This window comes from Equus caballus, chromosome 2 (assembly GCF_041296265.1).
Source record: "Equus caballus isolate H_3958 breed thoroughbred chromosome 2, TB-T2T, whole genome shotgun sequence".
Classification (NCBI taxonomy): domain Eukaryota; kingdom Metazoa; phylum Chordata; class Mammalia; order Perissodactyla; family Equidae; genus Equus; species Equus caballus.
Genome location: NC_091685.1, coordinates 84,184,880 through 84,473,237, shown reverse-complemented (window position 1 = coordinate 84,473,237; position 288,358 = coordinate 84,184,880). Strand labels below are relative to the sequence as shown.

The window sequence follows — 288,358 nt, the reverse complement described above, 5'->3', positions numbered from 1 at the left end:
TTTATTTTTTTTAATTTTTATTTTTTTTGGATGTACATCATATTTCAAATTCTGGAAAATATTTGTTTTAAATAAACTTTACTACCCTTGAGAAAACTGAGTAGTAAATAGTCTAGTAGATCCAGGTTTCTGGGTTCAATGGAGAACACAGAAACAGGATTCAAGGGCTGGGGTAACTGAGGTTGTGTGAATAAGAGATTCAAGGACTTCCTGTATAGCTCCAGCGTGCAATTATAAATATTTCACTGCCCCCCGCTTCTTTGTTACAAATAAGGATTTTGTTTGGCAGCCTTACTTTTCCCAGGAATTTTTTATTTTGAAATTCTCTTCCTGGACTCTTGCTCACTTCTGAGTGTCTTTTTGGAAATGGGTTTTCAGATAGGGGTTTCTTGTATAGATTTTTTTTTTTTCACTCATTTTAAGATTCTCTGACAACTGAGTGCGTAGAAGCCTTTTCCAAAAGCTGGCAGCCACATAATTCTGATTTTTGCTCTTTAGTATTCATACAGTGAGTCCTTTACATTTTAGATATTTTAAAAAGAAATTTAAGTTAGCAGAATATTCAAGAGAAGACTTGGAAACTCATTATTAATTCACGGAGACCAGTGTTGGTTGTCACCATCATTTTACCACTGGCTTGCTACTGCGATTTCGAGGGCAGAGCTCGGCTCAGCGCCTGGCTTGTAGCAGGCATTCAGTAAATGGCACATTGTCGATCTCTTTCCTCTTCTTTCTTAATGATGACTTATTGACAATGAATATTGACATATTGATGATGAATACTGAATTGTTTTTTCTTAAGAAATTCTATTGACTCTACTTCCAGAATCTGGTCATATTTTACCTTTTCCACTGCCTCCACTGTGGTCCAAGCAGCCATCATGTCTCACCTGGATTATTGCAACAGCCTCCTAATCCACCTCTCTTTTTCACCCTGCTCCAGCTCTGCCGGCCTCCTCGCATTCCCTGACTATGCCAACCATCTTGGTTCCTAAGGTTCTTTGCTCTGGCCATTCTCTCTTTCTGGAATATGCTGCCCCCAGATATCCACATGACTTGCTTTCTCACTTCCTTCATGTCTTTAATCAATTGTCATCTTCTCAACAAAGTTTGCCCTGATTGTCTCATTTAAAATTTCCAACAGACACCTCTCCACATCCACAGCTCATTTTTCTTACAGTGTTCTACATTTTTTTCCATAAGAGTTTCATCGTCCTACATACTACATAATTTATTTATTTACTAGATTTGTTGTTAATTGTCTGTCTCCCCTCACAAAGACAGAGATCTTTCCCATCTTTTTGCCCCCTAATATATCCCAAGGGCTTAGGATACCACCAGGGACATAATAATCTCTGAGTAAGTGTGTATAGAATGAATAACAGACAAATGGATATCTTCTTTATTGAAAAAGATATGAAGAAATGATTTTAGTTTTCAGACATACAAACCAGTTCCCTTCTTATTATCTCCTTATAGTTGAGAGGTCACATTACTGAGTTCTATCTTGGGATTAAATTCTGTACTAAAGTTTTGGAATCTCTACAAGTGGGATGATTGATAGAAAACATAGTGATCACATTTAGATTTATTGTGTCTTTCTCAACATTGGGTTCCCATCTCTATCACTCTCTCTTCCCAGGGTTAATGTGATTCTGTGTGGGCTGTGAATAAACTTATTCGCTCCACTCAGATATAAAATATCCTCAGTGAAAGAGAGTTTTTGGTTACCTCTCTGGAAAATCATGATTTGTGGGTAATAGTGAAGTCATTGTCTGCAAGACAATCAGTCCTTGTTGGTTCGATGAAGTTCGCAAATTCAATATTTTCCAGAGTATAACAACCAGTGAAAATTAACTAAAAACTAAGGGCAAATCTTAAAGCATTTATCACACAATCAGGCAAATGAAAGAGGGGAATGTAGTTCTGATAACTGAGTGTATAATGAATTCAGGAAGAATCATATTGTAAAGACTGAAATCTTCCTTATTTATCAAGATTCTACTTTATGTGAATTAAAGTTCTATTGAGTTTCATTTTTCTTTTGCTGCATGTAAAATGATTTGAAGATAAAGCATATTTTAGACATAGGAATGTATGAATGTGGGAAGCAAAAGCATTCTGAAAGATTTTCCAAATAAGCCCAAACTTGATAGGAGAAGAGAATGACCATTTGGTAGAAATTGTGAAATACTAAAGGTATGAGTGTGGGAGGATTTGGAAGAGATTTGGCTCACTGATCCAGGAGATTTTTTAATAAATCTGTCTTTTAGACCAAGACTCTAGAATGTTTGCCATGTGACTATATTTGCTTTATTTGGGAAAGATGCATTTAGCAGTCTTACAATTGCTTCTTAGGCATGGTGTACAAGGGCATGAGGTTGTATTCCATTGAGAAAATATATCCAATTTACAAGGCAAGGGAATTCAAGTTTGAAATAATCTGAGAACTGCTTATTTTTTTCTTCTCTAAAAAATTATGCATAATAATTACTTATTAATATTTTTTTAAATAGAAGAAGATTGTCACTAAATGCCCCAAGAAAATGAGACAGTTATAATTAGATGTCTTCTTGTCTAAGTTATAAAAAAGGGTTTCTGCCTTATTTTGGGGATGTGTTACTATGTTTTGTCAAGGGAACTTGAATGTGGCACACCTCTCATTTTTTCTACCTTCTCTATGATGAGGACCTCTTCTGCTCAGAATTTTGAAATTAAATTAAGATGTCTCATTGGAGAATTCCTGAGAAATTAATGTGAGTGGTGTATCATTCATATAGTGTACTGTGTGAATTTAGTAGAAATTTAGAAAAAAACCACACCTTGATTGACTCTATCTCTCTGAGTTCTGAATATTTATTTTACCACTCTTGAAAAGATTCAATTAATTAATAAGGCCTGGTAAAAAGAAGAGAGTTTTCCTGATTTTGGCAAAGATTTCTAGAGCAACTTTACTGTATAAGCATTTGGAAAATGTGTATATATCATAAATTACATCTGATACATAATGAGTGTTTAATACAGTTTACTAGACAAAGTATTGGAAGTGAAAATAGTGAAGAATAACTATCTTATATGTACATCTATGTAGTGATTTTTTTTTTGGAATCTAATATGTGATACATTATTGGATAACTTCTGCTATTGGTGTCTATTATGTTTAATCTCTTGTCTAGTGATTATCTCCCAGGAGGCATCCCATGAGACCCCATCAGAATTATAAAGGCAGGAGGCATGAGGAGAAACATGTTGTTTAAAAATCTACTATTATAGTTTTGTATGTTGAATGAAAAGGAAATGTATCTTTTTAATAATATGAACTATAAAAAGAAGAACTAGCTTGACAAGAGTTTAGGTAGTAGAAATATACAGATGATAGAGTCATAAAATCTTAGGGGTGAGCCATGTAGTCAACAAGGTCGATGGCACATGTTTGTTACTTATTATTTTCTTTGTGTACATGTAAGGTATGACTTCTATAGCTAGCTCAATTGTATATCACAAACATCAGGCAGAATATAATCCCAAATCTTTGTAAGAGTTTACAATATCCTGCATGATCTGGCCTTGTGTTACGTTCCTATTACTCTTCCCATTTTTCAGTCTGTTCCAGCTTCACTGGCCTTCACATCACAGACCCTGCCCAAAATGTTCTGGTATCCTCATGCCTCACTGCTTATTCAGTTCATTCAGATTTCTGCTCAGAAGTCCCCCATCAGAGATGCCAACATGCTAGCCCCTATACCCCAAGCCCTCCCACTGGTCTCTAGTCCCTTACTCTACTTTATTTTTCTTTATGCATTTATTGCAGCAGCATATAATATATTTAGTATTTTAAAAAATTAATTTGATGTCGCCATCAACAGAATATGCAAGAACAGGGGAGTTGTTGGTGTATTATCAGAGCTTAGAACAGTTCCTGGTCAAGGGTAGACACTCAATGAATAATTGTTAAATGAATGGATGGCTGGATAAATAAACAAGGAGCCTCATGTGGGATATCTTGATATGAACACTTGCAATACCATCATTCAGATTGTCTGATTATACTCTTTATCTTTCTTTTTTTTCTTTTACCTCATTTTTTAAGTTTTTCTTTGGGTATCTGAATTTAGCCACCAAAGCAAAACAAACAAATGAAACAAAAAAAAACACATCCTCAAAATATTTTATGAGACTTATGCCAAGTTCAGGCTTATGCATACTGCAAAGGATGGCGTCCAGTTTAACTCGGATGATCTGAGTCAAAACTGCTGAGCAACGTCTCGATCTAATCCTTGTATTGGAACACTATTTGAGTTTAAAATAGGGACATATTATTTTTTAAAGCAAGAAGTTTTCCCAAGTTTGATTATTTGTTTTTCATGAGTTTGGATAGCCTGAAATGTATAATCAAGACTCTTTCAGGGGTTTAAAAAAATTAATTGCAGAGAATAGAAAAATATCTCAAATGATGGAAACTATTTTAAGAAAATAAATTTCCCATAAGAATATTTATTTGCTTTATTTTTCTATGAGACACCTAACTAATAACTTAGCCGCCAGCACCAAATTTTAATTGTGCAGCTACCTTTCGCCCTGTTTTGTTCTTAGTTCTGGTGAATCTACTGATGAAGGAAATTGTGCTTAGCTATTTATTTAACAAATATAGAATAACTTGTTTTCTCACGTCTTGGGGTCAACATTTTTCAAGTCAAATGAGTGAAAAAAATGAATATGGAAATGATGCTCCTCCCATTAGGCTTTATATAGAATTAAACTAAATTATTTTTAGAATATCGGAGGAAAGATCAGCTACTTGAAACCTGAAAAACGACAACTGTGAGCAGAGTTGGACATATTTAATATATAAATTGGGGATTTTCAATGCATTGACCCTGAGATGCCATGAAAAACTCTAATTCATGGCTCACTGTGTTCTACCCCAAGCAACAATAGCCAAATTTAAGCAAAAATCAGGCATTGTAGGGAAAAAAAAAGCCCTTCTTGACTAGCTGTGGCTTTGAAAGAGAAATCTCTTGAAAATTATTTTTAAGGAAATAATTAAATCTGTGTGTTGAATTAAAGTTATTTCACAAATAAAAATAATAATTGGAAGCTTGTGAACCCCTTTTTTAAAAACTCACTTTTTGTGTGTGTGGAGATCTCTGAAAAAAGTTTTTGTAGTTTAATAAAATTTTTTGGTAGTCAAAGTAGTTTTCAGAAAATCACTTTGGAAACTTTTAGGGTAAAATGTCTCAGTTTATTCTAAATTATCTGTGCATATTTTACATCAAAATTTCCCATTTTTACCAATATTCATTTGTAAATCCTATTCCTCTGCACTTTTGAGAACATAATAGTACAAGTTTGATGGTGAAAATGTGCTGTCTTCAAATTTACTTAGAATTGAAAATATTGCACCAAGCAACTGACTCAGATTTAAGACTCAGCTGTTTTCTGATTGGAGTAAAAATAAAACATTTCTTCAATGTTAAAAAATATTTTCTTTTTATAATTATTGTTCTGTGTTTAGATTTTCCTGAAATCTTAAATAGCATTAGAGCAGAGGAAATTTTTTTCTTATACTAAAATATTACGCAAAATGTTAGAAAGAAAATGACATATGAAAGTATTACTTGTGAACTCAAATTCCTCTTGCTTCACTTGCTACTGAGAATGAATGTATCATATTTACAGCAGAACCCCAAATCCAGAGGTGCTCTGAGCCACTATGTGCTTGGTGTGCAGAAAATTTAGTCTTTCTTTTTCTAGAATTCTCTCCATTCCTCAGTACTCATCCATCTCCAGTTCCTGGGGAGAGGACCAGCTCACACATAGTATACAAAGGCAAGAGTCTGAAGCTTTTTATTTCCTCTGCATCCTTAAGCATCCAGAGCTTTTGCCATCTTCTTGGGGCTGAGCTCCATCTCCCTTTGGCTGCCTGCCCTTTTGCTCTGCCCTCCATGGATTTTCTTTCTGTCTTGCAGAATAACTCCTTCTGCTTTTCTTTCACCAGCTGTTAGATAGGGGTCCCACAGCAGAGCTGTTGGACACAGTTTTTCTCCTTTATAATCCAGTCGTCTCCTTCCTAGAACATGAAGACCTGGGAGACAGGGGGGCAAGAGATGCTGAGGTGAGACGGGACCACAGTGGATGGAGTGTTGGCCAGGCTGGGCAGACATGGTAGTCTAACTCTGTACCTAAAATAAGTCCTCTTAGGCTCCCGCTCCCACAGTAGCAATGCCTTAAATCTTAGACTTGCCACTTCATACTGTAATTTTACCTTTTCTTCCTCCCTTCCTTCTTTTCCTTTCCTTCCTTGCTTCCTTCCTCCCTTCCTCTCTCTCTCCCTTCCTTCCTTACTTCCTTTCTCCCTTCCAATATATTTTAAGCATCTTTGTGCCAGGCATTATGCAAAACTTTCCATTGACTCTATTTTCATGAGTGATCCCCACTCTAAACATGTCTGCACCTCAGTTCTAACAGTATTCCTGTTCTTTTCCATAAGATTTCTGCATCCTTCAGAGCTCTAAATTCACTCTAAATTTTAGGAGGAGGAAATCTTTCATTCTCTCAACAAATACCAGAAATTCCCATGCTTCCTCCTTTTGCCATCCCAATAAGATTTGAAGATAAAAAAACCAAATCTTTCAAATCAAGGGGTGTGTCGTAGCAAATGTTTCATTGCGTCTGAAACGCACAGAAACTTTTATTCCAGTGACGCAGTGAGTCTGCGCAGTGCCCACAAAAGATCTCTAGGGGGCAGTATGACCCAACGCTGCAGCTCTCAGAGATGTGAAATACTCAAAATCTCAAGAAGATTTTTGTGGATTGGTTTCTCTCTATCTGGCTAATGAACCATTTGTAGAGAAAAGGTCACCAAAGGAGAAAGCAAGTTGTGTCATTTTATCATTCTGTCTTTGTCCTCTTTTTCTGGCATAAAATAAATGGAAAGACAGCCCTCAGGACACAGAGTTCTGCTTAGTTTAGGGAGTAGGAGAGTAGCATTTAGGACTGATGGCAGAGGGTATTGGATTCAGAAGAAATGTCTTGACTGGGAGATTTGTTTTCTTGTTTCAAATCTCATTGTGGAGGCAAGAGGAGAAAGGATGAGGATTCCTCATGTTGGCTGAGACGATGGCTGGCTTCTTTGGAGATTTTAGAGTGAGTTTAGAGCATGACCCAGAAATGTTCGTGGGTGGGTGTATTTGCTGTGGGCCATCAGTGTACCGACCCTGAGGAAAAGGGACCCAGCTAGAGGGGAGGAGGATCCTGAGCAGAACCAGACTAGGTTCACTGCTGAGACCCAGCACAGAAAGGTCTACCCTCTTGTGATTCTCTCTGTGGAAATTCAAACACTATGGGGCATTGCTGGATGATTATTATAATATGGCTATTGTAGATCACATAATCTTAGTTGATATTGTGTTATTTTAAAAATCTTAAAAGAATTTTTAGAAATGAATAGCCTTAAAGTATGAGTAATTTAAGGATATGACTCCTTATAATACAGGGCTTTTCATTTCATCAATTCATTTAACTAAAAATTATATTGGCATTTACTGAATAATGTATTTTTTTTTAATATAACAATAGGAAATGTGGGGCCAGCCTGGTGGCGTAGCAATTAAGTTCACATGCTCCATTTTGGTGGCCCAGGGTTTGCAGGTTCAGATCCCAGGAGTAGATCTAGCACCACTCATCAAGCCATGCTGTCGTGATGTCCCACATAAAATAGAGGAAGACTGGCACAGATGTTAGCTCAGCGACAATCTTCCCCAAGCAAAAAGAGGAAGACTAGCAACAGATGTTAGCTCAGTGACAATCTTCCTCACACAAAGAAAAATAGGAAATGTGAAAATGTTTTGTAAACTAACCAACCTATTTGGTGTGTGTGTGTGTGTGTGTGTGTGTGTATATATATATATATATATATATACCTTCCATGATGTGTTTCAGTACAAGTTTGAAGACAGGTGAAATTAATTAATTCTCAGGTATTTCCAATAAGAAGTTTGAAATTTGACTGTCTTTGGAATTAAAAATAGTGAACCGCTCCTATAGATAATAAGAGTAGAAACAATGCCTTCGAGTAAATCATGTTTTCAAGAAACATAGATTATTAAAAGCTTGGGAAAGATTTGAAAAATTAGTTTATCTAGAAGCAAAGCTCAAATAGATGAAAGAATGTTCTCCCTTCATCTCAAGAGGGTATTACTAGCCTGTGTAACTAAGCTTTGCGCTCTCTAGTCTTGTGCATCTCGTTCTGCCTCACTGTAGACCTGAGAAATACTTGTAGTTTCCTATAATGACGTGCTAATTGATGCAACCAAAGGCAGGTTTGCTGTGAAGCTAAAGAAGCTTAAGCTCCAGGCTCCCTCCCTTGCCCAAGCCTCTGTGAAGGCTGGGAGTTTCTGGGAGTTTTAAGGTGTTCAAGGCGGGAATGATAATCCAGGGAAAGGCTGCAACCAGGAAGCATTTTTGTGTAAGAAAATTCTGATAGTTGCTTAAAGAGATCTCAGAAGAAAGGGACCCAAATTTCTAAGGCTCCTATAATTTATTGGGATTTTTAAAGTCTCATTCTAAATAAGTTTACTTTTGTGAATTTCGTATTTGTAATTTGTTTTCTTTTTCATAAAGATTGTCTGTCAAATTGTATAAGCTTAAAGTTGACAAAACCTGGATTCATCCCCGACTATAACAAGTAGATGAAAAAGTGTGTGGAAGCTCAAACACAATGCAAACGTTTTCTTGTTCATGTAATACTACAGGGCAGGTGAAGAGGTTGGTAGGGCAGCCCTTCTGCACACAGTCATTCCGGGACCCAGGATAACGGACATCCTGCCATCCTCAATATGGCTTCCAAGGAAATGGTGGGGTCATCAACGTTCTAGGTAGTCAGAAGAAGAAATACCTTCAGGGAGGACTTTGTGGGCCAGCCTGGGGAGTGATGCCCTTCACTTTTGTTCACATTCCATTGGGTCAGTCACATACCAAAACTAAACTGAAGTGTGGCAGGGAAATGTCACCCAGTGGAGTGCTCAGGAAGGAGAGGAAAAGATGGATTTAGGGTAAGTCTTTGCAATAAGCAAATTCGTTTAGTGGTTTTTATGGTCTAGGTACACACTTGGTACAGAAATACCTTTTTGTATATGACCATTTTACTGAGAGATGAAAAAAACTTCTAAAAAAATATAAGGAATGAGATTTAAAATCTTACTCTAGCACTATATTTACCTAGCAATCATTTAATGAACACACATAAACTTAACGCTTACTGATATTCTGATGTGGATTAGCAGTTGAGTCTCCTAAACAGAAGTAGTATCTTCTAGATTTTAGGATCTAAAGAGATTGTTCTCAACATGGCAGCAGAAAACAGGAAGGTTTCAGGTCTCCTACCCTCTTTCAGTAATTGAGGTCAGCTGATACCTGCAACAATAGTAGCACTGTGGTTACTTAATCACCCACGTACTCTTGAACCAAGGAAAACACTCCATGAAACGGAAATTAATTGTGTAATGCCTTTTAATATGTTTGCTTAAAATGAATGTGCAAATATCATAAAGATTCACAGTGCATATGATGAAGTCATCTCAAATAGAATAGGGATTTAGAATGCTCAGAAAATCCACAGATTAGCAAAGAAAGTGATTTTTAAAGTGAATGCTGAAGCTCCTAAAAAGAGAACTGTAATGTTTAATGTATAGAATTTTTTGAGAATCAAATTAAGTGAAATAACGTATGTAGATGATTGTTGCTGATTATAAAGCACTATGGAAATACAAGGAATTCTTATCGCTGTTTTTAAGTCCTAAAGTTTTCTTTAGGATCTCCTCCTAACCTAAACAGGATATGGTAGATATCCAAAAATGTATTTATTTGAAAACACTTTTATAACTTGGGGTGGTTTTGTTTTTTAGTGATAAACCTGTATAAATTATAACTGTTAATGGAAAATACGATGTGACATATATTTGCTTTACACACGACTTTCCAGAAAGGGAGCTGATGCTGAAGAGTAGAGCAAATTAAGCCTGAAAGCTATATTTACTCTTGGGGTGCAAAATACTTTTTGTACCTGAAATCGTTTTTTCTTTCCCCTTTAAAAATTGTCGCCGAAATCAGAGATTCAGCTTTATAAGTCAGTCTGGGGGCCGGCGCGGTGGCTCAGTCGTGAAGCGCGCACGTTCTGCTTCGGCGGCGCTGGGTTCGCTGGTTCGGATCCCTGGTGCGGACATGGCACTGCTCAGAAGGCTATGCTGTGGTAGGCGTCCTACATATAAGGAAGAGGAAGACACATATAAAGAAGAGGAAGGTGGGCACGGATGTTAGCTCAGGGCCAGCCTTCCTCAGCAAAAAAGAGGAGGATTGGCAGCAGATGTTAGCTCAGGGCTATTCTTCCTCAAAAACAAAAAAAAAAGTCAATCTGGTTTCTATTTTCATTGGCGCAAATTTTCTACTAAATAAAAGTAAGTAACCCTTAAGTGTTTTTAGTACCACAAGCAGGAAGAATGCTCAGAATTATAAAATATGGGCAAGAACATGAAACTCTCAATAATAAAAAAAAATCATCAGATATCCAAAGCAGCAAATATAAGAAGCAGCTTAATAATTGCAAAATTATTACTAAGAATTTTATATATAGAGAAGCTAATAATATGCTGTAATTAGAGACTTTGATTATATATTTCAATCACTAGTTATTGGTTTGGTTAAGGTGACAATACATGGTCAGTGTAACTTATAGCTGTTTGTCAATGTTTCATCCTTTTCCTTTTGAGCTAATTTTCTCTAAAGCTTCAGATTCTCACCTATAAAATGCAAACATTAACTAAAAGGCAGTGGTTACTGAATTTTTTTTGTGTTCAGATATAGTAGGAAGTTCTGTGTACTATACTAATCCTATCCTGAAAATTCTAAATTTATTTTTAAGAAGCTTCTGTATATTTAAACGTATATTTACAGTATAGTTCAGAAATTACTGCACCATATTTATGAAAGTGAACAGGGATTTAAGAAAGTATTTTTAGTAAAAAATAAGTGACACAAAAGACCGTAAAAAAAATCCTCTATCTTTAAGGTCAAGGAGGTGGTGGGAAAGTTATTAAATAGCAAAACTCGCGAAGTAAGACAAAGTTGCTAGATAACAAGATATGTAATAAAGGATAAAATGAGTAGAGCAGATAATGACTGCTGGAAGACCAGAGAAGTCTATGTGGGGTGTCAGAGCCAGGCATGGCTTTTTGGAAGAAGTGAAGTTTGTGCTGGCTTTGACATACCAATAAAGTTTGCTTCAGTACAGGGAAGAGGAGCAGCAAAAGGATTTCACATGTAAGGCTCAAAAAAGCAAAAAAAAAAAAGTTCAAAAATAGGAATTATCAGTTATTTTCAAGGATAAGTGAAAGATTCTTTTTCAGCAAAGCAATGAGGAGATAGAATGTAATATGTAAATTGAGCCACACTTGAATGCCAGACAAAGCAAGGTGAGCTTTATTCCTTAAAAAATGTGGATCTGAACATCTGCTTCCAGAAGGATAGAGTTGACGTATTTTGTCTTGATTCTTCCCATTAAGTAAAAGTAAAACCCCTGTACATTTCTATATACAATAAACATAAGACTCTGAAAGACGGCGAGAAGCCAGACCAGCTGCAAACTTCAGCACCTAAGGAACAGCATGGTGATGAGTTACTGGGTTTTCTTTTTGCCTCACATATCCCAGACTTGGAGCTGAAGAAGCCAGCACCCATAAACACCAGCAGATAAAATAATAAATAAATCTCCAACAATAGCCTGCTCTCTTTAGTCAAAGGGTTACGAGAGGAGAAGATTAGCAAGACTGAAAACTTTTAGACAATAACAGGTCTACTCCACAGAAAAAAATATAGCTCTGCCTGCATCCATGCCAGCAAAGGCCAAGTGGGGAGCCTAGCCTTCCACCCTTGCCAGACTGTGACAGAGTGCCCAATCCTGCTTTCAGGGTGATGTTAGAGAAAGCTGAGTAGGCACCTGAGACTTTCACCCTACTGGGGGTAATGAGTCCACGTAGTGTTAGTAGTGTTGATAGATAGTGGTATTAGTAGCATTGTTAGTAGAGGCCATATAGGGAGCAGTATCAAGGCATTCTTACCAGTCCCAGCCAGGGAGTTACCAGCAGAAGCCTAGTGGGGAGCGGGAAATCCCAACCCTATCCAGCACTTAGAGCAGCAACCCCACCCTCAACTTGGGAGTCAACAGAGGCTGAGAGGGAAACCTAGATTCCCGGGCATCTATCCCAGAGAAATAAAAACTTACGTTCACCCAAAAACCCTTACATAATTATTTATAGTAGCTCTACTTGAAATAGCTAATAACTAGAAACAACCCAGATGTCTTTCAACAGATGAATGGTTAAACAAACTGGTGTAACCATACCTTGGAACATTACTCAGCAATAAAACAAAACAACTATTGATACGTGCAACAACCTGGATGGATCTCCAGAGATTTACTCTGCGTGAAAGAAGACAATCCCAAAAGATTATAGCTTGTAATCCTGTTTATTTATTTTAATTTTTAATTTTTATTTATTTTCATATTTTTATTTTCTTATTCTTTTAGCTTTTTGGATTCACCCTGAGCTAATGTCTGTTGCCAATTTTCTACTTTATGTCCCTCCCCAAAGCCTCAGTACGTGGTTGTCTATCCTAGTTGTAAGTGATTTTATTTATTTATGTATTTATTCAATCATTTTATTGAGATCATAGTGGTTTACAACATGTGTCATTTCAGGTATACATTATTATTTTTCACTTTCTGTATAGACTGCATTGTGCTCACCACCAATAGTTTAATTTTTATCTGCCACCATAAACATATGAGCCCGTTTACCCCTTTTACCCACCCCCAACACGCTTCCCCTATGGTAACCACTAATCTGTTCTCTTTATCCATGTGTTTGTTTATCTTCCACATGAGCGAAATCATATGGTGTTTGTCTTTCTCTGTCTGGCTTATTTCACTTAACATAATGCCCTCAAGGTCCGTACGTGTTGTTGCAAATGAGGTGATTTTGTCTCTTTTTTAAGGCTGAGTGGCATTCCATTATATATGTACACCACATCGTCTTTATCCAGTCATCAGTGGATGGGCACTTGAGTTGCTTCCACATCTTGGCTATTGTGAATAATGCTGCAATGAACATAGGGGTGTATAAGTCTCTTTGAGTTGTTGGTTTCAAGTTTTTCAGACAAATCCCCAGGAATGGGATAGCAGGAGCATAGGGTATTTCTATTTTTAACTTTTTGAGAAATCTCCACACTGTTTTCCATAGTGTCTGCACCGGTTTGCCTTTCCACCAGCAGTGTATGAGGGTTCCCTCTTCTCCATAACATTTGCTATTTTTTGTCTTGGTTATTACAGCCATTCTGACAGGTATAAGGTGATATCTTGTTGTAGATTTGGTTTGCGTTTCCCTAATAATTAGCGATGTTGAACATCTTTTCAAGTGCTTGTTGGTCATCTGTATATCTTCTTTGGAAAAATATCTTTTCATATCCTCTGCCCATTTTTTGATTGGGTTGTTTGTTTTTTTGTTGTTGACTTGTATGAGTTCTTTATATATTTTGAAAATTAACCCCTTGTTGGACATATGGTTCAACATCCGCAAATCAATCAATGTGAAACACCACATTAACAAAATGGGAAGTAAAAATCACATGGTCATCTCAATAGAAGCAGAGAAAGCATTCGACAAGATCCAACATCCATTTATGACAAATCTCTCGATAAAATGGGTATAGAAGGAAATTACCTCAACATAATAAAGGTCATGTAATTCCATTTCAATATCATTCCTGTGATGACAAAACTACAGAAATGAAGACTAAATTAGTGATTGCCAGGTATTAAGGAAAGGAGGGGGATAAGAGGAAAGTATGTGGCTGTGAGGGGCACGCTGAGAGATCCTCACGGTGATGGAATTGTTCAATATCTTGATTATATCAATAGCAATATGCTGTTTGTGGTATTGTGTTATTTTATATTTTTTCATTGGCATAGCTTTCCCATTGGGAGATATTGGATGAAAGACACGTGGGATCTCCCTGTATTATTTTTTACAGTGGCATTTCTTACAATTGAATATGCAATTATCTCAAAATTAAAATTTTAATTGAGAAAATGTGGCGCTAATTAGGTGGTTTTTCTGTTTTTCAAAAAGTAGCAACCTAAGAATGGATTGGAATTAAGAGCCTGAAGGAGGAGGGCCAAATTGGAGGCCAAAATTAAATTATCAGCCATTAGTCCCTTCTCTCTGAGGAAAACCGGCTCATCATAAGTATTTAAATATTGATTCCATTCATATCGTGGTGTTTTATAAGAATACTTGACTGGTGTTAGTGACATAGATTTGCAGAGCTACCACATCCCAAGATACTACTGTCCTTTACCAAAGAGTGCTGTCTCCCCCAGGATAAGGTTTCCTGCTTTGTATTACTAAAGGCTAGCAAAATGGGAGCACTGACTACAGCACACAAATCACCTTTAGCTCTAGTCCCTTTCAGTTCTTTCAGGAATAGCTGAAACAGAATGTAGTATTAGGATGATTTTACCATAAACATATTTTTTGACCAAGAGGAAATATATGTGAAGAACCTATATGTCAAATGACACAAATTTACTTTAAACATTGGTCTTGATCTCATCTTAAAGTAAAGAGTCCAAGATGGTTAATGTTTGGTTAATTATCTGTGAATTAAAGGAAGAGATGAGGAAAGATGTGAGAAAGTCTTGTGCTATTTCGGATACATAGTATATTTCAGATATACACATGTAATTTATACTTGAAAAACAGAACAAGTTGGTTTGTGGTTTGCCTATATTAGCAACATTCATTATGATATTAAACAATGTATGAGGGGATGGATGCAGAGGAGTGCAAGATATGATGGCTTCATATCATCAGGCTAAATATATGCTTATTTGAACATAACACCTACCCATGAGGATAATTACTCACGTATGTGTTTTTCAGTTTTAATTGATGGCACTGAGTGGAACATCTAACATCAACTGTAGGAGATACGCCATTTTATCTCTGATATTCAGAAAAAGTCTTCAAGGAGACCAAATAGAGAATACAGAAAAAAAATAGAATTAAAATAAAATAAATTACCTATAGCCCTAATAACTTAAAGATACCACTATTAAACTTTGGTGTGTTTCCTTCTCCAGTCACTTTTCAAATGCAAATATTTTTGCTTTGCTTTTAAAATTGATTTATGGCCATAATTTTTGTACAATGTTGGATCTTTTTTTTCCATATAACATATGGTGGCAGATCCGATTCCATCTTCTTTGCCCATCTTCACATTAGTTCTGTCCAATAAGGGCTGACTGGGGCCTGATTCTGCTTATTGAGATGTGAGGAGAAGGCTGCTGGAGGCTGTGAGGAATACAAACATATTTATTGCATGGCAAGAGTCAAGCACACAAAGAAGAAGTCTCCTGCTAACAGATTCGCTGCTTTGCTCCATGACTTTGAATTTGCTTTTGATGTCTACTGTAGAAACCAATTGTGATTATGAGGTGATAAGTTAAAAAATGAACCATCAGCATGATGCTCATGACAGAAGAGAACAAGTGGAGAGCTTGAGCTCTGGATGTCTCGGTTGAGCAGCTGAACCGAAGCCAGCCAACGGCCAGCTACCTTGGACAACTTGCTAGGTGAGAAAAATAACCCAAGATTCATTAATGTCACCAGTAATTGGGTATCTGTTACTTGATACTTAAACAAGTGTGGTCCCAGATGTGACACATGCTATTGGATAATCCTCATACATGTAATTATGAATGCTATGGAGTATTTCAGAGAAGATTTGCCATCGTTATTTATTTATCTTTTTAATTTATCTGCTTTTATTGGACTGGAGGCCTTTAAATTTTATAGATAACCTAAGAGGAAACAGTCCTGCACATATCAGTTTCCTGGCCTTATATCCTTAGGTAACCACTGAAGTGAATTTACTAGTTCAAAAGATATGATAAATTATAAGGTTTTAGATATATTTGAGGTAGGTAAATCAGATAGTCTTATTCACGTGTTGCTGAAGAAAAAATTAACCATTTCAGAGATATTATGTGATTTCCCTAAATCTACAAAGAAAACCGTGACGTAAAGCCAGGCTTTCGGATTCCGATTATTTTTGTCTTTCAAATAACCTACATCTCCTCCACTGTAAGTGGGAGAGACTCAGCTATGGAAGATATTAAACATGTAAAGCTTTTCTTTTAAGACTCTCCACTGCCCTTTCCTGTAACAGCTTCTCCCACTTGTTAATCTCTCTACCTCCATCTGTCAAATATTTTCTGCTGAGGGCTCCAGGGGTTTTGGTGAGGACCTCTCCTGCTCAGGGTAATCTGATACATCTGAGTGCTAATCTTGTGGAGTAGCTCTCAACCTTGACTACAGAACTCTAGGACCACAGGTCCCTGAGATCGTTTTAAGGGATCCATCAGGCCAAAACTATTTTTATAGTTCATTTGCTCTTTTCATTATGTTTCATCTTCAGCAATGATGTAAAAGCAATGATAGGCAAACTGCTGACATAAATCAAAGCATTGACACCAAAACATGCTGGTATTCCCTATACAATTTACTGCCACAAATTAGCTATTTTTTTAAAAAGTCAGTTTCATTTAAGAGTGTCCTTGATAAAGCAATAAACATTATTTTATTGAATTTCAATCCTTGAGGGCAAGCCTTTTTAACATTCTGTGTGACAAAACAGGATGTTAGCATAAAGAACTTCTCCTGCATACCAAAGTAGAATGGTTGTCTTTAGAAACAGCTCCTGTGTGATTAAGTTGTGAGCTCAACTAGCTACTTTTTCATTAGAACTGCATTTTTACCTGAAAGAAAAACTGACAAACTTCAGTTATTCACACTTGGGCACTTGCAAGACATTTTTGTGAAAATGAACAGAGTGAACCAAATAGTATTGTTGTCAATGATAAAATTCAAGCTTTCTTGTCTCAGCACCTGAGAGCTGGACAGCTTCTCAATACTTGAAGACTTTCCTGATGAGATTGATGGTGATATTAGTGAATATGATGTTCTGATATTGTATATTGAATTTGGAAGATCTTTACAATTTAGCAAACCAGTATTTTTCAAATGATCAGTGTATGGTGTTACAAAACAAAGCACAGGAGAAAGTCCATCCAAAGTGCAAGATAGACCAATGGATTTTAGTGCATTAGAATACAAGTTATAGTTATCATTTCAGATTACGTATTACAGTTAATATTTAAAAACTACAATGTGTTAAGTTTTGGTATACTATCCAAAAGAATATTCACAATTATCCAAAAGGACTACGAAAATATTCCTCCCTTTTCCAGCTATACTTGTGAGAGGTCAAATTTTCTTCAAATACTGCAACCAAAATACCACATTAAAATAGATTGAATACAGAAGTAAATATGAGAATGCAGCTGTAATCCACTCAGCCAGACACTAAAGACATTTGCAAAATGTAAAACACTGCCACCCTTCTCAACAATATTTTGTTTGGAAAAAACATACTTTTTACAAAATATTCTATTTATATTAGATGTGTTAGATAACAAATTTGTTAAATAGATTTGTTATTATTTTAAAACACATTAAGAAATATTTTTAAATTACTTCTCTTTTCATTTCTAACACTGTATCTATGTGTATATCCTACATAAACAAAAGTCTTTGGGGTTCTTAACGTTTTTTAAGGGTGTAAAAGAATGAAATTGAACATCATTAAAAAATATTGGTCTAGCATGTTTGTTTTCTCAGGTAACACTTGTGTTTTTACTGCCTTCTTCACTTTTTTAACCCAAAGTAGAGAATTTTAGTGGTCTTTGAAATACCACTGGGAACATGAGGGAAGTCATTTTTATTAAAGGAAATTTTAATGCCTCTCTGACTCATCTTTTTCTGCAGAATCATAAAATGATTCTTTGTAATGGGAAGCCCCTCCTCCTTGAACTAAACCTCAGGTGAATAAAACATCTAACAGTATGTGTCTGTCTCTCTTACAGCTTCCAAAAAGAGACAATAGACAAGCTAGAACTGGACTTGTATTTACAAAGAGAAATGCTGCAAATGGAAAGAGACTTACCAGATACCCAATCCCACTCATTTGCTGTATAACTAAGGGAACTAAGGCCCAGAAACGTTATGTGACTCCTTTATAGTCACACAAGTTGGCACATCTCAAAGTAGAACCCAGTTTCCTTGACCTCTTCTTGTCTCTTCCAATTGTACTGGATATCTTGAAAATAACTTTGTTTTAAAATTGCATTTTGCTTTCTGACATTGTGATGGAGTTGACCTTAATCTCATCTCAATTGAATGACTTCATCCTTCACATGATTCCTTGTGGGTAGAATTATTCGCAATCACTAGTAGTACAGCATAAATTCCAGAGCTATTGTTAACTTGAAATGATGAGTAAGTGCAGGATGACCTTTTCTGATCAAATATAGAAACAGAAGAAGTCCCCCAGATTGTGGAGAGTGAGAAATTGCTCAGTGTATTCACGTAAATCGACGTGCGCGCAGGTCTGCTGCTGCCTGTGAACTTCACAAACTGCGGGAGTCACTGTGAGTTCACACCAACGGCTAACTCACGCAACTTTGGGCTTGATTCTTAACTTTTCCATTTCCTTCCTTATTTTTCTTCCATGGCATGGTTGAGATTAAAACACATTTTCTCTGTAGAAGCTATGTCATGTAAAGAAAGCATATTACTCTTTCAAAATCATGCAGTCTTTATCACTGAGAATATTTAGTGTGTTTAAAAATAAATTCATTTAATTAACATGAGAATCATTCCAGTCAAGGATTCCTTCCTATATGAATCATTTTTATTTTTGCTATCATGTGGTCATATATTGGACCCCCTAACCTAGAAAAAATTCTCACAGAGGCATGTAATTGATCATAAAGTAAATAAAACAAGAAAATGTGAACAAAATAGAATACATATAATGCCACAAATGGAAAAAAACAACTGAGAAATATATCTCCCAGTGTTTACACGGCCATAGCAGCACCTCTGTACACACGTGCCTGAGTGTAAGCATCAGGGAGATGAGTGTGTAGCCCTACATCACGCAAACTTTTGACAATCATCTTTTGGTTTTATTAGTGTTGACTATCCAATAGTTTAATTCAAAACACAGATTTCCTTTAGAAATTAAAATTTCCAGTATCTGGTCTGTGTGTGTGTGAGTGTAGAGGTGGTGGTGGTGCATGTGCTATGTATACTGTAAAATTTTCAGCATTTCCCCATATGCTCTCAAAACTCAGTTATTTTGAACAGTTGAAAAAAAAATCCTGGAAACTTCAGGTAGTCAGAAAGATCTTATATTGTGTCTATAAATCACTTGGTGCTATTGTGGGCATAACTATATAAAAATAACTGGTGCTCCTCCTACCTTCCCTTGCCAACACACAAATATCCATAGAAACTCAATATTATCCTAGGCTGCAAACCAACACATTTTCTCTAAGATTATTTGTATTACTTATATGGCCATTTTTTTTTTGATAAATATCCTTGGTTATTTTTAGTGATCAGCAGGCTCATTCTATCCTCTACGAGAACTCTCTCTTTGGAGCTCTGCTATCTCTGTTTGATGGACTCCTCACACATTGGAATGGGCAGTAACACTTTTCCCCCAAAGTGGAGTTCAATATAAATTTATGATATCTGGACCCCATTGTAGAGGGATCAATTATCTAAATGAAAAATAAGACTTTTTATAAAGCAATCTCCCCCACACAGTTATTGCTAAAGATAGAAGTAAAGAGAGACTCTGAGAACAAGTTATTAATGTGTTTATTTCTGTCCTTTAAAATGAGAATTTTAAAGGCATGAGGATCTTGATGAACACATTTTTTATTATTATTATTTAGGACAAAGACAACAAGCAGAAAAGCCGACTCTGAGTATAGGTTCTTTCCATGTTTAGTTACCTGAAAATCTCAACAGTATTGCCAATAATTATGTGTCTATAGTTAATATTAATGAAGGTGAATGATTAATTCAAGGACCAGAAAATGATGCAGCTGCTCCACTGGGCTGCTGTTTCCAAGACTACGTTCTTTCAATTAGTGATAGTATTTTCTTGGATCTTCAAAACTTGCAAACGCTTTAATAACTTGAAGGTAAAACCCCCATTAAAATGAACTAGAAAATTTTTAGCCTTTTTTGTTCTTCCACTTGAATATTTATTGTCCACTTACTTTGAGATAATTGCTCTTTCAGACACAAGTCAAATGTAGATATATATTTAAAAAAAGATATGGTCTCTGCCTTCAAGGAACTTACAATCCAAAAAGTCCAGAGATCACTATGGCTGGGAAATTAGCTTGCCAGAGTATGTTGGTAGCTTCTAGGTCTGTGTTACTGGGAATTGTACCTTGAATACATCAAAGCTTAACTGGAAAAAGCTTGAAGGAAGAGTAATGAAAACTAAATAAAGTACATATATTTTTCAATTTTCCAAGATCTGGCCCTAACAATACTCTCTCTACCATCTTCAACTTTCTTCTGACCAGAAGAAACCAAAAGCCAGAGAATTGAAGTACTCTGTTTTTTTTTTAATTTATAGCTGCTAGAAAGAAATATATACACTGCTCGGGACACAGTGGTGAGGAGATATGATTCCAGTCCTAAAACCATTTGCTTCAGAAAAGCAAGACAATGCATCCATTAAAGGATTTTGACATGAAAAAAACTTTAAGTTCTCTGAGGAAAGTTTGAAATTCTCTGATATTTTGCTCATAGTTTGAAAGCTGTTATATCAGTTCTAAACAGGCCCCCAAAATAGAGAGGAAGAAGACTTGAATATGACAATTGCTAAAGTGGAGAGCTATGTGAATATCATTTACAGAATACGGTCTTGCTCTGGGTCCTCTGGTGCACTGTAGCTTCTAGAACCATGGTGTATGTGTTTCTTCCTTCCCCCATATCTGCCCTTGTCACCTCTTTCTTGTAACTATCAGTCATCCTTACTGCAATTTTTTAGGTAAAATGAGCTGCTCTGAAGCTCTATATATTGGTGTTTATAGCTCTTTCTGATGAGAAAGAAGCAAAGGTCTGTGACTGTAATAATCTCTCTGCTTAGGCAGATATTTATGATCTTGAAGAAAACAATAGACTTCTGAGGGGAAATTCATCATGATTGTATGCTGAAATCTTGGGGCAGTGGCATCATTGGAGAAGCAGTAAATAAACACCATGATGTATAATTAGCTTCTAGTCCTTGCTTAAAATGAAGATAGTAGTGATAGTGGTGGTGGCGGTGAAGAAGAAGGGAAAGAGGAAGGATTGGAGAGACAGTTTCACGGAGAAAACAGATTGATTCAAGGGGGATTAAGTTTCCATTTTAGATTCCAAGCAAAAAAATTCTCATCCCCCCAAAAGATTATGGACTAATCTTTAATACTCCCATCTTCTTACTCCATCACAATGCAAAAAAACTGTTCTTAGGGGCCAGGGGAGTTTGTAACCTAGGATCCCCCAAATATTGGGCTTTGGGAACTATAGGACCCTTTGAAATGATAGCCAAAATATTACGTGTATAAATGTGCATTTTCTACTGAAAAGATTTATAGCTTTTATTAACTTTTCACAGGACCCTTTGACCCCCAAAAGTTTAAAATCACTGTTGCCGATAAAACACTGTTATCAGAGAACAAAGATATAAAATAAAGCAAGAAGTAGCTACCTATGAGCAAAGGGCATGAAACAAGAGCCATTTGGAACTAGAAAGTTAGATAAAAGATGATCAGATCAAGACCCTTAGCTGTACTACACTTTGGGGTTTTAAGCTATCATTGACTGGGTACCTCCTATAGGACAGTTACTGAACTAGACACTGTATATACATTAATTTACACACATCATTTTCATATATGACAGCATGTTTAATAAGTTTCTTCTTGCTCTTTGAGTGTTTTCTATAGGTCTCTGATATGAGTCCCTGGGACTCGGGCCACAAGATATGGTAACACTATATTAGTCTTCTCAGGCTGCCATAACAGAGTACCATAGACTGGGTGCCCCTAAAGTCCAAGAACAATAAACAAACAATTATGGCAAGCACTTCCACAACCCTAAGCAGAGTGCTGGGTCACTTATACAAGACAGACTATGAAATAGTGACACTAAATCTGCCAGCATTAGCCAATCACTCATCTCTGGCCTATGTAAGAGAGCTAGAGAGGCCAGTGATGTCAGTGGGGATTGTTTTGGAGATAGTTGCTGATGTGCTGTGGGCTTCCCATGCCTCACCGCCACCGCTTCCTATAGAGGAGAGTGATAGAGTGCTTCACTCTCATTTGTGCCAAGTGACAGGAAAAGCTTCAAGGACATTTCTTAGAGTGTTTAGCATGTGTTCTCTAAGGCTAGGGAGATTCAGGCCGGGGTTGTTCTTGCTAGGAGAAATCTAAGGTAAGAGGCTGTCTGGAGCTGGAAGATCAAGAGGATGTTGTATGGAGAGCAAGCTGCGCTTCCATCCCTGGCAGAGCAAAAGAGGGTCTTTACCATGGACCAATTATGGACTTCATGGAAGAGACATAGCCTGAAGTTGTTTTGGAAGGGATCTTGCCCAAGAGGACTGTCTGGAGGTATGATGGATCCCACAAAGGGAAGAACTACCAGAAGCTCAAGACTGAGGGGAGAATCATAAATGCCCTGATGGAGGAGAGGCGTGGCCTGCCACAGCTGAACTATGGTCTTAAGTCCCCAATGTGGAATCAAAAAAGTCTGCTTTGCCTAAAGCATACCAACACCCTATCACAGCTGTATAAATCAGATAAGACATTTTTTCCCTCATCTTTCCTGTCTCTCTTCTATATCCCACCTTGGAATAGTATACCAAAGTAGCGTCACATAAGTGGAGAAGGAGGTAGAGAAAGGGAAAAAAAGAAGCTTTGCATGCCCCCTCCTCCTAAGTAGGGCTCCTGAAGCAGATTTGAGCTGGTGGAGGGGAGAAGAAAAGTTGAGCAAGAGTTGAAGTTTATAGCATATAAAAGTAATGTGACTATACCTCCTGATTTGCATACGATAGTCCTGATTTTCACCCAATGCCCTTATGTAGATAACAGCGATCTTTTCCACTTTCAGCAGTCATGTGATTTGGATGATAAACTGTATCCTCTTCCAATCCAAGAGCGACCCAAAAATCTATGGTGCCTAGGTTGGAAATCACATCCACAGATGGGAAGAACAAGTGAAACTTTCAGTTACAAGGAGAGATGGTGAGAAATGGTTGCTTGTTTCTTATGTGCAGAGTAAATGTAATAGGACTCTGAGTGGGAACAAAGAGGAAATATGCTCATTGCATATTGTATGAAAATATTTATAGCAAATATTATAATTATCTTTCTACATAGTAAATACAGTCATGCTGAAGAGATCATTTTTATAGTTTTGATCTTGTCTCCAGGTAAATGTTACCTTTCTTACTGTCACATAGACATATGAAGATCTATGTGAACCTACTTGACTATTAAAATCAAGATTCTGGTGACCAAAATGGACAAAATCATGTAAGCAGATTGTGTTACACAATTTTTGTCTAAAGGAGTTATTTCTATCTGGCTGTATTTCTCATTACCTAAGAGACAAGAAAACTAAGGAAAACTCTACAAAATAAATTCTTGCCTAGAATAAATTTTGCTCAGAAAATATTTCTACTTCAACTAAAAATACCTTGCTTTGTGCATATGACTGTTTTGCAAAACATTACATTCAATTAACTGGTTTTAAAATTAAAATATTCATCTGATACATTAATAGGAAATACATGAATATCTTAGTTGTATATTATTTATAAAAGTATAATTTATCATAGAAACCATTCACCTCCATAAAAACAGTCTAAGGAAATAGGTGAAGAATAGATTATATTCCATATAAAACATGCTTGCTTTATTATTTTTCAATAGGCTTATGTGAAACTGCACCAACTGGGAAAAAATAAAATCAGAATGAATCATACATCCAAAGGTCATCGATCTAAAAATATAGGTCCTATGAAATGGATAAACATATTGTACTTAGTGAAAGTCATCAAGAGAGAGGGTTTTAGAGTCCTTCCAAACCATTTAAACCTCCAAGGTTGTTAATTAATTTATCAGTAACGGAGAAGGCATGCCCTGTCCTCATGGGGGAGCAGAGAAGATAAAAAGTGATCCTGCTGAGGAGGGATAGAGATCAAGGGGCTTAACCTCTCTGCAGGAGAGAGAGAGAAGCATATGTGCAAGCAGCCAGGAAAGCTGAGCCTTAGCACTTAATTTCTGACAGCGAAAGTAGACCACGCAGTTCCTCAGGAAATACTGTTTTTGATGACGGGCGTGCTACACTTCTGGCACGGAAAAGAACACTAACAGATGAAAGCAGAACAAGCATTTGTTGTCATCAAGATAGTAAACATAGTTCTTAAAAGGAATAAGAAATAGTCAGGCATTTCTCATGCAGATGTTTCTACAACTGTAATAGAGAGGCAGAACGATGTTAAGGGAGGCAGGAGTCTACTAAAGAGAGGGAGTCTGTGCTACACCGCAGCGTCTGCTATAGAGAGGGAGGGAACAGGACGGTATAGTGTGGCAAGTTTCTTGTCTGGTTTAGTTTTTTTAGACTTTCTTTGATAAATATTATAAGGGATATTAGACATATATTTCAGAATTTTGGATAGCTTGACCTAAGCAGTTGCCTTGCCTCACTGAAGACCAATGGGATAGATAGCTCTCTCCCAGTGGTGCTTTGGTGTGAGAAAACTGTCTTTTGATAATACCACTTACTGGTGAATAAATCTGCACATATACAGTTGTGTAACCAATGGTGGGGGCAGTGAGATCTGTTCACTATTTAGGGACGTGTTGTCATTAGAGAATTAAAAACAATAATGAAAGCAATAACAGTCAGACTGACATTTATTATCATTGTGTGCTGGCAATTATGAACATTATCAGTAATAAAATACTCTTTCTTGTCAGGAACAACCCCTCCCTGCGCTGACTTCCTTATGCTGGAGTGTGTATATGTGTGTGCAGATACCAAAAACCTGCACACTCATATACGAAGGCTCCAGACACGGAGATCTCTCTTTATTGAGAAGTTTATTCACATATGAATGGGTAAAATGGCCTTCTCAAGTTCAAGTATAACCTAATCCAGGCCTCAACACTAGTCTGCCACAAAATCCTAACTATTATGTCATTGAAAGGTAACTTTTTTTTAAAATAATGCTTTTTTTTTTTCTTTTTTTCACAGAGTCTCTCCATAGAGTTGATCTCTTAACTCTGTGAGTGAGGTAAATCTCCAATTAATAGATGAGAATATCAGAGATTATGGTTGCTAATTGATTTTCCCAATGTCATAGTTAGTAAGTTGTAAAGTAGGAAATTTAATTCAGATCTTCTCAATCTAGTGCTTTCCTATGATGATGATAAAATTTTATTTTAGTAAAGTATTTTATTGTCATAAAATTCAGTGAATGATTTTTTCATTAAAATATTATTTCACATTAATATAAATAGGTGTTTAAAATTTACTTAGTTTTCTTTGACTTACATAGAATCAAGGAAAAAACTATTTTTAAATTAATTTTATTTACATTCTTATTAAAATTTTCTTTGCACAATAACATGGAGCTCTATCAAATTGCAGATGCCCAAAAATAATTTGTGATTTGTCTTATTTGTTTATGTAGACATAAATATAAAATACTCATAATCACAAGTGCATACACCCCTGCATGTGTGGTTGTGTGTGCATACGTGTATATTTCTACTCCATATGATTTACGTAATCAGTCAGTAGCACCTGGGCTCTGAGCTGTTAGTTTTTATAAAACTGGTAATGCACAGAGCTCAAGAAATCCATTTTCTTAGAGGATAATTTCTGAGATATCTAATTGACAAATGCACATATCTAAAATGTTTAGTAATAGCAAGTTTGTCTTTAATATTGAATGATTTTTGCCTCAAAAATGGTCTTAATTTAATTAGTTTTAGAATAAGCATAGGGATAATTTTGAATGTACACTCATGCATGGCTTAACAATGGTTCTGAGAAATGCATCAGGTGATTTAATTGTTGTGAAAACATCATAGTGCGTACTTACACAAACCTAGATGTATAGCCTACTACACACCTAGGTTATATGGCACTAATTCTATGGGACCACTGGCATTTGTGTGTTCATTGTTGACTGAAACATTGTTATGTGGTGCATGATTGTATTAAAAGAAACATTATCTTACATAATCACTGCAATGAATAGTTCAATTGGTGACTGAGACAGAGGGAAAGATCATTATGGATATCACGAAGGTATAGCAGAGCATAATAAGTTTGAGGTAAGCAAGTTGATTATGGCCTAAGCATTGGTTGATGGACCAATGAAGAGGAGATGATGCTCGGTGGCATTGCAAGTAGACAGATTTAGTGTGTTCAGAAAAGGAATTTGAGTTTATTTTGAATCGATGGGGAAATAAGGCAAAAGCTGATAGTTCTCAACAAAAAATCTCTTCTTTTTTCCCAGGTCATAGCTTGACTATATTTCAGCCTCTTTCAGAACAGGGTGTGGCCATGTGATTGAGTTCTAGCGAATGGAAAGTGAGCAGTGATAGGTGCCTCTCTAATGGATGTCTCTAATCTCTTTTCTCCTTTTGGGCATAGGGATCACGATACCCTAAATAACCTCGGATGCCATGTGCTGAATGTGCCAGAGCCTCTATCAGCCTAGATGCTGCGAGCTTAACACTTGATCTAAACTATCATAATTACCAATGCTTGGGCCATTACAGCTGAGCCTAGCTGTTAAAGTAATTTGGACAATCCTAAGTAAATTGGAAATACATTGAAATATTTTAATCTAGGTTGTATTATAATCATATTTATATTTTGGAACTGTCTCTTTTGTATTGTCAGATTTGATGAGGACCTGGACTGAGAGTTGTATCTGGTGAAGGGAAATTTTCTCTCTCTCTCTTTCTCCCTTCTCTCTTTCCTTCCTTCCTTTACCTCTTTTTAAATATGGGAGATATGGTGATTACATAAATGTCAAATAAAAAGGCAATGGAAGGTTGGATAAATGGGAAATTACAAGCCTATGACCTTTACTAGGTAAATCTGTAAGAGCTGGTGATTGATTGGATGAAGTAGATGAATGACATGAAGAAATCTAGAATGACCTACAGTGTATGTCTTGGGTAAATAGTTATATACTGTGTAGAGAATTTACAGAAGGAACATGGTTAAGAGGAACAGTAAATAAGTTCAATATGAACCACATTGATTTGATTTGACTATAAATCACTGAGAAACTGAGGAAGCCATGTCTAAAAGATAAGCCGATCTGGAGTTCAGGCAAGAGGTCTGGGCTATTGATAACTTGGCATTGTCATTTTTGTGTGAAGCAATAAAAACTGGGTAAGAGAATGGCACAGGCCCTCAGATGGCTGATGGGAAATGTGATTTACAGATGCACAGAAGAAAAAGAACATCAGAGAGTGAGAAGGAGTGGCCCTGTAGGATGGGAGGAAAAGCAAAACAGCGCGGGAGGAGTCACCCAAGCTGAAGAAAAAGAATTTCAAGGTCCAAAATTTCACAAAGAAATTAAGATAAATACTGAAAATAATTTATTAGATAATACATCAAGGATGTTATTGTTGACTTTACAAAGAGCAGCTGGAAAGAAATGGTGGTACAGAAGCTTGATTGCAATGGATTGAGCAATGAATGAATGGAAAAGGACACCACAAGCGCAGATAGCTGTTTCAAACAGCTAATGATTGGGTAATAACTACAGAGGGATGTTGACTCAAGAGAGATGAAATTTCTTCTGTTTTGGATTGAGAATCCTCTATCATATTTACAATGTGAGAGAGGAGCAATTCTAAAGATATGGAGGGAGAGATGATATCTGATGGAATGAAGTCACAGAAGACATGGGAGCAGAGGGCGGACAGATTTAACTTGGGGCAGAAAGTGATACCTCTTCTTCTAGTAAGACTAAGAAAGTAAGAACTGAAGTTAATGCACACTATGTAGTGAGACATTCAAAGGAGATCTCCTTTGAAAGTTTCTTTCTGTGGCAAAGAAATTGAAATGAATGAAGTGAAAATGAAATTATATGAAAATGAAACTATAAGCAAGGCAGAAAGTGATGGGGTAGTAGATTTGGACATCAAGGTCAAAGTTTGCCCAAAATTTGGAGAAACTCGCTGAGGGCAATTGGAAAGCATATTGACGAGGACATAAAGGGGTTTGCTGGGTTGCACCAAGGATATGGATGGGGTTGGATACCATGACTTTGCAGAGGCACCTGTCTCCATTCTTGTGTGATTTTCTCCGGCCTTGCAGGATAGTTGGGGTGCACTAGCAGAACATCAGATGATAGGTTCAATCCAGGGTTGAGGTTTGCAAGACTTTTTGGGTGAATGAACAGGGCTGCAAAAGACGTAAGTAATGGTGAGTGGGATCTCTGCCGAAGTGTCCTGTATAGACATAGCTCATAATTTTGGCCAATAAATTGCTTTAGATTGTGTTAATAGGGTGGAAATAACGCATTGGCACACAGTGTGGAAATTCAGTACCAAAGGGACAAAAATAAAAGTCTGCTTTAATGATTGACTTTTAGTCCATGAGACTTTATTTAAAATTTAAAGGGATTGCCAATGTTTTTTACTGCACTCTCTAAGTGGGTATACAGTACTGTCCTAAACTAACATTTATCTGCCTAACAGCTCTTCCAAAAAATGACAGCTGAGTCCATCCTGATGTGTCAGTTTGCCTTCCTATAAAAACAGCCTAAATTCTTGAACTTGAAATGGTGATAACATATTTTTGCTTTTCACATGTCGTAGGTTTTATTTAGTCCAATTTTGTTCTCAGGAGAGGACAAAGTACCAGAGGGAATACATATCTATTTGAAAATTTTTCTCTTGACTTTCTTAGTTAAGCTTCTGCTCATGATGCAAAATCATTCCATCTGATTTAAAATTGTCAGAGTGCAAAACTTCATAATCAAAAGGAGCATGGTGCTAAATTTAAACTGGGAAAGTACTACTATCAGGGAGAGATTCTATTTCGTTCTCTTAGTAATAACAGAGAGTGACTTGTCTTTGCCACCAGCTGACTTTTCCATGTTGCTTCTGTTGCCAATAGCCACAGGGTTGCATGCTGATCCTAATGGATGGTGACACATATTGTTAGTTCTGTTGACATGAATTCTCCTGACCCCCCTTTGTGAGTAGGGGGTGAGATGGGGTGTTTCTTGTAGTTTTACTTATGTGCCAAACTAAATATTACTTACATTCATACTGATTTATCTGAGAGTTTTTTCACATTTGTGGTGTGGCTGTTTAGTGTTTTGTGTGTTTATAAGAGTATTTGCGGACATGCATATGTATATATGTAGGTAGGCATGCATGTTTCCAGGCTAAAGCCCTAACATTAACAAATTACTGCAGTTGATAAAAATAATGGAGCAGTTATTGAGCATTTCTGTGCCAGTTGCAGTGCTATGTAAACTGCATACAATAGAATTTAATCCTCAAAATAAACCCAACATTTCAACTTTATTGATGTGGGAGCTAAGACTCAGAGGTAATGTAACCTCTTGAAGCCATTTACTACTTGGTATATTAGGGATGACCCTAAAGTCCAGCTTTTAAAGATATACTCAACTATTCTTCTTAAATTCTTCTCAAAAAAGCTTGGGAGATTGATTGCAGTTAATTAAGCCAAGAAATGTATTCCATTTTCCAAGCTGTATATATTTGTATTTCATAATCTATGGTATCAGATAGCAAAGCTGAACACTTGTCTATACCGAATTATACCATCAACCTTTCCTTGGGAAAAATAGCTGCAAACGTAGCGTAATTTAAAGCTATGTTCTTTCTCATTTTTAAAATAGATTAGTTGATATTTAGTTATATATGTCACCTATGCTTGCCATTTACTTAGAAGACACAGGATCAAAGATTAGGAAATTGTACATGAGGATCAAAATTCAACAATAGTTAAATATTATCTAGTTAATTAACTGTTATGTTGAAGGCTAGAGTGTGGAGTTCTAAGATCGTCAGGAAAAAATTAATTTCGGAAAAGGAAACTAGTAAGAAGTAACATTTAATATGTGGGTCTAGCAAAAGAGGACTATTCCACAGTGAACTATGATTTATAACTATATCGTTGACTAAGATTTGGAAATAAAGAAAAATAAGGTGATAGAGTCTATACCCTTCTGACTAGAATGCACGGGAACGTCACTGTCAGAAACAATGTTCTGCAAAAGAGAAAGACACTTTGCTATGTGGAGCACTGGACTAAGTATTTTTGGTTTTCTTGTCGAATTTAATATTCTCAAAACTCTGTGGGCAAGATATTATTGCTCCCATTTTAACTGAAAAAATTAAGATTTGAGGAGATTTTACTCAAGATCACATAGCAATCGCAAAATTTGGCTCTAAAGTCTGTGCTTTTAACCCTGTACCCATGCCACCTTCCTCGGATTATATGAAAAGGATCTTTGGTTAATAGGATTTTATCTTGTGTCTCCAGTGCAGTCCATCAGTATTCTAGTTTGCTTGGCAGTCATATCCTTGTCATATTAAAAATGCATGCATTGATTTTGATGAGCTTGATATAATTGCCCTTTCGTATGTTCCCAATTCCACACTCACAAAGCAATCTATAAGTGGTAATTTCACTTTCACTGTATACTTTCCTTATTAGGTGACGAATGCATAAATTATCTACATGAGTGTAAATTAGGATTGGCTTTATGTAACAGCAGTTTATGAATTTGGATAATACATGTCAGTTTGCCTTATCACCTCTATGTTCAGCTATATGATTCTTTACATGCAAAGCTAAGACCCATCATCTGAACCACCATGACCATCAAGAGGTCATACGGCCCTGTGAAGGTTGACCTGCACTGGTCCTTCTGCTTTTTATTTCTCTTCTTTTTAAACTCAACAAGTTGTACAAATAAATATTAAAAGTAGTCTTTCCTTTTTGCTAGTCAAGAATCGAATCAAAAGAGTGTGAGAAAGGAGCAGTATGGAGAACTATGCTTGAAGTCAGAAAAGCAAGAACCAAAATGTGGAAGTCCCAGGTCTCTTTAGATCCAATTGTTTTAATCATCAGCTCCTCCAAACTGGAATTTCCCACGACGCTGGAGAAGTTCTTTGGTGATAAGATACCTAAGCATGTTATTATGGGAACTGAGCCTCCTTTAAAAATGGGGAGTTAATTTCTTGCTGAAAGTTTAAAAATTCCATAGAAAATATTAAACACTCTTGTTTGTCCAAATGCTGTTCCTCTGCTAGACCAAAAAACCCTCCAACAAAAATAAAGTTCAAGACGACATTGAAGAGAATTTTTCTTAAATGAGACTGATGATGTGAGATATTGATTTACTTTTCATTATCCAATTATAAATAAATTATGATTTGCATTAATTTTTTCCTGATCTCGGAAAGAAAACAGTAAAGAAAAACAATGGAGTTATATATGCTGGTCCATTTTGATTTCATTTGCTCTAATAGATAGAGGGTAAGTTAGATCAAGAGTAGAATAAGGTTTATTAAGAGTTACCATCTCTAAAAGGAACAGTCGGATTATCTTTACCCTGATTCTCTTTATCCCCTCTACTCCATTAAAAACCAAACTAAGCTGCTTGGCAGGGGTAGCAGTGATATGGAGGGGTGAAGAGCCCACAACCTCCCTCACGTGATCAGTGTGTCATTTTGGCCAAGTTTCTTTTAGCATCTCTATGTCTCACTTTCTTTATCTGTCAGCAGAACAATACTAGCCATGTTGTGATTTTATATAAATAAATGTTATGTACTGAATGTTTATGCCCCTCCCCCCAATTTATATGTTGAAACTGTATCCCCCAATGTGGTGGTATTAGGAGACAGAGCCTCTGGGAGGTGATTAGGATTAGATGAGGTCATGAGGATAGCGCCCTCAGAGTTGGGATTTGTGCCCTTATAAGATCATGAGAGAGCTTGCTATCTTCTTCTCTCTGCCATGTGAGGATATAAGGAGAAGTTGGTAGTTTGCAACCTGGAAGAAGGCCCTCACTAGTATTGGATCATGTTGGTACCATAGCTGTAAGAAAAAAAGTATATGTTGTTTATAACCCATATAGTCTATGGGACTTTGTTACAATGTCAGAACCAGCTAAGACAAATACTTATAAACCGTTTAGAACAGTGCTTGGCACATAGGAAGTGTGCCATTAAATGTGAGACTTACAACTTAGCAATTTCACTTACAATAGTACAGAATTTATCTCTGGTCTCCATCTATTAACAGTACTTTTCTGGAATTAATTGAGGTAATGAACATGAATTTCACTGTGACTCAGTTTTGCTCATGTTACCAACTCTGCCTGCAACATTCTCCTTTACCCTCAGTCCTCCCGCATCAACCTCCATTTCCGTTTGAAGGTATTACATTACTATTTCAAAGACCATTTCAAATGTGCCTCTCTTGTGTAGTATTCACTATTCCTTATTTAAAGGTTGTATTACTTTCTGTGGCTGCTGTCACCAGTTGCCACAAATTTGGTGTCTTAAAACAATAGAACTTTATCTTCTCACAGTTCAGCAAGCCAGAAGTGCAAAATCAAGGTGTCAGCAGAGCCATGCTCTCTCCAGAAGGTCTAGGAAGAACGTGTCCTTTGATTCTTCCAGCTTTTGGTGGCTCCTGGCTTTCTTTGGCTCGTGGCAGCCTCACTTTGATCTTCAAAGCCAGTATCTTCAAATCTCTCTCTGTTGGCCTTCACATCACCTTCAGGGTTTCTGTCTGTGTAACCACCCTCAGCTGCTCTCTCATAACACTTGCGGTTGCATTGAGGACACATCCACTTAATCCAAGATAATCTCCCCAAATCAAGATTGTTAATGACATCAGTAAAGGCCCTTTTTCCTTAAAGGCTAAGATTTACATAGTCCAGGGATTAGCATCTGATATCTTTGGGTGGCCATTACTCAGACTATTACATAAGTGATCTCTCCTTTGAATCCACAAATTCATTGATATTTTTCTAATGGCACTAATCTCTCTCTTTTTTTTTTCCAATTATGTGTGTCATATATGTAGTCACCTATTACACTATAGCTTGACTGAAAGGAAAAAGGTATCTTTTTCTATACGTTTTGGGTATTTTTATCCTCTGTAGTAACAAGTGCAGAAACTTGCACATGGCTAATTATCAACTTCCATTAAATTAAATTTAATAAGTTTTACAATTACAAATATTACTTATGGAGACTCATATTTTTGAAAATATCAAGTTTTCTCATTTCTGAATGTATACTAACTCTGTTCTTCCATTATATTCAGGTACTGGGCTTTGGGGTTACCAAAATTAGAAGACCAGGTTCTTATATGCAAAGAGCTCACAGCCTAGTTGGGAGATGGACATACAAAGAAATAACTACAAACAAATGCAAGAACGCTAAAAATGCAAAGGGAAACCAGAGAGAGGCATTTCCCTGGGGGTCATGTATTAATTCAGAGCACATGGGGGCTGAAAATTGCTTCTATTACAGAAGTTATATCCAATTCATATATTTCTGATCACTAAATACTAGAATCTTGATTGACAGACTTTGAATAATAGTAATCTGAAAGGCGTGTGATTTGTAATTAAATCTCAAATTTTACTGACTGTGATCCTAGCTCTTTGAGTTATTATGCAGGATAAGGGCCTTTACACTTTTTTCTTTTAAAAAACATAATTATATTTGGCTACATTTTCTTGGTCTTTGTTCAGATGATAGCCAAGCATCTTATATCTTAGTTTATTGATTTATTTATTCCCCCCTTTTAAATAATTGTGATTTTAAAGGAGTGTAGTGTTGTCTTACAATCTCTGCTCTGCCTCCTGACCCTGACCTCAAGTGCAAATCCAGTGGCGTGAAATAGCTTTGATCTCTGTTATTCCACTTCTGCAGGAATAGTCTCGCCAAGGTGGGAAACTAGCAGCAGCCACTCCTCTCCTGATAGGTCTTCTAGAATTTTTTTCTCCCATGGCCTAAAGGCATTAAGTTTGGCTCAGAGGAGCCACAGTTATGAAAATTACAGTTTGGTTACTATTATATTTTCATATATTATAATTTTGTCTCCCAATAATTTATTCCCAAATGTATAGACAAGAGGGATAATCTTTTTATCTGTGGCTTGAGTTTTGCTAGATTTTTACGTGATTTTTACTAGATTTTATGATATTCTTTTCCCTTTTCTTAAAGAGATTTCCTATTCTCCTTGTCTCTCAATCACATAACGTTCTCACTTGGGTCTAGATAACAATAAATTGGACCTATTTCAAAACTTATTCTGTTTTGAATATTTCTGTTAAAGAAAAACTTTTTACGACACTTATTAAAGATGGTGAGGAAGACTTTATTGAGGAAGGGCCACTCCAATAGAGGTTTTTTGAGAGGGGAGAGAGATTAGACTCAACTATGAATAAGGAGAAATACGAATTTACAGCCAAGGATTATGGTGGGGGTCAGTGGGTGAAAATGACTAAGAGGAAACATCAAGGGTAGGGGGATTCTGACTAAACCAACTTGACAGGACTCTTGCTGAAAGCAGGTCAAGGTGATAAGATATGGAGGGTGGAGGATGAGGAATTTGATCAGATATTGAGAGTGGTCAGACAGCAAGAGTGCAGGATTCTGGCTAAACTGACTTAGGAGGATTCCTGCTAAAACTGGACTCTAAAAGGATGGAGAGCTCAAGGTAGAGTCCAGTCCAGCAGAGTTCTCAGAGGGACTGACTAAAGTTTGATCAAAGAGAGAAGCTTTTTCTTTCTTGAACATTCATGAAAGCATTTAACATATCTGGTAAATTCTTTAATCATCCCATCCCTGAAAGTAACTTACACTTATGAATACTTACTAATGGCCACCTACTGCACTAGATGTTTTAGATGCGCTGCACGAGCTGGTGGTTGCTATTCTTACAAAGATGAAACACTGAAGCTCAGAGAAATTAAATAACCTGTCCAAGGTCACATAGCTTGGAAGTAATGAAAAGAAATTAGGAACTAGTTTTCCCACCCATTATTTCGTTTGGCATGTATTTATTGAATATGTAGTATATCTCAGACACTTATTTGGACAGTGGAGATACAGGGATGAACAGAAAAAGGTACTGTCTCTTCCTTCACAGAGATAACAACAGAATATGGTAAAAGGGGGGCATTATTGCACGTAACCACATAAATAAATGCAAAAATTCATCTGTAATATATGTTTTGAAGAAAGGAACATTATTTGAGTTACAAAAGGATTGAATGTATTCTTAGGGAGGAATCATAGAAGGTCGTCTTGGAAAAAGCTCATTGGAGTTTAACTATGAGAAGCGGGTATGGAGAGTGTTCAAGGCAAAGGCATTGCTGTGGACTGAACTGTGTCTCCCCAAAATTTATATGTTGAAGCTCTCCTGTGCCCCGCCCCAATGTGATGGTATTTGGAGATGTGGTTTTGGGATATAAATAGGTTTAGATGAGATCATGATGAGCCCCTAATGATAGGATTAGTGCCCTTATAAGAAGACACCAAAGAGCTTTCTTTCTTTCTTTCCCTCTCCCTGCAAGCATACAAAGAAGAGGTTACTTGAGCACATAGCAAGATGGCAGTTGCCTACAAGTCATGAAGAAGGCTCTCACCAGAAACCAACCATTCTGGCACCTTGATCTTGATCTTGTTAGCCTCCAGAACTGTGAAAAAATACATTTCTATTGTTTACACTGAAGTCTAAGGTATTTTGTTATGGCAGGTGAGCTGACTAGACAGGCATATATAAGCATAGAGTACAAAAAGATGACTTGGCCTGTTTGAAGAGAATGAAGGCCAGTGTGGTTAGTGTGCAGAGTGTGAGAGGGAGTATGGTTTAAAATGAGGCTGAGGGGGCAGTTAAGGCCAGCCCATGAACAGTCTTGGGAGTCACTTTGGGAATATGGCTCTTTATACTGCCAGCATTAGGTGATCATTGAAGAGCTCATGACTTGACACATTTGCATTCTGGAAAGATCACTCTGCCTGCTGTGCAGATTGAGAATGGGAGATAGGGATGGTGAGGAATTGGGAAAGAGCCAAGAATGATTCCCAGGGTTTTGTCTTGCACAGTTCAATTCACTGTGGAAGAAATATTGAACAAGGAACAGGACTGGAGAGAAGGATGGAAGACATGAAACAGTATATAAATCTTCAAACTTGCCTTAACTCTATCCCTATATATAATCCCTTATATGCCAAACACAGGAGCAGATTTGGGGTAACATTATAGGTTTATTTTTCACATGTTGATTTTGAGATAACCTTGAAAGTTTCAACTGATGATTTCAAACAGGCAGTTGGTATACCAGTCTGGAGCTTAGAGAAGTCAGGAACAAAGATATTGATGGGCATTTACTGCTTACTGGAAATTAAAGAAATAGGGAGAGAGTACAGAATAAGAAAATAGGAGGGCCCAGGATCAAATAAACTCCATACCCTAAAATTTAATGGCCAGGTAGAAGACAATGTGTTGTAGAGGGCAAGAATGAACAAAGGAAGGTCCCTGATTTTCCTCGATCTTTTCCCTGTCTAACAAAGAACTATTGTTCCTTTGGCTTTTTTGGTAGAGTTGGCCATTTTGAGCTACTGGTGGAAGGTTGGAAGTAAGAGATGGGGAGGAATCTGGATATTTCATCCTGTATATACACAGGTTCTGGGGATTAGGATGTGGACATCTGTAGGGGGCCATTACTCTGTCTACCACACACCTCTCACACTCCTCCATCAATGGCTCCAGCTCCTGTCAGAAATCCCCTCCTGGTGAGGTCTGAGTTCCTTCCATGCAGACTCCATCATGGTTTCAGTTCCTGCTAGAGAGCCCTGGCTTCGGGGCTCTGATAACACCACTGCTTGTCATCACCTTTGGGTGTCATAGATGCTTCCTGACACTACTAATCTTGGAGCTGCCTCATTGTCCCTTCTTTGGCTTCTCAGTTCTTCCATTATGCAAGTAACTATAGACAACATGTGAAAGATCTCAAGTGTTTTCTTGACTTGCTCAGCCTTGGCAGGTGGGAACTGATGGCAGCTTGGATTTGAGTACTGATAGAGGTGGAAACATTTGCACACATTTAAGTAAAGTGATAAAATCAAAAGGATAAATTTTGAGGAAAGTTTCCTAGGTCAAAAATCATGATGTATTTCATCATGTTACTTTTTAGAAGTGTCACTTATTTTTCAACTCTGAATTAAGGGATATGTTAATTGTATTTGTGGAAATTAGAGAAAAAATTGTCACCAAACTTCTTTTCCTTCTTTGATTAGCCAGTTGAGAACATATCATTAAAGACTTCCATGGATGGACGGATTTTTGTCATTTGACTGTGACTGATGCAAAACTTAAAGTTGAAGGATGAATTAAAGCCATCAGAAAATATCCAAGGAAGCCATTTTTTAATGGAAGGGATCTATAAATGATAAATTTTAAACAATGTTAAAAATATAGTTTTCCAGAGATAAATTCCAAAATTAATGAGTCAAGTATTTCATTTTGGATGCAAATAACAAAAAACACCCAATACATTTTTAAGACCCTTTAAAAGAAAATTTTATAGCAGCTGTTTTAACTTCATCCTGAAAATCTTTGCTCCTCTTCAGCATCAAGATCTTGATTAGGGTGTATTATCTGAATTTATTCAGAGGTCTACTCATTGGAACAACTTGGTCAAGCAGGTTCTGATTATCATTGTCAGCCCCAGCTCTAACATTCATTAGCTTTATGATCTCAAGTTGTTTGACCATTCTAAGCCTTGGTTCCCTTGAGTAACACAGGATCAACTTAATCAATTCAGGAGATTATCTGAGGATTAAATGTAACATGTTTGTTTCTGAGTAGATGGGCAAAAACATCAGAGATATTATTGGCATGATTTTGTGATAGAAAATTCCAGCGATAAGGCTAAAATTTTATTTCTTAACTCTCTCTCCTTGCATTCTCTATCTAGCATTCTTCTTAGGAATTTTCAGGAGTCCATTAAACATTAGAGTAGGAAGTAAGATAAATAGGTCTGGAATTCAGGGAAGAGATCTAAGTTAAAAATATACATTTGACAGTAACCGCCATATAGATAGTATGTAAACCTATGAAGCTAGGTGAGTACAGGGGATGGGTAAACATAGAAGTTAAAATATTTTGAGAATGAAGTTTAGCAGACTGTGGAGTAAGATGGAGACATTGGAATCTCCTGTACGTCCCTCCTCCCGAGGATGCACTGAATATACAGCTCCACATGGAACAATTCCTTCTGAGGGAAATCCCAAAACTAGCTGAGTGACTCCTACATGTCAGACAAATAAGAGAATACTCATATCAAAATGGGTGGGGCAGACTGAGACACACTCTTACCATAAACCCCACCTCCGCATAGTGCCATACAAATCAGTAGGGAACTCCCAAATCCCAGCTTCTCCCTGAGGAGCAGAGGGTTTGGACCGCAAATCTAGTGCCCTTTTAAGGCTCTCAACTGAGGGATAGGCCCCCAAAACATTTATTTCTGGAAACCAATGGGACTTGTGTTCGTGATTCCCATAAGGCTATAGAAAATAATAACCACATCTTTGTCTATCCAAGGGAATGACTCAGTAGAGTAGAAATTAGTAATGCTATCAAAAAGAGGAGGAGAATAAGAATCAGAAAGAGAGAAAAGGATCTAATAGACAAGCAGTGGGGTTGGCTTTAGCTAGATAATTCCTCCACAATAACAGGAGAGAAGTTAGAAAATGTGGGCACGAATAAAAGGAGAAAAACATAAATGATGATAAGAGCTGTTTTGATTGCTACAAGTTTCTTAGTGAAAAAAGAAACAAAGTCATCAGCAGAGAATGAGCATTGGGAGAGGAGATTCTGGCAGCTTGAGAAGATAGGGAGGAAGTATGAAATGGTTACCTAGAAGAGACAGGAGAGTGTATAAACGGGGGAAATACAGTATGACTGACACACTAAGGGCTTGCTTTTAGTTAATGCTTACAAATTCAGTATGCTATGTGCTTTCTTTCTGCTATATTCCCTTGCATGGGTGCAGGGACAGAATAGGGAGACAGCTGACTCAAGGAGGGTTATGTTTTCACCATGCCAGTATAACTCAGCTAGTGTGGGACAAAGAGATTGAGGGTGAAAGTAAGAGTGTGAGTACAAAGATTGATGATGAAATGTAAGCTGAATAAGGAGCAAAGTGAGGACATAAAGGGAATGAGGGACAGTGAAAGGTGGTAAGATCAATGGACTGAATGTTGCAATCAGGTGGAAATTTTCTGAAGATGGATACTCTGAATACTAGAAAGAATAAGGTAGAAAACAGGAGGTTATATCAGTCATGGCCCTGGCAGAAAACCAATGGCATATTCAAACTGGGCAATTTGAGGAAAGTTTGTTAAGAAACACTATTTACAAATGTGGGTCATATTTTAAGGATCCCACATGGAATAGAGGTGTAGTACCCTAGGATTACCAATGGGTTAATATTCCAAAGCCTAACAGGGCAAGAAGAGGAAGCTGGAACCTAGAGAACGTAGCTATATGGAGCAGGTCCTCTAAAAGGATTCTAAGCCAACCTACTATTACTGGATGGGAGGGGATTCTGGGAATACAGTGAACTGACTTCACCCTCCTCCTGCCCTCCAGTTTCCTACAATGACTTCCATTGTCCTAACCCATCAGGAAGCCAGAAGACAAAGGAGCTTTCTGATGCTGTCCTTATGGACACAGAGCAGAGTGGAGAAGAGTAGGGAGTGGATCTGGGGGAGCAGAGAGAAGTTATCCAGTACAGAGCCAGCTCTGGTGGCCTAGTAGTTAAAGTTTGGCACATTCTGCTTTGGTGGTCCAGGTTCAGTTTCTGGGTGTGGAACCACACCACTCATCTGTCAGTAGCTATCATCTGGCAGTGGCTCACATAGAAGAAGTAGAAGGACTTACAACTAAAATATACAACTATGTACTTGGGCTTTGGGGTGAAAAAAAAAGAAAAGACAGGAAGATTGGCAACAGATGTTAGCTCAGAGCAAATCTTTCCCAGCAAAACAAGAACTTATCCAGTATAGGGTGATACTTAGAGTTATGGGCTGAATTGTGTCTCCCCTAATGTTTCTATGTTGAAGTCCTAATATCCAGTAGCTCAGAATGTGACCATATTTGGAGACAGGGTCTTGATAGAGGTAAATAAGTTAAAATAAGGACATTAAGGTAGGCCTAATCTAATGAGACTGATGTCCTTGTAAGAAGAGGAAATTTGGACACGGACATTAAGAGGGGGAAGATGATATGAAGACATAGAGAGAAGACAGCCATCTACAAGCCAAGGAGAGAGGCCTGGAACAGAGTCTTCCCTCATGGCCTTTGGAAGGAACCAAACCTTTTCAATACTTTGATCTCAGACTTCCAGCCTCTAGAACTATGAGAAAATAAAGTTGGTTAGGCCATCCAGTGTGTGGTACTTTGTTACAGCAGCCCCAGGAAACTAACACAGTTTGAAAGTGAGATTGTTGACTGTTGGTTATTAGTAACAGTAAGGATTATTGGTAATGAGAAGGTTAAGGATGTGATCATGGAAATTATTGATTGAGGTAGGGTGGAGGACAAAATTGTGGGAGAATTAAAGACCAAGAACTGAGAAGGTCCTTTGAAGAGTGTTCCGACAATCATATATGTGGATATTGAAATCACCCAGAATTATGACAGAGTGGGGTTAAAGAGAGTGCCAGGGAGCCAGGAACTAAAACCAAGGAGGACAATTTTACAGGAGGGTGGGGTGAAGGTGTGGATACCTTGGGGGTGTGAGAAACAGGGGATGTTAAGAGGAAGATATGGTTGGACTGGAGTTTGATTATATGAAATTCAACACAGGTGATTTCCTAGTGGTGGGAGGGAGAATGGTCTGGAAGAAACAATGAGGAACAAGTAGCCCCCTGGTAAGAGAGAGAAAACAACCACTACTACAAATGGCTGCAGAGCAAGTACCCATTTATTCACTAGCTTAACGAAGACCTACTGAGCACCTGGTGTGTTCTCAGCGCTACTCTAGACACTTGGAATATATTGATGAAAAGAAATGCTAAAACTCCTGCCCTTGTAGGAGAAAACTCTTAATAAATAAATAGTAAACCAAAAATAACAATAAACTATATGGCCTACTAGAGCAAGGGAAGCATCATTGGAAAAAGTAGCAGAGAATAAGGAGAGTTAGGAGCAAGAGGAGAGGGTAAGATGATAATTTTTTTTAAGACTGAAATTTTAAGCAATGATAAAGAATGTTAAGCTGCCCAAAGAAGGCTGCTTTTGGATAAAGTGCTTTCAGGTGTGTGATAAACGACCGAGTGAGATTACTCTGAGCTTCAGGGAAGAGAGGCTTGCACCTGGTAGGATAGATAAGGTTCCTGAGCAGTGAGCGAGGAAGAGGAAGGCCATCTGGATGGTTTGTGCATCACTCCAGAGATGAGTCCACACAGCCTCACTTCCCAGCCCCGTGTGGAGGACTTCTCTCTAAAACCATTTTGTGATGCAGGTCATGCTCCCTCTCTGGTCTTCACAGTCTCCCTTTCTTCTGCCTGTTTCTTTAAGGTTCTTACGTACCAGGATCCTCTCCTCAGCCAAAGTCCCTTCACTCAGCCGGTATTACCACAGGGCTTCACCTATCGCTGACATTCTCACAACTCCAGAATTTACTTTTTTTGCTGAGGAAAATTGACCCTGAGCTAACACCTGTACCAATCTTCCTCTGGTTTTTGGTATGTGGGCCACCAGCACAGCATGGCTCCCAACAGAACAGCGTAGATCCACACTCGGGAAGCAAACTTGGGCCACAGAAGCAGAGAGCGCTGAACTTCACCATGAGGCCACCATGGCTGGCCCCTAGAATTTACATTTTCATCTCTTTCTTAAAAGATAGCCATGTTGATCTGTATTTTTTTTAGGCACTTCCAATGAAAAGTGAATTCATTGTTTTTCCCTGAAACCAGTTTCTCCTTCTTTATTATCTGTTTCTCTGGCTTTGCCATCCATCCAGTCACACAAACTAGAAACTACCCTGTCATCTTAAATTCCCCCCTTTTATCACTGACACCCCAGTTCAGTCTCCCTTTGCCTTCATATAACTGATTAATTAGCTTTAGAAACATCACTGTTGTCACTCTCATCTGCTGTCTCTCTCCACCCTCACTGACATTCTTCAGTGAAAGCTCTAATCAGCATTCATATGCACATCATATAGGCAAAGGCAAGTTTTCAAAAGCAGATGGTGCTATTCAAATATGTTACTATAATTACTCTCTTCTTCCACCATGAACTGGCCACCCAAGAACAGAACTATCATTTATTAAACACTAACTAATTCAAAGCAATAAAATTAAATATTTTTAATATAGAAATAATAAAGATGATGTATTCCCTTTATAGACAAATCCTTTGGTAAATATAAGGACAAAGGAGTGTACATTTTTGAGATCCTATTTCTAGCATTTAATTCCTGTTTATGTGAACGCCCTTCTTTAGGAATTTATCTTCCTATGAAATCATCAGTCGGATTTACAGTTAAGGGAAGTAAACTGAGATAGGTATTATGGCTGGAAACTAAGTGGTTTATAGTTTACTGACTATTTAGAAAAGCCACCTGTTCTAAAATTAATTTTTTAACCAAATGCTTTATGAAGATTAAACAAGAGCAGTGCACAGATTGATCAGCACCGAAGGAGAACTGTGCAAACATTTCCCCAGTGTTGGCACGGTGAGTGCTTACTTTTCTCGAAACACTTAGGTTTGGCGTCACAGAGAATGACTGGAAGGGCTGAGAGGTTTCAGAATGTGGCCTCAGATTTCTCCTGTCATTTACCTCGAAATGAAATCAAACAACGCGGGAAACATTCTCACAAATGGACCTTTCAACATTTTGAATTAAAAGCATACAACGGGAGGCTGGCAACTGGTTTTCAAATACTTTTATCCCAGAAAAATAATTTGCTTATCTTCAGTGCTAATCTAGAACCAAGTTTAAAATGGAAAAAAATTTAAACTTCATTACAAGAATCAGGGTTTTCTATGGAATTAGTTGTTAATCTTTCCTGCTGCATTAATGAAAGCGTGTCCCTAAACTGTAGATTTCTATCCTAATGGATGTTGAGAAACCTACCTGCGATAGCCCTGTATAAGTCCCAAGTTAAAAAATAAAATAAATACAATTACCATTTAATGCTTGAGCACATAAGTCTCCCTCAGTTCAACTTGTACTGTCATTTTCACTTGAGATACCAAAAAAGAAATAATGCTCATAATTTTTCATCTATCTTTATAGAGATCAATATATAATCAGCTTGGTAATTTGGGAATTGCTATCAATGTTCCAGTTATTTCTCTCAGCATTTAGTCCTACATGCTTCTAAACTTTACATGAATGACTTCAAACTGTTTAGAAAACTAAAATTATTTTCTTAAGTTCAAAGAAAAGTTGGGGAGAGAAACTGAAGACATCCAAAATAAATGACGTTTTAAGAAGTTTTGGCACAAAGGGAAACAGAAAAATGAGTGATGATGGGGAAAGGGGAGTCAAAAAAAATTTTACTTATTTTTTTTAAGATGAGATAAATAACCGATGCTTGTATGCTGTTGGAAATAAGCCAGGAGAGGGAGACAACTTGGTGAAACAGGAGACAGGGAAGAATTACTGGTGAATAAGACCTAGTGAACATGCAGAGGAACTAGTTTTAGATGAAAACACAGATAGTTCACTAAAGGGAGAGTTCATGGGTACAAATGTTGGTAAACTGGAAACATTAGAAGGGAATCTGGAAATTCTTTTCCCACAGCTTTGATTTTCTCAGTTACAGAGGAAGAATGCTGTCAACTGGGAGCGATAATGAAGGAAGCATTGGAAGTTGGAAGAAAAGAGTATGGAGGATCTTCTAAGAGAGTGGCAGAAATGACCATCAGGCAGCTTATGGCTCCTCTGAGGTCCACGGGCAGCATGGCTTTGTATTTGTCATCAACCACGCTCAAATGCTCCAGTGTAGCTGTGGAATAGGTGGAGAGTTGGATTAATTACAGTTGTAATTCGCGGAATGAGAGAAAAGCATGAGACCTGAGGATGCTGTCATGGGAGTGATGGTAATGACCGTAAAATTTAAGCTAGATAAGGAGCGGAAAGGAAATGAAGGAGACGAAAGTGAATGCAAACGGACAGGATCATAGGACTGGACATTTCAGCAGGTTTTGAGGAGAGCTGAAGTCAGAGGATTAAAGAGAATGTGCAGGAAGGGGAGGAAGTGGTGATAAAAGAGTTAGGCAGACGGAATTGAAATTTTAGGAGGGCTGTGTTTATTATTAATGACAAGATTAGAGTACTTGAGACAAGCGGAAGATAAGAACTTTAGAGGAGAGAAGTTTAGGAACTGAGAGTCCAGAGAACTGGAAGAAGTATCTAGGTGTAAATTAACAGCCAAGAACTCAGACAAGATCAGGAAGCCGGGAACAAACGTTTGAGATATATGGGCTTATGACAGGGTTTCCACAGATAGTATCCTCAGTGAAGGACGAGATTCAGAAATCGAGGGTCATCCAGAGAAAGGAAGAGGAATGATCTGAAAGTTGCAATGGGGAGCAAGTGGAATGCCTACCCCAACTCCAGGCCCGATAGCAAGAGGGCTACAATGTGGCATGAGGCGGAGCAAAACCAAACAAAAATCCTCATGCCTTGGAGGAGGGCTACAGGGGCATCAGTTTCCTCAAGAGAGAACGCTTAGAGCAAAAATATAACTACTATCCTCAATGAAACTGTTAACATTTATGGGATGGAGTTTATGTATATTTTTCTCTCATAGCATCTAGCACAATGCTTTTCACATAGTAGGAAATCTTCGTGAAACAGATTTTATTTTACTGCACTATCACTTTATTCTGATGGTCAAGCGATAGTTGTTTATATTGGAATCAAACACAAAATGTGAAACTATAAGATGGTGAGACATTTCATTGCATTCTGTCAGAAATATTTAGTCAGTGTTGAAGATGCAAAAGGAAGTTGAAAATACCCATCGAAGGAATTTATGGATAACAATGTCGCTGGAATGATTAAAATGACAAAATGAGACTAAATGCCTTGTAAAAAAGTACATCTTAAAAGTTTTGTAGGTGGTAGGTAGCAGGGTGGTGATAAAGATTGACAGAGAACAAATTATTCTATGAAATGTAAAATAATTTAAAACCGAACTATAATTTTACAAATCCCAAAGATCACATTACGAGGGATCTGATCAAGCAGTGATTCTGACAAATTTGCAAAGGCAAAAGGAGCCAAGAGCAAGCTTCTTCATTTTTGCCCAGTGTCCTCCTCCTTAAATATTCTTACTAAGAGAATTGAATAAATCTATGTTAGTGTGAGATATCAGCGAGAAATATTTAAATACATATTAAATTTTTGTCTCGTTAGTCTCCTGAGAAGATTGGATTGAGTTTACACCCATCCCAATTCTTGAGATGGTACCTTCAGTGGTACCCCTTATTAAATGGTAGAGTGAAAAGGATGCAAATATAGAAGCAAAATAAAAAGGCATTCACGTACAGACTTGAGAAAGAATGAGAAAATAAAGAATATCATAATTTTAGTTTATTTTTTCTGCCTCTTTGTTTTCTCTGTTTTCTTTTTAATAGGATTGATCAATTATTCTAGAACTACAATGTAACTTTTTTCTTTGTAAGTTTAATTGTAGCAATTTCATGATGCTGTGTAAAACTTTGCTGTTTTATAAGGGTGTGTGGTAGGCTGAATCATGGCCTCCTAAATATTTCCACATCCTAATCCCCAGAGCCTACGCATGTCACCTTATAGGGCAAAAGGTCTTTGTAGATATGATCTTGGATTATCTAAATTAAGATTATCCTGGATTATCTGGGTGGGTCTGATATAATCACATTGGTCCTCATAAGAGGGAGGCAGGAGAGTCAGTCAGAGGAGAAGGGGCTGTGAGGACAGAAGCAGAGACTGGAAGGGGGCGGCCAGGAGCCAAAGGATGTGGTCTAGAAGCCAGAAGAGCCAAAGAACAGATTCTTTCCAGGTTCCTCCAGAAGGTATCAGAGCTGCGATCACCTTGACTTTAGGTCCTGGAAGACTCGTCTTCAACTTCTGACTTCCAGAACTATAAAAGAATAAATATATATTATTATAGGCAACCAAATTTGCAGCAATTTGTTATAAGAAACTAATAAAATACATATTACTTTTAAATCATAAAAAAGTTATATTATTAAAAATAAGAAATACAAAGAGTGAAAAGTTTCACATTTTTTAAAGTGGCTTGTATTAAAGTGAAAAATTAATGAAAAATCTCTCTACACATGTATGTATCTGTTGCTAATTTTACTTATAATTTAAGATTCACTGAAGAATCAAAAGTGTTCGCCTTATTGCTGCCATATAAATTGCTAAGCTATTTACTTTAAATAGCTTTTTAAAATAATTTCAGTAGGAAGAGGTGATGTTAGGTAGAAAGAGAATCTTATTATTGAATTGGTTGCTTTTATAATTTAGATTTCATGTGCAAACACTGCACTAAAAAAATCTAGAAGATACTAGGACTAGTTAATTGCCAAGTCTTTGAGGAGGTGATACTGGTCTAATCTCAGAAATGACTGTAGTAATCACTAAAGAAAAGGACAGATTCGACTCCTTCAAAATTGAACAATTATGTGTCAAAAATCCCATAACCAAACATATCCTAAAGCAACAAAGAGAAAATAAAACAAAACAAAAACCCAGGAAAATATCACATAATGAAGAGTTAATATACTTAAAATATAAAAATGGAGAAGAAAAAGCAGGTGTAGATGATCACGTTTATGTATTCATTAAGGATACATAAAACTGGTAAAGAAACCTCGTTTACTAGTACCATGAAACTAGTCATAAAAGACACACAAATTAAAACATCGCCAGAGGAGCATTTTCACCAATTAAATTAATCAAATACACAATAAATAACCAACACTACTTATCAGTGATAATTATATTTTCTTAAATTAATGGTAATTAGTTGGTATAACCACCTATTGGAAATCAACATTGTAATATATATCAAAAACAATGAAAAAGAAAATATTCGACATAGTAATACCACTTCTGGAAGTATATCCGAAGGACAAAATTACAAATAAGGAAATTTATATGCACAATAATATTTGTTTTCCATCCTTGACCTACTGTGAAGTGTATGTACACATGTGCATGCACATGTGTATATGTGTGTGTGTGTGTGTGTGTAAAGGAGAATAAGTAAGAAAAAGAAAGGAGAGACAAATAAAAGGTATTCAGAAAGTCAATTTGTTATTTTCCATCAATGAGATAAAATATGTATTCCATGAAATAATCAATATAGTTTATTATACTTATGTGCAAATAAGGGACTATTATGTAACAAATTGTTTTGCCAAAATACAAATTAATACGTTAAAAATGGAAACCCAAAATGTCAGATAATTATGTAAATTATAACAAAGCATGGAATAGAAACAACTTTCGAGGCTTGTAAATAACACATTTGTGAAAGAAATACGAAAAAAATTGATAAAAAGCTTATATGTATGGTATAACAAATTTATATATTTTGCAGTTTATAACTCAGAACCAACTGGGTCAGAGGAATGAAATAGCCTGTTAAGTGGCATAAGAAGGTAGAAGGCTATCAGGATTTTTTTCAGGAGCATGCATTATAAGGATTAAAAAATGTGACATCACATTTGAAAAAACAAATTAGAATAAAAGATACGTAATGCAAAGTGTTGATTGGAGTGTGACGGAATTAGGACTCTTTTCTGTTGGTGAGAGTACTATTTTGGAAAGCAATGTGACAAAATCATATTAAAACTCACACACTCTTTAATGTAGCAATTTCAGTTTTAGCAATTTATTCTAGTGCTATACTAACCAGGGTATAGAATTTATGTATAAAGATTTTTTTTTTGCTGCATTCTGAAGTTTAATTTTAAAATTAGATGCATGTGTCTAATAATACCTTAATAATTATTTAAAAAATTTGTAGAACCATAAAAATTAATCTATCTACACATGTTTTTATATAGAGATAACAGAATGTGTATACCTAGAAACATCTGGTATTGCTATAAGTTAATACTAGAAGGTTAAGAGTTAAGGGTGCACTTTGTCTACTTTGAGAAGTCTGTATTTTCATTTTATATATTCCTGATTTATTTTGCTTTCATTTTTGCCACAAGTTTTGTTTACTTATATTTAAAATGTCTAAAAGCAAAAATGATACACCAAAATCATTACCAAGTGTAAATGAAAAGACATTTAGTGTTTAATTCATTTGTAGTAACCTCAAAACACTCCTCCTGTTCCTACATCACAGAGCTGGTTCTTTTTTTTTGAGGAAGATTAGCCCTGAGCTAATTACTGCCAATCCTCCTCTTTTTGCTGAGGAAGACTGGCCCTGAGCTAACATCCATGCCCATCTTCCTCTATTTTATATATAGGACGCCTACCACAGCATGGCTTGCCAAGCGATGCCATGGCCGCACCCGGGATCTGAACAGGCAAACCCCAGGCCGCCGAGAATCGGAACGTGCGCATTTAACCGCTGGCCACTGGGCCGGCCCCAACAGATCTGGCTCTAGATAAACAAAGTATTTTTCTTTTTCCTCTTTTGCTTTTTCTCTTTTGACACTTATTGTATACATGGCTATTTATGTTGTATACCAACACAACTAGTTGAAAAGTGAAAATTTTAGTTGGTTTTTAAATATCTACAAAACAACTCATCCAACTGAATAGTTTTTGCTGAGTTAAAAATAATGATAATAATAATAATAATAAATGACAAGATATTCTTTCAGAGTTGTAGCTAAATTTTAAGGATGACCAGGGCAATATTTTGCAAAATATTTGCTCAATATATGAAGATTATTAGTTGAAAAGCACATAATTCTTTCTCATAAATAATTGTTTCTCATAGACAAGAGAAAGATTTCCCTTAACTCAGTAGTCATTTCTTAGAATCATAGAACATTAATAGCATAGATAAATTAGTTAACCCCTAAACTTACACTTGAAGAAACTGGGGTGCAGAGAAGTGAAGCAACTTGCCCACATTTCCACAACAAGGAAGTTGCACAGGTGAATCCACCATCAACATCTGATTCTAATCCCAACCCTCTTTATCACGCTGCCAGTCAGAAGATAACGCAAGGCAAAGCATCTCCTGGTGCTTCAAACTACAATAGCTTTTTCAGGCTAATGAGACTACACAGTCAATGTGACTACCTTTCAAACACTATCTCCTGAATACAGCGAGAATCCTATTAGTGGATTAGTGTCACCATATACCATCCACACTTAAGATTAACAAACAGAAATTCAGTACTTTCAGATTGCTTGACTCTGACAAAAGTTTAGGCTTATTAAAGCACAGTTAATTTTGATTCACCTGGCAGTTTATGTAATCTTGAAAGCACACATTATTTGCTATAATAAAAATAAACTTATTTTACATTATTATTTTATTAATTTTTACTACATGAAAATTAGATTTTTCTTACCCCCCAAAACATTAAAGAATTTCTAGGCTGCTGCAGGTGGATATGTTTAGAGAGCAGAGGCTATAAGAGATTATTTTATTGTTTTAAATCTTTATATAAACTTGGAAAAAAGCACAATAGTTTTCTCTTGTAATACTCTTACTTTCATAAGGAACTGAAGACGTCATTTTACTAAAATTGTTTTGATATATTAATTTGATATTTACATTTACGTTATTATTTAAAAGCAGAGCAAAAAGCTGAGTAGGTTTTGTCAAAAGATGGGTGAAAAGTATAAAAATTACAGGGTTTCTTAATGTTTTTCTTTCCATTAACTAGATGAAATTTTTTCCACCACGTTTTTCTTAAAAAGGTATGTCAATAGGGGCTGGCCCCGTGGCCGAGTGGTTAAGTTCGCGCGCTCCGCTGCAGGCGGCCCAGTGTTTCGTTGTTTCGAATCCTGGGCGCCGACATGGCACTGCTCATCAGACCACGCTGAGGCAGCGTCCCACATACCACAACTAGAGGGACCCACAACGAAGAATATACAACTATGTACTGGGGGGATTTGGGGAGAAAAAGGAAAACAGTAAAATCTTAAAAAAAAAAAATATGTCAATAGTAGCAACAAGAAAAGCAAAATAATAATAATAATTAGATTACTGAAGTGTTATTATGTATAATTTCTGAGAAAAAGCTAGTGGGAATGTTCGTTATGTTTCTATTTGTTTCTTTCCTGTATGCAGTAGGGAATAATTTGTGGCAAGCATCATTCTTTTCAGGCCATATCACACATGGAGTGAAAACACCTCTGCAGTTCAGCATCCTGAAGTACAAAGGAGAAAACTGAAATGTCTTTAAAATCATGTATGCCAGGGGGTTAAATGTAGTTCAAGGTGAATGTGAAACAAGCCAACTAACTCACTCACAATCACTTAGTAGAATCATTACAAAGCTTGTCCACTTTGCAACTTTGTCTCAGAGCGAAAAAACAAAGAATAGCGTGTGTGTGTGTGTGTGTGTGTGTGTGTTCTAAGCATGAACATTTGTGAGGATATGCGTGTATTTCTTCAGTGTTCACGTCAGCACTGCCTAAACAGAACTTATCTCCTGGTTTCCATACCCTTTTTGGTCTTTGACGTCAGAAATTACCGAGATGTTTATCACAAAATTACTGTTTCCCCTATTCTGGGATGTTTCAGGCTGGAATAACAACAACAAAAACAAAACGTGATTTTGGCACACTTCAATAAGTTGTCCTTTATATTTTCACTCTGGTAAAATATGTGAAAAACTATTTGTGAAAATTTCTAAAGGTCTCCTTTTGTTACATTCCACCAAATTCTAAATAATTATTTGAAAATCTATCATATAATGATAATCTTCTTAATTATTGCATATTTTTGGAAAGCAGGAATTTAATTTATAAATAAATGAAACATTGATTTGATTTAATACAACAGCCACATTTTAACTTTGGGCTAACATCTTTATTAGCCCAAAACAAATGGCTTTGTTAGCCCTGACAATTAACTCAGAAAAATTAAATATATGTTTATATTACCAAAAATCTCACTGTAATATAGTAAATTTTTACTTCCCTTTCCTTCAGTAGAGTTTTTCTCTATGTTTTAAACGAGTGTGATCAAAACATCCTTAGCCAATGTAAATGGTACATTCTAGTTGAAATGATAGGTAAACATTTTATTTTAAAAATACTATTTCCCACAGTTTTGAGGTCACTCTCAAATTATCTCTTTTTTTTGTAATAAGTTCTAAAAAGACACCAGTAGTGTGTACTGCAGAAAAGTCTAGAGAATATGAAAAAAGAGCAGTGCTTTCCTTGAGTACTTATGACAGTATTTTCTTCAAGTATAATTAAGAGTTTAATGACACTCTTACAGAGGAGGCTTAGAAATTGGGATCAATATTATAAAAACAGTTTACAGGCAATGCAAAGGATAGAGGAACATATTAAATGACACGATAAAAATATAACCTGCCGAATCTAGACTGAGAGACATTCTGCAGAACAAAGGACCCAGTTTCATCAACACATAGATGCATGTTTAAAAAGTTGGGGGCACTGCTTAGATTGAGAATCTTAAGAGAGAACCAAGTACAATTCGTGGATCTTATTTGGATTCTGATTTGCACAAATATCTTTAAAAGACATTTTATGGGACAGTCAAGAAAAATTGAACATAAAATAGTATACGATATTACCAAGAAATTATTATTAATTTTGCTGAACGAGATAATGGTATTGTGATAACATTGTTAAAAGTCCTTATTGATTAGAAAGACATACTAAAGTATGTACAGTTGCAGCGATAAATTTTCTGGAATTTACTTTAAAATGTTGCTTTAAAATATTCCACGAAAAAATTGCCAAAGGAGTTGGGCAGATGAAACAGAAACGGCGTAATATTGATAATTTTTTAAGCTAAGTATTTTATACACGGCTACTTATTCTCTGGTAGAATTTTTATAACAAAAATTTGAAGAAAAAAATAGTGTATGAGTTAGGTACAAAACTTAGTGGCTTGCCCCGATAATTGTTGATTTATCTCCAGGGGACCGAGGGGGAGAGCTAACGCGGAGGAGGAGGGACTCCTGGAAGCAGCGATGGTGGGGCGGAGCTGGCGAGGCCTGGGCGGGCTCAGGAGACGCTGGGCCAGCCCAACCTGGCAAGAATATTTATATAAAATAAATACTAGATAAATTAAAGTTAATAAATTAAATTACCAGATATACACAAAACAAAGAGTATTTTTGAATAATACATATGTATTCAAAGATTATATATATCAAACCAGAAGAGTAAGTATATATGGAAAAGGGATTGAGAACTTAGATGAAAAATGGACCAAAAAGAATGAACCGACTTCACAGGTGAAAGGAATCCTTGGTTAAAAATGTGGAGCCTTGAAAATATCTCATTTTCATGTGCTATTCACTCAACTCTTTGTTTATAATATCTATGCATGTTTATGTAAGTACATCAAGTTTATTGATTCTAATTGCTGTCTATAAATTATAATATGTATTTATCACATTTTATCTTAATTCACTTAGTAATGAGCACTTTGTTTATCTCCAAAACTCCACTATCATAAACAGTGCTTGTGTATTCTCAGCAATGTTCCGTTTTTCAACTACTGTAAACAATGACTGCAATAGTCATGAATTTCTTTGAGAATTTCTGTGGTGTATATACATCTGTGAATCACTTTAAGTCATTGGGTACATGCATTTTTAATTTGACTGAGTACTGTCAGATAGCTTTTTGAAAGGCTTCGCCAGTCTATAGTCCACAGGCAATGCCTGAGAGTTCTTATTTCCCAGTGGGGAATATTTTGATATCCTGTTGTTTTATGATTTTGTTTTGAGCAGTAGAGACCAACATTTGTTCCCCATGTAAAATGAAGAAGAAGATTTGTTGTTACCCAAGGAATTCCAAGTCTGTAAAATTAATTTTAATGCTTTGGTTGATTTAAGCTTCTGCTTCCTGGGGGTCAGTGGAGACATAGCTGTAACTATAAAAAAAAAGATATAGACTGAAACTAATATGATGTTTACGTCAATTATACCTCAATTAAAAAAAATTTCTCATTGCAAGAAAAAAAAATGTATGTATGGCGATGTGTGTTTACTAGTCTTATTGTGGTGATCATGTCACAATATACATAGGTATCAAATCATTATGTTGTATACCTGAAACTAATATGATGTTGTATGTCAATTACACCTCAAAAAAATAGGCTAAATCTATTCATATATTTTTAAATTTTGTTATGTATCATATTATCTGTTTCTTTTTAATTTAAAATTAATAGGTGAAAGCCACGTTCTCTTAATGTCAAAGTAGATTATACAAAATTAACAATGACAAATCAAGGATGAACTTTGTACACTGAACACATCCTGAAATATCCCTGGTATCAAAAGCTCTATGTTATAACTAGTTGGACAATATCTAATTTTATAAAGAGAAAAAAGAATAAGAATAAGGTTGAACAGAGAGAGAATGTTTTGGAAAAAATATTTCTTTATCCACAAATAAACAAATATATCTTGTTATTAACCCTTTAACCTTCCAATCAATCACATACGATCAATATTGAATTCTAAGTTTCTTTAGATAAATGAGTACATCTCGTTATTTTGACTTCTACACTGCAAACATGATCAGCTGATGGGAATTTCGGCTAAAATTATCTTCAAAAACTATTATTTTTATGGTATTGTATGAGTTTTCACATTTCCCTCCTTCTCCATTGGGAAGTGTTTCGGGTTGGATTGTGTTGCCCCATCCCTGAAAACTCATATGTTGAAGTCCTAACTCTCAGTACCTCAGGATGTGACTTTGTTTGGAAATAAATAAGATCTTTGCAAATGTAATTAGTAACGTTAAAATGAGATCATGCTAGAGAAGGGTGGGCCCCTAATCCAACGTGACTGTGTCCTTAAAAAAAAAAAAGGAAATTTGGACACAGACGTGAACATAGGGAGAACTTCATGTGAAGATGGTGACAGAGACGAGGGTGATGCTTCTTCTACAAGCCAAAGAAAGGCAAAGATTGCCAGCAAATCACCAGAACCCAGGCAAGAGGCATAGGACTAATTTTCCCTCACTAGGAACCAACCCTGCTAACACCTTGATCCTGGAGGTCTAACCTCCAGAACTCTAAGAGAATAAATTTCTGTTGGTTAAGCCACCCAGCTTGTGGTACTTTGTTATGGCAGCCCTGGCATAAGAATACAGGAAGTAAGGGAGATCAAATTGTTTCTCTGCATTTAGGATTCCTGGGTATATTAACATTCAGGATACTAAACTGGAAAAGGTCAAGTACCATTACCAGTATCTTTAAAAAAATAGCATTAACCTTTTCACACATATTTAAGAAGCTTCTGTTTTATATTTGCATCTTATCTAATCTTACCAATTTGGACTGCAAAATCCCAGATGGTTTCAAAGAAACTACAGAATCTAGAGTTTTAAAATAGACTTTTCGGCCATTAACTTACAGATGGCAACTAGAAAGTTTCCTGTGATTTTCTACCCAATGTTGAAAAATTAAATTGGTTGTTTTTTCCTAATTCAGTCATGATTTGTAGAAGGGAGATGAGGGAAACAATTTAAAAGAAAGATTTTTTTATAGGTATTTATTTCTAAATTGCTCTTGGTGTTATATATTTTTGTTTTCTTCAGAACTTTTTTCTTTTTCTGTTTTCTTGTTGTGGTTGTCGTTGTTTGTCTGTATTGTTTTTAGATTTTAGATTAGTAGGATACCATAAACATCACAGAATGGCTTGCTGGATTGAATATGTAATGGGGGACATTAACAGGTTGTCCTCCACTTTTTTAACGAGGATTCTTTTCATCTATAATACTCACAAATGAAAAGGATACATTTTAGGAAAATGCTTTACAGCAACTTCAGAATTTTCTAGGGGCATGAGCTTTTATGAAAACTGGTAGTAATAATTTGTGATGACTGGGAAGAAAAAGAAGAAGGAACATATTGATAAGAAGAAGAGAAAGAAATTATTTTCTTTTACATTTTTTGAAATTTCCATAAAATTAAATCTGAGATTTATTGTGATAGGAATTTACACTATGAAACTATAGAGCTTTCTTATCTCCATCATTTCTTTAAGATAACAAAGGAAAAAATTTAGCGTAAACGACATTTCCAAATAATTCCTAAACATCTTGGTATACTTTAACTTTCTTCACTGTCACTAATGAGTTAGTTTTTTAGCTCTCCTGCCCAGCTACTTTCCAGAAGAGACTTTCAAGAACAATGTCAAAGTCAAATTATGGTAAAACTTATATGCAAAATGTAACCTGAATGGATTCATTTCAAAGGCAATATGTGGTTAAATATATTCTCCTTTTGATTATCATTTAATAATGAAATATTGACAATTTTTTGTGATCTGCCAAATAAATTTAGAGTGTATCATATTACTGACAACTAATTTTTAGTTTGAAAAAATGTACTAAGCACCGTGCTTAGATTTAAGTAGTAGTGCCTAAAAGTTCTGCACCCTATTCCAGGGTGAGTAGAGAGGGTCTTCCTGCACCACTGAACAGTCCTCCAAGACCAGCGGGGGGTTCTACAATTGGAATCAATTCTGACACTGTCCACCCAGAGGCAGCGTTAGATCCCACGGGTTAAGGACTCAGTCACACAGAATGCCCCACCCCCTCCAGTTCAGACACCAGTCCCAAGTCCAGGTTGTCACTTGTGCTTCTGACCAACCAGCTGTAGATTAGAGTTCCCATGACCCATGCCTTGGGTTTGATTGATTTGCTAGAGTGACTCACAGAACTCAGAGAAACATTTTACTTACTACATTACCAGTTTATTATAAAAGGATGTAACTCAGGAACAGCTGCATGGAAGACATGCATAGGTCAAGGTATGTGGGAAGGGGCATGGAGCTTCCATGCCCACTCTGAGCATACTACTCTCTCCATATCTCCACATGTTCACCGACCCAGAAGTTCTCCGAACCCTATTCTTTCAGATGTTTAGGGAGATTTCATTACATAGCCATGCTTGATTAAATCACTGGTCATTGGTGATGAATTTAACCTCCAGCCCCTCTCCCCTCCCCAGAGATCAGGAGTCCGGACCGAAAGTTCCACCCTTCTGATCACATGGTTGGTTCTCCTAGTAACCAGTCCTCATCGTTAGGTGGGGTCCAAAAGCCATCTTTGCTGCTCTCATCACTGAGGAAATTCCAAGGGGGTCAGGAGCTGTCTGTCAGAATGATCTGAAGATCAAATACATATCTCTTACTATGAGTCACAATGTCACAGTACCTCATTTTAAGAGTCTCTCGTAGTTGTTCCACTGGAATAGCTTTTCAATGGGAATATATCAGAGCAATACCAAGAGATATAAAATCATTCTAAGAGTTAATTCATAATTAGGACATTAATGTGTTGTAAGGTTAATAAATAAAGTAAAAGAGAAAAAAAATCTTGAAAGATAAAGGAAACAGTATGGTTCAATAATTGGTAGTCAAAAGTAGCCTTCATAGAACCATAGAATACTGACTTTTTATATTTTAACAGCATCAACAACAAAAACAAAATTATCAGGTCATGGGCCAAGTTTATGAACTTGCTGAGTATTTGCCAGTTCTCAAAGGCTGTGCTTAAGGTAGTAGAGCTTATCTTGTTCTTCCTTTATGGCACATATCGCTTTACGTTATGTGTTAGAAAATGTCTTTATATGATGTCTTCCTCCTATGATGTAAGCTGTTGGGTGAAGATTCATCTTTGCATGCCCTACCAAAGCCAGCAACCAGCATCCATGTATTAGGCCCTCAGTAAGTGCTAACAGAACAGAATGTTTGTTGGATGGAAAGAACCCTGAATAGGTCTTCAAGAGATTTGAGTTTCGGTAAGATTCTTTCTCGTATGAATTTTGTATCCTTGTTTGATTCACAACCTCTCTTTAGTTCCATACCTGAAAAATAGAAGTGTGGACTAAATAGTTTTAAGCTACCTTCGAGTTCTAAATTTGATTTGTAAGTGGCCCTCTTTCTACACTGCTTACATTCTTCTGGAAGCCTTTCTGGACAGACTGTTTCTTTCTTGCCATCTTTCCCATTGCTTTGAATACACATATCTTTAAACAAAGAAATGGATTCTGTGTATATACTTTTTATCATTTGTCACTGTCTGTGTTTAGTCTCCCCTGTGGAGACTGGGTAGCAAAATTATAAGCTTTCATTCTCAGCCTAGCATTTGTACAACCTATAAGGATGAGCAAGTGTCAGTTGCCTGGAAAAACTAATTTTTTAGTTACTTCTTTATTTTTTTAACTAAGGAAACCTTTCTCTAACTTGTTCCCAGGAGAATTTAGTGTTTCACATGGCAACTTTTCTGAGAGCAGCTCCTCTCCATCAGGACTTCATTTTAGAAAGTCGCCGCCCTCAGAGGTTGTTTTAATGCTCAAATCGACAGGGAGAAGGATGTGATCCACAGGCCATCTCCCTCAGCAGATAAACTAATGTTTCTAGCCCGCATTGTGATAAGCAGTGCTGGAGGGTGCTGAGAGCTGGAAACTGCCTCCAGGCTTTTCTTCTCACTGATGAAAAAATAAACAGTGCTTTCTAGCCTAGTGAAGGCAGAAACTGTGCTGCAGAAGCAGCATTTCCTGACTAATTTTCATTCCAGTTTTAGTTATAAAATGTGTGTGTGAATTATCGGAACAATTAGCTTACTGTTTAAAAACATGGTCACTTTGAATTTTACAAAGGATTATATGTATTTATGTATTTCAACATATTCTCTAAGACCTTTGAATGTCACTTGTTTTCTAGAGATGAGTGGGTCTGATTCTCTTGTTTTTCTACTCAGGTTGCCTAAAGACAAGCCAAAGAAATTGCCCTTTTTTGGAAATCTCCTGTAACCTGTATAATGGATAAATAAATAAGACGTATAAACGTCTTACAGCATTCTTAGTATATTTTTCAACTGATGCTGTTTATAATCATGCCTCTTTCATAAATGCACCTACAGAGCCATATCAGCAATTCTGACACTGCTCAAAATAAAGGTTTGTTGTTATTTTAAGCTGACAAAGTGGCTGTTCATACCAAGCTTTTAGGTAATATGGAATTACATGATCTACTTTAGAAGGACGTTTAACCTCCCCGCACAAAGCCATTTTGATGGCATTGTGTTGATATCAGTTAGCCTTTTAGAGGTTAGGAAAGGATGTCCTTCATCTCTATCCCTAGAAAGTCAGCTCAGTGACCTTGACTCCTAGGGATGTGAGAACGTTGACTTGTAGCTATCTTACAAGCCTGGTCAGAGATAAAAATCCAGAGTGATTTGGGATTACTCACTTACAAAGGGTTGAGTGTGTCAAAAGAGAGATCATGGTTGTTCAATTAACCCTAACCACCTTATTGGAGAAACTTACCAAGGCAGAGAAGAAAATGAGCAGAAGCTTCACTTTGTTGTTTAGGATAGTTATGTTCAAAAAGAACATGAAAGTCCACTGAAAACAAACAAACATGGAACCAAAGAGAACTTTCAATACGCTGTTAAGGCATCTGGTGTAGGGTACTTGTATTACGATCGAGGACTTTTTGCTGTACAGATTTTCACTTTTAAGTTACATTTGTAAAAGAGTATCATCTTCTCCCTTTAGTTTGTTGTTCCAAAGATGCCTGGCTGAGTCCCCTACACAGTCTAGGAACACAGAAGTCATCTAGAAGCGTCTCCCTACCATACATAAGCATCTTTTCTTACCATAGCTCCTCCTTCAGCATCAGAAACCTAAGACAATACTTTAGGGGCAGTTTGGTCACTTGTATGACTAACGTTAGAAATTTTTCCATATTTTAAGTCAAAATAACCCTGGCTATAATTTTCACACTCGGGTCCTTGTTTTGCTTTCCAAAGCCATGGAAAATAATTTTAATCCTTCTTCTAGATGTCTGCCCTGCAAATATCTGAGGGCAGCGGTCCTTTGTTTTCATGTTATATCCACTCACATAGGTCAGATTAAGCATCCCTATTTCCTTTCATCATTCCTCATATGGGAATTTTCCAAATTGTCCCATCTCCATCCAGAGAACAGTTCATTTAGCAGGTGGGGCTCTCCATAGTAGATGTAACTCTCACTTAACTTTCAGCCTATACATTTAGTAATAAAGCCTGAAAGCCTGAAATAGCATTTACTTTTTTGAGAGCTTCTCTCTTACAGTAATTTATTTTAAACCTAACATGAAATGTGTTTAATTCTTTGTCACGAGCTCTCCTCTCACACTACCTCTCCCCACTCCATATTTATACAGAAATTTCTGTGACCTAAGTTGAGATCTCCATAGTCATCCATGCATTTCTTCCTAATTTCATCTTCTTTATTTCAGCTGTCATTTCAAGCTGTTTGTTCAATGATGGTGAATCTGCAATTTACTTCCTACGATGTATTACAGTAAAAATTGCAAACCTTCCTGTGGATTAACAGTAGGAGATCATTATCCTTGATTTCTTTGGCCCTCTATGGAGATTAGTGCCCTGCTGGTGCCAGCAAGTGTTAGGCAACATGAAAAATATGATTTAATTATTGAAAATGTTTGAATAAATAGCAAAAGTTCCTTGTCATCGAAACCATTGATGCCTACAAACATAATAAGAATTTTTGAGTTTTCAAGTCTTTTCTTTTTCACTTTTATGGGATTTTAGAAGAATTATTATTTCTCATTATTTTTATGAATTTGTCTTGCTAGTCTAATGCCAAAAACCGAATTGTATACGGTAGAATCATGGAGTGGCTCTGCTGGGTTCTGACTCATGCCCTAAATTAAGAGATGGCTCTGAATGTTTTCTCAAGGGTAAGTTATGCTTCTGCTTTGAGCTACAAATTAAGAGACAGACTTTGAAAAAGGCGCTAGGGCTTGAAGAGCGTTTTCAAGGACAGAAGCATAAAAAGACAAGTTGTTGCTGATAGATTCAAAATGAGACGTAAATGCTGGCCTACGGGCAATTTGTCCTTCACAGAGAAAAAGTATAGAAAAAAAATCCTCTGAGATTCAGGTGGACCCCAGGGAAAGGTTGCAGGTTTTTTTTTTTTCTCATATCTCACTTTCAGCATTTAAAAAATGTTCTATGGTCCTGACTTTAGTCATACTGATTAAAGCATCTAAAGTCTTGATTTGGTTTCCTCTGCTTGCCTGAGAATTCCAAAGGCTATTGTGTGAGAGCAGAGGTTTTGCACCGGTTGTTTTTGTATGCTAGCATCTCCGTGTTTAAACCCTTTCTTCAAAACCCACTAATGGAGACTTCGGACAAGTTGTTTCTTTCTGGAAATTCAGTTTTCTCTACATTACATGGGTTTTTGTGTGCGTAGAAAATAAAATGACACATACAAAGCTCCGGACAAAGTGTCTCATTCATTGCAAGTGTTTCCAAATTTTCATCCTTCCTTTCTAGATTTGAGCACTCTCACATTACTCTCTCCTGCCATTTTACCCCAAACAGATGTATACAAGAGATTAGTTTAAAAGGCCTTGTTGAAGAATGTTAGCAGCCTTACTGTAACATGACTGAAGACTCAGTTTAAAGTTACGGTTGCATTCTGGTCCATTTTTGTGAGATGTTTTTATTTGTTTTATTCTTGTTTTGTTTGTTTGATTTGATTTCTCAGTGATATGAAAAAAATTAATCTGCCCCCTTTAAAAATTAAAAAAATATTTTGCCTGACCTAGAAGTCTACTCATATTGAAATGAATTAGATACTATTTAAAAATACTTGATAGAAGGAAAAGATTTTCTCTTTGAGGAGAGGAAAACAATAGGATTAATCAAAGGGATTAATAACAAGGACAGTGGCTGTGCATGATGATGGTGGATGTGAGCCAATCATTGACACAAGCTTCCTGGGGAAATAGAAGGACATTGGCTTTCTGACACTGTTTAGTGAAATCAAGAAGAGAGAAGAGTTGTCCACCAGGGTTTTTATACTGTTGGGTTGAAGTCCAGAAATGGCAGAGCCAGTGAATACCTTCAGAATGAGGTTTCTAAGAAGAAGTTAAGAATAAATTACTTCTTTCCAAGTGTTGAAAGATAAATTCGAGATAAATTTAATCGCTGATTGTTGACAAGTGACTTTTTGTAAAAGCTACTTAACTATAACTGTGTAAGTTCTATGACTAATTTCTAAGGCACCTCTATCCCCTCCGAATGCTTTTCATCACAAAAAATGCTTCTTCCCTCACTATATTTTCTGTCCATATTCCAAAAGCAGGACCAGGTTGCGGTCTATATGCTCTGATCTCAACCCATATAGACTTGTACACTCCAGGGTGCCAGAAAAAAGTATTAAGAAGTAAATGAAGTTCTTTATAGAATCACAAGCTTCTCCTTTGTCATTAGATGATTAATGAAAGACACAGAAGGACTGTAACTGTACATGGTTATGATGAATTTGACCTTAATCATTCTTGATGTTGTCCATCTGGAACAGAAATGACGATGGTTACCTGATGAGTAGATTCAAGTCCTTTCCTCATCCTTTCTCTTCTCCGTGATGGTCCTCAGTACTCTCCTGCTCAGGTCACCCTTTCCCAAAACAAACCTCTCAGGGACCAATTTGCTAAATTAATTCTCAATAGTGAATAAAGTTTTGAAGTGGGAGGTGGGGTTGTGTTTATATATTATCGAATTCCTGTTAAATTTAAGTCATTGTGAAGCATTGTCAGGTTTGGAATATTTTTAAGGCTGATGGATCTCCTGCTCACCAGTGACACTTCTGGAAAAGCAGCTCTCCAAAAGTGTTCGGTTCAGTCCTGCAAATTTACCTGGCTAGAGGCTGCTCTCTTTCGTTCTTAAAATGCCCCTAAGTGACATCATTATATAACCTGTCAGACAAGTTGAAAGTGCTCTGTTGGAGAGTGAAGTCTACTCTGCTCTCTAGCACTTTAGTGTGCTGATTTATTTATCAGTTTGACCCAAATAAGTAGTGATTCTTAACTTTTCTGAGTCATGGACTTGTTTTTTAAGGATCTGGTGGAAATTATAGACAATTTCTTCAGAAAAATACATAAATGCACATAGAATATTTTACTGAATTTCACATTATCAGTGGAATATCTAGAGTATATCCAGGAGATTCAAAAGAAACAGTGCCTCAGACGTTTCAGAGGCATGGAGAGCTTGTGTCTAGGACAGGCAGTTCAGACAAGTTTCTCTCCTGAGAAATGAAGGGCAAATGTTCATCCGTAAAGCAGTGCTGGCTGTCCACCATCAGCACCTGTTTTGACTGCTGGGTGTCCATTCTGATAGAAGAGTGCCTGTGCCTTTCTATTGTTAGCTGTGTTAATTGGGTCCTTGTATACAGGAAACATCTTTGGATGAACATGACCAAGGAGAAAGGCCATGGATGAGAGAACATGATAGGTACCATGGAGGATGAAGAGGAAATTAGAGAGCATATCACTATTCTAGGCCTACGGGGAAATTGCACTGAGATCCAGCTTTGCAGCCGTGACTCATTCTCAGAAGGAACATGCATTAAATGTTGGGCTTCAGGCCTCCAAGTGTGCCATATTGAGTGCAAAAAGGGCCCCCCTTCTGCAATGCACCCCCACTCTCTGCTGTATCTACATTCTTTGCAATGTGATTTTGCAGCTTTTCCAATCTTGAAGTGGAATCTGTTTCTACATTCCTTGAATCTGACCTGAATTTATAATTTGTTTTGGCCAATTGAATATGGCAGAAGTGACAGTGTGCCGGAGTTGAGGCTATGCCTCAGGGTATCTCCCCACCTCCCCCTTCACTCTCTCACTCTTGCACTCTGCGCTCTCTCTCTTTTCTGTCCCTGCCAAGAAAATATCCTCAGAGTAGCCTGCTGGAGGATGAGACCCGGTCAGCTATTGCAGACCCTCATGTGTAAGAACGCCCATCTGACATCAGAAAGGCTACCTCGCTAACCTGCAGCTAACCACACACAGATGAATGAGCTTTGTTGAATCTAGTGTTGATCCCTAAAACCACCCAGACAACTTACAGACACATGACCCAAAATAAATGTTTATTGTGGCACACTCCTGAGGTTTGCTGCTTGCTTGCTAAGCAGCATTATTACAGAATTAGATAACTCATACACCCAGGCTAGTGGGACATAGATCTAAACACCAAGAGGATCTTAAAATGGACTCATCTTCCTCATAAATCTTGATGTTTGGCTTATGTGAGTTGGAAAATAGAGAATATTTCCCCCAAGAATTGCAGTCCCAGGCTTGGCATGCTCCAGCAGAGCATTCACTCAAAATAATGATACCGGGAATCACCTTAGGCCTTGAGAATGCAGTGGGGACATAATTAATTTAAAGGAGATCATCTTCTGGTGGACTTGGGGCTTGAATTTACTTAAGGCCTGTTGCCCTGCTTTTCTGAAACCAATTGGTGCACTGCACACATTTGGATATCCTCTCCTCCCAACTAGAATTGTTCTTGACTGGCATTTTTGGAATGATTCTATTGGCAATAGTCCTGAGTAGGAACAAAGTTTTATGAGTATAACCTCTTCAAAATCTTCACTTTTAACCCGAAAGTGAACTCCAGTAAGAAAAACCCTACAAGGAAAGAAACAGCTGCCAACTATTTGATAGTTTGACAAAATCATGACTATTTTTCTAGGCTATAATTTACATAAATTTTGCTAGCCCTTATCTTCTTCCAGGTTTTAAGCACTTCGGTGGTGATTCATATGAGGTCAAATGTCATTGGTTCCAAAGCACAAGACTCGGGTAGAAGACACAGGAAGGCTTAGTGCCCAGTTTTCTGATCTTTGATCCAATGCTCTGCCTCAGAGTTATGTGATTCAGTAGGAATTATTTGACTTCTTTGATCTGGTTTCTTCGTCAGGGACATTTTGTCAATGATGATTTGATTGCCTCATACAAGGAGTCATGGAAAAAACAATGTTGTCAAGAACTTTGAGAGCTCTGTTTCACTCTAAACAATAATGCTAATTTCTCTTAAATTAACTCGAGACTTTTTTTTCTACCTACAGACATAAATGGCACAGGATAATTGGATTGACTGTCCAGCTCTCACATTAGATAGAATGCTATTTTTATTTTTTTTTCATCAGTACGTCTTCTTCTTCTTCTTTGGTGAGGAAGATTGGCCTTGAGCTAACATCTGTTGCCAATCTTCTTCTTCTTTTTATTTTTCTCCCCAAAGCCCCAGTATGTAATTATATATCCTAGTTGTAAGTCCTTGCCAATCTTCTTCTTCTTTTTATTTTTCTCCCCAAAGCCCCAGTATGTAATTATATATCCTAGTTGTAAGTCCTTCTAATTCTTCTATGTGGGATGCTGCCATAGCATGGCTTGATGAACAGCATGTAGGTCCATGCCCAGGATCCAGGATCCAGTGAACCCCAGGCCATGAAAGCAGAGCACGTGAACTTAACCACTTGGCCCTAGGGCCAGCCCCTAAAAAGATGTTAAACGCAGAACACACACGCGTGCACACACACAGACATGCAGACAAAAGTCTGCTTACCACTAAGCACATTACATTCATTTTAAAATTAAATTAATTTTATTTTATTTTTCTAAATGTTCTTTTGTGGATGTGAGAATGTGAGAAGAAATGCAGAGGGCTTGAGTTTCCTTGTACCCCTCAGTGTAAGATGAGACCCCTGTGAGCATGTGTGTCCATCAAAGCTGCACCACACCCCCACAACTAACACCTTAAGAAAGGAGGATGCCTTGGTCTATCATTGTTGTGAACTTCTTATGTATATAATAAAGTTCATTCACAAACTTTAAAATGTCACAAACAGTGAGTATGCTAAAATATTGCTTTGTTTCTAGTTATCAATGGTTGATATGGAAACAGCAACAATAAATCTGGCTCATTACGTGTATTGGTCAGGGTTGTGCAGAGAAACAGAACCAATTGGATATATACAGATAGATAGATATGTATATAAGAGAGAATTTATTATAGAAACTGGCTCACGTGATTATGCAGGCTGAGAAATCTCAAGATCTACTGTCTACAAGCTGGAGAAATGGAAAGCTGGTGGCACAATTCAACCCAAGTGGAAAGCCTGAGAACCAGGGCAGCTGTGTCCAAGGGCAGGTGTGATAGATAGCCCAGCTCAAGCGGAGAGAGTGAGTTTGCCCTTCCTTTGTCCTTTTCTTCTCTTCAAGCCCTCGATGAATTGAATGATGCCCACCAACACTGGTAAGGGTGATCTTCTTCACTCAGTCTACTGATTCAGGTGCTAATCTCTTCTGGAAACACCCTTACAGACACACCCAGAAACAATATTTTACCACATATCTGGGCATCCTTTGCCCAGCCAAGGTGACACATAAAATTAACCATCACACTATGTTTTGTCCTGGTCCTGAAAATGAAAAATTGCTCTTGGCTCAAATTTCTCATCTACAATATGGACTTTGGACAGAGCATTACTACTTTTTGCTATGGTTCTTTTTTGAATATGTATATGCATTGCTAGTAAATGTCAGGTTCTTTGGTCTTTATATGGTAATATTTTATGGACAGATTTTTATTGAAATTAAAGAATATTACTTAAGATTTTTTTCCCCCACATTGGTACTTTACATCATCAAAGAGTGAAGGAGAGAATAAAGGAAATGCAAAAGAATATGTGAAGTCCTTACTTAATCTGGGTAAACTCAGCATTATGGCAAATGTCAGTTTCATGCAATCTTTCTTGTTGAATAGATAAATCAATTAAAAATTTACCAGAAATCATTGACATGTAAATTTGATTACCCTTCAACTTTAAACCATTGCTTTCTGGGTACTGTGTTCTTTAGCACTTACGTTTCACACTGTGTTTTTCTGTTCATGAATTAGTTGATTGTGAATCATATCATAAAATACATAGAATCCATGGTCAAATATCAGAATCTGTGTTCTCTGAACACAGTAACCTTAGAGAAAATTCCACAGCTCTACATAATGGCTTGTTGCAAATTTATAGTCTTCAAACTCAGCTAAGTGCTTAGGACTACTTACCAATTATAGAGAGTTGGGCAGAATATTTGAAATCTGGACTATCCTTGAATAGCTGGAAAGAAGTTTAAGGTTCAACATAGGATGTGAAGAAGAGAGGGTTGTCAAAATTTCTAGCTTGAGTAACTCAGAGGATGCCAGAGATGAGGTATTTCAGAGAGAAGATAATGAGTTAATTTGAGACACATAGAATGTGAAGTGTCTGTTGGACACATACATGAAGATAACCGGTTGAGAGTTAAACATATAAATGTGAAACTCAGAGGAGTGGTCTAGGCCACCCTCAAAGAATGAGCTTGCCTGATGCCAGTGGAGGAAGACAATGATCGGAGCTCAACAGCTACATTGAGCAGGGTTTGTTGGTGGGGGAGAGAACTAGATCAAAATCGTGTGTAATTGTTCCCCTATGTAGTACAAGCCACCATTCGAGCCTGTTTTCTGCAGTAAGTGTCAGACCATCCTCTCTTTTACTCTGGCTTGCAAATGGAGTGTGGAGCTCTGGGAGAGGAGCAGAGGTCTGCTCATTTCCCTGTCAGGCTGGAGAGGGCACAGAGTTAGCAGCATCATAGACGCAAACAGTAATTTCCTTACTGTGAAGAAGCTTCTGGAGAATGACATTAAATGGTTGCTCATGTAAAGAATAGATTTAAGTGCTCTGAAAACAATAACAAAAATGTTTAACTTGAAAATGAAGTAAAATTCTCCAAAATTAGAGTGTTGTTTTGTATAGATAAGCTAAGCAGTGGGAAAAGTATAGCAGAGACAGCATAATAACCGACATTTGTTGAGCATTACCAGATCTGGGCACTATTCCAAGTGCTTTATACACGTTAACTCATTTAATCCTCACTACAACCTGGTGCAGTAGGTACTGTTATCATCTTCATTTCACAGATGAGTAAATTGAACCCAGAGATTTTAAGTATTTTACCCAGAGTTAAACAGTTGGTAAGTGGCAGAGCACAGATTTGAATTTAGGCAGTCTGGGTTCAGAGACTATGTTCTTATAAAGTACTTCCTGTGTTCATAACTTGGACTTCAACAGACCATATGCAGGTTGCATATTAGAACAATTTATATAATAAATAGAGTGAAAAAATGCTACAGAAAAGGCTAATAGGAAAAAGAAAGCTTTAGCATCTTTTCCTCTCTTAATCTAGGTTTTTATTCCCCACTCATTGTGGAGAAATCATACAATGCTATTAGAGGATGCTCAGGAGTGTTGTGTTTTGTCTCAGCTGTCTCCTCGCCAGAACTCTGCACTAGTGACAGCACAGCAGTTGGGCTCACTGTCAAAATATGCACACACACACACACACAAACACACAACTGATAGGAATGACCTGGTAGAGAGATGTATTATTTTCATACTAGTAATAATTACCACTGAGAAATCTGTCTCATGGGATTCTCATGGGGAACCTCTTTTCAGCAAGAAGTAGTTGTAAAGAAGTGCTCTGGGTGCCAGCCCTATGGCCGAGTGGTTACGTTTGTGCGCTCCACTCCCGCGGCCCAGGGTTTTGCCAGTTCGGATCCTGGGCGCAAACATGGCACTGTTCATCAGGCCATACTGAGGCGGTATCCCACATGCCACAACTAGAAGGACCCACAACTAAAAAAATACACAACTATGCACCAAGGGACTTTGGGAGAAAAAGGAAAAATAAAATCTTAAAAAAAAAAAAAAAGTGTTCTGAGGCAATTATTGCATAGAGTCAGGGAAAGCTCTTTGGAAAATAAGACCAAAAGATATATACATAAATTTAGTATGATCACATTTGCCAAAAACTGTTTGGTTCTTTTAAATAAAAATAATAACGATAATAACAACTAACATTTATTAAGCACCTCCCATGAGCTATTTGCTATTTTAGGTTCTTTCAGTGTGTTAACTTGGTCCTCTCAATGGCCCTAGGAGCTAGGCAGTTATAACTTTACTACATGTGATGAAATATTTTTGCTCTGATATTTCAGTGTCCTTTTATGTGATTTGGGCAAATTTCCCGAGAAAACAAGCACACCAATTCTTTTCTAAGGACTCCTGAAAATGCATGACATCATGTTGTTTAGGTTATTTTTCCCATGGAAGTTTCACTAATTCCATTTACTTGCCAGACATTATACTTCACTATTTTTGATTTACATTGGCATTAAATATCCACTGAAAACACAATTCAATACTCAACTAAAAATACTGTAACTTCCAGCTTTCTTTAGGATAAGGAGTCTTAAAGTCTGAACCACAGGGAAATCTGCAGAAATAGAAATCTAGATCCTGATTTCAGATGACTAAAATTTAGATAAACACTCCTTTACAATGTCCTAGTTTGTGTAGCTCCTAGCAAATAGCATTATTTTCATGACCAGAAAGTGTACCTAAACTTTAATGTAAGTTTATATTTTGTTTTGTCTAATTTTTATTTGCTTTAGAAACAAGATTTTTTCATTCTTTTCTAATTGTTCTAACATGTCTCTTTTTTAATTTTAATTTTTGTTTTTACAGCAGTGACATTGCATTATAACATTATATAACTTTCAGATGTACATCCTTCCCTCTTCTTTGATGTTTTCTGTTATGACGTTGTTATTATTCCCGCCTACTTAGAAAGTGACTTTTTGAAAGTGTGATTTCTGAAGGTGATTAAGTTCAGAGCATGCAAGTCCTCATTCATAGATAACTGGCTCTTGGGAAGCAATATACAAAAACTAGAAATTAATCTAAGTTATGAGCTCAAATATTTTTGATTATAATAAGAACAAATAACATAAGATTACTCTTTTAAAAAAATTTTAAGTATACAGTACAGTATTGTTAACATAATCACATCTTTGTAGAGCAGACTTCTAAAACTTACTCATCTTACATAATTGAAACTTTAGACCCGTTGAAAAGCATTTCTCTCTCTCCCCAGCCCCTGGCAACCACCATTCTCCTTTCTGCTTCTATGAGTTTGGCTATTTTAGATACCTCACATGAGTGGAGTCACACAGTATTTGTTCCTCTGTGACTGGCTTATTTCACTTAGCATAATATCCTCAAGGTTTCTCCATGTTGTTGCACGTGGCGGGATTTCCTTCATTTTATGGCTGAATAGTATTCCATTGTATATACAGATCACATTTTATTTGTCCATTCATCTCTCAATAGACGTTTGTGTTGTTTCCACAACATAGCTGTTGTGCATAATTCTGCAAAGGAACAAAATAGAGAGCCCAGAAATAAACACATGCATGTACAATCATTTGATCTTTCACAAAAATACTCACTGGGGACAAGATGCTCTCTTCAAGAAACGGTGTTGATAAAACTGGATATCCACATGCAAAAGAATGAAATGAGACCCTTATCTTACACCATACACAAAAATCAACTCTAAATGAATTAAAGACTTAATCATAAGACCTGAAATTATACATCTCGTAGGAGAAAGCAAAGGGAAAAGCTTCATGACAGGGGTCTTAGAAATGTTTTCTTAGCTATAACACCAAAAATACAGGCAACAAAAGCAAAAATAGACAAGTGGAATTACATCAAACTAAAAAACTTGCACACAAAAAGAGAAACAATTAGAGTGAAAAGGAAACCTATGGAATGAGAGAAAATATTTCCAAGCAATATATCTGGTAAGGAGTTAATATCCAAAATATATAAGGAATTCCAAAACTCAATAGCAAAAAAAAAAAAAAAAAAAAAAAATCCAATTGAAAAATGGGCAAAGGACTTGAATAGACATTTCTCCAAAGGAGACATGCAAGTGACACACTGGTATATGAAAGATGCTCAACATCTTCTAATTAAGGAAATGAAACTCAAAACCACAATGACATATCATCTCACATCTGCTAGAAAGGCCATTACCAAGAAGACAGAAGCTAAAAAGTGTTGATGAGGATGTGGAGAAATTGGAACCCTTGTACACTGTGGTGGAATGTAAAAGGATGCAGCTGTTAGAGAAAATGGTATGGAGGTTCCTCAAAAAATTAAAAACAAAGCTACTATTTGATCAAGCAATTCCATTTCTGGGTATTTATCCAAGAGAATTGAAATCAGGACCTTGAAGAGATATATGCACCCTTATATTCCTTACAGCATTATTCACAATAGCCAATATGTGCATTTTGAAAGTTATGAATATGTCGGGCAAATTCTCCAAAAGCATCTTTGTGGGGTAAAGACACAAAGAAAGAAAGTTTGGTTTTGCAAGTATTTCAACAAATTTTTATGAGTATAACATTTTGCAATTTCTCCAATGTAAACACACATTAAGCAGAAGTCCAACAGCAAACTAGTTTGCCTGCGATTTAACCAACGTTGACTTCAAAGCATCACTTTCAATTGCGTTCTTTATAGTCTTCTTCCAGTGAGCTAGATGTTTGGTTATATAAAAAATTCCTTCAGTAAGAAAAATTGGAATTCATTTATCCAAATAACTGTTGTTTACTGAAAAGTCAGGCTGTAATTTCATAATTTTGCAAATTAAATGTTGGTGTCCTAAATAATACTCAGGTTTTGTTCAAAAATGACAGAAGAACTAATCACGTAATTGAGAAAATTATCAGTCCTGTCTAGATGCCGTGAGGAAACTGAAGATGGAGGCTGCAATACAAACAGTACCCTAAGGAAATAAAATCAATCTTGGCAGAGACTTCCGGTTGCCTCCTCAACACCCACGGCCCCCCATATTCCTTCTTAGTTTGAGAAATCAGTTTCTAACTGGTCTCCTTGCCAGCTCATGGTCATATGACTAAGTAGCCAGTGAAATTTAAGTGGACACAGATGTATGAGATTTCTGGAAAATCCGCTTATAGAGAGTCTACTTTTGGAAGGGAAATTTTTCTAGTTCTCTTGACTTTCCTCGTCTATCTGATCTGCAACTCAGACATGGTAGCTCAAGTTCCAGCAGCCGTCCTAGACCATCAGGGGAATTTTGAGGGTGAGAACCATATAGTAGGATGCTAGGGGACAATGATTGGCACTAACGTACTAGCCCTAAACAACCTATTTCCAGGCTTATTGTGCTATTATTTGCCATCTTTTCCTGCACAACAGTGTTTAACAATTATTTAAACATTGTATTACTTTCCACCCTTCTTACTTAGAAAAGACTAAAGTAAAGCATGGATAAATGAAAATGTAATACAAATGATGAAAAAATACTATGGAGACAATTCAAGAAATAAGCAAATCTTTAGCTTTAATCATCTACCCCTTAGATTCATACCATTCAACTGTTTGCTTAATTATGAAAGAAAAGAGATATGCATAAATATGTAAATATAAACATACACACAGCACTTAAACATATTTTTGAATATTGTTTGCAAAACAACTAATAAGGAGCAGTTTTTGTACATTGAATTTTTCAAATGAATTTTTAAGCATTCATTATGGATGAAAGCAGAAAAATCCTGTAGTTACTATGGAATTCCGTGCTTTATTATGACAGTGTCACGCTTAAAACAATCTTGAAAATACCTTCAAACTTAAAGGAACACTTATGGAAAAATCTTAGGTGGTGTCAAATATTTATTTTTTAGAGTAGATTTGGCTTGTAGAGCCAGCTTCAGTCATAGATCAAAGAAAGAGAAATGTAACTGAAGAAATCAAACGTGTCTGTTTCTGTAGGTATGTACGTGGATCTGTCATGTAAAAGAGCTCTGAAACCGTCGTGAGAACTGAAAGCTTTTTGGGAATTAGTGTCTGGCTCCCAAGATGATTCTTTTGAAGAAATATTCATTTGGTGTATAATTTGTAAATATGGTGATTTGAATAAGTTTCATTTCCTTAAAAGAATAGTTAGAGCAGCTTTTTGTCTACTCTATTTTAATGTCTGTCTTTCTAGCTTTCTAAGCTTTAAAGACTTGCCTACCTGTAGCCTTTATCCTGTCCCAGCACTGGCCAACGTAGGCAGTTACATGAAAACCATCACCATCCCAAACTTGTGAGGATTTCCAAATGCCGTTGCTTAGCTGACCCTCCTCTCCTCATCTTTCCTCTTTCAGAACCAATCTGACTCAGGATCCTGGATTTCAGAGAGAGCCACTAAGGGAACATACGGCCTGTATTTACGGCTCTCTCTGTTCTTTCAAATATTTGCTTAGTCTTGCAATTCTGTGTCATCTTTAAACCCTATTCCTAAAATTTACAAGTTTCCCTACACCTCTGTGGATCTGAAGCACTTCCCTGACTTCCACATGAATAAAAGTTCCATTGCTCCATTGTATTCTAGGCAGTGCCCTTCTGGAGGCTGGGGCCCTGTTCCCATACGCAGGATGAACGCTGATGACATAATTCAAACCCCTAATGGCATTCATTCTAGAAATATGATTGAGGCCCTTGTTTCCACTTTCCCAGTCTCTTTGCCCTGCTGGTTTGAGGTTAAGAGTGTGTGTCTCGTACCATCTATACTGTCTTCCCCTCACTGCTAGTTGCTCAACCCAAAAAGTCTGTGGCTCCTTTAGAAACAAAATAAAATCCAAAGTCCCTAATAAACACTACAAAACCCTATATGAAGCGATCCCTGCCTGTCTCATCAATCTGTCTCCCTCCTTTCTCCCCTTTATCCACCACACTCCAGCCACTCTGGCCTTCTTTCCTGCTGCTGGAACACATCAAGCTTCTCCTCAATTTTAAGATTCTATACTCACTGTGCCTTCTTTTGGAAATGTTCCATTTTTAGATTTTCACATGGCTGCCCCTCCTTAACATTCAGATCCCAACTCTCACCTTCCCTAACCACTAGAAGTGAATTGGTCACCAGTCCTGCCCCCTCATTTTTATTCTTCCTTCCTCACATAAATCAGAGGCAGCCAGACACTTGCTTAAAAAATTTTTTTTTTTTAAGATTTTGTGGCCTGCTCCCTTTTAGAATTCTTTTGCAAATTCACATAAATCAGAGGCAGCCAGACACTTGCTTAAAAAATTTTTTTTTTTTAAGATTTTGTGGCCTGCTCCCTTTTAGAATTCTTTTGCAAATGACTCCAGCTTTTTTCTTCCTCCTGCATTTGAACTTGTCTTGATTTTTAAAATCTTTCTTGGCTTTGTAAATTGACCTCCTGAGCTTAACCGTCTGGTACAGGAAATTTGGACAATTTTCTTGAATTCTCAACTACTTTGTTGATAAACATTGTATGGGTTTGTTTACTTGGCTGGTGTGAGCAATCAGTCTACACCATAGCTCCAAAGCTATGCCTCTTTCCCTTTATCCCACTCTGGACCCCACCTTTTAGCTCCTTAATTAAAAAGCAAGATTAGACAAAGCCTTAGTTATCATCTAACAACCTTATCACTCAAAGGAAGAAATTCGTCTGTCACTTCCTCCTAAGTGGACATCCACCTTCTTTGTGAATAAATTTGGTGACACAGAATTCACTATTTCACCAGCCAAACCATTACAACTTTGTAAAACTCTAAGACTTCTTAAAGACTTCTCCCTTATATTTCTCTTAAACTGTTTCCCGGACACCTCTACAGAGTGGTTCTAATTCTACGTTTTAGATCACATAGAATAAATTCTTGTCCACATGTCGACCATCTGGCTATCTTGCTAAGTAAGAAGGGGATAAGTTCATAAAGGGGATAAGATCATAAAGGGATAAAGATGTGGATTGTAAGAGGTGAAGGATTAACCTAGTTAATCAAGAACAAGTAACTATCACAAGATCACTAATGTCATAGTGCAGTGATCAAGAAACCATATGGGTCGGGGCCAGCCTGGTGGTGCAGTGGTTAAATTTGCGTGCTCTGCTTTGGTGGCCTAGGGTTCACTGGTTCAAATCCTGGGTGCGGACATATGCACCATTTATCAAGCCATGCTGTGGCAGGTGTCCCACGTGTAAAGTAGAGGAAGATGGGCAGAGATGTTAGCTCAGGGCCTATCTTCCTCAAAAATAATAAGACTACCACCTCTGAGGGAAGAGTTTTCCAAGAATTGTTGAAGGGTGAATTGAGGAACACAAAACTTTAAATCTTCCTAAAGTTAATTTGTGATACCCTCAAAACCTGCTCTCTTGTGCAGAACACGAATTACAGTTTAATTTTTCTGTTTCCTGGAGTTTGAAGCCTTACAAACTTGGGCCTCAATTGTCTCTAATCAGTGTTCCTCCAAAAATTTCCTCCATCTGAGTTCTCCCAACATAACTCTTGAATAGCTTTCCTTCGGAAAATCAGTCATCTGTACCTCTCTTCCATTTTTCCATTATTGCGACATTTAGTGAGTGTTAAAATGCCAGGGTTATATTTGTCCCTGTGGTGTTCGGGTCCAGATGTTGAGCGCTTTCTCCTTTCTCTTCTCTGAAGGTGTCCTTCCCACACAGCGCTCACTGAAGGACAGCACAGGCCCGCTCAGTTCACGTGCAAGACTATTTTTACCTCAGAGGGAGGGATTCTCGGATGCAATTTATACACAAGAGATGAATGATGGGCAAGCAGCCTCTGGTTACTTCCTTAGCTTAAAAAACTTACATACGTTAAAGAATCTCTTCCGGGCTTCCTCCTCCTCCACCTCCAGTTATTGATTCCTTGATTTCATTTTCTTGCTAGTTCATTTGTACTTTTCGTCCGGTGGCACAAGAATCAGTTTTTCTTTTTGTTCTCGTTTAAGTCCTTGGAAGAACAAAGTTCTTGACTTCAAAGTGCAACAGCTTTCCACAGTCTCCTAAATAAGTCACAGAGGATAGAACAGAGTCCCTGTCATCTCTTCACTGGCAATGTTATTAGTCTTCTCTTTTTTAAGAACATAACGTTCTAATCGGTCTTCTCTGTAAGCTACTTCTAGTCTCAGTCATCACATTCTAAAAATCCTCTGTTTTGTGTTTTATTTCCATTCTCTTTCCAACCTTTATTAACTATGGAACTATTAGCTCCTTAGGGCAGCAATTTTGCTTTATTATATTTGAATTTCCAATGCACAGCTCTGGAGAAAGCGACTGAATATAGCCTTAAAAGCTCTAAATTGCTTATAGATCAGCATCTGTACCTTCCAGCATTAGCATCTTCTTCCAACATCACGTTAGGGATCCTTTCAGCAGCCCCTTTTGGAAAGCACTTGCATTCACATCAAGGCAGACTCATACCTATCAATAGTCCATAGACTCTGTTTCCTCTGGTTTGGTGTGATTCACTTATACCAACCCTCTACTTCATTCGTAATTCAGCTCATTAGGATCCAGCCAGAAAGAATATCCTCCCTTTTCTTCTCTTTCTCCCTCCCTTTCCTTCTCTTTCTCCCACCACTTCAACATTTGTGTAGTTCCAAACTCAAAATCTTTGAAACAGACTGGGAAAAAAAACCCCGCATAAGTAATGTATTCTTTCAAGAGTCTAAAGAACTGTAGCAATTTCCTAGGAAACTGACAACAGATTAGCCCCAGGATGTCCAAACAAAAATCTTTATACTCTGAGAATTAAAAATCAGCGGTGGAATTTATTAAATGCTTAAGGTCTGTATCTTGTCACATGAGACAATTCACTAGGAGAAGAGAAATTTAAAAGAATAAAATTAACCAAGCCAGAAGATTTTTCCGCTAGATGTCAACACATTACCCCATTCTGTCAATACCCATTTAGGCTCTTCTTATTTTGTATCTGCTCCATCTCTGCACTCTTCCCTTCTTCAGACGCCAAGACAAAAACTCAACATAGTTGCTAAAGCAACTTTTATTTTGAGAGCTTTAGTATTTCATCATTATGCCTTTGTTTCAATGGAAAGATGTCCTCCCACGATCTTGACTGAAGATGACTTTCTCGTTAAGCCAAAGCTTACCTCTTCTTACATAAGAAATGTGTACACAGCCCACCTGCTTCTGGGTTACTTTCCATCTGTTCTTCAACCCTATTGCACATAAAAACAATTTTTTTCTTTTTATGGACATTATGTCTCCATGTAAATGGAATTTGTAATCAATTTGAGTTGTCTTTTTAGACAACAAAAGTGTTTCGGGAACTTCATCAGAATTGATTTACAGAATATCCTGGTTATGAAAGGTTAATTATTTTACTTATAAGGACATATTCTGATGGTCAAAAAGGAATTTAGATTTTATAATATATAATCACTTGGACTGTAAGTTCAACAAAAAAGGGAATCTCTTCCTTAATCAGAGCCCAAGTGGTGTTCACAGTCATACAACCCTTAGGAAGTCAGAGCAATCAAGACATTGGGGAGCATCTAGTGTGTTTCTAGCCTTGGACATCATTAAGAATTCAAAAAGAAAACTATGGACCCTCTTCCCAGCAAATGTATGTGCATTCAAAATTTTCACACCATGTCAGGGTCATGTTGTTCCTCTGAGACCACAAACCATAGCCCAGGTAAAGAACACTTGATTTAGTTCAAATCTTTTCTTTTTTTTTGAGGAAGATTAGCCCTGAGCTAACATCTGCTGCCAATCCTCCTCTTTTTCTGAGCAAGACTGGCCCTGAGTTAACATCCGTGCCCATCTTCCTCCACTTTATATGTGGGACCCCTGCCACAGCATGGCTTGCCAAGCGGTGCCATGTCTGCACCGGGATCCGAACCGGTGAACCCGGGGCTGTTGAAGCGGAATGTGCGAACTTAACTGCTGCACCACCGGCCCACCCCAAATCTTTTCACTTTTGATGATAAAGAAGCTGAAGCTCATAGAAGCTACCTGATTTACTTAAGATTCTAGTTATTTAGGCCTAGAAATCATGTTATCTACTAACGAACAATTATTTCCTTACTCTACTATACTGTGTTTTGTTATTTAAAAAATATATTTGGCGATTACTTCTACTTCTTTTATCAATGAATAAATTCATAATGCCATTAAATTCAATCGCTTTTATAGTTAAGGAAACCGTAACCCCAGAAGTTAACTGATCTTCTAAAAGTCAGTTACCTGGGGAGAAATATTCATAATATTTTCCAAAAGAGTCTCTTTTATTGTCTTGCCCATCATGTTTCAATGATCTGGGAATTCAAATAAGTGTTCATTATTATAATAATTATGCTTATTCTTGTTACATTTACAATTATCATTTCATAGTAAAGAATTTAAAGACACAACAAAGCACTCAGATTGATTTCTCCAAACGCAACGTTGATTCTACTCTTCTCTGAAACTGTCTGTTCTATTTTTTACTACTGGATCCCACAAAATGTTAGAGAAAAAAGTATTTGGAAAACTACTTCCAAAAAATGAGGTGAAAATTAGAATTTCACAGCCTTTCTCTGTTCCCTCATGTACATCGTCTAATTCCTGTCTTTCTAACATGAAGTCGTGCAGTGATTTATGACCACGTTAATCATCTTAATGTTCTCACTCAGTTGTAGGGGAAAATGAAATAGCTGAATTTATGCTAAAAATAAACCTTACAGATTTGCTGGATGCACGACATTTGAGTGTAAACACTCGTCCGCCCTCTTGGAAAGCTAATCCTGCCTGGCTTTTGACTTTCCCAAGAGATTGTTCTAATAGATTTTTTAAGCTGCATGTTGGATAATTGTTTCCACAACTAGCACAGATTGGTTTTCTCAAAAGAAAAAATGAAAATGAAAGTTCTATCCAATTAAAATAGAGCTATTAATACTCTGCTGTGCTGGAAAGGAAAAACCTGCTCTTCAAAAGCCTGTGCAGTTTATCACAGAAACAGAAATTTTCACAGCAACTGAAGGAGTTGGGCGAAAAATTAAAAGTTTTATGAAGAATGAGAGAAGTGAATGATTTGGCTTTCTTTGGTTGGCACTTAGAAGAATATTAACATCCTTGGTAGAGAGGAGTAGAGTCCTTTACATTGGCTCGCCCAACTTCCTACCACTTGGAAGATGGTTCAGCAGGGAAAGCCTGAGTTCACTCCTGTCTTTGGGTTATTGATACCATACAGTCAGGAATAGGAAAGATTAGCACCCTATAATAGGGTAACTAGATTTACAATAAACTTTATTTCCTGATCTGGCAAATCCTCCTTTCATTTAAATGACTTATCACTTGTGAACAATATGCTTTGGAATTTCTGATTGTGAGATAATCTGGCCATTTATTATATTTAAACCTAAATTAAGAAAAATGTCTTTGTGAATTGATATTCAAACTTTGAGATTTGGGATTGCAGTAAAATGGCTTTTGATACTTTCATGAGAATGTGCTTCTATGGCAGCAGCTCACTTCTTATACCCTTTGACGCAGATAGACCAAGGGTCCAAGAAGGATAGACATATCACTATCAGTTTAAACATCAGAATGAGTGAAGACATCATGTAGGTGTGTTTCTCAAATATGGTTCCCCCAACCACCTGTGTTAGAATGTTCTTAGGTTTTGTTTGTTTTTAATGCTAATTCCTGGACTCTATGCAGAATTCAAAGAATAGAATATATGGAAGCAGATATCAAGAATATGTAATTTTAACAAACACACTGTGGGAATCTTACAAACCAAAAAAAGGAGGAATACCACCTTAAGATAAAAAGGCAGAGGGGCAAATGATGAGAGTCCCTAAATGTGAACATACTTTCCTGGCAGATGTTTCTGGGAGTGAAGGATCACAAAATGGACCCAGCAGCCCCTGTATAGTGATTCTTTCATCAGTATGAATTTTGAATGTGCCAGAAAATGAAAGAAAAATATTTAACCCCTTCAGGATTATTTCATTGTAAATTTATTTAAAAGAATGGAGCATATTTCTGATAACTATATCCTTCAAGGAATCTAAATTACCTCTCAAATTTGAATTTAGGGCTTCTTTTCATTTAAATTCAGAAATTATATATGAAATCTTTAAAATAGCTACTGTACTGAAACATAAATATTCATTATATCAAGTTCAAGTGCACATAGAGTGTTTACCAAGATAGAGCATATCCTGGGCCATGAAACAAGTCATAGAACACTTCAAATGGCTGAGCCCTTAAGTGTATGCTCTGAAAAGGTAGATGCTTATTTTACAACACAAAGCGTACTAAATATATATTAACAAATATAGAAGAAAAAGGTAGTTGGAAATTTGTCAGTGGATGCTAAAACTTGTGAGTGAAATGTGGATGAGGAACAGAATATTTACACAGCCTCAAATTTTCTCCCCCAAATTTCTTATAAATTACAAAGGGAAATTATTAAATTTAAAGTGGTAGATCTTGGCAGATACCATATTAATCAACTCACCAAAATTAACATGTGCAATTAAAGGGGCAAAACAACACCATGTTCCTCTTCTGATAGACTAAGAAGGACACGGTAAAAAGACTGGCCATTCCATGAGTTGGTGAGAATACAAAACAAAAGGAATTCTTGGTTGCTATGAAAGCAAATTGTTACAATTATGTGGAAAATTACATGGCACTATCAACTAAAGCTGAACATAAGAACATTTATGTCCCAGAAAATTCACTTTTCAGTACAGATTTGCCAAAAGATAGGAACATAGATTTTTTTTTTCAATAATAGCCCCAAACTGGAAATAACCCAAATGTCCAAGTGGGTAAATACATTTAGACAAAGTTAAACTTGACCATGAAGCAGTTAACTGCTATTACATAAAACAGCATAGATCAATCTCACCAGAATAATGGTAAACGGTAAAAGACACCAAAAATTATTCCATTTATATAAAATCTAAAAATTAGCAAACTAAGCTAGAATATTAGAAATCAAAATTGTAGCTATATTGGGGAGAAGGAAGTTTTCTTGTGGGTGGGGCATGAGAGAAGCTTCTAGAATGCAAATAATATTCCTATTTTTTTATCTAGATAGTGATCACACGGATGTGACCTCTTTGTGATAATTCATTGAGCTATTCACATAAGGTGTGTACACTTTTCTGCTGTGTGTTATAACATATAATAAGCAAATAAGTAAAATCCACGTTAAAAATTCTATCAAAAGACAAAAAAATCATAAATAAACATAGAGATAGACACTGTTCATGATTGGCATAGTCTAACATTGTAAAGATGTTACTCTTCTCAAATTAGGTTATAAATTTAGTGCATTTCCTAGAAATTGTTTAGCAGAATATTTTAAAGTACAGAAAGAATTGATTACAAAGTCACATGGAAAAACAAGAGTTCATAAATAAAAAAGATTATGAGTAAGAATGGCAGAGAGAGAGACTCACCCTATGATGTATGAAGACATTCCACAGTGTCATTGTAATAAAATAAAATAAAATAAAATAGTATGGTTCTGGTATGGAAGATCAATGCAATGCAATAAAAACCCCAGAGTCTAGTTTGTTTGGAAAGTTGGTACATAATAGAGATAGGATCAATAAATATTGTCATCAACAACAACAACAACAAAAGAGAATTTAGTAGATAATTTTATGAGACTTTATTATGCACATAAAAATAAAATTGCGGGGCTGGCCTCGTGGCTGAGTGGTTAAGTTCTCACGCTCTGCTGCAGGCGGCCCAGTGTTTCGTTGGTTCGAATCCTGGGCGCGGACATGGCACTGCTCATCAGACCACGCTGAGGCAGCGTCCCACATGCCACAACTAGGACCCACAATGAAGAATATACTATGTACCAGGGGGATTTGGGGAGAAAAAAGGAAAAAAAATAAAATCTTTAAAAAAAAAATAAATTAAAAAAATAAAATAAAATAAAATTGCAGAACATACAAACAAAAATAATCTCCACATGGATTAAGATCCTAAAGTTGGCAGCTAAAACTAAAGTATACTAGAAGAAAACAAGGGGAATATAGTGATGACATTAGAGGTGAAAAATATCTCATAGAGAAAAAGGGGACACAGTTGAAAATGAGTAAATTTACTATGTAGGTAGTTCCAATGGGGAAGTTTGAATGGCTAACGAGTGTGTGAAATGATGAATGCTAACGCTAGTAATCAAAGAGTGAAATAACTCCTTTTGACTCATTAAATGTGACAAATGTGAAAAGTAAAATAATAGTAAATTTGGCAAAGATGGACGAAATGGGAATCCTCATGCACGTCTATTGAGAATGCAAACTGGGTCCAAACATTCTGGAGCTCAATCCAGATTTAGTGAAAAGAATGAGGTCTACCCGATGGCAGATTCTTTCCAGAAACAATTGCACAGTTCTCTTCAGAATATGTCTACATCCTAGGACATTCAATAAACACACTTGCAATAGAATGGGAGTGATGATGGGGCATAAACAAAAATAAAAGAGAGAGCCTTTCCAAGACCAATGATACCAATGTGCCATCTACCGAACAGTACAATTAACTTCTCTTTCCCCATCATAGTGCAGGTAAGAAAGAGAAAACAGAAAAAGAAAAAGAAGTCCTATTTACAAGCTTTCTTATTAATCACTTATCTTCTTAGAGACAATTTATGTTTAGAGAGAAATCAAAGTAATGATGATTTTATTTAATTGTCTTACCTCTGTGTTTCTCCAGGGGAAAATAGACTATTAATATCCGTGTAAAACAGTAATTTCCCCTACACACCTAAAGCTGCAAAGATTTTAAACAGTGTTACAGCTCTTCAGATCTGGCTCCGGACCTCATTTGCCAGCTGGTATGGTGGTATAGTGGTTCTGTGGGTGGTTGTAGTGCCTCGGTTTCACGAGCTGTTATGATTTAGGCAAGTTGCCTTATTTCACAATTTAATAGCTATGAAATAAGCACAATAGTAGTACCCACTTTATAAAGCTGGAAGGAGCTTAAATCAAATAATTCATGCACAGGACTTGACATATAGTAACCCTTCAATAAGTATCAGCTATTATTTTTAGATTCTGTTGTGAATGTCTCTACTTCCTGGATTTTTCTTAGTATTCTACCTGTATCTTAGATGGATTTGTTTATTGTTGGATTTGTGAATTATGAAGACCTCCAAGCTTTTCCTTATACCTAGAACAATCTTTCCTAACCTACTCTGTAAAAACATTTTTTTTTATTCTATCTCTCATAGTTCTTGAAATTTATTTTGTCCAGGGAGATTTTTTGAAAACCAAATAAAAAGAAACTTTGTAATATGTGGTCAATTTTTAGGAAAAAAAGTTTTCTGATTATAGTCAGTATATTTTTATTGGTAGTAAAAGAATGTGGAAGTGGTTGAGCAAATGCAGCTCTTACTAGGAAATGCAACAATTCCAGAAGATACATTTTGCTACAAAAACTTCCATAAATATTCTTTAATCTGGAAGGAATCCACATAAAACAACAGACCAGATTCTTTCTGTCATTTTGTACAGTCACTTAAAGTTTCAAAATTAAAGTAAGGAAAAAATCTTACAAGCAAGTTGAATCAAAGAGAACTAATTCTATTAAGAGTTTTCCTTTGTTTACAGAAATAAACTTGATAGATGTTCTTGGTGGGGAGGGGAATTGTACTCTTCTCAGAAACAAAAAGAGTCAAGCATTTTTAGAAGAATGTAATAAGGTAAGGTATATATGTTTTAATCTTTTAAAATAAGAGAAAAGATTGATGAGTAAACACCTGAGGGAATAATTAACTGTTTAACCAAACCACATAGAGGTGGCTTTGCCAAGACTATTCTTTCTGCAGAGTAATGTCACAGTGACTCTCAACTCCTTTGGTGCTATTGCAATCTCTCTGTTTGCAGTGTGTCATTTGTGCAAACTTTGTATTTCAGTGGGCATTGTGTTTATTCATGGAAGAACACCACTGGAAATACCTGTTCTGGGACAGGGTTCATATTGAATCACCCATTGTGTTTGTGTATACTCATTTCCCTGAAAATGCTGTTCTAGATAAAGTGTCTGCTGGAAAATCGACAATGTGCTACATTTTCAAAATAAACTAGTTTGTTGTTCTGAAAAACCAGAGTTACATCATTTGTGTTAGTTTAGTTAATCAGGTGATATGTATTCCCTTTAAAAACGGGAAAAATAAAACTGCACTAGTATACTCTGCAAACAGTTTTCTTTGGTAGTGTTGATTACATATTTGGTTCCTATTTCTCAGAAACTATAACTTCTTAAGTAACCTCAATTTTTAGATTGATTCATTTTGATATATGAATCTCTTGAAACATCTACACACCCCAAATTGTTCTCTGTCCGTACTCAGGATAAGGTTATACTGCAAGCTCACTATTCCACTTGTGTCCTAGAGACTGCCCATTATTCTCTACATAGCAGTTCATGTGTCACAGTGCTCCTGCCCAGTCTGCCTGCTTCCTTCCATACATCAATATGTTGTAAATGGGGCTCAGTAGTAGAAGGCATGGCCAAGCATTGGCTGACCCACGCAGATGGGGAAAGACTGAGGAAGAAGATGGGGGCACTGTGAGTGGAGGATTTTCAACAGACTTTCACACAGGAACATAGGAGCAAGAAATAAATCTGGGGCTAATATCGTTCCAGTACTTTAAGCTGAGATCCAAACATAGTTATGACTTGGACTTCAGTCCTGTTCTTGCTGAAGTAGCCAACTAGGAAATCCTGGTGACAGAGGCTTGGCAGGGATTCAAGCAGGTGAACTCTCCAATTTGGGAGATCGGACACCAGGCCTCAGGGACCCAGGCCCTGTTACATGGAATCAAAGGTGAGAAATTGCGGTGATTGTGTTTCGTTTACAGAAGTGTTTGGTAAAGGAGGTGACAGCAGCATTCTCAGTTCAGAACAAGACTGGTTTGAAGACGGCCACCAGTGATGAACCAGAGAACTGGGATTATAAGCCTCTTCACCGTCTTTGTCCACCTTGAGATCAAATCACTCAACAATTCTTTTCCAATTTGTCCTTTATCTTTGTATCTCATTATTTTCTACAGATGAGTGATTGCTCCATTTTTATAAATATCATATTTTTCTAAGTGCTCTGTGTTATGGGTTCAGATGTGTCCCCCAAAATGATATATTGAAGTCTTAACCCCCAGTACCACAGAATGTGACCCTATTTGGAAATAGGGTCATTGCCGATGTAGTTAAGATGAGGTTATACTGGAGTACAGTGGGCCCCTCATCTAACATGACTGGTGTCTTTATAACAAGATGAGGTGAAGACACAGACACAGAGGGAAGACAGCCATTGGAGACAGAGGCAAAGATTGGAGCTTTGCTGTCACAAGTCAAGGAACGCCTGGGGCTCCCAGAACATGGTAGACAAGGACGGATTCTACACTAGATGCTTTGGAGAGAGTGTGGCCCTTCCAACACCTTGATTTCCAGCATCTATCCTCCAGAGTGTGAGAGAATGAACATGTGTTGTTGTAAGCCATGCAATTGTGGTACTTTGTTAAGGTAGTCCTAGGAAATAGATAGAGTCCATAAGGGAAGGGGATATGTTGTTACCTTTGCTTTTGTACCCTCACTGCCCCACCCAGTGATTCCCACAGAGTGAGTACTTGGTACAAACAAGTAGATATGGGCCTACTTTTCTTTCACTTCCAGTAGAATGAAGTGCCATGAGGCCAGAGACTATGCCTGATTCATCTTAGTCACCCCAAGAGAAAGTGTCCTTCACAAAATGGTCCCTAAAGTATTTGTTGAATGGAAACATGAAGGGTCTCAAGTTTGATGTTTTTATAATAGTCCTTGTTTTTTCCAAGTAAAGTTATGGGTAGGATAATGGAAACAGTCATACCCAGGAAATACTGTTTAAGTCTATTTATATGTCTTCCGTAGTTCTATCCCCAGATAGTAGACAACTCCACATTTATTACTATTCCCAGAATATTGAAAAAAATAGGACAATTCACACTTGGGCTGCTCATATCTGTGAGAATATACAGTGTTCTCACAATTATCAGCTGGTTCATCACTGGTTAGTGTCTAAACTCTGGAAAGAAACGTCCAAGTTTGGTTTATGTTAGCAAATTCAGTTGCTTCCTGAGTGCTTCCCTTTGCCCCCATAAGCCATTTTTCAACAGGAAAGGCAACAAACAGCTCTTTTATTGCTATGGCTGCTAGCAATCTCAGTGGCACAAGAAGTTCCCTTTGAAGAGTTTATTACCCAGTAATAATAATAAAAAGAACAAAAGGAAATCCCCAAGGACAAGGCCATCCAGCCAGTGTCAGTATTATCATTATTCAGGGAACAGAAGCCATAGTGCTGCCATTACCATAAACATGTCTCCTTTTTATTGGCAGATGTTTCACTTAAATAAACATAATCAGGATTTGGGAAGATTCACCTTGGCAGCAGCTAAAATGCATGAATATTCACTAATCTCCTTGTGTCCCAGTTGTCTCTCCAGCGGCTCTGGAAAATATATTTACAAGGGTGTGCTAGAGACAGGCAGTTGAGAGCATGAAGAGCTGCACATTGCTTTCCCTTCGTTTGCAGCTCCACACAAAGAAGAAGAGTTTTGTTCTTTTTGGTTCCCTCATATACCACAAATGCGTATAAGTGATTGTTTATCTCATAGTACTCTACAATCCCTCCAAAAAATTCTGGAACTAAGAGAAAGCTAATAGCAATTTTATATTCCAATCACCTTAACTTTGAGTTCCTTGTATATGCAGGATGAATTTGAGGCCATATTATCGTTTCAGTTATCAAAAACTAACACAGGGATATTTGCAAGAAAGAGAAACTCACTCATGCCCATTGTATAAAGAGAGATTTACCATGAAGAGTCAATGGGTTGTGGGATGGGGCTGGTTGGATCTCCCAGAATTCAAGGACAGGGTATGGAGATAAACCATAAAGAGCCAAAGCACCTTCTCTCTCTGCTTCTTATCCCTGCCCATCCTGCTTTTCTCTGCAGACCATCCCTCTGTGTTCTTTCACCAGGATAGCCCCAGCTGACCTCCCTTCTTCCCAAGTCTCTACTTTTCTATTTCCAAGAAGCACCACTGACTAATGCTAAGCTTCTGCACATTTTAGTCCAGTTCCTGAGAAAGCCAATCTGAATAGCTCAGCTCACGGGCCAGATGGCCACGCTGTCCAAACAGGCGAGCAGAACAGCTGGGAGCCAGAGCTTTCATTGGCCTGTGGAGAAGAGGCAAATTGAGAGCAGAGTACGCATCTTATACAGACTTCAGAAAGTGCTCTGAAGACATTTAGCAAAAATAATCCTTTCTGATTACAAAGTGTTGTAAATATAGGTTGCACATTGACCTGATCACACCATTGTATCTACCCAGCAATTGATTCACAATTCTGACATAGCAGTTTCTAATACCTGGAGAAAATTTACATTATGTATCAATTTATAAATCAGAGAGTACAATACTGTTTTCTTTTGTACTATTTCACTTGGCAGTTAGCAGTTATGTGTCAGTGGGTGGTATTATCTCTGTAAAAATAGATTAAGAAAATCCTGTGATGCGTAACTGTTAGGATTCTTCTGGTATGGAATTTTCCTGGTCTTGCTTCTATAAAAGTTAAAAATTCACAGGTTATTTTATAGTTCCTGAGAAAATTCAAGAAAGGTCCCTTAGACAACTGAGTAGCATTTATATTCTTCTTCTACCCTTATTATTTTTTCTTTTTGTTGCTGTTATCAAACTTAATCTCGTGACTATAAAATAAGGATTTGTATCTACTCCTCTAGAAAAATTTTCCACTTGATTAAACTCTGCTCTGTCCTTGAAATCATCTAAGGTGATCAACTCAGATTATGGAAGAGTGATTCACTTTGATTTATATGCTTTACACAAAGACAAGAGCAGATGTGCAATACATTTTTTCATTAATTTACAGAAATCCAGAGTATTTGAGTATGAAGGTCTAAATGAAAGAGGTCATCTGTCAACTTATACCAATAAGATCATAAAGGCAATCAAAATTCACACTGTTTACAAAAATAAGTACAGAAATATGATGCTTCCTCAAGTGTTTATTAGTGCATAATTCGTACTGAGAGATGACAAACAGAAAGCCTAAACTTCAATCTCATGTACACAATGCACGTTTTGCATATCATTATATCTATCTAATACAGTGCCTAATATCTAGTACATACTTAATATTTGTTGAATGAACATAGGTGGGTAATGCAAAAGTGTAATAAGAACAGCACAAACTCCCTATTGAAATCCATCTGTGTTATCAAATAAGGTAACTAGGCAGATGATGACATCATTGCGGGACTGGAGTTTAAAGTAGGATCCAAGAATGAGCAGAGCCTGCGTCAGGGTAGGAAGTGCTGGGACATGGACACTCATTCCTGGAACCCTGGATAATGGACTCAGCAATAAAGGCTCAGATCTGCAGAAGGTACCCATCAGAGGTTCACATTCACAGGGGCTGGAGAAGGCAAAGTCAAAAAAAAAGAGATGGTTCTCCTGACACCAACCGTGGACCACCTAGTCACTGCCCAGATCAGCAGTGTTACCTACTCATACTCAAAAGGCACAAAGTATCACAAAATAAGATGCTTAAGTCATATCCATTCATTCTGAGACAACGAGTGCAAGGAACTGGCTCCAGAGGTCGGGATTTATGAGCTAAATGAGAAATGACTTCAGCAAATAACTTTGTTACAGTGAATGGAAGGCAGATGTGAAGAGAGTGATGATGGACAAATCTTCCAGAACAAGTCTAAAGTAAAACTATTTTGCTTGAAGAGCTTTGAAAATAAATTCCGCTTACTAAACCTGAAGATGGGACTCAGGAGTGTCAGGATAACTGAAAATCAAACAACAACAGAAAGGTAATATGTTAATGGCATAAAGCTGAGTCAGGTTATCTAAAGAGAGATACAGAACAGTGACATTAGTCAGATCTTTTGGACGATGCTTGTATCAAAAATAGTATGCAACTAAAGCAAATATATTTATATTCTTAGGAATTAGTATTAATAGGAGTAACATCTTAGTACTTAGTACTTTATCTAATACTATTTGGAGTATGATTGACTAATAGATATTGTTCAGTTGTGTGCCAGACTTGCTGACTTATACATAGTCATTTGTCATCCATACTTGTTAACCTGCTCAGCTGGTAGGAAGTAGAAAATATTTTTATGTATTCCTATCCTCCCAATTTAGATCTAGGTAACTCTCAGAAAATACTCTTCAACTAATTAATCAAAACAGAATAGATCATATATTCTTCTTGAAGCTATCCCACCAATTCTGATAGGACAAGAGACAAGCTGGCAGTGGGCAGTGAGCAACAGGCAAGGTGGCTGGCTTGGCATCCTTGGGCATTCTCTAAGTTTCAGTTTACTGATATGAAAAATACTAGGTTTAGTCCAGATGATCTCTAAGTCTCCAGTTTCTGAGATATAGAATTCCACAATGTTAATAGGACATGAAACTTCATTGACTGCCATTTTTAAACAAAAGTCTGGTCATTCAAGATCTATTTTATGTTGAATCAGAACAAGATGGACTTCTAGTGAAGAAAAGGAAGATTAAGCTTCAGGTCTCCTGCCTTACATGGACCCGTTGAGTTCTGGGAGTTGCTGGAAGGTGTAGCATTTTCTAGGAGGGAGGGGAAGCCAGGCTACAACCAAGCAGCATAGCTAGGAAAACATTTTTGGTAAACCGAATAAAAATATTTCAGAAAAAAGATGACTCTCAAAGATTCTAGAAATTAGTTGTCTTTTCCTTTGTCGTTCTAAGTTAATATTTACATTCATACCTGGTTTTGTATTTGTAATTTTGTATTCTCTCTCTCTTTTTTAAAGAGAACCGCTTCTCCCACTTATACAAACTTCAGGCCCCACAAAACCTGAAGGGGGTCCCATAAACAAGCTTTTGTAAATCTTTGGCCCTGACTTTCACATTATGTCTGAGTCATTGAAAGATCATTTTCTCACCTCCTATTCCTATAAATGCTTCCCAAACCTTTTCTGGTTTCTGCTTCACCTTTTCCTGAGATCTAGGAATCCAGTGAGTCATCGAGGAGACTGAAGGACTTGACTGACATCTGCCAGTTCCCAACACCTGAGGACCTGGACTCTGTTCTTGGTGTCCCCTACATTTTCTCAAGGAATGTTCCCTGAGTTTGAGAACTAGTCTTCGTACAAAATGGGGAAATTATTACTTGTTTGGAACCTCCCAGAATGATCAGTTGAATATTAACAGCTTTCCAGAAAGTAGCTGGTTTTGCCCTCCACACACAGACTTGATATTTAGTCTGACAATTTTCTCCTTAGCATGAGGGCTACACCTACTTCCCTGGGCATTTTCCAGTCATTGTCTCACATCTGTCTTGACTTGTTCTTAGCACATAACTGTCAAAATTCTGATAGTACATCCATCTTCTGCTTCTTTCAGCCTCTCTTCCCATGTATTTCAGCAGCTGACCCATCAATCTTACTTTTCAAAAGTAGGTATGGAACTGGGGCTGGCCCCGTGGCGGAGTGGTTGGGTTCGCGCGCTCCGCTGCAGGCGGCCCAGTGTTTCGTTGTTTCGAGTCCTGGGCGCGGACCTGGCACTGCTCATCAGACCACGCTGAGGCAGCGTCCCACATGCCACAGCTGGAGGAACCCACAACGAAGAATGCACAACTATGTACCAGGGGGGCTTTGGGGAGAAAAAGGAAAAAATAAAATCTTTAAAAAAAAAAAAAAAAAAGTAGGTATGGAACTAAATAAATCTAGTTGACAGTCATTTCAGGAGCAAGGTGCACAGAAATTGATTGGAATGTGACATTTAATGACATTCTTACTTATGAAACACATTTCTCCCAACACGTACAATTAAAAACTGGAAGATATTCTTTACGCCTCTTTTTGCCGTTATAATGTGTGTTATTAAAGCATTTTGTTCTCGTACATTTTTTAAGAGGGTATTTAACCTTAAAAGAAAACTTTTTCCATTTCATTTTGCCAAATGATTTCTTTTAACTCAAAACCATAAGTAGGTCAATTTTCAGTTTGATTTTCAGATTATGAAAGAACACATCTTGAGGAAAGATTTAGTTTACATTTCATTTATACAGTATTATAGAACAGTACTATGCATAGAAAATTTTTATTATTTTATGTAAAGGAAAAGATGAAGTTCATGAAATCTTGTTAGAGCAATCAGAAGAACACGATCGACTCCACTTCTGACTGAATAGTTCTATTTTCAAGACTTAAGATGTAAAACTTGTGAATTCAAAGCAGTGTATTCCTAGGGTATTTAGGTTAAGATTTCAACAATAATCAAGAAAAGAAAAACAAAGATTGCTTTTGGGAACTACTGTCCATTGGAATGGCCCAGAAAATGCATCCAGTGTTTATTGCTGGACACCACCACCACTCTGTTAGGTGGAGCAGTTTGAGGTTTCCTGAGTTCACAGAACAGAAGACTCTAATGTCCCCTGAGAAATATTTATGCTGGATTCCTACGTGAACCCAGGAAAAGCTACTAAATGGGACCCGAGACCACTGATATCACTGTTTTAATGATTTATCTTCTCCTGGGAGAAAATAGGTCAAAAACACTATTGTTTTGGGTTGAAATTTGCCCCTCACAAATTCACATGTTGAAGGCCTAACTCCCTGTACGTCAGTGACCTTATCTGGAAATCGAGTTGTTGCAGATGTAATTAACCTAGATGAGGTTATATGGAGTTGGATGGACCCCCTCATCCAATATGAAAGATGTTCTTCTAAGAAGGGGAAATTTGAACACAGCCATGCAGACAGAGAGAAGACCACGTGAACATGAAAGCGGAGATCAGAGTGATGCTGCAGAGGCCAAGGAACAGCAAAGATCGCCAGAAGCCAGGTGAGAGGTGAAGAACAGATTCTCCCTCACAGCCCTCAGAAGGAACCAACTCTCCAGAACGGGGAGACAGCACGTTTCCATCGTTTAAGGCTCCCAGTTTGTGGTGCTCTACAGAGTAATATAATTATGATCACTGTTCTTAAGAAAACGCTATCAAGGATGCTGTCAACTTTTCTGAAAGATGAAAAGCACATATGCCTTCAGAAAAAAAATGAGTGACATCCAGGAGTATCCTGCCCAATGTCCCTTCCTTTAGATCTTCTGGTTTCTCATCATTTTTGTACTGGTGTGTCTATAGTTATGGGGAAAACATCTCTTTACATCTCCAAAAAAAGAACTTGTAATTGGATTTCAGCGCAAACCAATCATTTCTCTCCTGAGAAAATTAATAGAAGAAATCATTACTTCCTCTTGCAGCCCTGGAAGCATGCTCGGTAATCCCTAAGGGCCGTGCTCTGCTGGAAGACCGGTGCTCGTGCCCCTTCCCGAACACTGAGTAAGCAGTGTTGCCCACTCTGGGCGCTCTGATTGTTCACATATTGAAGCTTCCCTCCTTTAGGAAGAGCGTGGGAAAAGTGCAGGTAATACCTAGATATTACTTGACATTACATTTGACAGGAAACAAAAGGCATATGGATCCCTTGGAAAATTGTGGAGATTACAGGTTTGTTTATACAGTGTTCACCTGAAGTTATATGTAATGATGATTGTCACCATAAAGAGCTTCAAATAGCATTAGAGGCTCAATCAAGCTTGTGCAATATATTTACGTCTAGAAGGGAGTCAGACATCGTAACAAACCCGCGCTTCTTAACCAGGGGCAATGCTGGTCCAGGAATGTTTTGGGAAGAGAAACTGCAGATAGAGAGGGCATTGCAATGAAGCTGGGAGGAGACAGGGCACTGACATTTAGTGGGCAGGATCTAAATATGTTGTCTTCTATAATGTATAGGGCAATCTTGTCGAGAGTACCAGCTTGAACTAATACCTTCCTCAAGGTGCAGCACTGGTTGGAATTCTATCTGTGCTGAACTTTGGCACACTGTGGAGTAACTAGAAGATGCTGATGTGTATCCTTTAGGTTCTTCCAAGTCTTGACAAACATGGAATGTGAACAGTGCACAAAAATACAAAGAATCCATAGTTCTTGCTGGATGGAATATGAATGGAAGTACACTGATACTATAAAAAATATTATTTTCTAACAGGCTGGGTAGACCAGGCATTTTTATACTTGGGTAACACACATCCCAGCAGTATTTTTCAATGAGAGCTGTTAGGCAGATGAAATGAGTTACTACACAAAAATGACTGCTTAAAATCATATCTGGTATTTTTTAGCTACTTTAAAATCTATTCTTTAATTTTTAATATTCATCCACTACACGAGGTCCCTGGTCTTTGCACAGTAGGTGTCAGACATGCAATCAAAGCCCTTAGAAAAGGTTCTCCAAGCTCAGGATAAAAATGTTTGACTGCATTTTACCATGAGGTAATTTGATAATCTATGGAAGGTGAATCTTGTCGATAAAGAGTGTGTATTACTGATATGAATTGGGAACGATACCATGCAGGAAATAAAAGGTATGCTTTATGTGCAAGCATCACAAATAGTGAAATACCGTTCTGACTATGTGAGAGGAGTAAATCAAAGACTGCCATGAAGAGAAGTTGTGGCAATCCCTCACATTGCTCAGATCTGTCTTTATCTGGATGCAAAGGTCAGAAACAGTGCTCTACTTTAAGATTTAGGACCTAAAACTTGGAATACCATTACCAAAAATCTGAGGTGATTTAACGTTTTAGAAAGTGGTAGAGTGGCTGGCTCTGATGGAATATTGACGTATCAAAATACTTTGCTGAAGACTCCCAACAGAGATAAATTTCTTCCAAGCCCCTGCCACAGACAGGAATTCTGGAACCTGCGTCTCTAGGACTGCATGCTTTTGACTGAATTTCACCACCAGCATCTGCTCATTGCTTCCAGTTGGCCTTTCCAGAGTTGGATGCTCTCAGTGTTCATGAGACAGAGGAATTCTCAGGGAGTCCTCTTTCCTCTGTCCCCAGAAACTCTGCTATCACGAGAAGACCCAGCACTCATGGCTGATCACATGGAAGATTACAGATTGCAGAATATAGGCACTCAAATAAAGCAGCCCACTCAGGCTGGCCTGAACTAAGCTTCCACGTCTGTCTCAGCTGCTTCAGGACATGGCTGTCTGAGAGAGTCATGAATTTCAAGCCCCTCCCCAGAGAACGGGTGTAAGCCACATAGGTGGCCTCGGTGATGAGAAACTCTCACTGATAAATGGGGTAGTTGATCTCTGCTGGAATTATCTTCCTGAAGAAGTTGGTATTATTTACTCCATGTCTTTCACTCAATGAAGCTATAGAATGGAGACGAGACGCGTCCCTCTGAGCCTAGAAATCTTAGGTACAGTTATTCTGAAGGAGAAATCATGACATGGGAGCCACTTGGCCTCTGGATTTTATTTTTGGTCTATGGTAGAGAGCAACCGAGAACAGGGGTAGGATGCCTGGGAACTCAGGACACAGAGCTCCAATCTTTTCCATCTGCAGACAGAAAGTTCAGGAACCCAGAGGTAGAGAACATCAACCTGCGGAGGCTCTGGGGGTTCATGTCCTCATTCCTAGCAGCTGTAGCTGAGTAACAAAGGTTAGAGCAATTGCCAAGCTGCAGGGCTGAGGCACCAACGTCTAGGGCTCAGGCAGTGACGGAAGCTCCAGGTCTGTCTTTATCCATGGGACAGTTGCACCAACAGGGCCAGCTTCACAGGGACCATGGTCAGAACTCTAGCACAAGGCCCTACACTCAGAACACTCTTGGGGTTTAATAGCCTCCTGCTGTTTTCCTGAAATTCTTAGCAATGTATCTTTGAATAAGATAATTTTGTAAGTGACAATTTTGTAAGTGATAATTTTCTTTTGTAAGTGACAGCTGACAGGAATGTGAAGCATTTTCCAGGCACTTAAAACCTCAGCTCCTATGTGGTCCCAGCTCCCCATTGCTGTGTTCCTGCCTCCGGGGGAGTATTTTTGTTCACCTGCAACCCAGCAACTCCTGCTGCCCTCTGCTCCAGTGGGGGCCTGTGTCCAGGCACAGCAAAGGTCAAGGTTAAGTGTGTGAGGGCTCCAGGAATCTGTAATAGTCTGCCCTTACCCTGTGAGTATCCCCATGCCCAAGAGAGTGTGACATTAAATAGCAAATAAAAAACACCAGAACAGGTCGAGAGATACCTGTGCACCACGGAAGAAAGGAAGAAGCTTCTTTCCTGCTTTTTGAACAAGGAACCCCATGTTTTCGTTTTGCATTATCATTTTGGGCAACTGGAGCGTGGTTCCAAGCTACAGAAAAATATCACTTACAAGCTCTGTCATTGTGATCAAGCATGAATATACACCATCGAAGTTGTCTGGTATTCCAGACAAGGTGAATGGCAAGGTAAGTCTGTCCCACACATCTAGGGGACTTGCATGGTTTGACCTTCTTCATGGGATTGAGAATATTAACAACTATTGTGCAGCAGCCAATAGAGATCTACAGAAGATTCATATCACGGAAAGAAAAATAGCTTTCTTTAATTATATCTAGCTCCAGCTTGGCAAACTTCCACTGTTGTTCCAAAGGCAATTAGAACTAAATAGAATGTTGCAGGATGGTACAAATGATAAGGAATTATAGGGGAATAGACATTTTTTGGAAAGCTGCTCGTTTTCACTCTTGAGTCTATTTTCTCAACATGTTTTCCTTAATATGCATTATTTTTCTATTATGTTTATAAAATGCTGTAGCATTTCCATTTCTGTACATGTGTTTTATATGTTATGTGTATTTCCATAGACTTGTATACATCTACACAAGGCCCCTGTAAGAACTGCCACACATGGATCTTATCTAAGTTTGTATCTTTATTTCTCTAATTAAAACTAATGCCACTTAAGTCAAAACAATAATTCAAATTTTCTTAGGGAATTGATTTCCAACTCTTTTCAACCGTTTTTTTCTTTCTCTGAGTACTTCCACTTCTTTAGGTTTATGTGCATATTTAAATTAATACATTTCCAAGCCCATTGTGAAGTCTGACAACACTGCCAGGGTAAGATTTTTTAGTGAGCTTTCCTGTTGTCCTTTATGTTTAAATTACATTTTTTAAAAATCATGGATCCTATCTGTGTCCCACCCATATCCTCAAGGTAATCTTAGATCTTATTTAAGTAGTTCTACAGTATTTCAATATAGTGGTCAAATATAATCAATATTTTTATGTATGAAGTACCTGCTGTTATAAATTAATCGCAAAAATGGCCACAATTCTTCACTCCTCTCTGCACCCATACCCCTTGCTATGTGGCTTTGCTACTCTTCCCTTCAGGAAGTGGAATCTATTTCCCTGCTCTCTGAATCAGAACTGGCCTTGTGACATTTTCTGACCAATAGAATACGGCGGAGGTGGCATTGTGCTCAAGAGGCCCCCTGCATGCTTCTGCTCCGTTTCTCATAACCCTGCTGCTGCTTTTCAAACATGCCCAACCTATGCTACTGGTAGAGGAGAGCCCACATGGATGAGGATGAATCATTTCAGCTCAGGCCATCATGGACCAGCCAGCTGACCACAGATGGATCATGAGCAAGGCATCTGAGATCAGCCAAATCCAGCCCAGATCAGCAGACGCCTTATACAATCTTGAGCCCAGTCTACTTACATGATTTTGAGCTACATAAATGTTTACTATTTTAAGTCACTATCTTTTGAGGTAGCCATTATAAAGCAATAGCCAACTGATATTCCTTCATCTGATCTTATGACTATGTCTCAACTACTGTGTGCTAGTCAACAGGATATAAAGACAAAGGATAAACCCAGATTGACAGCCTGATCTTAGAGAGTGCACATTTGAACATGTTTGTGGACGTCTACACATAGAAGATACTGACCATGTGTGCATATAGCCTAATCTGAAATTATCAGGCAGATTCCCAAAATAAGTAAATATTTGCCTAGCAGATGCAAGGAGAACGTTGTTCTCTAGAGAGAAACAGACACACGAACAACTGAGGACACTATGGGACCTGGAGATAGTTCTGCATGGTTGGACACAGACACAGAGGAAAAGTGGAAATTTGGTGAGAAGTAGACTGAAGAGTGTGGGCACCAAATCACTGAAGACCTTATTTGTGCCTTACTGAGGAGTTATTCCTTAGGGCAGTTATTTTTAAATCATCTTCTGTGGCATCCTTGGCGTCTGCAGAGATGCTTTGGTGAAATGTAAATATTAAAGTAACTCAAGCTGGCAGACATTGGGCACCCCATTTATATTCCCCCTTCCACATTTTGCTTGTAACCCCAAGCAACAGGTGCTTCTCATTCAAAATCATTTCTCCCTATTTCATATATGGTGGTGAAATAATTTTTCCCAGGGAGGATGGAGGGAGAAGGGTGTCTTACCCTCTCCCCTAAGCTATCTACTTGGCAATTCCCTGCCCCTTCTAACTTCTGTATAAGCTGTCCTCAGTTTTGTTTGTTACTACCTGAAACTCCTGAACTACCATCCCCTACCTGGGTGCTGATCCCTCGACAGGGCATCAGTGGATTTGCGAATGTCGGCTAGGCCACGCTTCGCTTCTTGACATCTCCCTTCCTACTGTGTAACACAAAGGCTGTATGAAGATTCACTTTTCCTGAAAAGATGGTGCAAAGAGAATTCCAAGGTAGGCTTCTACAGTTTGTCTAGAGTATTGGAGTCCTGTTTGATCTCCCTTGCCTTTCTCTAATCCCTTACTTTTTCTCTAATTCCTTACTTTAAAGCAAAACTAAATTTCTCAAAGTGAAAATTGTAATCATGTCACTTTCCTAATTAAAACTTCTCATTACACTTAGAATAAGGTCTAAATTAACATATCATATCATGTAGCCATCTCCCTCTCATTCCTTAGAGCTCACAGAAGACTATTCTACTTGCTATATTTTAAAGTAAATCACCATGTGTTGTGATTTATCACAGCTTGTTCTTTGTTTTCTTGTTGAAATTTATCACTTGAAATTATTTTGTTTCCTTTTCCCTTTGGTTTCTCCTCACACTCTCCAGGTAATATATGGACCAAGAGTGGATACTGTTTCTATCTCCTTTGCTGTTGCAGCCTTGGTATACATATCATCACTGTGGCATGCATAACAAATATTTGTTTAAAGAATGAATGAATAAATGAACAGCAAACTCTTTGAAGGAGGTACTTGTATTCCTTAGCTGTGTCTACTGTCATGCTGTGTAGCAAATCATCCCCAAAAATCAGTGATATAAAATAAGTTCTCACAAATCCGTGGATTGGCGGGTACATCTCTGCTTCAGGCTGCAGTGGCCAGGGTAGCTCTACTCACACTGAGAATCTGTGGGTCAGGGTCTGTTCCACATGTCTCTCAGCCTCCTAAAACCAGAGCGCTACTGGAGCATGTTCTACAATGACGACAGAGGCCAAGACATCAAGCCCATCACAAAAGCACTTTGCAAGTTATGGTTACAACATGTCAGAAAAATAAGTCTCACGGCTCAGCCCAAGGACAAGGGATGAGGAATTACGCCACATCTACCCTTCAACATACAATCAAAACTAAGATGAAACCCTCATGGCAATCCCATTTTGAAACTGGTTCTTTTTACTATTTTATGATTTGGTTGTTGTTATTATTTTTTTTTAATAACCTCATGATTTTGGGGGGAATTGTGATCATGTGTTGTTTTTTATTTATTTATTTTGGTGAGGAAGATTGGCCCTGGGCCAACATCTGTTGCCAATCTTCCTCTTTTTGCTCAAGGAATATTGTCCCTGAGCTAACATCTGTGCCAGTCTTCCTTTATTTCTTGTATGTGGGATACCACCGCAGCATGGCTTGATGAGTGGTGTGTAGGTCTGTGCCCAGGATCTGAACTTGCAAACACCGGGCTGCTGAAGCAGAGTGCGTGAGCTTAACCACTATACCACAAGGACTCCTCCTATGTTTTGTTTTGATTGGAGCAATGTTGTGGGGTAACACTGCCTTCACCATAGTGATAACTATTATTATTATCATTATCATTGGCATACTCATTAAACTCAAGATGATGATAATGCCTTCTACCAAAACTGTGCATTAATTTTGATATGTAAGTTCCAGTTGATCTAATAAAATAAGAAAAATAAAACAAAGAATTAAATGTTGAAGAAAAGATCAAATTATAAGTATTTTTAGAATAAAACAGTGCTCTATTTGAATCCAACCGACTTGGGCAAATTATTGTCTCTATTTCTTACTGGTTGTCTATATTTTGGCAACTAACAATTTCCTGAGCCTTAATTAACTTTAAAATGGTAATCATAGTAATAACCAGCTCATGAGGTTATGAGATAAATTAAGCAAATATTTTAGCATGCCACAGTAACTGACATATAATAAACAGCACTGAGCAGCAAGAGTAGTAATCATAATACCAATAGGAGAAGTATCAGTGCAGAACTTGTTCTGATTTTAAAATTTAAAAAATAATTGTAAAACTATTGAAAATGAAAATGCATTGGAAAAATTTATAAAGTAACAATAAACATCAATTGCTTTCCAATACGACTACTATAATTTATTTGGAATTTTAAAAATGTTATTAACCACTACAACAACAAAAAAGCATTAAATACTTTGGAATAATATCAGTCAGAAATATTCAGGACCTTTGTGAAGATAATTTAACAACTTAACTGAAAGATAATAAAAAGCTTGAATAACTAAAACAAAACAATAAACCAACTAGATGCCACAGAGGGGTACAGAAGACTCCATCAACAGTAACAGAATACACATTCTTCTTAAGTGCATTTTCCAGGGTAGACCATATGTTAAGCCACACATTAAGTCCTTATAGATTTTTAAAAAATAGATATAATACAAAGTATCTTCTCTGGCCTTAATGGGATGAAGTTAAAAATCAATAACAAAATGAAAACTGGAAAATTTACAAAATTTTGGAAATTAAACAACATGCTTTTAAGCAACCCAGGGATCAAAGAAGAAAACACAAGAGAATTTAGAAAATACTTAGAAATAAATGAAAATGAAAACACAGCATACCAAAACATACGGGACACAGTGAAAGCTGTACTAAGGGGTAAATTTATAGCTATAAAGGCTTACATTAAAAAATAAGAAAGATCTCAAAGCAACAACCTAAGTTTACCACTTAAGGAACTAGAAAAAAGAAGAAAAATCTAAACTCAGAGCTAGGAGAAGGAAGTAAACAATAAAGGTTCGAGCATAGATAAATAGAACAGAGAATAAAAAATGAAGAAAACTAATAAAATCAACAAATCAACAAAATTGTCAAACCTTTAATTAATTAGATAAATGAAGAAAAAAGAGAGAAAACTCAAATTACTAAAATCAGAAATGAAAGTGGGAAAATTACTACCAATTAGACAGAAATGAAAAGGATTATAAGAGAGTGCTATGAATTATAAAACAAACTGGATACCTAGATGAAATGGACAAATTAATAGAAACACAAAACCTACCAAGACTAAATCACCAAGAAATAGAAAATCTGAATGGATCTATAACTAGTAATGAGTTTGAATCAGTAATCAAAAATCTCCCAAAAAATAAATGCCTAGGACCTGGTGGTTTCACTGATGAATTCTACCAAACATTTAAATAAGAACTAATAGCAATATTTCTGAAACTTTTCCAAAATATTGAAGAGGAGGGAATACTTCTTAACTCATTCTATGAGGCCACCATTACTCTGCTACCAAAACCAGACAAAGACACCACGAGAAAATTGCACATCAATATCTCTTATGAACAGTGACACAAAAATCATCGAGAAAATATTAGCAATCCAAATTCAGCAGCATATTAAAAGGATTCTACACCAAAACTAAGTGAGATCTATTTCTAGAATGTTAGGATCATCCAACACATGAAAATTGATCAACATAACATGCCACATCAACAGAATTAAGGAAAAAATCACAAGATCATCTCATTGATACAGAAAAAGTATATGACAAACTTCAACAGCCTTTCACGATAAAACCTGTCAACAAACTAGGAATAAAAGTGATACATGAAAAACACACAGTGAGCATCATACTCAATGGTGAGAAACTGAAACCTTTTCCCCTGAGACGAAGAACAAGGAAAGCATACCCACTTTCCCCACTTCTATTCAACATAGTGCTAGAAGTTCTAGCCAGAACCATTAGGCAAGAAAAAGAAATAAAAGGCATCCACATTGGAAAGGAAAAAGTAAAATTATCTCTGTTTGCAGATGTGATCTTATATGTAGAAAACCCTCAAGATAGCCACAAAAAAACTGTTAAAACTGATAAAAGCATTCATCAAAGTGTAGCAGGATCAAAAATCAACGCACAAAAATTAGTTGCATTTTGCTACACGAACAATGAACAATCTGAAAAGGAAATTCCAAACACAACTCCATTTACAATGGCATCAAAAAGAATAAAATACCTACGAATTAACTTAACAAAGAAGATGAGAATCTGCACAGTGAAAACTACCAAACATCGCTGAAAGAAATTTAAAATGACGTAAATGAATGAGAGCACATCCCCTGTTCACGGATTAGAAGACTTAATATGGTTAACATAACATTCCCCAAGGTAATCTACAGAGTCACTGCAATCCTTATCAAAATCCTAATCACATTTTTTGGAAGAAATCCAAAAAGCCATCCTAAAATGTTATGGAATTTCAAAGGACTCCAAATAGTCAAAACAATCTTGAAAAAGAAGGACAAAGCTGAAGGACTCACACTTCCTAATTTCAAAACTTCCTGCAAAGCTACGGTAGTCAAAATAGTGTGGTTTTAGCATAAAGACAGACATAGAGATCGGTGGAATAGAACAGAAAGCCCAGAAATAAACCCTCACGTATATGGTCAAATGCTTTTTGACAATGGTGCCAAGACCATTCAACAAGGGAAAGGACAGTGTTTTCAACAAATTCTGGAAAAACTGGATATCCACATTGAAAAGAACAAATTTGGAACCTTCCTGAACACCATATACAAAAATTAACTCAAAATAATTAAGGGTCTAAATGTAAGCCTGAAACAATTAAACTCTTAGAAGAAAACTTAGGACAAAAGCTTCACAACATTGGATTCGGCAAAGATTTCTTAGATATGACACCAAAGGCACAGGTAACCACAGAAAAAAATAGACAAATTGGACTACATGAAAATTAAAAGAGCCTCAATGAGCTGTGGTATTATTTCGAGCAATCTAATATACATGTCATTAAAGTTCTCTGTTTTGTTTCTGATCTTCTCTCCTGTTGTCTCCCAAAATACTTTTAAAAATAGAAGGTGAAGTAAAGATTTTTTAGGACATAAAAAAGCTGAAGAAATTTGTAACTAGTTGACTTTCAAGATATGTTAAAGAAGTCCTTCAAGCAGAAGAAAAAGTATATCAGATAGAAATCTGCATCTACACTAAGGAACAAAAAGCTGCAGAAGTGGTAAATGCATGCATAAATATAAAATATGTATATATATATTTTTTTGAGGAAGATTAACCCTGAGCAAACATCCGCCACCAACACTCCTCGTTTTTCTGAGGAAGATTGGCCCTGAGCCAACATCTGTTCCTCTCTTCCTCTACTTTATATGTGAGACGCCTGCCACAACATGGCTTAATAAGCTGTGTGTAGGTCTGTGCCCAGGATCCGAACCATTGAACCTCGGGTCACCAATGTGGAATGTGCGAACTTAACCACTACACCATCAGGCCAGCCCCCAAATAAATCTTTTTAAATCTCTTTAAAAGATAATTACTTATCGGGCCAGCCCAGTGGCACAGTGGCTAAGTTTGCACTTTTCGCTTAGGCAGCCCGGGGTTCACCGGTTCAGATTCCAGGTGCAGACATGGCACTGCTTGGCAAGCCATGCTGTGGCAGGCATCGCACATATAAAGTAGAGGAGGATGGGCACGGATGTTAGCTCAGGGCCTGTTTTCTTCAGCAAAAAGAGGAAAATTGGCAGCAGATGTTAGTTCAGGGTTAATCTTCCTCAAAAGAAAAAGATAATTAGTTAAAGCAAAAATAATAACAATATGTTGGGGGTTGGTTTATAACACATGTAGAAGTAGAATGCGTAACAGAGGCCAAAGGCTCAGAGGGAATAAATAGAAGCATACTGATACGAGATTCCTTTACCATTAAGGAAGTGCTATAATATTACATGAATTTAGCAGGAAGGCATCCCCTATCAGAAATTAAAATACATCAAGATAAAAAAGTTTAAAAAATAGTATGGCAAAAATATAGCCTTAAATTGAATAAATGTAACAAGAGTAGAAAGCTTAGAAACAGATCAAACTACCTACAATAATTTAGTATATGATAAATAGTTCATTGTAAATGAAAAGGGAAAAAATCTATTACCCAAAAAAATATATTTATAACTAGATAACAATTTTGGAATACAATGATATTTTTGCTGCTTTTTTAAAGGTTATGTTATTCTAGATAAGAATTAAAAGCTAAACATAAAAAATTAAATCATGTATGGAGTAAAGGAAAATATGGATGAAGATTTATATAATCGTATTATGGGCAATAACAGTGAAATATCACACTAAAGGAAAAACCTATAAAGAAAAGAATTTCTAAATGTAAATTTTAGAAATGAACAAACTTGAAAGACAAATTTTAAACTGGGAATTGTTTGAGTCATGAATGTCTGACAATTAAATCCTGAATATGTTGATTCCTCAGAAAACAATAAGAAAGAGAAACATACTAATGGAAAAATAGGCATATAATACAAATGATTTGCATACACACATACACACACTCATATATAAGTATAAAACAGATGAAATACTTATCAAAAATCTCACCAGTGTGTTTATTTAAATACATCTTGGAAATAAAATGCATTTTGCAAATCAATAATTTATGACATGACAATATGTTTAGAATACATTGATAAATGACAAAAATCAGATTACAAATCAATGCATACTATATTATCTTGTTAACAAATACATGTACATATATGTGCAAGAAAAAGGCAAAGCATATAAAATAAGATTTTAAGAGTTATTTGTGAATGGTGGGATTGTAGATGATTTTTTCTTCTTTTTGTTTCTCTACTTTATAAAGTTCTATCATTAAAGTAATTTTATTTTATATTTAGAAAAACAAAACAATAAAAATTAAATATATATATATATATTTTTCTAATTAGACCCAGGACAAAGCATCTGAAATTTTGGTAGCAAACAGAATCTGCTATAATTTACATGGTTGGAGTATTTGCATTTTCAACGTGACAGGTCAAACAGACGTCACCACTTACAACACTCCTCTTCATGACACTAAGCAGATTGGTTCAACATAACTACTTTCCCAACTCAATTTTCCCTTAAGAAAACTCTAACCACAGCCGTATACACTACTACTCTGTACAAACCTCCATGAACATAATATTTGTTCATTTGGACATTTTTTAAATTACTCAATTCTAATATCGCCAAAGAAACTGTGTAAAAGGTCAGTTCATTAGATACGGAAATAAAATTACAACTATTATTGATGAGCCATTTAATATCAAAAAGTGAGAGCACCGTATATTTAGTATTATATTCTTTGTTGACCTAAGATTCTCTTCTGAAACTTTCTTCAGATTAACAATATGATTACATGTCTAAAATAATTCTTTTTTGATTATTTATGAGAATATAAAGGACGAGGTCTTTGGGTTCTCCCTCCCCTTTTTCTGAATAACATCCACACTCCAGAAAATTCAGATGAACATGAAGACATAAACTATAGAAGCAGAATCCTACTTGTTAGGATAAGAAGACAGTGGAGAAAGAAGGGTGTGGCTTTGTCTTGCTTTCAAGACAACTCACGATGTGCCAGCTCAACAACTTTGTCTATTCATTTGTAGGATAGAAACCTCCACAGCTGCTACAAGATGAATTTCACCTCCAGATGTTTAGAAATGCCATAAAGAAAAGAAGAATCCATTGGTGACAACATGGATGAACCTGGAGAACATTATGTTAAGTGAAATAAGCCAGACACAGAAAGACAAATACTGCATGATCTCTCCTACATGTGGAATTTTAAAAAGTCAAACTCATAGAATCAGAGAGTGGAACAGTGGTTGCCAGGGGCTGAGGGGGTGGGGAAATGGGGAAATGTTGGTCACAGGGTATAAACTTTCCCTTGTAAGCCGAGTAAGTTCTGGGCAATGAACAGCACGGTGACGACAGGAAACAATACTATATTGTGGACTTGAAATTTGCTAAGAGAGTGGCTCTTATGTATTCTCACTATACACACAAACAAAAAAGGTAACTATGTGAGGTGATAGATGTGCTAATTAAGTTGATTGTGGTCATCAATTCACAATGTATACATATAGTAAATCATCATAATATACACCTAAAAATAGCTTGTTGTGAGGCTGGCCCAGTGGTGTGGTGATTAAAAGTTTGCAACTCCACTTCGGCAGCTGGGGTTCACAGGTTCGGATCCTGGGTGCAGACCTAGTACCATTCGTCAAGCCACCCTGTGGCAACATCCCACATAAAACAGAGGAAGATTGGCAACAGACCTTAGCTCGGGGCCAATCTTCCTCACACACCTACACAAAATAATCATGTTGTACAAGCTAAATATGTGCAATTTTTATCTGTCAATCGTACTTCAATAAAGTTGGAAAAAAATAATAGAAAAAGAAATGAAGAATCAAGGATTTCACCAAGCATAGTGACGACCCCCGTGGGGAGAGGGTGGCATTGTGGTGAGTGTAAGGGAGTAGCGTGCAAGGGCAGCTTCTGGAGGTCTGTTAGTTCTGCTTCTTTATCTGGACGTCAGTTACACATGTGTGTCCAGTTTGTAAAAATGCTGTAGGCTGTACCCTCATGATATGTGCCACAAGTTTTATACAATAATAAATCACTTTAATATTGCTCCAGGTTCTATGAAAATTAATCATTTGTTTACAGCCCAATGTCTCCTTAAGGATAATTTTAGTTAAAACCAATGGAAAAAAATACATTCATTTTTTACATACTGTGTTCACTCCATTTTTATCACTGTAAAACCAAAGTGCTTCACTGTAAAACCAAAGTGCTTCGCATTATATTAATATAAATTTCATAGATACAAGCTTCATGTATTTTGGGAAAAAATAGCCCACAAACACAAAAAGAATGCCTGTGCCCAATGAAGTTGGCAATTAATTAGAATAGATTTCAACAAACCATATTTAAATGTCTCTGAACTTGGCATGGCTCATCTAACTAGGTTTGCCATAGTCATGGGACTCATAGTTTTTCCTTTCCTTTGTGAAATTAATGCAACTAAATGCAAATAAAATAATCATATCATGGAACATAAAAATGACAGTAGCTATTAACAAAATATCTGCAAGATAGTTTTAGATGTGTTAAATTTGTATGCCCAAGCTGCTTTAGACAAGGCTAAAAAAAATATGAATCAAAGACACCTCTTCTAGGAGCAGGAAAGAGAAATATAAAGAAATAGTCACAGAGGCATTAAGGTAATTGTTGTTCCAGTAAGTTGAGCATCTTGAGCACAGAAAATAGCATTATCAACCAGACTTTGGCATCATCTAGAAAGATGACCTGTGAGTAGTGTCTTAAATTAACTGAGTAAGCTTGGGCAAGACTCCTAATATTCGCTGAGCCTCAATTTTCTTGTCTTTTGAATGGGGATCCTCATCCTAACATTTAGGTCTGTTTGGAATTAGAGAAAGAGTAAATAATGAGCCTGGCAGAGAGCCCTCCCATAAACTAACCACACTACCAGGGACAAGAGCACCACAGAGTGCATAGAACAGCTCTTTACAAAGTATAACTGCTGTTCAAATGTTATTTACCATTCTCATTTTATTTAAACAGATAAGTAAGAAACCATTCTAAGCAGATTGATCATTTTCACTTTTATTCATGAATTATTTCTTGTCTCTTAACATGAAATTTCTTAATCATATCCTAATCTGTGTGATCAATTCAAAACGTTGTGGACATTGTGTATAATCACTAGTCTAAGTGTGCAAATTATTTGTTCAATATATCATTATGATGTAGCCCCATTTTTTTTGTCTTCCAAGCAAACACATCTCTTTTAAAAGTCAGTTTTACCCAAGCCCTGTAAGTGATTTGAACTCTTATGCCATTGTCTATAATTCATTCATTCAGCAAATATTTTTTTGGGTAGTAACTGCGTGCCAGGTTGTTCTAGGTGCCCAGAATATAATGGCGCCCAACTCATAGACCCCATTCCTCATGGAATTTACATTATACAGGGAGACAGACAATAAACAATAACTATAATAAACAGTTTAGTATAGTACTAAGTGATAAGCACTACAAAAAAAAACAATAGAGCAGGTAAGGGACATTTGGAGTGGGAAGGGTAGTTCTTACTTGACACTGGAAGCAGGTTAGGGATTTAGCCACGCCGTTATCTGGGGGAAGTGCAGTCCACGCTGAGAGAACAGCCAGTGCAAAGGCGCAAGGCTGGAGGAGGTTCATGTGGGGCTGGAGCAGAGGGAGCAAGGGGAGAACTCGGTAGAGAGGAGCCAGATTACGGGTCCCTGGGACGACTTCCGCTTTCTCACGGAGGGAAATGCAGTTTCTAATCATGGGAGTAACATGATGTGATTTGCTGCTTTTAAAAATGCACTTTAGATTTTAAAAGGATCAGAGGATCAGCATGTCTGCTGTGTTGAGAAGGCACTTTGGGAAGATCAAGAGTGAAAGAGAAGAGGGCAGTTAGGAGAGGACTATCCAGATGAGAGATTCTGGTGGCTCCGCCGAGTCCTGGAACAGTGGGGGCGATCAGAAGTGGTTGGCTTTGGATGTATTCTGAAGGAAGAATCAACAGGCATTTCTGGCAGATCTGTACGCGATGCGAGAGGAGATAAGCAAGTGCTTCTATTTCACAGAAAATTATTATGAAGGAAAACATCGCATTTTTCAATTTAAAGTCACATATTTTTGTTTGCTGAACGTGTATTCCTTCTATTGAATTGTACTTGATGAAATTACATGTGACATAAATGAAAGCTTTAACATATTTTTCAAAATGTTAGCACACAAGTCTTGGGAGGAGAGGTCTGTACGAGGAAGTCTTGGACGACTGTGGGAGCTGCCTGCCACGCCCCTCTGCTCTGACCTTTGGGAAGATAACTACATTGTGCATGCTGTCAATTTATTTCATTTCCATCAACCAAAGTCTAAGTGGCATTTGATGATTTTATTAATTGAGATTCTTCTGGCTTTTGACCTTGAGATTTCCAAATTTGCGCCTTCTTATTCTTCTTTGCAATCTTTGCCAGGCTGTCTTAACAAAGAATTTCATTTTACTGTCAAGAGAAAATTACTTCCAGCTCTTTCATATGTCAAAATTTTGTCATTTCTGCAGGTGTGGCCCATTGTGACTCAGGATATGAGGTGAGGCTTTTGTTTTATTGTCATTTTCTTTTCTTTTAACTATCTAGGTGCATACCTCTCTTCTACTTCTCTAGGCACGTGTGTGTCACAGTGGGTATTGTTACATAATTGCTTTAATGCAGACTGGGAGCTGTTTTATCCTCTGCGATACCATTTGTGAGAAAGATAATTCTGCAGCAAAACTTTTTCCATCTCTGAAGATTTTATTTTGCATTCTCATAAATGAGAGATTATATAAAATAAATAAATAAATAAATGATTGATTGACTAGTGAGAAGCTGGGTCTCTTTTTCATAGAGGTTCTCTGGGGACTGTAGAAAAATTGATTAGGTAAGGGGGAAAAATGGGAATCTCCTAGACTTCGGCAAGTATAAGGTTATCTCCTACTCTTTTTGCGGTATCTCTCTATTTAATGCTTTTTAGTTTGTCCTGCATAATGATGATGCATTGTGACTCCTTTGAGAACCAAGGAAATTATTCTTAAATACTTCAAGGAAGGATTGTTTGTTTGTTTTAACCTGCGTTGGTTATTTAATTCACTTCATATGTGTTAAAATTTTATGGGTATCAGGATGGAAAATAAAGCTATTTTCTTTTACCCCAGGAAAAACCATCTCTCATCTCTATGTCTAAGCGCACACACAAAATGCTGCTCTTAGAAGACATCCAAATTACCTTCTCTGCCTACTGTGTCTGCAGTGCTGTCACTACGAAGTAGTTTGAATTTAGAAGTTGGCGGTCGTAAGAAATGCACAGGCCAACGTGAGAAACTTCACTAAGCCTTTCTGAGCTGTCAGATGCTTCTAAATCACTCCCTGCTTAGAGCCAAGAGATACACAGTCAGCCTGTTAACTCAGCTTAGTGTATTTTTAAGAACCAAGAGACAACTTCTTGAATAGGCATAGTTATATCTCAGTCAGCACAAATTTCATAGAGAGAATCCATGTTTGTGTCCACTGTGGGAGGTTGTGACAGAGAACAACAGCATTGGACTGCGACTCAGGACACAGCTCTGCCACTAACTGGAAAAGCAATTCCTCATTGGAGAAGAACCTTGTTTTCATTGATTGGAAGGTCTCTAAAGATGCTATTACATGAGTCTAATGGCTTTATCAGTAGCAACCTTACTAGAAAAAGATAATATTATAAAGGGAATGCATTGTTCTAGGATCTTCTGTGCCATTTAAGTTTTTTCTTTTTTTTTTAAGACTTTATTTTTTTAGAGCAGCTTTAGGTTTACCGAAAAATTGAGAGGGAAGCACAGAGATTTCCCATATACCCCCTGCCCCAATACATGCATAGTTTCCTCCGTTATCAACATCATTCAATAGAGTGGTACGTTGTTTACCAAGAATGAACCTACATTGACACATCATAATTGCCCAAAGTCCATAGTTCAACTTAGGGTTCACCCTTGGAGTTGTCCGTTCGACGAGTTTGGACAAACGTAAAGTGACATATACCCGTCACTATAATACCATACAAGATATTTAAAAATACTCTGCTTTAAAAATCCTCTGTGTTCTGCCTGTTTATCCCTCCTCTCCCTGACCCTTGGCCACCATTGATCTTTTTGCCATCTCCATAGATTTTCCTTTTCCAAAATGTCATATAGTTGGAGTCATTTGCTGTGTAGCCTTCTCAGATTGGCTTCTTTCACTCTGTAATATGCATTTAGGGTTCCTCCATGTCTTTTCTTGGCTTGATAGCTCATTTCTTTTTAACGCTGGGTAATATTCCATTGTCTGGATGCACCAGTTTATCTATTCACCTACTTGAAGGATGACTTGGCTGCTTCCAGGTTTTGTCAATTATGAATAAATGTGTATTCTATAAACATTTCTGTGCAGGTTTTTGTGGGGACACTTTTTCAACTCCTTTGGGTGAACACCAAGAAGTACAATTGCTGGGTCACATGTTAAGAGTATGTTTAGTTTTGTAAGAAGCTGCCAAACCATCCTCCAAAATGGCTGTACCATTTTTCATTCCCATCAGCAATTTATGAGAGTTCCAGTTGCTCCATGTCCTCACTAACATTTGGTGTTGTCAGTGTTCTGGATTTCGGCCTATTCTAACAGATATATAGCATTATCTCTGTTGTTTTAATTTGCATGCCCTTAATGAAATATGATATGAAGCATCTTTTCATATGCTTATTTTCCATCCGAACATCCTTTTAGGTGAGACATCTGTTAAAATCTTTAACCAATTTTTTAATCAAATTATTTTCTTATTATTGAGTTTTAAGGGTCCTTTGTATATTTTGGATAACAGTCTTTTATCAGATATGTCTTTTGCAAATATTTTCCTCCAATCTGTGGCTTGTCTTCTCATTCTCTTTATATTGTCTTCAATATAGAGCAGGTTTTCAATTTTAGTGAAATCTGTCTTATCAACTATTTCTTTCGTGGGTCGTGTCTGTGGCATTGTATGGCATTAACTTTATGATCTTCCCTTCCAGAATGGAATGACCGTTCAGAGATCAATGTCTCCTTTTCACTGCTAAGACTCACAGGTGTGGCCAAGATGTTCTGTGAACATGTGCATCACAATGTCACAGTGACCAAATTCATTGGCTGTGCAAGAAACATACTGTACAAGAATAACAATCTGATATTTAGACAAAATAACTTCAGCCAAGCTTTAAATTTCTTGACTCCATAATATTCAAAAAGTGGAAGAAACATTACGCTATGTCCAACAAAATAATTGCCTTCATCCAGAAAAAGATATAAACATAATACCAATTGCATCTTTGTTAAAACACAAAAAGTAGAAAAGAAATTGCTGACTAAAAAAAACATGACAATGAAAACAATGTTCATTATTGCCAGAATACCAAAGAAAACATTCCCTGGAGGAGGGAGAGGAAACTTTATATATAAACTATGGTTTTCCTAAATAAGATAGGAAAACTGGAGGGGTAAAGTTTCAAATTACTGTTTTCAGAGATTCTCTAGTTTCAGGGTGGGAAGATAATAAGTGTGGTCTTGGCTCTTATCATTTCTTTCTAAAAGGCATATCTTGCCAAGGCATATCTTGGGCAGGACATATCTAAAAGGCATATCTTGGGCAGGACAAAAACAGTGATTTTTTTCTTCTCAGCATCATGTCCCTGATCCAGTGTTGTGCTGGAGCTGGACAGCACTGATTCAAGATAGCCCATTATGCTTATATGCTCCCAACTCCCTCTTCAGTTACATCACGGTGGTAGCTTGAAGTCAGCCAAAGCAGGGGAGCATTTACATGACAGAAATTGGCAAGCACTCAAATCAGCCCTCCATAACAGAGTCCATTGTTAAAGATTTACCAGCACACCATTGCCCTGATCCTGTAAATTCTGATCCCCATCGACCCGTATTTGCTTTGTCTTCCCACAGAAATCCTGAGTGACTATGCATGCATAGGAAATAAGCCACTAAACTCTCTCCCAGATTCCAGCCGCAGCCCCTGTCCTACTTGCTCTCGTAGTTCCCATAATTATAGCAAAAAATGTTCGGTAAGGAAACTGGTATTGGGTGGAAATTACAGATAATAGCAACAGAGTGATAGAATCCCGCTGACAGGTATATCATAAGGGCTCAGTGAATATAAATTGAGCTGAACTGAATAACTTTCCCCATCTGATTTGGTCAATGCACATTTCTCAAAGGCACAGGCAACAGTCAAAGCTGCCCAGATCTATTAGATGGCCCCAACATTTCAAAGGGCTCAACTTATCTTCAGGAAAACTATTTCACTCTACAGAAGAAACATATCTGTAGCATAGAAAGGGTAGATTTTTAAATCTCCATCATATAAAAGTTTCAGAGAAGCATAGAAAGATTAAATCATATGCTAAATCATACAGCAAGCTCATCATGGTTATAACTAAGAACCCCATCACTCTTTACGCCCCACAAAAGGTCACCAATTCAACATAAGATTCCAGAGCAACAAATATGATCTTTGTGGAAGAAGTACTGATATTTTGGAAATGCAATAAAAGCATATGTTTTGCCTTACGAATGTATCATTTTCAAATGAATAAATGCCATTTTGGAACAAAAGTGAGCAAGATTGAGAATTCTATTTGAGCATTAGTATCTATGTTGAAGACAGTGGCTATCTGAAAATGCGTAATTCTTGGATAGTCTTAGGAATTTTCTTATTGTGACATATATTTTCCTGTAACAACAATTCTTTATATTTGTATTTTTTTTATAGTTTACAAAGTACTTTAATCACAGTCTCATTTCAATTTTATTTTTGCAACATTCCCAGGGAGCAGTAAATATTATTCCATTTAATATTAACTACAGTTTAGGGGAATTGTCAGTTGCTCAAAGTCACAGATCTTAATTAATTGGCTTCTGATATGTCTTTTGTTTTTCTGTATTGTCATTGCATGGAAGGCCAAAAATTATTCAAATATGCATATTTTTGTTTTAATATGTTAATTACAATCTTAATCTTATAACAATTTATCTTGATAATAGTTTGAAATGCAAAGTATTGCTGTTCTTTTTTATAGCATGTTTTTTATTTTGGACATCATAATAACAACTACCACTGAATGCTTATTATGTGGCAATATTGTGCTAAGCACTTTACCTACACAACCTCATTCAAAACTCCCAGGATAGTATATCACCCATCTTTATACAAAGCAAGTGAAGCTTAAAAGGATAAAGAATCTGCCCAAGACCACATGGTGGTAGGCGGGACCTGCAGTTCAGCACTGATCCTACAGCCTGAGTTTCATTGGTCTGTGAGTATTGCTTCACCTACCACTTTGCCCCTCAGTGCTTGCTCTTCTCCCTCTGCCTTCTGAGAGTTTTTTCTTACATAAGTTAGTCCAAATGTATTCTAATTTGTGGCCAAATATCCTTAAAACAATTTATAAGTCTTTGCTCTTAACTTTAATAATTTTCCTTTCTTTATGGCTTTTGTCATTTATATATTAATTCAATATTTATCCAATAAAAAAGGAAATTGTTAAGTGCACAGGCTCTGAAGTCAGACTAGCTGAGCCTGAATCCTGACTCTGCTCTCTTGTTGTGATGTGTTACATGATGTACTTGCATTCTCCTATGATTCCTCCTCTGTAAAATGGGGATAAAATATCTCTTACTGATTTTTGTAGGATGATTAAATAAATGAATACACATGTGGTACTTAGAACAGTGCCTCACATGTAGTGTTAGTTATTTACAATTCGTATATACATCTCCTATATATAAGTAGATGATGTTAAATTGCTCAGAAAAGCTATTCAAGGAGTTATATTGCACTTGAAATTTTGTTTGCAAATTCACACTTCATAAGTCACAGCAAAAAGATCTAGCCTCCTAATTTGCTGTTAATTTGCAAGAAAATGTCATATAGTGAAGAGTTCAAGTTAGATTGAATATCAGTTCTTCAGTGCATATTTAATTAGCGTCTCTATGAGCTTCCATTTCCTACTTTATAAAATGGAACTATTTATATCTAGTTCACAGAATTGCCTAGAGGACTCCTTCTCAAACTTGTAAAAGTCAGGACAAGTGTAGAAAATACTTGTATCTGAGCTGCTCACCAGGGTGAAGAGGCGAGAGTGCCTCAAACTCAGGCCTCTCTGGCTCTCAGTATCTTGATCCACCTGTACCCTATTCCCAGGTCCCCATGGAAAGCTCTGGTCTAGGGAACCACATGCAACGTCAAAGGATGCCAGAGTGCCTGGCAGAAAGAAGACACTGTGTTAGTTCCACTTGGCTAGCTCAAATTAATGAGACTTTGCTGTGTTTGATGAAAACTAATGAATATCACAGGGTCTGAATGGTGTCTGCTGTATGTAATTTTTGTCACTGTTTTCATTCTAGCATGGCACTTTATCCAACTCCCTACCATTCAACTTTCACTTTCTGCGAGCTGGAAAATTCAATTATCGAGTATTTGAAGTCATGTCATTAAAATTGCTAGTAATTTAAGAGTGGAGCTCTCCCTTTAGGAAAATATAGGAGACCAGTGGTGTTAAGGAGCAGGCATCATAAGAAGCAAAGAAAACCGTTGTGTGATTTCTCCTAATTGTTCAGGAATGCCACTCTGGGGCTGGTTCTTCTCTCATATACTCTAAGACAGGCTCCATACATTTTCTGGGCACTCTCATAGTGAAAAGACCTTCAGCAATTTATTTCTTAAAAACACGCTCCTTCTAGTAACTAAAATGCCTAGTCCAGTGTAACACCTGCAACTTGAGAGTTGATTAACAGCTAAAAGTCTCCTCGCTCATAGCTTGCTCTGCTCCAGCAAGAAGCCTGCAGTGGAAAGGGGCTTCGGTGGCCTTCTTCCCTCTTGATGCCTGATACTGGCATTTTCTCTCTTGGAGCCCTTACACACATCTCCCCTGCTTCCCATAACTAAGAACTGCAATTTCCAGCTGGCTATTTAAGACACCATTCCCAGCCCCCAGCCATTCAATTTTGAACACCTCAGGCAACTTTCTTGGGAGGGCTTTCTGCCTCTCCAGGTGACCCATTAACACAAAATGTCAGGCCACCCCTCTCATCCTTCTCAAGTATGGCCCATAGGTCCATAGGAAACACATACCTCAGAACTGTAATCAGTGCCCGTGCAGTTTCTTTTTAAAACAAAACCACAACTCTCCTGTAGAAAGTCTCTTCAGGCAGACTCTGACAATCGAGACTTCTCAGATATAAGCCATCAGTTCCCTCTGTCTTTCCAATGGAGGGGATCCACAGCAAGTTTTTTGGTGGTCAGTTGAAGCCCCCTCACTAGTCTTGAGGAGAACAAACAGCTCTCATTCCATCACTGTGGTGGTGGTATGTGGTGGGGGTGGGCACACAGCTCAGCTCTTTCTAAAGAAAGCCTCACCAATCTTCAACTTTCCTAGCCACTTCAATTTCAAACCTTTTATATTTTTGGTGAGTGCCTAAGTGTAACCCCTCTTTGCAAGTTCTGCATGGCTGACTTAGTACCTTACTTAGAAATGGGAAACTGGTTAGTGGCTACAATCTTAAATCTGCTATTAAAAAATCAGCTTCACTGGTTATATTTGGATAATTTAATTATCTAGAAACATGTCTTCATCCAGGTGAAATAAAACTGTCTTAAAATCAGGAAAATTTCTATTTTAAAAATTATGGGTCATGCAGAAACTCTCCTAGGGGTAATACTATAATTTTGGGTAAATTCATTGATAGTTTAAATCAACAGCCAACAGACTTTTAAATTATCTTAAAGAACATAATTACATTTTACATGATGTGAAATTGGAAATATTGTTTACAATTTTAGTATGCAAGACTGGAATTCAAGGCACCCCTGATAGGATATTAGAGGCCACATAAATAATTATTCCTGTTACTCTAATCCTGGGAGGTTTGCCAGATTCCAACTGATTATGCTGCAACCAGGACATCCTGGTGCCTTGGTTGCCCAGCAACCATTCTCCTCCCATTTTTTCTCTTCCAGAGGTGCAGAATACAATGTCATTTGGGGTTGAAGTCGGCAGATAAGAAATTCAATCTCATTGCATCAGCCAGGTCTTGTTTGATGTGGACACAGCCTGGGCTATAATGTCAGACAAATCCAAACTCAAATATTGACCTTGGAAAAGATAATTAACCTTTTTGAGTTTGCTTTAAAACTGAATATTACATTTCTGGCTTATGCCCAAGTCTTCTAAATGGAATTGTCCCTCTCGCAGTCCACTGCTCAAGAAGGCAGCACTTAAGACATTCTTGAAGGGGCCGGCTCTGTGGCCGAGTGGTTAAGTTCACGCGTGCCGCTGCAGCGACCCAGGGTTTGGATCCTGGGCACAGACATGGCACCGCTTGTCAGGCCACGTTGAGGCGGCATCCCACATCCCACAACTGGAAGGGCCTGCAACTAAGATATACAACTACGTACGGCGGGGAGGGGTTGGGTAGATAAAACAGAAAAAAAAAAATGGTTGGCAACAGTTGTTAGCTCAGGTGCCAATCTTTAAAAAAAAAGACATTCTTGGCTTGGAGATGACCACTCCATCATACAGAAGTCGGCTGGCCTGTGATCCAGGGGAGACCAACCAAAGTACTGTCAATAATCCAGAGAGGTGCCCTGGAAACTCTCTGCCAAAGGAAAGTGATAGTAGTTAGCCAATGAATTAATTCATTTTTTCATTCAAAAATAGTTATAGAGTGCCTCTTATATGCTCTATAAATTGTGCTGGGCAGTACAGATTCAATAGTGAGGCTGAACACAATTGCTGCCCTCATGTAGCTCACAGTCTAATGGATACAATGACAACACATGAGTAAATAGGGAATAAACAAGAAGTTTACAGGCTGTGGTTATTGCTAGGAGAGGAACAAACAAGGAGGGGTGGGGGTGGTTAAACAGAAAATGCCAAGAGGAGACCTCACTCAGGTATTGAGATTAGAGACGTTCTCTTGAAGAAGGGACATTTAAGATGAGACCCAAGGAGCCTGCCAAGAAGAGACCCTGAGTTGGAAAAGAAAGGGAAATAGATCAAAGGGATTTGTATATTGGGCTGAGTGTGGAAAAAATAGTAAGGCATGGAAGCTTTAGCTGGCTGAGGAGTTCTCAGAATACTGAGTCCCAAGAGTCCCCTCAGGCATCTCAGACTTGTAAAGCCCTGGTCGGGAGACTTCCCTGTGGTGGTGTAGTGCAAACCAGGGGAAATCCTGTATTGTTCTATTTCTTTCCAAACCCATGTCAAACACCGTAGGAGTGAGCTAAGAACCAAGGATGTTAGCTTATCGTGAAAAACACATGAATACAAACTGGAATCCTCAATTCTTTAAGAGCAGCAGCTGTTTACCACTAAACCACAACACGGCACTGGGAACATACAGAAGGCGCTCAATAAATGTGTGCAAAAATCTGTAGGACATGAATAAATGAATGGCCTAGGTACTAAAGAACAGTGTAACGATGAGCTATTCACTAATTCCACTTGCAAATCTTAATTAATTATTGCTTAAAATGTTCTCATGAAGCCAGGACAAAAGGTACTGTGAAAATAATAACTATTGTTGTTATAAAGTCTACAGACTTCTTCCATAAACACATAGACTGGATATGCCTTAATGCCTTAATTCTCTTTGTCAAAATATTTATTTTTCATTGTTATTTTCAAACTTATTTATAAGACGCAAAATATGACAGTTTATCACTGTTTGTAAAAAGGAAGAACTGCCTGTAAACCATGCCTCTATCATTAACTCTGTGACCTCTAAAGCACAGAAGGAATTCTCATGACAAATTAGCATGCATATCATTTGGAAGAGGCAAATAAAATTGTGCAGACTGCTGTAGTAGATTACTGTGCACAGAGTCTATTAGCTTTTAGAAATGGATGGAATTTTCCTAGCGGACATAGGTAGAGAATATTTTTAAAACCTTGGTAACCTTTTCCTTTCTTATGACCCAGAGCCCATTTACCGTAAAAGTATATCAGCCCCACCTCTCATTCCTACCACCAACATTAACAATATTCAAAACCACAATTAAATTTATTGAATGTATAGATTTTTTTTCAAATTCTCTTGACAATAATACATTTTAAGACCTATGTTTCAAATTTAAAATAATTTCCAATTTTAATTATTTCCAAAGCAACCCAAGTTAACCAAATTAAAGATAGGATAATAATGATTGAATAAAAAAAAAGAAATACACATATCAACCCACTCACCAAGTAATAAACACAGTGTAACTTTTGTGTAAATGTTCTAGACCTTTCTCCATTTTGTTTATTTGTATGTTTACATATTTCTTTTTTGTTTCTTTTTTTTTTTTGGTGAAGAAGTTTGGACCTGAGCTAACATCTGTGCCAATCTTCCTCCATTTTGTATGTGGGATGCCGTCACAGCATGGCTAGATGAGCAGTGTGTAGGTCCATGCCGAGGATCCGAATCCACAAACCCCAGGCCACTGAAGTGGAGCATGTGGACTCAACAACTACGCCATTGGGCTGGCCCCCATATTCCATATTCTTTAATGTGATAGCTCATCCATAGTTTTCATCAACCATTTTTTTACCATAACTTATCTCCATGTAGATAAAATTATGTTACATTGTTTTAGTAATCACATACCTTTACACATAACACACACACAATACATACATCAGAATTTAATTTTATCACTCTCTATTTCTTGACATGTAACTATTTTTCAACTTTTAATCCTTGTAAACAATGCCATACTAAACAATATGCTTAACTAAATTTTGTGCATATTTCTGACTATTTCCTTAGGATCCAGAAATGGAACTTATTAACCAAGATTTTATACATTTTTAGGCAAGGGATTCCATTGTGAGCTGCCCTCCAAAAATGTAAAACTTTGTGCTCTCACCTACACTGTATGGCATAACCATATTCTGAAGCTAAACCAAGGAGAAGGTATCATGCAATCTGCAAAATTAAATTGAGATGAAATTATGTGCTGATTTTAATTGATGTGCTAATAATAATAATTTAATTATGTGCTGATTTTAATGACGTAGAACATCTCAGAATTGCCTTAGGGAAATAGCCATCTCTTTTTGGAAAAGAGGATGACAGGGTTAGGAGTTTAAATTCTGACTCAGTTTGGAGGATGTTTGGTTACAATGTGGCTTGACTCAGAAGTGCAAATTGCTGTGAAAGATGTTCAGCTGGCCATTAAGCAGTCGCGCACAGGCAGGAAATGACAGAGCACATGAGGCTTTTGTTTACTTATCACACACTCAGTGAGATGTACTGAGCAGCTATTTTCTGCTCAATGCTCTTCTAGGCACAAGGGCAAGTAGAAAAAGTGTAGCTTTGTTTCTTATCCTCCAGGGTCTTATTTATTTAAGAGAAAAGATGTCTACAACTGAAACATTCCACAGACATACAAAGAAATATTTGAAAAATAATAACTAAGTGGTACAAGTCAGCTTCTGACTGACTTGTACAACTAAGGTTAGACTAAAGTTATAGAAGTCTGGGGAAAAGAAATCTTGTGTAGTCTAAATAGGAATTTATGGGAAAAATGAGAAATTTGAACTGGATACTGAAAGACAAGTAGGGTTGAGATAGAAGAAAAGTAATAGAATCCAAACACTCAGAAATGAAAATAAGCAGGTCATAACTAATTTTCACAATTTTCATTAGACCTCTTTGACTGGAATGGGAAGATTCTGTTGGGCAAGTGTAGAACATAATGTGGACAGATTTGCTAGGACCAGATATGAAAGCATTGGATTCTAGGATAAGAAAATTCCACTTTAACTTACAAATTAAAGTGAGTCATTTGAAGGCTTTTGTGTAGGGAACTGAAATGAAAGTCACAATTCATCGGCTCATGCAGGTGTGCATCATAAATATTTTTCAGAGACATACTACGAACTACACATTAGGAAAGAGAATTCGATTATTTTTAAGAGTCCTTGTACTCATAAATCCTGCAATTTGGGCAGAATCATTTATTGTGATATTGACTTTACTTTGGATTTGCTGCTGTAGACAAATCAGAGACCAAGAGCTCCTGTGGGGAAATCACCTTGCCCTTGTCATGTGTTCCCGTATTCAGGGAGAGGCTGTAGAAACACTTATGTTTTCTCTCCCTACTATGGACTCAGAGCTCACCATGAGAGGAAAAGCAAATTATCTGTAGTCTGAGGTTGGAGCCCTTCTAGGCTCTGTCTTTTAGAAACAGTCTGTCACATCCTATCCTTGTTCAATTGTGACCTTTCTAGCGGGCGCTGCCCCTGCTGAGGAGACCTGAGATTGTCCGACTGTGCCAGTAACTAAGTGGATAAATCTAGTTCCCAGGAGGTTAAGTGTTTATCATACTTAGTTGGCCACACATCTAAAACCACGCTTTCCAGTCAGCTTTCTCAGTAATGAAGCCGGCCTTCTGATCTCTATTGGTAATCTCTGACCACCTCTCAAATGGTCCTGAAATAATGAGAGGAAGAAAGGAAGGATTTGCTCTTCCCCGCAACAAAGCTACATTTTGATATGGTACAAAAAGTAAAAAATACCTGAAGACATTTTCTTTCAGGTTTTTCTTCTCTGAAAGCTTGAACTCTGGAGGATATTTTAGAAATAATGATGAGAGAAACATACGATTGTGAAGGGGGCGAGGCAAGGGCTCAGAGGGTAATGAGAAGCTTCCCCCAGTCTCAGGTAGACATGGAGTCCACAGGCCTTGGGGATTGTGGCTTTGTCCTCTGCTCCCTGGCAGCATCCTGGCAGATTAGTAACACCTGGAGGAATGACAGTGGATGTATCTCACAAGCCTTGACACTCAGCTCAGAGTCCCCAGCTTCAGCAGAATCCAGTGCCCAGGCCTGGCATGAAAGACACTGAGTTCCTAGATTGAAAAGGGCAGCACCATGTGCGTCAGTTTTCCTGGAACAGTCCTGGTTTATTTTGTGTTATTCTGGTGTGGTTTTTATTTGTACTCCCTTTCACTCTTAAGAAGGTCCCATTTCGGATGATAAATTATATGGTCACCCTTAAAACTTTTAAGAGACCAGGCAGAGATGTGCAATAAAGATTCTAGTAGTGAACACTGTGGGCAACAGTCAATGAGCAAGAAATTCTTCAACCGAACCTCGAGTAAGTGGAAGGCCCTCATATGGAACCTAAGAGCGACCCTTCTCAGGGGCTCAAGTGCCACCACCTTCTTCTCCAGCTTCCAAAACTTCACCTTCTCAGTCTGTAATGTAATGTAATGCTTCAAATTCTTCCAAAATATTGTGGACAGATCTTTCACCAGGACCCACAAGCCCAGTAAAATCAGGAAATGTCTAGTATTATGGACTGAATGTTTGTCCCCCCCAAATTCATATGTTGAAATCCTAATGACAAATGAGATGGTGTTAGGATATGGGACCTTTCAGGGATGATTAGGTCTGGAGGGTGGAACCCTTATGAAGGAAATTAGTGTCCTTATAGGAAGGCACACTAAGATAGAGCTCGCAGCCTCTCTCTGCTCTCTGTCCTGTGAGGATACAACAAGAAAGTGGCTGTCTGTCAATCAGGAAAAGGCCTTTCACCAAAACCCAACCCTACTGACACCCTGATCTTGGACTACTAGCCTCCAGAACTGTGGGAAATCTTGGTTGTTGGTCACCCACTCTATGGTATTTTGTTAGAGTGGCCCGAACTGATTGATACCTAAGGATTTTATATGCAATAAATCACATGCAACTCCTTTATCATAATCCGTCTTTTACTACTGTTCCCCTGTTCACTTCCCCTGAGGCACACAGGCCTCCTCAATGTGCCTTGAACTTGTGAGCCAGGCCTCTACCTCAGGCCTTTTGCCTTGGATATTTCCTCTTCCTGGGATGCTCTGCTCTCAGATATATGCATTTCTTGCCCCCTCGCCTAATTCCCTTCTCCGCTCAAATGTCACCTTATCACTGAGCTCTTCCACAGCAACTCCAGGAAAGGGTATCAACACTGCCCCTTCCTTTTCCTCTGCCCTATCAAGTCCCTTATTGTGCTTTATTGTTTCCCATAGTTCTCAATAACTATTGGTATACAATGTCTTTATTTGTATCTGATTATTATTTTCTCTCTCTATAAGCTAAGCTCAAGAGGTCAGGGGTTGTTTTCTTGGCTGCAGCCCCAGCTCCTTGAATAGTGCCTGGCACACAGTGGGCACTCAAGAAATATGTGCTCAATTAAAGGAAAAAAGTGACTAATAGAGCCATGAAAACTTGATCACTGAATAGAATGACACATAAAGCCACCAGAGTCTTGGTCTCATTCATGAAAACATACTCTGCATCTTTCCTGTTTATATCTCAGCTTTTTAACTTTGCAATAACTCGAAAATATTTTTTAGTGTTGCTGGAAATTATGCTTTTGTTTACTTTGTTCTTGAGAATCCTATTCACATATCCTCCATTTTTGTAAATGTCACCTTTCTAAAGGAAGAAAGAAATCAAATATTCAAAGTTAACGCTTTTTACCGGATTTCGTAGGCACCAGTCAGTTTAGGCATGGTTTTGCCAGATCTTGAATAAATACTAGGCTACCTTAGAGGCTTCTAGAGGAAACTGAGCAATTGAGTGACTGTTTAAAAATCTGTTCTCCAAGTACAACAAGAAAAGTAATCCTTGGTAATTTCAAATCATGCCAGAGTGCGCGGGTTATCTTCATTGAACCCAGACTCAGAGGTTTAGCCCAAATCTTAAGAAGCCCACATAGTTTGATCCTAATTGACACAAACTGGACAAAACAGAGAGTTTCCTAAAGTCCACTCTTAACTGCTGGGATTTAAGACTTTTGCATGGAGCATATCAAAGATCTTGACATGAAGCAATGTTGGCCTATAGCCCATAGGTCTTTGCAATATCTTAAAGACAGTGTATTTATGTTTTTTGCTTTTGGTCCTTGGGGAAGGTTGTGTCAGTCAAATCATCTTTTACTTGCTTGCTAAAAACATCTAGTAGCATAGGCAATACATTTTCCTGTTTTAAATGGCCTAGTTTGTTGAAATGCAACCAGCAACCGAGCTCAGGGATTGAAAGGCATCCTAGATGCCAGGGGCACACTGCCTGGCTACTCAGTGAACATTAAAGGCATCGTGCAGAATTTTCTGCCCTGGCTAGTCTTTCATGGTAGGCTATCAACTGTACATCAGAGATGATTAATGAGGAAAAATGCCTGTTCCACAGATGTAGCATAAATAGATAGTCCATCCAGTCCAGTTCAGGAAAATCTGTCATTTATAAACACTATTTTGACCTTTTTTTCACATTTTCTGGCAAAGATTTAATATTTTATTTTGATTTTGGAAAAGTAAAAACAAGCAGCAAAACTTTATCACCACTAGACCAAAATATCCATGCCAAATAAGTTGCGATGAACAATGTTATACCTTAGAATAGCAAATTATTCTTTAACTTGACTATGCTGACATATTTTTAGAGGTTTTGTGTAAAAGGCTGTTTGGTAGGGAATCTCCCTCAGCATTACCGCTTGCGGCAGCCATCAAAAAGTGCTGCTCTGATCTCCTCCTGCAGGGGGCGTAATTGGCTGATGACCCCAGCTACCGTCTCTGAATCTGTTTCCGCGGTTGCTCCTAGCTCATGACAGAGCATGGTGGAAGTACCAGGCGGACCCATTCCCGTAAGATCTGAGACTTCCAGTGGGCACCGGTTGTCCTACACATTGGCCTAGTCAAACATTCTTTAGAACTGTGCTGTAGTCCAGCGTTCTTTCTACTCAGTACTCCTCCTTCCTTGCTCTCCTTCCACAGAAGTCACAATCTGAAGCCCCCTCACCCCACTTCCTCTTGCTTCCTCACAAATAAGTCTCTTGCATGACTAATCCCATCTTGGCATCTGCTTCTCAGCAGACCTAAATTGACGCACCATTGAAACTTACAAAGCCCTCTCGTCAGAAGTCTCTTTTATCCATTCAACAAGTATTTATTAAGCATCTGCTTGTGCCAGGCAGCGTCCTCATGACTGCAGATGTAGCTGTTACACAAATAGTGAACATATACGTTAGATATAGACTTTATGCTATTGAGGAAAATATATATGAAGCACATAATTATGAGTGTAATAAAAAAACTGTTCAATGGGAGCACAATTTGGGGGAGCCAATAAATTTTAAAATTTGAGGACAGTCACTCTGAAAAAGAGAGTTTTAAGCTGACACCTAAAGGTGGGGTGGGAATTAGCTAGGCAAACAGGAAGGAGTTTTCTAAGTAAACTCTGAGAAAACAAAGCCCATGGTTTGTTCTGGCAACTAACAGAAGTCCAGTATGGATTGAAAGAACCCACAAGATACATATAAATTCAATACCATGAAGAATCTGAAGGATGTATGTGAGCAGTGCTCCATGCATCCACTTCTTTTTCTCAGATAAAGTAATTGGGATAAATGTCTTATTTGAGCCTCTCCTTTTCATTTCTATTTGCTTCCTTCTACACATCCCATGATCTTACAATATTAGACTCCCATAACTTATACCATAGTGATGTCTTCCTAATTACGCAACTTTGTAAGATCCAGCAATATGACTAATAGTGTTATAGCAGATAAGCCAGAAGCTCTCATATTTTTCAGCAACTATGCCCTGATATTGATCGGTGCTGAATAGATATATGTTGTGAATCCGATGTGCATATATACCCTTTAATATTCTGACATGAAGAATAGTATTTAAAGTAGAAGACAGCAATTCTTCCAGGCTTAATTGTCCCCCAGATAGGTTTTTTCTTAAGCCTATATCTACAGAAGTTCCAAAGGAAGCAGTCACTTTTCTGGTTGGTTCATATGAAAAGCTTAGTCATACAATTCATGTCTAACATGAAAGCTGTAAGGTCATGATTACTCAATTTGGCTTTTTTTCATGCATTCTATCAATAAGTATTTTCTAAAGATCTTCTCAACTTCTGATATCTATTGGTGAGAAGGGAAAGAACATACAGGAAAAGAACAATATTTATTGAATACTTCCTTAGAGGCCTGCCTCCAGGCTAAACTCTCTATTTTCTCTCTCTTTTTTTCTTTCTCTGTCTATCCCAAACCATCTATCTAGCTATCCTGCCACACGCAGTCACACACCACACAGGTAAAAAGTCATCTAAAAAATATCTAGAGAATTAAGGAAAGGTAATTTTTCACTTGAGTTATCCAGAGACTTGACTCAGGTTAACTCTAATTTCTGTTAAGAGAAGATCTTTGAATATATTCAATTATGTGTTATTTAAATAGCACCTAAATGCATTTCCTTAAAAGTACTAGTATCATATGTTTTGCTAAGCATAATGATAAATCTGTCATCTTAATCTTCCTTTCTCTATCATTAATTATAATGCAGCTATTAGGTTAACAATGATGTTGCTAAATAAGGTACACTAATTTCACATTAGGATTAAATGTTAAGGAAAATTACATCTTCCTTCAAGAAAATTATTGAAGTATAAATATAGTATAATAGTGTCTGACAATACCTTTCAGAGAATATCACAGGAACTGTTTTTTAAATAGAAAGGAGTCACTGAGGACATATGCATGGAATAATCCAGCATATTAGAATATGTAAATAAAGTGCCAAATAATATTATGGAATATGGAGAATTCTGAGTAATAAAATAAGTCAAGATGGGACTTCAAGAGGTCATTTAGTTTGGAATTCCTGCATATTTCAATTTCAATTTAAGTCCATAAATCACTAGAGAATTCAAATGCTTAAGATACATCAGAGAGAGACAGACATAGCTGCAGTGAAGAAGCAATGACACTTTAAGCAGTCTCTCTTTAGATTCCTTCCACTCTCTTAACGTATACGTGGAAACATTTGTTTAGATAACCGCTGGAATTTGGAAATTAATTTGTCTGCAAAATGACCATAATTTTGATCTAAGTCAGGGATCTACAAGCTAAGGGGCCAGATAATGATTTAGGCTTTTCTTGTGAGAAAGTTTCTGTGAAAACTACTCAATTCTGCCACGGCAGAGAAAGAGCAGCCTTAGACAATGCCTAAATGAATGGGTGTGACTGTGCTCCAGTATAGCTGATTACAAAAAAGGTGACTGGCCATATTTGGCCCGGGCCATAGTTTGCTGACCCCTACTCTAAATAGCAAATAATACCGCCTAAAGACCTATGTCAATTTCTTTAAGAGCTCCTATTCCTTTCTCAGTAGAATTCATGTGTTTGAGATAATTTTAGGTTTCAGATTTTTAAAACGAATTTTGAATAAGTTGTTCAAGGTGGTCTCTCCCTTAACTTGAATGCTCTTATTTTCATATGCAGTCCTCGCAATTAGACCAACAGTTATTTGTCACTTACTACAGGCCAGTCACTGCTCTAGGTGCCAATGAGACCCCAGTGAATATAAGAATCAGAGACTTCTGCCTCATGCTACTTATATCCTGGTCGGGGAGAGGTGGATGATAAAAATCAACATACTATATGAATAAGTTATACATGATTTTAGAAAGTGATACATGCTTTGGAAACAGAATAAAAGTGAGACAGGGTAAAGGCGATAAAGAGGGTGGCGTGGAGGATGGATGGAAGTTTGCTTTACCAAATAGAGTGGTCCAGGTAGACATCGTTGTGAAGGTGAATGTAAGCAGACTGGACAATGCAGGAGTTGGCCAGGCAGATATCTGGGAAGAACATGCCAGTGGAGGAGAGGCTAGAGCAAACAACGGTGCCTACATCTTCTGTGGACAGACAGGGGGCCGGTGTGGCTGGAGCAGAGCGAGTGGAAAGCGAGGAGGACAGATGGAGGACAGTAATAAGGAATTAAATCACGAGGCAGAAGGCAGGAGTAGAGCCTTGGGAACCATTGTAAGGACTTCACTTTTGCTTTGAAAGAAATGAGGGACTCTGCAAGGCTTTTAGCACAGGAATGACATGAGCTGGTTTGTATCATGAGAGGGACTATTTCACTTTTAGGACTGCAGACCCTACGCTGGAAGTAAAATATGACAAAGGATAAAGGTTGAGAGTAGCAGGGAGTGTCACTGGGCCTCAAGAAAATCCAGGTGTCATGTCATACTCATCTTATACTCTTTGAATTGAAGAAGTCCATACTAGCTTTTTCCCAGAAATAGAACTGTCCATTTCTCAGAAACCTCTGGGAAAGAACTCTCCACCTTTTCATGGGAATATACTTTTTCTGCAAGAAAATAAAATGTTTTCTCTTTATCTTTTCATGGCAGACCTAAGTGTGAGAAAAAAGTTGCCTGATGATTTACCTCATCTCAGTCTGAGTAATCACAGGCACACATTCTTAAAGCATACACAAAGATATTTTTGTGAAATGTATTCAGTAGCAGATTCCAGCATTACAGCCTTCATTTACGCAGATCACTTTATTTAATTCGTACTTACTGGTAATATTAAGTAATGATTTCATATTCCTGTGAAAATTCTCCCTTGAAAGCCAATTCATTCATAATGAAAACCACATTTTCAGCAGTGAAAGCGTCCAGCTGGTTACACGAGTAAAACATTCTCATCTTCTCAAGCACATCTCAGCTGAAGTATTGCATATTCATATGAGAGAATGTTTTCTGAATTCAAGCTTCGTTCGTGAAACACGAAGTCAGTGATATGCAAACATCCACTCACTCCTCTGCTATCTGAGAGGCTGTTATCAAGAACACTCTTCTGCTCATTAGAGCATTGATCAGACACATTGCTTATCTGTTAACATTTCTCTGATCAAATGAAGCTGCTTAAACGAAAGAAGTGAAAAACTAACAGATTGGAAGAACTCAACCAGGGAAATATAACTCCAAAAGTGAAACACTCTAAGATCTAAAACAAACTGACTTCAAGCATCTGACTTACATGACCATTGTTAGCTTTCATGCCATCCCAGCATGCTTTAGACCTGCTTGTGGGCATGAAGTCATTTGCTGCCGGCATATAAGAACCTTCACTTTGTGTAATTCCCCTAATACATATGGTCTTCAGATTTTATAGAAAATCTACAGGAAATGTACACTGGGACAGAACTAACTTGATTCCTAAATAGGATCTTCAAAAAGGAATTTTGTTAAGCCTTTGTTTCTGTTAGAAGTTTCAGCAAAATCATTTTCTGTATGAAAGCCATAAGCAATCTATAACTTCACGACGAATTCATTAGCAGCCTTTTCTCCAGGCTCCTCTTCTTTTTCGTGTTTATCTACATTCTCATCCTCTTTTTCTGGTAATTTATGTCCATTACTATATCAGATAATATAAAAGATAGAGCACTTTAAACTAAGATTTAGGTTAAATCTTTGACCAAAGATTTAACTTTAAGTTAAGAATATCTTAGCTAAGTTTCCCTAAGACTATCTTGGTAATCAAACCAAGCTGTACTTCACTGTGTGATTTCAGAAGGCTATCCACCCAAATCTTACTAAAAGTTTCAGAGAATTATTAGGACTCTTTTGAAACAGTTTTTCTTTGTGGTAATATGTACCATCAACCACACATACTCTTGTGTGTTACATATCAGATTACTCAGATCAGTGCACCAGATGGCTTGTCCACAGCATTAAGCCTCGTCTCTCCTTGCTCATATACCCCATCAAATACTTCTTATCCTCACTCTGTGTGTGTATTAGTTGGACTCCCAGCAGGAAGTAGATGGCAACCTCAAGCTGATTAAGGAGCAAGCATGTAATAATGACTATATTTAAAAATGTGGGCAGGGCTTAGGGAAAGCAACCCAGATGATGACCAGTCCAGGGTTCATAACAGTGGGAGTCATTACTACTCTTACTCTTGAAGGGACAAGGAAGAGGAGCCATTTCTAGGGTCCAGAGAGTGAGAGAGCTGTGGAGAGAAGGAAGGGCTCTTGAAGGGAGTTGTGTCCTTTGGTTGAAGGAACCAACCCACTCATGCCAACCCCTACAAGAAGGAGCCAAGGAAATAAATATCAGAAATTCATGCTTCTCCATCCCTCTCATTTCTTCCCAGTAGCCCTCATTTGTTGAATCCAATCAGAAACCAGAGAGCAAGGGAGACTTTTGATGCATTCCTCACAGGTCAAGATCCCAGGACACAGAGCAAAGTGGAGAAGATAGACAGTGGATCTCAAGAGGCAAACAGGGCATTTCCAGGACAGATTCTAAATCAATTTCACCGTCCACTTGGATAGCGGACCAAAGTATTCAGGTAAGTTAGATGGTCCCCTGAGGGTGACTAGAAGGGTTTCTTACTGAAATCCTTGTAGTAGCTGAATTTACCTATGTTCCTTCAGGAGGGCCTCTTGAGAGGCTTACGTAAGAAGCATGACATGTGTAATCAATTTCTGTAGTCAGCCCTTCCAATATGTCTGTGATTAGCATGCTGTTGTTAATAATTTTCTAAAAATTTTAAGTGGCTAATTGGCACCTATCCTTAATTTAGTGAAACTACTTAGGCATTGACAGAGGTTCAAAACACAAGCTTGAAGGGAATCAATACAAATAAGGAAGATGTAGTTGATAACTGCTGGCACTATTCAAACTTCATCCTATTCAACAAAAGAATTGATTTCAAAATGTAATTAAATTTTAAAATCACTTTGAGGTATTTTATTAATTCTCTTTGGAACAAACCTCAAGTCATGCTCTCTAAAAATTAAACTGTTCAAGGAAGCTCCATCACGTCAGGCGGTTCTACAGTTCACCAGAGAGGAGCTGACTCTCCACACCAAGTATTTATCAAGTGCCATTCTGAGCCCGATAAAGTAGGCCGATAGGCACAGAGGTGCCCATTATTTGAAGGGATCAAAATCTGTTCCAAGAGTTGAAAAGACTTGACTTGTACACAGGTGTTTGGTTTGACTGTACAGTGTTTTTCTTGTTTATTTGTTTTTTGAGGAAAATTAGCCCTAAGTTAACGGCCTCCAATCCTCCTCTTTTTGCTGAGGAAGGCTAGCCCTGAGCTAACATCTGTGCCCATCTTCCTCCATTTTATATGTGGGACACCTGCCACAGCATGGCTTGATAAGCAGTGGTAGGTCTGTGCCCGGGATCCGAACCTGTGAACTCCAGGCCACTGAAGTGGAGCATGCGAACTTAACCATTAAACCACCAGCCAGCTCCTGTTTGTTTGTTTTTATTAGTGTCTTCGGATGTGTTATACACTCTCAACTTCAGGGTAGTCTGTTACCTAACTAACATCTCATGGAATTCAAGTATATGACTTCTGAGACATTTACTCAGAGACAAAGCTCTGGCCTTGTGTACAAATAAAGATGAGAAAGGCAGCACCTTTGGCCAAACGTTATCACTATTTTCTGCTCTAAATTTTGATATTGGCTATAGAGTGATATGATCTGAGTTTCATTCATAAAATCTATCTCAACCATAAGACTAATATATTTCAATCTATTGGTTCTTTTTGCCATATTAACATTTTAGGGACTTTTTTTCATTTTATGATGTTATATAGCTTAGCTTACTATCTGTTTAATGACCATTGCATGAGTTATTCTAAATGGGACACCAGATACCCACTTAACTGAGTTGCCTAAAATAAATTTAATTCATCTCATCTAACCAAGACTCCTAAGGTTCCAAAGGAAATATTCATTCTTATTTTGACTCACATAAAATAACACAAGAACTCTAGGGTAAAGTACAACTCTCATTAGAATTGGCTTCCTTCTGACGAGGTTAAATTGTCAGAATTTTCTTGGCTTTTTCATACCAAGGCTGTGTATCACATTCTGACTGGATTCTCAGAGTGCCATTTTTTTCCTTAGTGTTACTGGTCTTTTTCAATTTCTTAAATCCCTGCTATGAATCTTTTCCCCAATCCTGGCTGTACTTCTGCATTTTCCAGGGAAAAGATGTCTAGGAATTCTCCTTCCATGGAATACTAGGTCCATTTTGAATAACTACAGAGTGGCCTTACTTGAATAAAATGAATAAAGATTCTTCTCCAATGTAACAAACATGTTGACTGTGGAACAACAAATGTTTAAAACATAATTTTGATTGTGCTGTCTTCCAGCTGACTGAGTAAAGGAAAACTGATTGGCTATTTGCTACAATGATGAAATACCTGTTTCCAGAAAGTCCTAAATAGAGATATTTTTCTTTCTTCCAGAATTAACTCAGTTTGGGACAAAAATATTACTCCGTTGACACTTATGCATTCTATTATTCTCCCAGGGGGGAAAGGAGGCTACTTTTGAACATAAGGTGATTGACCCACCTCTGCAGTAATGAGATGGGGGTCGGGGTGGGAGTGCTGCTTCTGCTGTCAGCCCAGTGTGCGCCGTTAAGATAGGACTTGACTCAAGATGGAATGATTCTCTCCATTGAAGAGCTCTTTAATTTGCAACAAGAAAAAGCCAAAATTTCTTTCTAAAATTTGGGTTTAGACTGGCAAGTATTAAGGATTTGTTGGTTGGCCTTGCAATCTGGGTAGCAGGCAGCAAGGCCATATGGAAGAGCCACTTACATGGATTGAAAGTAAGAGTTTCATGGAAGAAGATACGGGTTCCATGGGAGAAGACATGGACCTTTTAAAACTAGCCTTACGTCTAATGGATAAAATGAAGAAGGTCCAGTGACAGCTGCCCCATGGAAATTCTTGTACCTTACTTATGGCAGGGTTTTTAGCTTTTTTCACATGAGAATATAGAAGCAAATAATTGTTTGACAACCTGGGAACTTAATAATTTTTCCCTAATACACAAAGGTCCATGTGAATGAATAGTATCATTTTTTTCCCCTTACGATAGTATTTCCAACAGCAAGCTCAAGTATAGAAACTGAATTCAGGTTTAAGATTCATACTTTTCTGAGTCCCTATTGTCAAAGTTTATTTTCTGTAAATGATTTTTTATGAATTTATATAGGTAAGAAAAATACAAACCCATGATAGCTACTCCAAGTATAATCTATAGTAAAAAACGTCTTGTAGCAAATGGTTATTGGGGAATGCATTGCAAACTATCTGCATATGCAGAGTCATATGCACCACTGAAGGAGAGAGCATCTAACAACAGCCTTTGCCAATTATACATAAATGGAATCACAGAGATACCTATGCTGCATGTTCTATTGTGATCTACTAATAGTCAAATGGCTAAAGGTTAATTTGTCATTTAACAAATAAGTATTTAGTTTGTACTGTGTGGCCAGCATTGTGTCAATAGTAATTGAGAAATTGATGAAGGTAAGAGATTGGAGCAACAGATGAGTGACAGAAGTATAATGTCCATGCAAGAAATAATGAGTTAATTGATTAATTCTTGAAGACATTGTCAAGAGGGAAAAATATAAGGTTTGCCACTATATGTGGGAGGGAGGCCCCAACCCTCTTCTTCTTTTTTTTTTTTTTGAATGTTATCTAAAAGACAGGAGGACTTTGAAGACATCCGGACAGTAGATATCATTGTTGCTACTTTTTAAATCTTACAAGAAATATTAAGGTTTATTTGTACTCTGTGATGAGCTGGTGGCTGGACTGCCCCAGCAGGGATGGACTACGTTTAGGGCTATGCCTGACATTTCCCACAGTGCTAGAGTCCCAGAGAAAGTAAAGCACGGAAAGTCTTAATTTTCTGAAATTCTGTTTTTTTCATCACAGTAGAATAAGATCTCAAAGGAGAAATTCAATTAATTTATAGAAATATTAGAAAAATTAAATGTCTTGAAAATCTGCATCCAGAACTAAGACTTATGTCTGTCTCACAATATTTAAAGGTCATTTCTTCATTCTGACCACAGGTTAGATAGCTATTACCAACGAGTGTGGGTAAAGTTATATCGCTGACACCCAGAATAGGTGCATTTGTATGTCAGCCTTAAAAAGAGTCAGTGATTTTTAAACCTAAATATTTTAAAATTTTTGAACACCAACACTGTCCCGACTTTTTAGTCTCAATAAATATATAAGTTTAAAAAAGTATGGAAAAAACTATGGGTCACAGAAAGTTTCGTATCTCCTCAGAGATACAAAGTAGACAAAATACAAAAGTATTGTCTATTATTCATGTCCTTTACATATGAATCCACCTGGTAAATGCTATTTAGAGGCTGGAAAATCTGGCTTTATAGATTAAAAAGGAGATAAACAAAAAATTAAATAATACAAATTATTCCATTTTTCCCTTGATTTAGAACTGTATTAAATGACTCATTATATCCAGGGTGGTCTTGATTACCATTTTAAGAATCTTCACCTAATCTAAAGGGAGAGAAATAATAATTCATTCTTCAGAGGTTTCCCTCTGCAAGAACTCAGTGTTTGTGAGGTTCATTGCAAAGCAGCCTTGAGGCAGAAACATGTTTAGGTCAATTTTTCTCTCGTTGTTCTGTATTCACTTCCTGCTTCTTATTGTTGACTTCCTGAATTTTTGGCATCATGAAGGACTGATTCTTCAAGATCATTATCTTCTACTTTGTTCCTCAATGCAAAATTTTCCTTTCACTCTTTGGCACATGATTTGTTTCAAGATTCTTCTCCTGGTAGCGCAGCTCTTCTGAGACCTGTCCTAGAGAACTAGCCCGACGCGTGTGCCTTGCTAGGTTCTGCTTCCCCTTGCTTGACTCTGGACTGCGAAAGCAAGCCCCCAGATGAATTCCAGTCACTGTTTTCGCATAGATTTCAACATAATTCTGCTCTGAATCATCATTATCTCTATTTTAATGATCTCATCATGCAGGTGTCCTTTTTTTTGAGCGGTCTCAAATGTCTTGTAAAAAACATGGGATTTATGAATTACAGTAAGGATTATGATAAGAGGAATTTATTTCACAAAATTCAACACTGGTATTCGTGAGGATTCCAAGTTGGTTGTTATAAGAGTTATAAACATAACTACAAAAATTCAACTTATCTGCTAAAACCTGTAAATGATTCTGCTAAAAATACACGTGTTGGTGTGGATGTAAGTGTGCATGCATTTTTTTAAAGACAATTTTTTTATAGCCATTTTAGGTTCACAGCAAAATTGAGGAGGGTACAGAGATTTCCCATCTACCCCTTACCCCCATAAATGCATAGCTTCCCCATTATCAACATCCTCCACCAGAGCTGAAATGTCAAAATGTTTCTTTTTACTGACATAAGCGTTTAATGCTGTAAATATCTCTCTAAGCATTCCTTTTGTTTTGTCTCACACATTTTGATACATTGTTTTCTGTTCTTAGTCAGTGCAAAATACTTTATAATTTCTCCTTGATTTATTCTTTGACCCACTGGCTATTTAGAATATTTCAAATATTTGGAGATTTTTCAGATGTATTTCTGTCATTAAGTTCTGCTTTCATTCATTTGTAATAAGAGAATACACTCTGTATGACTATAATCTTTTAGAATTTACTAATATGTGCTTTATGGTCCAGAATATATGGTTTATATTGGTAATGTTCCAGGCATACTTGAGAAGAATGTGCATTCTGTTATTATTGGTTGGAGGGTTCTATAAATGTCAATTAGATCAAGTTGGTTAACAGTGTTCGTTGTCTTCTGTATCTTTATCATTATTCTATATCTGTTTTATCACTAATTGAGAAAAGGGGTGTTTTAATCTCTGATTAAAATTGTGGGTATCTTTATTTCTCCATTTAATTCTATCAGGTTTGCTTCAAGTATTTTGAAGCCCTAATACTAGGTGCATAAACGTTTAAGATTGTTATGTCGTCTTGATGAATTGACACTTTTATGATTATGAAATGACCTCGTTTATCTCTGACAAAAGTTTTTTCTCTGAAATCTCCTTTGTTTGATGTAAATATAGCCACTCCAGTTTCCTTTTGATTTGTGTTAGCATGGCATATATTTTTCATCCTTTCATTTTTAACTTTATTTGTGTCTTCATAATAAAATTGGGGATCCTATAGGCAGTATTTGGTTGAATCTTTCTTTTTCATGTCATCTCGAAATCCCTACCTTTTAATTCAGGTTTTAATCTCTTGTGTCATTTATACTTAATATGGATTATTGATGTGTTTGGGTTTGAGTCTACCATCTTGTTATTTGGTTTCTCTTTGTCACATCTGTTCTTTGTTCATCTATCCTGTTTCTGCATTCCTTTGGACTAATAGACTGTATGATTATTATTATTTCATTTTGTCTCCTTTGCTGGCTTCTTAATTATAACTGTTTTTTTTAAGTAGGTGCTGTAGGGTCTATATCAGCAGTCAGCAAACTATAACCCACAGGTGTAATTCAACTCATTCTCTGTTTTTGTATGTAAAGTTTTAATGGAACACAGAAATACTAACTTACTTACATATTGTCTTTGCTACAATGGCAGAGTTGAGTACTTGCAACAGACACTGTATGGTCAGAAAGCCTAAAAGATTTACCACATGGCCCTTTACAGAAAACATCTGCCAAACTCTGGTCTTTCATATATCCTTAACTTATCATAGTCGCCTTTAAGTAATAACGTACCACTTCAATTATAGTAAAAGTCTTACAAGAAAATACTTCTATTTCTCCTCCCAACTTTGGGTTAATACTGCCATACATTTTATTCCACGTATGTTATAACGCTCCCAATGCATAGCCTCTTTTTCTTTAAACAGTCGGTTATATTTTAAAGAGATTTAGAAATAAGGAAAAATATTTTGTTTCACTGACACATTTGCCATTTGCACTGCTCTTCATTCCTTTGTGTGGATCAAGATTCCATCTGATATCATTTTCCTTCTGCCTGAAGGACTTCCTTTACTATTTATTGTAGTGCAAATTTACTGGTGACTGACTTGTTCAACTTTTATGCATCCAGAAAAGTCACTTTTTTGGCATTCATTTCCTAAAGATATTTTTGCTGGATATAGAATTCTAGTCTCATTGAGATTTTTTCCCTTTCAGAACTTTAAAGATGCTGCTCTACTGTTTCTCACTTACATTTTTCCCAATGGAAATCTTGTCATTCTTTGTTCTTCTGTACCTAATGTATTTTTTTTTACTGACTGATTTTAACTTTTTCTCTTAATCACTGTTTTAAGCCATTTAATTATGGTGCTCCTTGAGATAGTTTTCTTCATGTTTCTTGTACTTAGGATTTTGAACTTCTTAGACCTGTGTTTTTATAGTTTTCATCAAATTTGGAAGACATTCTGTCCTTATTTCTGTTCCCTACCCATCTCTTGCCTCTCCTTTGGGGCCTTCCATAGCACACATTTGAAACTTAAAGGTCCCCTCAGCTCACTGATACTCTGGTCACTTTATTCAGCCTTTTTGTCCTGTATTTCATTTCAGCAACTTTCTATTATGTCCCAAATTCACTAATCTCTTATTTTGCAGTGTCTAATCTCCTGTTAATCCTGTCAAATGTATTTTCACCTCATATATTGTTTTTTCCTCTCTAGAAGTTTTATTTGGATGTTTTGTGTGATTTTTTTAAAAAGTGTTTTAGCCTCTCCAGAACATATTTCCTCCACCTTTCTGAATAAATAAAATAGAGTTACAACTCCATACCTACTAATTCTATCATCTAGTCATTTATAAGTCTATTTTTATTGATTAATTTTTGTCCTAGCTATGGGTCTTATTTTTTTGTTACTTTGCATATCTCTTACCTCTTTATTTGTCATAAATTGTTAATTATACCATTTTCTGTGTAAAAACTTTGATTTCCTATTAATATTCTGGAGATATGTTCTGCAGTGCAGTTGAAGTCCTTGGAAACAGTTTTGTTAGGTGGGACCAGAGGATCCTATAGTCTTAGGCTAATTTTATCTTACTGTTGAGGTAATCTTCTAAGTGATATACTCTGTGAATTAAAAAGTCTTTCCACTCTGGCTGTTGAAAACAGGAACTATTTTCAGTTCTTTGTGACCTCTAAGAGTTGAAAGTGGTTATTTCTCCAGCATCCACTGAAGTTCTCACATGCATGACCTATCTGATCAGCACTCAGCTGAAAATGAGGAGGAGCCTCTGCATTTCTCTGGAATTCTCTCTCTCTGTGTAGTTCTCTCCTTTCAAGTACTGTACAAGTCCTTAAAGCTTCCTTGGCATTCCCAGATTCTCATGTGGACCACCAGCTCTCTCAGTTCTCTTCCTGGGTTCCCCCTCCAGTCAGTAACCTGGGGCAAACATAGAGTTTACCATGTTTGTTTCCCTTCTTTCAGAGATCCCTCCCTTTTGCTGCCTGATATCATCAGTCTCTGAATATCAGTAGTTCGTATATTTGGCTCTGTTTGTTAGTTGTTTCTAGTGGGAGTAAATCTGGACCATCTTACTTCAACTCAGCCAGACCACATATGGTTTTTAGAGTGTGTTTTTAACATTTCAAAGCAATCTCTATATATTTTACTTTCATTTTCACATCACCTCTATAATGTGTTTAAAGGGAGCATAATTATGTTCACATTTAACCTTTGATGAAATCTATGCTTATCTATGATCACTTCACCCCTTTAGTGGAAATGGCTGCCCTAGAACTCAGAGCCCTACATCTGACCATAGGTTTTGTCTAAAGAACCATGTCAAAAAAGTGGCACTTTTACTTTGAAAGGTAAATAGTTTGGGATTTTTAAAAAATCACTTATATATGAGGTGATTATATACATAACTTTTTTCCCTAATGTCTTGGTTAAATTATTTCTTCCAAACACTGTTCCCATTTTCTTTTCACATCGAAGACTGGATTATTTTCATCTGGAGCGAAAAGCTTCCCTATGAGTTAGAAGATGTATAAATATAGAATTGACAGTACATTATTAATGTCATCTTATCAAACACACTTTTCAGACTGAACTTTTCTGCAGCTGATTTTTTTACTGCTAAGGTTGATGTACAAATATCAGACAAGGTCAATTTTAAAGGGAGAATTGAATACCAAGTTCACAAAAATATATCCTCAGTAATGTTTCAGGAAAAGCAGTGTGATTTTTTTCAACATAATTTAAAAAAAAAATTTTATTATAAGTATAATGCATCTTAATTGTTAAAAAGCTTAAAATACAAATAAACAAGAAAAAAATGAAAATTACCCATAATTTCAGAATTTCCAAAATTTCAAAATTTCGGAGTCAGAAGAAACTATTACTAACATTTTGGTGTATTTCTTTCCAGTCTATTTTTCTCTATTCATATAGGACTTTATATGTTTATTTTTATTTTAAAATAATGTAATTAAATTGTACATATTTTGTAAACCTACCTGTTTGCTTTAATATTAGTTCATAGGCTTCTAACAACTTCGGTTCTCCATTTTGGGGATTTATATTTAATAAATGTAAATTTACATAAACTTGCTTAAACTTCTCTTCTGTTTAAGAGCCAGATGTTTGTCACTTGCTAATATTACTAAATCTAACTCTAAAAGAAGCAAGACAAAGTTTAAGACATAGAAAAGTAATTGTTACTTATGAAGAGGAAAAAAAGACATGTACAACATCCAAAATTTTAGTCTGTACTCCAAATGAGACATTCAAGATGGACATTTACCTTTGGTTAATCAATTATTTGTTGAACCAATGTTTCCCTTTAGGGTGGATAGGTTTTCTGAAGCTTTGTTTCAGGAATTCTCCCTTTCAGATTTTTTGCAGGGGACTGGTAGAAACAAGAGATGTTGTTCATGCACGAATAGCCCACTAGCCCATTATTCTAACAGTAGGTGCTAAGTGGTAGATGTTACAATGGGAGCGAGGGAATCAAGTTGGCATCAACAGCTTGTCAGAACCCATAAGTGCTCCAACATTATAAGAATGAAGAAAACTCTCATTACCCAATAATGTGTAAAGGAAGACAGTATTGACGACATGCTTTCCAGCATGGATGGAGAATGAGATTTTCTAGTGAATTGAGATATGCATTTTTTTGCTTCTGTGTTTCCCAAGCAGCCAGACCAAAACAATCACCTGGGGCATTTGTTAAAAATCCAGATCCCTCTCTCTACCCCAGAAACACTGAATAATGTGTCCCAGCAAGATTCTACTTTTAACAAATTCCACTCCCCCAGGCAATTCTCAAAGTACTAAGCTTCGGCAAATAATCTGGTCCTAAAACTATATTGAGGGGGCTGGGCCTGGGGCCAAGTGGTTAAGTTCACATGCTCTGCTTCAGTGGCCTAGGGTTTCGTTGGTTGGTTCGGATTCTGGGCGTGAACATGGCACCGCTCATCAGGCCATGCTGATGCAGTGTCCCACATGTCACAACCAGAAGAACCCACAACTAAAATATACAACTATGTATTGGGCAGCTTTGGGGAGAAAGGAAAAAAAAAAAAGAAGAAGAAGATTGGCAACAGATGTTAGCTCAGGTGCCAATCTTTAAAAAAAAAAACTATATTGAATGCATCTGCTGATTCAGAAAAGGCATTTCACAATTTTGCTGGATTGTAAGAGCAGCAGGAACACACATTACAGAAAGTGTTGAGAAACTGAGTTTTATGGTATGTGTTTTTTTGCTACAATAAAAAAAAGAGCATATATTGATGCGGGGTCGGTGAGCCGAGGAGTCGAAAGAAAGATTTCCTAGACTCTTAAGATCTGGCAGTAGTGCTCTTTTATTTAGAGAATAGTGTAGCATGGGGACAGGACCCATGGGCAGTCAGAGCTTCTGCTGCTGCCTCTGCTGCCCCCGCTGGCATGGGGACAGGACCCATGGGCAGGCAGAGCTGGTGCGTGGGGACAAGACCCACGGGCAGTCAGAGCTCCTGCTGCTGCCCCAAGTTGAGGGTTAGGGCTAAATTTAAGGCATAGGTATATGATTCATCTCTTTACAAGACAAAGGAAAGAACATGGAAAAAAAGTTAAAATGGTATCAGTGCGGGTGGGGTCTGGTCATTGGGTGATCCCAAGACTTTTAGACAAGAATCAAATCGGAGTAAGTAAAGGTTAGAAAGGTTAGACGCCACCACCCTAAACCAGTTACATGAGATTGCCAGACAGCAACCAGCTTAAGTTCTTGGCTTCCCCATTAAGAGCTTCTAGGGACAAGGTCATCTCTCCTCTTCTTCCTGGTACAGAGAGGGAGGCACCTTTTACAGATAGAGATTTACCTTACAAATGTAAACGTGTCCCAACAAGGGCAAGTTCCATTCCCCAGAGCCTCCTTCCCTGTCCCAGTTTATCGAAAGCAATCAGCCCAAAACAATCCTGATGCCAAAGAGACATATCCTGGGGTGGCCAATTTTGGGTCCCTACAAGGTCACTCCCCCTTCCTTCACAAACGCAATTGTCTTTCAGAAGGGCAAGCAAAATTCCAGTCCTCGGAGCCTGCTTCTCATCTGTAGTTTTAAAAGTAACCAGCCTAAAATCCTCATCATATATTATGATGGAATTATGTAGGTTGTAAGAAATAGAGTGTCTCATTTAACCGGTGATTTTTAATAGAAATTTCATGTATGGCTGATGTTCAGGTCCTTTTAAAGCATTCTATAGCAGCACACTCGATTTTTGTTGATCAGCAAGCACAGTTGTTATCGAACTCTAAGTTAGCTTGGATAAATTTACTTGCAGCCATGATGTGAATCATGTATTTTGTTCCACCATCTCAATGATTCGTGCCATTTCTTACAAAATGACTCATATTACTTTCCTGCTAACCTGAGCCAACGCTCCTTCGGGGAAAAGCCAGTTTCTCTATCAAATAAGTAAACTCCTTAACAGAGTACCACAGTCATATTTATCAAGGGATGAGGATAGTGGGAGCTAAAAGCAAATCGGATTTACCCATCGGTGTAAGAGAAAGATACAGAAACACCTCCTGTGATGGGTCATCAGAGGAAAACAAATGCCCCACAATAGCGGACATGAAAAGTAAGAACTCGGGAAAAAAATTCTCTCTTAGGAGAAATTTGTCTTCTTCTAGGATCCCAAGTGGTAGCCTGGAAATAGCACAAACTGGAAGCCATAAATCTTGACTAGCTTGTTGCTATTTTGCCTGGTTACTAACAATTCAGGCAAGTCCAGTAATTACTGATTGCGATTCATTACTTCTCCTGTTTGAGTCTTTTTTATCCTTTTAATAACCTTACTCATTCCTATATTTTAGTCCTTACATAAGATTGTTTTCCATTCCAATCTCTTTAATAACTCTATAAGGCAGTATGTGATATAGTAATTAATAAGTGATTAGCAATGTAAGTATCTGTTATAATTTGCTCCTGTTTTATCTTTTAAAGTGCATTTTACTTCATAATACTTAAAGAGGAGAGCACAGCCTATGAAGTTGACTTTTCTTCCAGTAAGGAAGTAGCGGATGAATAACAGCATTGGTGGGCTAGCAGGGCAGAGCACCATCTGTGCTGCAAAATGAGTAGCCAAATTTGGGGATACATGTTTTGAGCATCTGTATCTTTGGCTTTCCTTCCTTTAATCAGTAAACTGACTAAAAGCAAGCTGGATATATTTTCCTTGAGATAAGATAGATGCTTTGAAACTCTGCAAAAGAACGAGGAAGACAAATTCATTATGTCATTTCTTTCAGTCTGGCACCCAGATGATAAGACTCCCGTTTTCATGACTATAAAGGTTCAGTCCTGCTCTTGGTTTTGGGAGCCTTAAACAGTCAAAGCTTTATCTCTGTGAGCACTAACTCATCCCCATCCCTAGTTATTTTCATTACTGGTTTCTTTTCTTTTATTAATTCTTTAAGCATAATGGCACCAATGACCTCCGTAGCTAATTTATATATATGCCACATTAGCACATCTTAATTGGTACGTAGCATATATATTGGTACATGGTACATTCTCTCCTATTACTTTGGGGCTATGTATTAAGTTGTGATAAAATTTTCAAAGAATTCTTATTTTGTCAGGTATAAGACGAAAACCTTAATGTATTACTGTGATGGGTATTACCTCTATCAGGAAAGGACTAGATGGGCATCTAATCCATTATTTTTGCAAAACTAGTCGAATAATGTCCGTCATAAATCACTACAATAAGTAACTCAGCAAACTCAAATGAAAGTGACCACATTATTGAACCATATTGGTCCCTGGTATGCCTTACGTAAGCCTGACTCATGGCAGGGATGGGAGTGAGAATAAGAAGAGGGGATGATGACGGGCCCACACAGGATGAATTGTAGAAAGACTAATGATTATGAATTTACTATAGTAGAGGCTTGCCAAGCACTGTCTAATTTATTAAGGAAAAATAATCCTGAGTGATAGATATTATCATTCCCATTTTACTGATAAAGTTACTGAGGCTAAGTGATGTCAAAGGATTTATAATAGTTCAGATAACTGCAATGTGAGAGCAGGGGTTGGAACACAGACCTATCTGCCAAGCACTTACTCATTTTATTAGACCACACTTAAGAAATAATGTTTTCTGGGGCTGGCCCCTGGCTGAATGGTTAAGTTTGCACGCTCCACTTGGGCAGCCCAGGGGTTCGCCACTTCAGATCTCAGCTGTTGGACATGGCATCAATCATCAGGCCATGCTGAGGCAGTGTCCCACATAGCACAAACAGAAGGACCCACAACTAGAGTATACAGCTATGTACTGGGGGGCTCTGGGGAGAAGAAGAAGAAGAAGAAAAAATAAAAAGAAGAAGATTGTCAACAGATGTTAGCTCAAATGCCAATCTTTAAGAAAAAAAATAATGCTGCTTTCTTATCAAGTCACAATTATTAATATCTAATACTGTCCCTCAGTCCAAATTATGAAACAATGTCATTGCCATTCTACTCTCAAAATGTACATTCATTAATTTCCTTAATTATGACGTGACTTATCCTACTACATCATCAATTACAAAATGGAAGTTCAATTTGAAATCCCCGGTAGCAAAAAATGTATACCATTCTGTAAATAAAAAAAGACATTAATAATATCATTATATTCCCTTCTATGTGCAAAATCTGTATCGTTACCTAATGGACGTTCACAGTCAGTGGCATGGTAGAATTACATTATATTTTGAACTTTGTAACTAATCTTGAAGTTTCTTTGTAATTTATTTCTATTAGGAAGTTTTATGCGGTAAAAAGCATCCAGGTTAAAAAGAAAAGACTGGCTAGAATATAACTCTGATATTCTTTAAATGAATTCTCCTTAGAGAGAAGGCACTAGGGTGAATTTTGGATGTGAGTCTTTTGAAAAATCAGCCTAACAGTGTATCACGGTATTAGAATAGTAGGCACTATTTTTGGAGCTATTGCTGGTGAACTTTCCTCCAGATTTAAAGACGCAATCTGAACCCTGCCTCAACTCATAACTCCTCTAGCTCTTGGAGAAGACAATCGCAATCACGTCTGCCCTGGCCCAGCATGGGACACTGGACCCTCATCTCTTACTGCTCTTTCCACTGTTACCATCCTTCAGCCAGAGTTGTCCTTCTTGTTCTCCAATCTGTTAACTTCCTTCTTGCCTCAGAGCCTTTTCAGAGGCTATTTTCTCTGTCTCTAATGCTCTTCCCCAGAGTTTAGTAGGTCAGCCTTCTTTTTGCCATTTTCAACTTAACATCACCTCTTCAGCAAAACCATCCCTGACCACCCACCTAGAGAATCCCACCATTGTTTGCATTACAATGTCCAGTTCTTTTCCTTTATCAGCTTGACTCTTTAAATTGTTTGCAGCAATTTTTCAAAAGATTTCCCAGAAGCAGTGAAAAGTCATAGTAATATTACAGAATGTGAGAATTGGAAGACACTATCTGGATCAGAGACCTCAGTTTCAGATCAGTAAACTGAAAGGCCTAGAAACAGAAGTGGATTATCCAACACTACACTGTTGGTTAGTGTCCGAGTCACTCAGTCCAGCAATCGACCTGCTGCCTCATCTTTGTATCTAGAAAGAGCCAAAGAAACTAAACTTTGCTGCCTAAAGGGAAAAAAAAGGCCCCAACCAAGTAGGTCATTGCATGCAGTCCTGTCTTGGGAGAGTGGAGGAGAGGCAGACTTTGATGTAAACTCTGCTTCTTCCATGGTGGTTAGACACTGACAACACCCACCCAAAGCTCATCAGAACCTACTTCTCCTTGTTAGATATTATCTAACTCATGGGCAAGAATTGGAAAGGGAGAAACTAAGACCCTCAGAGGCATTAAAAACTAAAGATCAGGCAGATGAGACCAGGAGCAAAGAGAGCATGAGGAATAGAAAACAATCAGCTGTTCCAGGTCTGAGGGCTCACCGATGTTCAAGATTTGAAGAGTTACAGAGATCTCTCAATGTCAGGCTGATGGAAGAATGAAAGGGTTGGGACCAGGAGGGGTGAGAATGTTTCTTCCTTGTCAATAATCAACCAAATATTATTTTTAATCAATAGAATTATTGAGTCATGAAAGAAAATATATTTTCAGAAATATATTATGTATATAGATGTCTATTATGTATCATAATCACATCTATAGCTTCAACCTTTCGTGAAAATAAAAATGAAACTCAGAGTTAGTGCACATGGTATAAATGGGCATGCTGCATCCTGTTAGTCTACACTTGTCTGGCTAATTAGGCTGAGTTGGAATAGCTGGACCCTATTCCATTCTTCCTTTTCTTCCGCTCCTGTACTTTCTTCAGTCGGGTGATGGCTAGGCCTAGAGTGAATGGACAGGTGATTTAAGGGGCTTTGGGTGATTAAAAAGGACCAGGTAAGGTAGAGGTACAGCAGAAGAGTCAGATCCCAGGGCGAAGCAGAGCAGGAGGGCACAGGCTGGAGGAGGGACGAGTGTGAGAGCACTCTTTGGTCTCACTAACCAGTGTGTGGGGCAGAGGGGTGGGACAGGTCGTGGATTTAGCCTTCTCAAGTGCTTATTACACGCTACTGGTTATGTTAGGCACTTTACAAATTCTCTTTCAGTTATCCTCACTATAACTCTAAGAAGTGGAAAACTGAAGGCTTAAGTCACATGCCTGAAATCCCACAGCTTAGAAGTGATAGATTTGGTATTCAAATCTAGTTGTGTCTGGCCTTGTGCTTTTCTCTATTCAGTACTGCCCCTTAAGAAGAAAAAAAGAATGGATGTTAGATTGTCACATCCTCAATGTCAATTCTGACATGGTTTCAATAAGCAATTTTTAGAAGAGAGAAGGAAGGACAGAAGGCAGGAAGAAAGGGAGGAGGGTGGGAGGGACAAAGGTATGCAGTGAAGAGAATTCCAAAGAAACTAGGAAAATCATGAGGGCCTCCAAAACCCAGGGCAGAGCCACATATGGTCCACCCAGGTTACACCTTCTTTCTCATGATGAAGATGTTCTCTTGTGAGCCCTAGCTTGGCAAGTTTCTGTATCATTTATTTCCTATATCATTAGAAGACAAATTAGTGATTTTCTAATTATCTCATTCCTTTCACAACTATTAGTTGGAATACTTTAAAAAAGCACTTTCTACTGTTAGCTGGTACCATTTGGTTACTCTGAATCACTTTTGAAAGGGAAAAGCAGGAAAAGCTTAGAATTATCATACTGATCGGGCTCAGAAAATTTTGTGTTCTCCAGCTCTTTGGAGTAAGGAGACTGTTATGACCACCATCACCTCCAGGAAGCCAGCCACAGCCCACACTGCAGCCCTAGGAGCTTATGTCTCTGACTCTGAAGCCTTTGTTTTCTTAGAACACAAACCACAGAAACCTGGGCATTTTCTTAAATATGTCTTAGGCTTTGAGGCATTGCTAGAAACACTCGATTATTTTATGTAATTCATAGAGAGTACATAATTATGAATTTGGCAGAGGCTTATAGAAGAGTGAAGTAAACAGAGAGAGTTTTTAATACATTCACTTCCTGAGAGGGCACTGCCTCCCATTCTGCAATATATTTATACAAAGGAGCCCCACACTTTGTCACCACTTAGGACTCATCCACCCAGCTAAACATTTTCTCCTTCACAGCCTGACCTCGAAAGCTAGAAATTGGATATGATTTTCTCCATCCCACCCCTACTCTCAACCCAATGGGAGTCTCCCTGGTTCCTGTCAAGCAATGTGTTTGCTCACAGTACTTGTCAGATTGTTTTCCTTAATCAATGTTTCCATTTGTGGCAAAAGCAAATCAGTGTCAGCACATTGCCAATGGAGACATGCTTTTCAATTATTTACCAAGGGTTGCTTAATTACAGCAGAAACAATATGCTCTTTGAAACACATTCTCTAGAAACCAATTTCATCGTGGGCATTTTTTCCATTTGAGTTGCTGTTGTGTGTGTGGTTGATAGTTTTCCTACTGAACACAATTGCGATATTTTTAATACCAGGTTAATTCTACAACAATATTATAAGTCATCAATCCTGAGTATATAAAATTCAGTGTTGGATGTTTAAACTTATTGTGGTAATGATTTTGCAATATACACATATATCAAATCATTATGTTGTGCACATAAAACTAATACAATGTTATATGTCAATCATATCTCAGTAAAGCAGGAAAAAATAATTAAAAAAATGATGCAGTGGAATATCCACTCTTATACACATACGAACAAATCCACCATCATTTTTCGCCTCATATTTTCTCTTGAAGCTCTGGTAATGTAAAAATCCCAGCATAATAAGTGAATTCTATGTGTATACGCATTAAAATAATCATCATGTATTTATACTTTATTTAAAAGAAATATCTGCTTTCAAAAGGGACCAAACTAACCTCATTTACATTTTTTCTGATCTTTTGTGATGTAAACCATTACTTAAACAAGTCAAAACAATGGCTCTACTCTGAGAGATGCTGGTATATTGTGTTATGTTTTATAAATATTAGAACAGATTTTTATGGATGTGAAATATTTTGGGATTGTTTATTTAAATTATGATACATTTATAAGATGGGATAGTATTCAGACATTAATTTTGATAATTATAACTAATCAATATAGCCCTCACTATGTTGTTAATACAAGCTTTACTATAGTAACTTATTTACACATCACTCTAACCTTTTGAAGTGAAAGAACTGAGATGGAGAAAGGTTAAAGAGACTTCCCAAGGTCACACAACAGGTAAATCATGCATTGGGATTTGAACCCAGGTAGTTCACCTCCAAAGTCTAGGTGATCAAGCGTTACAGCACGTTGCTTCGCATCTGAAATCACATTGCAGATAAACGAGGAATCATTTAAATATATTCATGATCTCTTATTAAGGGAGCAAAGCAGTTTACAAATCAGTATCAGATCAAGTATATTAAGTACAAAAAATATGTGTGTGAAATGTCACATAAATATATATACATCTATATATTTATATATATTGATGTATATATGTATATACATCCATATATTTATATATATTTATGCATATATATGTATACACACATGCACACGCGCACACACACACACAAAGATATAGATACAAAAAGAAAAAATTCGAAGATTATATTATACACCTAAAGTTTAACAGAAGTTAACTCTTAGTGATGGGATTACTAGTGATTTTTTTCTTTCTTTAGAATGTTCTGTATTTTCCAAATCTTCTATCATAAATATGTGGTTAACTTTGTAATTTTTAAAAATGCTATTGAAAACATTTTCCGTGAAAGGACCACTTACTTTTTTGTTTTTGTTGGTATTTTAAATATTCAATTATATGTTAGTAAAATAATATACACATCAGGGCTGGCCTGGTGGTATGGTGGTTAAGTTCATGCGCTTTGCTTCAGCAGCCCAGGGGTCATGGGTTGGATCCTGGACATGGACCTATGCACCACTCATCAAGCCATGCTGTGGGGGTGTCCCACATACAAAATAGAGGAAGATTGGCACAGATGTTAGCTCAGGGACAATCTTCCTCAAGCAAAAAAAGAGGAAAATTGGCAACGGATGTTGGCTCAGCAATGATCTTTTCACCAAAAATAAATAAATAAATATATATATATATATATATATATATATATATATATATATATATATACATAATAGCCCCAAACTTATTAATTTCCTCTTCAAACCTCTTCTAACTTGCTAACACAAACATTGCGTGGAAGGGTCCAACGGGGAAATTTTTCTTTCCTCAAGGCTACTCCCTTCTAACTTTTATTAAATGCCTTGGCTTTTTCATTTTTTCTTTCCATCTGAGGCTTCCATTATCCTTTATTTCTCTGACAGTTAGCAAGCCTTCAACCCCCTGTCTTGTCAAAGGAAACTTCTCAGTCTACAAAGCTACTATGTTGTGAGATATCTTAGCCCTTAACAATTCATGAATATTTAAATCTAAATTAGTTAACACTAAGTAAAATTAAAAATTCAGTTCCTTAGTCACATTAACCACATTTCAAGTGCTCAATAGCCACTTGTTACTAGCAGCTGCCACATTCAATAGCACTACTCCACGGGTATGCTGAATTGCAACTATGCTCTTCCCCTCCCATTTATGCCGGCTGGTTGCAGAAAGTAAATTCTCAAACCCTGGGCTGTGCTTGCTTGCTTGCTCTTGGAGCCACAGATTTCTTCTTTTTTTCTTTCTACTTTTCTTTAGTCTTGCCCACGTATCTAGAAATAGCAGAGCTCTTCCACTCCAAAAGACAATTTCTTGCCAATGGTACATATGGGAATTAGAGATGAGATTTTCATTCCCCTGCAAGCATAATTTCTGTGATTTATTTTGCTGAAACACCATGTGTCTCCTCTGTTTTGAATTACATTACAGAGTACTATTCACTTAAACCTTGGAGGAACCATGCCCAATCACGTTGAGGAGACATCCTAAAGTTTTTGACTTGGGAAACTAGAAAGATAGTATCTTTGAACATGAAGTGCCTTGGCATATCGAAGTTAAGAAAGCCAGAAATCCACATTAGAGATAGCAGAGATATCATTTGAGGACTCATCAGCTTATAGTTGGTAATGGAGGCTGTTGTAATAAATATGGTCATCTGCAATAAGGGGAAGAACACTTGCTTTGCATGATTTTTGAAGAAAAGAAATAAAATGACGTATGTAATTACATGCTTAACACATCGTTTTGAAAAAGGGGGCTGGCCCAGTGGCATAGTGATTAAGTTCACATGCTCTGCTTTGGCAACCAGGGGTTTTTGGGTTCAGATCCTGAGTGTGGACCTACACACTGCTCATCAAGCCATGCATTGGCAGCATCTCACATACAAAATAGAGGAAGATTGGCCCTGATGTTAGCTCAGGGTCAATCTTCCTCACCAAAAAAAAAAATTAGTTCCTCAATCAGTAAAGATTTATGTTCAATAGGAAATGACAAAGATAGTAATATAGAGGTTTATGTAAATTAGAGGTTTATTTTCTCATGTAATAAGAAGATGAGAGGTAAGAATTCCAAGGTTGGTTCAGCAAATCAACGAAGTCCTCAGGAAGCCAAGTTTGCTGTTTGTATCACTTAATTCCCACCTTGAAGATCACAAGATAGTTGTGGGAGTTGTAACCATCATGGACATTGTAGCAGCAGAGATTCAGGTAACCCCTCACAGGCCCTGTGTTATGGTGTTCACATCCTTGTGCAATCCTCTCCCTTGAGTGCGTTTAGGACTTGTGACTTGTTTCTAACCAATAGTATCAAAGGTGATGGGATGTCACTCCCAAGATTACATTACCTTATATAATGCTCCATCTGGCCAGAAGACAGACTAGAGTCTTCCCCCTCACCTGCCTCGAAGAAGCAAGCTGCTATGGATTAAGCAGTCACATTGGAGAAACCCACATAGAAAGGAACTGTGGGCAGTTTCCAGCAAGAAACTGAAACTCTCAGGCACGCAGTCACAAAGAAATGATTTCTGCCATCTGAGGGAAGCTGGAAAAAAATCATCCCCTTGTAAGCTGCTAGTGAGACTGTGGCCCCAGCCAATACCTGGATTGAAGCTAAGCTGTGCCTGGACTCTTGATCCACAAAAACTGTGGAATAATACACATGCATTGTTTTAAGACATTGTTTGTGATAATTTGTTATACAGCAAAGATAACTAATGCATCCAAAGAGACAGCACGGAAGAGAATGAGACAAAAACAGCAAGCACCCGATGTGTTTGCCAGTTTTAAAGAGCTTTCCTTGATGTCTCACTGAACAACTCTTTTTAGGTCTCAGTAGCCATGATTAATTACATTATCTATCTACCTATCTGTCTATCTACCTATCTATTTTGTCATCTGTCTACCTGTAGTTGCAAGTAAGGGTGATAAATAAAATCTTACTAAGAGACAGTGCCTCAATGAATACATTCAGGATTCTGTCATCAAAAAAGGGAAGGGAAATTTATAGGGGGGAGCAAACTGAGATGGCTTCACAGAGCCTTCCTCTCTTATGTCTCAATTTGTCTTCTTCCTATAAAACTAGATCTGCTTCTCCAAAATCTCCACACGGACAGGGATGGGAAATGGTAGTATCCCTTCCCTGTAGAAATTTGTTTTCATCATGTCTCCGCCCCAAGTATCAGCAAAAGTAAGAATTCTTTGTGTTCTAATAGGGCTCACCCCCTCTTTCTGACTCAGATTTTAACTAGACTGCTCAGCACACATTCTCTCTCATTCATAACCACCAATTTATATGTACCTGGAACGACACTGAGTAGATGATTACAAATTTTTCCTTAGTAGTAATTTTCAAGAAGGAATGTAAATCTGACATCTTACTAATGACATAATGTAGAGGAGGAAGACATTTCCTCTACCTGCTCTGGGCCCTTCTGCCTGGAAAGTGAATTAAATTCACATGAGGCAGAATAACAGGAGAAAATTAAACAAAGCTTTATAACATGTATACATGGCAGAGGCTCAGGCAAACTGAGCAACTCTCCAAAATGGAGGAAGTTCTCATCTTAAATAACATCCTCAGCTAAAGATAAAGGAGGATGTTGGGGGTGGGGGAAGTCAGTTATGGGAGATTACCAGAAAAACACAGTAAACAAGGGTAAGGTTATTATGCACATTTAAGTCCTTGTCTTCTGCATTGATTAAGAGTTTCTAGAGATAAGGTCATCCCCCCTTCTTCCAGGTACAGAAAGGGAGACCCCTTTACAGATGGAGATTTCCTTTACAAATGTAAATGTCTCTTAAGAAAGGGTTAACTTCTGCTTTTCAGAGTTTCTCTCATGTCTGCAGTTGTTAAAAGTAACCAGCCCCAAATAATCCTCATGCCAAAGAGACATATCTTGGGGCGGCCAGTTCCAGTTCCCTACACGTAAGAATCCGTAAGTTAAGTTCTGCTCCTCCATCTCTCTCAACTTCTATCTCTACATCTATCACTGGCCATTTTGAAATAATGCAATTAATACAGTGGGATTTGTTCTCAGAGGTGATGCTTCTGGTAACAGATGATTTTGAGCATATCGTCTGCCTCCTCATATTAATAAAAAATATTCAATTTATAATATTAAATATAATCTTAAGCTTTAAATTTTAATACAAATCTCAGATGTGAAGTCTTATTAATAATCAAAATAATATACAGGCGTGTATTTTTGGTTAACAATCTATCTGAATTTTTAGTAACTGTTACCAAGCCAGGTTCATTTTTGCCCACTGCCCAGAAAGCCAAACACCGAGATGATGAGATTGCAGCAGAGGGAGAGTTTACTCACAAGGCAGCCACGTGAGGAAGCAAGGGCATGAGCCTCAAATTCGCTTCCCCGAGAATAGGGACTCAGGGATGTTTATGGGATGGGGGCAAGGTGGTCTGAAATGTGGAGAGAGGTGATGGGAGGTGAGGAGAGGTGAGGGAATTGACGATCTGCACAAGCGTAGTCAGACTCCACGCCTCTTCAAAGGACCCATGTTCACAAAATGGCGGTGTTAGTATGACCTGAGGGTGGAGTTTTTAGCCTCTTGACGTCAAAAGGTCACCTATCGGACATCTCCAGTTGATGAGTTGGTGGTCTCAACAGGCCTGAAGTGGACAAGGAGTTCTAATTCTTGAAAAACAGCTCACACACCCATTACCATGGTGACCGGGGCTCCAGGGAGATGTTATCTGTAGGAGCCTAGCGGGAGTCAGCATATTGCCTAAGCAGCAGAGTTAACAATGGGTGAGTTAAACAGCTAAAAGCTATAATCAGTAATTGCAAAAAGGAAAAAAAGCTTTAGTACCTAGATACTTAATCATCAATGGCTGTTTGCTGGTTTCAACTCCATGAAAAATTTGAGGACTGAATCTAAAATCATGGGGAAATTGTGATTCAAAGAAGTTTAAGTTATTGAACCTCTTTAGTCCTCAGTTTCCTCATTTGTAAAATAAAGAATGAGAATCCATATCATCTAATGTAACCATGAGTCTGTGAGCAATCTGATTTTATCAAAAACTTACCAGAACTTGTGTTTTATATCTAGGCTTGGATGACGACCACAAGAGGAATGTGAGGTGTCCATTTGTGTGACCCATTCTCAAAATTAATGGGAAAGACTGAAGGTGGAAAGAGCTCACATTATCAGTTGGAAAGCAAAGGGACATGTCGTCTGACATTTCTGGGCCTGTAAGTATAGCAGGAAAGCGTGCTAATGTTAAAGGTAGATGGTATGCAGAAGGCAGTTGCCTCAAAGGACAGAAAGGAAATCAGAACATTTCAGTGAAATGATTTCAAGGGAAATGATTTGGGGAAGATTTGTAAGGCTGGATAAACATCATACAGTTTAGGAGACACAAACAAAGTTCATTCTGAGTATCCATGGAATCTGGATAGCTATGCTTCGGTGGGTTAGTCTTCACTATCGTGCTAAAGTTTGAACACTGGCAGAGACCAATTTCAATTGCTGCTATATATTCCAGCTGCTATTTTTTTTCTATTTAAATATATGTGTTGTTTAATTTTTCCAACAAATTTTTTGCTTAACATTTATTAACTTAAAAAAGCCCTATGATGACTATAATTTGATGCCACTTTTTATTTTTTTCCCTGATAAGAACTAATTAGTGTGAGAAACCTTTTGTCAATGTTTATCAGTAAATCAGACTGGGAGAAAATGCTATTTTTTTGCTGGTGCCGAGGTTCTTGATCATAGATACAAGACAACTGTTATGTTCTTATGCCAAAGTTTGAAAATATTCTGTTTATTTTTTGGCTACGACTTATCAAGACCAAGTTCTTCATACAGGAATGAAGACAACTTGCCGATGATGATTTTGGATCTAATTTGAATGTTTTCCTAAGTTTGGAAAGACTTTTTATGGACGTTCTAATGCCTATAGCATGCTACTTCAGTATAGAAAATATAGATGCGAGTAACTATGTTTTTAATTGTTTATTGTTAAATCCTTGTAAAAGGATTATGAATATCACCTTAAGCCACAGTAAAAATAAGCTGCTTACTGTTCATTTGCAATTTCCTTCTCTATTCTTTTTTTTTTTTATAAAGATTTTATTTTTTTTCCTTTTTCTCCCCAAAGCCCCCCAGTACATAGTTGTATATTCTTCGTTGTGGGTCCTTCTAGTTGTGGCATGTGGGACGCTGCCCCAGCATGGTCCAACGAGCAGTGCCATGTCCACGCCCAGGATTCAAACCAATGAAACACTGGGCCGCCTGCAGCGGAGAGCGCGAACCCAACCACTCAGCCACGGGGCCAGCCCTCCTTCTCTATTCTTTTTAAGAACAGGACGCCTTATGTGTTGAAGGCAAATCAGAGGGTTCTAATCTCAGCTCACACTTCTCCTTAGCTATTGGGAGGATTTCCTTTCTCAGCTGAGGAAGGTACCTGGCAACTGAGCCCCAATCTTTTAGTCGTGCTGTGTAGTTTGGAAACATACCTGTTAGGTAAGTGCCCAGACCCAAACGCCCAGGACAGAAGACACTCTGGGAAGCCTATCAAGTCACAGACACCCAGAGGATTGATGAGACGGACCTCAAATCCTCTCCTAACCCCTCCTCTCCCTCTCTGTGTCAAAGTCACAAGGAGTGGCCCCATCCCCAATGGGGAAGGAGGAGTATAGGTTCAGTCTTCTGCGGAAGTTTCAGCAGCAAATGTCTACAGACAAATAACTGCTCCGTCTTCTAATCTCTGCTTCTTTTATTTATCCTTTTTCTTCTTTTGTTTCTTTTCTCCTTTTGCTTCTTCTCTGTATTTTCTTCTTTTGTTTTCCTTCCTTTCTCTCCTTAAACATTCCCTTTCTCCTGTTCTCTTTTCTCGCCACACATCTCCATAGCTGGACTTTCTCTTTCTACTTCTTCTCTTCTTTATTTTATCTTTCTTTTTCAGAGCGAACTTTCCTTTTCCTTTCCTTCTCTTCTCACTCAACCACTACAGTAAGGCAGATACTATTTAAAAGACTTATGGTCTCACCCAGCATGCACAGAACTTCCAAACAAACTGTATTTAGAGAATTCCAATTCTCCAATGGTGGGTACTGAAAATTAAAGGCCTATCAGAGAATGTAAAGGGTTGGGTGGCAAATTCTATGTTCTACTAGGAATTTGCTTAGTTCTTAATCCAGTAAGGCACTAAGACTTTTCCCCACCTGATGCTGTGGGACTTAAGTTTAGAAGCAAACTTGAAGAACATTGGCCATGATTCTTTCTGACTGACTTGAGGCTCTCCACCCATAGAAAATCCTAGGGGCCTGTCCTGTCAGAGGAATGGTGACAATATTTGTTAACTTTAAATTGCACACTGCAATTGATACCTTGGTTTAACAAGTGGACATATTTCTAACAACAATGCACCCAATAAACAAACTATGGTAGTTCTATCTTGCACTAGCATTGGAAAGAGGATTGGCGTGTCAGGTCACAATGAAATTCCAGAGCCTGCAAGCTCATACCCACTAATTAAATAGTTTCCTTTATTTGCTTCTGTGTATTCAATAAGGGCAAGATAATAGCTTCATGCTTGTCTAAAATTTTCCACTTAAGGAATTTTCTGTTTTAGCATTGTTAACTGCCTCTTTATAACACCTACTTAGTGTTGTTCTAAGATTTTTTGATTAAAGTTAATGTTTATTAAATCTTTTTCATGGTGAGGATTTTAAGGAGGGATAGACATTATTCAGGTGGCAAAAGCAGTTTACACCTCCTTCTAAAGAAACTGTATTTTTCACAAGAAGGAAGTAAAAATTCAAACCACATAAACTAATTTGTTTTTTTTTTATCATTTGAAGTACATTTTATCTTCTGAGGTTTAAATGCCTATGCTGACTGAGGATAAATATTTTCTATCATTTCAAAATTGACAAAATTAGAAGTCAATTATCTTTTAAATCCTCTGTAATGAAGTGTATACAAAAGAATTATACAAAATCAACACAGAAAAGAAATTGTCGGATTCTCTTGTGAGTTTCATACCTGCTAGAAGAGTCAGCAGCCTGTGTTTAGAATGAAAACAGTTCCAACTTCTCCAATTTTCTGTTTGGTAAGAGAAAAACCGATTCTAGGCAATCAACTATAGAGTTCACTACTTATTAATTTTCTTCTCTTCACTCAATTACAATTTTAAGTTTCTTCTATTTATCCTAGCTGAAGTTATTAATTTTATCTAAAAAACATCTTTATACCAGAGTCAATCAGTTATTCCTGAAATTGCGTTATTTCAATGAAGCTAACACATATTCTAAAAGATCAGATCCTTTTGCACCTTTTTCAGAGCAGGGCCATGTGAAGCCTAAATAAAACATATTGAAAGAAGATTTTTTTAGTAAGAAAATGCATATGGCCTGTTCATGCTCATTAAATTATTGACTTAGAGTCTGATCTGGACTCCACATTCATTGACATTTCTGTTTGCTTTCTTCAAAGGACAAATAACAGCAATCTTTGTTTAGTAAGGAAAGAAAATATATCCAATCCTTTCCAGAAACATCCTGAACTTCCTAAAATAGGGTGAATGGACTATGGGGAAAAACTCCTAGCTCTTGGACAAAGAAACAACTAATTCAAAACAGGTTTAAATAAGGGCAGCCATAAGGCATTGGGTTGGAAAGAGGAAAAGGAAAAGAAAAAATTGTTTTGTGTTTTAACAGAGTTTAGGAGATTTCTTTCAAGTCTAAAAACCACAACCAAAAGGACATAAAGCTTAACCAAAGTAACAGCACTATGATTCCTGGAAAAGAATCAAGACATTTTTTTCAACAAAATGATCAGTACATCTGAGGGATCTACTATAGCAACAATCCTATGATATTTGTATTGATGTTGCAATATAAAGCAGTGTATATATTGGACCAAAGTCATGCTAAAAGAAGGCAACACAGCACATGGTTGACCACAGAAAAGTTGTTTTACTGTGTAAACTTTTATTAATAACAATGCAGATACATATCATCAAACTGACACGATTTAAGATGAAGTAATTATTCTCACAGTTTGGTTTTAATAATTTACATGATTAAGTGATTCCATTTTGAGTCAATTTCTTAGCAAACAAGAATGTCAAATTAATGTAGTTCACATTACAACTAAAAAAACCATAATTTTATGTGAAATTTTAAATGAAATCTTTTCTAAAGATTCAAGGGAACCACGATATTGTGCATGGATACAAATGCATTCATGCTAAATGCATAAGGGACATATTACATTTCATCTGAAAAATATGATGTCTATAAAACCATACAAACAACTATTCAGAAATATGATAGCTTCTCATTTACTCTGTAAATATCTAAAACATTTGTAAAAAAGAATACTTCTCTGAATTTTGATAGCAATCTATATCAGAATTTCCAAATTAATGGAACAAAATAGAAAAAAAGTACTTGAAACCATAAGTTATATTTAGGTATTTGTCAAGAAGCCAGATTCCATGGGTTTTGAATATCTGACCCTTTGGCATCTTCCCACATAATCAACCCTTTAACCCAGACTTGGAGTAAAGGGAATAACAGTATTTTTTCCCTTCTCTGTTTAACTTGGCTTAACTTTCTGTAGAAACTCCTCTTTCCCACAGCCTAATTCCAAACAAATTGTAATGTTAACAATACCCTAACTGTGGTTAACTCAGTCATTTTGCCAGTTAAGCTGATGAAAGGCCAACATTAGATATTGTTTCCTCTTTAAGTGAGAAAATAATTAAAAATTTCAACCTAACATTGACCTGTATTCTTATTAGTGAATTTCCTTTTTTTCTCCTCCCACTGTACTTCAGCAAAAATTCCCAGTCATAGGGAGATCCTAACAAAAAAGCCATGAGGGAAATGATACCAAAGGACCTAGAAAAATATATCTTTTGCCTTCATAAGTAACAAATAGGTAATAGAATGCTAGAAAATGAACCACAGATAAACCTTTGAAATGATAATTTTTCCAGAGCAAATTTGGAAGGGTTAAATGCCTTGTTGCTTTTTTGTAGGCCTTAGAGAGAAAATATAAGAAATAATCATGTTCTCTAAATCAAGAGAGAAAAAAGTGAGGAATTTATCTGTGATGCTTTTGGTGGAAATTAAAGAATAGCTAGGGGTTGAAGAAGCAAGACAATCTAATTCCACATAAGAGAATTGAACATGACACTATGAGGGGATGGGTTATTTCAGCTTTGCTCCAGGTTTGCTTAGTTCCTTTGATAGAATAGCAGCAACCAGAATATATGTCAAAAGTCTCCCTTAATGGGACAAGGGGCGTTGGGGGTGGGGGGGGATTCTGGGATTGCAGATCTGCTAGACGCAACACTGGGCAAACAGCTGGCTAGTCTCTGTGTCAGCATTTTCCAGGCTGGGGGTCAGTGGAACACTAAAGCCCCATAAAACATTCAGATGTGTCCACAGTGTGTGGGTGAGAGGTTGCGGGTAACTGTGTTAGTGATTACATCTGAGTTAGAAATGCTATTCATTTATTAACGGTTTGAAATTTCACTGTGCTAAACAAATGCTTTAACTTTGTTTAATCCAACTTTTCCCAAATTTACTTCTTCTCTGTCCCTCCCCATGTACACACACAGAGACACATACACACACCAAATCCTTACAGCCTATAGGACATAGGTGACGGTGATGTGCAAAAATACATTTCAGTAAATGGTGATCTTCATCATTGCCAGTTGTCTGAACCACGATTGAGTGTATTGGTGAAGAAGGAGGGAAATCCTAAGGACTTTGTGAATCTCAGGATGTATTCAGTGGTCTACCGCTATTGATGAAGGCTAAGGAAAAGCTCAAAGTCTAGTTCTCATTTTCAGGAACCTAAAAATGAATCATGTAGCAGCTTAACTTTCAACCATTTAGAGTACTCTATGCTGAGTGGCAGAGAAATGGAATCTCTTCCATCTTTCTCGGTATCCAAAGCAGATATCTGGCATTCTTACTCAAGGTTGGGTAGTCATAGAGACCCAGTATTTAAAGATTTTTCTTTCTTTCTTTGCTTATCTAGTTAATTGACTTTAAGATCTCCTCTAGAGCATCAGATATTTTATATAACTGCAGTTCCTCTTCTTTCCCAGAGAAAATTAATTTTCCCAATTTAGATAGAATTGTAAGAGCAAAGCTCGACTCATTTCAGTTATGAACGCTCTTAAATGAAATTGATGTAAGTGGCAATTCTGTTTCATACAGTACATAAAAATGCAAACAGACCCTGGAAAGATTTATTTGATAAGCCTTGTCTCTTCCTATACTGTGTAGGATGGAATAAATGTCTGGAGAGGGTAGAATTGGAAGGATACTGAAGATATAGTACAAGAAAAAGTGTAACTCATGAAACCTTTTGAAGGACGACTCTGATTTGGAATTGAAGTATTTTATTGCTCAATCCTGTGGTCTCCAAGAGAGTTATAAAATAGCATAATTGTAAGCCACTGTTTTTGGTCATTTTATTTTCTATGTTATCCCTACATTCTGAAGATCCAAAATGTGGCTGGGAAATGGGCAATCCTGATCCTAGCAAGAAAAATATCCACTCTTTATTGCTGTCAGAGGAAGTCAGGAGAACCACACTTAAATAATGTCTTTCTACACTTAACATCATGACCTGAATATAGCAATTATTTAATGATGCTGTTAAAATTGTATTCATGTCAAAGTTAAGGGAGTCCTCACTCACATTACTGGAAGATACTAGGAGCCTACTCAGTATAAAAAAAGAAAATAAGGCGCATGTAATGAGCATTCATTTAGTAGACAGGAGTCTTGAATATTAGTCCCTGATTTGTTTCTTCATTAGCTCTATGACTGTGTAATCAAGTCAATTAATCTTTCTGACATTCTGATACTTTATTTCTAACCTAGAGATAATAGCATTTCCTATCTTGTAACGTGGTTTTGCGGAAATTTCACCATGATGAAGCATATTTTGAAAAAGGCAAGTTGCTATATTTCTTTAAGATAGTGTTAAATCATAGCTTTTCGACAAATTTAGAACCATACAAAATGGCACTTTTTCCTTTTTCTCCTCATTATATCTCTTTGACTTAGTTTGGTTAAATAAGAGCACAATGTTTAAAATATTCAGTTCTCAGAAAAAAAGCTTTTAAAGGAAGCAAAGAATTTGTTGAGTCTCAAAAGTCTTCAAACTTATTTCTATATGTGTAGTATCCTGGGTCATTAAATGATAACTGTCATGCACAAAAACAATTTACTGTTACAAAAATTAGGCTACGACCCGGTGGCACAGCAGTTAAATTCGCACATTCCGCGTGGGTGGCCTGAGGTTCACCTGTTTGGATTTCATCTGCGCACCTCTGCACTGTTTGTCAAGCCATGCTGTGACAGGTGTCCCACATATAAAATAGAGGGAGATGGTCACTGATGTTAGCTCAGGGCCAGTCTTCCTCAGCAAAAAGAAGAGGATTGGCTGCAGAGGTTAGCTCAAGGCTAATCTTCCTCAAAAAAAAGAAAAAAATTGGCTATTCCTAAGCTACCAAAAAAAAAAAAAAAAAAACCTTGGCTAGTTTTACTAAGTTATTATACACAGAGCACCTACAAGACCCTTAAACAAGTTTCTTTAGCTTCAAATATATTTAAAATTTTGTGTGGTAGTATACATATATATATATCATCTATATATTAAAGCTAATATATAGAAGCTAATTAAATATATTATATTTATTAAGCTAATTTAATGCCAAAAGCATCCCACTGAAAAGTAAGCATTCCATGCTAGATGCAGAGATTTTTAATGTTAGTTTGTTTGATAAACTTCAAATTTCACAATTTGTAGAGATAAAGAGATTACTACTTATTCCATGCCTGGAATTTTTGTGTAGTGAATTTAAATTATAGAAACTAGTCACAGGTAAATCATATAATTAAGATATTTTCCATAGATACCGTTCATCCCTTCATTCGTTCACATACCTGTATTTATTGAGGACCTACCATGTGCCAAGCACAGTGCCAGGTGCTAAGAGTAGAATAGTGAACCTAACAGACAGACTAGAAGCTCCATGAAGCTATGGAGTCTACTCTGTGTATATAGTCACATATGTTGGCCTTTCCTGTCAAGAAATTAACTGAAAGAATCAATGTTTCCTTTTAGTGTTTGCTGGATTTTAGATTCTGTGATTTGATAACATCATTTTTTTAATCTCCTTTGGACTTTGGACTTTCTTTGCTTCAAATTAATTCAAAGTATATTTGAAACATAAAAGCAAACAACATCTTTTTATGGAATTGCTAAAAGCGCTGTTTTATGAATTTGTTGACAGCTGTGAAATTTGCTAACCATTTCTCACACAACATGGCTGATTTATCTGTAGCAATGGCAAAGGAAGAAAATTAAAGATATTCTATATTTATTCATATTGCCTCTAAAGCCCTATATGACCAAAACATGATTTCTGATGGAAAAAAAGAGGTCTGCTAAAACATGTCAAGAAAACTAATCAGTACATCAATGACAATTTTCATACACTAGATGAGCATATTTCCTTAATCCCAGGCAAGGAGTTCTCAGATATCAAAAGTTTTCCACTGTTTAGGTATCTAGAAGGACTAGAAAATATGGTAGCAATTTGTGGAGGTTTTTCTGGTGTAATATAACTTATATTACTTGTGGTGTTGGTACAAAGTAGGAAGATAATAGTAAAAACCCATCACGTTATTATTTAATGAGTGGAATTCATTCTATTCATTTCAGTGTCTACAATGCTTTCCTTCTCCACCTTCAATCATCCCACTCCCATCAACACACTTTGTTACGTATTTGGTTGACTAACCCTAACTGTGCCGTGTTTGATCTTCTCACATTTCTCCCCATGACATTTGTACCCCACCTCTCATACATTTACATTCTATCTGCAACTTACTTTAAAGACCCATAGGTAATTTCAGATTATTGAAATTTGTCAGTATTTATGGCCTTCTTTAATTCACCAATTACTCATTCCCTGATCCCCTACAATGTAATGTCTAATCTTCCACAGGCTATTGAACTTGACCATCCAAGTTCCATCGATGACCTCTTCATCTTTAAATATAGCTCCTCCTCCATCCTTGCTACCCCCAGTACTACCTGCAGAAGCTAATATCTGTCTTAGCACCCAGAAATAATATGAAATAACCCTGTGCATCAGAGAAGGTGCTTTGTTTCAAGCAACAGAAACCAATGCTGGCCATCTTAAATAAGAAAGAGACTTTTTAGAAGAATGAGGGGACTCATGGTCAATGAGAAGCTGAGGACCTGGCCAGGAAAACTGTCAAGAACAAAGGGACCTTGGCAGTAGGATCCATGTACTGCCAAGTTCTTGTAGCTGGAGCAGTCTGACGTTCTCACCCTCTAGATGCCTCGCTTAGTTCAGTTTCCAAGGTTCTTTGAATAGGAGTCAAAGCCTTACTTATTCAAGTAAGAGTCAAAGTCCTAAACACAGCATCTGATTGGACAAGCCAAATACATCTCCGTGCTTCCTTCCACCTGTTGTCCTGGCTATTTCCACAGAATCTCTCCACTCTTGGTTTCCAGGAAACTATATCACTGTTATTCAGAGAAGGAGAAAACCTTTGGCTGCATCTTCTCTGCTTCCTTTGCTAGAAGTGGTAATTGTGGCATAGCCCCCTTTCATTTGTCTATCTCCATATTTTCTCTTCAGAGTCACACTCAATGCTCAAAGAATACCTCTCCCAATCTACATCTTTCATCAACCTTGCCTTTTCTTCTTTTTTTTAAGCTCCACTGCCGTCTGGATATTTCCTCTTTCATGAATTACTGTCATCCCAAATTTTAAAAGTTTAAGTCTAAATTTATAATCTTCCCTCTCGTCTCTCCAAAAAACCTTAATGCCACATTATCCCAGGTGCATACATCAATTAGCCTTCTACCAGGCTGAAAACTTTGAGTTATTTTTAATTCTCAGTAAATTACTGCTCTAGTTCCTATGTTCTCTTCCAACTCATCCATCTGAGATATCAGTTTATTTAATTTAATATCCATTAGTGACCCCATGTGCAGAATGCCTGGATGCTGCAACAAGTTCACTGATGGGCTTCATTTAAAATGTCAGTAACAGTAATTCCAACGAGGTTCAGAAACTATTTGAGAAATGGGCACTGTTAATAGAAAGAAAGACAGAGAAGGAAAATAAAGAAAGGAAAGAAGGAAGGAAGGAAGAAAGAAAGAAAGAAAAAGGAAGAAAGAAAGAAAGAAAGGAAAAAGAGAGAAAGAAGTAAAAAGGAAAGAAGGGAAGGGGCAGAAAAGAAAAGACAGGATGGTATAAATAAATGAGAACTAAATAAGAATTGAAGAGAAGCTAGGTTCTACAAATTTTTCCTAGTGGAATTTTGTCACAGGATCTCCATAGCCTCAGGCTAAAATCTTTGACCTGGTTCTGTGTGTGTGTGTGCTTGGGTAGAGTATTAAAGAAAAAACCTAAAAGGCAATGGGCTAAAATGTAAATGAGATGTTCAAAAATGAAAGTAAAATATATAAACTATTCTTTCAATGTTTTCAATATATTTGATAGTGAAGGGAAAACATTTAAGTAGCGGCAAGAGGAGGGTAGAGATTGGAAATAAATATTCATTGAAACGCTATTGCATGTATGACACTATGCTAGAGAGTCAGAGATATATAATGCAAACATGGACCTAAAACTATGCTGTGATTTTAAGACAAAATGAGAATTATCATAATTCTAAACCAAAATCATACTGCCTAACATCTTTGATAAAAACAGACTATATAATAAAGAAGAATAAAGAAGAGAGCAAGTACATTGGCCAGATTAAGGAAGATGGCGATTCACCAGATCTCCTTGTAACACTTCTGTAGGTTTGCCTGAAATTGGCTGACCTCCTCACTATCTCACACTTGTGATCCAAGGATAAGTTGTCCTTCAAGGCTAGTGGAGTTGTTACTGGGCATGATTACCACAATGAAATTGGACACATTCAAGGGACTCATAGGACAAAAATATAGTCTAAGCTATAATTTATTACTAAAACTTTTCACAGAGCAAATGTGTGATAACAGAAAGTGAGACTGGTGCATGTTAGAAGTCAATGATAGCAAACATTTTCCTTTTGGTGTTCCATCTGTCATCACAGCAGAGAAAATTTCCCAGTACCATTGTCGTTCACACAGCTCTGAAGCTGAAAACTTTCAACAATATTTGGGGAGGTGAGAACTGATTTGACTACTTTTTCTTTATTTATTTACCATTCATTCGTACAACATAGCTATTGCATAACATTTGTGCACTAGGGACTAAGACATAGGAATAAAATGATGAAGAGGAAAGAAATGGGCCATACCCTCACAGAGTTGACCATCTAGTAGGGGACACAAGAAATAAACAAACAATTATGATGCAGTGCATTGAATATTATTATTACAGGAAGCACAGAGTTCTACAGAAACACAAGAGTTGCACCCAAAGAGTTATTAGAAATGGATTATGAAGAGAATAAAATTTCAGCTGAGACAATAGACAGGAGTTAGCTGGGCAAAGAGGGAGAACTTCCAGGCAGATGTATCAGCCAAAGTAGGCTAAGTTATGCTGAGATAACAAAAAAGAGCTCCACATCTCAGTGGTTTATACCTACAAAGGCTTATTTTCCCTTCATTCTGTCTGTCCTTTATGGACTGGGTGAAGCTCTGCTCCATGTCTTCTTTCTTAGGACACTAGTTGATAAATTGTCCTCCATCTGGGACACTGCCTGTCTTGTGGCAGAAGAAAGATATCATGTTGAAGCACACAGCGGCTTTTAGAGCTATTATCCAAAAGTGACACATGCCACTTCTGCTTAATTTCACTGGGCAAAACAAAACATGTTGCCAAATCTACAGGGAAAGGATCTACAATCTCCCAATGGGCAGGGAGGGACGCCACGTGGAGAAATGGACCCAATAGTAGAAGAATGAAACCACTTATTGATGATATAGACAAAGGAATGGACCCAACACAGAACTTCGTACAGCATAAGGCTGGAATTACTTTCAATATAGCTTGAGCTGAGATGACGAGGCAGAAAGTGATAAAGCATGAAACTGAGTCAGTGAACACAAGCCAGATTAGGCAGCCTCTACAGGCCACATTATCACAAACATTTGGGTAGCCATTGATGGCTGACTGGTGTGTGGAAACTAGATTGGACAGAGGCCAACTTGCATTCAAGAGGGCCACTTAGAAAGTGTGCACTTTAATCCAGGTGAAAACTCATGAGACCTGAATAAAGGCGGTAGGAACAGAAAAAGCCAATGAGATTTAAGAGTTGCTTGGAAAATTGAATCAGCAGTGATTGGAGAATGCCTGTACATGAAGGATTAACAAGGAAAGAAGTAAGGATGCAACCCAAGTTCTGTTTAGTTTCAGTAAAGGGTGGTATCAATCCCAACACAGAAAGGGGTCACGTTTCAGAACAACATGGTAAATTCCATTTGGGGCATTTTAAGTCTGGCGCTCCTGGAAGGCATTCCAGTAAAAGTGTCCAGTGGGTAGGTATACATTTAGGTCTAAAGTTATGGAAGAAAGGAAATCTGACCCAGAGATATAAATATGGGAGTCAGCAGACTATAGATTGTAAACTAAGCTAACGAGTGACTCATGTGACCCAGAGCAATAGCATGAAAGGAGAAAGGATAAATAGGTCATGCAGCACAACTCTAAGACTTTTCCTGTGAAGAGGGTTTCTATGGCTTTTACTAAAAACATATATCCCTATACTTTCATTACTCTGTCGGTGAAGGAAGGGCATTCACTCTTAAAGAAGACTCACAGGTTGTACTTCCTCAGGATATCCCAAAGCACTCAACATAAAGTGGTCAGAAGAACGAGTAAGTGGTGAGTCAGACAGTTTGGGTTTTGGTTCGCAGCTTTGCTCACAGCAACCATGTGTCCTTGGAAAACCCCCATGTCTTAGGAGTCTCCTTTGTAAAACAGGAGTGTGAATACCTCTACTCCATCCTGAATGAGGGCCTCAGGACTAGCAAAGCTGAATGATATAGGCGAAAGCTCTTTGGATACTGAAAAGTATCTTTTAACTACAAGTTGGTATTATGGTGTTCACTCTAGGAGAGGAAATTCCTAACTCTATTTTGAGGTCTCATAAAATATGGAGAAAATAGAAAGTCCTTTGCCAAACCTCATGAAAGCAAAATTGACAACATTTCTGACGTGACTCATTCTTCCTTTGAAAACCTGCTATCAGATAAGGGTCAGCTCCTTTTAAATAGAAACTTAAGAAAAATAAAATTTTCAAGAAGTCTTTCTGGAGTGAGACTGTTGTTTTTCACGTGGTTCATTTTGGAAGTGTCTGTTACTTATACATGAGTCATTCTATGGCCCTAACCCTAATCTTTGCATTTTTCCCTTCAGGAAGATACATTTGAATGGTGACAAAATAGTTAAATTTTCCAATTATGTCAACAAATTCTCAGTGATCTTTCTTGTGGAGCTCTCAGCCTTAACCAAAAGCTCTGAACTTCCTTATGGTTATAAAAAAAATTAATTCCAGAAAACTTGTCTAGAGATGTGAAACCAAGAATTAGAGTGTTTATACCGCCAATGGCCCAGTGAATGTGTTCCCTATAACTTACATTTTCAGACAGTAATTATGATCTTCTTTTCAACAATTTTTATTTATTTAGATTAGAGCCAACCTTCACTGTCATTATTTATGTGCTTTGTTCTTTTAACCTCCAATTTAAAAACACTGTAGTACCCACCATCCAAGGAGTTTATAAAAATTTTGGACTCTTGGTTGTATGTCAGTTTTATTTTAAATATTGTGTCAAGAGTAGGACTTATGCTTTCAACCTACTATAACCTCTTCATTTTATTTTCACAACCAAAAAGCGCCCCAAACATGGAAAGATTATGAAAGTCATCAAATACCAAAGAAAGTACTGACTATGATTTAGAGAGGAAAAGAAGTAAAACCTTCACTACACATTTGATTAAATTTAAGTTTTGGAGAATAAAATAAATATATATTCACGGACACATAAATAATAGAATTTTTTTTGTCTTTGCAGTTCATTTCCAAGCTATATTAGCTCTAGGGATAATAAATATTAGATATATGGGCCATCACTCACTACTCCCACTCTAAACACCACTAACCTATTGTTAGACACTTTCTCAATGAGTCCTCAGAATCTTTCTCAACACAATGCTCCAGGCAGCCACTTCCAATCACTTAGAATTGGCAAAGAAGATGAAACCTGTTTGCTACCTGAGGCCAACAATCTAGATAGGTGATAAATATCAATAATCACCCAAATGTATTTCGTCCTACTTTATCTATAGTAGATATATCTTGTATGTAAATTTTATCTTTGAGTGTAAAGAAATCTTCTTATAACTTAATTTGTGCTATAAGCATCAAACCTACAGGCAACTGTCTATTTTCATTTCTGGGTATTAACACTACATGTGGAATACTAAATTATTACTGTCCTACCAGTACTCTCTCTGTCACTCTTCACTACCATCCAAAAACATTGAAGTGTTTGCAAATTATTAATCACTAAATGCTCATTTAGCAATTATCACTACGCTCATTTCAAATAAACTGTTCATTTAGGAAGGGAAGAGTATGCTGATTTTAAATCTTACGCAAACTTTGATCAATTCCATGACTACAAGCCTATTTTTTATATATCTCAGCTAATCTTTTCATTACTGTTTGTAAAGCAGTAACAAAATGGACATTTATTATGCACTAATGTGGAAAGTTATCATTATTCTTCTAGAATACATCCTTTTGCCTCTTATTGAAAGGCATTTTCCTCTTTTTTACTTTTTTTTGGACTCTTCCAAATGAAACTCCACTAATTGCGTTGTAAAGTCACACCATGTAGCTTTTGAGATCATGCAGATGTGTGTTGACAAAATAGCTATTTCAAACTTTGTACATGGCTTTGAACAGAAAGTGTTTTAATGACTAAGAAAGGAGATTTGTTAAAGAAAATGAGTTGACGGTAAGCAGCTGTTTCTGTTTTAAACATTCCATCTGTTGGACCACATTTTATATCTGTCCCCTTTTAAGTCAGACTTCAACAGATTCATCTTAGTCATTATTCATCTAATAGTAAATGTCTGGTAGGGTACAGTTTTGGTATTTATAATAAGCTGGTTGGTGAGAATTATATTGCACCCCTGGCTGGGCGCCTTTGGCAATTTTATTGTAGTGCACAGTTCTTAGCTGACAGCAAGAAATAGATTTCCAACTTCTATGGAAAAATGCAATAATATCTCATTGTCTATAGCACTATAATGTGAGCTCTTAAAAATGCAGTTCCTGTAAAAGCACATCTGAAAATATTGGCTTCAGAAGTGTGTCTTGTACCAACACGTACGTCTCTTTGAAGAGAGTCCACATTTAAACCTCACTTTAAATCAACTTAAGTCCTTGCTATGAAAATCTTCTTATGGCTATTTATAAAAGGATCTTTATGTAAAAAAGAAAATACTAATAATACACATAAATAGGTATTTGTTGACTTTTTTGTCATACATATGATATATTTGTGATAATATAGTAATTAAAACATATTTAGACTATTTACATAAATCACTGCTTAAACATCTGAATAAATAGGCTGATACATTAACTAATTCACTCACTACTAAGTGATTTCTATTAGCAATATTTCTTAAAAATATATACGCCTGTTCTCACATATAAGCAACAGTTTGACCCTGTAACACATTCCTCTTCTCCCACTAGATTTAGCGATACAGAGACAGTAAGGTACAATCTCCACTTTCAAGGAGTTTATAGTTTGGTGGAGCTTAAAGTCAAATAATCAAAGCGTCAAAATACTTGTTTTGAGCAAGATTCATTCATCTGTTTAATTTGTTGACAAAATAAATTAAACAAATCAGCCTTTTGTAAAGCAATTGCGTAGGGAGAACTTTATAGATTCTACTAGAGAAAACATGCTCCCACCCCAGAAAGGCTCACAATTCATGAGCTGGATAATAGCACTTTCAATCTCTCTTGAATAATTGCATATTTCAAATGAAAATTAAAATGACTTATGCCATAATTGTGTGGCATTGATCAGCACCAGAGAACTTAAGAGGTCTAATTTCCATGATTCAAGCATTTTGGTTGAGGAAAATGTGTGTTCCCTCTCTCAGAACCAGAAAGCAATGATTTGAGGTTTTCTAAATTAATTATATGACATACTGTAGAGATTTTATTAGATAACAATAGAACTAGTAAAATGTCAGTACATAGCAATCATTTAAACAAACAGCTATTTAAAATTTAAGTGAAACGTCTTAATATATTTACAGATATATATGAGTAGACTATAGTCAATAATTTGATTTCTTCTCGAGTGATATTCTCATCAATAAATCATGGAAAACTAGTGGATGAACTTAGAACTGTCTGTAATCCAATATTGGTAAGTCAATGGTCAGTAACCTGGTACTGACATATCACGCCATACCCGAGGAGGGCCCCCAAAGACTCCATGTACAACCATAAGTTAAACTGCACAGTTGAATGGTACATGTGCCTGGTATTCCTGGAGTTGTGCACTGCACAACTTTGCACACTACTTGGCAGGCCTAAGAGCCTGTCAATAGCTTGCTATTAATGTTCTGATCAATAGTTTTGATGACAGAAAATGAGACAGAACAACCATGATACTATTTTCACTTTTATGTCAAGATTGGCCCTAATAAAATGTCCTTAAGTTGCTAAGAGGTCTACTCTGTCCCATGTTTCTCCCATTCAAAGTGACTGTATCCAATGAGACAGAAATTCTCAACTGTGGTTTGTCAAGATCAATTGTTAAGTGTGTTCAAAATGTTACCAATTTTAGCAAAACACTCAAGTATGTGCAAGAGTTGCTTGAAAAATTAATTAGAGTCGATTTAAGGTTATCCCTATAATGGTATCACTCGCATTTTCATCTCAAAGTGTTTTCTTGAATAGCAGGTAAGGAATGACATCACAATAAGCACCCATGGGACTCCATTGATCTGCACTCTCTCTTGTGTATAGCACAGTCCTTAACAGAGGTGGACCCTGGGAATGGGTGGCTTGGTGCACACCATTTTCTGTGTCTGATGGACAAAGGAAGAACATCTCTACTCTTAAGAATGAATTGGACTCTCAAACACAGACTAGTCAAGGGAAGTTCAGACTTTTGTTTGAGAATGGGAAAGTGAAAAAACCTTGAGACCCAGAGTCAAGGGCAGCAGGGTTGCACTGGCAGCTGTTTCTGACCGGACTCAATGTTCTCTTTGGCAACCTTCCCATGATTATTTCAAGGTGGGAGTCCTCTGCTAACTGGGCCACTCGCCTCAGTTAAAGCCTAAAGGGAACAAATTCAATGTCAAAGTTCTAATTGTTGAGTGACTACATAAGCTTTATTAAATTCATCCATTCAATAAATATTTATTAATTCCTAATGAATAAGACATGGTCCTTGTCCTCAAAAACTTCATCATCCAGTAGTACTGATGCAGGTAAACAAAATATTGCAATATTGTTATCCTAAGTCCTAAATACATATATGAGCAAAATAGACAAGAAACACGTTCAACTTTTGTTCAAGGTTTTGGCATCGAAAGGGGAGATCTCACACATGAGAGGAGATTAGAGCAGGCAAGGAGGTGGGATTCAACAGAATGTCAATACTACTCTTGGCCTCTCTAATCTCTGGAGTACATGAAGAAGAAATCTCCATAAAGGGTCTGCAAGAGGCTGAGGCTGGGGCTTCCTCACAATAGAGTCAACTTTACCTGCATCCTAGAGGTGGCAAGGCCTCCTGGGAAGAAGTACCCATTTATAAAAGGGGAGAGTACAACAGGGGTCCAAAGCAGATATGGAGATAATGGAATATATCTCCGATTCCTCCCTGGACCACCATGCTTTTAAACACAGATAAAAGTCAGAGAAACTTGTTCTTATACGTTGCTGAGGCCACTCTTTCTTTCTCCCTGCAGTCTCCACACCAGCTACACTCATCTCCTTTCAGTTCTTCCAACATATTATATTTCGTATCCTCAGGACTCTTGCATATACTGTTCCTTCTGTCAGGAACACTTTTCGTTCCCCAACACTCCATTCAATTCCCATGAACACGTCACATCTCAGCTTCAACTTCCCTCCCTCTGGGAAGTTCCCTGACCACATCTCCACCTGTGAAGATCAGATTCCCCTTTATAAGTTTTCATACTTCTCTGTACTCTCCTTTCATAACACTTAGGATATTTTTAATTATATGTGACTATTGTTTCCCATCTCACTAACTATAGAGGAGTGGGCAAAATGTTAAACTACTTTGCTTCTACCATTGTATTTTGTTAATGTGTATTTGGTCTAGACTTTACTTAATAAATAAAAATATATGGTTGAATCAATTTGAAAAAGTTATCACTGACACACTCCTTTGATGTGTCTCCTTCAGTGATATCCTCCATTTCTGAATCTCAGCGTGGAATACTCAAACCAGATGTTTTAGTTCCTTTCCATTGCACTCTTATTCTATAATTTCAAATACCCAAATGAAAATGATCTTTGCTTTTTCAAGAGTAGGACTTAAGGGAAAAATCCTTAGTGTCCACTTTTTCATCTTTGCTGTTCCTTTGATATATCTAACTTGGCAGTTATAAAAATTTTCTTCTGAGAAAGAAAAGACCTCTGAGCCACAGGCCCTTCTAATGTGGGACATAGGAAATTTCTGTTATAAACAGAGGAAGTCAGATGTTTCCTTTTCCATAACTTCTAAGAAAATTATTACTGCTAACATCTATTCTCACCTAAGAATAAAAGTAATTTAATACACATCCAAGAAAATTCCTCATCACAGAAATTGATTTGCTCCATCTAGAGAAACAAATGTTAAACAACATTCTCAACTTGATGGGGATATTTGCTGTTTGTACATAATATAGACAAGTATACTTTAGTTATTGATGAATCTATACCATTTGCTGCTAATGCAAAGACATGACTTTATGTTTACCAAATATCTGAATGTCATAGTGATAACTGGATAGTGAGTCTTTCTAGCTGGAACAGAAGGTATTAAAGTCAAACACTAGCACAGGATTTTACAACAGTGGATTCTTGAGACTTCCCATATAATTGTTGTCCAAATTTAACACCTTTGAGAGTTCAAGAGGATACCAGGAGTAATTGAAATTATATAACTTTTGAAAGGTTTATTTTTTTCTAATAAGACAGTTTCAGTATACTGTGAATATATATTTCTTTTCAAAATATGTCTATTTTCAAAAACATTTTCTTCTCAAAATAAAGTTAACCTATCTATATAAATTAAAGCAGAATGATATTTTAATCATTTTTATATTGATTATCTTGCATATAACATAAACACAACTTTTAGTTTTAACCCTGACATATAAGAGTTCGGAAGTTTTCACTTCCATCTTTATAAGAAAAAAAAGCTAAACAAACTGAAAATCAACCACTTTTTTTGGACCCACCAGGGAACTGAGGTAACATGGAAAACTATAATCCGAAATCTGGAAAGAGAGGAGAATCCAGAGAGTAACAGCTAAGATCTGCTTACCAACAGTAGAAGTCACTGGCGACATACACTGATAGGAACATTTCAATGATAATTTTGATGAATTTCTGGATGGTGAGAACGGACTGGGTTAGAACGAGAAACTCCTGGAGGCCACAGCCTTAGAAGGGTCCCCTCACTTTGGTGGATTTTACTTCCAGGAATCCTGTCAGGTCATGGTGAAGATCCAAGAGAAATGTCCTCCTGTCTCTGATAGGGAGAGAGAGAAAAAATCGTTGTGAAATATGCCTTCTGTCTTCTCCATAACAAAAGCCTACTCTCCAGGGAAAGAGTTTTACCAGAATCTCATTTTATCTGGGAGAAGGTCATTCCTCCCACTCCAATCTTCCTGGATAACCTAAGAGAGATTAAAAGCTATGCCACTGGAGAAATACTTGAAAAAGTCACATCTAGGAGTCATAGGCCCATTAAAGACTGAGATTTAATCATAGGGTTATAGAACACTTCCCATCTCCCACGCTTTACTACTATACCAACAGGGTTCTTGTACAACAATAGTAGATTACAGTTGAAGTTGTTGCAAGATGCAGACTCTCTCTGAGGAGGAGTACTTAGGGAAGCCCAGAGTCAAGAGAGGAGATACAAACATGAAGACTAAAGAAATTTGAAGCCTCTGGTACCTATAGCTAAAGCAAACATCAATCACAGTCCAATGCATATCATAACATAAATCCTCACACTAAAGGCCTATTTTCCTCAGTTTCTATTACCCAATACAACATGTCCAGCTTTCTACAACAATTACAAGGCATGCCAGAAGGCAAGAAAAAACACAGTCTGAAGAAACAAGTAAAGCATCAGAAGCAGACTCAGCTGTGACAAAGATGTTGGAATTATCAGACCAGGAATTTACAAGAATTAACATTAATATGTTAAAGACTCTAATGGAAAAAGTGGACAACATGCAAGAACAGATGGGTAATGTAGGCAGAGAGATGAAAACTCTAAGAGAGAATCAGAACATAATGGTAGAAATCAAAAATAGTGCAACACAATGAAGAATGCCTTTACCTGACCCATTAGTGGAATAGGACTCAGCCAAGGAAAAAATCAGGGCGCTTGAAGATAAGTCAATGAAATCTTTACAAACTGAATGTAAAGACAAAAAAAAAGTTAAAAAACAGGAGCCACTGTGGCCAAGTGGTTAACTATGCATGCTCCGCTTTGGTGGCCCAGGGTTTCACCAGGTTCGCATCCTGGGCGCGGACATGGCACTGCTCATCAGGCCATGGTGAGGCGGCATCCCACATGCCACAACTAGAAGGACCCACAACTAAAATATACAACTATATACTGGGGGGATTTGGGGAGAGAAAAGCAGAAAAAAAAAAAAAGATTGGCAACAGTTGTTAGCTCAGGTGCCAATCTTTAAAAAGATAAAACAAAAACAGGGGCCAGCCCCATGGCCAAGTGATTAAGTTCGCACACTCTCCCCCAGGGTTTTGCCAGTTCAGATCCTGGGCACAGACCTAGCACTGCTCATCAAGCCATGATGAGGCAGTGTCCCACATAGCACAACTAGAAGGACCTGCAACTGAAATATACAACTACATACTGGGACCTGCAATTGGAATATACAACTATGTCCTGGGAAGCTTTAGGAAGAAGAAGAAGAAGAAAAAAGATTGGCGACAGATGTTAGCTCAGGTGCCAATTTAAAAAAAATAAAAAGAATAAAGAAACAGAATAGAACATTCAAAAACTATGGAAAGCTTTCAAAAGGTATAACATACGTCTAATTGGAACACTAGAAGGAGAAGAAAGAAGGGAGCAGGAGAAATATTTGAAGTAATAATAATTGAGAACTTTCCAAAATTAATGACAGACACCAAAACCACTGATCCAGGAAGTTTAGAGAACATCAAGCAGGATATATATCAAAAGAGCAACATCGTAGAATGAGTTAGGAGGTGTTCTTTCTGCTTCTATTTTCTGAAAGAGATTGTGGAGAATGGTCATCAGTTATTCCTTAAGTGTTTGGTGGAACGGACAAACTATGGTCCACTAACATAATGGAACACTATTCAACAATAAAAATTAATGAGCTATCAAACCAAAAGTGATATGGATGAATCTTAAGTGCGTATAGCTAAATGAAACGTCAGTCTGAAAAGGCTACATATTGTGTGATTCCAATTATACGACATTCTATAAAATGCAACACTCTGGAAACAGTAAAAACATCAGTAGTTTCCAGGGGGAGAGTTGAATAGGTGTAGCATAGGGGGAGTTTTAGGGATACTCTGTATGATATTTTAAAAGTGAATACATTACTATGCTTTTGAAAAATGCAGAAATTTACAGCAAAAAGAATGAAACAATGCATGAAAACTGTAATAAAATCATTCAGGAGGGTGGAGAAATCAGAACGAAATGCACAAAGTGACAAAATAATCTAACTATATTATAAATGTATGAAAAGACCTCACTGAATGGGATCAGGGAAACAAATGCTGACCTAAGGAACTTTGGAAATGAGCGGATTCTGTAAGAATAGGCAAAAGAAACTACATAATCATTATACTCTAGTTGATAAAGTTGCTTCCTTTGGGGATACGGATAAATAATTCTGATTCTGCTATATATACACACTGGAATTGAGCAACAAGGCAAATGGATGGCAGAAGGAAGGAGCTAGATTTCTCACTGTTGCAGTGGGAGGTTACAGGTAAGGAAATGGAAGAGGCTAAAATGATCCACATGGTAATGAATCAGAGTCAGTATAAACTCATGTTTAGCTTACCAAAGATACAGATGGTTACATATGAAAATATTAATAGATATGAGTATATACAGTGGTTAGTATGGACACATATATTTCCTGGTTGTGTCAGCTGAGGGGCCTAAACGTGGTAACACCCTAGTAATAATGAACAAACCTAGCACCAGATCTTGGCTCCTAATATTGTTCCTCAATAAAGGGAATCAAGTCTCCTTGAAGATGACTGAATCCAGGACTGGGACAAGGAATATACATTACAACAATAGCTTGTAGCATCTTACACTGCCAGAGAGTAAGAAAGTATTGAAAAAACAAAACAATGGATGTATGGCAACAGGACAAAGGAGTCATCTGAAAAATTTCTCAATGCCAAAGGTGGAAAAATTCATGCAATAAAATAAAGTAGTATCGGATTATAGCCCAAAGTACAAAGGAAACATCCATGAGTCTACACTGATATACATAATTTATTGAATAAATGAAGAGATGAATCTCTCATATAGAAGAGTTTCAAATAATTGCTGTCGATACTCCAGCCTCAAGAAAGTGCAGCTTAATTCCACACTAACTAAGTGTGAGCTGCACGTAGAGACTTCTTCCATGCTGTACAGTAAGGAAAGGGGGTTAAAAGAGTAACTTCTAAATGGAGAAACCTGACAAACACTACTTGAACCAGATGATCAAGGTTCTCATCAACAGTGATGTCATGTTGGTAGTATGTCCCCTTGATATAACACGATGATAATGGCACTTGGCCTCTGTGATCTTCTTTCCAAAAACACACAACCCCAATCTAACCATGAGAAACACATCAGACAAATCCCGGTTGAGGGACATTCTAAAAAATACGTGGGACTTCTCAAAACTTCCAAGGTCATTGACAAAAGGAAAATTTGAGAAATTGTCACAGCCAAAGGAACCTAAGGAGACATTACTAAATGTAATGTAGTGTCCTGGAACAGAAACAAAAAGACAGGTAAAAGCCAAGAAACTCCTTATAACGTGCAAACTTTAGTTAACAAGAATATATCAAAATTAATTGTATCAAATGTGCCACATTGATATAGGATGTTAATAATAATAGGGGAAATTTGATGTGGAGTATATCAGAAATCTGTACTATCTTCGCTATTTTTCTAAAAATCTAAACTGTTCTAAAATAAAAATTTTATTTAAAATTAAGAATAGCATAACCAACACGCAATAGTATACATTCACAAGCGTTAGTCAATTTTGTGTCCATCTCTGTTTCTATTATGATGTTACTAGATAGTTTTTGAAGAACTTACCTTTTCAATATGCTGTTATTACACTTAGTTCTTTATAAAATTGCCTACCATCTCTTTCAAAGCAGCAGTTCATAGTCTGGGAAGACTAGTGTCCTCCATGCTTTCCCTAATAGGAAGATGTCATTTATATTGCATCTGAAAAGCGAGATGGATTATCACTGATTGTCTTTCAGATTATCCATATGTTGAAATGAAAGTCTTTTTATTGCAATAGGACACACAGTACTATAGGGCAGCGTAGCAGAAGCTGTAGGCACAAAATAAGGTCTGTCAAACCTATTCTCAATTATTATAATGCAACTATTAATAACAATGCTACATTTTAAAAGATGAGAAATTGAGACTAATGTTAATCCAGCTGTGACAAAGAGGCATAAACAAGAACGGTCACAGGTCAAGTGGAACACTCCTGGGTAACCCTGTACTTGCGATCTCCCTACTTTTTAATTAGCATAATTAGTGCTAGAAATGGGCTTTCATTGGCAAAGTCTGCAGTATTCAAAGATATGTGAACTGCTTAAAATATTACAGGGACCTTTTCCATCTCACCTGAGCAAACTTTAGATTCTCTAAGGTGTGCTTGAAGCTTGATCTCTAAAGGGCTGTTTGTCCAACACGCGGTAGGATTCTGGTCCTCTAATGCCGACTACGAGAGTAAGAGAGTCCTTTCTGCGAATAGCTTTACAAAAGCCTCCATGAAAACTTTCATGCAAGATGTGGGAACATCTCCTAGGAGTGAAGAGAACCAGAACTTCATCAAGCTTATATACCAGTTCATAAAACTGTTTTGTGTTTGCTGGCTAATCAGGGTTTGTTTAATAAATATATGCATGTGTAACAGAATCTGGATGAGATGTGATTTCACTATAACTTGTGGTAAGGTTGTGGAAAAATAGCTGACCTACCTTGAAAGAGAACCAGCAAGGTGTGCATGATCAAGATGGCTTAGGTTGTTTATAACAATGATTTTAATGATGTTTTCCATCACAGTAAATAACATACCAATATATTTGAACATGAGATTGTGCTGTTAAAATATCATACATAGAGTTTCAAGAGTAGAATTACAAATATCATTGGAATAAAAGTCTCACCTACTCATAATATAGTGCCTCAAATCTTACGTATAATCCCAGTAAAATACTTGTGATCTTCTTACAATATATGTGCACAACTTAATTTTTGCATTAAATACAGTAGAAAATACTCTAGTATACTTGAAACCTTACCCAGAGTTGTCATGGAGCAGTTTTCACATTTTCCAAATATGGACAGGTATATGACAGTACAAAAGGTTATGGAATTCTCAAGTGCTTAAGATTTTAATTCTTCCTACTTCAAAAGTCTTTTATTCCACTCTCAACAATATCCCTTGGAAATTGGCATAGTACATTTTCAGATATTAAACAAAAGAGTGGTGCTACAAGACCTCCCTAAAGTGGATGTCTAAAATCTTGAATTGTCTATCAAGGCAAAGCACAGAGGATTTTTAGGGCAGTGAAAATGCTCTGTATGATACTCTAATAATGGATACGTCATTACACACGTGTCTAAACCCACAGAATTTAGAATACCAAGAGTGAACCCCAAAGAAACTATGGGCTTTGGTGGATTATGTGTTGATGCTGGTTGATCAGTTGTAACATATGTACCACTCTGGTGGGGGAATGTTGATAATGCGGGAGGCTATGCATGTGTGGGGGCAGAGAGTATAGGTGAAATCTCTGTACCTTCCCCTCAATTTTGCTGTGAGCCTAAAATTATCCTGAAAAATGAAATCTTTAAAATTAATTTAAAAAATTATCTATCACAAGTAGGCCTGCCCAAGTGTAATCAATCAGATTCATTAAATGTCATATTGATTGCCTACTATATGCCAGATGATGTTCTAAATGAGGTAGATATAAGGATGACTAAAGCTTTGTCTATATCTTCAAAAAAATTATCTATCACATTTAAATTCTAAAATAGTACAATTTTTATAAAAGATCACAATGATAAGCTAAACAAGTATAGGTAAAATAATGTTGCTAAACATAAAGTCCTCTTTGTTTAAACCTTCAGTCAAAATTTAGCATATGAGATCAAGGCATTTATTACCCTGAAAATGAAATTATTTGTATTTTAAGAACTGAATTTCAGAGGGTCTGTGGAAGACATTTTTTGGATCTAGTGAAATATATAATCTCTGAAGAGGTGCTTTTGGTATAGTGATGTCCCCTTCTCATCCAAAATTCCAGTTATAAATGGAGATGACTACCAATTCTTAGGAGGTTTGTCATACGCCCACTTAAAATTCTTCTAATAGCATAAAACTAGTCAACTTTGGACTGTTTAAACCTACTTAAGACAACCTACTTGGAACAAAGGTCATTTTAGGGAAAATAAGTATTTTGTGGGACTCACTTTTTTCATTCACAATTAAAGTAATATTTTTGAGTCTCATAGGAAAATTATATTTAGCAGTACAGATTACTTTACGCAATTACGCAATAGCATGTCATTGAGGAAGTCTGTGCTATATTTTACCCAGACAACAGAATGTGAACTTTTTCTCTTTTTGAGAAGTGGCTCCCAGGAAGCCGTTTTCTAGTATATCCCCTATTTAGAGTTCCAAAGTTCATAAAAAATATCTTTCCCAGCATTATTTGATTTTATCTTTGAGGGAATCTTTTGAAACAGATTTTGTCATGGTCTCCACTTTATTTATGGAAAAACAGAGGCTCAAATGGTGACTAGTTCATGGAAACTGCAGAATTAAGGTTTCTGCTAAGTGTATTGTCCTCTGCACCACATTTACTGAGTTCCAATTGTGTACTCATGGTGCGTCAGCAGCCCTAGGGATCAGAGATAAAAAAGACGTGCTACCTGACCCTCCCACAATCCAGGCCTCTCCATCCCATAGTTAAGGATACAGTAGTCTCCCCTTATCTTCCAGGGTTGTTCCAAGACCCTCAGTAGGTGCCTGAAACCATGGATAGTTCCAAACCCTACCTATATGTACTATGTTTTTTCCTATACGTACATATCTACGATGAAGTTTAATTTATAAATTAGGCACAGTAAGATGGACAATGACTAACAATATAATAGAACAGTTATACTGCAGTAAAAGTTATGTGAATGTGGTCTCTCTCTCAAAACATCTTATTGTACTGTACTCTCTCTTCTTCTTGCAATGATATGAGATGATACAATGCCCACAGTGATGAGATGAAGGGAGGTGAACGAAGCAAGCATTGTAACTTAGCATTATTTTCCAACCAGGATTGACCGGGGGTAAGTGAAATTGTGGAAAGTGAAACCGTGGATAAGGGGCAACTAATGTATTATTCACACTGGGCTGGGGCAAGCACAGAGGCAGGACACTGTGCAAGAAGAAATAACACCAGCTCCTTCAGTGATCCTCAGGCCAGACCACCAGAGAATGCTTGCTCTTTCACTATCTTCTAGTGCGCAGATCTCTGCGGTGCTGGTGTAGTGGCCCCATCCTTTCCATGTGGCCATCCTATTTTCATGCTTTAGTTCTATGCCCGATGATGTATGCATGCAGATCCCATGGGACAGCCTTTCTCCACCAGTATTCCTGGCGGATTTCAGCCCTATTCTGCCATGAATAGTATAACTAATATCATTCAAGATGCCTAAGAAAGAAGAGAATTCATTACGCACAATGGATAACTTAGGGCCTTATCGCTGAATTCTCTCCCAACTCCAGTTGAGAAGAGGAACAAGTGTAGATTCTCTGTTCTTCAGGTGAGGTGGCGTCAAGACAAGCTTGGGCTTATCTTTTTCTTTTCTTTTTATTTGTACATGTTAGGACAGGAAAAAAAAAATGAATACACATTTTTAAAAAGCTAGATGTGGTTTTGAAATGGCAAGATTCATATGAAGGAAATGAATATGTCTGGAGAGTTTTACAAATCTATTTTATTTCCTTTTTAGCTATCCTGTGTGACACATCCTATTTTATAAGTGTTCCAAAAGCATTGCACAGAACTATATTCTGTTCCAAAAACATTGAAAACTCCCCTCAGGCAGGAACTTGTTCTATTTCTTTATGCCCTCTGACGGCATATGCAGAACCACATTCTGGCCTTTTGCACGGCACGGGTTGTTCACAGACTTGCCTGATTTGGTTTTATTCCAAAAATTAGTCTAAATAATTAATTAGATATTTATAATGGCAACATTATTATACCTGATAATTGTGCTCCAATTTTCCCATGAGGAGTGTTGCTAATGCTAGAAGAAACAGTTTTGTGATAAATGTGCAAGTTGTTTAAAAACAGCTCTGGCTTAAAAACAATGGCAATCTTTGACCCAACAATTATATTTCTGGGAATGTATCCTTAGTAATTACTCATGAATGTTTTAAAGAAATATTTAGAGCAGTTAATAATAAAGAGAGTGTGATCCTATTTTGTCAAAAAACAAAATATGTTTTAATTTTTTGGTATTATTTGAAGTTTTTACTGTGGGCGCATGCATGAATAAAATAACAAAGATGTATCTGCCAAAATATTGCACAGCTTTGCTCTAAATGGTGAATGTTACACGAGGTTTTAATTTTTATCTTAAGCTTCTCTATAGTGATCATTTTTTCTTCAATAAGTTTGTTACATTGTCGTTAAATAATAAATAAATAAATGTTATATTAAAAGTTTGAGGTTATATTGAAATTCTGAGAAGGCCAAATTATATTATCACGGTTACAGAAATAAGAGATGGACGGGGTCGAGTCACCGTTCCTAAATTCCTTGCCAGCAGGACTCAGTATCCCTGACCCGGGGCCGGTCAGCATCTGCTGGAATTTCTTCCAGTGAAAAACTTCACAAGCTTGCTCTGTGCTCATGGGCTACGATTTTGATTATGATTTACTGTGTGAGAGAATTTTCATCCAGTAGAAACCACTGCATCTGGGGAGGATCTCGGAAACTGATTATCCCAATACAATTTATAGAATTGAAGTTGAAATGCTTTCATATAAGCCAAAAGATAGTAAAATAATCAAAAGCAATTTTAGTAACCCACTTTTGGCTTTTCCACCAAGTTCAATCACAGATTTTCACTCATTGGCATATAAAATTTGCTTGATCTTTAAAAGAGTTGATGTAACTACTTAAAAGTTGAATAGGAGAGGGTTCAAAAAGTGACTTTAATAGAAATGACCAATTTACCACAACTCTGATTGTAAAATCCACTGTTGGACCATGACTGCTACTTAAAGTGCAGAGGAAAACATTGGTAGCTTCAAAGAAAACGACATGAAAGAAATAACCCATTAGTCTAGCTGCCTGGTAATGCATTGAGGGAAATCACAAATTAAACAAGAACTGTTAAGAAAACTATTGGAAACAATTGTAACCAGGAAAAAAAAAAAAAGGTTACTTCAAAGAGAGTTGCAGAAATACACTTTAAGAAATCAATGGTTTGGTGAAGTTGAATATTTTATTGGAGAAGGTGCTAATTAAACAGACATAAAAACAGACACAAAAGATTAAACAAGAACTATTAAGAAAACTATTGGAAACAATTGTAACCAGGAAAAAAAAAAAGGTTACTTCAAAGAGAGTTGCAGAAATACACTTTAAGAAATCAATGGTTTGGTGAAGTTGAATATTTTATTGGAGAAGGTGCTAATTAAACAGACAGAAAAACAAATGTATGCATATATAAATATACATATATGTTATACAAAATGGAGTTACGTATATTATATAGAAAATTTTATATATTTACATATATTGAATTATGTAACGTATACATAATATATTGTTTTATATATAGTGTGTGTAGGGAAAGAGATCCAGAGACAGAGAGGAAAAGAGACAGAGAAGGAGAGACAGATAGACAAACAGAGACACAGATTGAAAGAGTGAGAGAGAGAGAAAAAACAGAGAGAACCATAAGTCCAAAAAGAGTTTTATAGCCAGTGGCTTGTAAAAGTAATAATATTGATTAGTCTGTGGTGAACACAGTATCACTAATTTGTTTATATTGTTCAAAGATCAGCAAATATGGCAACATATATATATATATATATGTCTATGCAGATGCATGAAGAAACATATCAACATAAGTGGAAATGTAAGAATAAATCAAACTTTCTTATAGACAAATTCACTTGCCAAGATTTCCCTGGTTTGGTTTGGCTAATTAGAATTTTAGGAATTTTTAAAACAGGAACTTTTTAAAAGCAATATGCCTAAAAGAAATATATAAGAAAATTATTTATTGTTAAATAATAGAAAAACCAGCATATTCTGAAATACAAAGTTCAGACCCCAGATTCGACACCATCATAACATTTTTACATTTTTAACAAAGCCGCTGTAAATGTTATTCCCCATTTTTCACTCTGAATGTTTATTTTTGTATAAGAAATATGTTTTGATAATCAACATTCATTTCTAAATAAAAACTAGTCTTTTAATAATTTTTAACATTCTGTTACCCTTGTTTATGTGAAGCTGATTAATTTCTTTAAAATTATACTCTGCAATCAGACTTCTTGGAATGACACTGACATTTTCAATGAAAAGACAGAGTAAATTCAGTGGAAAGGAAAAGATAAAAAATAGGTTTTATTTCCATTGCCTGTGTACAGCACAAAATGAAGGGCTAATTTTATAACACCATCAATACGTCAAATGGCACAATGGATAATGTGTTTATGACAAGACAGTCCTGAAAGCCTTCGCCAAAACTTCATGCAAAAAGTAAAACTGTCCAATTGTTGAAAACTATGATGTAGTGGGCTGAACTGTAGTCCCCCAAAGATAGGTCTGCCTGCAACCTCAGAAGGTGACCTTATTTGGAATGAGGGTCTTTGCAGATATAATTAAGGTATGAATCTCATGATGAGATCATCCTGGAGTAGGGTGGGTGCTAAATCCAATGACAAATGTCTTTATAAGAGATTTAAAAGGAGAAGACATGGAGACACAGAAAGGACAGCCTTGTGAAGATGCAGCAAGAGACTGAAGTGAAGCAGCAACAAGGTAAGGAAGGCCAAGGATTGCTGGCAACAAGAAATGAGCAGAGAGGCACAGAATGGATTCTCTCTCACAACCTCCACAAGGAACCGACCCTGCTAACATCTTTTTTTTTTTGAGAAAGATTAGCCCTGAGCTAACTACTACCAGTCCTCCTCTTTTTGCTGAGGAAGACTGGCCCTGAGCTAACATCGTGCACATCTTCCTTTACTTTATATGCGGGATGCCTACCACAGCATGGTGTGCCAAGCGGTGCCATGTCCGCACCCGGGATCCGGGCAGGCAAACCCGGGGCTGCCGAGAAGCGGAACATGCAAACTTAACCACTGCGCCACCAGGCCAGCCCTCTGCCAACATCTTGATTTCTGACTCTTGGCCTCCAGAACTGTGAGAGAAGAAATTTCTGCTGTTATAAGCTACCAAGTTTGTGATAATTTGTTACGGCAGCCTTAAGAAACTAATACGTTCGGTGATTCTCAGTAGCATAGACGGTCCGTAGATTTACGATTCTACAGTCCCCATCTTTAGGTTCTGTGGAATAGGAGTGAAGTTGAGTAATCATTATATAAGAAGAGGTCAACTGGCATTTAGCTTGTCCTCTTTAAATATCTAAAACAAGAGGATGTTCTAAAGGAGATTTCCAATTATCTTAAGGATAATGCTCATTTGATTAAATTTGGTTGACTAAGATGAATGTTGGGAATCTGAGTGAGTCAGTTTTGCTCTCTGGACAGCCTAAGCCTTTGGATAATTGTGCTATCTCCCCTTTTGTGTTATGATGAGCAAATGGTGCCTTTCCGTGTGGTGAAATTCATGTCCTATAATCTAAAACAAGAGTTGGAGCATTCTGAGAAGTGTTTTATCACAGCAAACATATGCTCAGTGCCAAGCACTCCCTCAAACCTTCCACAATAATCATAGACACTCATATAGATTCCTTAATATTTTCACTATGAATTCCTGAGTGTAGGAGAAAGAAACGTGATAAAAACCTGAAATTAGGGAAAACACTGGAAAAGCTGAGCCATGGCCTTCCCTGAAAATAACAGAAAACCTTCCTTCTTTCCCTACAGCAGTGAAGACATAAGTAGAAGATGAATTTCAATGCTTTGTATGACTATTCAATTTACTAGGAAATTTAGATAATCCTTAAGAGAATCCAACTGTAAGAAGGTTAATGACTTAGAAAGGTTCATTCTACTTAGTTATGAAATAAAACCAAGGGTAAAGTAAGCAAGTTCTAAAAGCAAACTTTATACTGAAAGATGGAAAAGGAAAATTTAGACTAAATTAAGAATCTCATTTTTTAAATTTTTTTATTGAGTTTATAATAATTTACACCAATGTGAGATTTCAGTTGTACATTATTTCTTGACTGTAACCACATAAGTGGTCCCCTTCACCCCCTGTACCCACCCGCCAAACCCCCATCCCCTGGTAACCACTAGACTGTTTTCTTTGTCCATGTATTTGTTTATATTCCACATATGAGCGTAATCATCTGGTGTTTGTCTTTCTCAGTCTGGCTTATCTTGCTTAGCATAATTCCCTCTAGGTCCTTCCATGTTGTTGGAAATGGGATGAGTTGTCTCTTATTATGGCTGAGTAATATTCCATTGTATGTATATACCACATCTTCTTTATCCAATCATCAGTCGATGGGCACTTGGATTGTTTCTATGTCTTAGCTATTGTGAATAGTGCTGCAAGGAACATAGGGGTGCATATGTTACTTTGGATTGTTCATTTCAAATTGTTTGGGTAGATACCCAGTAGTTGGATAGCTGGGTTGTATGGTAGTTCTATTTTTAGTTTTTGAGTAACCTCTATACTGGTTTCCATAGTGGCTGCACCAGTTTGCATTCGCACCAACAGTGTATGAGGGTTCCCTTTTTTCCACACCCTCTCCAACATTTGTTATTTTTAGTCTTAGTGATTATAGCCATTTTAACAGGTGTAAGGTGGTATCTTAGGGTAGTTTTGATTTGCATTTCCCTGATGATTAGTGACGTTGAACATCTTTTCATGTGTTTATTGGTCATCTGTATATCTTCTTTGGAAAAATGTCTGTTCATCTCCTCTGTCCATTTTTTGATCAGATTGTGTATTTTTTTATTGTTCAGTTGTGCGAGTTCCTTAAACATGATGGAGATTAACCCCTTGTCAGATATCTGATTTGCAAGTATTTTCTGCCACTTGGTGGGTTTGTTTTGGTATCTTTGTTTTGATTCTAGTTTCTTTTGCCTTGCAGAGGCTCTTTAGTCTGATGAACTCCCACTTGTTTATTTTTTCTTTTGTTTCCCTTGTCTGAGAAGATATGATGCTTGAAAAGATCCTTTTTAGTTTGATGTCAAATAGTGTACTAATGATATTATCTTCCAGGAGTTTTATAGTTTCAGGACGTATCTTCAAGTCTTTAAGAATCTTATTTTAATTAATGAGTACTAATTCAAGTTAACAGTTGCCCCTTGTTCTTTTTCTGATTTACTGCATTGTTATAGAAAAGGCAAATGTGAATTTAAAACATGCTTCTCCTTGGATTACTTAATGTTCATAATAATCATTGTTATTTGACCTGCTCTTTCTCCTCTGAAAGAGAAGCATCAGAGAAGATGTACAAAGTATTATCCCGTATTGTTGGAAGACTATCTGCTGGAAGAAAAATTACCTAGCCCTCAAAAGGTTGAATTGTAGAGCCAGTTTGACTCCATCAAACATAACTGTCCCCAAATCATGCTTCTAGACTGTCATGGAAACTTGAGATCCCATACTCTAATATTTACCTAATAGAGTCACATTTATTTTCTTATAAAAATCCCTTTAACAAGGAGAATTATAGCTGTTACATATTTTCCTACTTTTAAAGGACTCTGCACAGTCTTTTATGCTACTTGAGTTCATTAAAATGAGACCAATGAGTTACTAATCAGCATGTTAACTGTCAAAAAGTTGATAAGCAAAATTTTCTTCTTATGCCAAACATGGTTTATAACTGTAAGTGAACAAGTAAAGTTTTACACAAAAAATTCATATTGTCAAAATTATGTCAATACTCTTGAAAATATTGAAACAAATACTTCATATAATAAGATCATTCTTGGCCTCTTTTAGTGAACATGATTAAAATGAAATAGCTTTTCAGCATGAAGAGTAAATATAAATTAAACTCATTATATGAACACAGGTATAAGAATATTTTCTAGCCTAAACAAAGGACAATATTTATCCAGTACTTCACTTTACTTATTCTCAAAGAGTTAGCATTAATAATCCTCTCCTACCATTCCACCCCCATCTTCCTTCTCTGCTATATTTTTCTCCATAGCACAAATCATCATCTGACATACTCCATATTTTATTTTTTAATTTTTTTGAGGTTTTTTTTGGTGAGGAAGTTTTGCCCTGAGCTAACACTTCTTCCAATCCTCTTCTTTTTGCTTGAGGAAGATTGGCCCTGAACTAACATCTGTGCCAATCTTTCTCTATTTTGTATGTGGGTAACCACCACAGCATGGCTTGATGAGTGGTGTAGGTCTGAGCCTGGGATCCAAACCCATGAACCTGGGCCACCAAAGCAGAGTGCACCAAACTTAACCACTATGCCACCGGGCTGGCCCCTGTTAATCTTGCTAATTGTCCATCATAGTAGAAGTACCATGACAACAATGGTTTGTTTTATTATACTGTTGAGTCTCCAGTTCCTAGAACAGAGCCTGGTGTGTGGTTGTTACTCAATAAAAATATTTTAATGAATGAATAATCGGAGGGAGTGTTTTTTCAGCTTTCTTTAATGTCAGTAAACAGAAAAAAAAGAGAGGGGGCTGTAAATATAGTAAGAAGAAACAAAGCATGCATATTTTAATTTTAAATAAGTCCTCATCCTATTTGACTAGTCCTCCACCTGTGTTCTTCTTTTCTTCTTCTTCCTCTTTTTGTTTTTTGGTGAGAAAGATTGTTCCTGAGCTAACATCTTTGCCAATCTTCCTCTATTTTGTATGTGGGATGCTGTCATAGCATGGCTTGATGAATGATGTGTAGGTCCGCACCTGGGATCCAAACCCATGAACCCTGGGCCACCAAACTTAACCACTACACCACCAGGCCAGGCCCCGTGTTCTTCTTTCATTGTCCTACTATGGTCACCATAAGTTTTAACTAACTTGAAAAGAGCTATAATCAGCCCAGCATGGAGTATTAGTCTCTCTCACAGTTTCTCATTAAATTCCATTGTGATCTATAGTTTCTCACAATTTTAATCAAGAAGAATTCAGTTTAGTGGTTGATAATTTTGATGTTTCAGGTGAATATTCTAAATTTATAAGATGATCCTTCAAATGAATTAGAAAAAAACTCTAATACTTCAACCAAGGGCAAAGACATAAACGGATATTTCACAAAATAAGGGGTAGTGGTAATATTAATAATCCAGTAAGTATATAAGATATTTAAAATCACCTATGAAAGTAATATAATTAGAGATTCATTTTTCATGAAAAATGTCTAACATAAATCTCTAATAAAAAATAATAGCAACTATGTAGAACATTTGCACAATGTTGATAAGATTATAAATAGATTAAAACTTATGAAATGATCTGGAAAGTGACATTAGTAACCATAAATTAACTCATTCTCTAGAAACCAAATTCCTGGAAATGTATAAAGGAAAATATAAGGCATGTGAACAAACCCGTTTGTTTACAAAGTTCTTCATCCATTTTTAATTTATCTTTTGCAAATAACTTCAGCTTGTTTATAACTTGTCTCTTTACTCTCTCTCCAGTGCCTTTGATGAAAGGAAGTTCTTAACTTGAAATTAGTCAAACTTTAGCAATCAATTCCTTTGTTTATATTTATTCTTAACATATTACATTTTTACTATTTTCTCTGCTCACTCTTCTGTCTTGGCTCTCAGATCATCTGATTGGAAATACTATTTTGCTAATATTTTTTCTAACAAAAATGTAGTACATTTTTAGAAATTCTTTTACTAAGGATACGTTAGTTGTAAAATCCTAATATCACCTCTCCTCACCCCATCTACCAATTCTTGAAAGTCAATTTTGCTGAATATACAATTTGAAATTGAGAATTATTTTTTTCTCAGCACTTGCTAGCACTTTGAAGATAACAGTCTATTTTCTTTTACCTTCAAGTGTTTCTGTTAAGAAGTTAGCAAATTTAGCCATCAATTTAATTGTTGTTCCATTGTAGATGATCTTCGTTTTTTTCTAGTCACTTGAAAGATCTCCTTATATTTGGTTTGATTATTTTATCAAATGCATTTATGAGTGAACTTTTTTAAAATTTATTTATCCTTCTTGGGAATTGTTGGGCTAACAAGAAGATGGATGACTGAATTAAATTCTGGAAAACCTTAGCTGATGTGCCTTTTAATATTGCCTTTCCACTGAATCCCTACTCTCTCTTGATAATATCCTTCATACATCTTAACCAGTCCCTCATATTTTCATCCAACTCTTTGTCTAAACACTGGTTATTTCTTTAGACCTATTTTCCAGTTCACTAGTATTCTCTTCACTTTAATCTAATCTGCTATTTAACTCTTCCATGAGATTTTATTTTTCATTACGATATTTTTAATTTTTGGAAGTTCTTTTTGGTTCCAGTTTTAACTGGTCAAGTTTTATATTCTAGTTCCTTTCTTATATTATGAATACATTTTATTTTAAAAAATATATTAAACACACTTATATTCTGTCTTGAATAATTTCTACTCTTTCAGTCATTGTAGATGTGACTTTTAATTTATTGAGTTCTTCTTTCCTTTCTATCATTTACGGTGGCATTTTTCCTCATGTATTTGGTAACTTCCTTATTACAGGCTCATTTTTCCTGGGACCTTAGCTGTCAAAATTACTTGAAGGTTGTCTTTAAAGTAGATTTCCCTGGTGAGGATTTGTGTTTGCTTCTTCCAGGCTCCTGTGGCATTCCCAGTACATGGCCACTTTAAAATAAAGGTTCTGCCTGAAGATTTTTAAGCCACTGAATTTTGATGAATTTCCAATCCAAATCTGTGGCAGTACAGGCTTGGGGTCAGGAACACTCAGAAGAGACTTGCTCCATTCTGAGTCAATACCTAAAAAGAGAAAGCATCTCGTGTGAAAACACCCTGCTCCAAGATTTCTAATAAGTGTGTGTGTTACCATTTCCTATTCTACTTGGTTTTGTCTTCTATCTCCCTTGCACATGTTACCCAATTTCCCAAGCTCCTGCCCGCCAGTTATAGGCAGATAACCTCGGAGCAATTGCCAGCTACCATGCTTACTTACCCATGATGCCCTTCTTTCTTGTTTCTAGTCTCAGCTGATTATCCTGTCTGGACATCCAACCTGGCTAAGCCTTAAAATTGTGTTTAAATTTTCATCCAGCATTGTCAGGTGTTCTGTACAGGAAAGGGTTTCTCTGCGCGTCTGCCATGGTGTGGGAAAAGGAGGGCCCCTTTTATCACTTCACTACTTTTATAATCGGACCAAAATAGAATACTCTAAAAAGTAAGAAGAAAGAGATTTGGTAAGACACTACTTCCCTTAGGTAATATCGTCAACTGTTTAAACAAAGTATTTTATAAATATAAGAGCAGCAGCCATAACTGTCATTTTCATAAAATGAGATTTCAACAAGTCTGCCTCTGCAAAATTTGCCATTTTTTTAATGTCAAAACAGAGTTCTCTTTACTTTGAAACTTGAATCAGTTTCTTTTTTTAAACCGTGGCGCAGGATACGCCTTTTGGCCCCATCTGGTGAGACTATCATTTAAGAGTCTCCTTGGCTGCCTTTTGCAATTTTGAGATCTATGTGCCTTGTGCTTCACTTTTCCAAGAAGGAGAAGCATCCACAAAACACTCTTAGGAGCAAGCTCAAAGAAAACATCTTGGCTTCAGTAGTAAAGTGAAAACCAAGAGCAAAATTGATGCCCATTCATTAGATGTTTCTGGCACAGACTCATTAGCTCATTAGTACGACACATCACCAGTTGGTGAGCATCCTCCGTTAGAATAATGAAAATTCCCAGACCTTACTCCCACTGGGCTGCTTAGTGAAAGGCATATCATTTTTATCATACCATATTTTGCAGCTTTAAATTATAAAAGTATCACACAGGAAGCAGAAAACGTTTTATCTGTTACAATATTTAAAAGGAGTGAGGGCACACTAACTAAAGTATATTTTTCACTTCTTTTACCATTATTTGAAAATTTACAAACATGTCTTTCCACACAGATGGCTCTCTTACCTATAGGTCAGTAGGTCATGCTGTCTTGGAATGGTTCTCCTAAAATTGAAGGCCTCATAGAAGTTCACATATTTATACTCACATATAAAAATTCTTCTCATTTTGATTAAATGCTTTCCTCTAAAAGAGATATTCTATTAAGGCTGCCACTTTTTAAAACTCTATTTCAACTCAGCTGTGCAAGACCCCCTTGAAACAGTAGAGTGTCATCCTGCTGAGAAAGATGCCTGGGAGCTTCAACTACAGGGGCTCTGGGGTTGTTTATAAGTCCAGTTCCTGGAAATAGAAAGTGTTAAAGAATTTTCACCTCTCTGTAAAAGGCATTCATTTAATCAATGGTTATTTTTTAAGATGACTTGCCATGAAAAGAAGCACGAAGTCAATCTTACTGACACTTAAAGAATTGGGAGAAGGTTACATGAGTAACTTAATACTTTGTTCTTTAAGTAGCTTTATTGAATATACTTCCAACTCTTTGCCCACCTGCCTCATTAAGCTTATTTCCTTCTTCCCTTCCTTCCTTCCTTCCTTCTTCCCTTTATTCCTTCTCTCCCTCTGTCTCTATATTTCTTCATCTCTCTCTCTTTCTATAAATGCATGGTTAAATGGAAACACACTACCTTTATTTAGTTAACCATTCTCTAGGAAATAAAGTTATCGCAACTCATGTTCTCCACTGCTCACCTGGTAGCTTAAACTAATGTCAAGTAAAGAAATTAAGAGAATACATAAACAGTTTAAAGTACAGGTGTTGAAAACCCAAGCTTATTACATAATGGTATCAGGAATGTGTACCTGCCCAAGGACTTTCTCAATAAGACAACTTTTCTACATTGAAACATTCAGTGTTCCTGATCTTCCACCATCAGAATGATTTACAGACGCTTGTTAAAATGCAGATATCTGGGACCTGCCAGATCCCAAAGAATCTGGTTTAATAAATCTGAACCGGCCCTTTTTATTTTGCATAATTAACAAAGTCTTTAAAGAATGAACAGAGTGACTCATACCCCAGGGTTATGAGCCAGATGACCTGAGTTTGAATCCTGCTTTTACCACTTGGTAGCTGGTAAAATTTAGTGACTTGCGGAAAGTCACTTAATCTCCCTGTAACTCAATTTTCTCCCATGTTAAGCAGATGCAATACTAGTGCTTATCTCAGAGGATTATTGGTGGAAACAAACGACCTAACACATATAGTGCTTAGAACTGTGTCTGGCACATATTTAACATTCTATAATGTTAACTATTACGATTTTTTCTTGACAATTAAGATGTTAGAACCCCAGAAAAGAATTCGTTCATCCTCCTTTTAATAACTTTGATTGTTGTTGTTGATGTTGTTTTCAGCTCTTGTTTTAAAATCAACTTTATTAGGGTAAATTTACATGCAATCAAATGGACCTATTTCAAGTGTACAGTTCGATTAATTTTGATAAATGCGTATACTCTCATAACCACACCACAACCATGGTATGGAACCTTTCCATCACCCAAAAAGTTCCTCGTGCCCTTTGCTGGCAATTTCCCACTCTGTTTCCAGGCAACTACAGATCTGCCCTCTGTCATTACAGGCTAGTTTTGCCCTTACTAGAATTTCACATAAATTGAATCATACAGTATGTACTCTTTTGCGTCTGTTTTTTTTTTTTCTCTCAGCATAATGTTTGAGATTCACCTGTGCCACTGCATGTATCAGTAGTTTCTTCTTTTCTATTGCTGACTAGTATTCCATTATATGAACAGACTGTAATTTGCTCATCTACTCATCTGTTGCTGGACATTTGAGTTGTTTCCAGTTTGGGGCTATTAAAAATAGCTCAGATAACTTCTTTGTTGGCAGCTGGCATTAGTTTTTCTATTTAAAAATTAGTAAAGTAGAAAAATCAGAAAATAGAATCTGTCTTTATATGACTAATTATTTTGGAAGGCCTAGAAATCTTGTGAAAGCAGAGTGAGAGCTAGGGACTAAGCTAGACAAGAAAATGCAATATTGAAAACTAAGTGTGTTTTTGAACTAAGTTAGAATAAACACTTAAACATAGCTATGGACTCTTTTTTTACAGACATACCTTTGTATGGCTGAATTGTTTGTTTTAAACTTGTCAATTTTTACTCATGTAAAAAATCTTTTACTGGATAGAGTAGACATAGTTACATTAAATAAATACCTTTGAAGAAGTTTCTCAAATCTTTATTTTGCAGTATCCATGACCTCCGTCATCTTTGGGACTTTTTACGTCATTGTTTCCAACCTATGCTTTCTTGTCAGTTTCCTGAAGTCAATGAAATTATAAGTTATTCCTATGAGGTAGCATTTTTAAAGCAGCATTAAATATATTGAGGTCCATAGGGTACCATTTTGGTCTCCTCTTGAAGCACAAACAATTTATGGAATGCTAGTGCTATGTAATGATATCAGAGCTAAAAGTCAATATAACTATTACTTTAGAACATAAAATAAGAATATGCAGATCCATTGTATCAATACATTTAGCAGATTTTTCAAATACGAGAATCAATAAAATCTCTCAGTATCGCCGAAGTACAAGGACATTGGGTTTACCTGTAAAAGAATAGCATGGCATCTTTTCCCATCTAGATAAGCTGAGGATTTCCTAAATCACCAAGTCCTGGTTCTTTTTCACTTAATAAGTCTTCCCTCAGTCTCTCTTTCCTCTCACATTTTACAACAAGCAGCAAGAAGAAACCAGGCCGTGCCTTCAATACTTGGCTTAGAAATCTTCTCCTTTATATATCCAGACTCGTCATTTCTGTACTGGCAGACTATGATTCAACTAAGTTCTGCCACTATATAATGAGGATATCCTTTCCTCCTGTTGCCAATAACTGTTCCTCAGTTGTGTCAGCACCCTCACAGGGAGCAGTTTCAACACCCATATTTCTACCAGCCATCCCTTCATGACATATTGAGTAATCTGTAAGATGATACAGGTTTTTCTCTACCATGTTTCAGAGATCACACTAACAGAGTTAACATCCACATTCTTTCTAACAGCACATTCAAAGCAACCTAGGCTTTCTAAAAATCAGGCTCCAAAGAATTCTTCCAGCCTTTGCCATTTCCCCATTCCAAACTTGCACATTTTTAGGTATTTGTTGCAGCAGCTCTCCACTTTCCAGGACCAAAATCTATATTAGTTTCCTATTGCTGCTATAACAAATAACCACACATCTAGTTACTTAATACAAATGTATGATCTTACATTTCTGGAGGTCAGAAGTCGGCAATGCGTCTCACTGGATTAAAATCACAGTGTTAGCAGGGCCGCTTCTGTTCTGGAGCTCTAAAGGAGAATCAGTTTTCTAGGCTTATCCAACTCCTAGAGGCTGAACACATGCCTTGGTAATAACCCCTTTCCATCTTCAAAGCCAGCAATTACTGATCAAGTCTTTCTCACATTGCATCACTCTGACTCTCTCCGACTCTGACTCTCTTGCTTCCCTCTTTCATTTATAAGGACCCTTGTGATTACAACGGACCAAGAAGAATAATCTGGGATAATCTCTCCATCTCAAGGTCAGTTGATTAGCAACCCCAATTCTATGTGCAACTTTAGTTCTCCCTTGCCATACGCCGTGTAACACAACATATTCACAGGTTTCCAGGATTAGGACAAGGACCTCTTTGGGCTGGGAGTGGAAGGGCATTATTCTGAGTGCCACTCAATTTACCACTAACAAATATCAATTGTTTTGAGAAAATATAGTAAGCAACACTTCTGTCACCACTGAAGTCTCTTAAAGTCCAAGCTGCTTCATGAATATCTGAACCACGATTAGAAATTTAGGGACTCCAACCTCACATGATCTGCTTTTCCTAATTAAAATTTCACATTCCAAAAAAGACATTTTGGAGGGCTAGCATGGTCCCAATAATTGACCAGGGTAAAATTTATCCAACTAGGTATGCTTAAAATAAATTGAAAACAAATAATCTTAAGACAAAAAGGAGGAAGAAAGAGTAACAAAGAGGAAAAAAGATAATGAAGTTTATCTTAGTTTTCTCATGCTTGACAAGTTATCCTGATTTGAATAAATAGTACAATCAGTGCTTTTTTTGTTTGCTAAAAGATAAAGTGAAGTTGTGCCCCTGAGATATTAAAAAAAAAAGTATACAGCACTGTACAACGTTCCTCTCATTTTTTCCCTTCTGCTGCATTCCTTCTGCTGCTTTCTCTCAATTCCCTTTGGTTTATGAATTTGTGTTTTTAGCTTATGAACTGGACCAAGAAACCAGTAGAGATGAATCTATTAGTTCATTACTTTATTTGAGGTGATATGGCAATAATATTCCAGAAAAAAGAAAGGTGCTAGTTCTAAAAATCCCTGGTTTAAACAGATTCATACAACCCCTTTCTAGGTCTAGCCTATTTAATGAGTTGATTGTAGATGAGTGCTTCTCAAACTTTAAAATACATAGGAATGCATGAAGATTTTGTTAAATGAATATTCTGATTCAGCAGGTTTGGCGTGGGGTCTAAGCTTCTGCATTTCTGACAAGATCATCCTGCTGATGCTGCTGATACACAGACCACAGTGTGAGTAGCAAGGAATTAGAACACCTCTGGTTGCCACTGTCATTTGCAAGTGTAAAAAGAATACATATTTGAATGCTTTTCATCCACAGCCTTCCACTCTGAACACACCCGACCTCCTTCGAAAGCTTTTGTATTGTTTTCAATTGTGGGGACAGGAAAAACAAAGCATCTTGAGAAGAAAATCTTGAGCTTTTCTGCCAGATCCTTTCTGCTGGAGCTTTTCTGACAAGGCTACCGAGGATTGCTTTAAACTGAATACTTGTCCTTGTTAACATTTTTATTAAGTTGTCATGACAACTTTCTGTTTCTCAATAAAGTGGAGGCAAGTAGGTTTTAACTTACACACCATCTACAAGACAGAAGAATGGACCTGGAAGATGATGAAATATTCAGAAATTCATTTATCCACTCAACAGTCACTTTACTGACTCCCTACTATGAAATATGTTCTTTGCTAGGCACTTAGGCTGGAAAGATTACTTCCCTAACACCAAGGAACTCAGTATTTTTCAGCGCATAGCAAACATCTAGATTAGAGCATGTCTCTCACAATCACTGTTTGGTGGTTCAAGCACCCTAGATTGGTTGCTTTCCCCATATACTCCAATGCCTGATATTAACAAAGGATGGGAGAAGGCAAATGCAAGACACTTTCCAGCTAAGAGTTTACCCTTGGTAAAACCAAATAGCCCCTGGTGGAAATTACTGAGGTTAACTGCAGTTCTTATCAAGGAGTTCCGTGTGCTATAGAATTCGAGGTTGGTAAAGACAGAAATGAATAGGTTAAGCAAGTCATGTTCCAGGATGAAAGGAATATTGACAAGAGTCAAGCCAGTAGAGGACAACAAAAACAAAAAAACAGGCTTTACACAAGCCTACAATGCATGACAACTAGAGGACAGGCAAATAAGGCCATTTGGACCCAACTGATCTTTCTATCTTAGCTTTGTATACTTTTTTTCATGTACTTTGCATTTCTACCAAATGACATCCCTGTCTGTTTCTTGAATATCGGTGTCATGCCGTCTCACCTCCATGCCTTTGGTCACAAGTTTTCCTCTGCCTGAAAAAAAACAAAACAAAAACAAAAACTTCCTCAATTTCTATCTTTTCCCAAAGAAGAGCAATTTTTTAAGGCCTAACTCTAAGGCTGCTTCATTATGAAGTATTTCGCCTATCAGAAGATCTCTCTTCTTCCTCTGTGCTTTCATACCATTAAATCTATTTTTTTGAAAAATGGTAAGAGACCCTCTTTCAATTATGTGTTAATATTTCTTTCTGTTTTTCCTTCTAGCTCTTAAATTCTCAGTACTCTGAGGGCAAAAGCCCTACTTAGCAAAGAGACTATCAGGAGTTGGGAGTAGAGAAAGATGTTTCAGAGATGGCAGAACTAAAAAATGAAAATGTATAGCTCTGAACTTTTGCCTGATACTAAAGTAAAGTTTAGTTAAATACCTTTTTTCTCCCTTATTTAAATGTCTTTTTTTCTGTTTATTCTGACTAACGTTTGGCAAGAGGAGAACACAGTAGGCAAGGCTGGGAGGAAAATTTTCAAATGTGGTGAGCCTAAAATGGGACCAGACTTGGTGGGTTTAGGGAGAAATACAAGAATTGGAGATAACCATGAACAAGTTCTCTCAGAGTTGCTGGATATGAAGAAGGATCACATAATCACGATTAATTGTGAATTCACAATGAAATAGCATAATGAGATTTTAGTTTTAAGTCAGAAAGGTGACTCACAAACATTCATAACAGAACTTTTTTTTCTGTGCTGGAATACACACACACACACACACACCCTCCCCCCCCCCCCCCCCCCCCCAACGAGTAGAACTCAATATACTGAACCAAGCAGAATCAGGGCCTTACTGGAAAGAGCTAAATGTTCTACAACCATAGAATTATATTTGCAAAGGAGACGATTAGCTTTAAACCTGAAAACCAGGATAAGAAAACCATTCGTGCCAGCGTCAACTTCCCAGCAGGAATGCTGGTGTTTTTTTAACTACCATTTTTTGCGGACCAATGCATTCTAGAGAAGATTTTTTTTAAGTGGGCCAAATTTTCCTTGAGTTCCCTCCCTCTCTTTTCTTTCTCCTCTTTTGTTCCCTTCCCCTCGTCGCTCCTTCCACACTGTAACTGCTGGGATGGCGATTGGGCAGACAGAGGGGCCAGGACTCAGTTCCCCTGCTCCAGTCTGGGCATAGTGGGTGGGACTCAGCACGAAGCTGGTTTTCCACAAGCAGGTTTCTATGCAGTTTTCCTACACTTTCGCTGCTCTAGACTTGAGGCAAAAAGCAGAGAGAGGCAGGGGGAGCAGCCCCAGGCGCCCCACTCCTGCGGGGGCGGGAGCCCCGAGAGCAGCCCAGGGACCCGGGCCCTGAGTGACTTCACCATGATGCGTTTTAGCCGCTACTTTCTTTTTCAATCTTTCGGTGCAGGGAAGAGGAGGGTTCTGGAAAGAAGTCCAATGCAGTAGGAAGAGAAACTGCAAGGGATCCTTTGAGGGTCATCAGAGAGAGAGAGAGAGAGACAGAGACACAGAGCGACCACAGCGAGAAGGGATTGCTTCGAAGCAGCGCGGGGAAGCGGGTTTGCGAGGCGCGGCGCGTCCCGCCCAGCCTGTTGAGCAGGTAGACAGGAGGGAGCCCAAGTGGGAGCGTCGCGGCCGCGTGCGCGCTGGGTACACTCGCGCAGGGACCGGCAGGTGCCACTGCAGGGTCCCCTCTCCCGCCCACGGCCTCCCGCCGTTGACGCCCACTCTCTTTCTGCGTTCTCAGTGCGGATTCGCGAGGCGCGCCTTGGAGCTGCTGGAGATCCGGAAACGCTGCCCCAGGCTCTGGGAAACCACCGAGTAAGTGGTCGCTGAGTGCCCACGCGGGGTTCCCCAGAGGTACCGTCCCTCTCCTCGGGCCCCCGGCCCGGACTATCCTTCTTCCTCCCTGGGAAGTCGTCCTCGTGATCCCAGCTGCCCAGCCCCGGGGGCCCGGAGCCCGGTTCCCACGCTGGGGAGGAGCGAGGGAGCAAAAGAGACAGCGCCCGGGGGCCCGGCTCGGGGCTCGGGGGACCTCCGGCGCCCGAGGGGGGAGAACTGACACGGGGTGGGCGCCGGGCCGCGCAGTGTCGTCTACAGCGCTCGCAGGGCCCGGGCGTGAGAACGCGGGGGGCGCGCCCCGGCCGCAGCTCTCCCACGACCCTGGCTCCCGGCGGCGGGCTCGGCCAGCCCGGCGCAGCGCTGCGGCCTCCGGCGCACGGGAGGGCGAGCTGGAGTCGCCAAGGGACGCCCCGAGCTCACAGCCGGCGGGGCTGGAGGCCGCGCCCGGGCTTTACCGCCACTTCAGCTCGCTGGCTGCTGCGTCGGTGAGTGATTCCCCCTCCTCGAGAGCAAACAGCCAGGATCGCTGGGTTGCTTAGAGAAAGCAGCCGGCAAACTTACCTTGGAGCTGCCCGGGGGCTCAGAGTAAGTGTCTGTGTGTGTGCGTGCGTGCGTGCACGCGCGCGTGTTAATTACTGCTTGGAGGTCCGATTTCTGTTTTCATTATGACTGCCGCTCTTTGGGGAACAGGGAGCCTGGGGTTATAATCGTCTTTACGCGTCAGATCTGTGCCTGCACTCCGTGGGCTGAGGAGCCTCCTTGTGACATTTGTGTGAGGGGTACCGTTGCAATGTGTTCGTGTGATTTCAGGTTCCAGATTTCATGCATCTTTCTTTTGCTCACTTGTTTTCACATAGTAGTTCCTTCATTTTGCACTTGACAGTTTACCTCTTCTGAAGTAAACCAGAAGGTTGTACATCTCACTTACTGGTTACTCGTCGAAGGCATCTTGATTTCCAACATCTGGGAGTGCTCTCTGAGTTTTAAATATAACAGGTCATATATAGAGTGTATTTGTAATTCGAGCTTCATTTATGGCATGTTTACTAGTGATTTTTCGAGCTTCGTCCTCTGATGGTGACTTCATTCAATGTTTACCTACTTACTAGAACTGGTTTTGGTAGGAACATCATTGACTTCAGTTACATGTAGATAAACGTTGAAGCACTTAATGATTGTTGTAGATCTTTGTATCTTGGTTCATAATGTAGAACTGATCTGTTGCTTTTCTTAAAATGGCATATTTTTCTCTTCAGCAGTGGTCATTTCAGGTACTATGTTGTGAAGAGTGGTAAAAATCATTAACAACATCATAACAACGATATGAATGTCTAAAATCCTGAAGCAAACCTTCATTTGTTAAGAAGCCATATAAACTTAATACTCTTTCAGTGGAGGTCATCTGGGAAGTCTATGCTCTGTTCATTTACTAAGCAACTCGGTCTGTGGTTTTGCTTCGGGAGGTCTTGAAGTCCCTGAAATTGTATTTAAACTTTGAGTTGCTGCATTTTTAGGGAAATAGTCCAGAGTCCTGAGATATCCAGAGAGATCTGTGACTCAATAGAAAAATAAGAACCACACAGTTAAAATATGTAAGCTACACTTTTTCTTGCCAAAACAATAGACTCTCTACATAGAGCCTGCAGACATAGAGTAATGGTAGGAAAAATTCTGGAATAGCTAAATACTGTTACAATAATTAAACATTCCATATAACGTAGACCCACTTGTGTGTTTTTAAATGGATCAGTTAGGAAACTGAGGTAGGTGAAGTTTTAGTAGAAATTTGTAATGAATAGATGGGTGTCTTCTGTTTCTTCTTGTACTGTAAGATTTCTTTCCAGTTAGACAGAGAAAGTAAAAATTGTGTTTTTCTTTCTTTGAAACCCAACAAAAATATAAAGTACTTATGCTTGGTGTGGTGTTTCATAGTGTTTACAAATAAATAGACCTGTAAAGGCACTGTTTCTGGATGTCCAGGTATAAAATAACGTTTAAGAGAGTTTTATGTCATTTAGAGAATGCAGAAAGGAATGTAAAGTTATTTTATTTATATCTGGCAACACCAAAGGAAAACGAAATGTGGAAAAAGAAGTGAAGGAAAACTTCACAATGCTTTGTACTTATATCTCTTATAACTTTGGTTTATTAAATAATCTTGTTTTAAGGCATTAATTTGAAAAACTTTTAATTAATATCATATTGTACTAAAAGCTAAAGAAGTAATTGATAACTATAATTAAATCATTTCTATTATGAATATGTTGATGAAATATTTTTGTGACTAAATATCAGTAGTTTTGTCATCACTTTTTTTGATAAATAAAGATATTGCATAACCTTGAATTTTGTCAGGAGCCATACGTGGGAAATTAAATTTTGTATTTATATTTGTAGGTTGCATTTTCTAACAATATGAGTGTAAGGGGGGAGAATATTGATTTTTTTACAAGTTAGTTTAAAACAACAGACGTACCCCCAAAATTTCTAATTAACCTTTTTTCCGGAAATAAATAAAAATCAAATTAGCATTAAGAATGAATCTCTCCAGGTAAAGAGAAATGGAAAGATAAACGAATATTTGGATAAACCAAATCAAAATGTATGTTCCTGATGGGAAAACATTTTGGAGTAAAATAGCTATTCAGAATGTTTTCTGTATGTCAGATTTGCCAGAAAGTTGCTTAGCTTTTCTTTTATTTGCTAGAATATACAACTTTTATAGCACAGATTTTTATACTGCTTAATTATAAATATTTACCCTAGCAACTTTTCTTGAACATTACTATTTATTACTTTTCTGCATATTTGTAGTAACAGATATTTTTCTGTCTAAAATATTCATAATTTCAATGGTTTTTAGTCTCTAAGCCGTCTAAATTTCTTCAGTAAGTGTTTATTAGGTGGCTGTGCAATAGTTTTGTTTTAAGTATCTCCATCTCGACTTGCTACAAAAAGAGCTTTAGGCAGTTTTTAGGTCTTTAGATGAACAAATTTCGTTGCCCATAGACTAGTTGTCTTATTTGGGGGTGGAGTCACTTTTTGGCTATCCTAAATCCTATTTGCTTCCTTTATTTCTCTCGAAGAGTTTAGAAGTGTCTGACCCATTCTGTATTTTTTTCTCTCCCCTGGGTTTGGGTTCAGGCCAACAGGCTTCCTGTTCCTATAGCCTTGAGGCTCATAGAGTATGAACAGAATTATTTGTGAGGAGTGAAGATTTTAGGCCAGCTCCCCTCTCAGCCTACAGTAGGAGAGAAAGGCTGCCTCATAAACCTTGAGAAGCTCAGGGGTGTGATCTCTCCTTTCCACAAAAATGCGATTCTCACTGCTTGTAGTTACTAGCTTCAATTCCCTGGAATGCTTTCTGGCCATTAGTAATCTTTTTATTAAAATGAACCCTCCCTTTCAGAAAATCAAAGGCACCTCTAATTAATTAACTCCCATACCACCACCTCCTCCTCCCCATAGCAGGAATTAGCAGGAAGCCAACTGAAGACAATGGCTTTGAGAGTGAACACCCTGGGGAAAAGGAGTCAGGCAGACCAAGGAAAACTTCTTAATCTTGATGTTTTTTTCCAGGTCTGACCTATTCATGTATCCTCTTTCGCTATGCCACATTACGTTGAGAGTACCTGTTTAGTTGTCCCTATCTCCCACCAAACTGAAATCTCCCTGAGGATATTCATCATTGGCTCCACAGTGCCTGGCACATAGTGTCTAATCAGCTTAATTTTGTTGCCTTTGTAATTGTTGAATTAATTTTTTTGTGCTTTGATGCTATAGGTTGTTCTATTCTAGAATACAATTTGAAGATGATATTTGTTTTGCAATGACCCTACATGGTCTTGGTCATACAGAGACACTTCTGTGCTCTTCTGTCATATGGCTTGCAGCCTGTTCAGAACTGCTTCTAAACTATTATGTCTTTCACCATTGCCCAATTACCCTCTGTCTTTATGAGTTTATATCTTTCACTAGTGTTACCCTCTCTCCATTACCGGTGCTTATTGACCACCTGAATATTCCACTTTCCTCTGGAATCTAAAATAATGACGGTTTTCCTTTCTACACTTTAATCAGCTGTTATTGTTTAAGACTTCATTCAAATCTCCATGTTCGGCTTTCACAGGACCTTAGCCTGCTCCACTTCCCTTTGGAAATGCACAGGTAGTCTCCAACCTGGGCCTTCTCATCACTCAGAATTGCCCCAGTTGAAAAAGCTGAGAATCTCATATTCTGTTTCTGACCACAACCTCCTATCCTTCAATAATTCCACTCACTCACTACCACTCAACACCTTCCTCTCCCATGATTGTCCCTTGGATACCCCCAATTTTCTCATGCTCTCCTCTCTTTGCTTACCACTAATCTTGGACAGCAATGTCCAAGCAACTCGGCTCCAGTCCTCAAATCTCTTGCTACTGCACTTACCAGAACCTGCCTTCCCAATCTCTGCTTCATTTTCTTTAATGTCTGCTCTGCCTTCTTTGCTGTGGAATTTAGCTGGACAAAGTGATAAAACTGTATCTTTTGGCCAACTACAAATTGATTCTCTGTAACTTCAGATTAAGGAGTAGTTAACAGTGCTAGGAAGTTTCTTTATTCTTTCTTGGTTAATGCCATATCACATTCTCCATAGTACATGTTCTAGATTTTTCCAGGTTTTCCAGTCCACCCAAATTATACTCACTCTTTTCATTCTTAGCAGATGACCTTATTTCCTAATTCACAGAGAATGCTAAGATCGATTTAGGCAAACTATAAAGATTCATATTGAACAGAGGAGGCATTTTTTCATTTGACCTGTTCTGAGCATAAGAACTCTTTTCTTATATTGAACTATACTAATGGCTCTATAATATTCATATCTTGATTTTTACCTCTTACAGTACTTATACAAAATGCTTCTGTATATGACAAGTCTTCTAGTCTCTATGATAATATTCAGTTTCTTCATTTCATCCTGACTTGGTGTGGTTTGAGAGTCTCATTATCATCAGGGAATTTCTCCTTCGGATGCACCCCTGGTTTTCTTAAATGTGACTCCCCGAGCTGAACATAGAGGAGTGGACTAATATCATTGGGTATACTGGGTTATCTCATCTAGATACTGTATAGTAAATCATCCTAAAATGTAATCCGCTCTTCTCTCACTTTTGTTTTCCTTTTTTTACATCTGTACTACACTGTTTAATTATGCATCTTTTTTGCTTACTTTTCTGCAAACATACTTCTCCCTAATTGTAAATTTGGCCACTCAGTTGGGATTCTTGAAAATACTTACTGCAATTAAATGTAATCTTTACTTTAGTATAGTTAGCCTGTTGTTCCAAAAGGTCAAGATATTTTTGGATTCTGATTCCTTGATACAGATTAGCCATTCTTCCCAAGTTAGAGGCATTAACAGATTTGATCGGGATACAGTTAACATCTTCATCCAAGTAACAGTGTAAAATGCTAAACTGGTAGGACGTTCGGCATGATCCTAGACACTTTCCTTTTGCTTTATGTGAGTCCATGAATTAGTCCTCTTGATAAGGCTGTTCAGCCAGTTAGGTAGTTAAGCAGCTCTCTTTCCTCAGAGTTCACATTCCTTTGTGTAGCCCAGGAGTATACTGTGACAGACTTGGTCAGATTCCTTGCTGAAATGCATTTCCACTTTCTGCAAAATAGATATCAAGTAACTCTATTAAAAACAAAAGGAAATAACACCAGGTTAGTTTACAGTGACATGTTCCTTGTGACCTCTCACCAGCTTATAGGTCACAACACTTCACATTTTGAGTGCTCACATACCATAGTTTCAAGAATGTCTTGGGAATCATGCCTGGCGTTAATGTCACGCTTTGTAGGCTACAGCTAGTGAAATCCACCTTCTGTATTTTAAAAATTGAGACAATGGTTAGATTCCTTGTTCTCTATCAACTTTTCTCTTCATCATATTTTTAAAGATGATTTTAAGTATCACCTTATCTCATCCACAAATGCTTTCAGTACTTTGTAATGTAATTTCTCCAAATGAATGGATTTAAATTCATTTAGAATATTTAATATAATACTATCTCTTGAGCCTTAAATTTGTTATTTTGATTTTTGTCTTACTTTTGTCAGTATGGATATTATTTTCTTGAGAAATGGTAATGAAACCAAGCAAGAATGGAGTACTTCTGCCTGTCTCGTCTTGTGCTATTGTTTGAATTTCTTCATCCCTCAGCGGTCAGTATAGTCTTCTTATATCTAATAAAAATGCCATTACCACCACTTTATCTGGTAATAATAATAAGAATTAAAAGAAGATTTTTGAATTTGTAATTCTTGAAAGCTTCAGCTTGTTTTTTATTTTATGACACTCCTCTCAGAGGTTCAGTCACTTTTTTGTGCCTCTCTCAATAAAGTTTATTACGGATTATGTTTGTCATAAGATCCAAGGAAGATCCAAGCGAAGTTTATGACACAGTCCCTGACTGGAGGGAATTTAAAGTCTGCGTGTGGAGATAACAGAACCCAGAAATAGTCTCAGAATTATACATGTCAACACTTAACCGTGAGCCTAATAGTGTGGTGCAGTTTTTATGAGTTCTAAAGGACTTATAAGAAGGGAGAGAGTTCTGCAGGATGGAAGTATTGAAGAAGGCTTTCTAGAGAAGATCTGGCACTTAGTTGAGATTTTGAAACAGGACCAGGATGTTGGACTTCGCAGGACCTGTAGGATTTAAATGTAGAGAACAGTGAGAAGAGTGTTCTAGGCAGAAGACAGGAACACTGCAGGAAGCAGGTGAGAGTGTGTGTGTTTGTAACCGAGGTATGGAGGGAGAAAGGATGACACCAAGTCTTCTCAGCCCACAGCTTTGAATTATTCCTTTGTGGGGGATATGATTCCCCCTCCCTCCTTTTCTAGATTGCCTTTCCCCTTGCTCCATCTTTGAGAGATCCATACCTACTCATCCTTTAAATCTCAGGGGAGGCTCTACTTCTTAGAAGCTTTCCCTGATCTTTCAAGTCTGAATTGAGTGCCTTGTTATGTTTTCCTGCAACTCCCTGTAATTCCCCTGATGTGATCGTTCTGTGCCACAGTTGCTTGCTGAATTGTGTTTTCCCCATTAGCCTGATACTCTCTGGGAGGAGGTACCATTTCTGTTTGGTTCCCATTGTATTCACAGACACCTAATAGAAGTGCTCCGTGGATCATAAGCACTCAGTAAAAATGTGTGATATGATACGGGTCTGCTTGGAGCAAGGAGGCTATGTTGGGGAATATTTATAAAAAGATTTAAGGTAGAGTGGGTTTAGATTACAGCAAGACCAGGATGTCAGGCTGAGTCTTTGCTTTATTAGGTAAGATGGAAACTTTTTTGTTTTTTTGAGTTTGGGGAACGGATAAATGGCATATGTATTACTTTTAATTAGACCTTCGTAAATCAATTCGAGCTATTCAAAGTTTGATATGCATTTCTAGTCAACTAGGAAATGACTTGGCTTCTTACCTTGCATCAGTTGTTTCCATCTGTAAGGTTGAGAAACCCTATAACTTTAATATTGTGTGTTTTTATTAGAGAAGTTTTGTACTTCACTAGTTTAATTTTATGTGTATGCACTGAAATTGTTAGCTGCTTATTGTTCTCAATTTGCAATCACTTTGCAGCTTCAAATATGCTGTAAGTAGTTAAATGATATATAGTTTATATTACGTGTTAAGTTAATAAAACATAGGATCAGGAATTTCAGTGTTCTGTTGGTGTAACAGAAACTTTCAAGTTGTATATTTGTGAGCATAAAGTTTAATCAAGATAGCACCATGGGTGAAGTATTTAGAAGGTTAAAAATGTAACATGGGAAAGATTTAGATAAACCCAATAACATTATCAATACTTGATAATGTCAGGATTTAAAAGGAAATATTCTTACACTGGAGAAGCACTATAAATTTATAAATGTGATTAGCAAAAAGCAGTCCTCCCAGTGAAAACTGTTTGGGTAAAATTTCATTTCTTTTAATGTTTCAAAATATTTGCAACCACTAATTGTAAGTAACATTGCTCTTTGTCCACCTCTATGGCAAATAATTTAATGTGCCACAACATCTATTTCTGGTTCTTTTCTGTGGTGATTACTCAGAGTAATATTCGTAAGCTCTTGCTGGGTTGTCTTATGCCAAAAAATTCAGCAGTGGTATGTAGGAAAGCTGTGGTATTTCTTGATAGAGTTTGTACTTTGCTTGGTTAGCAAATTATCTTGGTTAGCAAACTGAAGTTATAGCCTTTCCCTTCTCCTTTTTGTCCCCCTTTCTTGGGAGCTATAAGAGTTTATCCTGGCTTAGACTGAGTTACCACCTAGAGCTCACCTGCTGGCTTGGCCAAGAGCAAGGTCATAAATGAGGGCCATCAAAGGCCACGCTCAGCAAAAGGTTCTCTCCCGTTGGTCATGTCCCGTGGCCTAAAACTCCTTTGGATTGTACCTCTTGGAGGCCATGGGATAACTGTTTTACCCAGGGGAGCAGCACAACCTTGTTCGCCCAACAGCAAAAGTCACTTTTATTATGTTACCTTCTGCCTTCAGTCAAGAGCATGGTACTTGGACACAGCCTTTTAAAGTTAAGAGAAAAGGGTAACTAAAAGACCCAGCGTATGGGGCTCAGATAAGAAAGGAAGCTACAAATAGGGTACATTGGGCAACAATATGGTGCTCAAACAGGAAGGGGAAGGTCAAAAGAAATTAGAGAAGGTCCTGAAAAGAGCTATTTTTTCACACTTTTGTTTCTTATTACTAGTTTTCTTCATTGCTAATGAAGAACTGTCCTAGCTGGGGGTAGTTAGAACATTTTCCCTCACCGGCACATTGGATCCTTGGTTATCTATCTAAATCAAACCAGAGTGAAGTCGGTTTAGTTATTTTTATCTCAGTATTGGATCTCTTTCAGTGCATAGTGGAAATTGGTAGCTGCGTGTTGTCACAGTCTATTTTATACACAGTTAAATGGTTATGATTCTTTACATTAGATTTCCTTGATAAGCAATCATTGGTCAGTTTATCAAGAATTTTTGCTGCATGCCACGTGTTAAAGACCGTTTTAAGTGTTGTGGGAATCGTGCGGTGTGTATAACCTCAAGTGGGTAATCTGAAAGCCATACTTGACTGCCTTCCTCTGCTGCTCAGTGTCTTGATCATTCTCTCACTTAAATACCATGTTGCAGGCATACTGTCGTCACTGTAATTTGTCACTGTGCTCTTTTTTGTTTCTCTATTTTTGTCTTTTGCACATACCTTTCTACACCTTGGAAAAGGAGCCTTGTCTTGTATCTATGCCTTGCTATTTGATACTTATTCTGCAAGACTCAGCTTGTCATTTTTTCGAGGAAGCATTTACCATGTTAAAGTTAGATGCAGATTTTCTGTGTCCCCATCACAACATGTCGTGATAGATCATACTGAACTGAATTTGTGCATTTTTATTCTGTCTACCCCTCAACCCCTACTTGAGACACTGCGTAACCATCTTGAGCTGGCTTGGTTTTATTTGTTTGTTTGTGTTTTTAATTCCTGAAACCTCATCCCTTAGAATGTAGTAATAGATAATAAATATTTCTAGCATATATGAATGAATGAGTGATTGGATGGATGGATGAATTCAGGAATTCAGGTAGACAGAAAGAGTAAAGATTCTAAGGAACAAGCAGAGTAATTATGAAGAAAGGCCCCGGAGAAAGCATGTTCTGATGGAGTCCAGAGCAGAATATAAACTTTAAAGAGGAAAGACATTGTCTTGTCCAATGTTGGAGAGAAGGATGCATTGGCAGCTATAGCATTGGTGTGACGTCTAAGGTATAGCCTGTGGAAGAGCTAAATGGTGTTATCCAAATGATTAATATATTAAAACTCAAAGTGTGTAATTTGGAAGCAGTATTTATGCATTTTTTAAAAAGAACTCATGATCATTATATAATTGGTTGAAATAAAGGTAATGCTTTTAACAAATGGCAAATTCAGGTTGTTTAGGTTGAAGTATATTAAAAAAAGTCTTAAACTGATACATAGTTGAAAAATGTGGAGTGGCATAATAATGTTTTCGTAATTGTAGATATTTTTGTTATAAAAATTTCAAAATTTGAGACGTGATCATTTCTTAAAGGTTACTCGCAATGTGGAATCTGAAACCATTAAAATCCTTTGTTCCCTGAATGAATCCTTTATTCATTCATGATTTTGTAACTTCGTGGTGATTGGAAAACGCTGGTTGACTGAGCTTTGCAGGTCTTCCACATGTTGACACACTTTACACTTTACTATACAGTATCAAAAATTAACATTCATTAATATCACCCTTGCTCTCATCAGGAATGTTTTAAGCATTTAAAAGCTGTCAGGCTCACCATGGTAGATGTAGATAGAGCATATGTTGGTTGATAAAGTCTCCGAGTCTCCTCTTGTTAAGCCAAGAAACCATCTTTAAATATAAGAAAAAATATAAATACATTTTCCTTTAAGTTAAAATAAATATGATTAAATTCTAAAACAACAGTTTAAGTGAAAGTTTAAAGTCCAGAACAGTTAAAATAATTTAATATTTCTGTAAAACAACAAAGTGTAGGTACTTCTTCTGTTTACATGTATGTGCAAGAAAAACTTGGGAATTTCAAAATAATGATTTATTGGGCAATAATGAGGTTACCGAGATTATATAGCAAGTGTAACCAATGCTAGCTAGGAAGAACACAGTAGAAATTCCGAGAGCAAACTGAGTTAATCCTTGAAAATACATACATATATACCGTAAAGTTAGTACCTTAGAAAATTCCATGCAGGCACTCATTCCATTAGCTGTTAGAATGATGACATTGCTAGATGTCGTATAGTCTCTGCAAAGCTGCATTGTATACTTCTGGGAGAATGAAAGTGGAAAGAGCACATAATATCTGAGTACTGTTCTGACAATAGTTCTGACCTTGCACATCCTGTGAAAGGGGCTCCGGGATTCCCCAAGAGTTTACAGACCACACTTTGAGAACTACTGCTTTGGGTCAACCCTGCCTTGAGCTAAGTAACGTAAAGGTGCTAGAATAAATTTATATCTAATAGCAAGTAATAATAGTCAACATTTATTAAGCACATACTATATTCCAAGCATTGTTCAAACAGCATTACTTTTATTGAACCCCTTGAGAGATGTTCTACTCATCACTTATTCTACAGATGAAGAAAGAGAGTCACAGAGTAGAAAAGCAATTTGCCTAATTGTCATAACATTGAATTAGCGGTGGGACCAGTGTTTGTATCCAGGCGGGGTCCAGCCTCTTAAATACTCTGCTTTAGCATCTTTTCTGCTTATATACAAGTTTTTCTGGTGGTTTGTAATGATTTTGTGTATGATCAATAGCATTTGTTTATACAGTAGTCGAATTAGACTCTGTAACATAATGAGGTTTAGAGTTGGGTTTCAAGGACCTGTGAAGTTTGAAATAAAACAAGAAGAAAATTAATATGTTTGAAAGAATTTTATAGAAATTCAGTCAAATTAAAATAAAGTATCTTTAAATTTTCCACCAATCTAAAATTATAATTGTAATGTTTAGGAAAAGTTTTTTTCATATTAACTCTTAAAGAATATTTTTTGGATTCATAATTTAAGGTAGACAGGTGGGGTTTTTTTGTTTTTTGTTTTCTTCCTTCAGCCTGTAAACTTTTGCTTCATTGTTTGCTAGTTTCTATTGTTTACGTGAGAAGGAAAAAATAGTATCATTTCCCCCCCTCTTCATTATCTTCCTCTTTTTCAAAACTCTGGCTGTTTTTTGGGTTTTTTTTTTTTAATCTTTGAATTTTAGAGGTCTGATAACAATCTGCCTAGGTGTGATTTTTTTTGTATTTATCACGTGTGGGGTTTGCGGAACTTCTTGGATCTCTGGGTTAATGCTGTTATCAACTATGGAATGTTCCCAGCCACGATCTGTTCAAATATTTCTTCTCCTTCCATTTCCTCTCTCTTCTTTTTTTTTTAGGCCGCTAAATACATGGGTGTTAGACCTTTTGCTATTGTTCTACAGATTTCAGATGCTCTTCTATTTTTTGCTCTTTATTCTCTTTGTGTTTCTGTTAGGATTATTTCTGTTAAACTGACTTCAAATTCACTGATCCTTTCGTCTGATGTTAAGCCAGTTAAATGGAACTTTTTATTTCTGATAGTGCAATTTTTATTTTAAGTATTTCCAATAGATTCTTTTTCTTTACTTTCCATTTCTCAATGTAAACTCTCTATTTCTGCATGCTATCCAACTATACCACTGGATTCTTGAGTATGTCTGATAACAGCAACATCTGGGCCATTTCTTGGTCTGTTTCTATTATCGGTTTCCTCTTGACCATCGGTCGCATTTTTCTTCCTCTTCATGTGTCATGTATCAGGGAGGTGTGTCATATGCCACACATATATGTTAGGTTACAAGTGTGGAAGACTGAGTCAGTCTAAGTTTTGGGGCTTCTCAGGATTTTAATCTATCATGCAGTAATGAAACGTTTGATGAAAGTTTAACCACCTTCTCTTGACCCCTGTCTATGGGAGATTCTGTCACCTTCTACCACTTATCTGGGATGAAAATAGCCATGGGTGTCATCTCTCCTGGGGCTTGTTATTTATTTACTTACTTTGGAATCTAGTTCATTTAGGTTTCTTTGAGTCCTCAACTGAATTTTTTTTAAACAAGTTGGCTAAGATATAACTTACATACAATAAACCTCACATAAATAAAATATACAATTAGATAAGATTTGACATATGTATACCCCTGTGAAACCGCCATCACAGTCAAGATAAAAAACGTTTCTGTCATCCCTAAAAGTTTCCTTGTGTCCCTTTCTAATCAGTTCCTCCCTCCTCCTCTGTCCCCAGGCAATCATTGATCTGTTTACTGTACTTACAGACTTGTTTACAGTATCTATATTTTATGTAAAAGTAATATGACAGTAGGTACTCGTGTGTGTGGTCTCATTCACTTAGCATAGTTATCTGCTTTGTTGCATATATCTTCTGAGTAATAGTCCTTTGTGTGTATGGCTGTACAATGTCTTTTTTATTCATTCATATGATGAAAGATGTTTGAATTGTTTCTGGTTTTTGGCTGGTACAAATGAAGTTGCTTTGAACATTTGCGTACAAGTCTTTGTTTGAATCTGTTGTTTACCTTTCTCTTGAGTAAATATCTAGAAATGGAAAAGCTGGGTGTAGTATAGGGCATGTTTAATATTTTAAGAAACCACCAAACTGTTTTTCAAAGTGGCTGTGTCTTCTTACATTCCCACCAGCAGTATGTGAGAATTCCAGGTATTCCACATCATCACTAACTCTTGATATTGTCAAACTTTTAAATTTTAGACATTTTGATGGGTTTCTGCCTCATGACTAATAATATTGAAGATATTAAGAGATATTTATTGGCTTTTCATATATCTTCTTTAGTGAATGTCTCTTCAGATCTTTTGCACATTTTTAAATTGAATTGTTTTCTTATTTAGTTGTGAAATTAATTTCTTTGCTTATATGTATGTGGCAAATGTTTTCTCCCAGTGTGTAACTTGCCTTTTTGTTTATTTAATGGCATCTTTTTGAAGAGCATAAGATTTTTAAATTTTGGTAAAGTTCAGTTGATCATCTTCTTTTATGTTTCATGCCTTGTTTTTCCTATTTAAACATCTTTGCTTCATACAAGGTTACAAAGATTTTCTCCTATTTTATTCTAGAAATTTTATAGTTTAACTTCTACATTTAGGTCTGTGGTCTATTTAGAATTAACTTTTGTGTGTAATAGGAAGTATGGATTAAAATTCATGTTTTTCCATGTGGATATTCAGGTATTCCAACATCATTTATTGAAAAAGGTTTTTTTCCTCCATTGAATTGCTTTGATACATTTGTTGAATAATTGAACATACAAGTGTGGGTCTGTTTTTGGACTCTATTCATTGATCTCTATGTTACTCCTTTCAAAACACTAGCAAACTGTTTTGATTACTGTAACATTATAATAAGTTTTAAATCAGGTGTTTAAGTCTTTTAGTGTTGTTTTCTTCTTTTGTATTGATTTAGCTATTCTGTGTCTTCAGTTAAATCTTAGCATCATTTTGTCAATGCCTAACAAGACAGCTGGCTGGGATATTGATTGGGATTGCATTGAATGTATAACCTCTTTAGGGAAAATTGATACCTTAACAATATTGAGCATGGTATGTCTCTCTATTTATTTGGCCTTCCTTAATTTATCCTACCAACATTTGTAGTTTTCAGTATAGAAGTCTTGCAAATCTTTGGTTAGGTTGCTTCCTAAGCATTTTATATTTGTTGAATTATTATAAATGGATTTTTTTAAGATATCATTTCTCAATTGTTTACTATCAGTACAGAAATTACAATGAACTTTTGTGTATCAGTCTTCAATCTTGCTAAAATTGCTTCTTAGTTCTAGTTGTTATTTTGTAGATGTCTTGGAAAATCCCACATAACCAATTATAGATACATATAACAAACAGGAACAGTGTTAGTTCTCTCTTTCTAATTGTTTTGACTTTTGTTTCTTTTTCTTAACTTATTGCAACGGCATGGATCTAACTTCAGTACAGTGTTGATTAGATGTAGTGAGAGGAGGCATACATGCCTTATTCCTGATCTTACTGGGAAAGCATCCAGTCTTTCACCTTCAAGTATGATTTTAACTGTAGTGTTTTGGGGGTTTTTTTTGGTGAGGAAGACTGGCCCTGAGCTAACATCTGTTGCCAATCTTCCTCTATTTTGTATGTGGGAAGCTGCCACAACATGACTTGATGAGCAGTGTGTGGGTCCGCGCCCAAAATCTGAACCCACCGACCCTGGGCAGCTGAAGCAGAGCACATTAGCTCAACCATTACACCACCAGGCTGGCCCCAAATTCTAGTTTTTTATAGATGCTCTCTTAATAGATTTTTTTAAACTATGATTGTGTAACTTATCGAGCTAGTTCATATTATTTGTGTTGGAGTGGAAATCTCTTGTGATTTTTATACAACCTTATCAGAAGTAGAAGACTCTATACTTTGACCTTGTTTGAGCTAACTTTGTGTACTGTATAGTAAGTATTTCCGTTTACAGAAAGCTACCAATATAGAGGTAAGAATGTAGTAATATTCTGATAGATATATATATAGAGAGAGGGAGAGATATAGAGAGATAACATAGAAATAAAGAACAAGAGGTTTCCTATCCTCAAAATCCTTCTTTCAAACTTAATTTTTCTCAATCTGTTAGCCTTAATGTAACTTTTGCTTGATTACACTGTAGTATTTACTCACCGTAACACCTTATTTCCTTTCACTTTTACTCCACTATTCTTGTTGATGTTTTTCTCATAAAAGTCATAAATGTCTTTCTAATCTAAAAATCAAATCATATTTTTTCAGTCCTCTTGCTGTGGACTGAATTCCCCCCTGTGTCACCCACCCTCAGCTAAATTCATAAGTTGAAGCCCTAGTCACCAATGTGATAGTATTTGGAAGTGAGGTCTTTGGGAGATAATTAGGTTTAGGTGAGGTCATCAGGGTAGGGCACTCATGATGGGATTAGTGCCCTTATAAGCAGAGACAGCAGAGAGATTAGTGTCTCTTTCTGTGTCCTGTGAGGATATAGCAAGAAGGTGGCTATCTGCAAGCCAGGAATATAGACCTCACCAGAAGTGGACCGCGTTGGTGCCTGATCTTAGACTTCTAACCTGCAGAACTGTGAGAAAATGAATTTCTGCTGTTTAAGCTACCCAGTCTATGGTATTTTGTTATGACAACCTAAGCTAAGTAATACATCCCCTTACCCTCTTCATATTCTCAACATACACTTGTTTTTGAACATATCCTCTTCGGTGTCATTCTCATCATATTTCTCTGATTGCTGCTTCTCCATCTTAGTCATAACATGCTTCTCTAATTCTTAAATATGAACGTTCTCCTGAATATTAAATTTGGCCATCTTCTCTCTCTACTTGCAGCCCTTTGATATTGAATAATTTGAATTAAACTCCTGACTTTAATGGCTTCCTCTATGTAGAGGACCACAATGCCATATCTTTAGTCTGTTATGCTTTCCTTAAGTAAAGATTTCAGTTTTCACATGCATCTCTATCTAGATGTCCCACCAGCAGTTCAAGATCCATGTATGCAAAACAAAATTAACATCCCCTCTCCCACCCCTACTTCTGTTACTTCTTTCTATTATTGGCACCATTATCCTTCCAGACAAACCTCAGAGTCATCTTGTTCCTCAGATCTAGTCAGTTGCCACATGATGCCAACTTTAATTTTATAATATCTCTAGCACCCATCCTTTCCTGCCCCTTCCCACAACTTCCTTCATTCCTCGTATTCACTTACACTGTTCTCCCTCGACGCCACGCCCTTTTGCTAACATCTTTATGTCCAAACCCATGGCATTTTCAAAAATAAGCTCAAATTCCATACATTCCCGGAAGCCTTCCCTGGTTATACTTTTGCTACCTCTGCCTAAAAGTGATATTTCTTGTAAACATCATTAATCCTCTATCTCTAACTATTCTCCACTTTTTATTATAGCCGTTTAAGAAAATCCAATATATATATCACCCATTCTAGACTTTGAAGAAACTTAAAGAAATGAAGAGTTTTATTCTCTTCAGAAGCTCAGCAAATATTGATTGAATTATAAATGAATTCACTTATAACTCCTTATAAAACTTTTTTCAAGAAAAGCATTTTATACACTCCAATTTAACCTCATTTTACTTGTATCTTAAGGCTTTTTTTTTGCCTGTGTTTTGCACTGTATATTGGTTATACTTAACAGCTTAATATTAGCATATTTTACTGACCGTAGTTAATATTTATTGAATGCTCAATAATATGTGATACTGTACTCAGTGCTTCTGATGAAGCAATGAACTATAGGACCCATGTATGGTTTGTCATTTAGCTAATTTCACAGTGAAGTGGAAAAGGAAGATAGGGAATTACATGAGCATCCTTGGTCTCTTTAGCAGACCTTAGTGAACTTCATAAATTTCTATGTATAGTGAGATTTCTTTCTTCCAAAAAGGGTAAATAATAAAAGTAATAAAATAGGGAAAATAAATGATAAATATAATAAAACATAAAATAGCTAATAAAATAAAATAGAAAAAGGAAACATATAGGAAAACTTTTTGAAGAATTTTTCTTCTCAAGTCGTGTGTCATTTACGTATGTGTATTTGTGTCTGCACATAGGAAAGATCCAGGGAAAATAAAGGCAAAAGCTTGAGTGAATTTGATAATAAGGACTTCGGCTACTAGATTCCTTCTATGTTTATACTGATGACTTCAAGCCAGTAATTCTGTCTTTTAATTTCAGCATAAAATAACTTACTAGAAGTCCAAAGTTGGATAAATTGTGATCTGCATTAGCTGGATAGATTAAGGCCGGAAACGTACCTAATTTTCAATTAAGTGGCAAAGACAAGATAAGGAATAAGGTTATTTAGAAAATATCTTTAGGGAATTGAAAAAGGACTAAGGAGAGCTTCTTGAGAAAATACAAAAGATGATGAGACAATCATGAAAAAGAGCCTAGGAAAATATTTTAGAAACTGTAGACAACCAAAGCAATTCTAGAGTGTGTATTGTTATTAATGTGATATGTAGATGAAAAGTAAGCCTCTGATTGGACTAAGATGAAGTATTTATGCTAACTCTCAAATGATTAAGTGTGGAACTTGAATTAAAAGTATAAAGTGTTAAATTTTTCCTCAAAGTAGTCTCTGCAGTTGGGGGTCCACAAAAGGAGGATTCAGTTGAGGAAAGTGATCAGAGTATATTAGAGTGAACTCTGAGCTCATTGTCAAACTGCCTGAGTTCCTGTCTGACCTTAATACTCAAGAGCTTTGGGGTTTGAGCCAAGATAGTAAAATCTGGACGTCTGTCATCTGCAAGTGGGAAGGATTGCAATAAATAATCTCTAATATCTCTTCTAGTTCTCTTATGTAATGCCTGTGTCTTTATGTTGACTTTTATATAAGAGATACTGAAAGGAAGAAGAAAAATTGTTTGGAGTTTACTGTGAATAGGAAAGTTTCTTTTAAATTTCCCTATTTGAATCAATCAGAGGCGAGAAGGCGTTAAAAGAATATGGTTGTGGCTTTGGATTTAACGGGAAAGAAGTCAGCCCTTCTCAACATATACTTTGTGAGTAGCCAGATATACACCTGCAAAGTACATGTTCAGAAGCCAAAATTCATTTCTGGTAATGATTTCTTCTAAACTGATCGTTATGTAAAAATTCAGAATGACTTGAATTTGTGTTGGAATTTGTTGCATTTCTTGTGCTGGCATGGTTCCAGTATAAGCATCAAGGATCTGTGTCCCAGTCTTGGTGACAAAAGGTCATTTTCTCTCTCGAGAATCAGAAAGAGCTGTGCTACTGAACTGAGAACTCAAGAGGGCCCCTGACTGCCCATCAGTCTCTAACCAGTCAGTAACCCATTCCCCCGGGAGCTTCCAGAGACATATTTTCCCTGGGTCTCCAGAACTGTGCAAGTTGGGTGAATTGTAGAAGAAAGAGGTCTTATTCAAAATACAACTTTCTTCTGTGTTGACATTAATCTAGTTCATTTCTTTCACTTTTATTAGCCTTTTCCCTAGGACTTTAAAATAAAATTTCTCTGAAAAACATACTTTCCTATAATTTATTCCTCTGCTTTATCATAAAAATCCTTTAACTATGTCAGACACCCACAGTCTTTCTAGTTGTCTTCTAATCCTACTTTGGTTCCTAAAACTAGAGAGGTTCAAAGTAAAATTTTGCAAAATGGGGTCTCCTTAGAGCTCACTGGGAGAGTGAACTTCCTCTTGAAAGAGTCTCTCATACCTGCATTTCTGGAATATCTAGGATCATTCCCCCAATTGACATAGCCAATAGTCTCACCTTCCATTTCCTTTCTGTCTTCTATTTTAGCAGACAAAGTTAATCTTTCTTTTCCAAGACTATATATATTGGCAGAGGAATTTGAGTAATAATCACCATGGTATATAAAAAAACCTTCATTTATCAAGGCCACCCAGAGTATTGGCTCTCTAATCAGATAGACCTGCGTTCATTTCCTGTTTCTGCTACTCACTAGCAATGATCACAGACAAGTTAGTTACTGTATATTTCACATTCTTCTTGTGTAAAAAATACTAAAACACACAGACACACACACACATATACACCTTTTCCCCTAGGACTGTTGTGAAAATTAAATGAGATAATGTGTATGATGTCCTACATGGCCCTTTGAAGCAGAGGTCTGCAAACTGCTTCTACAAAGGACAAAATAGTAAATATTTTAGGCTTTGCTAGCCATGTGGTCTTTGTCACAGTTATTCAACTCTGCTGTTGCAGTTTGAAAGCAGCAGCCATAGGCTACACATAAATGAATGAGTCTGTAAAAGTAAAAACTCCTGTTTTTCCTCTGCTATCAGTACTTTACTTCTCACACCAAATATGTGTATTTTCCTCACCAAGCAATTCTCCAACACCAATCAGATGTCCTGTGATTTAATTCAAATCTGACACTATCTACCTGGAGTTCGTGTCAGATCTCATAGATTAAGGGCTCAGTTCCCCGAGACTGTTCCCACTTCAGATGCCAATCACGAGTCCAGGCTTCTGGTACTTCTGACCAACCAGCTCTAAATTGAAGTTCCCATGACCCCCTCCTCAGGTTCAATAATATGCTGGAATAGCTCACAGAATTCAGGAAAACAATTAATTTACTGGATTATCAGTTTATTATAAAAGGATACAACTCAAGAATAGCCAGATGGAAGAGATGCATAGGGCAAGGTATGGAGCAAAGTACTTGAAGCTCATGCCCTCTCTGGGTACACAGCCCTCCCAGTACCCCCATGTGTTCATCAACCCACAAGCTGTCTCCAAAACCCCTTCAGTTAGGGTTTTTTATGGAGGTTCGCTATGGAGGCATGACTGATTAAATCATTGGCTACTGGTAACTAACCTTCTTCCCTCCCCTGAGATCTGGGTGGGACTGAAAATTCCAACTCTTTAATCACAGGGTTGCTCCCCCTGGCAACCAGACCCCATTTTGAGGCTATTCAGGAGCCCCTAGGCACCAGTTACTTATTAGCATACAAAAAGACACTTACTAACTCTGGAGAGTCCAAGGGTTTTAGGAGCTCTCTGCCAGGAAACAGGGAAAGGGGGAGGGTGGGCAGAGACCAAATATATATTTCTTATTATGTCACACCATGGCTGTGTTCCAATGGAAATTTATTTACGGACACTGAAATTTGAGTCTCATATAGTGTTCATGTATCATGAAATATTCTTTTGAATTTTATTCAACTGTTTCATAATGTGACTACCATCCTTAGCTTGAAGGCTAGACAGAAACGGACAGCAGGCCAACCCTTTAAAGGGTCCTGAGTGTCTGGTGTTCTCCTCAGCGCTGCTTTAGCTTTGCCTGACCCTCCCAGTCCTGGCCCAGTGTAGGCATCTCCTCCACTGCCCACGCCTCCACCACTGATACATTTGTTCCTGTTCTCCAGGTTTTCTCTCTGCTGTTTTCCTGTGTGGCCAGGCCTACACTTCCTGATTAATTTTTTCTTGGTTAGGTTGGATATTTATCTCCAGCAGTGCTTAAAAGTTTTAAGTTTTCATGGCTATATTAGTTTGTCGTTCTTTTTCTCAAGGATATTGGGAAAAGTACTAAGGGCTGGATTAGAAAAATCATGAGGGTCATTACTGTCTTCTTCCAGAATCTTCTTTCCAAGTAGGACAGGTTAGAGCCCAGATAATTTGACTTTCCTCTACTATAGGGTGAATTCTGTGCTCCTAAGCTCACCCCTTCCTTCTCATCAAGGATGAGGCCACCCTGATATCTCCTCATTGTTCAAAACGTTAATTCAATTGTTGCACAAGTGTCACAGTCAATCCCAGAATCCATTTTACTCTTGTCAGAAACCCCCTACATCTGACTTAATTTTAACCAGACTCCAGGTTAGTTACTTTGATTTCTCAAATGTCCAAAAATTAACATGCTTGTTAGTGTCTCACCTTTCTGGGCTCATCACCTAAAACTTTCTACAAAATAAGTAAATATTGAGAAGGTAAGTAGATAAAAGGGTCAACCCTTATTCAATATTGAAAAGAATAGCTTTAAAAGCAGTGATTAGAGACAAGATTCTTTGTATAACAAATACTAATCATTTGTCAATCTAGCATTCTAAGAAAAGAAAATGATATACCATAGAATTTCTGTTTCAGCTTGGTTGTTATGAGTTTATTTTCTTTAAAAAATTTTCCACATTGGGAATAATGTGCATTTATAGAAAATAGTATGTACTCCAATGACATAAGCCTTCCTTGATTTATATAATAGGTTTGATATAATGAGCAGAAAAAGAGATTTCCAATCTAACATTAGTCTCTCAATTTTTATTCTAATATTTTATTAAAGAAATCTGGCATGCAACTTATTAGCTAATGGGATTACGTAAGATAAAACCAAAATAGAATCTTACTGCGCTGGGCTGTGTGGTAAACTCTATTATTTTGTAATTGAATAAAAGCCACCCTAACTATTGACACAGATATTACTTTCTTGGTATGCATTAATGTTCTTCAAGTGAAGAATGTTTTCTATATTTCTAGAGCACCAAGCACCTGCTGTATATCAGAATTCCCTTGGCTTTGAAAAGTCATAAGAAAAAGTGTCATACATATAAAACATTAGTGGATCTGAGAAGATAGAATAAATGTGTTAATCACTTATTTAGTGATTTATGTTAGCATGATTCTCCTATAGAATGACTTCACACATATTTTCTCTAATCCTTCCCATATCCCTGTTTCATCACAATTTTGCCATTTTACGGGTAACAGGAACCCAATGAAGTTAAGAAACTTGTTCAGTGTCAAACTACTGCTTGAGTAGTAATTTTTTTTAACAATTAAAAAATTTTATTCGTAGGAAACTTATGCTAAGAGAGATAAATGATCTATCCATGGTTACATAGCATATGATTGGATAAACCAGATTATCTTAACTTATAGTATTTTTGCAATGTAAACAACATGATATGTGCATATCATCTACTAAAATATGCTAAGATGGCATTAGTGAGGTTTCAGTTAATCCCACTTTACAAGAATATCAGATTGATAACCAATTTCTATAGGTACAAATGGGAATATATATCAAAGGCCTTAAATATTTTCTTTCCTTTTTATTATTTATTTTATTTATTTATTGAAGTATAATTGAGATACAATATTGTGTTAGTTTTGGGTGTACACCGTACTGATTAGATATTTATGGACATGGATGTTTATAGACATTATGAAATGATCACAGGGATCAGTCTAGTTACCATCTGTCACCATGCAAAGTTATTGCACTATTATTGACTATATTCCCAATGTTGTACATTATGTCCCCATGACATTTATTTTATAACTGGAAGTCTGTACCTCTTAATTCCCTTCTCCTATTTCACCTGCCCCCCAGCTTCTCCCCACTCTGGTAACCACCGGTTTGTTTTCTTGTATCTCTAAGTCTGTTTTTATTTTGTTTTGTTTGTTTGTTTTGATTTTTAGATTCCACACATAAGGAAATCATATAGTATTTGTCTTTCTCTGTCTGACTTACTTCACTTAGCATAATACCCACCAGCTCCATCTCTGTTGTCACAAATGGCAAGATTTCATTCTTTTTTTATGGCTGAGTGATATTCCATTGTATATATGTATATATATACCACATCTTCTTTATCCATTCATCTATCAGTGGATGCTTAGGTTGCTTCCATATCTTGACTATTGTAAAGAATGCTGCAGTGAACATAGGGGTGCATATATCTCTTCAAGTGAGTGTAATCCACATTTATTCATCACGTACTGTGTGCCAGGTACTTTTCTCAGTGCTTTGCATTGATTGATATTTACTTTCACAACACGTTTATGAGATAGTTGCTGTAAGTATCCCTGTTTTCCAGATGGAGAAAGTTGAGGTAAAGTTAAGTCAAGAACTTGACTAAAGCGCAGAGCTGTTAATGGGGGAGGCAAGAAGCAAGCACAGACCATCTGGTCCTGAGGCCTGGGGTCCTCATGCTATACTAACGCCACTGCCTCAGGGCACAACTGTGCATGGCAGCAACTCTTAGGTGAGCTGACTTTTCCAAATCATGAACTGTTGTACTAATCATCCTCTGCAGATGTATCTACATATATATATGTCAGATACTTAAAAAATCATCATTACAGAAGAGGGAAAATATATGTGTATGTATGCATGTATAAGAAGTCAAAGATGTGCTTCCAGGACTTTCTGAGTGGCCAAAATTAAAAAGAAGAGAAAATGGAAAGATTGTAATGTCATTATTCATCAGTTTCATTAAGCCACTTAAATGAAATTTATCAATCAACTCAGCTGTTTAATCATCATGGATTTGTTTTTCTTTTGAAAGTTTCATCAGGTTATATTGCCTAAATCATAATGAGGTCTGAAAAGTCTTGGAGAATGTGACCTTATTGAGTGTTTTGCCCAGGCAGCTAAGTAGGCTTTCACTTTACTTGCAAATTTAAATCAAACATTGCTAAGAGTACAGGCATTTCTGACATAACACAAAATATGTGTTCCTGAAAGACCGTATAGGCTGCAAAACCATGCACTAATGATAAAAGGACTTATGGGAAGCAAATGCATTAGAGTGAAACCAATCACCACTTATGAACACTAGCAAAAGCAAAACCATCCTAAAAAACACACCAGCTTGGAGGAAAAGACAGGTTGAATTCCAATGTATACAGCACTACAGTAATTATACGCTTGAATTAAGGGAAAAACGGTGAAAGTAGCTTGATGGGCAGGGACTATAAGAAAGTGCTGAGCCTACTGAGTTATGGAGACAAGGGAAAAATAAAGGAAAACTTCGTAATAAAAACTTCCAAGATAGGGCGCATGGTCAGATTGAGCTAAGAGGAGAACCTGGCGTGCGTGGGGATCTAGGCTGGCTGCGACCTGATACTGGCATCATTCATCTGTTTAGAGTTGTGTCTGAGCCAATTCATGCTACAGAAAGACACAGTATTGATCTGAAAATACATACAAACAAAATGGCCTTTTATAGGGTAAAAAGGAAGTACAGGGGCTGGCCCCGTGGCTGAGTGGTTAAGTTCGCGCGCTCCGCTGCAGGCTGCCCAGTGTTTCGTTAGTTCGAATCCTGGGAGCGGACATGGCACTGCTCATCAGACCACGCTGAGGCAGCGTCCCACATGCCACAACTAGAAGAACCCACAACGAAGAATACACAACTATGTACGGGGGGCTTTGGGGAGAAAAAGGAAAAAAAAAAAAAATTTAAAAAAAAAATCTTTAAAAAAAAAAAAAAAAAAAAAAAAAGGAAGTACATTTCTCCCTTAACTCGTTTCATGATAATTATTGTATTTTCAGTAAATTTATTTTTAAAGGACTAAGTCTCTGTAAGGATCTATTTTAGCAATATAACTATGGTGGGGATTATAGAAATAGCTACAGCCAGTAGTTTTATATATCTCAGGAAGAAAATATTGAAATGTTTATCCGATTTCCTCATGACCTGCATGACCTACCATAAGTGGTCATGATAAGTGGTAATGATACTTAATTTGAAGAGATAGTAACTGCGTGTTTTCAAATTTCAGTGATCATCACCCTGGGGAATTTTTAAAACATAGATATTTAGGATTTATGGTCCCAAAGCTTTTGCTCTTTAATAAGTTGTAAAACATTCTGTGAACATTTTGATGTAAGAACAGAGACTCCCCAAATGCTAACTATTAGAGTTAAAATTTCCCTACCACAGAGTGTACTAAACTTTGCTATTACTTCAAAGATGTCACAGAATTGCCCCCTAAGACCAATTTAAAAAAAGGTGTGGATCACGCTCACTTTATTTTTAATAAAGAATTAATGTAGTTTATTAAACATAATTTGCATCTGGTACTGTGGCTTTAGTGACGTGGTTACCATCGGGAGATGGGGGGATTCCTGGTATTTTGGGTCCCTAGAGGTGACATTGCCATCGCCTTTAGAATTGACCTGCTTGTTTCGGGAGGGTCACCAGTATGGGCTCTCTAGTTAGAAAAATTTAAGACATATACCCTCCACTCTTCCTAGAGATCTCTGGAGACACCTTCCCCTTGCTTGCAAGTGCAGTCTGTTGGGAAGGTGAATGCTCTGTTCTGTAATATAAGTTGGAATCAGCTTTCCCATGTCTGGGCTTTTGAAGAGTGAGAAATTGCTTTCCAGAAGGAGATTTTAACAGTAGAATTTCAGCCCTCCAAATCCTATAAAGTGTTGTGTAATATTGAAAACCCCAAATCTGGGCTTGATTATAATGAGTGACCAAAGTCATGGGAAATGTATTATGGTCTATTTTGATTGCTCTTCATGGACCCTAGAGTCTTTCCTTGGCTGTGATATTAAGAATTAAACTCAGAGACATGTGCCCTCCCTTTTCTTTAGCCCCTATGTCTAGTCAGTAGTCAAGGCCTGTAGATTCTATCTCTGAAATACTTCAGGAATTGATCCACCTTTTCATCTTCAGGGTCAACATTTTAGCCCAACCCAGATCAGCCTCCTGTTCAACTCTGACCCATTTCTCATTCTGCATTCAAGTAATCTTTTAAAATCTAATCTAATCTATTCACATTCTTACTTCTTAGTCATTCATTTGATTGCCCTTAGAATAAGAGTTCTAATTTGTTTAATGTGGTTTACAGAGCCCTCCAAAATCCTGACCTCTGCCTGTCTCATCACTCACCATCATCACCTTGCCCTCGCTGACCCCATCCTCTAGCCAGACTGGGATTATTTCAGTTCCTAGAACATGACTAGGTCTGTCTTGACCTCCACGTATGCTGTTCTCTCTGGAACTCTCTTCACCTGGCTCAGGGGCACAGCTCAGCTCAGCTGTCTCTTCCTTCTGGGTCTGGACCCCTGATTACTACTCCTGGAGCACTATGTGCTTCCCCCTTTTGTAGCACATGTCACACTTGGAACTGATGTGTCAGAAATAATTTTCCTGCTGGTTGTAAACCCCATGAGGGCAGGCAATGTCCTTTATTCATTGCTCTGCCCCTGCGTCTAGAAGAGTACCTGAGACATAGTAGGCCATTCATAAATATTTGTGGAATACAATGAAAAGTGAATAAATGAATGAATGAATGAAGTAGAAGGCAATCCAGTCTGTGGGAGTGGAGACTATAAAAAAAAAATGCAAATGGCATGGAAAATTCCAGTATGTTAAGAGCCAAAAGATTCTTGAGCTTTGAGTTTTAGGAGCTCGTTGTTGAATTTAGCAAGGAGGGTTTCAGTAACATAGTGGAAGCAAAAGCCAGAGAATGGCAGACTTAGGAAGAAGTATTGTTTAAGGAAGTGAACCCAGCGCATAAGGCCTGATCTTACAAGAAATATGACTCTAGGGGGAGCAGATCACGGTAAAGCTAGGGAGGATGATGGCAGGAAAGGGTCTACATTTGCTTGTCGTTTTTCTTAGCTTACTGCGGAAAGACTTGGGTGTTCTCCCCCATTTTTCTGCTTCTTTGTCCTGCTTTCCTAATATATCATAGGAGAAAGTGTGATAAATATTTCCTGCTTCAAAGTGAAAAGAAACACATTTTAAAAGACTGATTTATGGGATTTTATTTAATATTTTTTCAATTTTTGAGGAATGAAAACTTTATGAATTTTTGGTCTACCGAAAAATTAGGCTGTTTTCTTGACATTTGTTTATGAAATTGGTTGTTCTAATTTGTACTGGAGTGTGCAAACTTTATCCTTAACTAAGAAAGTTGTTTTGAAGTTCTCTCCTCCTTTCAGCTACTCTTAAAAATCTAGACTTTTAGGGGTTGGCCTGGTGGTGTAGTGGTTAAGTTCACATGCTCTGCTTTGGTGGCCCAGGGTTTGTGGATTCAGATCTGGGGCACGGACCCAAGCACCACTCTTCAATCCATGCTGTGGTGGTGTCCCACATACAAAATAGAGGAGAATTGGCACAGATGTTAGCTCAGGGATAATCTTCCTCACCAAAACAAAACAAAACAATTAGACTTTGGAATTTAATCTTAAAATACTTACTTCTCTTAAATCACAAATTTTGGCATGGCTAGGTCAGAGGTCTGATATTGGACATTAGATACAACTATTTGCTTTTACCATGGAGACTTAATTCCCAGGCTCCACCCCCCTCACCCTACCCCTGGTGATTTCTAATTTGAAATCTGCTCTTTAAGACCTGATGTTGTAAAAGAGGCTTTCTGTGTTAGAGAGTATGTATAGGGTATTTTCCTCAGGTCTTTTTACGTGTAGAAAGCAAGATTTTTGTACTTAATTCACTCCTAGAATTTAAATGTTGGGAGCCCCTCCTGTGAGCAATAATGCATCCTGGTTATTAATATGAAGCCAATAGCTGGGTCATTATTCTCACCATAGCAGAGTTAATCACTTACTAGTAAAAGGGACAGAGCATTCAGTATATTTGGAGGCTGTTTAATCATCAACTTTGGGGATGATTAACCTCTTTGAGTTTCTGTGACCATATATCCCACTGCTGGCCAAGGCCTTGTCACCAAGTTTATTACTTTAATTAATTTGTTTTTCCCTTACCATGTTACTACCATTTCTACAACCAGCTATGTACTGAATTCAGCAGCCGACCAACCCATTTCTGAAGTCACTGCTAATGTTACATACAAAAATCATCACTAGTTTAGTTAAAGAACATATTTTGTATTCCTGGCCAGCAAACACAAGACAGACATAGGTTTCCAAGGTATCAGCACTGTGTGCATCTGTTTCATAGTGTAATTTCATCAGTTGAACAGATGAAGAATGCTCATTAGCTTGTTTATACATATGCGATTTAATGAGACTAAACACTTAACTGATCTTCAAGTAAGCAAATCTTGTTTCCTGTTGCTGTTTTTACCTTAATAAAAAACAGTGTTAGACACATTTTCTGGAAATTAGTGCTGCGCAATACAGGAGAAGAAAGAATTTCAAGGAAGATTGACTGGTCAGTTGTGTCCTGCTGCAGTGGGATTAAATAGGAAGATTAGAATAAAATTATTGGGTTTGGGGACTAGAGTTGAAATCCAACGTTACTGAGAAGATTAAGCTTAATGGAAGACTTTATCATAAACTATATTATATCAAACTCCTAAGTCTAATGCTAAAATTCTAATATGCACCAGAATAATGAAGCAGTTCTATAACTTCATTAGATCCAACCTATAATCTTCTAATTTTTATTGCTTTTCTCTTTTTTTGAGTATCCTCAAAAAAAATTCTAATTATTCTTATTCTAATTTCTTCTTCTAATTGTTGTAGTTTTATTTTGAGATAAGTGAAATCATGGCATTCAATTAATAGACCTCTTCTTCCTGAAATTCAATACAAAATAGTGGTATTATAATTTTTATAAATAAATAGTTATTTAATATTATCTATTACACTCTCTTGTATTGCTTCCAAGTTGTATAAAACAGGATCCAAGGAGGCTGCTATATTTTGGGAGTGGGATGGGTAGAGGAGATGAAGAAGTAACTGGCCCCATAGTCAAAATTATATTTGGATTAAAATGCTTTAGTTAACTTGTTCAGCTTTTTACAACCAGGGGTCAGCAAAGTAAGGCCTGTGGGCCAAATCCTCTGCGTGTTTTTGTAGATAAAGTTTTATTGGGACACATCCATGCCTATTCCTTTGTATATCAGCTATGGCTACTTTCATGCTGCAATGGCGGAGTTGAGTCATTGATAGAGACCTGAAGAATTCTACTCTCTGGCCCTTTACAGAAAAGTTTCATGACCACTGATCTAAACCATATATGAGGACAGGAGTTAGTAAATAGTAGCAGAGTTATGTTGAGATGTATTGAAGACTGAGAAACAGATATCTGTGGATTTGAGTCTTAAAAGAAACGTGATTGAGAGCCTTTGATTTTTAGATCTTTTGGAATGCAGGTAACCATTCTGCTTATCACCAAATTACCTTTGGGCCACTCAGTAGCGTGCTGAGCCAGACAGCTTCCTATTCTATTCTGGCAGAATATGTTTTCTGCTCATGAATATATAGGATCTTCCTTGCACCTTCTTGAAGATTCATAAATTACATTTAATCACAGATTTTGCATATGACATTAAGTAACAGAGAGTACTGGCAGCTTCTTCTTCTGATCTGTAAGCATCCATAATCTTCCCCCTTACCTGATATCCCATGACCCCTCAAGGCCTGTTGGATATTGAATTAGCTTCCTTATTTCTCCCAGTTCAGAAAACAAATTGTCCATTGTTCTGAACTTAGTAGATAACTTATTTGTGACAAATTACAAGCTGCCACTTATACATATTAAGAACATATTAAGAGCTTTGAGGCTCATAGAAAAGAAAAAAATAATTGAACTCCAGTTATAAATACTGAAATATAAGGCTTTATCATGGATGATTCACATACCACCAACCAATGAGCAGCAGAATTATGTTCTTGTTTGCTTTCTAATGATATACCTGTAAACCGTGTCTTTAAGCCTGATTCTTTAGAAACTAGTGTATCTTGGTGATACGAGTTTGAGTTAGTAGAAAACGCATTGGTTCTGGAGCCATATGGACCTACATTTGAACCTTAGATCTGTCACTGTCTAGCTGTTCAAATGAAAGAAAATGACCTAAACTTTTGAGCCTCTGGCCCACTGGGGATAATAATACCTGTGTCATGTGATTGCCAAGAGGATTAAACAGTTCCTGTGAGGCATAAATGTAAATACAGAGTGCCCAGCACTGTGCCAGGCCCATCGTAGGGGTAAGTAAATGGGAGTTCTCTTCCACTCTTTTTTTTTTTAAAGATTATATTTTTTTCCTTTTTCTCACCAAAGCCCCATGGTACATAGTTGTATATTCTTCGTTGTGGGTCCTTCTAGTTGTGGCATGTGGGACGCTGCCTCAGCGTGGTTTGATAAGCAGTGCCGTGTCCACACCCAGGATTCAAACCAACGAAACACTGGGCTGCCTGCAGCAGAGCACGTGAACTTAACCACTCGGCCACAGGGCCAGCCCCTCTTCCACTCTTTTTTATGTTTTGTGATTTTTCTAAGAATGGAAGTAGTTGGTGGCCACAGTTAATCAAGATTGTTAGCATTGTCAGTAAGCTGAACTCACAACCAGAAAGTTCCAGTGACAAATAACTAGCAGTAAACGGGTTGTGACATCAACAAAACCAGAAGTCCAAGAGAAAATTTGGTGAAATGGCCTTGTGTACAATTTCAGTGGGACTCTGGGAAGAGAGGCCTTCTTGGTTTACTCCACTGTTGTCTAAATTCAGATCCAGAGACCCCTGCGATCCATTGGCATGTTCTTAGGGATCAGGAGTTCTTTGCAAAAATATTCTGTGTTTCTTACTTTTGTATTTTTATTTTTTTTGAAGATTGGCCTTGAGCTAACGTCTCTTGCCAACCTTCCTCTTCCCCCCTGCCCCAAAGCCCCCGTACATAGTTGTATATCCTAGTTATAGGTCATTCTACTTCTTCTGTGTGGGATGGCGCCACAGGGTGGCCTGATGAGCAGTGTGGAGGTCTGTGCCCAGGATCCGAACTGGTGAACCCTGGGCCACTGAAGCAGAGTCAGTGGACTTAACCACTCGGCCACGGGGCCGGCACCTTTGTTTTTTATTTTGATGATATTTTTAAATTATTTTACGTGTAGAGACAAGTGTCTTTTTTTGCAGTAATTGTTTCAATTAATTTTTTTTTCATCTAAAACTCAGTGTTTCAGATCTGAAAACATATACTTGGGCATCATTTACATATATATTTGTTTCTTTAGGTATGTTTGGGAGACATTGTTTATGCTGTTCTGATTTTTCAGAAGTGACAGCATAATGAGAATATAGTAGTACTAGCACTGATAAAACTTAGACTTAGATGTGGCTTCTCTCATAAAACCATGGCGTTCCACTCATGGAACAATGTGGAATCAAGCTAGACTAAATAGGTTATAAGAATGGAAATCAGTAGTTTGTGCTAAGGACATATTCCACTTGAAAAATATTAAAATATCAAAAGCAAGCATTTTACTAGTATACTAAAATGCACACATACTAAATAAAAATCTTTTCCAAATGTTCCATCCATTTTATAATTGACCTTTCCACCAGAATCTTTTTTTTACTTGAAAATGCAATATGACTGTATGGTCTTTGCTTTTTCACACCTGTCTTTGTCTGTTTTCCCAAGTCTACAGTCACTCCTCTTTCCGTTCTGACTTTCTACTGCCCATAGACACCTCAGTCACCAGTGTCCTTGATTTGCCAGCGGCTTCTATTTGAGTGTCCCACGTAGGAACAACAGCTCAGTAGGAAGAGATCCACAGCAAAGTGAGAAGCCATCCACACCATGTTCTGCACGAAGCTGAAGGATCTCAAGATCACAGGGGAGTGCCCTTTCTCCTTACTGGCACCAGGGCAGGCTCCTAAAGAGCCGGCAGAGGAGGTAGCAGGAAGCTCAGAGAGCTGCAAAGCAACCCTGCCCATCTGTCAGGACGTTGCTGAGAAGAATGTACAGGGAAATCTTCCTCAAAGAAAGACCAGTCGGAGCCGGGTCTATCTTCACACGTTGGCGGAGAGCATCTGCAAACTGATCTTCCCCGAGGTGAGTACTTGCCCTGTCAAGATTTTCCTAAGATTTTGAAACTGTAAAAGAATGTTTTCTAAGGAAAATGTAAACATGTGCTTTCTCACTTTCAAGGCTAGAATAGATGTAGAATATTTTCTGGAAATATATAAAAACATTCCTTTAAGGCAATCATGTTCTTAAATTGGGTTTATCTTAGAATGTTTAAGACCATGAATTCTTTTCAAAAGCATGCTGCACTCTGACAAGCTTTATAACTTAGAACAACTGCTCTGAGGGGTTGACGGCCTTAACCTCAGCTTCCTTATCCATAAAATGGAAACAATAACAGTACCGACCCCCCTAGAGTTTTAATGAGCAATCGCTGTAGTAATCTATAGCTTTTACCATCCCCTAAGTGCCCAGTAGTTGTTAGCTATTATTTTAAAACTAAACTCCTTGAAGAATAACTTATTTTCTGCTGTGTTTTTTTCTTCTAATTCCAAAGAGCATCATATATTCTCTGTCAATTTGTTGAGGTGGGAAAATCTCCCTTTTCTTGTTGGCTCTGAGTCTGAAGTCTCTGCTCAAGCCAGGGTTGACCTGCTCCCTGGGGTCAGTCATGGGCCTTTGATTGCTCATATCTATGTGTTATTAGCTCGGATACTTCTTGATATAGCTCTGAGAGCTGCGTAGCCCAAGGCCATTTTGAGATCTGGAGTACCTTTTGTTAATCCACCTATAGGAGAACTCTGCGGACAGGGCATGTACCTACTTAGATCAAATATCTTAGGAACAGAGAGGGCATGTAGGCAGCTCCTCTCCCCCTGCAGGGCTAGGGAGAACAGCCCCTGAAAGTCTTTATGAAGTCTTCCTGACTCAGTCGGGGTTCACAGTTTTATAGAAACTCGCTTACCCTATGAAATTAGACATTGATATAATCAGACTCCAGCTATCATAATCCATTCATGAATTTTAATTGACTCAATACCAGCCCTCAGCTTTGTGCAAAGCACCCAAGAACCACAGACTTGCTAACTCTTAGAACTGAAAGGAACTTCAGAAGTAATTTTGTTTAACTCCCAAGAAGGACTAGAGAAATTAAGTGACGACCAAAGTCACGCAGGCTTCAAAGGGCAGAGCGATTACTGCTGTCAACAATATGGGCTACAGTGACTAAGAAAGAAGAGACATGAATTGAAGCTTGAAGGATGGATAAATTAGAATTAGCAGAAAGTTGAAGGAACTTATTTCAAATATACTATCAGCACAATAGTACTTTGGTTAATGGCCTTTGAAATGGAAATGTTTAATTATCCTCTCCCTACTCTAGTCACTAGACAGCCAGTTTGGCTGGGATAAGGGATGTAGCCTTTCTCAGGGAGATGGTTGACTTCACAGTCTGGGAAGTGGTTGGGACTCTCTTCCAAGGACAGAGTGAGTTGCACAGAGATGAACAGATGGTGATGATGGAGAAGCTGGAAATCATCCATGCTTTCCATGAGTCTTGTCATTACCACGTTGGCTTCATTATTTTGTTTGATAAATTTTGAATTCCTACAATAAGAGTCACACACTTGTTGGAATTCTTTTTAAAAACATTCTGAATATCAAATATAAATGATATTTTGCTTTTTTCTCTTTTTTTATTTAGAATAATCTGTGTTGTTTGTGAACTCATAGGAATAAGCATCAGTATTTGACTGGAGTGTCATGTAGCAGAGAAGGCAAGGTTATAAGAATTCTAGGAAGCAGAAGGGGTACATTTGGCATAAATGACTAGAACTCCTCTCCAACAGCTGAGGCCATTTGCCTGATAACAGTAAATGCCCCACTGTTGGATACATTTGGACTGTATAATAATCATCTAGAGTACTTCATCAACTGTCCAAACATCTACATATTTTTGATTAAATCACACATTATTTACCAATTCTTTTCTAAGTGGACAGATTTCATTCTTAGCCTGCTGTTGAGTTTCAGGTCTATCAGTAATCCAAAATACCATTTGACAACATCATAGTTCTTATTTTAGATAATCAGATTTCACTCCCCAATTATGTTTGTGGGGGGGGGGGCACAAGTATTAAAATTCATTATCCTTAGCAAAATTAGAGTAGGAGATGTCATTCCAAAGTAGTGGCATAATTGGGCTTAAAAAGGCCTTATTGATCATCTAATGCAAACTTTTCATCTCTGTTTGAAGAAATCGAGGTACATAAAATTAGACCACTTGCTTTAAGTAAAAGAGAGAACTGGGGAGATAGAAAGGTCTCTCATCTCTTTCATAATCCGTTGCTCTTTCTATTATAATATTGTTTGCTTATGTTTCGTCAATATTGCTCCCCAATAATCCCGTAAGCTCCTCAGCCATAGTGTCTTTAGGAACTTGCGATGTAGTGTTAGCCCCAGTTGTAACACATCAGAACCCAGTTGCTGAATTGAATCAATTGAATCAAATATGTTTATATAAATGATATTGCTCCAGATCAAAGACCTTGTGAGACTAAGAGGATCAGAGGAGAATCAGGAAGTGTCTAAATGTGTTCTAAAATATTAGGCTGCAAGAAGAATAAAAGATACAGTATTATAATTTATTCTTATGAATTGAAATATCCTTGGCCTAGAAAAACATTAAAAAACTGTAGAAAAGTTAAAGAAATAGCAATTTATCCATAAACCACACCGATGAAATTCCATTCAGAAGGCTCACAGTAATATTGCATCAAATAGAAGTTATTCCTAAAGTCTCACTATATGCTGTCTTTGTGAGAAAACTACTTGTTTTAACAATGAATTTCTATCTGTCCTTTAACAAGTCAGAAGATAATTGTGAAGTAAAGAGAAACAAACTAGAGAGCAACACTTTATTCCCTTTTGTGGACAAGTGACCCCTCTGTGAATCAGAAATTCCATGCTCCACAACACTTCTGAGTCCAAAGATTGTGAATATAAGCAGAGTCCATTCCTCCAAAATTCACAAGGGAGACTTTCCCAAATACAAGGGAGTTTGAACACTGGGTGACTAAAAATCTATAGACGACTACTACGCAAGATATGTCGAATTGTAGGGAATTAATTTTGAAAGAAATATTGGATTTAGTCCTAAAGTACCATACTAAGCTAAAAATCGATATATAGAATTGTTGAGATATGGATTATCTGACTCTTCTAGAGCAGCTCTGCAGTGGTTGATTTAATGTCATGAGGCCCCGAGATTGGCTGTGTATGACAAGTCTCACTTAAAGTTGAGTCCTGCCTATGGCTTTATTGTGGACTTGCGTCTTTCCAGGGTCTAGGCTCCGGATAGATTATAGAAGCTGCAGTGCCAAGGTAGGAAACTCTATGTACCAGCAGCCTTTCCAATTAATGTTTTGCCTGGAAAGCTTGTGGGTTCTGTTTTGAACTTAGAACCGTTTTCCAGAGGAGGAATAGTATATGATGAAAGAAGATACTCACAAAAGTCTGTTAACCCATAATATCACTAAAGCCTGCTGTTAAAGCTTTGCTAGGACTTCAGCACATTTTTTTTTAGGAAAACAAGTTCTGATTCAAAATGGAAAGTCAGGAATACATCTACTCCACCAACCCCAGCAATGGGAAGAGGGACCGTTTTTCTTCCCCTCTTACAGTTACAGCATATATGTTAGGAGGAAAGGACTAGACAAAGATGCTCCTGGTGACAATGGAAAGGAAATGAAAGACCAGGAAAGATCTTGACTGAAAAGGGTAAAAGAGTGTACCTGGTGGCTTAATCAGAAAGGTAAGGAGGAAGAAAATGATGTTTCTACTAGTGTTTGGGAGAAGGAAGGAAAAATTCTTCAGTGGCAAAATTGGATGGATTTTCTTTCTTCATTGCCTATTACAAGTTCCTGGTCAGAACAGTAGTTCATATATAAACAAATTCAAGTTATTTTAAATCGGCAACAATCAAAATTTATTTGTAAGCAAGCTAAAAGAATTACACCTCTGTACCTGGCTATATCGCTTCACTGATAAAATTTTCTTTATTAAGCCTTCAAGACTGAATAGCTGACAGAGTGAGTGTTGTTCATTCAGTCATTCATTCATTCCATCAATATGTAGTGAACATCTCCTATGGCCACGTCTCCTCTTCTAGGTGCTGGACATACAGTGGTGAACAAAACAGGTATTTCCTGCCCCTTTGGAGCCTCTGTTCTCGTGGAGGAGACAGATAACAAGAAAAAAAATGTCAGGTAGCAAATGCATGAAGGAAAACTGAAGCTCATATACAAAGGCAGAGACTCTCATTTTATTGATGACCCTTTTCCCACATGAATGTGTTGTACAGAAGAAAGAGCTCACAGCAACCTGTGATTTCATAGGTTTTAATACACACTAGTATTCTGGTGTTAGTAATGCCAGAGGAACTTTCTACCGAGTAAAAGGTCCTTGAGAAATTGAAGCTTTTCAAGCCCCTTGGCTGATCTACCTTGTTTACAGTCTCCAAATTAATGTTACCTTCCTCTTTCCTTGATATAAAAGACTGCTAAGAAACGTGCCCATATTTTCTTTCCTGAGCACGTTCCTCACCTGCCGGGCTTCCTGCCCTTTGCCGCCATGTAGGTCACCAGGACCTTGCTCAGAATCTGCCCACTGTGTAAGCCCCCTGTCAATCTTTCTTTCATCATGAGGCAGATGTACCCCCACCTCATTATCTGAACAGTCAGACAAATTGTTCTACGTTATAGATTACGTTTTCTTGTCTTTCTTTTCAGCATTTGTGTTTTCTTTCAATAAATCTAAAATTTCTTTTCTGAGCTCTATATGCACTTTGAAAGTGAAAGTCCTTTTCATAACTCATTTCATTAAAACAGAAGCTTGCTCTGTTTTGCTTAACGCTGCTACCTCACTTGACCAGTGGAAATTCTAAGAGAGATATAAATAGTTCTTAAGGAAAAAGGAATTTCCCAACTTGAAACATAGCCAAAACCTTCTTCACTTTCTTCTGGGTAAACTACAGAAAGAGTCAACGGTTACACATACACATATAGATACAGACGGTTTTTATATGGAACGCAAAAAATTGGCAACACTGTTATCAGTGCTCTACCCGCTTATCAACTAGTTGGAGACAATGAGCTGTTAAGAGAGATTAATAGGCAACAAGTATTTATGAAGTTTTGAGACTTACATGCAGATATCTTGCAGTATAGGAAAACTCATGAAAAAAATACTCAGAAATCAACAAAAGAGTAAGACAGTAAGTATTTGGTGAAGATTATTAGTTCAAAGAAAGGAAATTAGTACAAGTTAGGGTATTTCCAAGATTTGTTTCAAATCAACAATGAACTGACCTTAGTGAGAGATTAGATTTAAGGGCAAAAAGAAAGGGTTAAGACAGAGATAGCTGCAGAGTTTTCTAGACCAGGAGATAGAAAGGATGTACGAAACATAAATATGCGTTTGTAGTTAGGGGCAGAGATTCACTGGGGTGGCTGGGTGTAGAGTTTGTGAAAGCAACAGGAATTTGCTTGGCTTGAGCCATGCTGAGAGTGAAATAGTGGCAGCACATCCAACGGGATTTCCTGACCCCGAGGATGTGATGTCCAGGATTCCTTCATGGAAGACCTGACATTACCAAACAGGAGTCTTCTATTTGGATTCCAACTCAGCTCGACTTTGCTTTGTGGCTGTTAGTGAGACCACCCACCAAGCAAAGCCAGTGGGCCACAACCCACATCCAAACTCAAATTAGCCTGAGCTCCTTGTTTCTTCCCAAGCTTGGAAAACCCATAGAAAATCAGTCCCAGTTTCCAAAGCGTCAGTTCACTATACTTACCGTTAAAGTAATAATGTTTCTGCTTCTTCAGAAGAAACTTTCAGGACAAATTTTTAAAATATATCTCTTCAAGTAAATTATTATTTAAGGGAATGTCTAAAAGTTTTCTTTTCAATTTTCAGTTTGAGCGGCTGAACCTTGCGCTTCAGAGAACATTGGCAAAACACAAAATAAAAGAAAGCAGGTAAATTGAACCTCTTTAGCTGTGTGAACTGCCTATTATAATTGCTGGTACTGTCACTAATAACCCACACCTATTGAATTTATCCACATTTTTTCAATCATGATGGTCTGCTAGAAACTAGACTAAGTGTTTTCTCTGCTCCTAATCTGAAAGTAAGTGCATTTCTTTTTCACATTTTATGTCAATGAGCTCAGGTTTATATCAAATGTTTAGGATTTTACAGCTGTTTAGGAAAAAGCCGAACTGAATTTCAAGCCTGGCTTTTTCAGAGAGCATGATTTTAACCATGTGGCAATATACTGCAGCTTTTAACCAGCTCCCATAAGGCCTTTTCTAGAAAGAAACTGGTAGAAACTAAGGTGTAATTTCGAAAATATTTAACATCAGCTAAGGCATGGATTCCAAACAATCAGAATAGACTCCTTGCCTGAAGAATACTGCCAGAAGCTTCAAGCAGGGCCTCACCAACCCCATCCCCACCTCGCACACATTAATCTTTTAGCTGCTGCCTCAATTGGAGGTGGAAGGATCAAAGGTATAAGAGGGGGGTGTCCCAGGGGGCTTAGGGCAGCAGCTCTTTATTAGTCCTTTGAAAAGTGATTCTGTATTTTCCTAACCAGTTTGGTTATAGGAGTGTGCACTGGCTGAATATCAGTTCTGTTTATACTCTTCTTGTATTCTGTCTTTGAAATTTTCTTTAAGAAAGTTTGCCCTAGAGGCTTAATTTATAAGGTGGTTTTTTTAAAAATCTGATTTATATAGTTAATTTTTCAAATATATCTTGGCACATTTACTGCTGGTAGATCACTTGGTTGGCCTTGTTTTTGATTCCCTGAAGCCTCAAGGATTATTTCAGTTGTAAATAATAGAATGAATACTTGAGTTCAAATTTGCAGAATTGAACACTGAAGTTTTGCGAACTGATACCATTTTCGGGAATATTTTATAAATTCATTCATCTGTCTACTACTCATGAGTGGATAATCTGTTCTGTGGATTATCTGTGCTTAATTTTCCTTGCTTGAGTAACTGGCCCCAGACTGCACGCAGCAGGCAAGCCAAGATGGGGTCACAGACGGATCCAGAAGGAGACAGCGTGAATCTATGTGTCTGAGGGAAGCTTTGTTTACATGAGTGATAGGAAAAGCATTCCAGAATGCCTCTGACCTTAATTCTCAGTCAAGCTGATAAGATAGCCACAAGTCATTGTATCTGTGCTACTGTGTCTGTCTGCTTAAGTTGTTGGCAGCCAGTTTACTGAAAATTTATTCTCAGGGCCTTGTGTTCTGAAATGTTCCTAAGCTAGATGCAGATACTCAGTTAGGATGTGTTCCCGGTAGTGTTTCTCTTTTAAAAAAATCTCAAAACTTAAAAAAAAATCACTTTATTTGGAAATCTTAAAAAATCTTTGACTACTTCCTGATTTCTTAAAGAGCTGATCATACTTTTAAATTGCCCAAGTTGTAATTGTTCAGTTGTTGAAGGAAGATCAGGGACCTTTTTTCACATAAGACTGCCTGCTGATGTGCTAAATGGCTTCTCTCTGCTTTGCTTTTTTGGTTCTTGGGTATATTCTTGGTCTCTCTGTTTTCTCCCCCATCTTCTTTTTGGCAAGTCAGCTGCCTCTTCTGCTGTTCTGTTTGCCAACTGTTGAAAACACCTTAACTCCTTTTTGTGGCCTGCTTATTATCTTCTGTAACTTGAAAAGCAAAAAATCAATATATTCAACAATAAACTGTCCCTAACTGAAGGACTGGACCCCGCCCTCCCCCTTCCTCTTTTTAGGGAAATGAGTTTTAGTACAGTCATTATGATATCTCTCTGGGTTGGTTGCACAGAGAGCTTCTGCCCTGTTTCTTTTTCTAGGACCTTTTCATCACATCATTGCACGTATGAACTCATGGCTGGGGTGTGTGTGGGTGTGTATGTTACACAATACACACACACACACTTCCTGGTGCACTTGTAAGCTTACACTTCCTTTTTTTTGGAGGTAAAAATAGGGAACTTATTTTGAATTGTACTACGTACTGTTTGGACTAGCTAAGCTTTGCTCACATCTCATTTCACGGCGCTGGGAATGGGCAGTATTAAGAGTTCTCTGAGCAGATTTGCTTTCATTCTTTAGATAAAAAATAGAAGCTGGTTAAATGAGAAAAAGAAGCAAATCTAAAGACTGATTAATATAAAATAATGTATAACAAGGGGTTTGGGGATCTCCACATTCAAACTAGATATAATACTGTATAGTGACCCTTAACCAGTTTAGATAAGAAAATATTTCTACTAGTATTTTAAATAATTATGAGAAATATACCTTTGTGTGACAAAGTAGTGGACTGAGCAATTTTCCTTTTCAAAAATATTTCCTTTTGAAACCTCTATACATGTATCATGCTTTATTGAAATCTGTTTAAAATTTTAGATTTATGCCTGTTTGTAAACTTGGCTTGCCTAATAGCAAACTGAACCACCAATAGAACTTGAGTGTCTTTTAATATGCTTTAGTAGTTTGGCAGATTTGGTCATAATCAGTCATCAGTATCAGAAATCATCAAAAAACAATTAGGCAAACATGAATCAGCAAGTAGCCCTGTTGAAGTTAGCAAAACCTGTCAATCGAAATGTATGCTATTATATTATCAACTTCTATGCTGTAGAATCCAGTGCAATAATTGAATAAAATTTAGTTACTAATTTTTATACAAGATCAAGAATGAAAGTTTAATGTAATGATATCTGAGACTTAAATATATAGAATGTAAAACTCAAAAGCAGGATATACTATGTATTTGCTTTAGGAAAAAAAATAGTGATACTTAAAACTGAAATCCATCAGTATGTAGATTTTTCTTCTTGGCTGGGTTATCAGAAAAACCCTGGTCTGATTTGTTGCTATCTCCTTCTGGGCCATTTCATATTCCTGGTTTCCTACCAGTGCAAACTTCTATAGTCTTAACCTATGTAAAGTTAACATAAAAGGTAAATGTACTTCATAAAAACTGATGAAACACTCAATATCAGGTATCTTTTGGCGTTTTGCAACATTGTTTTGGGTTGTACATGTCATTGCTCCTTTCCTGTAAATTTGATAGTCAAGATTTGCCTCTACAGAAAGGGTAATTTAAATTATTTTCTGTCATCATTTCTGTATGTTATAATCTGAAGTTTTAGCATTCATTTGTCAGTTTATAATTTAAGGTATTGAAATAATTTCAGGAAATCTTTGGAAAGAGAAGACTTTGAAAAAATAATTGCAGACCAAGCAGTTGCAGCAGGTAATAGAATTAAGTATATGCAATTAGAAGATCATTATACTTGTAGAATTAATATTTTACCTGTAAATTAATATTTTCTATTAGTGGAAAATATTTGCCTGTAGAGCTAATATTTTCTTCAAAAATATTCATATTTATTTGTTGGTTTCTTCCAGTGTGAAGTGTTCAATATTATGTATTGTATTAACATAAACAATAAATCTTTTTCAAACTATATATTTTTGTTTGACCTAAAACATTTCCTTTTCTTATAATGTTTATTGGCTGAGATGTAGACAAAGCTGCATGGGAGGCTGACTCATTGACATTTACATGCTTTGGCTTTGAGCTTAGAACTAAGTGTTCTTCGTTTATGCATGAAAAATTCAACTCAACAAATTAAAATGAAGAATTTTTTTTTAAGTTGGAAACAATTGTGGGAAAAAGGTTAACCAAATTCTCATATTTTAATAATTAGTTTGGGGGAAACAAGTAGATGAGTAACTTTGTCATACTTTTTTTTCAAAGTTTGAGTATAGGGGCCCACAGATTAAATATCTCTGAAAGTACGAGATATTAAGAATTTAATAATAATAATAATGATGATGGCTAACTTATATTGGGTCCTTCCTAGGAGCTAGACACTATTCTAAACATAATTTCCACACATCACAACAGTGCTATGAAGAGAGCATTGTTGTGTTTCCTAAGTTACAGATGAGAAAAACATGGTACACAGAGTTTAAAAAATAAAGGTTAGGGAAGAAGAAGTTGTAGAAAGTAAATAATATATTCCAAACACATAGTCATTCAGTTAACATTAAACAACAAGAACGCTATTTTACTCAGAAAAAAATTACTTTATATCATCTCTAAAGAAAAATGACAAAATTGAGTTTCACAATCGGTGATTTTAAATTAATTCCTGTACCTGATGCGTCTACTCCTGGAGGCTCTCTAAGGGGGACAGTCACCCTTCATCAAGACGTACTATTTTTGTTAACAAGGTGGGAGAGCTTTTTCTGAAATGTACTTGATCCTGTAATTTCAATTTTTCTTTATTGTTAAGTTTAAGGGAGATAAAAAGTTGTGGATTATACTCAATCAATCATTCTTTTTTAATTAACTGATTTAGGATCTTCATTCAGTTATGAGAATTTTAGAAACTAATCTATATAGATTAGTTTTGATTGGAACTCTTACTACCAGATATAAAGGGAACTAAACCATCAAATACAATAATGTTAAAAATAGTAGTAACAGCACAGCTCCACAAAGATTGACGTATTTGATATGGTAGAAAATGTATTCTATGCTTTCAGGAGTTCCAGTGGAAATCGTCAAAGAATCTCTTGGTGAAGAGCTTTTTAAAATATGCTATGAGGAAGATGAACATATCTTGGGTGTGGTTGGAGGAACCCTCAAAGATTTTTTAAATAGCTTCAGCACCCTTCTGAAACAGAGCAGCCACTGCCAAGAAGCAGAAAAGAGAGGCAGGCTGGAAGACGCCTCCATTCTATGCCTGGATAAAGATCACGACTTCTTAAATGTTTACTATTTCTTCCCTAAGAGAACCACGTCCCTGATTCTTCCTGGCATCATTAAGGCAGCTGCTCACACATTGTACGAAACCGAAGTGGAAGTGTCTGTGAGGCCTCCCTGCTTCCGTAACGATTGCAGCGAGTTTGTTAACCAGCCTTATTTGTTATACTCCGTTCACATCAAAAGCACCAGACCATCCCTGTCCCCCGGCAAACCCCAGTCCTCGCTGGTCATCCCCGCTTCTCTCTTCTGTAAGACATTTCCGTTCCATTTCATGTTTGACAGAGAGATGACGGTTCTGCAATTTGGCAATGGCATCAGGAGGCTGATGAACAGGAGGGACTTTCAAGGGAAGCCGAATTTTGAAGAGTACTTTGAAATTCTGACTCCAAAAATCAAGCAAACGTTTAGCGGAATCATGACTATGTTGAATATGCAGTTCATTGTTCGAGTGAGGAGATGGGATAACTCTGTGAAGAAATCTTCAAAGGTAAGAAAACATCGTCATATTTTCAGTATGAAATAAATTGTTTCGTATTTAAGGACTAGAAACAAAAAAGGTAGAAATATATGCATCACTCCAAATGTGTTGATAAAATATTTATGTTTAAAACAATTCAAAAACACTTTTAAGGCTGGAATAAATTTAAAACAAAATCCTTTCTGCATTCATTTGCGTGCTTACTTGACCCACTACTTCTCAGATATTTATTGAGTGCAGTCTACCTTTGAAAATCATTACAGAATATTTTATAACTGAATTAGATAAATGTTTATAAAAAATTGGTTTCAATCATCATCAAATAGCTGACTTAATTTGGAATAATGAGGTATTGTTCTACAATAAATAAAAAGTACTTGTTTCTTATAGGAGGCAACTAAATGGACTTTTTAATCAATATCTTATGGTGGGAAATTTTGGCAATTATTTAGTCTTAGGAAAGAAAGTTTGCTACATCATGGTTGATAGTACAAGCAAAGCTAATAGAAAGGCCTACTTTTAGACAGGCATACCCCCAGGAGATGCTCAATTTGTTCCCCCAAATGAAAACAGCTTCATTGCTTTTTATGATAAAAATAATATAGCTAAATATTTAAAAAATAGGTAATATTTAAAGATGTTCATTGCAGCAAAAAATCAAAAACATTAGTTATGTACATTTTTGTTTAAAACAAAAAAATGCTATTTACAACTTTTCTTTTTATCATTAAATTATATATTTTGCGCATCCTGCCATGTCATTAGATATAGGTCTATTTCGCTTTTTTGAAGGCTGTGTAGTATCCTATTGTATGATTGTTCTTTACTTTCTTCAACTGGCCCCATGTTGAAGGACATTTGGGTTGCTTTGACTCTGCTGCAGGGAACACACATAGACATATTTGTCCACCCTCATACAAGGAGATCTTGTGATCCAGGATGATCACTTGAAACCCCACGTCTCTCCAGGCTCCCTTGGTACAATCCTTTCTGCTCACTGCTACTATCAAAAGATTATAGTAACAAAAGCATGAGCATGCCACTTAGTGAGAAAGCCTTGAAGCAAGAATTTTTTGCATTGTTCATTGAAAAGCATGGTTTCTGTGGAGAGTATCCTCAAAGACATTTTTCAGAAGTCTGCATGCATTTTAGAACTCATAGGAAATTGAAACTCTGAGAAAGCATATTGTTCTTTTCCAGCAGGTAGAGAACATAGAGTTTAAATACAAAAGGATCGTCACTGTATCTACTTCCTCTCCTTTCATCTCGAAAACGTGTTGGAAACTTGAATAAACCAAAATTGGTTTGGTTTGCTTTGCTTCACAGGTTATGGACCTCAAAGGTCAAATGATCTACATTGTTGAATCTAGTGCCATCTTGTTCTTGGGGTCACCCTGTGTGGACCGATTAGAAGATTTTACAGGACGAGGGCTCTACCTCTCAGACATCCCAATTCACAATGCACTGAGGGATGTGGTCCTCATAGGCGAACAAGCCAGAGCTCAAGATGGCCTAAAAAAGAGGCTGGGCAAGCTGAAGGCCACCCTGGAGCAAGCCCACCAAGCCCTGGAGGAAGAGAAGAAGAAGACAGTCGATCTTCTGTGCTCCATATTTCCCTGCGAGGTGGCGCAGCAGCTGTGGCAAGGGCAAGTTGTACAAGCCAAGAAGTTCAGTAACGTCACCATGCTTTTCTCGGACATTGTTGGGTTCACTGCCATCTGTTCCCAGTGCTCACCACTGCAGGTCATCACCATGCTCAATGCACTCTACACTCGCTTTGACCGGCAGTGTGGAGAGCTGGATGTCTACAAGGTAGGGGTGGAACAGGGCAATGCCCATTTTAGAGGGAAAAGTCACTGAGAAAAAGCACTGCAACTAGAACCTGAGTTGTGATATCAATGAAAGGCTTTCTCTGCAGGGCCATGCAAGCCACATCCTGGGAGCAGGCACTGTGCATTAATCCTGTGGGTGTTCTCTGGCCAGAAGTAGCTCTGAATCTGCTCAGAAATGGAGATAATTATTCCATGAAAGGACTGCTTATTCAAAGAATAAGCACAGAATGGAAGGGTGATAGATTGAGTGGAGGCTGGGATATAGGACTCATGAAAAGGTAATGTTTAAACGTCAAGAAACTTGACACTTGACTGGGAAACAGACTTGTTATTAAGCATGAAATAATTTAAAGTATGACTTGTACAGGGAAAATTTATCCTTTGTTTTGGTAAAAGTAAAGAAACATGTATTATACAAATTGTCTTTAAATAGATTAATTCAGTACAGAGTTAACATGATACTTTTCATGGCTGGTTCACAGATATCCAAATCACCAACTTAAGGCAATATTGTAGAGGGGCCGGGGGCAGAGACACTCGAATAAGAGGCCCATCTTCACATCTTGTTCTCTACCTTACTTGCTTGTAAGCTGAGAAACTTAAATAACCTTCCTCATTTCTAAAACAGAGAAAATAATATCCACCCACAGAGTTTCTATGTGTAAATAACATAAATTATGTCCCTTAATCCTCATAGACAGGACTGTGATAAAGATTATGGTAAGTAATATCTGTTGTTCATCAGGCAGCAGGATTTATGTATTGAGTACGATGTACTAGGCATCATTCTAGGCACTGGGCATGCATAGTGATTGCCACTGACACGTAATAAACTGTTTTTTAAAGTAATTATTATCAATAAGAGATCTATTGAAGAGATTTTGTGTTCTGTTTGTTTCTGTAGAATTAAAGCATTTTTTTTTTACTGATTTAAAGTATTTTGCATTGTTTTAGCTATTGGCAGTAAGAATAAAGCATGCTTCTCATTGGTGTGGCTTGAATCATCTTGTGACTTGCCACATAACAATTTGGCATTTCCGAGCTTAACCCAACCTGAAATAAGTAAATTATTGAGGAGGAAACAAATATTATTTATGGGAATACATAAGCCCCTGCTTTGTTCCAATCTAGATGCTAGAAGCAAAACTTTCCTTTTACAAGTTTCTAACAGGAAATTCCAGACAGAGCTATGATCCCCTTGGGAAAAAAAAAGAGGTCCATGTATAATTACAGATAAAATAGTTGGCTTCAGTTAGGTTAAGCTTGATGGCCTCTTGTGGAATTTACTATATTTATGTGTAGATAGTTTCTATCTTGAGAATGGCTCCTCTCTCAGAATTGTGAGAAAGAAGTCTTGCCCTCCTTTGCAAACTGCTGTGATGATTAGCAGAAGTTGCCCTCTTCTACAACTTGAAACTTTTAAGAATTTGGTTATTCCTATCAAGTATCAGATTCTATGCTCCTTACTACAAGGATGGTAGCCACAGAGTTCCCTGAATAATCCAACCACAGCTCAAACTAAACAATGAATCACTTTCTCTACCAGTCCCTATATCCCCCTTCTCTTCATCTCTGATTTTGCATCGAAATACCAGGAGACAGCTGTAAATAAATAGGGAAGGGCCTTAACCATGGAATGAATGTGAGATATACAGAATATGTGATCATAGACTGGCCGGTGAATGCAATGGTTTTCAGGGAATAGCAAAGCTTATTTATTCCAGGACTTAATTGTACTAGGACTTTAGCTTTCTTGTTTGTCTTTCAATCTTTTGGTCATTTTTCTATTTATTTCAGTATTTGTTTATCCACTGTTTCAGCAAGTATTCACTGGTCATCCAGCATTTGTCAGCATGGGTGGGCACAATCCCTGTGAGCAGAGTTTACACGTGGGGATGAGAGGGTGGCACTGACGAATGCCAGATTTCCACATGACAAGATGAATGCCCAGTTCCGTTCACATCCGTACAGGGTGCTACAAGGGCACAGGGAATGGACACCTAACACCGAGTAGGGGTGAGGGTACCACTTCTCCCCATTAGTAACATTTATCGCACACCTGTGATATATTAGCCATTATGTTAAACACTTTTTATGTATTTGTTGCTGAGGAAAAGCTTATGGGAGGCCTTGCTGTCTAGTTAATTTATTAGCAAATACACTGGGCGCTGGTGATACGGGAATTAATAGAATGGTAGACAAACTCAGAGAACTTACGTTCTACTGGAGGAAAGACAGACAGTTAAACAAAGGAGTAAATTTATAGTATTCTGGTTGGTGTAGTATTCTGGTTGAGGTTCAGGGAGAGAAGTGCAGGGGGTAGGGGGTGATGGCTGTTTCAGAGAGAGTGGTCGGGATAGCACTTTCTCATAAGGTGAAGTTTGAGCAGGGACTGAAGGAAATAAGGGGCAAGCCAGGTGGTTATCTGCAGGAAGAGTGTTCCAGGCAAAGGAATAGCACGTGGGGACAAGTTTGGTATGTTTGAGGGATAACAGGAGGCCAATGGCTTTGGGACAAAGCAGGCAAGGGGGAGACTTAGGAAATAAAGCCAGGAATTAGCAGAAAGGTCAAGAAGAGCTTTGGAGACATTATAAGGGCGTTTATTCTGAGCGAAAGGGAGAATCACTGAAGGTTTGTCTCTCTCTTTTCCTTTCTCACCTCCATCCCTCCATTTTGGCGGCTTTGGATAAGAAGAATGTTATGATCTGATAAGTTATAATAAATATTTGGAAGAGAAGAAAAATGCAACTATTACAATTTGGTGAATTATTGTGGCTTTAAATTGACTGCTAGCTTTCTGTGGTCATTATCACAGACAGATAAAAATCACCTGTAACAACAACAATAATGACAATGATAATAATAATACTTGGAATTTATATAATAGCTTGATTTCCAGTAGCCTTCCAAGCACCATTGTTTCTCTCTCCTGGTTTGACATCTGGGTTTCTGTACTTTGTGATTAATATTCATGTTGCTATGAGAACCCCGAAAATCTTTTTGAAAACGTTTCATGTCTTAGTTTTACGTTGTGCATTCTTACTAAATTCGTATCACTTTGATTGAGTAGTGACTGCATTCAAAGCAGTGTATCTTATGCTGAAAGGATGTGAAATCAGTAAGTGATCCTAACATCTTTAAGCAATTTATTGTAAAACCAAAATGCATCATTTGCTTCTACAAAGCCATTTTCCATAGTTAAAAAAAAAAGGTGGAATGATCTGATGAGTTGGTGGCAAGCCTGGGAGTAGAAGCCACCTCCTGACACTGTGTTCACAGCCCTGTGCTGCCTCTCAGTGCAGTGCCCTGATCTAAGGTATCTAAACCTTGTGATTTCCTGAAAGGGAAGCCATTTCTGAAAGTATCTGATTTACTCTGATTTTCCATAGGGCACGAACACTGAGATTTCTGCTATATGATATATGCCACGATTCTTCCTGAGTTTTTATTTGTAACATGGAAAATCTGCTATGTGTAGGTGGAGACCATTGGTGATGCATATTGTGTGGCGGGGGGATTACACAGAGAAAGTGATACCCATGCTGTTCAGATAGCGCTGATGGCCCTGAAGATGATGGAGCTCTCTGATGAAGTCATGTCTCCCCATGGAGAACCCATCAAGGTAAGGCAGATCATATAGTCCAGGAGATGTCATGAGAGCAAATGCTTATTAATTAGTTCTCAAAAGAATGGTGTATTAGTTGGAGTTTAGTTGCAGAGAACAAAATGTCTAACTTGTTTAAGCAGGAAGAAATTTACTATAGGGTATTAAATGGCTTACAGAATCATTAAGAGGACTAAAGATGCCATCTGTAAGTTGATCTTTCAAACAATGGCTCCCAGAGCCACACTTCAGAACCACTGTTTTCTCTCGGATCAGAAAGCTGGCTCCTAAACTATACCACTGTAATCACACTCAAGAAATTGCTGTGTTCAAAAAGTTGCTGCCTCTACTACTGGCTACAGAACAAAACTGCAGCTACTATAATTTGAAGCAGCAATATGGAAGTCCTGCATCATGACCCTCACAAAATGAGGGACTGGAAACTGGGCTCTCCGCTAAGCGTGCCATGAAACACCCAAAGGCTTCCACAGTTGTGCTCACACTTGGAAGCGATAGAAATGCAGTCACAGCAGAAATCCTGGCTTCCAAATCTCATGCAAGGGTAGGGTATCTGATTCACCAAACTTAAATCCATCTAGAAACTGCCAGGGAATTTGGAAAATGTAATTTTTAACCTTCCAGTCCCTTCAGGGGAGAACTTTACACTAGCATGAATGTTGACTGCTAAGCCACCAACATTTTCCAGGACATATAACATTCCAACATTTCTAGATGAGCCAGACCCCATAATAATGTATTATTGCAGATGAGAAAATAAAATCAACATGCTCAGCATTGGTTTAATAGATAGAATATGAGCAAATTATCTTCATTTGTCCCACTTAATTTTTATACAACAGTCTTCAACTGATAACTTTCAGAAATGGGCCTTTGAAGTGATATAGCATCCTATCTGATACGCTGTAAAACATATAGAGAAGTAAAAAATATAAAAATCAAAACTGTAATATTTATAAATTTAGATATGGCTCTCTTCAATCTTAATAGAAGCCATATGTCTAAGCCTTAACAAGTATTTCGAAGTCCGCTGTCATCCCACTTATATAATGCTGTGTGATGCACTTCCCTAAATTTTGTGGTGTAAAACCAGAACCCTTTTATTATGCATGGATTCTGTGCACCAGAAGTTTTGATGAGGCACAGCAGGGAAACCTTGTCTTTGTTCCACAGTATCTGGGACCTCAGCTGGAAATATTCCAATGGTTGAGTGCGTTTGGAATAGTTGGAATTGGACCACTTGGAACTGGAGGACCCATTCCAAGATGGCTGCTTCTCTTACGTGCTTGGTTCCTTGGTGGAGATGGCTGAAGGCTGGTCCCAGCTGGGACTGTCAGCCCAAGTGTTTACATGTGGTGCTCCAGCAGCACAGCCTCAGAGCAGTCAAACTTCTTACATGGTGGCTCATGTCCCACTGAACAAGATTGGTAGAAGCTGCCTGGCTTTTTATGACCTTTAGGAGACACAGTGATACTTCCATTATATTCTTTTGGCCAAAGCAATCATAAGCCTGCCCAGAGAGGAGGACACTTAGACCCCACGTCTTAATAAGAAGAGTGTGAAATAACTTGCAACTATGTTTTAAAAGCATCACAGCATCTGACTTTTCCAGACTTAGTTTCTATAATTGCACTTTTTAAAAGAGGAGAATTATATATTTCTCTCTCTTTCTGTTTTTTTCATGGGTGAGGGAACTCATAGCATCAAAGTAAATGTTTAAAATATCCAGATTAGCAATAAAACCAGTGATTTCCACATAAATAGCATTTATAATTAAAGTTGGTATGTTTGGGACAGGGAGATTAGTGACATATATTTGTTATTTGTAGAAATGTATTTTTGGAGTTTTGCAATAGAAAGGGTTATTTATAACTGGTTTCAAAGATAATTACCTGGTTAATAATAGTTTAGCTCTAATGATCTGTTAAGTGAGATGTCAAACATACCTTTTTATTTGCACTAACCTACAGTTCCTAGGAAATCTGATGGCCTTAGGAGCTACCCAGGAAATATCACAGAGGCAGAAGTGAAGAGTATTTTTTGTAGAGAGAGAAAGATTAACATGTATCAGAGGGAGCATATTGTGACTTAAACACTGTCTCATTTAATCTGTACAACAACATTATGAAGAGGAATCCACAACTCACTGATGGACAAGAGCACTCAAGTCTCTTGTGCATCCAGATTTGGAGTCACATCGATCTGGCTTCAAAGCCCAGACTTTTACTCCTTCCTACCTTGCTACCCCAGGGAATGAAATCAAAGTGAAAGAATAGCAAATATTTCCTTTTTTCTTTTCAAGCTCTCTATTTTTCTGCATGTATTATGTACAAATCATCTACTCACTTATTCCTACTGATTTCCTTGCTAACATCCACCCACTCAGGCTTAGAAAACTGTAGGTGGACTGATGACAGAGACCAGAGGGCTGAATGTGGCAGTGTGGGTCAGTAAGTGTGAAGTGAACTGGGAAGCAAACTTCTGGTGCCCCTCCTTTCCTATTCCCAGAGGCCTGTAATGAGAAATGGGCTATGTCAAAAGCAGTCCCCAAATAGAACACGCCCCCAGCAGGTTTCCATTCAGGGCATGCTGTGCATCGTAAACTTCGGATTTTCCTGCTCGTGAATTTGAAAAGTTGTCTGGTGAGAAAGCTTTGGAGCTGAGAGTGAGGTTCAGAACTGGAGAGGAGGGTAGGGAGAGGGAGAGCTGAATGGTAGGAACCAAAAAGCATTTGGTGTATCGTCATTGTTTGGATTTATACAAGGAGAATGTATTTGTTTATTAATATTGAAATAGAAAAATAAAACTGCTATGATCAATTTATCATAGAAAAAGCTGGAATAACTAAGAGAGAAACTAGTTTAACCAGAACAGTGCCCAAAGGGAGCAAAAACTTCTTAAATTAAACATGCTGAAATTGTGGCTGATATGTATAGGCAGAAAGCCTTTTCTCATTGTTTTTGTTTGTTTGTTTTTATTGTTTGGTTGTTATACATATAAAACCATATTCTCCTAAAGAAGAAAAAGCCAGATATAAGAGACATGTAAGTTTTGCTGCTGGAAGTAAAACTGTGACAAAGAAGGCACTTTAAAAATAATCTGATCCTGCATTTTATAGATGAAGGAATAGTAAGAGGGAAATAAAGAGACTTATAGAAAGTCAGACTACCAATTATTAGCAGAGTTTCATTTAGAATGTAAATCTCCTGATTCATAGTATAGTGCTTTTGTTTGAAAATAATTGCAGAATTTATGGTTTGATATCTTAAAAGCAAAGGATTCTGGACAGTTTCTAGCGAATATCTGAAATTAGCTGTAAAATGAGGTAAAACCAGTCTTCTGAATTGTAAATTACATCTAAGTTACTGAGTACTTGGCCTTTATTTAAAATGCATATATCTAATAAAACTTCTTTGAAATGGTCAACTGAACATAGGATTAGAAAATAATGAACCTGGTGTCTGATTGTCTTTTAAAATATCCCCACGTTAACTTGCTTTGATGTAGAAATAATTTAATAATTTGTGTATCCTCTTAGATCGTCAAGTATGTAGATCTCCTAGAAGATCTCAGTTTAAGATCTTCTGTCTTAATTGCTGTCCAAACCATTAATAACTTTCAGAATTCTTAAACTTTCACCACAACATATTCCAGACTGCCTCTTACTTCTAGACATGCCACAACTCTGGTTTTCCATGAGTCCAGATGTTTTTAACTAACATGTATATAGTCATTGCAATCCGGGCTTCAGCATTTCCAACCTTGTGCTTCCTCTATCATTTTCTGCTTATATATTACAATTCCCTTTCTCCATTTGTTAGTCATCTGAATAGTCGAGTAGTGCTTGGCATAAAGTTCTTTTAAAGCAAAATGCCTAAAAACCCACACTTTAGATCCTGAGTGCTAGCTTCTTTTGCTCCTCTCTGGCAGTGTTTTGGGAAACAACTCCTGGAGTCCAGAAATTAGGTCTATCTCACTTGGTGGACAGAGCAGGCTCACATAAACAGTCCCTAGACACTTTGTCTGATCACCACGGTGCCTGTGATAGGTATGCGTGCAAGTTGATTTCAGATATTGAAGACAGGTGAAATAAAGATGCTTTGTGTAATAAACCTAAGTACAAAAATGTAGAAGAGTTAAGGGGTCTGACTGATTTTGCACTAGGCATTCTTAATTGGATTTGAAGAGTAGAGGGAAATTGGCTGGAGGTTTTGAGGGAGGAGGGGTGTGGTGAGAGTGGATGGTAAAATCATTTAGACAGGGCATTCAAACAACACTGACAAGTGGGAAGTGTTTGACCAATGACGGGAACATTGTGTTCCTTTTTGCTTTCAGATGCGAATTGGACTGCATTCTGGGTCAGTTTTTGCTGGAGTTGTTGGAGTTAAAATGCCCCGTTACTGTCTTTTTGGAAACAATGTCACCTTGGCTAACAAATTTGAGTCCTGCAGTGTGCCACGGAAAATCAATGTCAGTCCAACAACTTACAGGTACGGATTGCACTGAGCACCTGAAATCTATTATTTTTATCTGCATATGATTGTCATGTGTTTTTCATTGGTTTGTTTCATTCTCCATAATTTGTTTTTGCTTAGATAATCTTAAAGGAGAAAGAAAAGCAATAGCTTTTGTCATCCTCACTTGAACCTTTTTAAAACTACTCGCTAGCTTCTTGAGAACGACTCTCTTGAGAGATTTGTAGCCCAGCTGTAATCCTTGACACACACCCTATCTTCCTCCATTATTATTATTTTCAAAGCGTGTATTAGTTTTCACAGTGCTTTGACAGGAATTTTGACACCAACTAGCCTACTGCAGTACCATTCTGGCACTGACTACCCAGAGTTACCACAGACCCTACAACTTAGAGGTCAAGGTCCCCAACAAGACTCCCTTTCATTCAGATGCCAGCTGTCTATAAATTTGATCTTGTTTTAAAAATCCAATTATATTGAAAACAAAAAAGTTTTCCGGATCTATGTGCTAGCTAATTTACACCAAGCAAATTAACTTTCCTATTCTCAGAGACAGCTATTTTACAGCATCTTCTTTCTCCTTAAAGCTCCAATATCCTTCCTTTCCAGCTCTGACTTTAAATTGATAACTTCATTTCATATTTCACAGCAAGAAATGTTGCGGTCAAATAAACTAAACCACCTTCATGCCATCCCTCCGCATGGCTGCCCCAGTACCCTTGTCTGGGACCTTTGTTCCTGTCACAGTACACCACCTGCCCTGTTCCCATTTGAGATCGTCTCTTCCAGTTTTGCTCAGAGTGCTACTTCTTCTCACCTTCTCAAAACTTCTCCTGAAAATAAGTGCTCTCTCTTTCTGATCAGTTTCTTGGATGGAATGATTATTCCCATAATACAGACATATCTTTCTATTAAACCTCTTAAAAAATATGTATCTTCTGGGTGGCCTGGTGGCCTAGTGCTTAAGTTTGCATGCTCCACTTCAGCAGCCCAGGGTTCGCTGGCCTGGACCCCAGGCGCGGACCTATGCACCACATATCAAGCCATGCTGTGGCAGGCATCCCAGATATAAAATGGAGGAAGATGGGCACAGATGTTAGCTCAGATCCAATCTTCCTCCACAACAACAACAAAAATATATATCTATCTATCTTCCTTGTTTCCAAGTCTGTCTCAGCTACCCCCTATATTTCAGCTCCTTTTTCCAGAAGAACTCTTTACGAGAATTGCCTATGCTCATTATCTCTGCTTTTTCACCTCCCATTAGCTCTTCAATGGACTCTAACCAGGGTCTGTCCCTTGCATTCCTCTGAAATGGTTCTTATCAGGGTCATCAGTGGACCTTGCTAAAATCATGGTCAATTCTCTCTCCTTATCTTCCTCAACCTCTCGGTAGCAATTGAACAGCTTGAGTATTCCCTCCTTTAAACATTTTCTTCTTGAGGCTTTTGTGACACCACGGTCATCTGGTTTTCTCGTTAACCCACGGCTACCCCTTGTCAGTGTCTTTTGTTGATGCTCCTTCCCTAACGGACCTTTGAACGTTCTAGTGCCCAGAGTTCTGTCCCTGTTCTCCTCTCTGTCTGAACTTTTATGACTCACGTTTTTTATCTCTAGCTCATCCCATAATTCTCCACTGAGTAACAGACGCATATATCCTATTCTGTGTTCTACTTGGATGGTTAATTAACATATTAAAATTAATGTGGTCATAAGTAATTTCCCACACCCACCAGCCCAACGAAACCTTCTTCCCACCCAGCCAAGCTTTATCAAGCTCCTTAAAATAGCACCACCATCCACCTAGTTACTTAGTCCATAAACCTCAGAATGATCATTCCTCTTTCCCCCTCACAGCCCAACACCACCATCTATAAATTATATCCTGAATACAGCTTTTCTCACCTCCTTCAGTACTGCAGCCCACGCCAAGCCACCCTGATCTCTCCTACCTCAGCCAACCCAGTATCACCCTCACTCTTCTTCCTGCTCACTTTCCTGCACATGTCCTCCCTACAGTTCATCCTCCACACAATAACCAGATTATCTTCCTAAAGTACAAATGAGATTTTGTCATTCCTGGGTTTAAAGCCCTCCAATGGCTCCCACTGCAACCAGAAGAAAATGTAAACTTGTGACCACAGACTAAAATGTTCTCTTTAACCAATGTCCTGCTGGCCTCTGCCACCTCATTTTCTTCCACTTTCCCTTTCATTCACTGGTCTCCTGCCTCCTTGGCCTCAGTTTTCTTCGTCAGACTTGCTAAACCAATTCCTGCATCAAGGATACTTGCGATTCCTCTGCTTTACACCTCTCTCCTGGATCATCCTGTGTCTTCCTCCTTCTCATAGCTAGACCTGAAGTCAGATGTCACCCCATCAAAGAGATATTCCTCAACTGCCGTAGCTAGAGGAACAAGCTTCCCCTCATACACCCTCATGTTATCATCTTCTCAGCTCATATCTCTGTCTGAAATAGCTTTTATTTGTGTGTTGATTGCTGCCTCCCTGTGTGGAATATCAGCCTCCTGTGGTAAGCATTCTGTGTTCCCAGCTCCTAGATCAGAGCCTGGACCACACTAGGGAAGCAATAAGTGTTTATTAATTGACTGTTGACTCTTTGACATGAAGGTGAATCAGTATATCGTGAGAACTGGAAAAGTCCCTCTGGATCATTGTCATGATAACCACCTAAAGTCAAACCAGGTGTGCCAGTTGGGGTAGGACTCAGTGCCCTCAGAGGACATGACTCTGCTCTCTGCAAGATTTGAGAGGAATCATCCTATTACAACATAGGAGTCAGTCTCTGATACCTATGCTGCTTTCTCAATTTTCAGTAACATAATATGCATCCGTGTGCGTATTGAAGAGTCCTTGTGTGTATATCATTTGCATACAAAAAGTATAGCTTTCTGTTTCTCCTATTTTAATTGTTTTTAAGCAGTATGAAACTAACTCTTTCAAAAATTGTCTTTTGTTCTATATCTCAAAGGTCTTGAGTCATGATAGGAGACATTGATATTAGCTAGTCATTTTACTCCCAAAATATAATTCAGGATCTTGGTTCTCCCAGCGGAGCAACCTGACTTTTGGATATACATTTCCAGCAACAGGACAAGGCTCATTACTTGCATCTTTAGATTCACTATATTGACAATGTTACTAGAAATGCACATATAGGATTTTATACTATAGATAGCGTTAACCTTTTTGTTAATAAAATATTTTTATTACAATAGTGATATATGCCCACTTTAGAAAATTTATGAAATCAGAACGTTATAAAGTAAACAAAAATAATTCATAATCTCACTATCCAGAGACAATAAGTATTCACATTCTTTTCATTTCTTAGTATATGTTTATGTACACCTAAATGATAATGAAAATTTAACTTATATTGACTTTCAATAAATATACTAAAGTCATTTCTACTTTTTATAAAGTATGGCATACTGACTTTTTCCTTTTTTATTGATTTCAGTAATAATTTACTTATCTTTTATTCTTATATAAGAAATATTTATATCTTATCTAAAGGGCAAGCGATGGTTAAAATGCTTTATTTAGGCCAGAAGTAAATATTTAATGTGAAATACTTTTAATAACATTTTAAAATGCTTTCCTTTAGAAGTACTCTATAGTTAAAGTTCTGCACACTCTGCTTCAGCAGCCTGGGTTCACAAGTTTGGATCCTGGGAGCAGACGTACTCCACTCATCAGCTGTGGAGGCATCCCACATACAAAAAATAGAGGAAGATTGGCACAGACGTTAGCTCAGGGCTCATCTTCCTCAAGCAAAAATAAAAAAGAGAGAGATTGGCAACAGATGTTCCCTTGGGGCAAATCTTCCTCACCAAAAAAAAAAAAAAAGCAGAAGAAAGAAAATTTGAAGGGGAATAGATGATTTAAATTTCAATCAAAAGTCTATACTTTGTGAAATTTAATTAATAATTGGATTATAAAATAAAGACAAAATATTAGTTTTACTCAAAGTTCAGGACAAGCAGTAGGCTCTATTAGAAGTTGTACAAATATAAAAGGTAACTATTTCTTTGCAGAGCTTTATGGTAATACATTGAATTCTGAGATGGCATTTCTCAAATAATAAAATAATATCAAGCATAGCTTCCTTGATATATTTATGAAACACATGTAAAGTTAGGACTCAGAGTACATTCCCAAACACACAAAAAATCCTTACCTTCAAACTTCCGCTTCCAAATTCTAATCAGTCATTTAGAATGCACCAATGTAATGACAATTATACATTCTTTTCTTTTAAACATCAGGAGGAGTTTTACTTTTTATTTTAGGGGACCATTTTCTGCATTTTGGTGTGTTTTTACTGAAGTGCAGAGAACTGACAGAGACTAGGTTAGGTAATGTTTGTGTTTCAGGTTAGGGGATTATTGAGAGGTTTATGTGGCAATCCAGGGATCATTAAAGACAAAAATGGTAGATGGGGGAATATAAATGGATGTTGTCCAAGGTGGGGGGGGGTAAGTTGACCTAGGAACTCCTATTTGCAGGAGGAGTCTGAGAACATAGTGACAGAGAAGCAGGACTTGAATCCCTTAAGGAGGAAGAACACAGAGAATAAGGGAATATGGGGGAGATGACAGAAAATAGGAGAGTTGATGCACAATTTAGGGGAAATGGTGTCTGGTGTAGAGGGAGTAAAGGAAAACTTCCACCACATGTGGACTTCTGCGCTGGGACTGTTGCTGCTGTTCTCGGGTCTTACTATCATCAAGCTTTCATCTAAATGGTTTTATTTTTCCAACCCGTTTTTCTTATAAAGTCTGATCTTTTTTTAAAGATGATTTAATGAGCATTTCTAACTCCATGACATTCTAGTTGTGTTTATCTGTAAGTTTCTTTCAAAAGCGTGGGGTTTGTATTCAGAAGAATGTCTTACAGTCCCAAATGCAGGGCTTACCAGATGCGTGATCTTGAGCAAGGCACTTAGTAAATTCAAATGATAGACTTTAAAGCAACTTCTAACTGCTGACTATTTTTATATAAATTTAAATACAAGATGATGATTATAATTACCATATTTAACAGGAAATATTGGGTGGATGTGGATAGAAAAAATAAATCCTTTATCAATCACCTATAAATTTATACTTTTTTATTAAACGTTTATAGTGTTATACATTTTTATATTTAAATTTCTTTTTAAAGATTTTATATTTTTCCTTTTTCTCCCCAAAGCCCCCGGTACATAGTTGTATATTCTTCGTTGTGGGTCCTTCTAGTTGCGGCATGTGGGACGCTGCCTCAGCGTGGTTTGATGAGCAGTGCCATGTCCGCGCCCAGGATTCGAACCAACAAAACACTGGGTCTCCTGCAGCGGAGCGCACGAACTTAACCACTCGGCCATGGGGCCAGCCCCTATATTTAATTTTTAAACATTTCAAACATATAGAAAAAATAGAAGAAAATATGACACCCATGTAGCCGATGGTAATATTTAACCAATGTCAACATTTTGCTGTATTTGTTTCAGATCCCTGTTTTATAAAAGAAATAAAATATTACAGTCCCCTAGCCCCCATACTCGGACACACTGCACTCTTTGCCCCTTAGGGTTTGTGGGAGCAGCTGAGAACATGTACTTCCTGCGGACCGGCAGGCTCCCAAAGAGAGAGGCAGAAAGGCATTGAGTAGGGCTTGAGGTTAGCATAATGGACAAGTAGTTAGTAGCAAATAATAAAATTTGGTAGAACAGATTAATTTAAGAAGAAAAAATTTTACAAATACTAGCAGCTTCCCCCAAATTTGCCGCTAAGATATGTGGCTTCTGTTTACCTGGAAGGAAAATGGGCAGAGAGAGGCCAGGAATGTAACTCTTATTTAGATTCCTCCAGATAGAAAAACAAAGCCAGGGAAAAATAGATTCCCACTCACCCTGTCCAGATCTTTTTAAGACTTGCCTTGAATCCACTAAATATTATGTTTTTGAGATTTTTTTTCTTGATGAAACGTAAATCTCGTTCATTTATTTAAACTCTTCTTAATGCAGTGGTATGCTGATAAACCAGCTTTGGGGAGTGAAGTGGAGAATTCCTGATTTCTAACATTTGCCCATTTCTGTGGTGTAAATACTCTCACCATGGCAGGTTTCAGGCTAGTGATGGTTTAAATCGCCTGCAAAATTCCTGAATTTTTAACAGTTGGCTCACACAAGCCAGTAAGAGCCAGATCTAGCGTGATATGATATGTGTTCTAGGCTATGAATAATCCAGTCTGTCTTCTACCCGTGGTTAACCAGAGTATATCCAGTTTTCCATTATTACAAAAAAAGTGATAAATATTCTTATACATATGTCTCTAGTGATACCTATAAGTGATTTCCTGGATCATAGGCTCTACCCAGTTCCTGCTTTACTAAGCATCAATCAGCTTCCAAACTGGTTTTACCAATCTATATTCCACCAACAGGAGACGAAGTTTTCTCTTCCCTAGTGCCTGATATTATCAGACTTACTAACTGCTACCAACATAATGAGTATTATGTGATATCTAATTGATGCTTAATCAATCTTCTTTAGTCAATTTATTTAATCTTCACAATTGTCCTAAGGGACATGTGTTATTATTATCCCCATTTTAAAGACTAGAAAACTGACATTTTTGCTGCTATTCAAACCTAGATCTACCAGACTTTGAAGCTTATACTATTAATACTATGGAATTCCGTAACTTTTCATTATATACTACCAGATCCTATGCCTTATAAAAATAGACACTCAAAAATATTTATAATTTCATGACTATGGCATCATTTTATTAGTTTTATTATTTTGCAGATTATATATTTATTGATGCACTGATAAAAATTAGTTAATTAAATACTCATGTGTTTTATTCTCCTGGAAGTCTGTCATTCTTGAGACCCAGACTTCTGTTTACTTGGTTTCTTCGGTCGTAGAAGGGTGTCACAGCACCAGGTCTAATACAGCGTTATCGTTCTATTTCATTTAGATGTGACATTGCAGACTTGTCAGTGGAGCGCCATGGTCTGGTTGGGCAGACATGAGAAGTGATTTTCTGTAGAAATTGGTTTGAAGCCCAGAACTAGTCAACATTTTTCACCCATGGCCTGAATAATGGATTAAAGAGATGCTTATTAAGCTTGTATTTGACAGAAAGCTAGGGAAGCAAATGAGAAGAGGAGCCACTAACTTTATCAATAGGATTGGGATTAGAATGAGTTTAGCATAAGGGACAAGTAGTTAGTAGCAAATAACAAAATTCGGTAAAACAGATGAATTTAAGAAGGAAAAAATACTGTAAATACTAGATAGTAAGTAGAGTGTCAATATGTACAGTGAAATCTCATTTTATTCCAACTAACCTAGAATTCATAAAAATTCTATTGAGAGACCCAAAATTTATTCTCATATTATTTTATATATCTTATATAGAACTTTTCTTTCACAACTTCTTGCCCATGATTACCTCTCCTAATCATATGTACAATATGTACAAAATGAATGAATTGATAAATGGATAATGTCTTACCTCTTTCAACTTAGGAAGCCTTATTCAATAACTTTTTTTTTTGCTATTATTAGACTTTTGAATTATTTGGGGTTTTTCTCCAACTACTCTGAATTGCACTGTTATATTACAGATTATAACTTTACAAAAATATTTTATACTTATTTTTCCTAATATTTTTCCCATTATTTGGTAGAATTTTTTTGTGATTGTGAATTGATTCTTCATTGTTCTTCTTCTGTGAAGATGTTTGTTAACATCATTAGGATCTTTCTCACAATCATGCTGAAAATGGCTGGTTTATTAATATTCTCAAGAATATTCATTTAGTTGTGTTGTCTTTTCTTAAGTAGACAGTTATGTCAGTGTTAAAATTTAATATTAATGTGTTTAATTTAATCTTTTCAGATTACTCAAAGACTATCCTGGTTTTGTGTTTACTCCTCGATCAAGGGAGGAACTTCCACCAAACTTCCCCAGTGAGATTCCTGGAATCTGTTATTTTCTGGAAGCTTATCAACAAGGAAAAAATTCAAAACCATGGTTCCAAAAGAAAGATGTTGAAGATGGCAATGCCAATTTTTTAGGCAAAGCATCCGGAATAGATTAGCGAAATATATACCTGATTGTTAGTCTTTGGGGTTTGGCTCCTTCAGGCATGTGTGGAACCTCTGAAAGCACTTTAGGATTGTGGATGGCTAAAGAGCAGTATTACAATTTCAGGAGCTAAGTCACGATCTACTTTTTCTTCCACTTAATGTAACAAAAATGTATTCACTTCAATACTTCAACTCTGCAGTGAAAAACGAAAAAGAGGGAAACCTCAAAAAGTGACTTTTGGGGACTATTTCTGGTATATAACAATCACTTATTACCTGTACTCGAAATTCAGCACATTGTACATATATCGGGTAATTGTAGTTAACTGTGCAACCTGATGGAGTCACCTGCAGTGCTGTGTCCTGGTGGAATGCCATGGTTGTTCAAGTGTATTTGTGATAGTGTTGCCTTAAAAAACACTTTCTGAATAGAAATTATTGTCTTTGATACCGTAAGCTCTTTGAAACTTTCAACTCTACATTTTATTACGTTTCCTCATTTAACTGTCAGCATATATAACAAAAGAGAATTTTTTTCCTATTGCACTTTTCTTTTTTTAAGAAAATAAGCAATTATGGGTTAGGTGCAATATAAATATAAAATAGTTCTTCTGTAAATATCAAAGGTTATTTTATAAAAATATTCTCCATAACCTAATGTGTCATCATAATAAATACTTCCTTTTGTTTGAAATTTTTTAAAATTCTATATATGATAAAGGCTATTTTAATTCATATTAGCAATTTAATTCCTATTAATGCATTTTTGTGTCATAATATTTAGGTTAAAAGAGGCTTATGGCCTATATTAAAATGCAATAATATTATTCTAATTGAATTTAACCAGAAGCAACATGGGGGTAAAGTAAACATCCAGAGAACATACTATAAAGTACAAAAGTAAAACATTTATACACACATGCACATACACATGGAGTATTTTAATCTATTTCAGCAGACATCATCCATTGCCATGCTGAGCCATATAAAAGTTCCAATAAGAAAATCTAAGTTCGGAGGTGAGAAATAAGACTTAGTCTTTTTGCTGATAGCTTATTTTTAAGTATTTTTGTTGCACACACACAACAAAATGTTTGGTGTGTGGATATGTCCAAGGAATCATCAAGTTTTTTGTCTTATTAAGTACACATCTGTGAATTGTTTATTCTGGTTGAAATATCTCAACGATGTTTTTTAAAGAGAACGTTGATATAGATGAAGAAAATGATGCTGTGATTTCACTATGGAAATTTCCAAACATTTTTCTCAAGCTGGAACTTTTGTTTTTAATTTTAGTTTAGACTAAGACCTCTGGTGAACTCAATAACCCGCAGAGTTTGGTTTGGGGTAGGATTTGATTTTAAAAAGCTCAACTTCAAAGCCAGAGAAAGACGAACGTTATAGTTTTTAAATCAGTATTCACGGAGCCATAGATACACTGAATTCATTTGGGGTTCTAAGAAAAACTCAGTTTAAAAGTCTTTTAATTGTCTCCATTAGTGCCCAGGCTAGCTCATGATGACCTCAGGAATAAAAAGTCATTATGGATTGATCTCTCATATTCCAAGGGTACTACTATAGATATTTCCATTAGATTACTATTTACTAAATGATACCTCAATGTCTTGAAGGATTGAATGTGTCTCATTAAATACCCATCCTATTATTGGAGATTTCCACAAGCCTTGGGAAAATATAGTTATAGTCTCATAATTATATGAAGTTAATAAAAGCATTTAAAAGGAAAATAAAGACTTAAATGCATTTTTCTTTCTGGAACTGAGCCCTTATTTTAGGGAATATAATAGGAAATTAAAAGCATAATAAAATGTCTTCATCAAATATTTAAGCAGACCCCAATTTGGTGATAATTTTTGTTTTAAAGTTTATAAGTTAATTAGAATTCAAAAAATATTTATGTGTCTGTGTGAACCAATGTAGGAGAATGTAAAGAATCAGAGTGAAAGCTGTATGGAATTCCTTCTACTATTCCTGCAATCTTTATGTAAGTTTGACATTTTATCTAAATAAAAAGTTACCAAAAAGTGTATTTTCCTGGAGAAATTAAATCATTTGTGATAGATTCTCTAGGCCCGCCTACAAAGGCTCCTTAATTATGGAATACTTTGTGGACCTTAAGCAGGATGAACATGCATGTCCATGAGAGAATGCATTCAAAATCCACAACTTGGATGCGAAAAAATGTGAGAAATCCCTGTTCCCTCTCTGTCTTAGCCACTTTGGAAATGGAAGTATGGAGAGGTCTGGAGACATTTTCAGATCCAAACCACTGATGTAAGCCAGGGGCAGCCGCCATAGAGGGTAGGTTCCCAAGGAAAGTAACGGACCAGAATTCCTCTGAGGTTAGGAGTAGACTTGAGGATGGAGAAATGAATGGGCAGAGAGGGCGTATGACAAGGTTAGAGGGTGAGGGGTTCTGATTCTTGTTCTGAATCTTGTTGGCAGTTTTACTATCCTGAAAAATAATGTGGGGTCCCAAGACTGCTTCCCTACCAGCCTGTTTCTTCTGAGAATTCCAGGCGCTGTTCCTACTATTCTGGTTTTATTGTTTCCATTCATGGCTTCCTGTCCCATCATTTCGTGACCAGTACACAAAATAAATTCCCTTTTCATACATGGTGCTCAAGGAAGCATAGAGTTCCACTGAAGTTTTCTGAAGATATTTGCATCAAGAAACAAAGAGAAATAACGATGTAAAATGCCTCTTTCCATTTTACCTTACCTTTCTATTTCCATCTAGACTTTGTAAGAAAATGCACATTTTGAACCTAAATACTAATAGATTCATTTATTCATTTTCATTTATTTATTCATCAAGCATTTACTGAATGACTACTTTGTGCCAGAAATAATGCTATTTTTGGAATTCAAAGAAGTATGGCCCATTCTCTCAAGAAAGGAAAATGAAAGATGAACATAAGATAAATAATCACGAAATTCTGTGGGAGCACAAAGTATGAGACTCAGTGCTTGCAGGTGTTTCTTAGTCTTAGCATAATTCATCAAGCAGAGACGGGGAAGGACGTGGTCCAGGCAAACAAACTAGTACACACAAAGAAACGGAGTCTCAGAGATGTATAGTATGTTCCAGACAGCCAGTTGCCTGGAATGAGTAGGGAGTAAGGAGAATGACAGAAAGACCATTTGAACATAAATCATGAAAGGGGCTGTTTGCCATGTTAAGGTGTGTGATGATAAGTATTACTAATCATCATTCTTATTAATTTCCATGGAGCCCTTTGTTCAAAATAAATCTTACAAAAGAAAAAAAAAAGAAAAAAAGCAGACTCGCTGGCTTCTGCTTCCCTCCCCAAGAGTTTTAAAACTGCTAGACAAGGGAGATGTCACAGACGTTAAAGAAAGAAGACGGTATAATCAGATGTGTGTTCTTGAGCAGCAGCGTCAGAAACAGCATGGATAAGGGTGGCTATTTCCTTGCCCAGATGACTAAATGAACATTCTTCTGTGTCTCAGAGGAAAATGATTCATGCTATATCCTGGGTATTTTACCACAAGCATGAATATAAAGCTGGGATGTGTGGCATTGGAATTTCATATTACTCTCAAGGCTGTTCGTCCTTCAGGTCCTTTGATGGGAAAGAAGGGAGAATTGTTTCAGCATTTTACCAATCTTTCTTCTATATTATTTCTCCTTGATACTGTCAGTCACAGGAAGGCAGACCCTGCCCAGGCCAGTCCTATGGTTAGGTTAGAAGCAGGCAGAGGACAGAACGGGTGTTCTCTAGTGGGCCGAGCAGGTGAAAGGGATGGATGAAAGGGAGTGTCTATTCCAAATAGTGGCTGAGGGGTAGGCGTGGCCCCCTGAGATTGCCCAGCTGGGAAAGTGCAGCTTTGCATGCAAAGACCTAATGAAGCCTAGGGCTATGTAATACTTTAAACCCACATTCTAGTTCTCGTCAAAGGAAAGTTAATAGTCCCAAAGAGAATGGGTTAATGAATTATTGTAGTAGTTTGAAGCATGTGGATTTTACCATTATTAATAAGTGAAAAGGAATCTCTTTGACACATATTTATTGGGACAGCTAGATAGATCACTGCCCTTCACTGAACAATAAAACATCAAGAGTTTGTTTTCCCTGATTGTGCACTTTGGATGTCTGTACTTGGAAAGTTAAAGGAAGCCAGATTGGAAGGCTGGAAGGATGGAGGGATGGGACACCTGTGAGAGGTGGGAGGGCGGTCATAAAAGGGGCTAAGCCAGAGGTGTTGCAATTCCTCTAAGGAAGAACTTACCATCTCCTGCAGAACAAAAACTCAGTGTGGTAGACACAATAAGGAAGTGCAAGTTTCTCATCTAAACGACAGGCTAAAAGGAGGGACAGCTTGCTTTATTAAACAGAGAATGCCAAAATGTAACTATAAACCAAAGTTTACAGTGTTATAATTTACATTCTTTGTTGGGATTCTTCTCAAGTCCTGGGAAATCTTCATATCCTCTAGTGAGACAGGGAAGAATCACTCCTGTTGTGAAAACCAGGAGCTTATGGAAGTAATTAGTCCCTTGTCTGTTGAGTTCAGTTTCCTTCTGCTCTTAGCCTGTTGGCTTGCAGATTTTCGATAAGGTCTAGCTTCCTTTAAATGCTTCTTTTATTATGTTGATGATGTACACTCCTTTGGTATTCTTACATTAAGCCACTTCAAGCATTTTACGTTTTATTGCCATCTATATTTCTCCTGAAGCAGCTTCATTCTTAACCTGTCACACTGCATCTGTTTGACTAGCTCACATAATCCACACACTTTTTCATCCAAAACTATTCCCTTACTTATGCCCATTTCTCCCTGTATTCAACGCCTGCAAAGAAAAAAAAATAGCACAGGCTTCATAAATGCATAGATTCCAATAAAAAAGATAAGCAAAAGAAAAAAAGAAGTGATATTCTAAAAGCCAGATTTTTTTCATCATCAGTGAGGATTCTTTTCCATCACAATAAACTTAGCTAAAGAAAGAGTTAATGTTTTAGATTTGAACAATGGGATAGAAATCAGGACAAAATTTATATGGCAGATCTAGGACTTAATCTCAGATATCCTGGTAGAACATTTTGGATAAAATTGTGCTGCCTTTCAATTTTTTAAATATTTCATGTCAAGATATTAAATTGCAAATAAACCTTACAGAATGTGAAGAAAATTGCTTGGCGGAAAATGACTGCATAATGCACAAACCTTGAAGTATTGGCTAAGATGTTTGTTAGTCTGAAATGTTGCCAAACCCATCTGTATTGAGGAAAGAGGCATGAAGTGTCTCAGAGAAAACGAAAACAAAGCAAAACAAAATTGTTATTATGGAAGTTGGACAATCGAATGTATCACACTCCTGGAGTATGAGGGACAAAACTGAAGCCTTTTGAAAACTTCTAGCGACAATGGTCATGGAATTCTGTGCCTTTAGAAATAGTGATGCCCAGTGAAACGGGGATGTGCAGAACCCAGGCACTGTTCAATCACAGCAAGCTGCCTTCTTCCCCAAAGAAACTGTAACTTGACAAGTTGAGGTGAATGAAAATACATTACTAGTATTTGAGAATGTACTGTTCCTTCGCCTCCTCCTACATGTAAATTAAAGATGCCCTGCAAAATCTTATGACAGAATTTGATAGTCACTAATGTAGAGCCGTGTTCTCCAACCTTTTGGATCCCTGCACATTATTAGTAAAATTTTTTAGTACACCAACATTCTAAGTACATAAAAATAAATATAAATTTTTTAATATTTATGGTTAATAAATATAATATCCTCTCAATCTAATAGACTACAATATAGCAGCATAACTTATTTTTTAAATGAGCATGAATATAGATAGAAATTCTAGTACTTTCTTCACTTACCCCGGTGAATCATCTTTATATTTTATTTTGGAAACTGCTACATAGGCCAGTGGGGCTTCACTTTCATTGTCATATATCACTTTGAGAACTGGATAAAAGATAAAAACCATCACCCCTCCAAAAATGTGCATGTGCTCTTATACTCCAAGACTTATATGTACTTCCAGAGGTTTGGGGACTCCCTGGAATGTACTCCTAGACCAGCTCAGTGAGGGAGCATAGACCCTCAAACTAAGAACTTATTATCTAGAAGGGAAGAAATAGTAACTAATGTTTGAAACAAGAATAGAATGAATAACCGGCAGAAGTCTGTGACTTTTGGTCTAGATGAGACCACTTTTGATTTTTGATGAATAAAGGAAATTAGATTTTTTGGTCATATTCTGTGGAATGATGCACGGGGCTTCACATACAAACAAATATGTTTTCTTTTTAGCAAAATATTTAATATATGTCTCAACAAATTCTTCTCTAGCTTTTGGTCAATGTGCATTGCTATAGGTATCCCAACTTTTTTACCTAATTTAAGTACTTCTTTTCACTTTTCCTCTATGTAAAATAGGATAGCTGTTGGATCTTGCATGGAAAACCTTCTTGATGATATCAGTATTCCTTTTTATTACTATTTTCACAGTTGCTTTAAGTAACACATTTATTTTGAGTTCTGCTTCTGGCAGAGTTGCAAAGTCTATCAAAAAGTTATCCTGTGTCTCAGGAGCTTGTTAGATATTACTGTCACATAAATATTGTAATAAAAATGTTAAATAAAAACCTTTTTAAAATTTAAAATGAGTTCTGTTTAAAAAGAAAAATGAACCATTGAATCAAGTAAAAATAATATTGTTCCAAGTCATACAAATACATTTGTTCTGATGTAGGTCTTGTTGCTACAGATAGAGGAAAGCTTCAACACAACAGTGTGGAAAAACAGGACCAACAACTATTATTTCAGGCCTTTGCTGTGTACAGGTCAATGCATCCAAAACCCCTTTTCAAAAAATTATTGTTAAATGCAGTACTAATATAATCAAAATACATTTCTTTAGGTATGTGAAGCTCTTATTTTCAACAAAACCCATATTCAAGTTTTTCAAGTCACACACAAAATTAAAAGTCAAAGAAACACTAAATTTAAGAATAGTACCGTACTTGGCTTGTCCAAGTATAAGGGTTAGTAGTACAAGCTCTGCAGTCAATTTGTCTCAAATGCCTTCTGCTAGGAGACAGTTTTCCACCACTCCTCTTACATTTTACAGAGAAACAGGAGTACTGACTGCCTTTGTTCTAAACTATCTTTTCAAGGATGTTTGAACAGGAAGCAGCTTTAGAAAATAGAGATAATTTCTCCTTGCAGACCAAAGGGCAGGCATATTTCCTGCCCATTATAAAAGATTTATGTCCCTAAGTTCAGGGCTTCTCTCCTATAATGCAACCCACAGTGTGTGCAGGGGTCACTTGGCTCTCCTCACATTGTCCTGTGAAAACTGGGGCCCAGGGAGCCAGTGCAAGATACAGCTGATGCTCTCTGTCTGCTGTCATAGTTGTGAGTAATGAAGTCTTTTGTCTCTGACCAAAGAATCTTGTGTCTTCTGCCAGCATCCATGAAACTGGCCATTTAACTTGCTAACTTGCAAGTAGAGTAAATCTCACACTTCATAGTTATTGACAGTTTTGGCAGTGAGGATGGGATGCTGACCAAGACATTGCTCCCTGGAAGAAGAAGGATGAGGGTCCTGGAGGCTGATAACAGGATTTGAGGGAAGAGTCCATGAGAATCAGCAAACATGGTGACGAAATTGTATGTTCAATGAGGTGTTAAATGCTCCCCCATTTTATTGTCTGCTAGTGAGAAAGAATTAAGGAAGGTATTGCCTGTCAAGTGTCAGAAAGGAGGTTCAAAGACAGCTGCCTGAACAATGGCTTGGTTGTTACTAACACTCCTCAATGTGAAAAGACTTTCTCCCCAATCAGGCTGCCAGCCTTTGGTCTACCTCATTGTCATAACTAGCACAAGGAACAGTCCTGGGTTAGAGGAAGGTTCTGACGCTCTTCTGACAAAAGTTATGGAGATGTACATTTACACTCAATGCAAAGGAAGGAAATCTGTGTGCCCTATGAGCAGAAACTAGGTGAATTATTAAAATTTTGGCTAGTTCACTTGGGAGATGAGCGTGCTACATACATAATGCTTATTAAGGAAGAATGGCAACAACTGGGAAGTCTTCCCAGGGAAGGCTTAGCCCTTCCTGCAGCCTTTCATGCCAACCTTAGATCTTTTCAGAGATGATAGTCAAAGGCCTTGAAATTTTTTCCATAGTCCTGGCTGCCGTAAGGGACTTTGATTCTCTTAAGGAGATTCCCCCGAGACAGAAAAACTCCCATGGAAAACCATAGATAAGGTATTGTTATGGGTTGAGTTGCATCACCCGAAAATTCATATGTTGAGGTCTCAGTCCCCGGTACATGAAAATGTGAGCTTATTTGGAAATAGGGACATAGAGGATGTAATTAGTTAATTGGAGGTCATACTGGAGTATATAGACCCATAATCCAATATGAGTGATAGTCTTATAAAAAGGTAAATTTGGACACAGAGACACATAGGGAGAATGCCACGTGATGATGAAGGCAGAGATCAAGGTGATGCCTCTACAAGTCAAGGAATACGAATTATTGCCAAGCAACAATGAGGAGATAGGTGAGAGATGTGGAACAGATTCTACCTCACCTCAGAAGGAACCAACCCTGCCAACACTTTGATCTTAGACTTCTAGTCTCCTGTACTGGAAGACAATAAAATTCTGCTGTTTAAGCCACCCAAATACTTTATTTCGGCAACCCAAGCAAACTAATATGGGCATTGACCTATATTTGGATCTTTAATACCCTGATTTGGATTTACGATGCTGATCAAAGTGACTCACTGGAGAATAAGAGACTGACATAGATAAATTATTGAAGGTCAACCTGCAGCCCGGAAAATTCCCCTAGACCTTGCATTTAAATTGGGTAAGATCTTAAGGATATTTTCTTGGTAATGGTGCAAGAAATGCCCCAGTTTAAGGTGATCTCCTTAAAAAGAAGTTGCTGCTATGCAAGTCAATCCCTTGTCAGCTAAAGTGAGCAAACTCCGTGCCCCTAGTTGGAATGCAATGTGGCTGTGGCTGCTGAGTCAAGGGATCCCCAAAGCTGAAACAGACGGTGTCAGTAATGAGGACCTTACCACCTGCTATAGTGTTGGGCAGGCTGAAGGCATTGGAAGCTCGTTTGGTTGAGCCATGAGCTGCCGTCAGGTACTCTAAACTAAAAGTAAACATTCCTTGTTTAGTGAATTGGAGCCACTCTGTCTCTCTGCACTCCTTGACCCATCCTTGCTTCTCTACTCTGATAGCAGCTGCTTTAAAAGAGAAAGACAAGTAGGGGTGAGGCCAGGATCCCCCTGGCCCCATGGGGATCAAAGGTCAGGAGCATTTGTCTGAATATGGCGGGGGTGTACTTTGGGGAGGGGAGGGAAGGGAATCAAAATTTTGTGCCTCTGTTGTATACAAGTCACCATCCTACCAGGTTCCTTGGTAGGACACGGCATGTGAATTCAATTAATGGGATTTAGGCAGGAATCATAGTGGAGAACCTTTAGCTTGGGGCCTTTTAGGATAATTCAGTGTATTGTTGTCACATCTCTATTTGAGTGAATGTTAAGAATTGATGTGTTCCTTGCCCCGTAAGTGCCAGAGGGGGTTCTCCTAGTGCAGTAAAAGCAGCATGCAGATAAGTGCTAGTACCTCTGGCGCCCCAGAACTCCAATGACGTCTGTCTTTGAGCTACAAGTCTCTGGTCTGATAATTTTGATGATTAGAGCTTCTGGTAAAGGGAGTTAGCCTTCCCCAGAGGTCCTCCTTGAGGTTTAGACTTGTTGCCTCCCTGACACAGTTACTGAACAACTCTTATTATCGAGCTTCTATTAGTTTGATACTAGGCTCTTGTCATAATTGAATGCCTCACCCCTGAGGGTCTGTGACTCTCCAGCCTGATGTTCCCATTTCGGAGTGAGTTGACCCAGACTCAACGATTAACAAGCTGGGAGTTGCCCACAAGCCCCACTTGGTAGATGGAAATGGTATGTTCAAGCATGCAGCTAACGTGACCCCAGCAGCAGCTCAGCTTTACAGGAAAAAGTGGCAGCCATAACTGTGGGGAAAATTTTATCCCCCACTCTACCTCCTATAGCAAAGCTACTGCTCAGTCTGGGCCTGGTTCACTGATGATTCAGCTAAACTGAAGCCCAGCAGTGTGTTGTTATATTTTGACTTATTCTCCTGTTGCTAATGTCTTAGCTCTTTTGTCTGCTGCTTGGAAAACTACATGGTAGCAAACTAAAGGTGCCTCTCTTTGGGGCCATGAACTGTGGAAACAAGTCACAATTGCTGATTGCTGTTTGCATCACTCATGGAAATGCCTATGCTAAGGGCCTGTTCCCTAAGGATACTGACTGGAATCCAGGGGCTGAGTGAGCCTGAACTACCCTGATTCCCACCATCACTACCTGGATCCGTCATTGTACCAAACGGAGCAGCACATTTGCCATCATAGGCCAGGCAAAACAATAAGTTTCAGATTGTGCAATTACCACCGCCTGTCAGACTTGGGATTCTTGCCAAAAGTTGACCCATTTGTCACATGGTGAGAGTGGCCATATCGCTTGGAGAATTGGCTTTCCCGCAATCCTGGCAGATAGACTACATCAGACCTCCGATCCCCCTTTGAGACCATCAGTGCTGCACCGGTAATGTTGACACTTTTTTCGGGTCACAGTGTTGAAGTTTCAGCCAGATCGGTTCACTACAGTCACATTATTGTAGCCCTTGAAAATAAGCTGTATATTGTTTTCAGCTTTTTGGAACATCTACACTCTAACAATGGTGTATTTTTTATTGCAAAAGCGACTCAACAATGTGCTGATAGTCAAATTATTCAACTGACCTTCCATGTGATAAATATATGACAAGCAATAGGATATATTGGAGTATATGAGGAAGCCATTTAGTTTAAAACGAATTTGGCCTGACCTTGTTTTTCCAAAAGGGCCTGACGTGGCCCATGGAGCATGCAGTGTACATCTGCTTTAAATATTTACTATGCCCCAAAGACAAGAAAGATGCCCTTAAACATAGGGATGTAACTTCTCCCCACATCAACATTTCTTTAAGCATAAGCATCTCTTCCTGGGAATTAAGATTAATTACCAACCTGCTGTACTCACCTTGTGACCGCTCACCTTGTGACCGCTCACCTTGTGACCACTGACTTGTCGCCCACTGATCTGCTGTCCCAGCTAAGCATCTCATGACAATTATAAATGGGATGTTCCTATCATATGTGATGTATGCTCTTTGTTCCAAGAAGGTATATAACCATTCTGGACACCCACAGAATCCTTAGTGCCATTCCTTCCTCGGGGAAAGAAGGTCCTGAGCTAGTCCTCAGATCTGGCTTATAATAAACTCACTCCACCCAGGCCCTCAAAGACATTCCGCTCAGCCTCAACTCCCTGGTCAGGATTGTTATGAATGGTAATAAATTGCCCTAGACTTTCCCCTTGCAGGTCAAAGTGGAATCTATACAATCACTAACTTGGCCAAGTGGAGAGGTCAATACAGAAACTTGAGGAGAAAGCCACCTGGCTTTCTAAGATATACCTGGTGGTTTACAGGACTTGTTCAGCTGGTTGGGTCCAGAGCCCTGGGGGCAGGGCACGGTTAATTAAGGTCAGTACTGCAGGGTGGCCTCATTCTGCTGCTTGGAATCCTATTGGCGGTAGCTGTAATTAAATGCTGTCTGAGCCAAATTGAACAGATTTTTGCCCAGCTCTTTCAACCAGGTTTGTCAGAGTGCTAGACTCAAAAATTCACCAGAAGCCAAGATGGTGTAGAAATGAGGGGTAAATACTGTTGGAAGGCAGTTCTCCATGGATCCCTCATATTTATGCATGTCTGATGACCAGAGGCTCTGACTGCCTTTGCTGCACGCTATCTTTTCAAGAATGTTTGCATAGCAAATTGCCTTGGAAGATAAAGATAGTATCTCCCTCTGGACAAAGGGAGGCATGATTACTGACCAGTATAATAGATTCAGGTTCCCTAAATTCAGGGCTCCTATCTTGTAATATAGCCACTGCGTGCACAGATGTCTCCTGGCCCTCTTTGTATCACACTGTGGGAACTGGGACTCGGGAAACTGGCTACTCTGGCTACTGGCATTGCTGTAACTTGTATAGTCCTTAGTCCTGTCCCAGGGGTCTTTGTCTTCTACTAGTATCCTTGACACTGTAGCAGGTTAACTTGTTAGCTTGCAAGTAGGATAAGGTTAGGAGAGGACGCCCAAATTTAAAAATCACATGATTTTGCATAGAAATCTAGATCACAAATATCACTAAGAAATTTTCAGTATATTTGGCATCACTGGGCCCACAATCTGTCCTGTCAATGAATGGCCTTCCCTGAATAGCAGCCACCTAATTTGGGCTGGGTAAATATTTACCAGGTCACTGCATTCTCCAACATTCTCTTTTTTTGAGGAAGATTAGCCTTGAGCTAACATCCGCTGCCAATCCTCTTCTATTTGCTAAGGAAGACTGGCCCTGAGCTAACATCTGTGCCTGTCTTCCTCTATTCTATATGTGAGATGCTGGCCACAGTATGGCTTAATATGCAGCACATGGGTCCACACCGGGAATCCAAACTGGAGAACCCCGGGCCGCTGAAGCGGAGCATGCGAAGTTAACCGCTATGCCACCAGGCCAGCCACCCAACATTCCCTTTTATCTTAAACTTACCCAAACCACCTCATCACTTTACACTATCTGCCCAGCCCTATGGGCTTTAGAGTTTGTGCTTCTTGCATACCTCTCTAGTATAGCAAATCTGCTTTACGAAAATTATGATAAAATGGAAAGTTCAATGTGTAAAAAGAATCTTTCCTTTACAAAATCCCATAGTTCATATTAAGATTCCATTAAATTTCTTTCCTTGGTATATCTAAAAGTGGTTTGATTCATGGTTTTAAAAACTGTATGTAGTTGTTAGGAACACAGTTTCTCTAAAGTGAAGTTTACTTTAATAGAGTTCTCCCATAGTACTGAGATGATGTACCTGTGTGTATTTACTTTGTTGATGACACATAGTGGTAGTTTTGCATCTTGGAGCTGGCCCACTAGTACAGACCTTAGTAGCCCCAGGTTCAGTCCCCAGAGTGTCATTGTGTCAACAGCTCCAATACTGTGACTCATTCCAAGCCCTCCGCCTGATGATTTTGAGACCAGATAAAGTCCCAGCTCACACCTTTGCTTCCTGTTTATGGAAGGAGTGACTCTTTTGACTGAAATCTGGATTCTTAACACAAGGGCGGTCCCACATCAGTTTGAGTGCACAGAGTATGGGAGAAATAATTTCTTCAGCTTCCCACCCTGGGAAGGCTGTATACGGTACAGAAAGCAGAGGTATCAGTAGGAAAGCAATCTTCAGTCTGCAAGGCTGTCAGCGGGTACTGTGTTAATTAAGATAGGTTAATCCTCAAACAAACAAAACCCGAAATTTTAATGGCCCACATGAGCAGTCTATTTCTCACATACTGGAGAGTGGGGAGGGGTGATACTCTACCAATCATTCAGGGCTTGGACCAACAGAGCTCTCATATTCAGTCTCACCCTGAGCATAGGTATCCATGGAGGAGATGGGGAAGAAAATGGGAAAGTACTTGTGGCAGCTTATATTCAGGCCTGGAGGTGACACACATCCCTTCTGTTCACTCTGTTAGCTTGCACTAAGTGACATGACCAGCCTCGCTGTGAGGGGAGTTAGGAAGAAATGGTAATCACTTGGGTGATCAGCACGATCTCTGGCACAGATATTTATTGAGGGCTTACCCAGTGCCAGGCGGTGTTCTATACTCTGTGCCACACATTTTTAAGAGTTCCATATAATCAGGAGATTAAATGGGCCAGATCAGGTCCATCATCAGGCTTGGATGCAATGTAGCACTGAGCGTAGGTGACAATGAAAGAAGAAGGTAATGTGACAACCTATCTAATCCTCCATGGGGAGAGTTGGATGACCCCTCTTCCTTCTCCCAAATCAGGACAACCATTGATGGTGCTCTGGATTGTGTCCATCATTTGCTGAGCCTACTAGACCAGGATCCAGAGCCCTTTAATCTCCAGGAAGAGATAAAACACATGTGAGTTAGGAGCAAAACATGCCCCCCCATTACAAACCTGATGGTTCCCAAGTGGAGAAGGTAGGGCACCCCTGAAAGGAGACACCCAGACAAAGAGGCCTGTTATCACCTGGCAAAGGCAGGGAAGAGTCTCTTAACTGACCGTTTGGTTAGTGTGGTTATGGGTGTCACCTCTCCTTGGCTGCAGTACGGGTGGAAAAGGAACCCTGGAGGGGTTCATTCTCTCTTAATCAGATGCTCTGGACAATCAATTCCTACAAGCAGGTTGCCTTCCCAGGATGAGTTTTACACCAAGGGCAGGAGCCCTGCCAAGCAATTGCTAACAGAAGCTCATTCCTGCCAGAACTGGAAATAGGCTGTACAACTTTCTTGTAGCTGATGCAACCTGCTTAAGAATGTCTTATAGTTTTTCACAGGGAGTTCCCCGCTTTATGGGGTGCCATTAATTTTTCAACCTTTACATCAAGTGGGAGGAGACCAGGAGTACCGCACACTAGACTTCACTCGGGAACCAGACGGTGGATTCTAAACGTGGATCATTTGCTTTAGGATCTTTGGAGGAAGAAGGTTCTTGTTAAAGTTGCTGATTCCTGGAAACAACCACAGATCTATCAACTAGAATGGCAGGGTTGGTGCCCAGGCATCTGCATTTTAAACAAACTCTTCAAGAGATTTTTATCAGTGTTTTTCAATCCCAGAAGACTACTCCAGTCTTTCTCAAAGCGTTGGGATGACTCAGTGTTCACCTACTGGATGGAAAGGTCAGCTAACAGCTAACATTTTTCTAACTCAGTGGGTTGCTAGGTAAGCATTTCAACCCACAGTTCCCCTACTTACTGGACCGTGGCCGTATTTAGGGAGGTAGAAGAACATCAAGTATCCTTGGATTCCTTCCATTTTGCTTATTCCTAGCTCTCCCAGGCTCAGTAGGTTAGTGGGATGATAAGCATGATCTGGTACACTGAGGCTAGAGTAGAAGAGATAGGCAGACTCTAAAATGCCATATCATCCACCATCAGGTTACATCTGGGACCAAAAGTAAACAACAGTTGCTAGGAATCTGTGCCAAGGGGTGGTAGCTAAATCCAAGAGCAGAAGTTGAAATGATAGAATTTAGATCTAGAAAAGCCAATCAACTGACCTACAGGGGTTTTACTGCATTTACTCTCAATCGTATTGTCAGTACCTTTGGCTCAATCCATGAGAAATAATACTTTTGATTCTTATTCAGAGGCTCATCACTGAAATGTGACATCTTCTCCTCTGGATTTTTTCCCTACCCCAAGATGAATAGTTTCATACGCTGCTCCCTTTCTCCACTCCCAGCCTTCTAGCTTCACTGTTGGCTTTCTAAAACCTCATTCTTCACTCTCAGGATGAACTATCTCTCTCTACACATTCCTGATGTTCAAATGTAATGAAAAAAATAGAAAAATTAATTAGTGTTGGGAAACAGACCAATGATTTTGATGGTGGTGGGTGGAGGCTTTCTGGGTTTGAGAGACAGGCAGGAAAAAACAACTTTAGATCCTATAATGCACCTACCAGAATAAAGAGAAAAGATACTATTTTTAACCCCCCAAATAAAAAACTATTAAATAATGCTGTCCTTGTAAAAAGTCACCCCCTAAAAAACTACATACTTATGTAATATATGCAATACAGCTGACTCTAATTAATATCTTTTGGATCACTTCTCACGTAGAAAATGAGTAGAATTACACACGATTTAAATTTTTCCCACTATCTTTCCAGTTTTCTATGTGATTTTGTGAGTTAACTCAATTTTCATAAGTTTCTTTGCTGTTTAAGTCAGACACAGCTAGTTTCTGTGGCTTGCAGTGTAGAACTTTGACTGATGGAGAGACCAACAATTTCCATGACAATTAATCCCTGGGAAACATCCTTTTTTCATAGAAGCCTGTGGCTATCCATTGGGGAGGGGGTGATGTCCTACATTATATATAAGCTACATCAGTGTGATGTATATGTGAAACTTAACATGGCCAACAGGAGAACAAGAGATGGATACATACAGTAACGGAGTACGTATGGAATAGAGTGGGAGAATTTCTAGTCTTATTGACTCTCTGAAAGATTAACATAGAAATGTAACTTATAGGTCTGTCTTAGCTTGGGCTATTAAAATGCTATAACTGGGCGGCTTAAACAACAGACATTTACTTCTCACGGTTCTGGAGGCTAGGAAGTCCAAGATCAAGGTGCTGGCAGATTTGGTTCTTGGTGAGAACCCTCTTCCTGGCTTGCAGATGGCTGCTTTCTTGCTATGTTCTCGCTTGGCAGACTCTTCCTCTTCTTATAAGGACACTAATCCCATCATAGATGTCCCAGTCTCATGACCTCATCTAAACCTCCCAAAGACCGTAATATCTCCTAATACCATCACATTGGGGGTTAGGTAAGGCTTCAGCATATGAATTTTAGGGGACATGAACATCCTGAGATCTCAGAATTAGGTTCAGAAAAGATACTCAGCACACTGTATTAGTATCCTACTGCTGTTGTAACAAATTACCAGAAACATGGTGGCTTAAGACAACAGAAATTTATTACCTTACAGCTCTGGAGGTCAGAAGTTCTAAAATTAAGGTGTCAGCAGGGCTGCATTCCTTCTGGAGGTTCTAGGGAAGAATCCATTTACTTGCCTATTCCAGAATCTAGAGGCTGCCTGCATTCTTTGATTCATGGCTCCTTCCTCACATTACCCTGGCCTCTGCTTCTATCGTCACATCTTCTCTAAATTTGACACTTCTGCCTCTCTCATAGGGACCTTTGAGATTACAGTGGGCCCACTCAGAAAATACAGCTCCTCTCCTCATATCAATATTCTTGACTTAATCACGTGTGCAAGTCCCTTTTACAATGTAAGGTAACAAATATATTAATCGACTCTGGGGTTGGGACATGGAAGTCTTGGGGTGGGGGTAAAGGGTGGAAAGGGGAAGGCATTGTTCTGTCTACTACAGCATACTTATATGTGGGAAGATCCACATCACAGCTCAGGACTCCCTAACTCAGTTCACAGTTCACTCAACCATACCATTTTTTGCAAGTGAGAAAACTTGGTTTCATTAAAATCACTTTCTCCAGGTTCGACTGAAGAAACCACAAATTTCCATAGCCTATCAAAAAAGTAGGTCTGCATAGCCTTGAAAATTATGGCCCATTATTTGTGGTCTTTTTTTAATTGATTTCTTGGCAAGGATGAAAATGAAAGCAACAGAGTACAAAGAAGAAAGAAATAAGAGCAGTTCAATAAAATGAATGCACATTATTTTTGGTAGATAGAACATAAAAACATACCCCAGGGTGTTTTGATTTTCATTCAATTAGGATAATAGAATGGAACAAATCTAGAGCCACTTTATTCTCTGACTTTGGCTCCTATCTGTGGGGCTGGAGTGGTAATAAAGGAAGGGATCAAGAAACCACGGGCTTATATTCTCAATAAGCAAGTTATCTTAACTCTAACAGCACATGTGAAAATGGACTATTTACATTTTTTATGAACACATTTCTCAAATAGATTAGAAAGTTCACCTCTGATGAGTTTTTACCACATATCAAGCATTGTAATATGTCCTTTACATATATTATCATAATTCATCTCCACAACTACTTTCTTTTCAGAGGTTCAGGGAAGTTGAGTAACTTGTCCACAACAGAGCCAAAGGCCAGAAGTCTTACGAATCCCGTTCTCTTATCTCCTTTGTGGTATCTTCTCACATGAAGAATGTTCAAAATTAGTATAACTCCACTGGAAAATCATATAATAAAATAGCAAATCCCATGTGCATTACATTGTACTGAATATAAAATGCATTCATATATATTAACTCATTTTATTCTTACTAAAAACCCTATAGAAGGCATACAAGTTACTATTTATAATGTTCTTGTTTTACAAACAGAAGAAGTAAAGTTTAGGGAAATTATATTCATTTCCCAAATTTACAGAGTTATCAAGTTGCAGATAACTTCTCTTTTGATTTCTTTCTACTTTACTAGACATTATAATTAACAAACACCAACTGCTGATTTCTCCAGACACATAAGGGAAAGGAATGATACCATGAAGAAAGAGCTATGGGTTTAGAATCAATGAACTGCAATGGGGTCAATGAGTCGAGCCATGCCCCTTATTAATGTGAATCCCTCGCTACCCTGGGCCTCAGGTCCTCACATCTAAAATGAGCCAAACATCTTCCTTCTAGACAAGGAGATAATGTGTGTGGAAGTACTTGGTAAACTGCAAAACTTATTTAGAGGTAAGGTATTTTTTTTTAACTAAATAGCATTAGAATTGTTCCAGTGGGGCAAATTTGTTTTCACACTGTAATCTTTTCAATAGGGTATTGATGCTTCTCAAGTGAAGCATCGTTAACAACTCTTTGAATCTGGTTAAACCAGTTAAGGTCTTTTCCTTTCTGGATTTCAGCTTGATGATCTTTGTCTTGTAGGGGAAACTATCATGTGGAGACACCAGAAATCATAGTTGAAGATCCTTCAAAATGCATTCTAAATGACGTTTTATTAAATATGTATATTTTATAAACATACTAGTGGGTATATTCAACGAAATTATTTTGCTTCAGATGTCAATGAAAATGAGTAAGATTTTATCACATTGGCACAGGCTAATTTCAACTTTTGTTGCTAATGAAACAGGCAGAGAGTTAGCCATTGATGATTAAGTAGCTAGGAACTAAAGTTTTTTTCCTTTTTGCAATTATTGATTATAGCTGTTAGCTGTTTAACCCACCCATTGTTAAGGGTGCTGCTTAGGCAATATGCTCTCTGACTCCCACTAGGCTCCTATAGATAACATCTGCCTGGAGCCTGGGTCACTGTGGTAATGGGTGTGTGAGCTGTTTTCAGGAATTAGAACCCGTTTGTGCACTTCAGGCCAGTTGAAACCACCAACTCATCAACTGGGCCCCCAAAGATGTCCGATAGGTGACCTTTAGATGTCAAGAGGCTAAAAACTCCACCCTCGGATCATGCTAATGCCGCCATTTTGTGAACATGGGTCCTATGAAGAGGCATGAAGTCTGACTATGCTTGCAAAGATAATCAATTACCTCACCTCTCCTCACCTCCAATCACCTATCTCCACATTTCAGACCACCTTGCCCCCATGCCATAAATATCCCTGAGTCCCCATTTTCGGGGAAGCAAATTTGAGGCTCATGCTCTCACTTCCTCACATGGCTGCCTTATGAGTAAATCTCTCAGCTGCAATCTCGTCTCAGTGTTTGGCTTTTTGGGTGGCAGGCAAAAATGAACCTGGTTTTGTAACACTAAGAAAGCACCTATTCGGAAAAAAAGTTCATGCTCTTGTGTAAGTGGATTAATGGACAATTTACTTCCTTTTCACTATTTTTGCATATGTTTGTTAGAAAATTTATATTATTGTATCACCTAATTTGGCTTGGGTTTATTTTATTTATTTATTTTTTGGTGAGGAAGATTGGCCCTGAACTAACATCTCTTGCCAATCTTACTCTTTTTGCTTGAGGAAGATTATCCCAGAGCTAACATCTGTGCCAATCTTCCCCTATTTCGTGTGTGGGATGCTGCCCCAGCGTGGCTTGATGAGCAGTATGTAGGTCTGCACCCCAGATTCGAACCCATGAATTCCTGGTAGCTGAAGTGGAGCATGTGAGCTTAACCACTATGCCACCGGGCAGGTCCCTGAATTTTATTTTTAATAAAAAAGAAGAGAGCAGCAATCTGAATGTGAAAAGTACATGTAGCGAAGTGATTGTCAGATTGTCACTTGTCACTTGGCTTATTCAGTTACTAATTCTATACAAACTACAGTAACAGAGTTGTGTAGCTCTTTAAAGTTTATGAGAAGCTTTCAAGCATATTGTCTCATTTGATCGCCTAGTAACTTCACTGAGAAAAGTGGGCCAGGAAACATTATCACATAAAACGGGGAATTCCAGACTCAGGTTAACTTGCAACAGGTAACTGAGAAGACTGGTCTAGATCCTGATTGCCGTGTTTCAGCTTCTTTCTCTATGCATTCACTGCCGGTGGACATATTGATTTCTGTAAGGTGGACATAAGGGTTAGTCATATTAATGGCTGATTCTAAAAACAACAAGGAATAAGCTCAAAAATAATATTAGCCAATAGTTTCTGAGTACTTAACAGATGCCACTCTTGCTTTAAGCATCACGCTTGCATTAAACCATGTGCTGTTCACGATAAACCTGTGAGATAGGTAATATTTTTAAGCCGCTCAACACTGGAGTGTAGTGACTTATTTTTCCCATTTTATGATTGAGGAAACTGTACTTCAAAGAAATTAAGTAACTTGTCCAATGTTATACCTCTACTAACTGGTCAAAACAAGGCAGTCTCACTAAAGAATCTATGCAGTTAACCACTACACTGTGCTATCCCCATAGCTAACTTTGTTCTTTGCTTTTTCAATCAATAGAAGTAACCAAACAATTGAACTTGTGGCTCTTATTCTCCCCTATTTCCTTTTGTGTTGTTGATGCAAATAATCCATAATCAATCTATAAATCAAAATTGGGGTGAGTTTATTATGAGCCAGATCTGAGGACTAGCCTGGGGCCTTCCTTCCCCAAGGAAGGAATGGCACCAAAGAAGTGGGATGTACAAAGTGGCTATATACCATCTTGGAATAAAGAGCATGCATCACATATGATAGGAATGTCTCTTTTACATTCATCACAATATGCTTAGCTGGGACAGCAGATCTGTGAACACAGAAGGTGGGTAGTTACAATGTGAGTGGTCACAAGGTGAGGAAAGCAAGTTGGCAATTAATCTTTAGTTTAGGGGGAGATGTTTACCCTTAAAAAAATGCACATATAGAGTGAAGTTACATCCCTATCTTTAAGGCATCATTCTTATCTTTGGGACAAAGTAAATATTTAAAGCAGATGTACAATGCATGCTCTACAGGCCACATCAGGCCGTTTTGGAAAAACAAGGTCAGGCTGAATTGGTTTTAAACCAAATGGCTTCCTCGTATACCTCAATATAGCCTATTACTTTTGATTTATTCATCATTTCACCCCTTTTGATCTATAATCTTTCAATAGAAAGTACTGATGATCCTCATTGCCAGGGTGGTTGCTGCCTGCCCTCAGTCCATCATGTCCCTTGGTGCTAGGCCTTTATCTCATTTATTTGCCCTGTTAGCCACATTCAGGGGAAATAAACAAGCATAGAGGTATATATTAATGGAGGAGGCACTTCACAACTTATATAATTTTTGAATTAATTTTAGATTGTTGCAGAAACATTGTACATGTGGTTTTACATGACTCCTCATGCTCAGATATTTTACAATTAATAAAGATTCATTTAAGATATTCACCTTTTTATGTTCTTTAGCAGAGATCACACATTCAAAGATTCATCACATATAAAAACATAGCATTCAGTTTAAATGATTGCACATATACCTCCTTGGGATGTTATTAGAACATCTAAGGCCATTCTATTTTTAAGGACAACCTTTTTCATAAAAAATCTTTTAGTATTTAATAAGGCTATTCCTGCTTGACTATTGTTAAGGACTTCTTGAATAAGTTTAGTCAGGGCTTCTATATGTGAAAATGATGTCTTCTAGCCCCAAGAAAGAAACAAATATAGCCACTAGGTGGCCATACCAGTGGAACACTGAATGAGCCCATCTGGCCTTAGAGAGCAGAAGATTGGCAACAAGTGTTAGCTCAGTGCAAATCCTTTCCTGAAGCCAAGGGAAGCTCAGGGTGTGGTGTTTTAGCCATCCAGGCAGTAGCCAAGGCCAGAGATTTGTTCCATGTAAACAGTGAGTTCCATTTGGAGCCACCCAATAAATGCCTGGCCTTCAAGACCAGTCTATTCCAAATCAATCACTTTCTTTAATTTGATAGTATTCTGAAAACTTAAGCGGAACAATGATAAAATAACTATATATTTTAAGCATTACAAAGGTGTAAATGAGGAGATATAAGGTTGGGAATACAGGCTTGGTTCAGAGTCTTGGGACAGCTGCCTACAACAGTTACCATCTTCTTCTCTTCCTGGTTTGGAGATATTTTGCATTGGTCAGATATCAAAATAGGAACTGAAACCCACTCTGGTGGAAAAGTCTTTTTTTAAAAAAACGAGAAGCATGAATCCATGAGTCTATGCCTTTTGATTCTGCAGCGCATGAATTGATTAAAAGTACCTTGGTATGGTCCTCTCCAACAGGGATGCAAAGAATCTTTTATCTGGTGTTTTTTTCAATAAACAAAATCTCCAGATTGAAGTTCATGATCCTCAAGGTCTTCATCTCCCGGAGCTCACCGTGAAAAGAACCCACTAGCAACCTCTCATTTCTTTCAAGTGTCTCAAAGAGACCTTGACAATAATGTAAAATATCTCCTTTAAGCAAAGTTGGATCATCGATTCCTTCATCTAATTGTATAGACCATGTAGTTATTATCTCAAAAAGGGACAGCTGATGTTTACCAAAGGGTATAGATCTAAGATTGAGGAACATTAGTGGAAGAGCTTTTGCCATTAGAGATTAAATGCTTCTGAAAGTTTTGCCAATTGAGTTTTGATTGTCTCATTAGTTAAAATGTTGCATTACTGCCAAATGTCACAAATAGATTTAATTATTTGTCTGGTGAAATGAGTTCCCTGGTCACTGTGCAATTCAGTAGGAATTCCTCAAACAGGAATTATCCTTTTCAATAATAATGTACCTAAAGCCATTGCTCTTCTACACGGAAAGGCCTCAACCCAATGTGAGAACATACAGATCATTACAGGATATATTTATCCTTGAGATGGTGGTGTTTGAATGAAGTCCAATTGCTATATCTCAAAGGACCCCTTAGGAAGAGGAAAATGGCCTTGTGATCCATGAAATAGTTTACCTAGATTAATAGTTGGGCATATAGGACAAAAAGTATAGGCTTTATCAGCCACTGTGGGAGAAAGCTCCCAAAAGTATTGTTTTCCCCATGAAATCATCTTTTCAGGTGCCCATTGGGTTAATCGGTGTATATGCAGGAACAATGGCAATTTGTGCTCTAGGAGGCACTATGGTTTGTTACCTGAGCCTGAACAACATCTGCATGATGGTGTCAAAAATTCCCTCTTTTGTTGTCACCTTGGTTTCTCTTCTTCCATGGCAATCTCTTGAGTCTATAGAAAGAAGTCTTTTACTGGGTTAGCAGAGTTAATAAAAAGTAGCAGGCATTTTCGAGGCTGGACAGCATATCCAGCTTGATAATGTCCTTGCTTATCATTTAAGTAAGACCTATCTGTAAACCAAATTAGATAACAGAATGCAGTCATGGTCATTTTCCCCCTTTTGTGCTGGAAGCAAGGTATTGGGGTTAAGATAATAAGTAATATTTACCTACAAAGTATAACCTAAGAAAGTTTATTATTATTTATGTGGCAATGCTTCCTATGCAACTTAGCAAATTGGTAAATTTGTTTAGTAGTTTTACTAAACAAGCCTAATTAGTTTAGTATCTTCCTCTTTACAGGGGGAGAGAACCATTTCTTTAAGAAGTATGAGGACCCCTCTGAAAATTCTCAGAGAAAGTTTTTTTTAGGTCCAAAGAAAAACTTCATTTAGGATATGAATTTTGGGGAGCTTGTCAAAAATATCAAAAGATTTTAAAAGACTTCGTCAAATAAGATCAAATGTTTGTTGATCTGTGTTGCTGTGAAACAATGCTTAGTTATCCATTTAGCCAAAGTGAGACTTGCTCAAAAGTAAAGAAAAGATTTTATAATCTCTTTATCAAGAGCAAACTAAAAGTCCAGGAAAATTATCCTTTTAAGAAAGAGAAAACCAAATTCAAATTTTTGTACCAGCATACTTTTGATATTAAACCTTATTCACTGAATTATATGCATTTTAATCTTAGCCAACTTGGCCACGTACAAAATTCTTTCTTCAGGGTTTCTCTTCAACAAACCTTCTATAACTTTCCTTTTATATTCAGAATTTGTCCCATGCCTTCTTTTTTTTCTTCCCAGTAATTTAGGACAAATTTATCATTCTTAACAAAACAAACAAAAATATTTCCATTCTTTATGCCATTTTTAGTGAAAACATATATCTTAATTTCCTTGAATATAAAGACATTTTCCTTATTAAATTTTAATCACTTATATTTGAATTTTAATCCTTAGAAACCTTAATTTCTAGTGAAAACTAAGAAGTAAGCAATTATAAACTGTCTTTTGCATTAGCATACTGTGGCTTGGAAAATTTATAAATACTTTTTATAGTTTCTAGACACATGCTACTTCATAGTACAGTTTTAATAAAATAGAAGACATATTTACTAATAGACCCAAACATCTTTTGGTTTCTCTGTAATAAGAAGCCAAATGTAGATAAATCTATATTTAGTAGTTAATGTCTAATATTTTCTTATGTGGAAATGACGTAGATACTAAATGAATTTTTATCATTTAATTTAACCTAGCAAAACTTCAAAGTTTCAAGTTACCAAAGAGATTTTGGAAGCTATTTTAAGTACTCATGTCTTAAACTATAATTATTGCTAAAAGTTTATTATAAATTCTTATCTCAATTACATCTAGACCATTTGTTTGTAACAATTATATTTAGATTTCTCACAAAAACTTTATGTGACACTAAAGCAGTTAGCAATCATCTTAAGTTGTTTTAAGTACATATGTTGTAACACATAATTGTTGCTAAAAAGTTTCCTCCAAAACTTTTACCTTTTCTACATTTATTTAGTTTACCTGTTTCTAATAATTATTTAGATCTCCTATAAAGACTTTGAAATGTAGACAAAATTAATTATCATTCTAAGCTATTATTTTGCTGACAAATTTGTAACAGGGGTAAACGTGAGCTTATTTGGCTAATAAATCCAGGCTACATGTTTATGTCACACCCAAATACTGACAATTTTGAGGACATGCTTATTTCAATCAAACTAACAAATTTAAACAATATTTCCTTTATGAAAGAGTATTTCATATCACATTAACTTGAAAGACATTTGGCTTAGTTGCATTTAGAAATAATTTACATAAGTACTTACTTTAAGCCAACTAAACAGAGCTCTTAATTTTGGCCATGCCATTCGGAGGTAAATCTATCACCTACATATAGCACACCTGTAGACACACATACATAGAGACTCCACAGCCATTGTTTTAAAGTTATTGACATGAATCAGGTACAGTAATACAAGCCTCCCTAGTTATGAATCCAAATTTTGTTTTAAGCCTCTTTTACTAATATTTGTGGAGAAGACACTCAAGATGCTAGAATTTGGGCAAGGGTGTTTTTATGGCCATTTTTCTTGTCTTTTTACTCTTTTTTTCCTTCAGTCTGAAGCGTTAGTGATGGGGTAGATAACTGTTCCCAGAGATGTGAGGTGATAATTCTTTTGGGGATAAAGGAACTGGGTGGAATTTGAATTGCCTCTAGAGTTGCTTTTCCAGTCTTACAAAAAGTTTTGTTAAGGATAGTTGCTCTTAATTTCTCAGAAATTTGGGTTGTAACTTAAATGGCATTATAGGTCGATCTACCTGTCCAACTATATCATCCCTAATTTGATTCTTTCCCTCTGGGTGTTTAGTTTTATTTTAACTTAGGGAAGAAGACCTGAAAAGAAAATCTTATCAGGCTCTGAATATCATTTTCCAGTTTGGCTGAATTTCTGGCTGTAAGTTGCTAAATTCTTTCAAATAACTTGTCAAGTTTCAGTCAGGACAAACAGTAACTACCTGGCTGTATTGAATAGTTCCAATATCTTTAACTTAGCAGCTTCTCAGAAAACCTCTCAGAGTCTCGCTGACTCCAGGAATAGATTAGGGAGGTGTCTGCAAAGCCACGGCCTAATACATTTTTCCTTATGTGCCTTTCATAACAATTTTATTAGCTTTTTGCAACAAAACTTTCAACAATTTGTTTTGGAACTTTGAAGTTTTTGTTAAGTGCATTTCTTTAATGATCTTATCTAAAGGGAACATTCTTTCTAATAGTCAATGTAATTCCCCTGAGGCTGGCACCAGTTTGGCAGGATCCTTAGCCATGAATGGAGTGCAACCCACATTTCTGTCTGACTCTCTCTGACCTCAAAATGGGGTGCTACCTACTGCTTTTTGTCTGACCATATTTCGGGACTTCAACCTGACGACTACTCAGCCAAACCCTCAGGACACAAAACAAGCTTGGTAAGATTTTTTTTTTGGCTGTTCTTTGTAAATATTTACAGCTTCCAGAACTTTTAGTCTGAGCAATTATGCCAGAAGTTGGTGAGCTCGACTCTTTAAAAATTTTTCTATTACCTGACTCTTAAAAAGGAGCCCCACAGTGGCCACTGTAATTTTAAACTATGCCAGGTAATCTTGCAAGCTGTTTACAGTTATCCTTATTTTGTTAAACACTTGTAAGTTTCAGCATGAAGTCAGCTGGAGTTCCAAGGGGAGGCTGCCCATTTGGGAAGTGGTTGGCTTTTAGAAGTTCAATTTCCTATTTTTTAATTAACCATTTTAATTAATTAATTAATTAATTTATTTATTTTTGAGAGGAAGACTGGCCCTGAGCTAACATCTGTTGCCAATCTTCCTCTTTTTTTTTTCTCCCCAAAGCCCCAGTCCATAGTTGTATTTCTAATTGTAGGTCATTCTAGTTCTTCTATGTGGAATGCGGCCACAGCATGGCTTGATGTACAGTGTGTATGTCCGCACCCAGGATTCGAACAAACAAACTACAGGTTGCTGAAGTGGAATGCGAGAACTAAACCACTCAGCCATGGGGTGGGCCCCATCCCATTTTTTCTTTTAGTTTAGTTTCACTATAAAGTCTGAACAATTTTTAGAGACGGTGTAGTGGGTTGAAAATGTGCTGCTTGTGAACGTTACTCCCTAAAGAAATGTCTTAAACACTCTCTTACATGTCTCAGTTTCTTCCACTGTCTGTCTAAAACCACCCTGGGGGCTCAGAGCATGTAGGCAATGAACCCTCATACATGCTTCCCCAGATGAGCCTTTAATTAATTAAAGTGAATGATAGTGGAGTCCTCAATGGGACCACTACCCATCTTGAGGATTGATCTTCTGACAGTCCCACAGGATTCTCAGTCTCCTGAGAATGCCTTCTGGCCGGGAGGAGCTGATGTCCCTCTTCTTCAGAGCTGAAGAAGTTCAGACTCATTTCTCTATCAAGCAGTTTGTTCAGACTTTATAAGTGCAATTCTTCCCAATTTTAAAGCCAAATGAAAAAGGTCAGCCTTCCCCATTCACTCCAAAGCTCCCCCTAGGTTCCCCTGGCCCAGGAAATTCCCCCTAGGTTTCTCTTTCCTAGGAATTCCCTCCTAGGTTCTTGTTACCTAGAGTATGTATCCATACCCCCTTAAGACATCTGGTCTTCAGGCTTGAAACAGCTCATGTAAACTGCGGGCCATCAACCTAAATTAAAGAGGTCTGGGTTTCAGGGGAACTCACCAGGATCACCTAAAGAATGCAGTGATCCAGGGGGGCTCAATGGGCCCCTATTGGTACCGAATGTTGGTTTAGTGTAAGATCCTACGTGGTCTCTGGTGGCTTTCTCTGAAATTCTGCTTACTATGCCAAGAAATGTTGAGGCGAATAATCCATAATCAATCTAAAAATCAAATTGGGGTGATTTATTATGAGGCAGATCTGAGTACTAACCTGAGGCCTTCCTTTCCCAAGGGAGGAAGGGTACCAAAAAAGTGGGGCATACAGAGTGGTTATATATCATCTTGGAACAAACAGTATACATCACATATGATAGGAATGTTCCTCTTACAATAGTCAGGAGATGCTTAGCTAGGACAGCAGATGGGTGAACACAGTAGTAGAATGGTCACAAGGTGAGCACAACTGGTTGGTAATTAATCCTTAGTTTGGGGAGAGATGTTTACCCTTAAAGAAATGCCAATATGGGGGGAAGTTACATGCCTATCTTTAAGGGCATCATTGTTGTCTTTGGGACATAGTAAATATTTATAGCAGATGTACAATGCATGCTCAGCAGGCCACCTCAGGCCCTTTTGAAAAGACAAAGTCAGGCCCAAATAGTTTTAAACCAAGTGGCTTCCTCATATATTGAAATGTATCCTACCGCTTTTCATTTATTTATCAATGTCAGTAATAGTATGTAACTGAACATAGAATAGAAAAGAGCAATCCTTTAATGCAATGTCTAGAGGCTTTTAAGGGCCATGGATGGTTTTGAAATAGACACGCGTAGCTCAACTGCTAGATTCTAACTACCACTGGGTGAGAATAAAAGAAAGTATATTTAGCTCAAATTTCATGGGAATCTTGAAATCTTCTAGGACTTCTGAGGACAATAATTCTTTACTTCACTAATTTTACTCCTTGGATAAAATTTTAATTTTTCATTGTTTCCCAACAAAGTATGGTGCATAAGAAGTTTCCTGATATAGGAAAAGAAAGTTTTACAAAGTGACCTCTAAAATACATTTCAGTGCTCAAATCAGATGAATCTGTGACATAATCTTGGTAGGTCTACCCTTATAAAAAAATCTGATAATGTCTCCCAGCCATGAATAAGTGTGGACCATGGCCAAAGTAAGACCATTTAGTGTTTATTTTAATCACTTTGACTCCAGAACATAGCATTAGGGCTGAATCTAGTTTTCATAAGCTTTTCTCAGAAATAAAACATTTTTATTTAATTCCCTACATTCCAGTATGAATATGGTGTTGAGTTGATTTACCTAATGCTTGTAATTATTATAACATCAATTCTAAGCATCATCTTTAATTTTCTTTTAATTTCTTTCCATTTACTTACAGAGTTCAAACATTTTATATATGTATATGTGTGTGTGACTGCGTTTTTTTGCTTTGTTTATAAATTATGTCAAGATAAACATTTAAAATAATTTGGTATAGAAAAAGTACCTTTAAAAAGTGCTTCTTTTAATATTCAATAATACCTTCTTCATGTGACTAAATGTACAGTTGATTGGCAAATAAAAAACAAATTTGGATGTCTTCTCTTCAGGAATCTGAATTATTGAATCTCTATTTTTCCATTTGTCCAGAACCACATCACATACGTGTCATTTAGAACAAACTTTTCTCTTTGCTCATAGGCATTCTGAATTCCCTGCTTTAAGTACTGAGTGACTATGAGCAAAACTCACGATAAGAGGTGTGATTATTATGTGCCTATCCAATAAGAGCACCAGAAGCTTCACTAAGAAACAATACTGGGGCTCTGAGCCACACAGATTGAAGAAGCATGTGACTATAAAGCAAATCATTGTGTAAGGAATTGTTGAAATTAAAGAACATGCGGCTCCACGAAATGAGCTAAAAATAGAAGCCCTGATTCCATGATAGAAAAAACTAGCAAAACATCAAAGCTTTGAAAAACACATGCACAGACCTGAGAACATTCCACCAAATCTGTTCCCCTTTATCCTCACCCTGAGGTTTGTTATTTTCACATCACTGGAAAAGCCTTGAAAACAATGATTACAATACATTTAATCTTTAACTTACCCAACTAATTTATTTTCATGAACTGAAAATGTGAGTCATTTCAGCTGAGTTTTTTGAAAGCCACACATTGTCTTTTTATTTATATATTTTTCATGCATCGGACTGATCTTTAAATAGTTAGTCTTGACTTTAGCACTGGCTAAGCCATTCTCTAAACTCCTCCTTTTCATCCATACCTGATTCTCCTCAGCTGGGGCCACACACAGGAGCACAGTATATTGTTTTGAGAACACGCCATAACCTACGTGTGACCTGATTCCAGTGCTCCTTTGTCAGCAGTGGTGACAATGGGTAGGGTGCTTGCAGAAGCATAGTGAACCCCATTTGGGTTCCTCCATGGCTGGCAGGCACCTGTCCCTCCCTAAACGTCATGTCCTTTGTAGTATCTTGTGGGCTGAACAAAAGTCGGCAAAGTTTTCGAGAACAGAACTTCCTTTCCATTCAGAGTGATTATAAGACAATTAGAAAACAAAACAGCACAATATATTTACAAATGCAAATAGGTGTTGGATAAAAGGGCGATAGGTGCAAAAAAGTATTAGACAAAAAGAACAATGAGGCTGGAAGTTTGAACTCCAGAGAGAGAAAAATGTTGGTAGGTTTTCTCCTGCTCCATTTTCTCTCACGTTTTTCTCCAAGCGAACTTTCCTTAGCTTTCATCACCAGAGAGCAATTTTCTCTCCCTATCTTTTACCTACAGGTCTAAGGTACACTGCAGCACAGTCTAGACTGAGACAAAGCACGGGTCTACTGCTGTTCAAAGGCAGACTGGTTTAGATATGATAAAAACTCTTTTTAATACGTTAAACAATTATGACGTCTGTATGGAAAACAATCAAAAGGTACAGAATGTCATAATACAAAAAGTAAAATCTTGGTCCTCCAGCTGCTGGTTCTAATTACAGACAATAGGTTTATTGAAACTTTCTTACGTCTCTTCCCAGAAGGTTACGCTTATAGCAGTGTGTGTGTGTGTGTGTGTGTGTGTATTTGTGTGTCCTTATTATCCAAATAGCACCTTACTCTATCCAACCACTAAAACATTGAGGGTGATAGCTTTCACATGTCATTTGTTTATTTGACCATATCTTTCTACACATTATGTATTTAACTTTTTCATGATTATGTAGAGTAATGGGCTATTTTAATGGTTAAAAATTAGTAGTTAATATAAAATAATGGTTTAATATTTTAATAATTGTATAGAATAAAGTGTTCTGTTACATGAAAGCCTCTAATTTATTTAATCCTTCCACTATTGATAGGAATTAGTATTTTTATAAGTTATTTGTTGTTGTTTTGTCTGTTTGCTATATAATTACTTTTGTATCAATTATGCTTCAACATAGGATTCTGGGCACAGACACCAGTACGGCTTTATTGTTTTGACACTTTCTCTAATCATTTTGAAATTGCTATCACAGCAAAGTGTTCACATCACACAATACCATCCCGGCTTCTCAGGTCCACTTCAGACTGGTGAGGAGAAGCAATGCCTGCCTTCCTTTCCTCACTTTTGACCTAACACTAGTCCACACAATCTCTGCACCTCAGGTGGAGTTTTAATCAACAGGCAGCTCCCGTTCCTCTCCTCTCCTGGCTGTGCTGGGGCTCAGAGCATTAACTAACCTAAGTGCCTGGTAAAACGCAGACTGGGAGGCAGATACTTAAAAGTCTGCTGACTTTGTACTGGGCCTTTTCCAGT

At 37.4% G+C, this 288,358-nt stretch overlaps 1 protein-coding gene and 1 long non-coding RNA gene across 15 annotated transcripts; one reads left to right on the top strand and one right to left on the bottom strand.

Annotated features, from left to right (window-relative positions):
- Positions 1 to 68,888: 68,888 nt before the first annotated feature.
- On the bottom strand, positions 68,889 to 197,405 carry LOC106782872 (uncharacterized). Of its 5 annotated transcripts, none has more exons than XR_011436728.1 (8): positions 196,593 to 196,713; positions 194,185 to 194,216; positions 190,763 to 190,867; positions 188,592 to 188,867; positions 187,627 to 187,841; positions 174,885 to 175,064; positions 170,307 to 170,513; positions 68,889 to 69,357 (listed from the first exon to the last, which is right to left on the bottom strand). It is a non-coding gene; the product is annotated as an uncharacterized lncRNA (long non-coding RNA). The 5 variants fall into 5 exon arrangements; XR_011436730.1 differs by lacking the exon at positions 68,889 to 69,357 and adding an exon at positions 166,574 to 168,080; XR_011436729.1 differs by lacking the exon at positions 194,185 to 194,216 and having other exon boundaries at positions 196,593 to 197,006.
- GUCY1A1 (guanylate cyclase 1 soluble subunit alpha 1) lies at positions 195,283 to 259,039 on the top strand. 10 transcript variants are annotated; one of them, XM_023636398.2, is made up of 11 exons: positions 195,651 to 195,789; positions 195,937 to 196,010; positions 219,038 to 219,205; positions 227,354 to 227,722; positions 233,609 to 233,670; positions 236,890 to 236,948; positions 238,250 to 238,959; positions 240,277 to 240,762; positions 244,261 to 244,404; positions 248,740 to 248,894; positions 256,799 to 259,039. In XM_023636398.2, exons 4-11 carry the CDS (start codon positions 227,468 to 227,470, stop codon positions 256,998 to 257,000), a joined length of 2,073 nt encoding a protein of 690 aa, XP_023492166.1. In that variant the 5' UTR covers positions 195,651 to 195,789; positions 195,937 to 196,010; positions 219,038 to 219,205; positions 227,354 to 227,467; the 3' UTR covers positions 257,001 to 259,039. The 10 variants fall into 10 exon arrangements, with proteins under 10 accessions (XP_070117558.1, XP_070117561.1, XP_023492166.1 ...); XM_070261457.1 differs by lacking the exons at positions 195,651 to 195,789; positions 219,038 to 219,205 and adding an exon at positions 195,283 to 195,402; XM_070261460.1 differs by lacking the exons at positions 195,651 to 195,789; positions 219,038 to 219,205 and adding an exon at positions 195,361 to 195,402 and having other exon boundaries at positions 195,937 to 196,049.
- The last annotated feature ends 29,319 nt before the right edge of the window (positions 259,040 to 288,358 follow it).

Coding starts and splice junctions, on each gene's coding strand:
- GUCY1A1 (XM_070261457.1), top strand. CDS start 227,468: ATGTTCTGCACGAAGCTGAAGGATCTCAAGATCACAGGGGAGTGCCCT. Junction 227,723..233,608: donor GCAAACTGATCTTCCCCGAG/GTGAGTACTTGC, acceptor TTCAATTTTCAG/TTTGAGCGGCTGAACCTTGC. Junction 244,405..248,739: donor CCCATGGAGAACCCATCAAG/GTAAGGCAGATC, acceptor TTTTGCTTTCAG/ATGCGAATTGGACTGCATTC.